The sequence below is a fragment of the Mytilus galloprovincialis genome, chromosome 13 (assembly GCF_965363235.1).
Source record: "Mytilus galloprovincialis chromosome 13, xbMytGall1.hap1.1, whole genome shotgun sequence".
NCBI lineage: Eukaryota > Metazoa > Mollusca > Bivalvia > Mytilida > Mytilidae > Mytilus > Mytilus galloprovincialis.
Window position 1 is genome coordinate 58,520,546 of NC_134850.1, and position 288,358 is coordinate 58,808,903.

Genomic DNA, 288,358 nt, shown 5'->3' on the forward strand with positions numbered 1-288,358 from the left:
TATGATCATTCATTGTACGTTAAACTGTGTTTGATTTTATTTTGGTCGGCCGCCGTGTATCTTGAGATATCTAAATAATCAAACAACACTTGACAAAGAAGTTTGTACTTCTAATTACGCTAACGATGACGTTCGGCTACTTTGGCACTAAGTATTACTCTTTTATAACTTGTTTCACCGCTCCTTACGGATGACACGGTTATACTCATATTGAACCTTTTATTTGGCTGTCTAATGTTGATATTCCGTTATCATATTATAATTGAATGATCAAAACGTCGGACACATGGGATGTTTGACCATTTAGGTATCGTAGTATTGCGTTATCTGAATATTATAGCTAACTTGTAATCTCATCATTTTTATCCTTTAACATATTCATACAAAAACCACTTCCTTGGCATTGGCATATATCAGTACAACAGAGGTTTGATTTTAGAATTGAGGATGGACATGAGGAATGTGTCAAAGAGACAACAACCCGATCAAAAAGCAGGCAACGGCCGAAGACCACCAAAGGGTCATCAATGCAGCAAGAAAGTCCCACTCCCGGAGAAGTTCTTCAGCTGACCCCTAAACAAAAATATATACTAGTTTAAAGTGAAAATGGACGTCATACTTAACTTCGAAATATACACAAGAAATTAAAATCAAAACTCATACAAGACTAACAAAGGCCAGAGGCTCCTGACTTGGGACAGGCGCAACAAAGCGGCGGGGTCAAACATGTTTTTTTATATCTTAAACCTCCCCTATACCTATACCTATGAATGAACATATCAAATCTTGTAGAAAGCCAGATGACAACGTACCAGTAAATATAATTGGCGTCGGACCGATGTTGCCTTTACGCCAACCAAAGTCATACGGAGAACTTTTATTGTTTTTGTTGTTAGGTCGACATTGTCTTCAATAAGGTTTGACCCCCAGAGGAAGAAATAATACCATGTAGAATATATGCCCGATCTACAATTTTTCTAATCTCCTGATTAGCCAAACTTCTTTAAAATAGTTATCAAAGGTGTGTCCATATACTAGTATACGGTCAATTGTAAGGTAAGGATAAACCGAAATGAAAAGGAGTAGAAAGATGTCTATTTATAGATACTATACATTCTACTAAAGTCATACATCTAAAAACTTTGTCAATAGGTATTATATCGTTATCTTTATTAACTGCCGCATCAGCATCCAAAAGACAATACAGAAATGTTTTTTATGGCATAATTTCAAAAACTATATACATTTGACGTGACTCTGTACTTATGTATCCCGTCATACTTTGAACCAAACTATTTTTCGTTCATTTTTTTACATAAATAAGGCCGTTAGTCTTCTCGTTTAAATTGTTTTACATTGTCTTATCGGGGCCTTTTATAGCTGACTATGCGGTATGGGCTTTGTTCATTGTTGAAGGCCGTACGGTAACCTATAGTTGTTAATGTCTGTGTCATTTTGGTCTTTTGTGGATAGTTGTCTCATTGGCAATCATACCACATCTTCCTTTTTATATATTATTTTATTTATTATTATTACTTTAACTGTTAAGTCAGTCTTTGTTATATCTATTTTACGTGACTGTATTTATGTATCCCGTCATACTTTGAACGACAAAATTATTTCATGTCTACCTGTGCGAATTTCAAACGCGCAATTTTACACCAGTACTCAAAACCCTCCATCCTTGATGGGTGCATTTCACATAGACAAATAAAATCGTATAATATAAGCAAAATGAGGATGTTAAATTTGATGAATGCCTTTTTGTGCTTCTTCGTTACATTTGTAGTTTTTGTGGTAATTGAGATGATAACACAATGTTGACTGCTGTACCCCTGTTTTGACGTTTTTGCCTATTGTGTCTGTTTGTTTTGTTCACGCATCGGTGATAATATAATGGAATTTGATGCGACTGTCATACAAGTGAGAGGTTTAGCTAGCTATAAACCAGGTTCAATCCACCATTTTCTATATTTGAAAATACCTGTACCAAGTCAGGAATATGTACGGAAGCGTATTAGCGCCACACACTTTTTTTATTTTTCTTCCTATGTTTGCGTTTTGCGTTATAACACAAACCTTTGCGTTTAACGCAAACCTTTGCGAAATTACGCAAATCTTTGGGTTTAACGCAAACCTTTGCGTTCTAACGCAAACATTTGTTTTATCTTATTTCTTATTTAAGATTCAAAGGAAACAGTAGTTATTAATGGAGGAGGCTGTATATATTAAAATTATTAACCTTTGTAGTCATTGCAAAGTAAAATGCTTGAATAATTATATCATATCATTGACTAATAATGAGCAGAATAATATAAGAAGATGTGGTATGAGTGCCAATAACAAAAATCTCCATCTAAGTCACTATTCGTAAAAGTAAACCATCATAGGCCAAAGTACGGTCTTCAACACGGAGTATTGGCTCACACTGAACAACAAACTATAAAGGCCCCCAAAACGATATCCATGTTACTACTAATATATATATTACAGAGAAAATTGAGTAAATTGATGTTATACCTAAGAAAAAAATCAACCCTGCTAATATAGCTATAACCGAATATAGATATACTTCCAAAGTAAGCTCTGGTTTGAGAACTGTGTAAAGTAGGTTAGATTCAAACAAGCTACCCTTTGACAATAAATGTATGGAATGAAGATGTTTTATTAATAAAATTATGTTCTCTCTATTCAAATTGCTACCCAAGCATCTTAAAAATACTTCATTATATTGAAATGAAAATTCAATGAATCTTGATCATATTTTGAGATTTTAAAAAAAATGTTTCATTATTAATAATTCATTTTAAAGCAGAAAGATCATTTTGTCTATTTGACCTGTAGGTTTCACAATTGTATGACATTATTTTTGATCTTTCAATTTAAATATGACTATATACTAAACTATATCTATTTTCTTGTTAAATTATATACTTTTCTGAAGCACAAATCAGTCTTAATTTATGTATAATTGCACTTCAAGTATTCCATTATTCCTATGCATTTTATTATAATGATTTGGCCTTGTATGTATGTTTCTTTTTTTTTTTTATCTACTAGTTAATCACATCCGAAATGAATGACAGACGGACATATATACAAAAATTAATGAATAATTGAAATCAAGATATTTGCGTTATAACGCAAAGGTTTGCGTTATATCGCAAAGGTTTGCGTTATATCTCGAAGGTTTGCGTTGTAACGCAAACATAGGAAGAAAAATAAAAAAAAAAAATGTGTGGCGCTAATATACGGAAACGTAAACGTATTAGCGCCACACATTTTTTTTATTTTCTTCCTATATTTGTGTTACAACGCAAACCTTTGCGATATAACGCAAACCTTTGCGTTATAACGCAAATATCTTGATTTCAATTATTCATTAAGTTTTGTATATATGGCCTACTTTTACGAATAGTGACTTAGATGGAGATTTTTCTTATTGGCACTCATACCACATCTTCTTATATTATTCTGCTCATTATTAGTCAATGATATGATATAATTATTCAAGCATTTTACTTTGCAAGGACTACACAGGTGATAAATTTTAATATATACAGCCTCCTCCATTAATAACTACTGTTTCCTTTGAATCTTAAATAAGAAATAAGATATTAAAACAAATGTTTGGGTTATAACGCAAAGGTTTGCGTTTTACGCAAACATAGGAAGAAAAATTTTAAAAAAAGTTTGTTGCGCTAATACGATTCCGTACTAATACGCTTCCATAAATATGACAGTTCTTGTCTATTCGTTTTTTATGCGTTTTGTTATTTGATTTTGCCATGTGGTTGTGGACTTTCCGAATTGATTTTCCTCTGAGTTCAGTATTTTTGTGATTTTACTTTCAATTGAAAAATGCAGTGAAATGTTTTTAGATAATTGATATTCATCTGATTGGATTACAACTTTACCTATCTGCTTCCGTAAAATACTAGCAGCTGCATAAAGTATTTGCAACCAGTTTCGCAGTCACTGCTCCGATCTTTAAATTTGACAGACTGTATATCACTGTAATTTCAAACGGTTAATTGTCAGTCATTATGGCATCAGACAACTTTATAGAGCTACTGTATACAATATTGGATGTACATTGACCTTGTTGAGGCTGTATACATGTAACTTTGAATTGACCAAATTTTAGTTTTAGTTTTTGTTGAAGCTGATATGTTGTGTAGTTTTCTCGGCGGCAATTATTGGGTAGAAATTAAATTCGGTTAGCTGATCGAGTAAAGTTGCTAACAAGAATATTTCCTTGTGTAGAGTCACGTCATCTTTAATCGTCGAAATGTTAGAAGAGCTGTTCGGAATTAAATGGCTCTTTACTTTCTGATTTCAAATTTTGTAGCAAATATTTAGTGATGCAAGCTCGATGATATCAAGCTTTAATAGTAAAATTATCAAGAGTTATATTGTAAATCAGATCATTGTACAGTAGGAGATGTGTAGCGACACTCAATACAGCTTAAATTTGCTCCTCATAGGATACCTCATGAAGTTGTGTAACTTGGTTACAGACTTTATATATACATTTGCAAAATATACTAACAGACAAATCATAATGGCTCGGTAGAATTGGTAATTGTAGTACAAAATCTTTGTGCAGACAAAACAGAAGATGATAAGTTGTGCTTACTTTTGAAATATTTATAGCAATTCTTATGATATTTTGTACTTTCAAATGTTTTCGTTTTTTTTCATATTCATCGACCAGTCTTCTGTAAATTTCAGCTTTTCGTTTTCCCACTGCGCCGATACAACTGTATCTTTATTTAAGTGTTGCACTACATAGTTTCTATGTAGTAAATACCTGACAGACTATGCATCTGTGCCAATCAATGGCTTTTTAGCATAGGAAGGGTTTCATTTTATCTGGACTGTGAGAATTCGACACAACTCGGGACATTTTCTACAATTTTCAGATACGATTCCTTATTTAGAAAGTGGTGAATTCGACAGAACTCAAAAACTATGTTTTAGTTTGATTTGATCCTAAGTTCGGACGATTATATATCTATTAAAGCTATACTGAAGTTAACGATAGAAATAAAACCGTTTAAATATGATTTATCGTACTCTAAAAGCATTATTAAGTACACGGAAATCGACTAACATATTCAAAAATAAACCGATAACGAAGTAGATAAGGGATTTCGGAAACTAAAGTATTTTTTACCCAACATCATAAAATTAAGAAATTCGTGATTTTAATAAATGTTGAGATAAATTCTTGGTCTTGAATGAAAAAACGATAACTGACGAGTAATTTGGTACGTTCTAAAACGGATAGAGTGCAAAAACATTTAATAAAAATTAAATTGTCGATCCGAAAAGGTCAGGATTATGGAAATTTTCGTATAAAATGTCAAATATTTCGAAGGAATGCAAAAGCATGAGGACTTATAGTTGTAAATATTGTTTTTCCATATTTTAAGAATCTAATTCATCCAATTATTCTGCATAAAAGAAGAGATACGACTAATTTCCTTTGCTTGAAAAACATGTAGTAATTTTATAATTTTCAAGTAATTTCTGAAAAAAACGTCAATTTTACAAAAACTGCACCGTACGATTTTGTGACGACCGGGCTAAATCAAAGTTAAATCAATATTCTTTCATTTAAAAGAGAAATTAGCCGTATGTTAGGTGGGTGCATTAAAATCCTTAACTAGACGCCCTTTTCAAATAGGACACTCGCCTATAACAAGTTATCTCTTAATGCGATGAAACACAAAGATCATATTTAGGAACCAGTACGTATACAATATAAAATATCTAGGAATGTTATATATCTCCCCAAAAGAAGCATGGTTTGTGGAACAGCTGATAAAGGGGAGAAAGTTTCTATTTAATAAGATACAATTAACGTTTAGCAAGCATTAATTAGTCAAAATTTATGATCAGAAGTAAATATTTAGTATTGCCTTATTATGTATAAAAGAAAGTCTTTTAAATACATCTTTATTTTTATCCTTTTTATATAAAATCTTTATTTTATCTTTTTTACATAAATCTTTATTTAATCCTTTTATCGTTTGATTTCCCCCGAATTTTTTTACTTTTTCGAACTATAAATTCAACTTTAACTTACTCCTCAGAATGTCAAAAGTGAAACAAATCGGTTTAGACCTCATCATTCTAGTCATAATGTGCATTTGTTTTGATAAATTGCTCGCTTACCGTGCACAATTTAATGGAAAAATCTCCTGATTTCTCCATTTAATTTAATTCACTTCTTTGAATATTCCGCAGATTTAATTTTCGATCACATTAAACTCAAATTAATGTTTGCCTCTGTACAATTTATACTGATTTGTAATCAGCTGTATTTAAGGATTTGTTATTCTTCAAATATAAAAGCCATCTTCTCCGTCGGATGAATGTTCTTTGAGTTGAAAGAATTTGATCATCCGAACAAATAACTTATCTTAAATTTGCAATACAAATTCTACATCGAACAAAACGAATGTTCTTTAAGTAAAAAAAATGTGATTATTTAAACAAATAACTTATCTTAAAATTTTCACTTGATATTCTGTGAGGAACAAAAGAAGTTTTGCTGTAGAAAATTCAATCCCATTATAAGAAATATACAAACACGATAGCAATGTTTTAAATTACATGTTTAAACTTTTGACTCAATTATGTTTCAAGGCATCACCAGTATTGCATGTACTGGATAGTCGTACTGAAATTAATTTAATGATCAGGAAAGAGGTAGAAGTACGGAAAACCAAATGTTATGTAATATACAAAAATATAAAGATGTGAAATGGTTGTCAATTAGATAACTCTACACCAGAAGCATTTCAAAAGCCTTTGCATATGGAGATTTTTAATACGATGCCACGGTTCATTTAGTTATAAAACCACTAATTCATGACCCCATTGCTTTCTACAATTTCAAGCATTAATGGCTACTTTGTTTTAAGTTCAAATAAAGTGGCAGTTATTTCAAGTCAGAACTGTACCTTATCTTACAGTGCTGAACAAATCAATCTAATTAAAAACCGATCTCTCATCGCTCCCGTTTTCTGATATGTCGCGTGGGAGATCTAACGAAACCGGCTTTGAGGTCACATGTGAGTGAACTAAAAGTTATGAATTTATAAAGATATGCAAATGAGTTGACGACCTATTAATAAGCCAATCAAAAAAGTTTATGAATTATTTTGACTGACGATTTCGTCGTAAATAAAATGAGTTACATCCCTTTGCCTTACGTTAAACTTTCAAGATCGTGGAAGACTCAACTTCATTGGTCGAAAAAGACACACCTACGAGGTCACTCACATTTGACCTCAAAGCGGGTTTCGTTAGATCTCCCACGCGACATATCAGAAACAGGAGCGATGAGAGATCGGTTTTTAATTAGATTGTGAACAAATCACATACATTTAATTGCATATTAGAGCGTACTGATTCCTGGAAGTGTGATAGTAGGTAGGAACTATTTTGTTTAAAATATGTACTACTTTCTTGTATGTTCTCTCTGACCGGGCCTGCATTAGTGGTTCTATACCTTTATTCAACAAGATGTGGTATGAATGCTTTGATGAGACACCTCTCTATCCAAATCAAAATTTGTAAGCAAGAAACCATTATAGGTCAAAGTACGTTCTTCAACACGGAGCATTGGCTCACACCAAACAGAAAGCTATAAAGGGCCCATAAATTATAGTGTAAAGCCATTCAAACAGGAGAGCCATCTTTAAAACAACAGCACACAAATTGTAAGGTAACCCAGGTGCTTCGGATAAGTAATTGAGCAGTTCTTTTGAGGCCTTTGAAACAAGACAAAAGTAGAACTGAAGGTAACCCAGTGCTATGGATCAGAAAACAGTTCATATAATATAATACTCTTCTGTTGAAATATATGATAAAGCGTATAATACATGGCAAAATCCGTATCACATGCCTTAAGGCCCTTGGGCTGATATTGATGTCTCGGGATGATACGACATATGATACGGATTTTGCCATGTATTATTCTCTATGTATATATCGTATGGACACCTACCTCTTTTTGAAGACTGAATGTTTCACTTTAGATGTATTTTCGTGGATGAGTCTCTGGATACCCAACGACAAAGATTTGGAGAGGAAATTTAGATGCACCCGTAGAATTCTATTTAAACGGGTTATCACATCATAAATTTTACGGTGATATTGTTTATAAAGCCTGTAAATTTAGATACGATTCTTGTAAACTCGTCATTTCAATAAACTTGTTCATGAATGTTTTCAATTTAACACCGAATTGAAATCTTATTGCATAGTTACCATTGATCCTAACATTGTTTTTGTAGTTTGGTTAATTAAAATATAACAAAAGATATATTGCTATATGCGTATAGTTATGAGTACGCATTATCCTTCATCCTATTGATACTATTACCATTATCTTATATTTTGGCATTGTACAAGGTCATGCGATTCTCGGACTGTTTGTAGCGTCCGTTCCCTTTTTCCGTGTGATGTAAATGAAACCATAGCGATCATTAGTCTTGGAAAATATTTTGTATTTATTAGTTGTGAAAAGAGGCGAAAGATACCAAAGGGACATTCAAACCCATAAACCGAAAATAAAATATCAACGCCATGGCTACAAAAGGGCAACAGACAAACAATAATACTCAAAACACAGCATAGTAAACTAAAAACTGAGCATCACGAATTCTGTACAAAAACTATGGTTGTTCTCATTCGCTCAAAAGTGAAAGCAGAACATGTTCTGCATATTGTACCCGTCGTGTTGCTTGTGTTAGCACACACTCAGTAATAGTTCAAATTCGGTAGGTCACATTCGGGGAAAAGGGGGCGGGATTGTACTAATTTTTTAACTTTTTTAATTTGCTTATGAACTATCTTTTAGTAACGATGAGTACTGTACGCCTATTTGAGTGCTTTGTGTCAATTTGTTTTTTGTTCTTTGGTTTTTTGCTCTTTACCGATTTATTGAGCTTAGACATGTGCAACAGATGTTCACAGTTGTTGTGCTATAACACACCTGTCTTCATTATTTAAACCCTAGTGACTCTATTACACCACAATGAACTAAAATTCACATAATACTAAATTCAGTTGAAATATGACTCCTAATTAAGAAAATAAACACATAAAAACAGCAATATGTGAGGGACTTTCTATATTTTTCATTTCTGGACTGGTAAAACTTTTTTGGCTGGTTTTATCTGATATGATTAATATTCTGACTTATGCTATGTGTAGTATCGTTTGTAATTATTCTGTGATTAACATATTGAAATGTTCTATTATATTATTTATTTATGTATTTTTCTGTCCTGAATGTTTATGCATTTATTTGTAATGTAATTGTTGTCATTTTAGCAGTATTTTTTACCTTGCCATTAAGTGTTAGGTTTGGCTATCAATAAAGCCAGGTTCTTAAAATGTCATGTACCAAGTCATCATATGGCAGTTGTTATTGAATAGTTGTTTCTATGTATGTTGCATAGGCGTTTGTTTTTGTTGCACTTCAGTGTTTCTGTTGTTCCGTTGTTTTCCTCTTAAAGTTGATTTATTTCCCTTGGTTTTAGTTTGTTTTCTCTCAATTGATTTATGACTTTTAAACAGTGGTTTACTACTTTATTTAAGATATATAATTTTTGGCATGCATATTTTGTTATTCAGTCGATTTAAAAAAAACAAACACTGGAGCTTTTGTTCATGTAGTATCTTAAACACCAAATTTGAATAAAACTTTAATTGAACAATTGAAGAACAATTAACGTCGGTTGTCCCAAATGAAGCAGAACTGCATACCATCTTTAGAGGACTTGAATTCAACTCCAGTTAGCGATGAAGGGTTTGTGTTCCTAAGTCATTGGTTTTCTGTTTAGTGACATAAGGACTGTTCATTATCTCTTTATCAATAACTGCGGTGTAATCTGTAATTCTTCTTTGGATTTTTGAATAATCCCTTGATGTAATCTTCACTTTTTTATATATGAAATGTACATTTTTCTGTTTGCAGGTTAAAATTTTATTCGAACAATCCAAATTCTACTCGACTGATTCCGCACGGTTTCATTATAGTCTTAAAAAGAGTTAAAATAAATTTCTTCAAAAGTATCAAAATTCAAATATTTCTTTCTATGTGTTTTACCTAATAAAAACGACATGCCTGTCGTTTTTGAGCCACAGATACAGACATTTAAAAATTTTAGTTTTGCAGTTTGATAAGTAGAGTCAGACAAATAACAACAAGTAACACGTTAGATGTTCCGATTGTCACTGCACTATTATTAGCATCAGAATTTGGAACCATAGCATAAAGTCTGAGAGGTCCTCCACTTCCTTCCACAGTTTTCATTCCTGCAGCTGAGATAATTGATCCGCTTGGTGGAATTCTATCCAAATTGGCAACGTTCTCCAAACCACATATATTTTCTCGTGAAGTTAAAATATGTACTGGAAAAGTTGTCGACTGTCCATAATCAAATGACGGAGCATCTGTTCCGATGAAAAGTATGTGTCTATTAGATATAATCCAAGAAATTGTATCCTCGTGCCAGCCTGGGTAATGAAAAGAGGTAAGATCTGACATATTCTTCGTACCATAAACACTGTATTTGTCAGGGTATTTTACATCCCATCCCGAATTCATTATTAACATTGCCCCATCGGGTATTTTTCCATATTTTTCTTCCCATTCTTTTATATCATTTAATGATATCCGATAGTCCGGATTATTTCGAGCTTTTTCCTTGACATTGACAATGACCCCTGGACCTACCATTTTATTGATTGGTATTTGATGCATATTCCATCCTACTTTGTTGAAATGACTTGGGGCATCCATATGGGTACCGACGTGTTCTGTCATCTTAAGTACGTTAGAATATACCCTGAAATAATAATAATATATAATAAGTATGTTAGAAAATACCCTAAAATAGTAATAAAACATATTAAGTTTGTTAGAAAATACCATGAAATTGTAAAATCTATTAATTATATTAGAAAAAACACAGGCATGATGGCACTCATTCGTTTTAGTGAGATTGTTTCATTAAACAAAACAAAAATTAGAGATAATTTTTATTCTCACAGTTTTTAGCCTGTATCCTGTCCCTTCATTCTACCTCTATTAGTTATTTTTAACATGTTGAGTAAACGCTATGAAAAAGACAAGTCGTTCTTGTGTTTTCCTCTTGAAGGAGGAACATACCGATACACAAAGAATCGTTTTGAGTTATCTTTCTTTTTACAATATGTGTTTTTCGTTTTCTCGGAAACTTGATCACGATTATAACGAAGAAATAACAATGTTTTTACATGTCTTTTTTTATTTTGCGTTTTCAATAGCTTACCAGTAAAGTATTGGCGACTATATGGTGAGGTGGTCCTTCATTTCTTTATAATCTATTTATACCATGTTTCTCTATAATTCTTTATCTTTGTTTCATCTGCACATTTTGACCTTTATTATTATTTTTTTTTTTCTAAACGCATCCAGACTCTCATACGTGGACCTCTAGAATTTGAAAGTATTATTTAAACTGAAGTAAAATAGAATTACAAAGTCCGTGTGCTTGTTTTTGAAGTGTAAGCCATTGAAAATTTGGCGTGAAATGATTCTTTTGACGTTTTTTATACATTTAACATTGACATATTTTTTTCTTTCAAAAATTATTTAAGAAAATAACAAGAATCTTATAACATATTTAAAAATGTGCTTTTTTAGCTATATATGTTTTAAAGTGATGATAAGAAAAGTAGTGTTTACCGAACAATTTGTTGAACAGCACAAAAACCTGAGAACTCCAAATCTAAGTAGGGTAAGCGAATATGTAAGGTCTTCTCCGTTATACGATAGCTTTCCGTTAAATGTTTATATATAGACCTATATGTTTACCTATATATAAAGCAAAATGCCAAAAACAAAATGTTTTAAAATACTTTTTCTTGATGTTATCATCGGGAAATTAAGAAAAGTATTTAAGTTTGAATTTGTTAGAATAGTTATTCATTAGATTGTTAAAAATTTAAGGAAACTAATATAAATTTTTATAAATTTGATGCGTACGAAGCGCTTTTCTGGATTTAGCTCCCTAACGACCCAACCCACAATATCAATGTAAAATTGAATACATAGTGACCTATATGATCAAAATTTATATGGTCAAAATACTTTTCTTAATCTCGATGATAACTTCAAGAAAAAGTATTTAAAAACATTTTGTTTTTGGCATTTTGCTTTGTATATAGGTAAATGTAATAAGCAATGATTTCGATGTTAAGGAATAGAAATGTAAGTCACTATATACTTTGGTACATTAAGTTTCATGTTTATTATGTTTAATTGTAAGCTTTTTCTAGGGTTAAATGAAATTGACGACGTGAAAATAAAAAAAAAGAATCGCCATACTTTTTTAAATTCTTAAGAATAAAGAACACCTATATAACGGTCTATATGATTAAATGTTTTGATATACTAAAATAAGTATTTGATTTAAACTGTACCTACCAATGACCGAATTCTTTACTTCCTTTGAGTTCAATAACTTTTTCATATCCTCCTAATGTTGGATAGTATATTGAATCTGGTCCCAGATTTCTAGTTAAGTCGACCAAATCATACGGAAATAACGGATTACAATGTATACCAGTCGCGAAACATATCACAAAAAATATTTTACGTTTGTCCATCTTTCAGAGGAAATACTTTCTCTGTATATCTAAAAATAAGATGTATGATCGAAAACAGCTGGGTTCATCAAACTCGTACAAAAGATACGTACTGTCTTCGAATTGTTGCAGAAAAATGCTGATCAAGCTTTCTTTTTATGGATGGTTATCTATTCTCGGTCTTCCTATCATGTTTCATTTCGTCGTTATAATACCTATGATATAAAGTGCGAAGTGAAAAGTTGGGGTCAAGGTTCTCATAGAAAAATTCCATCTGGCTCCAACTTGTAAATTTTGTTTAGATTTATATATACAAAGTTTTAATTACTTCATGTTAAGGAGGTTTATATCTCCTCTCACAGAAATGGACAACTTCACATAAGTTTGTTTGATATATTTGATTCCTGTGATAACTTTAAAAAAAAATATAAAGAAAAGGCATGAAAAAAAGATGAAAAGTAGAACATTATGTTTAGATATATGTTTTTTTTTTTTTTTGTTAACGAGTTATACTACATTGATCATGTTGATATATACCTGCAAGTCACTCTGCGGTTTTTTCCTCCAAATTCAGACAAAACTAATCAGTGCCTTTCCCAAAGTCATCAGCCTGTAATTCAGTGGTTGTCATTTGTTGCTGTGTTACATATTTGCTTTTCGCTAATTATTTTGTATATAAATCAGGCTGTAAGTTTCTCGTTTGGGTTGCTTTACATTTGTCATTCGGTGCTTTTATACCTGACTATGTGGTATTGTTTTACTCATTGTTGGAGGTCGTACAGTGACATTTAGTTGTTAACTTCTGTGTCGTTTGGTCTCTTGTGAAGAGTTATTTCATGTCACTTGCATCTTCTCATTTTTGTATTTATATGCAGGAATCAGAAAATTAACAGACCGCTGACCATTTTACCTTGGCGACGATCTGACATTAGGAAGCAACCATTTAACTTAAAAAAGGAGATAAAATTAAGAATGGAAATGGGGAATGTGCCAAAGAGAGTATGGTTTTTGTCGGAGTTTTCAATGATATTTTGAAACCCAGTGTTTTTTCAAGATATTCAAGAAGGAATTTTGGCATTATTTAAGGATATTGCACGTATAACATGCGCAGTGATAACATATATTTAGTGACAAAACAATGTACGTAGATAAAACTCAATTGTATTCAGTTTTTCAACGCTATCACATGCTATCAATCAATTTTTTTTTACACTGTAAGGTATGTGGAAAGTCTGGTTTCAGATTATTTTTTTTTTTGTAATCTGCTTGAACAGAATATTTATTTTCATCATGATGTTAGGGATTAGAGTATTATTATCTTTCATCAGATGGTCCATTAATTGTCTCAACATGTAACATTGTTTACCATTAAGTTGTATGATGTATAGGAGCGAGAAAGTATTTGTTCCGTTCGGAGATATGTAATATCGATTCTACAGCGACATCTTACAGTATCCGATATCTAGTACGTGCATTGATATTTCTCGGTTAGTCAAACTACTGGCGAAACGCACTCTTCTGCTACTTGGATAACAATCACCAAGGTCGTTATGTTTGTAAACTGTCAGGTTATAGAATGCTTTGTATAAATATACATGTATATATTATATGTACCAAAGAAATGTTGTAGTTAGTTTACATGGATGCATGAAATAGGTCACACATAAAGATAATAACGAAATGTACTTTTTCAAGTTGTTTACTTCGTGTGATAGAAATAATGTTTTAATTCCGATGGTACAAAAATTTGGCAAGTCAATGGTCTTGTTACTAAATATCCGTTTAAAGTGCAAGTTTTATACATTTCAGGATCCACTTGGGACTATTCGGACTATTATAGTATAAAAGGTCCCAGGATCCACCAAAATTTAAGAGAAAATTTAAGAATCACTGTATACTATACATTCATTCAATATGAAAAGGATGGCTAACTTTATGAAAAGTATTCAGCATTAACTGTCACTCATAAACATGTTGGCTTTATTTTAGAATATTGCACGACATACATGTACATGCGCAGAGATAACCTATATTGAATGACAAAACGAGATACATACATGTACGTAGATAATCGTGGCATTGAAGTGCCCTCTGTATTTTGCAGTTTAACTTCATATAAGAGTAAATAACATTGAATTTACTTTTATAAATTGTTATTTGGACGGAGAGTTGTCTCATTGGCACTCACACCACATCTTCCTATAACAAGTTAATCCTTTGTTATATGATGCATCCTGTTCAATAAAACTACTGATGAAGCAGGAACTTCATTTGTATATACATTTATAATATGATTAAAGAAAATAATATAAAATTGTTAGAGATAGAAAATACTAACTGAAAAATAGAAAAATATAAAATGAATAAACGTATGAAGGAGATTGTACAAGAAAACTAAAAACTCTTTAACTCAGTTTAACGGACAATATTAAATTATGTTTTAAAGTAATTTTAAAAAGATTTATGTAATTGAACCAAATTTCCTTAAAGAAAATAGCTTTGAAACCAGGAAATACTAAAGCAAATTGAAAAGGGGCAGAAAAACATGAAAAAAGAAGAACACTTTTGTCAATATTAGTTATTGTTCTTTAAAAAAAAAATAGATGATGCCAATCATTTTTCATTCACATGTACACAAAATGAAAACTTGAGACTTGAATTCTTAGGTAAGAATATCTATTCAAATACAGATGAGAAAGATAAATTGAATAAATTGATTCTATGTATCATATGAATTACGGTCTTTTTATTATAAGTTTTTGTGTATTAAGTAATGCGTTATTTTTGTGATGTATTAAGTAATGTGTTATTTTTGTGATGTATTAAGTAATGTGATGTTTTTGGTTTAATGTTTGAAATCAACCCACTGTGGGTATAATAGTGCAATTGTTTTTAAATAAACATATAAAAAATAAGAAGTATATAGTGTCTTCAGTGCAGTATTATTACTTCAAAGTTGCAGGCTTTTTGCAAAATCAGAGGTCACAGCTAGTAATGGTGATAGAATTGCAGATGCTGGCAACGTAATCACCAAGCTAAAGTCTCTTTTGGGTAATACTTCCATGTGAGCTGGACATATTTTTTTTTCTTATTTGTCTTCGGTGATATACGTTACAAAAGAAAACAAATGAATTGATACACCAAAGAACTAATTAACTCTATGTAGACTTCTGAATTGTTTAGTGTTACCTTGATACATTTTTTCGTTGACGTAATCCATATCTTTTCGTAAACAAAACAACAATATATGAGTGCACTGAGCGTTTATTTTCTTTCGTCGTTGTTCATCGACCATTAGGCTTAATTCATAGTCAATTTCAAAGCTAGAATAAACTATGTCACTACCTTCACACTGTATACCAAGAGAAATGGTCGCGGAAGGAAATGAAACAGTAGTCAAAAACCTTCTAGACCTTCTACTTGCTGTATTGCACCTTGGGGTACAATTTCAGAACAATAAAAATACTTAAACACAAGTAATTATCCTGAAACTTGTAAAATGCTTGTTTTGGCCCTTAATTCCTAAACGATTGGGATTATCACCCCCAAAACAAACAATCCTAACCTTTCTTTTTGTAGTACTCAACCTTTTAATGAATTTCATATAGTAGATCCATACACTAAAACTAAAGTTATTGTTCGGAAAACAATTGTCTTCAGACGACGACTTTATAGCAATATTTGAAGAAGGCAAAACTCAATCATCAGATCGATACAAATAAAAACCTCTTAAAGACACAGATAGGACGTAGCAGGGAATATATCTATCCCTCATCCTTAACAACAAAAATGACACTAAATACAGACTTGAGAAAACTCGCAGTTATCAACAGCTAGTTCAAAGTCAATACACTCTTAAATTGTGTTTAGAGCCCAAACACTTTCCTAAACACATTTATGAAACCGATTTTTGACATGTTTTAAATCTAAACATGTTTAATATTAAATGTGTTAACAGCCTAAACGTGTCAAGCTTTAAAGTGCTTATACTGTAAACATGTTTAACTGTAAAGTGTTTAGACCAGAAACATGTTTACCTGAAATTAAAAATGCTTTGACTGTTGATATGTTTAGCTGTGAGGTGTTTTAGCTGGAAACATGTTTATCTGTGAACTGTTTTGCCTGGAAACACGTTTTGCTGTCAAGTGTTTTGAATGTAAACATGTTTAGACAAAAAGGTTCATGAAAAACATGTTAATCATTTTAGTCATTTTAGTGTGGGAAGTCGTTACTTCATTCCGCCTAATTTAACTAATTTTCCAGAAGACTAAACTGTTAAACTCTTTTGATAGCTCTCAAGAAAACAGGTTTCCATACCTAGCTTTAAAAACAAAATTACAATATATAAAACAAAGGAATCTATGTTATTTATTTCTTGATAATCAAAGAACACAATCAAACATATTAAATTCATAACAAGATACATGTACAAAATATAGTCCTACTTCTAAATCCCTTCCAACAAAACAATTTAAAACTGTCATATTTTCATTTCACTGGACTGAACTTCTCCTTTCGTAGTACCCAACTGCTGGTCACTAGCCTGGAATATAGAAAAAAAAATTGATAAGCAACTAAGTAGAACGAATTTTAAAATATAAGTATTATAAAATACTACATAACCAAAAAGTGACAGCAGGATTCATGATCCAGATACCAATGTTTAGACCAAAGTGGTATAAAAGCATAAATTTACTGAGTGATGTATCAATTGATATAAGTAAAACTCTTTAATATAAAACTTCTTTTCATGCTTAATATTACTAATTTGTTCAAATATATATTGGCATTTTAAAAATCAAATACACTTTTTATTCTTACCTGGCAACAGATTTGTCATTGTTCTTATCTCCTCTTTAAGCATGTCAAGACAGATGATGATGTCTTCTGCACTGTTCTTATCAATCTAGAATCGAATAACACATGAAAATAAAATCAAAACCTCTTTTATCTATTGAATTAAACAAACATAATTCTTATATTTTGAAGTGCTGATTCTCCATCTCGGAAGAGCTTATAAAAACAACGAACTCGAAATGACGCTGTATTTGCAAACCCTTCCTGTTACATTATATAATCTGACGAGGAGTACCGTACGAAAATTAACCTTACCATCTATTTTTCTAAGCACATTAATTAAATTATATGAGTGAAAACTTGCATCAAAGAACATTAAACAACTCTTAATATCTTTACACAAGATAGTTTGAACAGTTAAAGCTCCTACAAGCACTCCAAGGTTTCGCGAGATGATACACCATCCCCTTTTTACCTCACCTGGGTTACATTGTTTGTCAGGTCAAGATCTATCTGCCCTGAAATTTTCAGATGAATCGGACAACCCGTTGTTGGGCTGCTGCCCCTGAATTGGTAATTTTAAGGAAATTTTGCTATTTTTGGTTATTATCTTCAATATTATTATAGATAGAGATAAACTGTAAACAGCAATAATGTTCAGCAAAGTAAGATTTACAAATAAGTCAACATGACTGAAATGGTCAATTGACCCCCTAAGGAGTTATTGTCCTTTATAGTCAATTTTTAACAATTTTCATAAAATTTGTAAATTTTTATTAACATTTCCACTGAAACTACTGGGCCAAGTTCATTATAGATAGAGATAATTGTAAGCAGCAAGACTGTTTAGTAAAGTAAGATGTACAAACACATCACCATCACCAAAACACAATTTTGTCATGAATCCATCTGCTTCCTTTGTTTAATATTCACATAGTAAGACCAAGGTGAGCGACACAGGCTCTTTGGAGCCTCTAGTTTCTCCTGCATTGGCTATACGTTAGTGTACTTGTAAATAATGCTGATAATTGTCAATAATCATTTACAATGGGCAGTAAAAATTAAAAGACAGGATAATCATAACTCCTTACCTTTCTGAAACAGCCAAGCTATGGTCATTTATCGTCAGCAGTAAACAACGTTGCCTTTGCTTCGTTTTCTTTGTTTTGTCCTCCCGGTCAAAAAATCTCAAGTGATATGAAAGAATGCCGTCTTCGGCCTAAATGTGTTGTAATTCTAAATGTGTTTAAGAAAGTGTCTAAATATTAAAAGTGCTTAGAATCTAAACACGTTTAGCTTCATATACTTGATGAAGTAGCTAAACGTGTTTAGCACAGCAACACGTTTATTGCGAAGTGCTAAGAACAAAACATGTTTATTGAGAAGTGCAGAGAGCCAAAACATGTTAATTTTTTTATGTTTAGAAGTTAAACACTTTCTTAAGCACATAAGTCTTATAACACGTTTAAATTATAAGCACAATTTTTACAGTGTATATCAATTAACGAAAATATCATACATCAACGACTAATCATTATTATATATCAATCAGTGCACATCAAACATCCAATAGATTAAGTGTAAAGACTTAATTAACAGCCAACAAATAACTGACCTTGTGCAATGCCAAACTATAGGTACCGACAGTTTGTAGTATGGTAAAAGAACATTATTTTATGTGTAATATTAAGCATGGTTTTAATTCACTGATAACAAAATCATTATTTATACGAAGAAAATCAAATGAAGAGATTTTAAAATTACAGTGTTGAATAGGTAACCGTAAAACTTGGAATGTGCTTTTCCGTTTGAAATATTCAGTTTTCGTCATGTACAGCCAATCTTGTAAACCACATCTTTATATATAAGGAAGAATTTAGTAAAACTAATGTTTTAGTAATTTGTGATTAATTAACGAAATCCCTGACCTAACAATTTGCTAGTAATTCGTAGATATGAAATCCAAAGCGTCATTAGTCATACGGGCATTAGCGAACGAGTTGGGATTTATGAACACTGCTAAAGGAACATCAGCGTCCACAGAAAGGAAATTAACAATAGGAAAAGACAAATAATCCATTTTGTCGTAAATTGTTGTGTAGAGTTTCTGGTGTTACACGGATTTGATTGGTTGAGTGTTGTTTGTTTAACGCCAATACCTATACCTAGAGGACGCATGCACACCAATATATTTGATTATTAGGACAAATCTCTGAAGAAGAAAAACACGATCCTGATAGATATCAATATGTAAATGTTCTGAACCATTAGTGTAACTGGACCATAGTCGTATAGTCATGACCATGTGCGTATACTCTTATGGTCAGATCATACGTGTGTGATCGGACCATAAGAGTATTAAACTCGTTTAATTAACGGATCATATGAGTATTAAGATCATAAAGGAATCTTTCGAATAATTATAACTTTCTTTCTGGACCCCCCACGCCTCACCAAGCTCATTATCAAAATTAAAAAAACGGCACACGTTATATACCATTTGAAATCCTCTTTATTTTGCAAATTGTCTGAATCTTGGTGTATCTGTTGTTTATGCATTTGAAGGTTTTAATTTAAATCGCTTTTCAGTGATTACACGTTAGGGAAACCACATGTTTTTGGAACAAGGTTGCCATCAATCTATTTAACTAAAGGCTGTAACAATAAACAAAGAGCACGGCAAAATAGTTAACAATAAAACTTTGTATTGGCAATCACTTGTTCTTCAACTTCGTACTTTATTTGGCCTTTTTAACTTTTTCGGATTTGAGCGTCACTGATGAGTCTTTTGTAGACGGAACGCGCGTCTGGCGTATATACAACAATTGTAAAAAGAAATCTGGAAATACACTCGCGTCTCTATAATTCATTTTGACTATTGCACATATACAATATTCAATATTCATAACAAGAAAAGACGGTTATTTCAGTAAGTCAGCAGTATGTGGTAAATGAAACACAACACACTAAATATTAAAAATGTCTGCTGCTTGTTGGCGCCGCTAGTGCTCTTTCCCTGTGGAATCAAAGCAATGACTCGTGCTGGACATCCACTTCCGTTTTCAGTTTTCATAGCTCCTATTGAAATTATAGTCCCGCTGGCAGGTATTCTGTCCAAGTAACCTACGTTTTCCAAACCACATATGTTTTCGGAACTGATCAGAACATGAACAGGAAATTTTCTACTCTGTCCGTAATCCAAAGAAGGGGTGTCTACACCAAGTACGTGAATTGTGCGATGTGCCACCATCCAGGCGACAGTGTCTTCGTGCCAAGATGGAAAGTGAAAAGTCTTTGTATCAATCGGATCTTCTGTGTTGAAAACACGTTGCTTATCAGGATACCTTTCATGCCAACCGGAGTTCATAATAACTATGGCGCCATTTGGTATACGCCCATTATTCTCCTCCCATTTTTCTATATCAGCTACTGTTACCCGATAGTCGAGATCATTTTTGACCTTGTCTTTTACATCAATTATGACTCCTGGTCCAACTAAATGGTCAATAGGTATTTGATGTGTTGTCCACGAATATTGGTTGAAATGAACAGGTGCGTCCAGATGGGTTCCAAGATGTTCTGTTGTTTTGAGTGTATAGGATGCTACCCTGGAAAATATTGAAGTGATTAATTTTAATTTTCTATCAAATTTGTTATGATTTTAGATTATAAATACACGAAAGATGGAAGACAACTATTTAATCGAAAGTTAATTGTAGATTGCAGACGTCAGTGCCCGGACACAGATCACAGACAATGTCCTTTACAATGGCTAATCAATTATAAATTGTTCGTTACAAAACTAGAGGCGCTAATGACACTATGTCGCTAACCTGCATCTTTAACAGTCATGCAATGGCCACTTTAAGTACAAATTAGCATTAGAGGTGAACTACTGAATTATGAGTAAGCTGACAAACTTCTTATTATTTTTCTTGTTAAAATGTTTCCTTTCAACTACTAGTATTATAGTTGATCCAATTTTAGCCATGTCGGTAGGCGGGATAATCGGCCACATCTTGTTAAACAAGATATCATATGCTTGTTTGTTTCAAAGTTAATCGTTGTTAATTAAATTTGCCCGAGGCGTTTCGCAGGAGTTGATCTATGTAAAGTCGTAGGGGGAGGGTCATAATAGTCATGTTTTTTTTTCAAGCTAGGCGGTCTTTAACTTTTAGAAAAGTGTATTCTTTCTTGTGATAATGATAAATAATTCAAATTGTCTTGGGTATCTTTGACAATTAACGTAATTGACAATTAGAACAGACATCTGGTGTGAGCTTTGCTCATTTTTGAAGGCCGTACGGTGACCTATAGTTGTTAATTCCTGTGCTATTTGGTCTCTTGTGGAGTGTAGTCTCATTGGCAACCATAACACGTTTTTTTTTTTTTTGTTTTTTTTTGTTTTTTTTACTTTTTAGACTTTCAGTGATGAATTTTAATGGATACGATATGTTTTATATTGTACTGTCTTGTGTCTATAAAAATAATAATTATTTTTTATCTATTTAAAAATATTGCGTTAAAATGAGCATTGATAATTTTTTAATTTTCGCTAAAATGGGTTTAAAATCTGGCGCTAAAATGGGTTATTACACTGTGGCGCTCAAACATCCGATTATTTTCGCTAAAAGGTCCTCCGCCGAGTGATATATGTAGCAAGCTTGAAAAAGAAAATTATGAATAAGAAATTTAAGTTGAAAAGAGACTGACATTTTTAAGAAACTCATAGTATTAGTAATTTATGTGTGGTATTCAATGAAAAATATTGGAACAATAAATCTCAGTCAGTAAATAAAATACATTTTTTTTTTCGCATTTGCATACTTCATTCCCCGACTATTTTGAACATTTAGAATAAAGGAAAATTTGTGATGAATATTAAATTAACTCACCATAAACCGTCTCCAAAGTTTCCTCTCTGACTGTAAATTAGCTCATATCCCGTATGTGTTGGCCAGTAAATAGAGTCGTTTCCATGAATATGTGTCAGGTCTACAACTTTGTAGTCAAAGCAATGACCACTATATAATACCACAGTAAACGTTGCAAGGATGAACAGCGCCATTACACTAGCTGTTTAAACCGAATTACCGCGAGAAGTTACCACAGGTGTCATGTAAAGTAGGTGAGAGCTGTCTTAAGATTATAAATGTTCAATCACTGTCTATATTAACAAGGGGAATTTTTAGCGTACCTGGTCCATAGAGCTACGAGAGCTATATTCATGTATAAATAAATGGAATGTGTTAAGCTTACCTGTACTATAAAGCTACGAGAGCTATATTCGGCACTTGCTTCATGCAGTAATAAAATTGAGAAAGGAAATGGGGAATGTGTCAAAGCGACAACAACCCGATCATAGAGCAGACAACAGACGAAGGACACCAATGGGTCTTCAACAATGTAGCGAGAAACTCCCGCACCCGTAGGCGTCCTTCAGCTGGCCCCTTAAAAAATATATATACTAGTACAGTGATAATGGATGTCATACTGAACTCCGAAATATATACAAGAAACTAAGATTAAAAATCCTACAAGACTAACAAAGACCAGAGGCTCCTGACTTAGGACAGGCGCAAAATTGCGGCGGGGTTAAACAAGTAATTCGTTTTACCATTGGCATCTTTGTCAGAATTCTACATTTAATTACGACCGGTTGCAAGCTTGACCGACAGAGGAAATATTTGTTTATATTGGCAAAATTATATAACAAAATCTCCACCTTCAAACCTGCAAGGAAAAATGTATTTAATCTTTAGGAGACCCTTTTTAACGCCCTTTTTAAAGTAAAGGATCATGTTCGTATTCGATTCATTTCATTGATCAGATTAAACGCGATACCATTTGTATTGCAAAAGTTCTCAATATTTAAAGACCGCATAAAATGTGTAAATGTTTTGAATAAATTATACTACATGGTTTTTCATACATGTTATAGATCTATGTTCATAATCTAGGTGAGCAGTTACAGTCTCACCAAGGCCTCTACTTTACAGTAATTTATTATTGTGTTTTTCAAGGATCTGGTAACTGAGCTATATTTTGCTGGTATAAACATTTGCAGCCCTGACACTGAAGTGCTGTCATTAATCATTCTGATGAAAGATTCTATAAACAATACGTGTGAATTAATGAGGAAAAAGATTCCTTCACACATTCAACATGCAACGATATCATTAGTAATAACATTGAAAGATAGCATTGAAGATTTCTTTTCCGAATGCTTATCAAAAAAGAATATTTATATAAATTTAATCATCTTCAGGAAATATTGAGGAATAATAAAATAAAACTATCAACTCAGTGATTTATCTTTTAACATTCGTGATGGGTTCCGCGGAACTCTGTGTGTTCCTTGATTGCTATTGCTGCTGTCAGAGTAAAAATGTGATGTAGACTGCCTAAAACTAAGCCCATTTATCAGTCAAATTTAGTGGAAAAGGGGGAGGGTGTCCTCAGATATTACTTATTGACCTAAAAAGTTGAAAACATTCCTTAAAATAATTGACATTTTCTTTAAGTAACCGATTTCTAACAATCTCTTCCAAGACAGAGGTTAATAAAGAGGTATACCAAAGTACCATTCAAACTCATAAATCAAAATTATACTGACAACGTCATTGGAAAAAAAATCTAAAAACATGTGTACACTTTTATGGATATCTTTAACAATACACAGGCTGTTTCTTTTTTTTAATAACAATAAACTAAATAAAAAAATCTTTAAGAAAAATTAAAAAAAAAGAAAACTTTTTGCACGTACGAGCGACGCGAAATAAATCTTGGACGATTCTATACTCAATTTTTATAAATATCGTAAAAACAAACATGATATTCAATTTTCTTTCCGATCATAGGAGGGTTGTTCGCCCATTTTGCCACCCACACCACACCACCACCGATTATCTACTAGATTACAGGCTCCTGACTTTGGACAGGCTCATACTTATGCGAAAGGGTTAAAACTTTTTATACTACAGAAAGAAACATGATAGACAATGTGCATGCTATTCATCTGTTAGGAGCAAATTGAAGACTGCTTATGCTATATACATATGTGGATTCGACAAGGACAGCCGTTATACAATGTAACAAAAGCAGTGGTGGATCCAAAGGGGTGGGTCCGGGGGTTGGAACCCTCCTTTTTTGGACGATCAATGCATTTGAATGGGAGCTTATAGTTGGAACCCATCCCCCCTTACTCTGTGTTGGGACCCCTCCCCCTTTTTAAATGGCTGGATCCGCCCCTGCAATAGCTCAATGAAAACAAGTAAGGCATCCGAGGAACTGACAGCACTGATTGGCGTAGGGTCAAGGTCACCTATACAGATGTAGAATTGCATTATTTGCATGTTGTTTTAATCAATGTATCTAAGTCATCCTGGTTTGCCCAAAATTTATTATTTATAAATCTCTGTTGTTTCTAAAACGACGAAATTAAAAATCTCATGGGTAGATATGTTCAAACAGAAATAATTCTTGTTTTAGTATTAACGATCAAAAACTAGAAGTAGATTTTTTTTAAAAGCCTATCAAATAAATATTTTATGGATTTAACAGTCTTTACATAGACAATAACTGTTTAGTGTCTTTAAATATCAGCTGTATTTGTACGAGGCTAGGAAACAAGGTGTATGCGAGCTTTTAGCGAGCTACTACACCTGTTTCGAGCCGAGTACAAATACAGCTGATATTTAAAGACACTAAACAGTTATTGTCTTTATCCTGCAATTAATTCTGTATATTGTTTGTGTTTTGAAAGACACAAAAACTAACATATTTAGCATTTATTTTCGATTTGTAATCCCTTGAGGCCCGCGTAGTAATATCAAAATCAAACATTACGCTGAAGACGGGTTCGCAAAAAAGAATCTCGAATGGTCAACAATAATACATCGCTCAAGGTGAATAATTATCTATTTTAACATAACAACTAATTTCAACAGTTAAAACGAATAACAAAACATTGTCAAATTTGAAACAAAAGTCTACGAGTTGTCCTACGCTTCAGACTTGTCATTCACTAAACATGCATGCTGAAATTGACATGGTTGATTTTGTAACACAATCATACACATTCAATACACATGCTGAGGTCACATAGGTTCAAACAATACTCAGTCCGGCAGTGGGCGGAGCTTTAAGCGATATCTGTATAGTATACAGATACAGCATAACGATATCTGTAGGGCTGTATCTGTATAGTAGGACAGCCAATTGCAGGATAAAATTACCTATTATCACTTAACGACTTATGTAATTTTGTACTTTTGTTGAAAGTATTCATGAATATTTAACGGATAGCTCGAATATTGGTATATGTGTAACATACTTAATATTGCGATCGGGAACCAGTCTACGTTCTGTCCGGTACGTTTTCCGTTTTGTCCGGTACGTTTTCGTTTCTCGTACGTTGCATATCCGGTGTGTGTCCGTTATGCATTCGTAACACGTCCGTTTTATTCGATCAGTACATCAACGGACTCCCAATGGATAACAATTTTGTCAACGGACAACTTTTATTGTCATCCGTTAGGCGTCCGTTCGACCTATCCGGTAAGGTGTGACCGAGGCTTAAGAAATCGCATTTTACAATAAAATTGATTATTCATGATGACACGAGGTCCCACAATAAAGTGCACAGGTGAATTAAATAAAAACTTGATAAAAATCGTGTTTTCATGGTCCTAGCTAAAAAATGTAATTATATTAAGTATTGAATGCTTCTTTTGGTAACTTCATAGGGTTGTAAAAGCGTTGACCGTGTGCACATTTTTAGAATGAAGCGCTGGCGCTTCATACAAAATGTACTTCGGTCAACGCTTTTACACCCCAATGAAGTTTAAAAAAAAAGACATTCAATTCTTAAATATATTTTTCATCTATAACATTGCAAATTGTTTATAAAAAAATGAGAATATGAATGTTATATTTGCCGCGGGACGTTAATTTTAAGATTCATCAATTAATCAAACAATTCATAACTCTAAGGAAGACTTCTTCTTTTCTCTAAACCATAATTGGGATGACGATATTTTAACACCAACATAAAATTGAGAATGGAAATTGGTAATGTGTCAAAAAGAAAACAACTCGACCGAAGAGCAGATAACCAAAAGACCGACAATGGGTCTTCAATGCAGCTAGAAAATCAAGCACCCGGGTATATATACTTCAGCTTGTCCCTTAATACTTATCGTGGGTTCTTTATATTGTATATCAGTGTTTCTAGTTTTTATATAGATGAGAACGTTGGTTTTCCTGTTTGTATAGTTTAGCACTCGTCATTTTGGGGCCATATATCTAAGACTATATATATATGTGTTTAAGGTTGCACTTTGATCTATTATGGTTTACTTTTAACACATTGTTACTTGGATGAATAGTTGTCTCATACCACATCTTCGTATTTCTACTTATGGGGAACTTAGTAAATTCAAATACTGTCTCCGAGAAGGAATGTGTTTATTTGCCAATGAATAGGCTCATGATATGATTGCGAACATAAGTTTAAACAAACGAATATAAATATCGGAATGGTAAAGCAATGTTATAAGTCCCAGAGAATGCAACGTAATTAAATTCATAGTTCACACTATTTTATGACTTTTATGTGTTATTTAAAAAGATAGTCCGATCTTCTATTTACATAAAGCTGGGTTTCTGTAAGCTTAACCTCAGGAAAGATGCGACGTTGAAGGTGTTGCACGCTCGACGCGCGTTTCGTGTACAAAAGTCTCAGGAGTGACAATAGAATAAAATAAGTTTAAAGTACAAATAAAGTTCGAAATTGAACATGATTTATTCCGAAAAGTTTGCCGTGTTCAGTTATTAAGGTTAACTATTCCTGGGGTTCGAACAATTCAGGGCCGTAACTACCTATGAGGCAGAGGAGGCAACTGCCTCCCCTGAATTTTCTACACCAAAAAATTTTTTTTGAAGTAATAAGCTGTTAAATTGACAATATGTACACGAAGAACTTGAATTTATATTATAAACAACACAAGTTTACAGTTTTACCATATTTTTAACAGTGTTATCATGCTATGTGATATGTGTCATTTTCCGGAGTGAAACGTCTCAGTATTATTATTTCGTTTCGTGTGGCCGTCCGTCATGTTATTCGTATGAGAACACATATGAAACTTTGTTTTCGACAATTTTGAATAAAACTTCACTGTTCACATTTATTTAGGAGCTCAATTAAGCAGAGGAAGTAAGTTCCCTTTCTATTGTGAATCTTTTATGATATCGGAAATTCGTTACCGGCTGAATCAGCTGTTGGAAAATTTTTTTTAACGTCTCCCGATCGTACGAGAACAAAAATGCCTTAGTAGTTTAACACTCCCATTCGTTGTAGCAGGGACTTTCTATACTTCAAGTATATACTAGTATAGAAATATTATCTGGTTGTAGTTATATACATGTCTGTTCAGCTTTCAACAATATTGAAAATGTCCTCGATAAAAAGAATAGCTTGCGTTCTATGATCTTGCTTTATATGTTGTTTTTTTTTAACTTACCAGTTTGATTTCTGACAAAATAATCTTTAAATACAGATAATAATTGTTTGCATAAAAATTGCTTCCAGGATACAGCAATACTGATGGAAATCGAAGGAAAACGGGTCATTTTAAGCCACTGATTTTATTGAGAGAAAACTAAAAAAATTCGCGGTCACGATGTATTTAATGTTAATAATTATAGGCCAAAGTACGGGCTTCAGGACGGAATCTTCGTTCACCCCGAACAGCAACCTCAGCTTGTTTTTGCATAAAAATTTCTTCAAGTTCAAGGCGGCCTCAAAACCCCCTGCCTCCCCTGAATTCAAACCCTAGTTACGGCCCTGCAATTCAAAGTTTTGTAAAATGTCAGTTTATTTAAATACGACTATTCAAATTGTATCAATGATATCAAAGTTATACAAATATAAAAGTGCTGACTATTGTATTATTAATGTTGATATTATGAATTTAATAGCTCATATGTCTGAATGTGTAACGACTTCAGTGAACTTTGCACTACCATACGCCGTCAATTGGTAGAACAATACGTTGATATTAACAAAAGAAGATTCTAAAAGCGCAAATGTCTGAATTTGTAACACCTTCAGTATGCTTTGCTCTACTATACGCCGTCAAATTATTGGTAGAATAATACGTTGATAATCAATATAAGAAGATTCAAAGCGCAATTGTCTGAACCGTCTTGTAACGCCTCCGGTGAACTTTGAACTACTGTACACCGTCAATTGGTGGAAAAATAAATGAAAAGTAAAAACTTTAAAACTTACATAGGGATTAAAACCATGGAAGTAATATACTTCCATGATAAAACCAACAAGAGTCAATTAATAATTATGGTTAGACATTGACGACAAACAATTAATGAAACACTATTGATACAATAATAACATTTGTATACTTAAGGTGAATGTTACCACTCTCATTGTATTCAGTTCTTACTTATATACCATCATAAAAGTACAGATACCATTACAGACAAGTTTGTTTTTGAGAGTAAAAGCTTAAAGTCGATGATTTTCATTTTAAATATTTGTACAACAATAGCGCCAAACGACTGCCTAAATTTACACGGAAACAGTACTTATTAATTTATTAAATATAGTTAGTATTCAGCACATAGTCAAGGCTTATACGATTCTTCGGTTTGAAAGTAGGTGTTAAATTATATTACAATTGGATTTTTATACATGTCTTTTTCTTTTATTTCACCATTGTCAGTATAGAGAGGAATGACATCGTTAAAACTTTGGTTCACATTTACCGTGTAAATAGTATGTATAGATTATACGGAAAATCCGCAACGACATTCGGGAATCAAAGCTAGTTGTTTTCTATACTCTGAAGCGGACGAAGCCACCACTTGTACAACCAGAGAGTAAAATGCCACGAAATTTTCTATACTTTGATTGACGAGACGAAACTACCACGTGTACAGAAAAGAAACTAAAATGCCGCGAAATTTCATGACTGTGTTCTTATATAATTTATTACTAAAGAACGTGTTTTGTGAAGTTGAGCAGTCTATGTTTTACAGACAGACATGTCACCAAACAATAGTTAATAGAGACCTGCATTCGTACACAGTCAGGAGTATTGTGAGTATACATCCGAAACTATTAGGTTTTAATAGATGTGGTATCATGAGGAGAATTGCGAGTATAGATCTGAAACTAATAGGTTTTAATAAATGTGGTATAATGGCAAATTGTTCGACAATTGAAGTTTCTTAACTGATGCCATTATATTCATTTCGAGATTAAATATTTCTTTATATATCTCAACTTGTACGATTCGCTCGTGTATGTAACAATGTTTTAGATTTTAACGAGAGAAATTTATGTATTACTGAAAAAATTATTACACCAGGGTTTTCGATATCACAAACTAGTCAAAACATTTACTAAATTTTATCATCGGTATAAAGACATCATTCGTAAATATAGCTCAACATGCAGACTTCTAATACGTTCAGGTATTTCACATCCAATTTTTTATGGAAATATTCTTTATAAAGCACAAAGGTGTCAGTATTCACCTCAGAAACTTACAAAACCTTTGAATAGACTTATTAAGAAGGGATATAATTACGATACTGTTGTCAAGTCATTAAAGATTGCATATTTTGGCGTTAATATTGAGTCACTGATAAGGTCTTTGCATCGGAACTAAACACATTTATTCTAAACTTGAACAGTTGTTGGCTTGACACGGGTTATGTTCTTCTCATATATGTTATGATGGTATGATACTAAACCCCTAACGGGAAGGATTGTGCCTGATGTTCATATGATGAAATCATAATCTTTCAGTCAGTTTAATTGAAGTCTGGAGCTGGCATGTCAGTTAACTGCTAGTAGTCTGTTATTTATGTATTATTGTCATTTTGTTTATTTTCTTTGGTTACATCTTCTGACATCAGACTCGGACTTCTCTTGAACTGAATTTTAATGTGCGTATTGTTATGCGTTTACTTTTCTACATTGGTTAGAGGTATAGGGGGAGGGTTGAGATCTCACAAACATGTTTAACCCCGCCGCATTTTTGCGCCTGTCCCAAGTCAGGAGCCTCTGGCCTTTGTTAGTCTTGTATTATTTTAATTTTAGTTTCTTGTGTACAATTTGGAAATTACTATGGCGTTCATTATCACTGGACTAGTATATATTTGTTAAGGGGGCAGCTGAAGGACGCCTCCGGGTGCGGGAATTTCTTGCTACATTGAAGACCTGTTGGTGACCCTCTGCTGTTGTTTTTTTTTTTTTTGGTCGGGTTGTTGTCTCTTTGACACATTCCCCATTTCCATTCTCAATTTTATCTCATTTATGACATCCGTCTTTTCTTCTGTTCATCCCAGATTAAATGATAATCTGTGTTTTCTTGGTATTACACAGGTGAAATACGAGGGCCGAAGGAATTTCGTAGAAAAAGTAAAAAATGGGAAAATATCGTTTTTTAAACGTTTAACGGCGTTCTTCCGTAATTAGCATCCAATATCATATCACAGCATACCTAAGATAAATGCATATAGATATTTGCATTAGAAATATCGTCAATTTCTCATGATCAGTTTTATTTCATATCAGGCTAATTTTCAAAACATCTTTCAATTTCCAAAATTCAAAAACACTTAGAACTATGTGTTTACTTTCATGTTTTGACAATATTATTGCATTTTCCTGAGCATATTATATCAGGAATATATATATAACTCTATCAATACATGGTTCTCAGTTTCAGCAATATTTACACACGCTTCACATGTTCGTTGATGGAAGGATAGGTCTCTCACTAACAATAATGATATAGTCTTAGATTATTTTTTTTTTCATAGATATACTTGCCAATCGAAGCACATACTAATGAATTTATGTACTGATATTCTCAAACTAATCAGCAAAGGAGTAGGTCCGGTAAGGACCGATTTTGGCCTCAAATTTCAGGTTCATCAGACGAAAGATTTTGACCACTTTTTAAACACTTAAGTGTCTATTTTATTTGAATTAATTAGTTTATGTGAAAGATTTTAACATATTTAGTCATTAAAAACGATCCGATTCAAGCTCAAATATGAAAAATCTACCTAATATGCCGAATAATGTCACTTTTCAGATGGTTTTTGGTAAAAATGAAAGTGGCCACATCCGTGTTCATCCTCAACCTTTATATATGTTATGTATTATCATAAAATACAACTTATATTTCAATATCAAGGATGAACACGAATGCGGCCACTTTCGTTTTACTCGAAAACCGTCTAAAATTTAACTAAAATGCTAGAATTATGAGGATTTCAGTAATTTAGTACGACTTAATTAATGGTGCTAGTACCGGATATATGTGCATTGTATTGTCAAAAACAGCCCATATTTATGTAGCAGAAGCATTCTATCGTCCAATAAATAACTAAAGGTTTACATTTTAACAATTTTGTAAAACTGCTATATTTTGGGGCCAAAAAGGGGTCTTACTCCTTTTCCCAAAATTTCATTGCATGCCGCCTAAAACCGTAAAGAAAGTCCCACAGAAAAAGTGTATACAATAATGTCCCGAGTATAATATAAAAAAGGGGTGATCCCTGTCCGGAAAATAATATTACTGATATGTAAAGGAAAGTTTTAACAATGGATTTGACCATGGAAGTAATATTGGATATTACTTCCATGATTTGACTGAACTTGACAGTGTTATCTGAAATTCACAACAGGTGATCAAATACTTGATGCAATTTGTGAACTTCACGCAGATATCTTTAGAAAACATGCTAATCGAAACATCAGGGGTCGGAGGCATCTGTTTTCATGAATAATTCTAAATTTTAATGATTCCAGTAATCTCATTCATTCGACAAATAAAAAATTCTGCAAATACATGTACAATATAAATGCTTGAAGATTTGGTATGAGTGCCAATGAGACAGCTCTTCGTAAACTTATTTAAATAACATTAACAGAACAATAATTAAAATAAGTTTCCTTTTTAATACAAATTTTACATAAATGTTCAAGTATAAAAAATAAATATGTTTCACGATAGAAACTTCTGAAAGGACGGAGACAAATTAAAAATAATATTTATTTTGTTCTATGCGATTTATTTTTTTCTAAAAAAATAAGTGGATAGAAGGAGAATGTGCATCAAACAAGCAATAGACTAGTATTATATCACAGGTACATGTAAGATAGTACAGCGATTCATATTGACAATCAAAATCAGTGAATAGGTATCAAATTGATGAAAGAAAATTTGACGTAAAAGATTTCATTCAAAATCCATCTACTACAAAAGATCTTCTGAAAGTGTTACTGCATCTGGAAAATTTAAGATAATGACACTTTTCCTGTTTCATCAAACCACATCTTCTTTTTTATATATCAGAAAATTGCAAAAAAAACCAGATTCATTTTAGATGGGATTTTAATTTTTTTGAATACGCTTCACGAAAAACATCCAAAAGTCTGAGTTAATGTAGTAGTGAAAGATTTTGTATTATCAAAAATAAAGAAAACTGACAGTTGGACAAAAATATTATTTTAAATAAAAGTTACACTTCTTTTACTGAATTTTTAAATTCATGATGTACATGTAAAACATTTTATTAAATTCATGTATAAATATTTTATGTACAAATAGATTTAACTTTGTTTTGTGACCTGTGAGCAATTTACTTGGTAGGACCATGGAAGTACTATATGAATATAATACTTCCATGGACTTACAATTTTTCTCGCAATCTTCAAACAATGACAACAACTCCAGTTTTGGATAAAAAAAGGCCCCGATTCATTAAATTTTCTTAAATACCAAATATATACCATTGGAAAGATTATAAAGTAAAGAATATACATTTATGCCAATGAATTTATTTCTAAGAATAATGAAAGATTTATTCATATATGAAAACTCCTTTGCACACGTTTTTGGTTTTGAATTGTATGAAGTAATAGGGAATGAACCACTTTTTTAAAAATGAAAATGGCCTTATCTTCTGCAATTCCGATTCAATTATAAAATATATCACTAGAAAGCTAAGAAAATGTTTTTTCTTATGTGATGCCAATGAAAAAGATATTTATTTTTGTTTACTGTCAGCTAACCAAAATACAATATTTCCTTTAATCTATAGTAACGATTGCGATCAAATTTAGCGCATGCGCAATGCGGGTGCTGATAATAGTTGCGTATGCTGAGCAGATTACCAAGTAATAATGAACGCTTGAAGATTGATAAAAATTGCTCTTATGGATAAGTTTTAGTCTCAAACAAAACCATTATCCCGTTTGAAAAGTTATATTAACCGTACCATTTTGTTCTGCACAAAATGCGCAATTCGACAATATATCAATTCGACAATATATCTCTTCAGTGATGCTCGGGTTCAAATATTAGAAAATCCAAAACTTATTCATTCATTTGAGAGCTGATCAATTCAATAAAGCCAAATCTGGACAAATTATGTCTTACGGTTAAACATTATTTTATTTTGGTAAGTGACGTCCTCGATGCCAAATTTTACAAAACATGTAAAATTTGGTACCACAATGCCTACAACAGCAACATGTACACTGCTTCTTTTGTATAGGTACTATTTCTGTACTTTAAATCATCTGTAGTACTGGAAATTTACTTTTAATATATAGTACTATTTCTTAACTTTATAATTATTGTAATATTTAGGTACTTGTATTTTCCAGTACTTGATTTGTATTTAAAATATTGGTACACAAGTAATACCAAAAATGATCATAGTATTCCATGTTTGAACATCATAACTTCATGAGATTTGAAAAATACAAACTTTCAAAATGCTGAAAATGTAACCGTGCAACCAAAAATCTGTAGTACTTAAATTTCAAGTACAAATCAGGTACTGTAAAATACAGGTACCTAAATATTACAATAATTCGTAAGTAACAAAAAAATTACTGAATATTAAAAGTAGATTTCCAGTACTACAGATTTTTGGTACAGAAATAGTACCTATGCAAAAGTAGCTGTGTATAGCACTGAATTAAGTATATCTTGAAATTTTTGTCAAGTGAATATTAAAAAATTCTTGAAAGTGTCTAAAGTATATCATGATATAACATCTTTGATATTCAGATTTCTGTATAACCTTGATGGTTTTCCGATTTTGACCCTTTCAGTGAAGCAAATCCATGAAAAATGAGTAATATTACAAAATAACTAATTGTTATGCTAGGCTTCTTATAGTTGTACGATATTAATTCATACAAACTATATGAACAACGTTTAACTACAGATATTGTCGAGATAATTATTGGGGGGAAATTTCAATAAAATCAGAAAAGAAATGAGCTGAAAAGTTCCTGATTAAAAAAACACCTACTCTATAAAATTATCCATTCAAATATTTATATGATTAAATATAACATTTAAATCACACACAATTCATATATTGACATTATAATTGTTTTTCAAATTATACATTAAACTTAAATTTCAACAATGATAAGTAAAATATCCCATTCTTCACAAGAAAATATAAAATCTAATTTCTTTTCTTTACTCATTGAATTCAAACTGGGGACAATACTAGCAATTTTCATTTAACATTTTGATCCTAGTTTTTTTTAATTTTCAGGGTGAGTGTGCTTATCTTTGCATAATGGTTGATGCGTGTGCTGTCATCACATATAATATCACCAACATTAACCAGGGACAAGGCCAATGCAATTTGAAGGAGAAAGCAACAGACGCGTTTCCCTACCAATTTGTAAGCACTACAGGTATGTGTGTGATGGAACGTGATGATATACTACAGCATGTACAGGGCGTACTCACACCTCAAGTAACAAGCACCTCACCGAACATTCTAGATACATCTGATGCAGAGACAACTTCAAACCCTGTTACAATAAATCCGTATTCTAATACCGTAAGTTGACTTTCTTTTTACTTTTTTCTTTCATGGTCAATCGCTGTAGTAAAAATGATCAGTGAACTTAGACGGGAATATCATTGGTAAATTTAAAAACAAAAAGATATGGTATGATTGACAACGAGACAACTCTCCACCAGAGCCAAAATGACATAGATGGTCCGCAATTTTAAATGTCACCGTAAGCGTGGCCTATAGCAATGAGCAAAATCTGTACAGCATATCAAGCTATACATGGCTCCAAAATGACAAATGTAAAACAATTCAGGAGCGAAAACAAGACATGATTTATGTACAAAATAACTAAAGCGAGAAAACTAAACACATGATGTATGTACCAAACAATAAACACATATTCTAATATGACGTGCTTCTTTCGCTTTGTAAACAACACCGTGATAAAATTCTCCATATATCTATACTTAGCGCAGACTCAGAGATATACATAATAATGGCTGTTACAAGATACTTCCCACGTAAATCCACATGTATTGGAACCTATTTGTAAACCATTTGCCGATTTTATTTTATTTTTTTAAATTGCAGTTAAAAAAGACAAAATAACTTATTCTAATTCGGATGCATGATAAAAAGAAGTAACGCACAAGAGCTCGGAGAAATCATCAAAATAAAAATAAAATAAAATTCTGCGAAAGTCTTTTAATGTTTTTGACGCATTTAAGTCATTTCAAAACATGACGTCATACAAAATGAAAACGCTACAGTTGAACGTTTTCTGAAAAGTGAACCATCGAAATTCGTATAATATTGTATTAAAATTTATTTGTAAGGGAGCTACCATTTGATTTTTATGGGGGGGCTAGGATGAAATTTGAAAAAAATAGGCAGGACAGGATTTTTGAGTAAAAAAAAAAGGCAGGATGAGACACTTTGCAAAAAAAAAGGCAGGATGACAATTTAGGTAAAAAAAGTCAGGATAAACTAATAAAAAAAAAGGCAGGACCGAACAGAGTGAAAAATAAAAAGGCAGGACAGGGATTACAACTAAAAAAAAATGCAGGACAAAATTTTTCATCCTAGCCCCCCCATAAAAATCAAATGGTAGCTCCCTAAGGTAGGTTTTGTTTTATTTTCTATTCTATTGCATTTTTCGCATATTTACTGATTTCAGCAAGTCAACATGGCGGATCCTTAGTTACAAAATGTCAACTTTGGATTTGACGGTAGCTTACGAGAAAAACATGCAAATTAAAAATGGCAAATGTTGGGTTTGTGAATTTAAAGAATTAAACAGATTTTTTTTCTAGCGGTTATTCACTAAACAATCCATGCAAGCTACAGATTTTATGAATATTTGAGCTTTATCGAACCGGGAGTAAAAAAAGAACAGCCACACACACAGCATACCTACCATCGCTTCAGTTTTTTAATGACCGTATTTGTCCTATTAGAATCGAAATAATTCATGGAAGCCATAGATTGTTGGAAATTTACACATGGCCTGGGCCGTGATATTCGTTAATTTTATCCCTAATTATTCTAATGTTCAAACTTGATACAGTTTTATAAAATCGAATTTTGGATGAAACACCTCTTCTGTTCTGTTGGGTTTTTTTTTGACTATCAATTAATAGACATCATTTTGTCACGTGACCGTGACTTCATCACCATTTTTGTTAATGATTACCCTAAAAATGGAATTTAGTATGACTCGAATTAGGAAGAATGTTTTTCATCACCAGTGAAATTTCTGTTCTCCGCAAATGATTGGATGAAATTTAACTATGACGTTAGATTTTCTTGATTTCTTCTGATTTTCTCTATTGTGACGTCCCGAAAAAAGGCGACCATGCCCCAGCCTTATGACGTCACATATAAAAAAACACAACTGTCTGCAAATCTTTGAAAAGGAATAATGAAAATCATTATCGGTCGTCCAACTGTCTATATCACACTGCTCATCTCTTACATGGCAAAATCCGTATCATATGTCGTAGCATCCCGAGATACCAATATCAGCGCTCACTCGACAAAAACCTTCATATTGTGACTTTACAATATCAATATGCAGACAGCCTGATAATTGGTACTTAGAGAAACAGATGCCACCCCTAATACTCGGTTATCATGATATTTCTTCACTCCCAAAATTTTAATTCTGTTTTTTTTTTTTTAAGTTCGGCAAGCCTTAATTGCGCTTTAAAATTTAACTGTCTCAAGTAGAGAAATATGGTAACACTTGTTGCAGTGATAAAATCTATATTTTTTAAATGTGGAAGTGTGCACCACATTTTTTGTGCTATTTCTTCATAGATATAGAAAATATTACAGTCACTCCTATAGCAAATGTTTCAACATACTTTAGTATTGTTCAATATTGATACATTACCACTCATTTCTATAATGAGAATATACTAATTGGTATAATATATTCAAAAAAGAATAATCATACAACTATAACCTGTGTTTTCTTGTTTCAGTCTATAATTGGTACAGTTGAAGTCATACAGAATCTATGTGGTTCATACACCTCCAACGACATTATTGTACTGACACGTGACGGCGTCTACGTCTATGACAAGTACGATGATTTGTGGACCAATACGACCGGGCCATGCATGCCAGTGCAAGCATTCGAGGACGTATTTAATGCCTACTCTAATCTACCGGATATAACAGAGATTGAAGCCATACATTCTACTAATACTGATAGAGTGGAATTATATGCCAGTAGGTTGAATTTTCAGTTATAACAAGAAGGCTTTGAAATTTTTGTTGATGCATATGATATTGAAGAAGAGTCTTATGTCGACAACCAGAACGCGCGTTGCGCAGTAAAAACAAGTTTGGTATTTGTATGACATTTAAATCTGACCATTGAGATAATGCACACTTTATATTCATGAAATTTTGATTATCATTGTTATAATACTTAAAAATTTCCTATACTATTTTAAAATAAGTAATTTCAAATATTCACAAAATCTTGTCTTGCTCATTCGAATGACAAGTCCGCTATTGATAATCATAAACCAAATCTAGGCTTCACGCCTTTTTTCAAAATTCTGTTCAATCCAATTTATTTATGCACCTAGAAGTAGACTTTTCCGAATGAAGCAATATTTGATTAAAAATACTAGTTTTTGAAACTCTCCCCTGCTGATTTGCATGGACAGCTTTATCTTTCCGTTATTGAAATTGGTACGGTTATAAATTTTATTTTTGGTGCAATTAGACAATTTGCAGGAAGAGTTCGACTGTTTTCCTAATATATATTGTATTCGCACACGAATGCAATCATTATATAATCTTATAAAGCTACTTAATTGGATTCACTACAAGTATGATAATTTGCTTCTTTTTAGGATTCACTGTAAAACTTTAATAAATGCAAGATATTATATAAACTTGGGCATATTAAACTAATAACACATGTTAACTCAGACTTCATTGTAAAATTTGCTCATCATTTGACTTAAAGCTTACCTCATCTTTGATATACCAAAATATGGGAGATCACGTCTCACAAAAAAATAGAATAAGTGCATATTCATTTGCCAATGAAAACAGAAAACTTGAGCAGCGGAAAGATTCTGCAAATCTTGTGGAGATAAAGTAGTAGATGAAGTGCATTTCCTTCTTTTTTTTATTGTCCCCTGTATAGAAACCTTCGTGAATGATGTAATAGTTACTTAAATTTGATTAAAAATGAAAAATGATGATATAAAATCGGTAATTTAATTGTAATAAAGATACAATGCATACACGTTGATTCTTTAAAAAGAAACCATGAGCGCGGAGTTTTTTTTTCATGAATGAATGTTAATCCATTGTAGTATCTGTAACTTAAACTGTGTTAATCTTCAAAGTAAGACATATTCGAACCTATTTCTAAGTACAGGCATATATAATAAGGTTATAAGTTAAGGATTTTCTAGCACGAAAATTTATTCGTGGCACATCATGATTTACTCGCATAGAGATTTTCGAATAAACATCTTGGAAAATATGTAGGAAACTAAAAAATCATACAATATTTGCAAAACAAAAACGGAAACATTGAATGTAGTAATTTTTGTTAGAAATATGTGAAATAGCCTTTTATAATAAGAAGCATTGACATTTATGTTCGCTAAATAGGGAAAAGGAATAACAGGAGACTTAATTTTTTACAAATAAAGCAAATATTTATTGTGTAACTTTTATTTGTTCAATAGTTGTCTGATTTGCTAGACAGGTCTTTAATAATGAAAAAATAATTTCCACTTTTCAGGTGTAATTATTTGATATATTATGCCATATACCAGACAGCTAGCTGGGATTGTCTTTTGTGGTTATCAAACTTTAAAATAATCGATTTTCTTTCCATTTCAGATAATTATGTTTGGTCATTTCTTTTTGCTGCTGGTTCACTTCAGTATTCAGACCTTGGATATCCAATGACGTATACAGAACACTTAAAACAGAAGACAAATAGACCAGCGCTAAATAATTATATAACTCGTCCTTTGTGGGCAATACAGCGTGGGGTTTACGGAACTCAGGAAAGGTATTTCTATGAAAACGGCAAGATACATTTGTATTCGATTTCTCAACCATACTATATCGAAATGACAGTAACCCAGAAATACTACAATTCCAACAATATCAATTTAAATCCTTGGATTAAACTGCCACCAAATGTAGCAGATATACTTCTGATACCGGCGCAATGGCACAATTACGTAGTGTTGACGTCAGACGGGCAATGTTATGAATACGTCATCAATTATGTAGCAAATTTAAATGATCCAGCAATCAGTATTAATCTTTTAGGCAATATTGTATTTTGAATTTGCATTTTGTGATTCAAATATGCGTTGTGCAGTGAAATATGTGAACTTAATCTTAAATTGAATGTTTCTTAACCCTTTCGGCGCCAAAACGAAATTTTTATCGTTTACCGCTAGCACGCCAAAACGACATTTTTGTCGATTTTTAGTAGAACCCACAAAGCATTAAAAACTTATATAAAAAAAAACTTCATTTGACTGCCGAAACCATATTAGGTTTAAAGAAAATAACTGACTTTGTTCTGTTATTCAACAATAAACATAAACGTATCAAATATATTGAATTTTAGGGTTGAAAACTATTTTTTCTGAGATAATGTGTAATTTTTTACACAATTTTTACTCCAATTATAAACTTTGCATGTCTATTTATTAAATTAACTGAACGAAATTAGTTCACATGGTTGACTGTAGAAAAAAATATAGTTGGTTTTTTTCAAATTGTAATGTTAAATTATCTGAATGACGTCATCAAAACTGGTGCTGTGTGTGACGTTTATGCGTAATACTATAAAAGTGGCAGTTACTTGAAATTACTGGAAACGTTTCGCAGTAAAACCATCGAGTTTTTACCAATTTTAACAATGTGAAGTGTTACAGATCAAAAATCATTCCATAATTGGTTTCACAGTTTGATGTATGTAAAAATATTCAATAAAACTGTTTGTTCAAATTTAGAAGGTTAGCTCGGTAGTATCCGACTATATATTTCTTTTTGAATGAACCATTTTACCAATCATATTTCTTGAGAAATTTACCCATTTGGGGTTGGCTTATAAATGATGGGTTGACTCCACTAGTTTTAAAAACAATAATTCACTTACTGAGTATTTTCAGATTTATTTCTTTCCTTGTGTTACTGTGTTAGTTTTTATTTTTATTGTGCTTCGTCCAATTTTGACAATTCAAGCTCTTTTTAAAAGTTTTTTGCTATTTGTTCAAATGTTAAACTGGTACCCGACAGTTCTAGATTAGAGGAGGGAATAAACGCCTACAAAAATTTAATGAGTTATTCAAAAGCTAGGAAGAAGCCTTTGGCAAAGTGGCTGTCGTATCACATACCCTTTGTTTTTCATGTTTGTTTTTCGATCCTGCAATGCTTGTGACCAATCGTGCACACAAAAAGAGAGGTAAAATATACCAAAGAGATAGTCAAACTCACATGTTGAAAACAAACTCACAAGTCGAAAACAAACTAACAAAGCTATGTCAAAACACTAAAACTGACCAAAAGACAAGTTAAAGGTACAAAGAATGCTAAATTTAGACTGAGCAACATCAATCCAACCAAAAACTGGGGGAGATCATATATACATAACAATTGTCACAGGAAGTACATGAAGACCCGTAGTTTCGATCCTTGTCCCGATGACTTTGGTGGCTATATGTGTCTCATTTGTAACCATACGTACAGATATCATGACTTTCATATCATAACGGACTCTATCTACGTAAAACTATCGAAAAGATAAAATCAACTTCACCACAAGGAACTCTTGGTGAAATATATCATTGTAAGCAGGCATCCCCTATCTGGAATATGGCAGTTGTTATCTTATAGTTCGTTTCCGTGTGTGTTGTATTGTCTTTTGTTGCACTTCCGTGTTCTCTTATTTTGTTGTCATCCTCTTATAGTTGACATTTCCCCCTCGGTATCAGTTTGTAACCCTGATTTGTTTTCTTTCAAACGGTGTATGACTTTCGAGCAGCGGTATTCTACTGCTGCCTTTATATATTATATAATATCTTCTAGGAGAACATGAATCAGATGCGGATATTATAAAGTAAAATAACACAAATACCGAACTCTGAGTACAATTCAAAACGAAAAGTGCCTAATCAAGTGGCAAAATAAAAAGCTCAAACACATCAAACGAATGAATAACATCTGTCATATTCATAACTTGTTACAGGTATTGTCTTGTGTTGAAAATTGTTAATTAAACCCGGTTTTTATTGCTAGTTCTATAGCTAGCGAAACCTATCACTTGTATGACAGTCGCATACAATGCCATTATATTGACAACCATGTGTTAAAAAACAAACAGACATATATACTAGGAATAAATGTCAAACAATAGGGGGTTCAGCAGTCAACATTGAGGTATAATCTTAATCATTGTGGAAACGAATATGTCAACAAAGAAACACAAAGAGGCATACAAATACTGCAAACTAAAAAAAAGAAAGACAAGAATACACAAATTCACCATAGCACAACACCAAAATGACGGGATGTATAAATACTGTCCCACATCAAATAAACATAACAAACAAAATGTCTAAGCCGTAAAAGTAATATTCACAAAACCAAAGAAAACAATACTTTATTAAAAGAGGGGCGAAAGATACCAGAGGAACAGTAAAAAAATAAGTTTTCCATTAGAATCTCCAGAATACTAATCAATTATTCCTCTGTGTATATTGTTTTACTTTTTGTTCACTAAAAATAAAATTAGTATCCCAAAGTAATAAATTTATAGCGATTACTACCATTTTTATATTGAAATAGGTATTTTTTTTTTAATTTCACACAAGAAAAGGTGGTATACGAGGTAGAACCATCAAGTTTTGGATAGGACTAAATTAACGGAAAGATCGAAATTTAAAATTATCTAGAATTTCTTTAACGTTTTGTTAGAATTCAAATATGGTTATAACCACTACGCGAGTAAACAGTTCAACAGTATTTCTGAAGTTGTTTTTTTTCACAATGAACAAAATGTTTGTCAATCTAATGGACAATTTTAAAAAATGTTCATTGATGCCATGAAAGACTTATGATTTGCAAAAATCTCATCTTTGTCAATTGATATGTTTTTGTATGTGCGACTACCTGAGCGTTCATTTATTCTTAATTCTTTTACAAGACACTCGTAATAGTACGATTTACACACAAAGACAATATTATGCAAAGGCTTGTCCGAAGGGACACAATATATACTTATCGTGAAGTGATGATAGACAATTCACAGCGTCTTTGTCACTGAAAACGGACTTTTGTCTTAGATGCATATCTTTTTTTACTAGTTGTTAGTGGCTTTGAACTAGCTATCAGTATTAACTACGAGTACTCTCAGATCTGTACTTAGTGTCTTTTTGTTGTTGGGATATACGAGTACCTGGCTACGTCGACTCTTTATCGTATTTCTAGTTATATCAATCTGATGAGTTGAGCCTTTTTCAACATAGTTCGTTGTTATGTTATTCTGTTACACCACTTGCAATAGTATTAAAACTTCTGACTTTCTACCTTTTACTCAAGTATTCAGCATTTCAAACTAAAAGACACTATATAAGAATGTATCACGCTCCGTTTCATTAAAAAAGAAAACGAATGGCCAAAGGAGATACAAGTATCTTATATTATTATGTAATATGAACCTAAAACACAATGATGTTTGAGGCTTTATCTGCAAGGAAGAAATATATTTGTTATACATGTAGCTCAGGTTTTATTTTAACATTTGGTCTGATGAAGCATATGTTTTAATATTAACTCAGCTTTTTATTAATAATTTCTATTAACGGCAGCGTAGCATTAACCACTTGGCATAGGGTGTCTGATAAATAAAGGCAATAGTAGTATACCGCTGTTCGAAAGTCATAAATCGATTGAGATAAAAACAAATCCGGGTTACAAACTTAAAAGGAGGGAAACACATTAAATATTGAGGTTAAGGTTTTCTTACTCGCGTTTAGTAATTTTCTTCTGGCATGATATCATTATCGACTGATCTTATCAGTTGTGTTTTCAATTGACGGATTTCGTGCCTTTGGATACTAGTACCACATTTTGCAGTTAAGTGTCATTGGCAATATTTAGGATTAGCAGTTATGACGCAGTCCCTGGATTATATATGAATGTGTAACAAGCACAGGTGCAATCAGGAGGTTAGGACTTCAGGTCGTCCATAATTAAAATCATGCAAATAAACTCATCATAGATACCAGGACTAAATTTAGTATATACGCCAGACGCGCGTTTCGTCTACAAAAGGCTCGTCAGTGACGCTCGAATCCAAAAAAGTTAAAAAGGCCAAATAAAGTACGAAGTTGAAGAGCATTGAGGACCAAAATTCCTAAAAGTTTTGCCAAATACAGCTAAGGTAATCTATGCCTCAGGTAGAAAAGCCTTAGTTTTTCAAAAAATTCAAAAAATTGTAAACAGTAAATTTATAAATATAACCATATCAATGACAATTCGTGGTTGTAGTTGAAAAAAATATTTGCAATTGGTTTCGTATAGATATAACACATATAATGCTATGTACATACTAATATTAAAAGTAAGGAGGCATTTTCAGATGAACTGGTTTTTTTATGAAGGATATTGCAGCATTAGATATTTTCCCCTTTCCATCTTTTTCAATTCAATAGTTGGTAATTATAAGGAACAAAAGAAATGTTCAATTTGGAGGTCATAATGACACAAATTGAATCAGAACTACGAAGCATTATCACCCATTAAAATGGGTTGTGTTGTCTTTGTTACATGCAGATGCTCACCTTTTTCTTGAAATTCAGTATAACCGTTTTTGTCTAAATTTATTTACGAAAATGCAATATTTACATTTAGCAATACAGTTATTCTAAAACATATCCATATTTTAGTTTATTCATATGAACCTAAAAAGTATATGACAACTAACTAGAAGGAAACGTACAGTTTTAAGTAAAGTTGTGTTGTATCTTTTACATCCATACTATTTGTCTATCTCTAGTTACAAATGGTGGTTGCCAATAATCTACCATGCCCCTAGAAAGATGATACGTTTCAATGGTTCGTTGCACATACAAAACATTATTGATTATACCTTTCTTGTCGGTCGGCTATAAAACCTCGGCTGGGAACATTTGATTGTATTAGAATGAGGCAACGTATTGGAATAATTGTTTTTACTGTCCTCCTGTTCAGTGTCGTAGAACCTGGTAGGTGGATATATATTCTGATAGTGTATAGTAAAAAGAAGATATGGTATGATTGTCAATGAGACACTTCTTCATTAGAGACCAATTGACACAGACATGTGCTCTTCTGTTTGTTGAGTTGGTTCACAGTTGTTTTGTCTTTTTCTTAGCTGGAACTTTAAAGGCATGTGAACGTACAATTTCTTGCCAAATAACCCCTTAAATCAAATTTATTTGAAACTAATTCTGATTTTCATAATTAAATGATGAACGTATGTACCCAGGTAAAACAATGTTGTTTTTCTATTATTCGAAAATATCTAAAACTTGCTCTTACATCTACTTAACTTGAACATCGGTGGATAATTGTCTCATAGGCAAACATACCACATCTCCTTATGTTAATATTCTGAGTTATATTGCCATTAAATGATAGTAAATTCATTAAAATATTGAAATTTTTCTGTTTGACTTGTCAAGATAATAAGAAAATAAACTCATCAGGATCTATTTTTGTAACCTCATTCAAAAACATTCTCGGGTTGGGAGGGGGAGAGGACTCCACTATCAATGGCATCAACATGATGGTTGTAAATTAACTCATCATAGATTCCAGGATTAAAATTTAGTACGATAGGCGGGCGTTTCGTCTACAAAGGACTTACTAGTGACGTACGAATAAAAACAGTGAGACAAAAAACTTACTAGTGACGTACGAATAAAAAAAGTGAGACAAAAACTAGTGACGTACGAATAAAAAAGTGAGAAGGGTCAAATAAAGTACGAAGGTGAAGAATATTGAGGACCCGAAATTCCTAAAAGCTTTTTCAAATAAGCCAAGGTAATCTATGAATTCATTCGGTAGAAAATCCTAGTATAGAGTAAGGCAGTCGACAAAACAAATGTTTAAGTAGTAAGTGTATGGTATATTTATTTGCTCACTGGCAAAAACAAGTATTTTGGTCGTTGCTTATGTTTTATATTTATTTTCTGAAATATAATTAACAATAAACATGCTTTGACTACAATCTGACACACATCACTTAAAAGATATGTCTCTGTAACATGACATAGTCTAATTATGCCAATAACGCTTAGTAAATGTTTAAGTAAAAAGTAATGACAGCCGGCAATGCTTACATTTTTTGGTAGTTTTACAGAACTTAAACAGGTCCCAATCTTTGTATTGTAATCAATCTTTATATATATGACTTTTATTAATCATACTACATTGAAAATTTCAAAAAACAATTACCAATAAGTCTGCCATTATGAATTTGTAACATGAAAAAAACCTGTTCAAAACAGTTCATCTTTCATCATTTGTTTTTGTTTTAATTGTGCTAATCATTACTTTAATTGATGTTTCTTATCTTGTTGTTGTTGTTTAAATGATGCACTGAATAAATGTGATGAGCTTCTAGTCAAGACAAGAAAGACAAATCGTTCTTCTATTAAAGAGGGTTGGGGTATAACTATTCCCAGTCAAGGACAATGCAAGGTTTGAATATAAAATAATTAAATAAAGGCAACAGTAGTATACCGCTGTTCAAAACTCGTAAATCTATGGACAAAAAACAAAATCGGGGTAACAAACCAAAACTGAGGGAAACGCATTAAATATAAGAGAAGAACAACGACACAACATTAAAATGTAACATACACAGAAACGGACTAAGCATTAGACAAAATCCGATGAGAATAACAAATATAACATCAAAACCAAATACATGAATTTGGGATAGAAAAGTACCGTGACACGCCTTATAGTAATGTGAATACACACTAAAATAAAAGAGAAAACAAACGACACAACTGAATCACAACGTAAAAATGTTACACACACAGAAACGAACTATGATATAACAATGGCCATTTTCCTGACTTGGTACAGGACATTTAAAAACAAAATGGTGGGTTGAACCTGGTTTTGTGGCATGCCAGACCTCTCACTTTAATGGCAATGTTAAATATAACATTAAAATGACAACGTAATATTACAGGACTACAATACAAATAAATAGGAGAACGTATTAGGCAAAGAAACACATGTTTATCATAATAAAGTGTATTATTACGTGTAGTTTATCTTTACATATCCGAGGATCAGCAATCAAACCGATGTTTGTCTTCTACACGACTGGTGCCACATATGGAGCAGGATCGGCTTACCCCTTCCGGAGCACCTGAAATCATCCCTTATTTTTGGTGGGGGTCGTGTTGTTGTACCCCTATTTGTAACATTGTTTCACGCATCGTTGTCAATATAATGTCAATATAATATCAAATGTGATGCAACTGTCGTACAAGTGAGAGGTTTTACTCTATACACGATATAAAACCAGGTTCAATCTACTATTTTCTGCATTTAAAATTCAGGTATATGCCAGTTGTTGTCCATTCGTTTCATGTGTTTTATCATTGATTTTGCCATTTGATAAGGGAGACATTAATGTGGTGACAATCATAACTGTTTCAGTGCACATGAAATTTATATAATTAGATATAATAGTAATTTTCCTTTATTGTAGGTGATGACTTTCAAAAAGATCAGCTTTCGAAAATACATTTGCAAAGCACAACCGATGGTTGAATCTTATATCTTCAATTAGACAGAGCTGTGTTACTCCCGACTGTGAGAGAACAGAAAAAAAGAACGTTCTCTGGAAGTAAACGTGGGAAACCCATCAAATGGACGAATCTGTTGTCTTCAATCAGACAAAGATGTTTCCCTCCAGCTTGTCACATTGGCAAAAAAAAAACATTCGCATGAAGAACACATCAAAACACGACAAAGTGATTAATTTTATAGTTTTTGATAACAAGACAAATACAAGAGAAAGAGATACTCGATAAAAAAACATTTTGTTATACATTTTATATTTCTTTTACAGTGATTATCAACATTTCGGGTCATCGTTGTACTACAGACGTCGATCTTAAACTGCAAGATTTAAATAATTTACTTGTTTATTCTTTGTAAATGTATGTAGTTTTATATTTGTACTTCCTGCTGTCAAAAGATTATGTAAATGAATTGTACAGTGTCCCACAATGTACGCCTAATGTATATAAATGTATCAAATATTATGATTGAGTAAGGCTTTCTTCATGTGGAGCAGGATCTGTTAACCCTTCCGAAGCACCTGGGATCACTCCTAGTTTTTCGTGGGGTTTTTGTTGCTTATTCTTTAGTTTTCTATGTTGTGCCATGTGTACTATTGTTTGTCTGTTTGTCTCTTTTTCATTTTTAGCCATGACGTTGTCAGTTTATTTTCAATTTATGAGTTTGGCTGTCCCTCTGATATCTTTCGTCCCTCTTTTATAGTCCAGTTGCAAATACTTTATATATTTTCAGAATGAAATTGTATTGACAAAGACAAATTTATTAAAAAAAAAATATCAACAAGACTCTATTACAATGCTATCTCTCATTTACTTTTTTAATTGAACAGATTTTGTTACCAATGAATCAACTTGAAGGTGAATAAATCCTTTTTTAAATTTTAGTTATTGGTCGTAAATACTAACAGGAAAATATGTAAATACAAATATGAGCTTGATCTGATAGATTTTGTTATAGTCTAATAATTTCAGCTCTTGAGTTTGAGAACTACTATTATATATATGCTTTGAAGTGTAAAAGTATTTCATTTTCCTATATTTTTTTATAAAAACATGTTTTTACTAACTTGGTTTTTAAATTTGAACTGAATGCTCTGATTACGTATATATACACTTTTTAGTTAAATCACCATGACAGTTGGTCGATGTCGAAGGACAAATTGAAATAAGGGTTCATCATAACAAACGGACAAATATGGCTGTATTTACATGCCAAAAATTACACCTTCTGCAGAAAAGAAAAAAATGCCCAGCAAAAACCAAAAAAAGATTTTATCTTTCTTTAACACAAAATGCATTGAACTTTTATATATCTAGTGGATGCTAGGCATTAAAACTTTCCAAACAGCACAGGTAAGTCTGTACACATAGTAGTTTTTGAGGTGAAAATACGACCATATTTGTCCATTTGTTATGATGAACCTTAATTTGTTGGAAAGTTTTCGTAGTTCTTTAATAATTATTGACGTGTAATGTTAGAAAAAAACGTGTTCAAAATTGGTGGGATCTCGGATGTTCCGGAGAGAAAAACAGATCAGACTCAACCTACTTGTAAAATTTGTCATGTCGCATAATGTTGATTATTATTTGGGAAATATCATGCAGTAAATTTATAGTCATGTGTCATTTTCTACAAGTTCGCTTTAATAACTACATTGATTTCAAAGTACACACAGACGGTTTTGTTGTTTATATTATAATCTAATATCGAATTAAACATTCATTTTAAACGCTTTTTTGTTTTGTTGAATATGACAGTTGTTATTCATTCGTTTGATTTGTTTGAGCTCTTAATTATTCCATTTGATTAGGCATATTCCGTTCTGAATTTTCCTCGGAGTTCAGTATTTTGTTACTTTTTTTAGCTCCTTTTTTCAGAGGCAAATCTTGAGTTACGTGTTCCTGCCAAATTGCCTATTATCGCAAACATTATTTAAAGTATTTCGGATTTTAATAATCAGATGTTGAACGTTTGTACCTAAATAAAGATGTGATTAATAGTCCATTGAGCAAGTAGGCTGTATTCCATTTTTTTGTGAATTATCGGGGTCAGAATTTTATATTTACGCCAGACGCGCGTTTCGTCTAAAAAAAAAGACTCATCAGTGACGCTCGAATCAAAAAATGTTTAAAAAGCCAAATAGAGTACAAAGTTGAAGAACATTGAGGACCAAAAATTCCTAAAAGTTTTGCCAAATACAGCTAAGGTAATCTATTCCTGAGGTAGAAAAGCCTCAGTTTTTCAAAAATTCAAATTTTGTTAACAGTTAAACTATAATTATGAACATATCAATGATAACTCAAGTCAACACAGAAGTGCTGACTACTGGACTGGTGATACCCTCGGAGAAATAAATCTCCAACAGCAGTGGCATCGACCCAGTGGTTGCAAATAAACTCATCATAGATCCCAGGATCAAAATTTTATATTAACGCCAGACGCGCGTTTCGTCCAAAAAAAAAGACTCATCAGTGAAGCTCGAATCAAAAATGTTTAAAAAGCCAAATATAGTACAAAGTTGAAGAGCGTTGAGGACCAAAAATTCCTAAAAGTTTTGCCAAATACAGCTAAGGTAATCTATTCCTTAGGTAGAAAAGCCTTAGTTTTTCCAAAATTCAAACTTTGTTAACAGTTAATTTATAATTATGAACATATCAATGATAACTCAAGTCAACACAGAAGTGCTGACTACTGGTCTGGTGATACCCTCGGGGAAATAAATATCCACCAGCAGCAAAGTGAGAAAAAAATCGAGTTGAGATGACCAGTGATAATCTGTTTAATTTCATGTTCATTTCATTAACAACGGCACGTCCGCCCTTGGTTTCTAGCGATCATTTTTCATACACTCGACTGTGTTGAGAAAGTGAAATCAGTCAGTAGGACAAAAGAAATGTTTTGTGAAAAAGCGATACTTTGATATATTTAATGTTGCTGTTGTTACTAGTATTGAGATGATTTACTGATATACATTCTTGTCAAGTTGATTTTTTTCTCAATTGTTTGAATTGCATATGTAGATTTACGTTAGAAAGAAATATCCTTGTTTCGAAAAGGACTGGAAGGGATTGGGGTGGTGGTGGAAAAGGCAAGTATAGTCAGGGTCAATGTATTGTATGATTATAAAAGTTCATATATATCTATAATTTTGATTTACTTAATTATGTGTGTTACAACTTTAGACAATCCTGAACCGATTAGCAATCAAACCAACAATGGCATAGAGGTAGTGACAACGATCTCTTTTGTAATTTCTTTACCGCTGTCAAATTTGAAATATAATATGATCTTAGATCGAATTAAATCAAACTAAGCCTAAATAATCATCAGTGTACCTAGTTTTAAGAATGTATCTGATGACCGCCATAGAACATTTGGGTAAAATGTATATGTTGGCTTATATCTCGAGCTGAAACTAAAGCGATCACAGCAAATCTGACAAGAATAAAACAATAAATCAGGTCAAGATCTATCTGCCCTGAATAAACATCTAGTTTTATGCGTTGCTGCTCTTGAATTAGTAATTTGAAGGAAATTTTGCAGTTTTTGGTTATTATCTTACATATTATATTAGGAAGATATAAACTGTAAACACAAAAAATGTTCAATTTTAATTTAATCTTCATTTGTAATTTAATGGTTTTTTTCATCGTTTAGGTTGAGCTAAAGTATAAACGGATCAAAATATAGGATAATATTGATAAAATTTAGTCAAACCGTTTACACACCTGATGAAAATAAATCGTAACCTACGTTTGTATTTGTTTGCTTATTTCGCCTTCTGTAACAGGTTAAACAATGTCCAAGAAAAGTATAAGCATCCAACAGTACATTATTTTATCCATAAAACGCGTGTCGGACGCAATTATACAATTAATATTGTGGTATCTTTGATGAATATATTTACATAATTAACTTATGACATATTTAACTTGTAAAACTAAAAATAAAAATTATTCTAATTCTGTTCTAACTTGACATACTTTGGAAGTCTGAAGTCGTCACAGAAATACAATTTAGACCAGTCAAATGGTGTTTTCTATACACGTATAAATACGTATGTGACTGAAATTAATGCTGTTATACACAATGCTTTATAGAAGTATTCAAATAAAACATGTAATGTAAATGTTTTTTTTGTGCGTAGACCTGAGCAGTATTTTTAATATTAAAGATTTTAATGTCCATTAAAGATGAATGCAATCAAATTTAAACATTTTTTAGTTTTCATATCTATAGTTTATGGATTTATCAATTGTAAAAGTTGCGACAAGAAAGGTAAGTTTGTAATATTCTATATTTCTTGTTTATATTATTTTCATTTTACCTTAAAAAAAAATAATCTTCCGGATTCATTGATTTTCGTGGTTACTATTTTTTTGGGGGATTGATGACTCATAGTACTATAGTGGATATTTGATTTTGTTGGTTTGCAAAAGTTGGTTTACAAGCCTTAGAAAAAGTAATACTTCGTTGATCAATAATACATTCGTACCTCGTTTGTAACCATGACATTAATGAAAACTTGTATCCCATTAATTGTAATAAATCCACATTAAAAGAAGGGTAACAAGAACTGAATTTTTCAATTTACCGACTAACACTTATAATTAAGAGTTCATAGTTCAAGGTACGGTTTTTTAATCTAAGAAATAAATATTCTAATGCAATTATTTTGTATCAATGGTTCTGATTGGATGACAGTTAGCGTAAAATTCTCTATCTCCTTGTCTGTAACTAAGGAAGCCGACATTTTGAATTGCTGAATGCATTGACATGTAATTTCTACAATAATAAGCCAAAAAACTCACTTGTTGTAGCTAAAAATCTTCTTTTTATCAAATTTTATTACATTTTGAAGCGGCACAAAAGCCAGCAAACGCCCGGTGTTTATGGTTGACGCCGGAAGCATACCTATGACGTCACCTAGTGTAGAGACAAACGAATATAACATATTTTCCCTGAATTTTCCTTAATGAAGATTTTACACTAAAATAATGATTGAAATTTAATTATGAACTTGTTTTGCATTAGAATAGAGACAACTGTATTGTTTTTGAAGCTTAGCGGACATTCATCAAAGTTTTACTGTCGCAAATACTCGTTTACCTCTCTCCGCTCCGCGTCGCCAGGTAAACTAAATTTGCGACAGTAAAACTACCGATGGACGTCCTTAATGCTTCAAATACAATACAGTTATCTCTTAAATCTACCTCCAAATAAAGTTGTTCGACAACAAACAAAATGCACACTCATATATAACATATCATTGTCATAATTATAAAGGTAACTATAAACCAGTATGCCAATATGTGCGAGATTTGATTTGAATTTTGGTGTTTTCACGCCACTTTTAAGCACCGCATTTATACTAATTCGTGGCGGCCAGTTTTTGTTGTTGAAGAAAGCCAGTGTGCCCGGAGAAAACAACCGACCTTCAATTGGAAAACTGACAGTCCTAGTCAATTATGAATGGAGTCGAGTGAACCCTCATTAGTTGGTTTAGAACTCACAACCTCGGTATTGACTGGCTAGTGATAACAGTAGTAACTACCTAGATCACTTGGTGACCGAGGCCCCTTTAATATGTTGGAGAAAACACTGAGAAAGAAAAAAATAACACGTAAATGGAAATAATCAATCAACCTTTTATCATAAGTGGTTAATAGAAGTGGGAAAATTAAAGACGTATCATATCCGTATCTGATACGTTGACGTATATAAACGTTTATCATATACTGACACTAAATAACTTATGATTTTTACTGTATGATAATAGCATTAAATCAACGTAAATTCCATATTTGTCGAATTGGTGCTTAGCGGGCTGATATGAATAGTTTATCACATGCTTCGATTGTTATCACATGCTTTTCTTTAAGGTTTTTGAAATTTGTGACATTTTTGTACACAAACATCGCAAAACGCACGACAATATCGATGATAAAACGTGCTTGGTATTTTTAAATATTCAAAACTTAATGTTTCTCGTGCCTCATAGTTTTAAAACATACATTTCATAATTCAAAATTAACAAATTAATAAATATCGTTGGTTTATGTTGTATCTAGAAACAAAAAAAGTGAATTAATAATTATCAATGTTTCTTAGAGTAATTTGACAAAATTGAACATTTTGGCTGCAAAAAGCGAATTGTTATTTCACTATTTCTTTTTCATTATTGATTGAACAGACAAAAAATCAAACTTCGGATTTTTTATATACATGTATCTCGTAGCTAGTGTCCCTTTAATAAGAAAGTGATTTATGACAGTTTTTGTCAACGAACTGTACACTGATTATTTAAAAACGCACAACGAACTCGACACATTTGGTGAGACGAACGATACAGTAAGAGAAAACTTAAGAAGTATGATATTGCGTTTATTTCTAATAAGTTAAGTTCTAGGGAACATGTAAAGGCACGTAGTAATTCAACGTATAATTGTTTATTGCTTAAGATATTAATACGCAAAAGTGTATGCACGAAAAGGTATTCAGCATTGTTTATCTCATAAAACGTATGAAATGGCACCATGTATGTGCGTTTTGTATCTAGCAGTTTTATCAAACGTTCTAAGCAATATCTAAAACGTACAACAACTGTATAATTGAATAAATAAACTAACTTCACATTGACATATTTATATACATGTATACTCAAATATGTTCTAAACAGGCATTCGAAATTGTTGTCATCCAAAATTTTGTCCTGATTATCGCTTCGAACGCGTCGACGTCCAGATTCATTTGTATCGGGGTTATGCGGGCTGTATATACTTGTATATGTTTTGAAACTTGATTTTTAAATAATTAGAACTACCCAGGCGTGAAGTTGAATTATAAAACAACTAAAGTTAATATAAAAAAGAAGATGTGGTATGATTGCCAATGAGACAACTATCCACAAAAGACAAAAATGACACAGACATTAACAACTATGTGTCACCGTACGGCCGTCAACAATGAGCAAAGCCCATACCGCATAGTCAGCTATAAAAGGCCCCGATAAGACAATGTAAAACAATTCAAACGAGAAAACTAACGGCCTTATTTATGTAAAAAAAATGAACAAAAAACAAATATGTAGCACATAAACAAACGACAACCACTGAATTACATGCTCCTGTAATGTTAACCATATTCATACACGTCCTTTAAATTTGCAAATAAAAGGGAATTGGATCGTCCACATCATATGAGTCGAATTGATTACTGATACCAATAATAATAAATTTCTAAATTAGCAGGCACTCTTTTTTCAAATATGTAGCGAAGTATACCTTCTAGGGAGCACTCGACTTTAGTGACTTAATATACGAGATTAGTTTTTGAATAGTTGTTAATAACTTTTTCTTAAATTCACGACGAAGAAGTGGTGATGGTTTAAATATCTAGTGTTTAGATATAAACGAGTATTCATAAATTGAAAACTATCATGTAATAAAAAGAGTGGATCAATGAATATCAATGACAGAAAGATATCTAACATAGAAAAACACATATCTCAGCATGAAAATAATATATTAAATAATAACACTAGATATTTTCTCAGATAGGTCAACGTATCAGAAACGGATACGATACGTCTTTAAATGTCCAACTTCTAATAAGAGGCATCAGTGCTTTACCCAAGCTGATAAGAAGCAACAGTGCTTAACCAGTACTTTTTTTTTATGATTTTTAAACAGCGGTATACTACTTTTGCCTTTATTTACCAGTCCTTTAACCTAAAGAATTCATAAACAATAATTATACTAATCAAAGTAAAAATAAGGTACTCAAATCACATACGCTTAAAGAAGAAGAGATTGGTTGTCTAAACATAATGAGCCATTAAGAGTCTCCTGATTGACCAACCGTTATGGGGATATACTCAGTAAGAACAGCAACATATCTTGCTAATATGATTGCAGTATCATTATGTCACATTTAAAAATGGTATACAGTCAAGAAAGTCAATACTGCATATTTAATATAATGTGTTTTAAACACACATCTAACTTTATGATAATGCTAATAACTATTCTTTTTTTTTCTATTGATAGCGTACCAATCTATTCAATTGATAAAGAAAGCCACACTGAATCCGACAGTACCTGAGAGATTTGCTCAGTCTTTTAGTGAATGTGCATTCTGTAAACAAACTTGCAATTGCGAATGTGTAAGACGAACATGTGTTGATACTCGATGTTGTGACTCCGGACGCAGAATTTCTAACTTTTTTGTTCCTTGTTGTCTCGAGTCTAAACCCGTATTCGGACGTTTTACCTTTCTTGCTTATCTGCAAGAAATAATTTTAACAATGCATGATAACAAATAAAAGCGACAACAGTTAATAAGGGAGATATGGATTTGTTTATTTTTGTACTTTGATGTATTAGGTATCTAAAAGAAAGGCCGACAATATCAAATGAAAATCAGAAATAAAAGGACTAAGCCATGTACAAAAAAGAAAAAGACCAACATCAAACAATTGTACACAGAACACACCATAGAAAATCAAAGACGGAGCAAAACGTACCTCACCAAAAACTGGGGGTGATCTCAGGATCTCCGGAAACGTAACTAATGGATTATAAACGAAACGGTTCTTACCTTAATGAAAGTATTCGATACCAGTTTTAACGAATAGTTATCAAAGGTACCATAACTATAATTTTATTTAGACGCGCGTTTCGTCTACATAAGACTCATCAGTGACGCTCAAATCAAAATAGTCATAAAAAAGAATGTGTAGCTTTGATGCGCAAATACTGAGTAAGACGAAATATACTATAGGGACAGTCAAACTCAATCCCAACATGGTTGACAACACCAAGGCAATAATATAAGACTAAAAGACAAACAACAGTTTAAATAATACACGATAAAACAAACTAAAGATTGAGCAACACGTCCCCTGAACAAAAACCATGAGTGATCTTAAAGGATAAGCAGGTCCTGCTTCACTTGTGGCATCTATCACGAATGGGAAAGGAGAGAAACTTTATGGCTTAATATTGTAGTAGTTTAAATATTGATGAATTCGTCACAACATTTATTTAAAATGGCCTTAAACGACCGTCATGAACATGTTAATTATTTGAACTAGTATTTGTGAAAATAATTGTAAATTTGTTGATCTCGTTTTGTATAGTTGTATTGATTACAATATCATATATATGTATGTAAAGTGCGGATCCTAAAATACCATTTTCACTGTATATGCCATGCATTTCTGATGTAGAATGGTAAATAAACAGACGAAAAAATTATGATTTTTGAAGAAAATGAAGAAAATTGTTCACATGTATTATATTTAGTAATAAATAGTACAAGTTATACAAAATAAGAGATGGGAACGGGTTTTTATCGCGCCGAGAGCCATCCATACGTGAAATATATACCGAAATCGGGGAATATTTAGGACGTTTTATTAACAAATCGTGCAGGTGATTAAAAACTAGCAGGAAATATGTAGTTGCATCAAAATATTCATTACAACACAATTATTAATGTTGTATAACGTAGAATAGCTTTTGTTATTCAGTTTGCCCATATTGTATTGAATTCCACTATGATGCTATCTTTATGCGAGTCATGTTTACTGTTGAATATTGATACTTTACTTTCATTTTCACTGTAGAGCGATTCATTAGTATTGTATATGCGGTGCATTTTCATTGTATGAATTTTATTAATTTTTATGCAGTAAATTCCAAATTCAGCCGACTTGCACAAACAATAATCAAAGTAAGAAAAGGATTTGATAGTGCTGACTTTGAGATGAAAATTTTGATTGAACACTCCAATAAATTCAATAGAATTAATATTTATTTCAAATAAAACACATCGTTGTCACAATATAACAATATGTGGATCATTTCAGAGTTGAAAGTGTTTTTAGATTAATGCAAAATATTTTCAAATGCATGCCAATTTGATAAAATTCATGTTTCTGCAGTAGTCATTATACGCATGTGCAAACAAATGTTATCATTGGATTTCGAGTATGGGTCTATTTACCAATCAGAAGAAGCATGTCATAGATTTTTTTATAATTCATCAGAATCTTTATTTAAAGTGTAGTTATATTTATCCAATGCATTGAAACTTCATCACTGAATACGTACATCTCGCATGTCTATCGAAATAGAATGGGATAAAAAGGGATAAAAACAACAATACTTTCTAATATTTTTTTATAAATCACTTCTTCACCAATTTCAATGAGGTTTTGAAGTAAGATTTTTGATTTTGGGTCCGGTTTTAAATTGGCCCACAGGGTCGAAAATAAAATTTGAGGTTCTTTGGTAGGCTGAATCCATACATGATTGTGTTTATTATTATTTTTTTAATTTGTGGTCCATTTAACAAGTTTGTAGGGTCCAAACTGTCAAGAAATAAATTCTTTTGGATTTTAACAACAGTTGAATATTAGGGGTACCTTTAAGACAAAATGGGTAGCTAGTTTTCCCAGGCATAAGAAGATCCACACTAATGGGTTAAACAAATGTGACCAGTGTGAATTAAAATTTTAAGACTTCTCAATAAGCATAACAACTGACAGCAAGCCTGATTTGTACGCATTGTTCCAAACACTTCAAAAGCAGAACTGGGCAGTGGCGGATCCAGAACTTTTTGTAAGGCGGGCCCGATGGCTGACCTAAAAGTGGGGGGGCTCGAGTCATGCTTCAGTGATTCCCTATATAATCAACCAAATTTTCCCAAGGCCCCCTGGATACGCCTATGCTGGCATAGCTTACCATATGAAGAAAGCAACAGGAACTTTTAATCACATCTGCTCGTTTTATAGTAAAACATTAAAAATGCTTCGCTGACCGCAGAGATCAAAACCTGAACAGTTGGGGCAAATTTGGACATAATATTAAAGCTTTATATCATCTGAATTTGGATTGTGAGCAAATTTATGACGTTATATAGGTTTCTGACACAAGGTAAATGTGGTCGAAGATCTTAAATCGTATGCGCAATACTGTGCAACTGAAGGTTTCTTCCCGCCCATAACATTTTGTTTTCCTTCTAGGATAAATAACCATCAAACCAAATCCCAGTCTTTCCTTTCTGGTAATGAACCTTGTAGTACAATTTTAGAGAGGTCCATACACTTGAACACAAGATATTGTCTGACAACTAGAAAAATGTTTGTTTTGCCATTTCTGTTGCCCCTAATTTCTGCATGTTTGGGGCAATTATCCCCGAACAAAATCCCAGTCTTCCATTTGTGATAATGCGAAAAAGATCCAAAAACATACATACAAGTAATTATCCGGAAACTACAAACATGATTGTTTTTTTTGTCCCTTTTTGTTCCTTCATTCCTAAACTGTTAGTACCATAACCCAAAAATGAAACCTAATATTCTACTTGTGGTATTGAACACTGTGGTACAATTTCAGAACAATCAAAATTTTTATACACAAGTAATTATCCTGAAACAAAAAACATGCTTCTTTTATGCCCCTGTTTAGTAAACGGTTGGAACCATCATCCACAATATTATCCCAACCTTCCTTTTGTGGTATTGAACCTTCTTTAAAATTTATATAGGTCCATTCACTTAAATTAAAGTTGTCCGGAAACCAAATGGGTCTTCGGACGACGCAGACGATAACAGCATCATAGCAATATACGAACCGGAAAAAAAAACATTGCGGGGAAACATTTCAGTTTACAGTTCACACATGTCAATACTACATGGGAAAACGTATAAATGGCCAGCCAGTTTCTATATTTATCAGGGTTTAAACGTATTCGGATGTGTCTACTTTTGTGTTTCAAATGTCTGGTTATGTAAATGTATTTCAGTTGTTTCCTGTAATTAGTTAATACTTCAGCTTTATCATGTACATCTTTTGAATATTCATTTTATTAAATTTACTGTTTGCAAAAGTATAAATTACTCTAAATTATAGGGATTTTCTGGTAACTTAACAGAAAACCCTTGCCGTTTTTGGCACAACCTTTTTGATCTTTTGGTCCTCGATGCTGTTCAACTTTGTACTCGTTTCGGCTTTCAAACTTTTGTATCTGTGCGTCACACATAGGTCTTGTGTGGACAAAATACACTTCTGGCGTATTAAAATTTTGAACTTGTTGCCTTTTGTTGGCTGTTGTTCGTGTGATTCTTTGTCAATTGTGTTCTCCAATTTATTTATATTGTAGTCCTGTGTTGTCATTTTGATGTTATATTTCACATGGCCATAAAAGTGCGAGGTTTGGCATGCCACAAAACCAGGTTCAACCCACCATTTTTTCCTTTAAAAATGCCCTGTACCAAGTCAGGAATATGGTCATTGTTATATTATAGTTCGTTTCTGTGTGTATTACATTATAACGTTGTGTCGTTTGTTTTCTCTTATTTTTGAGTGTAAATTCACATTGCGATAAGACGTGTCACGGTACTTGTCTATCCCAAATTCATGTATTTGGTTTTGATGTTTTATATATATATGTTATATTTGTTATTCTCGTGGGATTTTGTCTATATGTGTTACATTTTAGTGTTATGTCGTTGTTCTCCTCTTATATTTAATGCGTTTCCCTCGGTTTTAGTTTGTTATCCCGATTTTGTTTTTTGTCCATGGATTTATGAGTTTTGAACAGCGGTATACTACTGTTGCCTTTATCTATAGACATATACAAGTTATAAATAAATATAAATATTAAAGTAATAAAATAAGTTTTTCATTTGTTGCAAGTCTAATTATTACATTAATCTACAATAAAAATTCATCGCATTTTCGAAAATTCTACATCAGAAATGAATGCCATATAGTGATAATTCATCGCATCTATAGTGAAAATTGATCGCTTTTAATAACTGATATTCTATGTTATGTTGCTAATATAACACATATTTGAACTTTAATACTGTTATTTTACAATAAAAAGACACATCATAATGAAAATATGTTAAAATTTAGTTTTAAATCAATTATTTTGGTATTTTCAAACGCAAACAAATAAAGTTTTCCCATGATCCTTTATTCTACAATGAACATACTCGCATACAACAGTGAAAATGAACTGACTGGATTCGCACTTTATATACACTGTATACGTCATAAAAGTATGTCCCTGTTTGTGGTGTGATGTGGTATACTGTTGTTAAAAGGAATGTGTCTGTACTCAAAGTAGATTGTATGGTGTGAATACTGCCATATTTTTCCATTCCTTTAGGTGAACCTTAAATTCACTGATATTATATATGAGCGGGAAATTCCTAGAAAAACAAAAGAATACAAAATGAATGTGCGCCTGTTACTTCTTCATTTGTGCTTATATTTAAATTTTATATAGAACAATAAATAACTCGTTATGGTTGAACCTTGTTTTTGCAACTTGAACCCGTCTTCAAGCTCGATATGTTTTCATTATTTTTCTCATTCGCTAAATAAGAAATAAAAACACAAGAATATGAAAAAAATGAAAGACTACATTTAAGAATACTATATTACATTATAAGCTGTAACGACCTGATCCTCCTCGTTGTCTGTACTGAAACCAGATATATTTGAATACAGAAAATATATAAATCCAAAGTTTGAAAAACACAATCACTAGTTCAATCCGCTAGTGCACGAAAAAGCATGATACACAAACAATGTGTCTTCGTGTAGATTTCGTGTAGTTTACCTACCTTGGTTCTTCCTTTGTTTTGTTTTTTTTTTATTGTTTACGATAAGCAATTTTTTAACCAGGCAAACGTAAAGGACGCAAAAAACATGCACTTGGAATTCATAAACCAAACATGTTGTTTATCCTCACCTGTACCTTCAAATGTCACAGAGATCTTCCTGATTGCAAAGCAGAAGATCTAAGAAGCGCTCGTCCGATTTTGAAACCATTGTTGTACATGAAATTGTAACTAGGCAATCCTGTTAATCTGTAATATAATGAAAGTCTCTATGATTGAAGTGCTGTCCTCATACATATTTGGTGGTTCAGTATATATAGAACAAAGTGTTCACACAGTTTGCGATATCCGCTAGTCGAGGGAGTAGTCCAGAGTTTAGCTATATGTTTAGCGGTTTAAAGTCTTCCACTAATTTTTGCATATTGCCATGTTTTGAGACAATCTTATAAATCTGACAAAATCGTTGTCCCTTCGCATTCGCTCTACCTTTTGAACTTTTTCAATTAGGTTAATAGCACTATTGGCAATGTTTTCCACTGCAACTTGGTGGGGAATGTGCCTGTAAACATATAGTTTGTCAAAAATATCAAAAAGGAGTATTTTGATTAGTGTTAATTACATATGGGATGAATCCATATTGTTTTCTAAAGGTATCTCCGAAAAAATTATAAAGTCTGTAAATGCAAATAAATTTGTTTTGTTAAAAGATCCGCCTTAATTTCGCAAAATTTACAGCAGTTACATAGGAAGATCACAGTTTCCTTTTTTTTCAGTAGTATTGGCAGTCTCTCGAGGTTGGTCATCGATTCACACATATCTGACCGTGTTTTCTAGGAAGGCCTTGAGTATGTTAACAAAAAAAAGTTGGAAATTAAACTTTCAAATTTAAACCATTTCAAAGCTCACATTTGTAAAGTACCGCAGAAATAACGATTTTATTGTAAAGGCTACACTTAAACCCCGTTTACACTGGCAACGAAAACGAATCGATCTTAAAAAGACCAGTTCGCGTTTACATTGCTCAAGCAAGATCGATCTTTGGTCCAGTGTAAACGGGTAAAATCGATCTGTAATCGGACTACCTCTAGAACTTGTTTTAAAAAGATCGATCTCATTTGAAAATGTTTTTTTGGTGTAAACGCTTAGATCGATCAGGTGAATGTTTTATTTGGATATGAAAATAAAGGTCAGACCAGGTTTTTTTTTATGTTGTAGTGTAAACGCACTGGATCTCGATCGATCTTGCTTGTGTAATGTAAACTCGAACTAGTCTTTTTAAGATAGATTCAATTTCAAGTTCGATGCTAGTGTAAAAGGGGTCATAGTTAAGGAATTTAGCAAACGAATTCCAGAACCGGTTATAACAAAATACGCATTTTGGCCCTTCCTTCTGTATCTGTATCTGTATAAGGAATTCCCGCCTTCAAAAGATGAATGCTAAATATCTGTGTTCGGCGATAAATCAACCGTTTTTTTTATATTCCAAGGTACCATGTCTCGGTTTAAACGTTCACATCTTTATCTCCAATATAAAGTAGAAAATATACATTTGCTGACATGAGCAAGTTTTACAGTCAATGTGCATTGTGGATACATGTATATATGCTTATATTCTATTGAATAGGAAAGTGAGATAAAGGACAAAATGACAGTTGAGGAATCTATCAAGTTTTAGATTTTATTATTGCTTGAGGATACATCTTACCTTGAAATATTTGTAAAAGCCAAGTTTGACCTTAGTATTGATTTTAGGTTTTGTTTTGTAAGTTTATTTGTTACTGTAAATCCAGGCCAGTCAATGTTTAGTTTTGTTGATGGTAGGTTCTCTAAGGAAAATTTTTGAATGGTAATTTGTGGTCGTATTTCCCAATGCAATGGACACAATGGGAAATAAGTGACTGGAATCGTGACACACGCCACCTGATGTGATTTCAAGCATCACTGTGGTGTTTCTGTTTTTGCGTTTTACTAGTAATATTAAAACAACGATTAAAATCAGTAAAATAATAACTCCTATAATAAGTGTTCCATGCACCCAACTAAAGGTGTTTAATGAATTTTGTATTGAAAATGATGGGGTCTTTGTTTGCTTGGTCGTGAAAAGGAAAGAAGGTTGAGTTGTTTTGCAGTGAACATTGTGTACCTGTTGTAAAATAAATATGATGTTTTTAATGTTTCATGCAGCTCTTTTTGGTCAATCAAGATTTTGTAACTAATGTTCAATAACGTTGGGGAATCTAGCCCTGTGCTGCTTGATAAAGTGAGTCTCGATTCAGTTCTCTCCTTTGTCGGACGATTTCATCTTTCAAAGCCTGGTTTTGATGTCTTTGCTTTTCCACTTCTCTGAACATCGACTCCTCTTTATCCTTCATAATTTTTATGTCTCTTTTGTTCTTCTAGTTGTGTTTGGAGCGTTTTGATGACAGTTTGTAGGTCTTCACCAGCGACTCCATCTTTTTCTATTGGTCTACTAGGAGAACCCAACCCGCCAGCTGCTCTTGAGCGCAGATCGTGGTCATGATCAGTGGTTTTGTAATTTTCAGGTCTCGACATCGGGATTTTTGGGTCCTCCGCCAGTTATCATGCAGCTCTTTTGGGTCAATCAAGATTTTGTAATTAATGTTCAATAATGTTGGGAAAACTAACTCTGTGCTGCTTGATAAATTGCGTCTCCACCAAAACTGTCGATAACGACAATTGACCACAGCGGTTTTGGGTGGGAATGGTTCACTGTAAAAATAGACACGAGACTAGAATGATATATAGTTTTATTGCACACCAGAAGTCATAAACCTCATTTGAATATATAAACAAACACAAATATATAAATAAACAAACACAAATATAATTAGTTCCGTTTACCTACTGACCTAATATTTTCTGTTATGATTTGGCATAGTGTTCTATTATAAATGATTCCCATGTCCCAATATATAAGATTTGGATTGAAAAGCATCTCTAAACGAGGTGCTAAAGGGACAAAAGACAAAATGTGTTAACAAATTTTGTTCCTGTCTATAGCGAAAATTCCTTTCATTGCTTATATTTCTAATCTATATTCTACAATTTGTAGTTATCACCAGCTTCAATGATAATGTCTTGACAAATAAAATTTGCCTTTTCTAAAATAAAATAATAAATTCATACTTTATTTTGCCTCTGAACGAAGATGATAAGCCATAAACTGACATTTTTGTTCTATTTTCTACCTTCAACTTTTTAATGGGTTGTTTTTTGCTTTTTGCTTTTTGTTTTTGTTTGTTTTTGTTTTTGTTTTTGTTTTGTTTTTGTTTTTGTTTTTGTTTTTGTTTTTTTCTTTCTGTTTTTTTTTTTTCTTTCTGTTTTTTTTTTTTTTTTTTTTTTTTTTTTTCTCACAGGATCAAGCTTTAGTTACCGATACACTTAACGATACACTTAACGATGAAATCCTTGTATACCATGAGACTCAACAACTATACAAATTATGTCAGGTGTCAATATAATTATAAATGAAATATCAGTGTATCTGTACATACAAAAGCCACAACTATCAATGGGGTGTAACAGGCACAGAATAGAATAAATAAATATATTGTGATATATTAATCCCTTATCAGTGTTATCATCTCCTGAGATGTCATGACAATATTTCCATAGTCCACATGTAACCTCATCATTTGACCAGTTCTTCCATGTTGTATGTACTAAATCAACAATACTTTCATCCCTCACCTGTGATCAAACTGACACCAGTCCTGGGAAGTTCTTATCTATATAGGAACATGTGTTAATCATTTAGAATAGTGTTCTATTATAAATGATTCCCATGTCCCAATATATAAGATTTGGATTGAAAAGCATCTCAAAACCTCGTTACTTAAATAACATATCAAAATACTGCAAGTGCCACCTTAACTAACAACAGCCCTATGATCCTTATCAATACTCAATTAAATAATTTACCTTCCTCCCTACAATTAAAACAAATTAATTATTTCTTTTAATTCTAAAATGTTGAAAATAATGTTTGGAATGTTCAATATTGTTTGGAAAATTTCACTGAATAAAACATAGGACCCCAAAATAAAATTGTTCCGTCAAATTTTAAATTTGAATTTAAATTTAAAATATATATTAACCTTAAACTACATCAACAAATTTCAACTAAAAACTTTTAATGATTATTGGCAAATTTTATCAACACCAATGAAAACTTTTTGTAATATATATACTGGATAACTATATATATATAAGAAGCACATGATACTGACGAATGACACAACATCCAAATACCAGATAAAGCTACTTATTCTGACAGTATCCAAGTATTCTTACCATGATATAAATCAAACTTGGCATATTTACCAAACAATTAATCAAGCAACTCTTATTGATTATAGAAAATTGACTAATTTTACAAATTCTAAAAAACTTTATTGTTGTAATTCATATTTTTATTACCACAACAAATAATTACATATCACTAAACTATATCACTAACATGCATGCTATATTTCACACTATTAGCTCATAAATCCATTCAGGTTCTGAATAAACATGTTTCTTCCTGTCTCATTTAAATGTACACTATCTACAAGTCCTCTCTTTGAAATGTTCGAGTTATCAATAAAGAAAAAATTAAACCTTCTACACAATTCTTTACTGTGTGTATGAAATCATTAATTCTAAAGTTTACTACATCATTGCATGTGTTTATACATCCAGAGAAAACAAATGCTATATCATGCTTTGTTTGTAAATCACGTATAGAACTGAAAACATACTGTATATCCTGTTTTGCGTTTTTTAATTGGATGTCTCCAGGTTTAAAATGTTTATTTAAATCATTAGTTCCAGAATGAAAAATAACAACGAATACATCTAATATAGCAATCAAACGTATCAAACAATGGAAAGAATCCATCAATTTTGCACCGCCATTTGACACTACATGTACATTATCATAAACATCTGTCAAAAATCGAATTATAGAATCCCCAATGAATAACACTGGAATGAATTTTTGGGGATTTGTGGAAATGATTTTCGAATACTTATCTGCACATGTATTATTGTCTCCAATGAAAGAAAATTTTGCAGCACATAAATTGCACTGAAGACCTCTTTTATCTGGTAAAAACCCTTTCTTTGAAGGATACAATAAAACTCCCTTGTCTCCTTTATAACCAATAGTAACAATCTCTTTAGAATAAGATAAAATAACCGTAAACCATGGCTTCACCGGTTTAAAGTCAGGAAAAATTAAAGTGCATGTAATTTTTTCTTGTATAATAAATTTGACAACTGCTGAGATTAAACAGAATGGTGGAAATGCGTAATAAATTTCACTTGACTTGTAAATCTGTGCAAAGGCATCTACACCGGACGATAATGGTGTTTTATAAGGAGTAAAATGGGATATTTCAAAACCTTCATTATCTAACATAGCATTACTATCTAATGAAAACATATCAACTGAATGTGGTCCAAATTTTTGTTGTATGTAAATCCAAGTTCTTTTTGAAATAGATGCATCTGACTTAGAATACACTCTAGACAAATAATCAGAAGGGTTTTCATAAGTATGAATATAAGACAAAGAAAAATTACAATTTTGCTGAAACGTTAACTGAAAAATTTCTTTCATTATTTCATTGATTAAGTTGTTTTTTGAGTATTGATTATTCCAAGCATAGACTACAGCTTGATTATCTACTTCTGCAGTTACTCTCTTGTTTATTATCAGTGTTTTTATACAAATGAGGGCGTTTTTTAATGCTAGAGCTTCCTTAACCATGATAGGTAGGTCTTTAGTTTCACCATTCCAATAATCAGAAAAATCATGTCTTACTCCTTCATTATTAAAAATAGCTCCCCATTTATAATCGGACGCATCAGAAGAAAGTGACAAAGATAATACATTATGACGTTCGTTAACCCAAGGGAAGGGTTTTGTCCAGTTGTCTATGAAACTCCAATATTGTAACTCTTTTCGTAGATCTTCATCTATTATAATAAACATTGGACCTTTAATAGCCTTTGAAATTGCCCTGTTACACGTTGATGTATATAATTTTGCTCCAGGAATTGCCAAAGACAAAGAAATGCATATTCCTACAAATTTCTGGAGAATAGTAATTGGACAAGTTGATTTTTTAAGGATAGATTCTCGAAGAGCACAAAACTTTTCCTTACGTTTTTTTGTTATAAAAAATGAAGCTTTAACTGAGTCTATAATCATTCCTAAAAATACAATTGACTGGGTAGGAATCAAGACTGACTTGTCAATATTTAGAAAGTAACCTAAATTTACAAACAATTTTACAGAATATTTTATGGCAATATTTGACCTCATTAATTCATTATCTAACCTAGGGTCAATGTAACCATTAAAAGATTCAATTAACCTATCATCAATATATAATAAACAAGAAATTGATTTCTTTCTTAAAAAGGAAATTGCCTGTAAATTTAAATTATGATAAACATATGCGGAATTCTTCCATCCGAAAGGCAGTGTATTACAACAAAAATAATGACCTCCCCATTGAAAACCTAATAACATTCTACTTGATTCTGTCACAAAAACATTATCATATCCAGATTTATCATCTAATTTCGTGAGATAAGCATTTTGTTTAATTGTTCTAGGGACGTCCACTAAGGTATCTAAATTAAATGGGGTATCTTTCATAAAACAGTTTAAATACATAAGATTTATGCACAATCTAGGTTTCAATGGTTCTATAGTTATTGGTGATACAATGTGAGGTGGCTTTAATTCACCCAATTTTCCTAGGTACGATATAGCACCAGAACGTAGCCTTGATAAAAGTTCTGTATTAATAAAATCAACATGGTGTTCACAGTTTGAGGCATTTTTAAAAATACGTGTAGGTGGATAATCATTGTTGTATTTTACATTCCAGAAAATTCCTTTAAATGGTTGCATGAAATTGTTAATGTCAACAAAATTCTCTATCCAATTCTTCATCTCCTGGTTTTTGTCCAGAATTTCCCCCCACAACTCCGTATTTTTGTGAACATTCCCAGCAACAAAACGTGATGGGTCCAAAAAGTAAAAATCTTCATCAAGATTTTCATCTAAAACATCCTTATTGCAGTCAAATGTTCTCATATCCTGTGTCACTAAAATATTTTTAACATCTACATACTGTACATCATTATATAACCTTGGATTCACTAGAGCAGGTAAAAAATCAATGCTATATTCCCATGCATAAGGTCTAACACGAAGATCAGTTGAAGAAAGTCCCTGTAAAAATAATACGGGATTGATCAGTTATTTTGGACAGTCTATTTTAAAATGATTAATATCTCCACACTTGAAACATCCAGTGTAATTTGATGGGGGTTTCCTCTGTCCAATTCCTGGCATCCTACGAGGATTCTGGGCAAATCTTTGGGCCATAAATGGGGTACTCGGCCTAGGGTTTAATACAGACTGCATACATTGCATCATTGTTGCAAATTGTTGAAACTGATTCTCATTTCCCAAGTTTTTTGTTTCAACCTCCTCTTTTTGTTGTTTTGTACTTAAAAGTTCATTTCCATGTATCTTTAAAAATTTCTGTTCTTTTTCAAATAATTTAGTCTCAGCAGGTGATGACAAAAGCGAAGTGACTAAAAATCCCACTCTTTCATGATTTTTATGGCACAGAAATCTCTGTAAAACCATTGAATAAAGTTGTCTATCTTGATGACCAACCCTTCTAGCTACCTCATCCAGGTGCATAAGTTTTAATTGTAAAGTATCAACATTAATTTCTCTTGACCTAGCTGCATATTCTTTGACCTCCCTCAGAGCTTGTTCTATTACATCTACATTTATCCCTTTTTTTAGAAGTTCAATTTCTGCTTTTAACTGGGTTGTCTACAATGTGATCAAATAAACTAATTAATCAGTTACCTTTTTAAAATGTTCAAAAGTATTGTAGCGTTGGTATTTCCCAGTTAAATGAGAAATTTCAGAATCACTCAGTTTTGACAAAGACCTTGCAGACACTGATTTTTCATTGATTTCATTAGTTACTGTATAATGTTTTAGCATTTTATCCGATTTCCAGCCTACATGTGATTTTATGCACTCAGAATTTAAACCTAGCCATGTTAATGTCAAGGCACACCCACTTCTTGTACTATGTGGCGTTTCACCTTCCCATATATTCAAATCTGTTAGATGAGAATTTAAACGAGCATTAGCAGCAGCAGAAGTGAAAGGTACATCAGAAAGTGCCATACAAGATGGTGCCAATGGTCGAAATAAATAGCCACCTACAATTTCCAATTTACTCACTTTATAGAACTCTATATAGTCACGTAATACAGTCACAGGACAAAATTCTGTATTAACAGAATTATAAATGATAACTACCCTGGGGTCACTTATATCTATTGTTTTACCCTTCATCATGGAAATTATAACACCTTCTTCTCCAGGTAACCAACGAACTTGATCAGTCAACACAGAACCGAGATCTCCTGCTCTATCACCAGTAAAAGACAGTATGTTAAAAAAGGTCTTATCACGAACAAGTATATACTTTTGAAATATTCCTAATTTTTTGTTTGACATCTTATATGATATATATCTTGAAACAAGTATTAACTTATTTGAAAAAAGTGGCACTGCGTGTTTTGGTAATGCCGCTGCCATTGATTGTTCTAACTTTATAGCTGATAGGTACTTTTTTATAATCGAAGATGCTGCTGGATTACCTAATCCTAACATGTCATTCCAATCTGTGCCACGACCGTGATCACGAAAAATTGCCCTTAGTTGACCAATCAAACTATCAACCGATCCAGCTGAAAGTCGAAGGGGACATCCACATTGAAATTTTCCTTTGACTCCCCTATTTTTACATTGTGCTTTATGAATTTGGGTTTTTCCGCTATCATCTTTGTATACCAAGAATTTCCTAATGTCAGATGGTAGGGCGTCATTTAATGATTTTTGAGGATTTAAATCACTTAGAAATGATACAATACTTTTTTGTAATACGAGTTTCTGTTTAGAATATTTTGTACTCTGAAGTAAAGAGTCTAATTCAAGTATCCTGTCATTTAACTCTTCTTCTCTAAAAGACATCTCTCCTGACGCACAATTATCACATGTATGCTGTAAAATCGGAAACAATTTTTTTAATTGAACTACTATTAATATGAAAGAAATATGTGCACACATTATTTAATTAAAGACTTATACGTGTTCACATCGATGTCTTTTATGTGTTGCTGTTAACTTTAATAAAGTAACAGATAAAAAATTAAAATAATATAAAATATCTAGTCGTCGTTAAAATCTTAACTTAGACCGTCTTAATAAGTTACTTAAGCTATTTCACTGAAATACACATGCCTTCATCTGTATACCGATGTAAAATTCATAGAAACTGTTGTTTCCTTAAAATAACTCCACAGTTCTTATTCTTTTTATGCCCACTGTGTTTTCCTTCACATATCATTTCTTTTTTAATTCTCTATACTATACAAGTATACCTGCTCCCAGATTATTTTTTTTTTAAATTTTGACCATTTCATTGAAATGAGATCTAAACTACCACAGTTCCCGTTCTAATATGCATGCCCACTGTGGATTTGATCTAAAACCTGCATTACAACTCATTTACTTTTTGAAGGTATTCTGCATTTTCGAATCAACAGATTCACAGACACACCTGCTCAGGAGTACCCCTGATGCCAAATTAAAGCCATATTCAACACTTCTATTCATTCACCAGAGCTCAAACTCTCTATTACAGTAACTTCTACTTTTACATATACAATGTAACTCCATATGGCAACTTGTAATGCATTTACCCAGGGAGCATGAAATTAAATTAATTCACCAATAATTGCATAATTTTAACTTACTGTAGGTTCTCCAGATATCTTTTTACTTGGTGAGCTATCATCATTCCCTGATTTTCTCTTTTTCTCTTGTCTCCTACTATCACTTGAGTTGGCATTTGCCAATTCTATGCCAATATGGCAAAGTCTAATTAAGTCACTAGATTCTAGTTCCCTTTTCAACATCTTTTCCACTTTGGCAATGGAAACAGACAAACTTTTTTCTAACCGGTTTTTTAATTTCAAAACACTTAACGTCCTTAAATCCTCCTCCTCTTTAAAACTATGTAATTCATCATAATGAATATCATTATTATACGTCATTATAAGTTCTAAATACATTTCAGCACTAAACTCTGATATTTCTTTGTCCAGCAACATGATTAGAAATATATATAGATAGCAAGTAATTAATCTAAAGATAAACGATGCTAACTGACCAAAGCCTGTGATCAAACTGACACCAGTCCTGGGAAGTTCTTATCTATATAGGAACATGTGTTAATCATTTAGAATAGTTAATCTGATTATAAAGTCTGATGACTGACCATGAACTATAGGGATTAACTTGTAATTCGTATTAAAGCATATTTCTAATATTTTCAGTTAACATAAAAAATAGTTGTCAAAAATAAGATAGTAAATAGTTATCATTTGTGATCAATTATTTGTTTCAAATAAGTTGTTACCTTTGATAGAATTGTGAGAAATTAAAATGCAATAAATTAAGAAGATAACACGTACAAAAAAAGCCATGTAAAAATAGACACGAGACTATAGAATGATATATAGACAATAACTGTTCAGTGTCTTTAAATATCAGCTGTATTTGTACGAGGCTAGGAAACAAGGTGTATGCGAGCTTTTAGCGAGCCACTACACCTGTTTCGAGCCGAGTACAAATACAACTGAAATTTAAAAACACTAAACAGTTATTGTCTTTATCCTGCAATTAGTTCTGTATATTGCTTGTGTTTTGAAAAACACAAAAACTAACATATTTAGCATTTATTTTCGATTTGTAATCCCTTGAGGCCCGCGTAGTAATATCAAAATCACACATTACGCTGAAGACGGTTTCACAAAAAAGAATCTCGAATAGTCAACAATAATACATCGCTCAAGGTGAATAATTATCCATTTTAACATAACAACTAATTTCAACAGTAAAAACAAATAACAAAACATTGTCAAATTTAAAACAGAAGTGTACGAGTTGGCCTACGCTTCAGACTTGACATTCACTTAACATGCATGCTGAAATTGACACGGTTGATTTTGTAACACAATCATGTATATACACATTTAAGTTTTGAAATCGACAATTGTCATCGTCATTGGAATGCAACTGGAATACACATTCTGAGGTCACACAGGTTCAAACAATACTCAGTCCGGCAGTGGGCGGAGCTTTGAAGCGATACAGATACAGCATAGCGATATCTGTAGGGCTGTATCTGTATAGTAGGACACCCAATTACAGGATAATATCAGATTATTACATGGCATTTTTCATGAAAATGACATGTTATGATCTTTTCATCATATGCTTCAACAATGGAGAAAAATAACATATTCATATATTGATCCTTTTACGTGGTTCCCAAATAGAAGTTCAAAGATTGAAAAGTTCACAGACGTCGGACCCAAATTTAGTATATTCGATATCAAATCTTTCTACTATATGCCTAAACAGAGGAGAAAACATTTTTAATATGGACGACTCGACAAATCCCCCCAAAAAACACAATATACATAATGAATACTGTTTGGCCTTGAAAAGTCAACCTTTTCAAAGTAAAAAGTAAAATCACAAAAATACTGAACTCAGAGGAAAATCAATTCGTAAAGTCCATAATCACATGGCAAAATCAAATAACAAAACGCATCAAAAACGAATGGACAAGAACTGTCATATTCCTGACTTGGTACAGGCATTTTCAAATGAAGAAAATGGTGGATTGAACCTGGTTTTTTAGCTAGCTTAACCTCTCACTTGTATGACAGTCGTATCACATTCCATTATACTGTCACCGATGCTTGAACAAAACAAACAGACACAATAGTCAAAAATGTCAAAAATAGGGGTACAGCAGTCAACATTGTGTTATCATATTAATCACTATGAAAACAACAAATGTAACGAAGAAGCACACATCAAATTAACATCCTCATTTTGATTATATTATACGAATTTATATGTCTATGTAAAATGCACCCACCAAGGAAGGAGGGTTTTGAGTACTAGTGTAAAATTGCGCGTTTGAAATTCGCACAGGTAGACATGAAATAATTTTGTCGTTCAAAGTATGACGGGATGCATAAATACAGTCACGCAAAATAGATATAACAAAAACTGACTAAACAGTATAAAGTATAATAAATAAAATAATAGTGTGGTTCAAAGTATGACGGGATACATGAGTACAGAGTCACGTCAAATGTATATCACAAAAAAGTGGGTAAACAGTAAAAGTACTATTAATAAAGAAAATAATTTTGTCATTCAAAGTATGACAAGATACATAGGTATAGAGTCACATCATAAAATAATTTTGTCGTTCAAAGTCTATTGATGGTGACAAAACAAGTTTTAATAACTTTTTAAAAATTTTAATATACAATTGATCATGAAGTACATATAACATTCCACTGAGAAAATCTGCCTTTTTAGATTTTACTAAATTCTTACATCTTAAACTATTATTATTTTAATACATCGATCTTATTAAATGAAACCTCCTTTTAATGTACATTTTATGCATATTAAAAAGCAAATTCAAATGAAACATAATTTTAAATATAAATAAAACTAAGTCACATACTTAAGTGAATATACTTGTATGGTTTGTTATAAAAAGGTCCATGTAAATATGCCTTGCATGACATTTCTATTGTTTATTGTTTATTTATATGTGCTGTACATATGTTGGAAATTTTGTTTTATCATTTAAAAAATTTTAAGTTAAGGGAAAACTCCATATATATTTGGAGGTGCTCCTAATTAAAGGAGGCTTATACCAAGAAGAAGAAGAAGTATGATGGGATACATAAGCACAGAGTTAAGTCAAAAGGATATTAAAAAAAAACGACTTAACAGAAAAAAAAGTAATATTAATAAAGACAAATAAAAGAATAATATAACACGTTATTAAGTTGATAAACAACGTCAGCACGCAAAAAGGACGAGACGTTCTCTTAACTTTCTAAAGTATGTTTGAAACTTATAATAAAGAATGCATTTGTTTAATAATTTGTTTGTTTTTTTTTTATTTTTATTTTTTTTTTTTTGTTATTATTTTACACAATATACTTTTCAGTTTCTAAATAATTGTTTTGTACACTATTTCGTAATGATTTTCACTGAAGGAAAACGTAGCATTGAGGTGTATTTTCCGGAATTTGCCGAGAATCACCGGAATGCCATGTGATAACGTTACGGAAATGCATGTGATAACAATCGAAGCATGTGATAAACTTTTCATATCAGCCCGCTAAGCACCAATTCGAAAAATATTGAATTAACGTTAATTTAATGCTATTATCATACAGTAAAAATCATATGTTATTTAGTCTCAGTATATGATAAATAGTTTTATTATATACTTAGTAGTAAATACAGATAAATTGTATGTGTAATACAATCAATGGAAAGCGTACTGTATCAGCCACCCGTGATGATATCGATATCAGCACGGTTACAAAAGCTTTATCACACCTTTAATCTGTATGACGTCACGTCATCGATTGCAGTCACTGTTGCAAAGGCTTTTTCAAAACACTTATCTGTATGACGTCATGTCAAACCTAGCTGCAACGTTTTCTTATATACCACCCTACGTCCGTCTCTATGTTTACAAGTTTTTTGATACATCCCGTTCTTAAGGGGGCTCACGGGTTTAAATTTTCGCGCCCACTGCGCAACAAGTTGCGCATAGTTACGGTATCCATGACGGAAACCGGCCAGTTGTCACAACAATTCATACATTATTATTTAGCGTATTAAAAATAGTTTTGAACCAATAAAACATTTGTTTATTTATACAATATCTTACCTTACGTTTATTTATATTTATTTTTATCTCATGAGTTATTTTGTTATTAAATTTTGCACTTCCGGTTTTATAAATATGTAAACAAGGAAGTCAAAAACGAAAGTTATTAATGTAGTTTGTACTATTCAGGCGGTTATTGTAGACTAAGAAATAATAAACGGAAACGACGGAATCTGGTGAATATTTCGGTGTTTTTATATGTCTTGTATATGCTGTTTCACCTACGAAATGAACCAGCCAAAGTCCTGTGCACCTGAAAGAACTCGAGACAAATGGTAAGTAAAATAAATCGGAACAACCGTAAACTATATTATAACCAGAATATCGTCTGCTGTAGGAGTATGTCTGTAATAAGAAATGAGCGAGGGAAGTTTTCAAAGAATAAACAAATACAGAAAACTAAAAGGGTAGAAAACTTGGTTTACAACCGACCAAATTGTGTAACACAAACTGTTGAAGATGAAGTTGATATACATGTTGTCCCTGATATTTCTATCGACCATCCTTACGTCAAAGAAACCACAACCACTAACTGTTCTGATCCTTTTTTCCAAAATGAAATCGTTATAGATTCGGCAGAAAATGATTACAATGTAGATTTTGACTTAGACTTCACATACATTCCATCAGATCTTGTTGATTTAAGTTATTGCCGTTTTGTGGTAGAACTTGATGTCCTTGCCAAACAATTACAACAATGCACTAAGTGTTGTACTCCTTTGCACCTGCACAACTCACTTGGAGTCAGACCCCTTGGCTTGTCAGGAATATTGTTTGTTCAGTGTACTGAATGTGGAAATGTTGACAGAATCAAATTGGGCAAAACTCACTATCGCACTGAAGTGAAAAGAGGAAATGGTATTTTTGATATAAATACTAAAGTGGCTACAGGTACTTCAATATGTTACTCTTTTATTATCTTTTCCAATTATAAATGACTACCAATTATTGCATTGAGCCAGTCATATGGAGACTTTCCCTGAAATAATCATGTGTACATGTATGTATTATAATTAGAGATTGTACTTTTGGTATAGGTATGTTGTAGCTACATGTAGTCATTTCTTACAAAAACTTTTTGTCCACTATGGGCGGTATAAGGTCCGTTTGTCCTGATAACATGTTCGTCTGCAGTGAGTTTGTTCGCCCATACATATAAAAGTAGATGATGTGGAATATATGATTGCCAATGAGACATATCTCCACAATAGACCAAAATTACTCTAAAATTAACAACTATAGGTCACCATATACAGCCTTCAACAATAAGCAAAGCCCATATCTCATAGTCAGCAGAGTCCACTGGCCCTTGTTTTGTTCTCTTTACTATAAAATAATATATATCAAGAATACATGTACATGTATTAAAGTTTAATAAATTTAATCAGATATTTATATATGATATTATCATATATATTCTAGATATGTATGGAAACACATGAGAATGTTTAAAAGTTGATAGCTTGTTTTGAAGCATGCATGGTTCAATGAGATAATGATTCTTACTGACTGATTTAATTCTTGTCCTTGATAGATTAATAATTTTTTTGAAAAAGTAGCCTGGTAATACTAACAATGATGTACAAATTTTAGATCATGAAAAGAATTTACAATATAAAAAAGAGGACGTGGTATGATTGCCAATAGGACAACTCTGCACAAAAGACGGTTAGAGACCAAATGACACAGAAATTAACAACTATAGGTCACGGTATGGCCTTCAACAATAAATTAAGCCAATACCTCATAGTCAGATATATAAAAGCCCTTGAAATGAAAATGTCAACAAGAAAACTAACAGCCTAATTTCTGTGCGAAAAATTAAAGAAAAACAAATATGTAACCCATAAACAAACAACAATTACTGAATTACAGGCTCCTGACTTGGGACAGGCATATACAAACAGAAACATTTTTATTTATTATCTATACAGTACTCACAAATTGACTGACTATTTTTTTTTTTCGGTTAACAAATACATGTATCAATAAATACATATTCTACTATGCACCTCAAAAAGAAAGTAATAAATTAGTTGAGATTCAGTAAAATTTTCAACACTCTTTAACCTAATCTGTTCAGATAATAAACAGTATGCACTTGACACCAATGCGAAAATTAATAAAATCAGGGCTAATAGAAATTTGGTAAATGGTTTTCATTCTCCACTTTAAGATTAAAGGTATAAAATATGGAAAGTTCTTTTGTACTGGTCAGGGTAAGAAAGTTTTTTTCCATATTCTAAACTATTTTTTCACAATGACTGTTTACCTTATAAATTTTCCAAGGAATTAAATCACGCCTGTGCGTTTAAACATGCAAGAATGCCAGATTGAACTAGCAGAAATTGACAGATTCTGCTAATACATGTAATAGTTTCACCAAAATTAGTCATTAATGTGTAGTATCAAACAAAATTGCATTTCCGGCATGTAAATAAAAACCATCTATTTTTTCATGAGAATGGATGAAGAAGAAGGTAATTATTTCTGAAAATGTTGCTTTTAGTATGATTACTACATGTATTACTAAAATTTATTTCAGTATATGTATTAATAAATACCATATTGAACAAATAAGTATTTGAAGTCAAATCCATTTTATTAAATTTAGATGCTTATTTTAACATAAAATTTTCAGGGATGATTCATGCTGGAATTGGGGAGACCCAATTAAACAATCTGCTAGCAGCAATGAATTTACATTGTATAAACTCCAAGACCCTGAAGGACAGAGAAATTGAGATTGGTGAGGTGATGGAATGTAGTGCAGAGGCCTCAGAAAGGAAGTTTTTGTTAGAGGAAGCTGTTGAAGCTATTTCACTTAATGAAGGTTAGATCACACGACTATATAAAAATACATATAAATGCAGCTTTCACAATAGTTTTGTTCTGGTGAGAATTCCTCCATCATTAAATATTTTTTCATGTAGATCACTGGCTATAATTACTATAAAGATTAAATTTAGAAATGTTATTTTTATATTGAAAATAAAAGGATATGTTTTTTAAATGCATTTGTTTTTCGGCAAAAGTTAAAATAACATGAATTTACCTGGAAAGCATTTCTTTAACATATATTATTTATTCAACTGAATGGAGGAAAAACATTTAAAAAGAAATGTTATGAGTAACTTTGAGTTTTTTATATTGTACATGAGTGTTTTGGGATTGTTTCAACATATAAACAGCTGGTTACAGTATATGAAATAACATACATGTGTCAGCTTGTACACTTCATAAAACCTCAAACTTTTTTTTCTCAAACAAAGCAACTTTTATTCAATAAATATCACATTTAATATGTAAATCTCGTCTGAAACCTTAGCTCCCTATCTGTTGCACCGGCATTATCAATGACAAAATTCAAGTTGGACTTAACAGTTTTTGCAAGTCTTAAAAAATTCTTTGTTTTGCCACATATACATGTATAAAGGATGTTCAAAATTGGACATCTGACTGGAAGTTAGAAAAGATATTCGGTGCAGACTGTATCTGTCTCAGAACATGTTGTGCTGAAGTTACAAGTATGTATCACTAGTTATCTTGATAGAAAACTATCTAATCAACTCTTCAAATGCAATACTAATTATCAGCCATACATGTGAAAATGTTAATTAATGTTGCTACATTTAAACTGGACATTATTTCTAAAAAGTGCATTTTCAAATTTCAAATTTATCAATATTAAACTGGTTCATTTTCTTTCAGATAGTCAACAACAAGAGGGTATACATGCATCAACAGACACATGCTGGCAAAAAAAGGGTTCTGGAAGAGCATATAATAGTTTATCAGGTTTGTTTTGATCAAAAAAATTACTATAGTATCATTATGCCTGTAAATATAAAGGTTTGATTCTATGAAATACGAAAGATATGTTTTTAACAGGGTATGGAATTTCCTTGTCTGTTTCATGTTGACTAAACAAAGGAGTAGGTCCGGTAAGGACCGATTTTGGCCTCAAATTTCAGTTTCATCTGACGAAAGATTTTGACCACTTTTTAAACACTTAAGTGTCTATTTCATTTGAATCAATTATTTTTTGTGAAAGATTTTAACTCATTAAGTCATAAAAAATGATCCGATTCAAGCTTAAATATGAAAAACCTACCAAATATGCGAAAAAATGTCACTTTTCAGATAGTTTTTGTCAAAAATGAAAGTGGCCGCATCCGTGTTCATCCTCAATCTTTATATATGTTATGTATTATCATCAAATACAACTTCCATTTAAATATTTTGGATGAACACGAATGCGGCCACTTTCGTTTTACACGGAAACCGTCTAAAATTTAACTAAAATGCTTGAATTTTGATGATTTCAGTAATTTAGCATGACTTAATGGTGCTAGTTCTCAATATATGTGCATTGCATTGCCAAAAACAGCCAATATTTATGTAGCAGAACCATTCTACTATCCAATAAATAACTAAAAGTTTACATTTTCAGAATTTTGTAAAACTGCTATATTTTGGGGCCAAAAAGGGCTCTTACCGGACCTACTCCTTTTGCCTAGATGCACATGAAAATAAAAAATTTGGTGTTTTTACTGTCTTCTGATTGGTTAAAATTATTAGTTTTATTTTCAATGTTGTCAATCTTAATGGCGACCCGCCCACTCTGACGTTGTGTATTCATATGCAACCATGTGTGTACGTTGTTATTGTTAATATAAATAATATAAAAAGTGCTTTGAGCCATATTTTTGATAGAAATTTATTTATAATGAATGGCAATAATTTATTTTGCATTTATTGACGCATAAAATAAATTTTTGACTCTTCACATTTTGCATAATCCGCTTTCCATTAAATAAATATTATACCTGCCCTACTACATAAAGCTAATTCTCTTTTTGGCAAGATTCCCTTGTCTTGGCCACTCACAACAAGTACAAAAGGGTATGGAATAAGGGGAGGGGGGTTATCAAATGTTTCCGTTGTCTGTTCTGTAAGTCCTCAAGTTTGCATTAACTTTATTTTATAAAACTGATACATGATGCTTATTACCATGAAACAAAGATCAAGTTCAGTCATTTTTTATACGACAGCAATTTTTTTTATTTTGTGGTCGTATATTGGTATCATGTTGTCGTCCGAATACTTTTGGTTTTCGCACTATAACTTTAGTTTAATATAAGAAAATAGAAACCTATGAAATTTTGACACAAGGTTTATGAACACAAAAGGAAGGTTGGCATTGATTTTAGGAGTTGGTATCCCAACAGTTGAGGAATTGGGGGCCAAAAAGGGGCCCAAATAAGCATTTTTCTTGGTTTTCGCACCATAACTTTAGTATAAGTAAATAGAAATCTATGAAATTTGGGCTGTTGTCTCTTTGACACATTCCCCATTTCCATTCTCAATTTTATATTTTTGATTTTCACAAAAAATTGAATCCTTTGGGTTCTTTGATATGCTGAATCTAAAAATGTACTTAGATTTTTGATTATTGACCCAGTTTTCAAGTTGGTCCAAATCCGGGTCCAAAATCAATCTTTGTTTAATTACATCAAAAATTGAATAAATGGGGTTCTTTGATATGCCGAATGTAACTGTGTATGTAGATTCTTAATTTTTGGTCCTGTTTTCAAATTAATCTACATTAAGGTCCAAAGGGTCCAAAATTAAACTTAGTTTGATTTCGACAAAAATTGAATCCTTTGGGTTCTTTGATATGCTGAATTTAAAAATGTACATAGATTTTTGATTATTGACCAAGTTTTCAAGTCGGGGTCCAAATCAGGGTCCAAAATTAAACTTTGTTTGATTTCATCAAAAATTGAATAATTGCGGTTCTTTGATATGCCAAATCTAACTGTGTATGTAGATTTTTAATTTTTGGTCCTGTTTTCAAATTGGTCTACATTAAGGTCCAAAGGGTCCAAAATTAAACTAAGTTTGATTTTTACAAAAATTAAATTCTTGGGCTTCTTTGATATGCTGAATCTAAACATGGATCCTTTTTTGATAAAATCTGGCTCTTACTATACAGATTTTAAATAAGACAGATATTTTTTTATGTTCAAATAATGTTATGATGATGTCTGTGTGGTTGTTCAAAGAAGTTTGAGTTTCTCTTTACTGATTTTAACAATTTGATATGTTCCCACTTCTTTGTTACAGCTTAGTGACTTATATGACTATTTACATATATGTATTTATTTTGATTTCAGGAGTAGCATCACTTATTGGACAGAAGACTGGGAAAGTTCTGCATCATACCATGAGATCTGGGGATTGCAGAGTATGCAGCATAGCAAACAGAAAAGGAGAAGTACCCAGAAAACATAAGTGCTCTAAAAACTGGACTGGATCAGCAAAAGCAATGGAGCCTGACATGGTTGTCCAGATGATCCGTGATTTGAAGGAACAAAATGTCCCAATATCAGAACTTGCTGGGGATGATGATTCGACTGGATACAACAGAGCCATTAAGGAAATGCCGGATCTTCATATGGAGAAAACTAGTGATCGCAATCATGTAACCAAAAATATCGTCAACAAATTATACAGCATGAAGCCAAAGCATAAGGAATTATCTGTAATGGTGATAAATGCTATTACCAGAAACTTTGCCTACATGGTTGACCAAAATAAGGGAAACCAAACTGGAATAGAAAATGGGTTAAGGGCGTCGATTGATCACATTTTTGGTGAACATGCACACTGTGTGCAAAGTTGGTGTGGCTACTTAAAAGACAAAACCACCTACAAACATTCAAGCCTTCCACATGGCAAAGATTTAAAATCTTTGGACTTGAAGTCTGATCTTGAAAAACTGTTCTTGGATAAATTGGTGCCAAACTCAAAGAAACTGGCAAATCTAGCAAGTTCTCAAGCTAATGAGAGTTTGAATATGACCATAGCTACTAAAGCACCAAAATACAAACATTACTCTGCCTCATCCAGCTTAAGCTACAGAGTTAGTTCAGCAGTTCTACAGAAAAATGAAGGCTATAGCTATGTGTCTGAGGTTAGTGTAAAATATGGTTAATATTATGTGCATAAGCAAATTTAGTGTAAATGTAAAATAGCAATATAGAAAATTACAAATATACATTTACACCTAACTATAAGACCTTCAACAATGAAAAGTGTCTACAATTTTGGAATAACAAGATGTTGATCACTAAGATTCTAAAAAAACTGTGAACCAAAGATCTTCAATAACAATTAAATTACAAAAATAAAATTAGACTTGAAAACACAACAACTGGGCAAGGTTCATGAATAAGTGCAAATTTATAATTCAAATTTACCTCCCTGCTTTCAAGTATAGCATTGATTGTATAAGCTACAAACGTTTACTCCTCTATCTATCTTATATTTGCCAATATTCTGTTGTACATGTTGTATCATATCAGACTGGCTTAGCCACTAAATGTTTCCCCTTTCCATCAAATGTTAAATGTTAAACTTATTACAGGTACATGAATCATCTGGATTATCACCTGGTACTGAAACATTGAAGAGATCATTGAAATTAAACAGAAAGAGAGACAGAAAGTCAACTGTTTCGAAGACAAGAGAGGGAAAAAAACAACGTCTGCTTCTGAAGAAGAAAAGAAGTTCCAAGAATTCTGGAATGGAAGTCAGAGAAGGAAAAACTTACGAAAGTGAAATAGGTGATTATTTTACATACTGAGTTATTTTTGGTATCATCTACCATGAACAAGTACATGTAATTTTACACTTACATTGACATTGTCATCATCTCATGACATATCATTGTTTGGATGTTAATTTGCTTAATTGGACTTGCTTTTACTAATAGATAGTTTAATATGTGTTTTGAGTTTTTTCACTTAAATTATTATATTAAGATGATCTGATAACTGATAAGTACATAACCTAGATACATTTATTTGAAATTAAAAAAAAAATATCTAGCTTTTTTTGTGGTCAAAATTCAGTAAAACCTGCCTGTTGCAAATACATGTATCCACCATCAAATGGTTAAAAAAAAATCACATTACAATATTGTGTAATTTTATAATACAACTGTCTTTTGACTGTATTGGATAAAATGTTTAGATTTCAGAAACAGCAGAAAAAAAAAGTTAGGAAACTGCTGGTAATATACACTTTTAAGTGTCTCTGATGTCATCATTCTAACAACTGATTCAATGTCAATGTCATCTTATCATGTGATCAATTTTATACTTCATGCATACAATTTTTGTTCTAGGACTGGAACATCCAGATCAAGAAGAAATTCCTGAAGTTATGGAAATAGACAAATTTGACAAAGAAGCAATTACAGTTGCACCTTTGTTGGTGTTTGACTTAGAAACCACAGGCCTTAGTAAGTTTTAACTTTCATTGTTTACGTCTGTTTACAGGACGTATTGTGGTATACCATTGTCCATCTGTCCAGTCTGTCTGTAATCATCATGTTGGACATGAACTAAAAAGGGCTTGCACCAATTTGCATAAAACTTTGGTTAATTGCTTATATCTTATGAAGTAAGCTCCTTTTAGAATTCTAAAAAATTCAGATTTTACATTTTTGAGTAATGGGGTTTTATTTATTAAAAAAGGAAATTTCCAGTTCTCGGATAATTACCTAAAAAACTTAATTTACATAGATAGAGGGCCCTCTTAACTTAATTTGGGAAAAATTGATTTACCTCTATGGATATATGTAAAATCGATTTTGAATTAAGAAAACTTGCAGCAATGTTGACCCCAACCCCACTCCACCTTCCACCCCACCATCAAACTATTTGAATTGAGTTTTTTATCCTACATCGATCTTCTGATGTCATCCCTAATTAAATTCATATAACCAATTTCATGTTCTTTGACTTCATTTATTCAGAAACCTATGATATGTCAAATATTTAATTACAATCCAAATTTAGACCTGAATCAAGCTTTAAGAGAGTCCATTTTTGTCCAAATTGTTCAGATTTGGACCTCTGCAGGCATATCCAGCTGTACCCATGAATGTTATGACTATAACATGAATAGAAAAAAGCTAAAATTTAAGTTGTTGGATGGTAGTCTTGTGTTGTATTGTATTGCTATGCAAGTAATTGTATGTCCATCTCAAATTAAAAATATTGAATGACCTGTAACTAACTCATGAATGTTGTTTTTATACTGTGTTTAAAATTACATATTAAAGTAGAGACATTCAAATATGCATAGTAAATTATGATTCCAACTTCTCTTGCATGCAATGTCACAAGCAAAATAATATTATTATGCAACAAAAATGATTTCAGGGACAGAGAGTTTTTTTTTATAGCTTTAAGGTTAAACCCGAAGGTGGCATGAGACTTTATACAATCATTGATGATGAAACAAAAGTTTATTGAACCCCTGAATCAATCCTGTAATAGTACCTATTGCATTATAATTTCTTTTTTTCAGGTAGATCATCTGATATTATACAACTTGCAGCTTGTTCAAAAGACAGCACTTTTGATACCTACATCTTACCAAGCCAACCAATATCAAAAGAAGCCACCAACATCACAAAGATCACAGTGCGTGGAAACAATATGCTGTACAATTCAAAACCAGTCAACTTTAAATATCCACATCAAGCTCTTACTGATTTCATTACATTTCTGTCAGAATTTTCATGTAAACCAATTCTTGTTGGACACAATATCAAGAGATTTGACTGTCATATTTTGTACAATGCCTTAAGATTTTATAACATGTACTCAGAATTTTGTAGCCATATAATTGGATTTGTAGATAGTTTGGATGTATTTAAACATGTTGTTCCTGGACTAAGTTCTTATAGTCAGACAAATCTTGTTGACACACTTCTTGATGAAACCTATGCTGCTCATAATGCCTTAGAGGACACTAGACTATTATTTAGATTAATCACTTGTACATCACAAGGAAATGTTATATCTGATAACATCACAGATTTTATTTTTTCTTCCAACTATCCACATAACTGCCACATGCATCAAGATAATTTAACAACTTTTAGTGAGGCTATTAACTGTAAAGCTTTATCTAAAGCCACAGCTTTGAAAGCTGCACGTTCTAATTTAAGGTTGTGTCATTTAAAATTATCTATTGAAAGAAATGGATTAGATGGTTTACGCGCACTGTTGTCCGAACTTACGAATCAAGGAAAAGTGCGTGTAACCAGTTGTAAAAAGATTATTCAAAAGATGTATGACTTTTTGACTCCTGAAAGTTAAGGTGGCTTGGGCAATTTTAAACTTACTATGATAAAAATTGCTTTTTTAAATATTTTTAAATTCTAAGTGATATATTTATATATATATATAATAGGTGCATTGTTCATTTATGCTCACAATCACTCCTTATAAGAAGTATACACTTTTTTGTTTTAAACTTATTAGAAAAATAGATTTATTGATGAATAAAACTAAAAACAGACCTGACCTAAAAAAATTTCCAAAATATTTGGTCTAATAGTTTATCAGTATTTATGATTATAAACCAGATATAAGGGAATGCATAACAGCTTTGATAAAAACAATAATGTTGAATTTTTTGGCCAAAACTTTTTTTGTCCTAAGCCACCTTACATATATATTAACATAAATATTGTGTGTGTTGTTCTTTCTGATTAGATGATATCTTGAATTCCATGTATCATTATAACAAATATCATCACTTTTGTTATGAATAAACAAAAATGAAAATAAAAGAAGGGAAATAAAATATATGTGTGCTTCCTATTTCTTTGTAAAAAAAGGGTTGTATCTATTTTTGAACAATAATTCTAAATCCTTTTCAGTCTTGATTCCATAAATATAAGTTTCAACAGAAAAGTTTTAATATCAGTTTGTTTGAAAAATAGAACAAATTTTACAAAATGCTGAGAACTTTCAGGCTTGAAAGGGTTCATCATAGATTGGTTAAGAAATCTGAAACACACACATATTTTTATATGGCCTCACTTTAAAATTGGAATGTGGTTTGTTATTTATTATTTGTGCATGATATAACTGGACATCAATTGTGTTATTTCAGCAGAACTGAATAATTTTGTTTGTCTATTTATCTTGAAAGTTGTGAATAACAAAGTGTCACAAAATGCGTTTAGAAACATAGCAGAGCACATACCAAAGGAAAAAAGGCAAGCAAAAAAAATAAAAGTGCAAGGTACAGTAAGAATATCACTAAAACAGGGGTTGTACTTAGATGCTCTGGAAGGATGAGCAGTTCCTGCTTTTTACAAGACACTTCTTGTGCTGGTCAATGAGGGTCGTGTACAGTAAGGAGAAAACATCTATGACAGGATTATAAAAAAAGAGATGTGGTATGATTACCAATGAGACAACTCTTCACTAAAGACTAAATGAAACAAAAATTTACATTAAAATTGAGAATGAAAATGGGGAATGTGTCAAAGACACAACAACCTGACCGTAGAAAAAACTACAGCAGAAGGTCACCAACAGGTCTTCAATGTAGCGAGAAATTCCCGCACCCGAAGGCGTCCTTCAGCTGGCCCACAAACAAATACATACTGAACAATAAGTCAGCATATGTCCTTCAACAATGAGCAAAGACCATTCTGCATGGTCAGCTCAAAAATGGCCATGAAATGATGAATGAGAAAACTAACAGCCTTATTTAAGTACAAAATTGAACAAATACAAATGAGTAACACATCAACGAACGACAACCACTTAAAAACAGGCTCCTGACTTAATTCATTAGTTGTTTTGGATCAGGCTGACCAGTTAAGAACTTCCAGATGGTCAGCTTCAGTTGAACCATAGCAATAGTGTACATTGCATGAAGGTTAAGTATTACAAGATCTATATACTTGCTATCATTTTTTTTATCAAAATTAGAATACAAATAGTGGAGGTCCCTGTGGTCTTTTGTAGATGAGCTATGGTCTAGAAAACTGAATAATCAGTGCAAGTCATCTTTCTGAGAGAGTGTGTATGGTATTTTTTTTTAGCCTACGACTTCAATATTTTAGAAGATGGAAGACCTGAATGCTCTATACGTCGTATATAGATGTCTAATATTATGAAGTTTCCGGCTGTCACATGTCCAAAGTCCTTGACCTCATTTTCATGGTTGAGTGACTTAACCTTTTTCTATTAATTTTTTTGTAATGTTTATTTGCTCTTATTAATATGATTATTAGAATATCAATATTTGGTATGTGTGTACCTTGCAAGGTATACATGCCGGTCAGACAGATTTTACTTGACCTTGAACTCATTTCATGAATCAGTCAAGTCCATACTCAGTTTATATATCAAGCAATATGTCTAGTATATAGAAAGACTAAAGTGTATATGTGATACTAGGCAGGTGTCATCTGACCTTGACCTGATTTCCCTCGTTCAGTGGTAATAGTCGTGTTTTTCGTGTTTACGGCTGTATTTTTTAAACTAAGCAATAGCTATAGATCAACTATATTTGTTGTATGTAAGGAATATTGTGCTACTCCAGTAGGAAAATAGTGTTATTATTGAAATAGTATGCATTATGGAGGAAAGGGATCACATACTGACCCAATATTTAGCAAGAATTAGCTGCAAAATCCTGTGCTAGGAGCTGTCTTGAAACTTTTATTGAGGCGAAAATTACTTCTCTGTGTTGAAGATATCACTGTCATTCCCCCATCCCCGTAATTCCTATGGTCAATGCCTTATGACCGACTATCCTAGGACATTATAGCCAGTCATGATTGTTAAAAACCCCATAAGTAAATAAGAACTGAATTTACTTTTCAGCTGTCCAAGTTTCATTACAATCAAACGAAATGCTAATATTATCCACTGAAACCAATGATATTTAGCAAGAGAACTTCAGACATACTAAGAACTATTCGCCCCTAGCAGTGGCGGATCCAGAAATGTACATAAGTGGGGGCCCACTGACTGACCTAAAAGGGGGCCCGCTCCAGTCACGCTTCAATGATTCCCTATATAAGCAACCAAATATTTTCCCAAAAAGGGGGGGCCCGGGCCCCCTGGCCCCCCCCCCTAAATCCGCCTCTGCCTAGGAATTACGACCTCCATATATATATGCAGGTCCTAAAAAAAACACATCTCTATTGAAGAATAAGTTTCTGTTCATTTTTCAAATCGTATGATCTTTAATTTGAACTGAACATTAAAAGATTGGCCAAAAATTAGTGATTTTCCCTTTTTACTTATGGTTGCCATGGCAACAAATATGCAAATCATCTGCGATTGTTTGAAAATGTTATATATATAATATATGGTCTTACATGTATAGAAGGTATAACAAGTTTCTATAAACAGGTCTGTTGTATCATATATATATATATAGTTCCAAACTTTGAAAAAAATGTAAAAGAGAGAGTTATCTCCCTTTTTTGAAAAATGCCAACTATTTTTAATGATGCACATTTTTTGTCTTAACTAGACGGTGACTTGTTGATTTTATTTTTTATTATGTAAAAAAAATATTTAAGCAACGGAAAAAATACTAATGTTATATATTTAGATATATATTATATGTATATTATGTGTTATTCAGTTTATATGTTTTACGGAACTGTACAAGTGATGTCCGGAAACGCCTTTTTGTTTTACGCTCTCTCTTATTAAAATGTCGTTAACGTAAGATGTGTTTTTGTTCATGAGCTAGTCGCAACCCCAACACTAGTATTAATAAGACGAGGCGATATCGTTACATGGTGGAGTGACCCTAACAAGATTATTGGGAGACTTTTAACAATTTTATGAGAATATTTGCTGTTTTTAAAAGACATTTTAATTATTTTTGAAAATGTGACTCCCGTTGATAATACATGTAGACCCCATACACGTGGACGACACATGTGGTTGATTCGTCAATATGGATAAATTATGAGAGCATTTTGACCAGTGACTATAGCATTATACAAATATATATTCATTTATAACACAGTTTTTTTTCAACATATACAAAGACACATCAATTATAAATGAGTCTTGCCCGTGTGAGTAAACAAGTGCGTAATTTAGAGCAGAGACTTCACCAAGCGCCTCTTTTGCGCACAATACCTGTAATATTGTCTGATAGTAAGGCCAAATATTTAGCTAACACTATTGACTGGTCATCGCATCCTGATAATAAAATATTTTGGTGGTGGAAAAGTGGTGCGGACACCGAAACTCAGTTTACTTGGTTAAAAGAAAACTTAGAATCTAAAATTCAGGAACTTTCTTCACAACATATTACAATTTACATTTGGCTAGGTACTTGTGACCTGACAGAAAAAACTGGAAAATTTATTAAATTGCGATCGGTTAATAATGAGAGAGTAAATTACATATGTGAAACATACAGACAAATTTATAAGTTCCTTTCCGATTATCCGACCATTAAAGTTGTTTTTCTCGAGCTTCCATATTATTCAATTTATTTGTGGAATTTGTTCCAACAACATCTTGAACCAGAGCAGTTTCGTGTGCAGGATAGACTGTTAGAATGTCAAATTGCCGAGGTCAATAAATTTATCAGGGAAACAAATATTTTGCTTCGTGTTCATTCACCAGATTTTGGTTTGGACTTACTTAAAGTAAGAAAACACCACGGACGTCCGCCTGTATATTCAAATAACTATGGTCTATACATAGATGGTATTCACCCACATCCATATTTGGCCCGTTTGTGGTTGATTCGAATTTTACTTAGGATAGTTGAAGATTGCCAAAATAAAGATTTATTATAGTATGCATTGCCTGTATTTATTTTCGTTTACGTAGAATGTGAGATTTATCTCATTTCTGCTCGTCTACTTACAGTTGAGCGTACAGTATGTGAGATTTTTCTCATTACTGATTTTTTCGTGTGATATATATAAAACATTGTATTTTTATTGGGTAAATGTCGGAATCTGACAACGAGTCTGTATTTACAGACGATTTTTTATTATATAACCAAATAACAGACGACATAGAACCCGATATTGGCTATTTATTGCAACCACCGGCTTCTCCACTACAGTTAAATACTTCGTTTAGTCTGCCAAATGTAGAGACACCAATTACCCCTGCCTGGACACAATTTGATAAATTTCAAACCTCAGATTTTACCAATTCTAGTACGCCAAATACCGTAGTTTCTTCAACACTTGACGACGAAGTTCAACCTCCCATATCAAATTTCAAACATAATTCTTTTCACAAAATGGAAAAGTTAGCAAATTGCCGTAAATTTGGGGGATACCCACATGAAAATGCATTTCAGTTTTTGAGTGAGTTTGAGTCTTATGCCGTGTTACATCATATATTACCGGAAGAGGATGCTAGAAAAATTGCCGCTTTTCATTTACACCTTTGTGGCCCAGCTCTTACTTGGTTCAATACTCTTCCAGCCGACAATAAGCAATTATGGCAAACTTTTGAACAGGTTTACAAGAAGCAATATATTGATATTGATTTTCGAAGTCCAACTATACTTCTTGAAGGTGAAATATTTGAAACATTAAAACTTTCAAAAGGGCAATCAATTGACGATTTTTATGCTCAACTACTTGAAAAAGCAACAATTTTGCACAAGAGTGATCACGAAATATTGATTAAATTTATAAAGGGTTTGCCTGATCAACTCGCCTTTTTTGTTCGGGCAGGTCACCATAGTGATAGCGCAAATTGCCTAGCAGCTGCCAAAATGGGCGAAGCTTACGGTTATCGAAAGGACGAAGCACCACTTGTAGCTGCTGTTACTAAATCTGCCAATAACACACCCGCTGCGGTGAAAGATTTAAACAATTTCAAAACCGATGTAGTTAGTGAATTACAAGGACAAATAAACAGTCTAACCCAAGCCGTGTCAAAACTTGCCACAAACTTTTCACAGCAACTAGATAATTCTCGTGATGTAAAAGAAAACGATCGGTTTTCTCGTCCACGAAATCGAGATCGTCAAGTATATCAATATGACCGTGGACTGTGCCGTAAATGTCAAGCGCCAGGACACTTTGCACGTGCCTGCAATTGGAATGAACAGGGTAATATAGATTCCTCATTTATTTGTCATATTTGTGGCCAAACGGGCCATAAGAGTCCACAGTGTGTAAACTATTCGGGAAACCGGAGGAACCCGGGGTTCACAGGGCAGGACCCCCGGGGCGGCGACTAGATAAAATTTCTGTACACGAGTCTGCCCATGTTATTAATAACATTTCTGATAAAACTGTAAATTATTCAGAATCAACTGAATGTACAAGTGACGACGATTCAACATTTGTTTGTAAATTTTTGTATATGCCTGTGCGAATTGCAAATCTGGAAATTTCAGCATTGATTGATACAGGTAGTTCAATAAATGTCATGTCTTCGCAACTTTTTAACTCAATACCAGATTCAATGAAGTCCGAGTTTAGTGCTACGAGTGACAAAATTACTTTAGCGAATAATCAAACAGTGCAAATTTATGGAACTGCTAAGGTTAAGATTACTGTGCCTCAAGGAAAGCACTGGATTCATGTATATATTTTAGCGCAAACATCGCATCCTTTAATTTTAGGAACGCATTATTTGTATTCCAAGAATATCGTTCTTGACTTTAGTGATTGTTGCATAAAATCTAAACAGTTCAAAGTTCTAACTCAAAGTCCCGCTTCTTTACCTCCGAATTCAGAAGTCCTTATTTGGGGACACGTAAATGGAAAAGTGCAATATGGAATGCAAGGTATATGTACTTCTAAAATATCTAAAGACCGCGGAGTCCTAATATCAAAAGCTGTTGTGACAGTAAATCGAGAGAAACAAGTCCCGATTAAAATATTGAATTTTACTAATGAAATTGTACATTTGAATAAAGGACAGATTTTAGCGGAGCTTGAACCATTTTCTAAGGATCATGTATGTATGCCTTTGAGTGAAAATAATGACACTCATTTTGTTCAAAATATTCAATTGTCGACTGAACCGGTGATTAAAGATACTGCGATCGACTCTAAATTTATTTCTTATTTTAATATTCCCGAATACTTAACTGAAGTACAGAAATCGACATTGATTGAATTTTTACATTCTAATAAAGAATTATTTGTAACCGAGGAAAACCCTGACTTAGGCTTTACCAATGTTGTTCAACACCAAATATGTTTGAAGCCCGACTTTAAACCGAAACACCAACGTTCATATCGTTTAACTCCTGAAAAGAAGGATATTCTAAGACATCATTTAGATGAACTTTTGAGACAAGGTGTAATTGCACCGGTAGACGAAACAGAAGATGTCCCTATTACAAGTCCGGTTGTACTTGTGTCGAAAAGAACGTACACAAAAGGCAAAACAAATGCTTCATCGAAAGAGACTAGTTTGTCAAAATTTCGTTTCTGTTGTGACTTTAGGTATTTAAATTCCATGACTCAGCACTTTTCGTATTCAATCCCAGATTTACAAGATCTCACTGAATCGTTTTCTACAAAAACACCGAATTTTCTGACATCAATAGACTTATCGTCTGGATTTTTTCAGCTACCGATTTCAAAAGACAGTCAACGTTACACAGCCTTTAATACATGTTTTGGTACTTTTAAATTTTTAAGATTACCGATGGGACTGAGCTCATCTCCAGCATCTTTTCAACTGTTGATGGATAAAGTACTTAAAGGATTAACTTTTAAATCATGTTTGTGCTATCTTGATGATATCCTTATTGCATCCGAAACATTCGATCAGCATATTGAAGATTTACGGAACGTTTTTCAAAGACTTTCGAATGCTGGTTTAAAGCTGGGACCCAAAAAGTGTACTTTTGCTCAGAACTCTTGCATATACTTAGGTCATAAAATTTCAAATAAAGGAATTGAGCCACCACCGGACCGTGTTCAGGCCATCGTTGATTATCCTATACCAAAAAATGTGAAAGAGTTACGCCGCCTTGTTGGTTTATTTAATTGGTTTCGGAAATACATCAAAAATTTCAGTGCTGAAATGGAACCTCTGACGAGACTTTTAAAGAAATATGAACGTTTTAGCTGGACCGATGAACAACAACGTGCATTTCAGAATGTTCAATCACTCCTGCTAGATTCTCCTATTCTGGCCTTTCCAAACTTCAATTTACCATTTAGACTTGCTGTAGACTCTTGTTGTAAGGGGATTGGTTACGTGCTATATCAGAAAATGAGCGAAACTGATGAAATTCGTGTTATACGATTCGGATCTAAGGCACTTAGTAAATGGCAGAAATCATATGGCCCAACAAAGCTAGAATTACTTGGCATGGTTACCGCCGTTTTAGAATGTTCATCATACCTACGTACACAGCCGTTTGTTATAGAATGCGACCACCAAGCGTTGAAACCGCTATTTAGCAACCAACTGAAAGGCGCCATTTATGAGCGATGGATTGCTATTTTGCAGCAATATAATTTTGAAATTCAATACAAACCTGCGAGGGAAATGCAGGTTCCGGATGCTTTGTCACGATGCACGCAAGAGACTAATAACGCCTTTGAAAGTCCAGACGAGCAAGATCCGTACTTCCCATATGAACCGGAAAATACAGGTCAAATAATTGTTCCAGGAGGTATTCAATTGACCACTTTATTACATGACTCGGATACTAGCGACAGTAAAAATTTACAATTGAACAATATGTGTCTGCCTGCGCCAGTTCCGATGTACACCGTCGATAATAGTGTTCCACGCAAAAATGTATTGTTACAGGCACAAAATGAATATGATGCCGACACTGAAGACATTGATCAACAGTTTGCACGTGTAGCAAAGAAACGTAAACCGCGAAAAACGATACAACTTTACCCACAAAAGAAATATAACGTAGTGAAAAAATCAGAACCTTTGAATAAACTGACCGATTGTGACTCAAAGCATACTCAAATATCGATTTCTGATCAGTTGAACCAGTTTGAAAAAGTTTATCAACAAATCACTCAGTCGACTAATTTACCAAAATCGGATCAAATATTTGATCATAGTACTGATAGTGCTACTTCTCAATGTGATGCAACATTTTTCAATCAAAGCACTGAAAATTCTCAAAATGAAGAGCCAGACAAAATATTTAATCAAAGCACTGCAAGTGATAATGTAAAGGATTCGGACAAAATATTTGAGCAAACTACTGACGTTAATGAAACGCAGGTTGCTTATACCAGTGAAAATGAAATTACGAACAATTATACCAACAAACGAGACTCTGATACTGGTATTGATAGTGATCCAAATGTAAATATTTTGAAATCGATTGACATTTTTCGGGAAAAGGGATTTAGTACAGAGTCGATACATGAATTGCAGCGCAATGACACAAACTGCAGACCTTTAATTCAGTATCTTGAAAGAAACGAACTACCAAAGCTGCAGAAAGAAGCGCGTAGAATTCTTTTATTAATACCAAATTTTCACTTGATCAATGGAATATTATTTCATACACGAAATAGGAAATCAGTGCGTGCAAAAACAATGAATAATTTTCAGCTAGTTGTCCCGGAAATTTCATTGAAAACAATAATTGCATTACATCATGATTCGACATTAGGTGGACATTGTGGTATACAAAATACTCTTGATTTAATCCAAGAACAGTACTATTTTCCGAATTTGAGTGAAAAAGTAACTGATTATATTCGTTCATGCCATGAATGTCAAAGCAGGAAAAATACCACTCTAAAAACAAAAGCGTCCATTACGTCATTTCCTACGCCGTGTGCACCATTTGAAGTTTGGGAAATGGACCTTCAATATGGACCCGTCCCTGTCTCTCGAGGTGGCAATTCTTACATTTTTACTGCAATTGACTTATTTAGTAAATACATGTTTGCAGAGCCGATACCTAACACTGATCCGTTAACAGTCGGAAATGCTCTTTTTAGATTAGTCACGCAATTTGGAGTTTGTCGAACTATCGTTAGTGATCAAGGATCGGAATTTATTGGTAAATGTTTCCGAGAAGTTTGTCGTTTATTGGATATTATTCAGGAATATACCCCTAGCTTCGCTCATCATTGTTTAGGAGCATGTGAGAGACCTCACAGAACTTTATCGGAAAGACTAACACCGTTTATTGTAAAAGGAAAACCATGGGAGGACGTATTACCGGGAATAGTATTTTCGATGAACAATACGCCAAACCAAAGTGTTGGATTTTCGCCTTTTGAAATAGTGTTTGGGAAAAGACCCCAATTTCCGTTGTCTCTACATATTAAGGACACCGACTTTTCGTCTGTACCTAAAGATTGTCATTCGTATCTGAAACAGCAATGTGAAAAATTAAACATTATACGTACTGAAGTCGAGAAAAATGCTATCAATTCAAAAGTTAAAATGATGGACCGAGTAAATAAGGACAAAATATCAAATATTTCATTTAATGAAAACGACTATGTTTATTTGTTGAAAGAGCCAACCGGGTCAGGACAAAAATTTAAGAATAAATTTGCCGGTCCATATGTGATTTCTGCAGTAAATAGCCCTCATATGTACACCCTGAAGGACCCACACACGAACAAAATTCTTTCAAAGCCAGTGCATATCAATAGACTGAAATCTGCGTATGTGAGAAAACCAAATCCGTCAAAATATTTTATGGACCCTGTTCATACGAAACTAGACGATGTTGAAGTGCAAGATTATACATCTATGGATGAGGATAATACGCCTGTTAAGGACAACCAGAACACCAGTTATGACAATGTATCTGAAAATACTCCCGATTCTGATAATACAAGAAAATCAGACAATATTTTGATTGTTGAAAATAGTACAGCCATGTCTCGCCCAAAGCGCACTAAGAAATTACCCGCTAGGTTCAAAGATAATAATTTCATTCATTTTAGTGAGGTTGACGTATCTAGCGAATCAACGTCTGCAAGTCAGTTAAAAGTGAAAAGATTTCTAGCGCACAAAATTATGAATGGAAAAAGAGCGTATCTTGCTCATATAGTTGGTGAACCAGCCCAACACGCTATGTGGCTTCAAGAACATCAGCTTGGACCGAAAGCAAAGGCCAAATTAAAATCTCGACCTCCGCCAAAAATTTAAACATTTTTATTGTCATATCATCATCTTTATTTAATTAGCGTCCACCATTTATATACTCGTTAGATTTATCTCATGAGTACATGCGCGATACAACTGTATATATATATCTTCACAAGTAGACTATTTGTCTGTGAGAGTTTTCTCATGACTACATGCGCAATACAACTGTATATATTCACAAGTTGCTATTTGTCTGTGAGATTGATCTCATGACAATTTAATGAAGTAGCTATGTACAACGTAACATTTATCGAAATTTGGAACATCGACTCATGATATTAATAATTTGTCAAGGATCTGTGTTTGCCGTCTGTATTTTATTCTTTCGCAAACTTACTTGTGAGATTTATCTCATAGTAAGATATCCGTTATACTGAATATCCGTAAACATGGTAAATGAAGACCAAGAGGCAAAAGAAAAGAGAATTGTGAACATTTATTGTGTGTTCCCTATTATATTTTGTATTATTATGCATTGATGTTTTATTATATCATTCCGGCATCACTTACATATATGATTATTGCAATATTTTGTATTGATTATTGATAACATGAATAATTTTGTTTGATAAACATGTTTTTTTTTTGTAATGAAGCTTTTATTAGAATTTAAAGGCAGTTAGCCTAAATTACTTTTGAAAGGCAAATTCATTGACTTTAGAACATGTAGTTAAAAGAAGGGTTTTTTTTGTGGTTTTTTTTTTCATTTCGAATATAGGATTTTGCGTATCGTATAAAACTTTTGTTTGTAATTTCGAAAGTTGCAAGGATTAGTTAAAGACTTAATCGTATTGTCAAAACTTTATAAAGAAAACTACACTTTATTTTAAGAAATGAACATTGTTTTTCTGTAGTGCAGATTGTTAGTGAAATAAGTTTAATACCCCCAAAACATGGAAATTGGAATAGTAAGGCATAGATAACCAAATGAGATTGTATGAATACCTGTCAGTGACTTTTATATGTTAATCACGAATAACCTGAGTAGTATTGCTGTGAATAGTATGGTTCACGAGAAATTCAGAGTGCATGAGAGTTTTATGATCTGGTCTCATATTGTATTTTTGTGTGAGACTCTTTGAAAGTGTGCATATTTTATCACGTTTAGCATTTATCTACAAAATAAGAGTAAGGTCTCTGGTGATTTCATAGTAATTTATATCATATGATATTAACTGTCACGTTTATGACAAACAAGATATTTTCTATACATGTAGTACTCTGCAATTTGTTACAAGATGCTTATTCCACAAAGTTATCCATACCAGTTACTTGTTTGTTTTTATATAAGTTGAGTGAATTTTGAATATTATGAAAGTTAGAAAGATATATTGGTATTATTGATCATGTATTTTATTTGATTATGGTATGAATTCCACATATGCAAAAATTCATTGGGAATTTTCTTTCTGCCGGGGGATGTTATATATTTAGATATATATTATATGTATATTATGTGTTATTCAGTTTATATGTTTTACGGAACTGTACAAGTGATGTCCGGAAACGCCTTTTTGTTTTACGCTCTCTCTTATTAAAATGTCGTTAACGTAAGATGTGTTTTTGTTCATGAGCTAGTCGCAACCCCAACACTAGTATTAATAAGACGAGGCGATATCGTTACACTAACATTAAAAAATCTTATATTAGGTTTCATTAGAAATTCCTCAAAAAAGGTAGCTTTGCGTTCATTTCCCTATCATTTCTATAGTAATCGTGAATGAAAACCATAAAAATTTGAACCCTAAAAAAAAAATAACTAGACGGTGAACCGATTTTTTTATTTTTGTTTTTCACCAAACATATGATAAAGTTCATTTACTAAAAAAATTAGCCAATTCCTATATTAGATTTTTATACCCCCCAGCCACCTTAAAGATGTTTTAGGCATTTTTTTTCTCTTTTAAGACTTAGTTTACGTGTATATACACTTTTCACCTATTTATTGTTTCAGATAAAGGATTCCAATCTTGTTTCTTATCCTGCTTAATTGTGCACATCCTTTAGCTCTAAGCCTGTTATATATCTGTTTTTATACTTTAATTTGTTATTGCATTTATGATTTATGAAACTCAGTTTGATATATGTTTTCTAACACGTTTCTCTCGCCAAAACATCAAAATTATAAAATGTAGAAAAATAATGTCTTACATATGACTGTATATAAAGTTTGAATACTTTTAAATAAGTGTGGTGGCGGTGTATATAAGAGTATAAAGAAGTTTTTAATCCAAATGTGAACATTCAACATATGCAATAAGGGATTCTACACTTCAAGAGGATTTTCCAAAAGGTGGAATATACAGAATAGGTAACAGGTAACATAGAACGATAGTTTACGGAGAATAACTGTATATATTTATTGCATGGCAATATTGGAATTAAGAGTTATTTATTAGCTCCCTTTTTAACTTGAGCATATTTACATTGTTATATAATTACTATTGTTTACATAAAAACTTTCACCTGTGTTTATGTACACAATAACTTTACTCCTTTTCTAAACCGGTTATTAATAGTTAAAGGTAAGATTGTGTTGGTTAAATTGCAAATCTTATTTCAAGAAAGTACCATTTGTTAAGTCATTTTGTTATTAATTATATACTGAATTCACATTTAATACATTGTCCAGAATTCATACTTTCCTCGAAGGTAACTATCAGTAGTCATTACAGCCATGCTGTTTACTATTACTGTTCTGGACCAATTCGTCTCTTAAATGTTTTGGCTTCATTTTGGGTCTTGGGTATGAAATGGTTTAAATGAAACAGTTTAAAATCCCTACTTAAAGTAAGACATTTCCCCCACTTTATTTAACTTCTGTATTGTTGTACAACTAACTGCCATAATATTAGAATGAATATCTATTGTGTATTTTGGTATGAAATAAATATGATTATTGAGGTATTATTTCTTTAAGACTTCTTTTCCTAGAATGCTGGCTTATACTTGCCCAAATCATTATCCGGTCAAGTATTAGCTTTGTCCTCCCAGAGAATTGTCCGTTATGTCGGTTGTTGTAGACACTTGTCCCCTAGTGTGACAAGGTGTCCAGGGCAGAACTGGTCTTCATTGTTTATGTAAAGGACCTGGGTTTATTTGGTATTTCGTGGCTGCGCTAGCATTATGTAAAAAGGTATCCGGAAAACGTTACTTTTACTTGAATGTTAGATCAGTCCGTTCACATTTTGGTGCCGTGACCATACAAATTGCCCTTAACATTTCTGTTATTTTGTAAAATGGCATATTCAATAGATTATGCAAGCGGTATAAGCCAGCATGATAAAGCAAAAATTGAGCATTCTGATAGATTTTCAGATAAAGATGAAGTTAAGTATAGACATGAAAAAGATTTCAATTTCAGTACTCCATTAAAATCATTTGTTACTTTATCTGAAACCTATGATGATTCTGTAAGGGATAAATCTATATTGAAACATCCAGATTATAAAGTAGATAGAAAATTTACTCCAAAAAGATACCAAGAACCACATTTTAGTAGGAGACCAAGTTATGAATTGTATGATGATAGGGATAGATTAAACAAGAACCAAGGATCAGATTATCCCCCAAACAAGAGATATGTTGATAAGGATACATTTTCAGAGGACTATCAATCCTTAAATAGGTATTCAACTGACAAATACCCCAGTTATGATTTAAATAGGCATGAAGGGGTTAAGCACACATCTTCTCTTGATAACTGGCCAAAACCTGTTACCTTACATGAAAAACGTATAGTTAGAAGAGAAAAAGAGCCTCAATCATTTGATGGCAAAACTATTGACTGGCAAGACTATTTGGTTCATTTTGAACAAGTTGCAGAATGGAATGAATGGAATGATTTAGAAAGAGCTAAACAAATTGTTATGAGTCTAAGAGGTCCTGCTCAGAAAATTTTGAGTACTTTAAGTAAACAAGACCTTGGAAATTATAATAAAATTAAAGAAAGTTTAAATAATAGATTTAATCCTAGAGAAAGAGAAGCCGCATATGTTTGCGAATTTGAAGCAAGAAGACATTCTAAAGACGAAACTGTTTCTGAGTATGGTCAAGCTTTAAGAAGGTTAGGTTACTTGGCTTTTCCAAATGAAAAACAAGATTCTGAAATGATGGAAAAAGTTCTTATAAATAAATTCATTAGAGGATTAAATAACTGGGATTTACAAAAGCATGTCCAGTTTCAACGTGCAAACACGTTGGATTCTGCAATTTCATACGCAATTGAATATGAAGCATTTATCAATCCTCAAAATAATATGAGAAAGCCAATGCTAACTAGCAATGAAGTCCCCATTCAAGCAATTAAGGATAATAAAAAGGAAAGTACAGAGTTATTAACTCTTGATCAAGTTGCTAAACTAATTGATGAAAAATTAAGTCAACTTAAACATGTTAATACAGAAACCGAAAATAGGAACGGATATTATCAAAATAGGCCTCCTAGGTTTAATAATAGGGGCAGAGGAAGGTATTATAGGAATCAAAACAGCACGACTGACAGAGTCTGCTATAAATGTAATGAGATAGGACACATTCAGAACTATTGTCCATTGAACAATCAGGGAAACGATTAAAAGCTGATTTAGAGGCCAATACCTCAGCTGTTAAAAATTTAGAAAGGCCACAAACCAAAATTGAAAGTTTGATATCAGATCCAATTAAGAGAGTTCAAATAAATTTAGTGGATCAAAATTGTCTTTTTGCTTTTTGTAAAATTGATGAAATTGATGTTAAATTTCTTGTTGATACTGGATCACCAGTTTCTCTGATTTCTTTTGATACTTTTGAGAAATTAAAACTGAGTTCCCAGTTGATTAGCCTAGATAGTATTTTAACAACTGCCAATGGCAATGCTTTAAGTGTTAAAGGCAAATGTATTTTGAATATAGCAATAGGTCCTTTATTAGTTAAACAAGAAGTTATTGTAGCTGATATAAAAGGGTCATCTGGGATCTTAGGAATGAATTTCTTTGAACAAAATGAAATTGATATTCAAATTAAAAGCCAATGCTTAAGTATCAATGGTCAGAGTATTCCTCTTTTTAAAGAAAATAGTTCCCAGTGTTCAAGAATTCAGATAGCTAGGCAAGTTTCAATTCCTGCAAATAGTGAAATGATTATTGAAGCTTCTAAAAGAGATTCATTTGTAGATGGTATTGGCATTATTGAACCATTAGAATGGGTGAAAAGTAAAGGTCTTTTAGTGGCAAAAAGCCTAGTTGATACAGAAAATACAATTTACCTAGCTATCATGAACTTGAATTCAAAATCAGTTAAACTTAAACAAGGTGAACAGATTGCACACTTGATGACAATTGAACAAGTTTTTGATGAGGATAATGTTGAGTCACAAACAGATTCAAAATATAATGACATATCAGAACAAGTTAATACTGTAAAAGATGTTGACATGCCCGAGCATTTAAAATCTATGTTAGATAAAGTATCATCAGACTTAAAAGATGAAGAGAAGCAAAAACTGTCTTCACTTATACACGAGTATAAAGATATATTCGTTGGTCCTGATGGTTCTCTTGGGCGAACTGATAGAGTAAAACACTACATAGATACTGGTGCTGCAAAACCTGTAAAGATATCTCCACGAAGAGTAGCTTTGAAACAAAGGGATGTTCTTGAAGAAGAATTGAAAAAAATGATTGACAAAAATTTAATTGAACCCAGTTGTAGTCCATGGGCAGCACCAGTGTGCCTTGTAAAGAAAAGGGATGGGTCTATTCGATTCTGTGTGGACTTTAGAAAATTAAATGAAAGAACAGTAAAAGACGCCTACCCTTTACCGCGTATTGATGACACTCTTGATACCTTGAGCGGCGGAAAGTGGTTTTCATGCGTTGATTTAGCCAGTGGTTATTTTCAGGTAGAGGTTGCCGAAGAAGACAAATACAAAACTGCCTTTTCGACACATAAAGGCTTATATCAGTTTCTTGTAATGCCGATGGGTTTATGCAACTCTCCCGCAACATTTAGCCGGCTCATGAATCAGGTTTTGGGTGGTTTACAATGGCATCGTTGTCTTTGCTATCTGGATGACGTCATAATTTATGGAAAAGACTTTGAAACAGCTTTTGATAATTTGAAAACCGTATTTCAGTGTTTTAGAGAAGCAAATCTTAAACTGAAACCGAGTAAATGCTCGTTTTTTCAAACAGAAGTCAAATTTTTGGGACACATTGTCTCTGCAGAAGGCATTAAATGCGATTCAGAAAAAATTCAATCGGTTCAGAATTGGCATACACCATCAAATGTCAAAGAGTTACGAAGTTTTTTAGGCTTCGCGGGTTATTACCGCCGTTTCATACCAGATTTTGCAACTATCGCTCATCCTCTGACACAGTTAACTCAAAAGAATAAATCATTTATTTGGGATGATAAATGTAAAATCGCGTTTGAGACGTTAAAAGAATGCCTAACAACTGCACCGACATTATCATTTCCAAGTGAAGATGGCGCTTACATACTAGATACAGATGCTAGTCAAACAGGAGTCGGAGCTGTTCTTTCGCAAATCCAGAATGGTGAGGAACATGTCATTGCATATTCCAGTCGAACTTTAAACAGAGCGCAAAAACAGTATTGTACCACAAAACGTGAACTGCTAGCGGTCATTATTTTCTTGTGCCAATTCAGACATTATTTATATGGCCAGAAATTTACTTTACGTACAGATCATGCGTCGCTCAAGTGGCTAAAAAATTTCAAAAACCCGGAAGGTATGATCGCGAGATGGATTTCTATCATAGACACATACGACATGGAAATTCAACACCGCAAGGGTTCATTGCATACAAACGCAGATGGTTTATCGCGCACACCAAAACGGAAATGTAAACGAATCAATTGTCCAGAATGTACCGAAATGAAAACAGATATAGAATATTTTGAAAATGTCAAAACTACGGATTGTATTGATGACCTGAATACCGTCAAGGATGGCCATGCCTCCTGCTTAAGTATTCAATCAGTTATCAATGATACGGAAACTGACGGCGACACTGATAGCGTCAGAGGTTGTCTTGCGACCCATTTAGCTATCAGACCGGTCAATGTCAATACAGAAGAACTTAGTTTTGACATAACATCAAACTGGCTCAGTTATTGGTCGAATTCGCAATTAAGAGAAATGCAAGAGAATGACCAAAATATAAGTTTTATATTGAACAATTTGTTACAATCTGACGAAAAACCCAAAAAGTCTGAAATTCAAAACAAATCAAAAGAAACAAAAATTCTTTATGGGTTATGGGAATCCTTGACCATTCAGAATAACCTGTTATGTAAATTTTTTGAAAAAGAAAATCAGGGGCTGGTTTATCAATTTGTAGCACCGGAACAGATACGAAATTTCATTTTTCAACAGTTACATTGTACAAAATATTCAGCTCATTTTGGAAGAGACAAAACTTTAGATCTCATAAAGAAAAGATTTTATTGGCCAAATATGTCACATTCTGTAAAGTTATGGATTAATAGTTGTGATGTTTGTGCTAAAGGGAAACCTGGACCAGGGAAAGGGAAATCACCTTTGAAATCCAGTGTTTCTACGTATCCTTTAGACAGAATAGCAATTGACATCATAGGTCCTTTGCCCATTACTACGGGTGGAAATGAATACATTATGGTAGTGGAAGATTATTTCACTAAATGGACAGAATCTTATGCAATACCAAATCACCAAGCTCTTACAGTAGCTGATAAACTTGTTACAGAATTCATTTGCAGATTTGGCTGTCCATTCCAAATTCATACAGATCAAGGCCGAGAATTTGAATCTGGCCTATTTGCCGCCATATGTGACAAATTAGGAATTGACAAAACTCGAACATGTCCATACAGACCCCAGTCTGACGGAATGGTTGAACGTTTCAATCAAACTTTACAATCAATTCTACGTTTATTTGTTAATGAACATAGAAATGATTGGGACGATCACATTCCATTCATTAATATGGCATACAGAGCCACTCAACATGCAAGCACAAAATGTTCTCCAAATCTCTTGATGTTTGGACATGAATTAAGATGTCCAATTGATGTTATGTTTGGCTTACCTCAAGGATATAAAAGTATACCTTGTCCAATTGCATATGTTGAGTGGGTTCAAGAGGCTCTTAGAAATGCATTTCAGTTAGCACATACACAATCTGGTTTAAGTGCAAATAGACAAAAAGAAAATTATGATAAAAACTTGAAAATAAGAAGTTTTGAGGAAAACTCATTTGTTTGGAGATGGTATCCTCCAGAAGCAAATAAGAAACTTGGATTAGGCTGGACCGGTCCATACAAAGTTATTAAGAAAATCACTGATTTGACATACAGAATACAAAAAGACACAAGTACTAAACAATTAGTCGTACATGTAGATCATTTGAAACCATACCAAGCTGCACATACTCCAACTATACAAGAGCATATCGTTACACCACACGAAAATGTACAAACGTTAACTCCACCAGTGACAACTCGCTTTGGTCGTGTTATTAAACCAAGACAAATATTTACTCTATAATTTTGTTTTATTGTTTCGCTCATTTACTTTTAGTACTTGTCTACATTACTGTTTGTGATGTTGTGAAAGGGCCCACACGGCATCATAAATGGTATTGTTAGAAGGTATGCATATATACATAATTTTTGTGTTTGTATATAATATATACAGGAATAATGAATATTTTTTCTTTACTGTAGATTTTTGCAGATTGATATATATATTACTGTGAAAAGATTTATTGATAATAGACAAATTTATATGTTTATTAATTATGTATTTTCAGAATGGAGTTACAATTACATGTATGTGATAATGAGTATAAAAGTTTTCAAAATGATCACTTGAGAGATTTATGGCCAGCTGTGGGAGCATATTGTAACATAGAAGAATGTGGAAAAAACCAATTCTTCCGCTCATTTAACGAGTACAAGTCACACTTTGGAGGTGTACATAAAGAAAAGTTGACCTTATATACCTGCCAGATATGTGATTTGTCAAGAAGGAAATTACAGGTACTGAAGAAACATCTCGTTAAGGACCATAAATGCTCTGAAGATAGATATAGATGTATAGAAGTTGCCAATAAAAATTTCATTGACCCGAAGGATGTTTTGCCTTATCGAGTGGGAGACGTAAAGGAAAGGGAAGAAGCAAAACAATTGAGGGAGAAAGTTGAGGAAAGGAAGCGAAAAGCCAAGGAAGAGGCTCAAGAAACCCGTAAACAATATGTTGAGAAGGGGAAAAAAACAAAATTAGAGGACAAATACTATAATTCGAGGGACGAACATTTGAAGTTTAATTTTGCGAAGAATACTCTGACAAGGACAATAATAAAAGCGAAAAAACATTGACATTAGGTGAACAATTTTTGTTTACATTCCGTATATATCTTTATGGAATATTTTGATACATATTTTTTTAATATTTTGATACATATTTATTGAACTTTTGTATACATATTTCTTGAACATTTTGATATATTTTTTTATATACATGTTACATTACGTTTACATATTTCTTCATTATTTTTGTTAGATAAAATGATGACATTTGATCTTTAAGTGGGGAGGAATGTGGCAATATTGGAATTAAGAGTTATTTATTAGCTCCCTTTTTAACTTGAGCATATTTACATTGTTATATAATTACTATTGTTTACATAAAAACTTTCACCTGTGTTTATGTACACAATAACTTTACTCCTTTTCTAAACCGGTTATTAATAGTTAAAGGTAAGATTGTGTTGGTTAAATTGCAAATCTTATTTCAAGAAAGTACCATTTGTTAAGTCATTTTGTTATTAATTATATACTGAATTCACATTTAATACATTGTCCAGAATTCATACTTTCCTCGAAGGTAACTATCAGTAGTCATTACAGCCATGCTGTTTACTATTACTGTTCTGGACCAATTCGTCTCTTAAATGTTTTGGCTTCATTTTGGGTCTTGGGTATGAAATGGTTTAAATGAAACAGTTTAAAATCCCTACTTAAAGTAAGACATTTCCCCCACTTTATTTAACTTCTGTATTGTTGTACAACTAACTGCCATAATATTAGAATGAATATCTATTGTGTATTTTGGTATGAAATAAATATGATTATTGAGGTATTATTTCTTTAAGACTTCTTTTCCTAGAATGCTGGCTTATACTTGCCCAAATCATTATCCGGTCAAGTATTAGCTTTGTCCTCCCAGAGAATTGTCCGTTATGTCGGTTGTTGTAGACACTTGTCCCCTAGTGTGACAAGGTGTCCAGGGCAGAACTGGTCTTCATTGTTTATGTAAAGGACCTGGGTTTATTTGGTATTTCGTGGCTGCGCTAGCATTAAGTAAAAAGGTATCCGGAAAACGTTACTTTTACTTGAATGTTAGATCAGTCCGTTCACAATTATATTAAACCATTTATGTCTTTTGAATAAACATCTTTATATTTACACGTGGTTTTATAGTTTGTCCAATATCCCAGAACTTGGGTAGACAAATGGGCGTCAAGTTGGTTACCTATTCCCTATTCCCTATTCGTTACCTATTCCCTATTCCCTATTCGTTGCCTATTCGTTACCTATTCCCTATTCCCTATTCGTTACCTATTCGTTACCTATTCGTTACCTATTCCCTATTCCCTATTCGTTGCCTATTCGTTACCTATTCCCTATTCCCTATTCGTTACCTATTCGTTACCTATTCCCTATTCCCTATTCGTTACCTATTCGTTACTTATTTGATTTTTAATATCCTTCCCCCTTTTTAATTATGGCATGGAATAGTTTAATATGGCTGCCGTTACCATGGAAACGGCACAATTGTGAAAAAAATGAGCTTTTGGTTTTTGGTGAACTGTTTGGATATGCTTCAAATCAGAATCATCATATTTTAAAACAATGTAGGTGCCCACTATATACAGGTGTTGGATGATTTTGGCGATCATTGGAACTACTATGTTGCCATGGAAACTACACCAAAATTTTCAAAATTCTCAAAATGCTTAAAACTTCATGAAACTTCACAGTAATGATGAGCAACATTGGAGTTCGAATTTCCAAAATAGGTCTTGTTACCATGGAAACAATGCAAAAAGGTCAAAAATTTCAAAAATAAGAATTTTCCGCAAACTGGATGAAACTTTACAGGAATGGTAACTGGCATAGGCAGAGTTGGATTTTGAAGTTAGAATTTTCAAAATGGCCGCCGTAACCATGGAAACAGCAAAAATATCAAAAATTCAAAATGTTCAAACTTAATGAAACTTTGCAAAAATGTTACTAGACATCTGTAGATGCTTTCTTTGACTTTGGAATTGTCAAAATGGCTGTCGCTCACCTGGTAATAGGGGGAAGGGGTGCCTTCCGTTATTGCTAGCAATTACTAATCTAGTTGTTAATAGTCTTACATATGGTAATAGTTCTGAATTGGTTGAGGTAAAATGATCTTTTTATGACCTATTTATATGTGTTTGTGCTCAACCGATCCTTTTACTTCATGTTCGATACGCATTTGTTCCTTACTTGTTTTTTATACGTTCTACCTTTTAACTGCTTTATGTCCGTATGTTTGAAGATGGATCTTGGTTCGACGGGATGAAATCACCGTGTTAGCGCTTGCGTAAAAACGAAGATGTGGTATGATTACCAATGAGACAACACTCCACATTAGACCAAAATGACACAGAAATTATCAACTATAGTTCACTGTACGGCCTTCAACAATGAGCATAGCCCAAACCGTGTAGTCACCTATAAAAGGCCCAGACATGACAACCTCATACAATTCAAACAACAAAACTGACGGCCGTATTTCATATACAAAAAAATAAACGGAAATATGTAACACAAAAACAAACGATAACTACTTAATTTCAGGCTCTTGTCTAGGGACAGGCACATACTTACATAATGTGGTAGAGTTAAACATGTAAGCAGGGTGTACATCGTTTCGGAGCATGCTATTACCTTGTTTAATTCGTTCCATCACTCGCTTATAATTCGCTTATAATACGTGTATCTTACGTTGCACCTTTTAAAACATGATTTTCAATTGTTTTGTTGTCTCTGGTGGAAGATTTGGGCTCTTAGAGGTGATATAACTCTATAAGTGCATTTGTATCCGTTCCAGCGGTCGGTTAATACCCTGTTAAATATTCGTTACTAATTCGCTTTTAAAAAGTTTGTTGTACGTTGCACCTTTTAGAAAAGGATTTCCAATTGTGTTCATATCTCTGGTGGTAATAATGTGTTCTTATAGATGAAATACCCCTATAAGCGCATATGTACTCGTTCCAGCGATCGGTTAATACCCTGTTACCTATTCGTTACCTATTCGTTACCTATTCACTTATAGTACGTTTGTTGTACGTTGCACCTTTTAGAAAAGGATTTTCAATTAAATGCATATCTCTGATAGTAACAATGTGTTCTTAGAGATGAAATGACCCCATTAGAGCGCATGTACCCGTTCCAGCGCTCGGTAAATAACCTGTTACCTATTCGTTACTTATTCGCTTTTAATGCGCGGGGTATACGGTGCACCTTGAAATAAATCGTTTTTTAATTGTGTTCATGTCTCTGGTGGTAAGAATGTGTTCTTAGAGATGAAATTACCCTATTAGCGCGCATGTACCCGTTCCAGCGCTCGGTTAATACCCTGTTACCTATTCGTTACCTATTCGTTACCTATTCGCTTATAATACATTTTTTTATACGTTTCACCTGTTAGAAAAGGATTTTCAATTATGTCCAGGTCTCAGACGGTAACAATGTGTTCTTAGATATGAAATGACCCCATTAGAGCGCATGTACCCGTTCCAGCGCTCGGTAAATAACCTGTTACCTATTCGTTACCTATTCGCTTTTAATGCGCGGGGTATACGGTGCACCTTGAAATAAATCGTTTTTTAATTGTGTTCAGGTCTCTGGTGGTAAGAATGTGTTCTTAGAGATGAAATGACCCTATTAGCGCGCATGTACCCGTTCCAGCGCTCGGTTAATACCCTGTTATCCATTCGTTACCTATTCGTTACCTATTCGCTTATAATACATTTTTTTATACGTTTCACCTGTTAGAAAAGGATTTTCAATTATGTCCATGTCTCAGGTGGTAACAATGTGTTCTTAGAGATGAAATTACCCTATTAGCGCTCATGTACCCGTTCCAGTGCTCGGTAAATAATCTTGTTACCTATTCGTTACCTATTCGCTTTTAATGCGCGGGGTATACGGTGCACCTTGAAATAAATCGGTTTTTAATTGTGTTCATGTCTGGTGGTAACAATGTGTTCTTAGAGATGAAATTACCCTATTAGCGCGCATGTACCCGTTCCAGCGCTCGGTTAATACCCTGTTACCTATTCGTTACCTATTCGTTACCTATTCGCTTATAATACATTTTTTTATACGTTGCACCTGTTAGAAAAGGATTTTCAATTATGTCCAGGTCTCAGACGGTAACAATGTGTTCTTAGAGATGAAATGACCCAATTAGAGCGCATGTACCCGTTCCTGCGCTCGGTAAATAACCTGTTACCTATTCGTTACCTATTCGCTTTTAATGCGCGGGGTATACGCTGCAACTTGAAATAAATCGTGTTTTAATTGTGTTCATGTCTGGTGGTAACAATGTGTTCTTAGAGATGAAATGACCCCATTAGAGCGCATGTACCCGTTCCAGCGCTCGGTAAATAACCTGTTACCTATTCGTTACCTATTCGCTTTTAATGCGCGGGGTATACGGTGCACCTTGAAATAAATCGTTTTTTAATTGTGTTCAGGTCTCTGGTGGTAAGAATGTGTTCTTAGAGATGAAATGACCCTATTAGCGCGCATGTACCCGTTCCAGCGCTCGGTTAATACCCTGTTATCCATTCGTTACCTATTCGTTACCTATTCGCTTATAATACATTTTTTTTATACGTTTCACCTGTTAGAAAAGGATTTTCAATTATGTCCAGGTCTCAGACGGTAACAATGTGTTCTTAGAGATGAAATGACCCCATTAGAGCGCATGTACCCGTTCCAGCGCTCGGTAAATAACCTGTTACCTATTCGTTACCTATTCGCTTTTAATGCGCGGGGTATACGGTGCACCTTGAAATAAATCGTTTTTTAATTGTGTTCAGGTCTCTGGTGGTAAGAATGTGTTCTTAGAGATGAAATGACCCTATTAGCGCGCATGTACCCGTTCCAGCGCTCGGTTAATACCTTGTTATCCATTCGTTACCTATTCGTTACCTATTCGCTTATAATACATTTTTTTTATACGTTTCACCTGTTAGAAAAGGATTTTCAATTATGTCCATGTCTCAGGTGGTAACAATGTGTTCTTAGAGATGAAATTACCCTATTAGCGCTCATGTACCCGTTCCAGTGCTCGGTAAATAATCTTGTTACCTATTCGTTACCTATTCGCTTTTAATGCGCGGGGTATACGCTGCAACCTGAAATAAATCGTGTTTTAATTGTGTTCATGTCTCAGGTGGTAACAATGTGTTCTTAGAGATGAAACGACCCCATTAGAGCGCATGTACCCGTTCCAGCGCTCGGTAAATAACCTGTTACCTATTCGTTACCTATTCGCTTTTAATGCGCGGGGTATACGGTGCACCTTGAAATAAATCGTTTTTTAATTGTGTTCAGGTCTCTGGTGGTTAGAATGTGTTCTTAGAGGTGAAATGACCCTATTAGCGCGCATGTACCCGTTCCAGCACTCGGTTAATACCCTGTTACCTATTCGTTACCTATTCGCTTATAATACATTTTTTTATACGTTTCACCTGTTAGAAAAGGATTTTCAATTATGTCCATGTCTCAGGTGGTAACAATGTGTTCTTAGAGATGAAATTACCCTATTAGCGCTCATGTACCCGTTCCACCAGAGACATGAACACAATTAAAAAACGATTTATTTCAAGGTGCAACGTATACCTCGTGCATTCAAAGCAAATAAGGAACGAATAGGAAGCAGGGTATTAACTGAGCGCTGGAACGAGTACATATGCGCTAATAGGGGTATTTCATCTAAAAGAACACATTATTACCACCAGAGATATGAACTGAATTAAAAATCCTTTTCTAAAAGGTGCAACATACAACAAAAGTATTATAAGTGAATAGGTAACGAATAGGTAACGAATAGGTAACAGGGTATTTATCGAGCGCTGGGACGGGTACATGCACGCTAATAGGGTCATTTCATCTCTAAGAACACATTGTTACCACAAGAGACATGGAGACAATTAAAAATCCTTTTCTAAAAGGTGCAACATACAACAAAAGTATTATAAGTGAATAGGTAACGAATAGGTAACGAATAGGTAACAGGTTATTTACCGAGCGCTGGCACGGGTACATGCGCGCTAATAGGGTAATTTCATCTCTAAGAACACATTGTTACCACAAGAGACATGGAGACAATTAAAAATCCTTTTCTAAAAGGTGCAACATACAACAAACGTATTGTAAGTGAATAGGTAACGAATAGGTAACGAATAGGTAATAGGGTATTAAACGAGCGCTGGAACGGGTTCATGCGCTCTAATAGGGTCATTTCATCTCTAAGAACACATTGTTACCACCAGAGACATGAACACAATTAAAAATCCTTTTCTAAAAGGTGCAACGTACAACAAACGTATTATAAGTGAATAGGTAACGAATAGGTAACAGGGTATTTATCGAGCGCTGGAACGGGTACATGCGCTGATAGGGTCATTTCATCTCTAAGAACACATTGTTACCACCAGAGACACGGACACCATTGAAAAATCCTTTTCTGAAAGGTGCAACGTACAACAAACGTATTATAAGTGAATAGGTAACGAATAGGTAACAGGGTATTAACCGAGCGCTGGAACGTACATGCGCGCTAATAGGGTAATTTCATCTCTAAGAACACATTGTTACCACAAAAGACATGGAGACAATTAAAAATCCTTTTCTAAAAGGTGCAACATACAACAAACGTATTATAAGTGAATAGGTAACGAATAGGTAACAGGGTATTAAGCGAGCGCTGGAACGGGTTCATGCGCTCTAATAGGGTCATTTCATCTGTAAGAACACATTGTGACCACCAGAGACATGAACACAATTAAAAAAACGATTTATTTCAAGGTGCAACGTATACCTCGTGCATTAAAAGCAAATAAGGAACGAATAAGTAGCAGGGTATTAACTGAGCGCTGGAACGAGTACATACGCGCTAATAGTGGTATTTCATCTAAAAGAACACATTATTACCACCAGAGATATGAACTGAATTAAAAATCCTTTTCTAAAAGGTGCAACGTACAACAAACGTATTATAAGTGAATAGGTAAAGAATAGGTAACAGGGTATTTATCGAGCGCTGGAACGGGTACATACGCGCTAATAGGATCATTTCATCTCTAAGAACACATTGTTACCACCAGATACACGGACACCATTGAAAATCCTTTTTCTGAAAGGTGCAACGTACAACAAACGTATTATAAGTGAATAGGTAACGAATAGGTAACAGGGTATAAAGCGAGTGCTGGAACGGGTACATGCGTGCTAATAGAGTCATTTCATCTCTAAGAACACATTGTTACCACCAGAGACATGGGCACAATTGAAAAACGATTTATTTCAAGGTGCAGCGTATAACCCGCGCATTAAAAGCGAATAGGGAACGAATCAGTAACAGGGTATTATCCGAGCGCTGGAACGAGTGCATACGCGCTAATAGGGGTATTTCATCTAAAAGAACACATTATTACCACCAGAGAAATGAACTGAATTAAAAATCCTTTTCTAACAGGTGCAACGTATAAAAAAATGTACTATAAGCGAATAGGTAACGAATAGGTAACAGGGTATTAACCGAGCGCTGGAACAGGTACATGAGCGCTAATAGGGTAATTTCATCTCTAAGAACACATTGTTACCACCTGAGACATGGACATAATTGAAAATCCTTTTCTAACAGGTGAAACGTATAAAAAAATGTATTATAAGCGAATAGGTAACGAATAGGTAACGAATAGGTAACAGGGTATTAACCGAGCGCTGGAACGGGTACATGCGCGCTAATAGGGTCATTTCATCTCTAAGAACACATTCTTACCACCAGAGACCTGAACACAATTAAAAAACGATTTATTTCAAGGTGCACCGTATACCCCGCGCATTAAAAGCGAATAAGTAACGAATAGGTAACAGGTTATTTACCGATCGCTGGAACGGGTACATGCGCTCTAATGGGGTCATTTCATCTCTAAGAACACATTGTTACCACCAGACATGAACACAATTAAAACACGATTTATTTCAAGTTGCAGCGTATACCCCGCGCATTAAAAGCGAATAGGTAACGAATAGGTAACAGGTTATTTACCGAGCGCTGGAACGGGTACATGCGCTCTAATGGGGTCATTTCATCTCTAAGAACACATTGTTACCGTCTGAGACCTGGACATAATTGAAAATCCTTTTCTAACAGGTGAAACGTATAAAAAATGTATTATAAGCGAATAGGTAACGAATAGGTAACAGGGTATTAACAGAGCGCTGGAACGGGTACATGCGCGCTAATAGGGTCATTTTATCTCTAAGAACACATTCTTACCACCAGAGACCTGAACATAATTAAAAAACGATTTATTTCAAGGTGCAACGTATACCCCGCGCATTAAAAGCGAATAAGTAATGCATATGTAACAGGTTATTTACCGAGCGCTGGAACGGGTACATGCGCTCTAATGGGGTCATTTCATCTCTAAGAACACATTGTTACCGTCTGAGACCTGGACATAATTGAAAATCCTTTTCTAACAGGTGCAACGTATAAAAAAATGTATTATAAGCGAATAGGTAACGAATAGGTAACGAATAGGTAACAGGGTATTAACCGAGCGCTGGAACGGGTACATGCGCGCTAATAGGGTCATTTCATCTCTAAGAACACATTCTTACTACCAGAGACCTGAACATAATTAAAAAACGATTTATTTCAAGGTGCACCGTATACCCCGCGCATTAAAAGCGAATAAGTAACGAATAGGTAACAGGTTATTTACCGAGCGCTGGAACGGGTACATGCGCTCTAATGGGGTCATTTCATCTCTAAGAACACATTGTTACCATCAGAGATATGAGTTTAATTGAAAATTCTTTTCTAAAAGGTGCAACGTACAACAAACGTACTATAAGTGAATAAGTAACGAATAGGTAACGAATAGGTAACAGGGTATTAACCGATCGCTGGAACGAGTACATATGCGCTTATAGGGGTATTTCATCTATAAGAACACATTACTACCACCAGAGATATGAACACAATTGGAAATCCTTTTCTAAAAGGTGCAACGTACAACAAACTTTTTAAAAGCGAAATAGTAACGAATATTTAACAGGGTATTATCCGACCGCTGGAACGGATACAAATGCACTTATAGAGTTATATCACCTCTAAGAGCCCAAATCTTCCACCAGAGACAACAAAACAATTGAAAATCATGTTTTAAAAGGTGCAACGTAAGATACACGTATTATAAGCGAATTATAAGCGAGTGATGGAACGAATTAAACAAGGTAATAGCATGCTCCGAAACGATGTACACCCTGCTTACATGTTTAACTCTACTACATTATGTAAGTATGTGCCTGTCCCTAGACAAGAGCCTGAAATTAAGTAGTTATCGTTTGTTTTTGTGTTACATATTTCCGTTTATTTTTTTGTATATGAAATACGGCCGTCAGTTTTGTTGTTTGAATTGTATGAGGTTGTCATGTCTGGGCCTTTTATAGGTGACTACACGGTTTGGGCTATGCTCATTGTTGAAGGCCGTACAGTGAACTATAGTTGATAATTTCTGTGTCATTTTGGTCTAATGTGGAGTGTTGTCTCATTGGTAATCATACCACATCTTCGTTTTTACGCAAGCGCTAACACGGTGATTTCATCCCGTCGAACCAAGATCCATCTTCAAACATACGGACATAAAGCAGTTAAAAGGTAGAACGTATAAAAAACAAGTAAGGAACAAATGCGTATCGAACATGAAGTAAAAGGATCGGTTGAGCACAAACACATATAAATAGGTCATAAAAAGATCATTTTACCTCAACCAATTCAGAACTATTACCATATGTAAGACTATTAACAACTAGATTTGTAATTGCTAGCAATAACGGAAGGCACCCCTTCCCCCTATTACCAGGTGAGCGACAGCCATTTTGACAATTCCAAAGTCAAAGAGAGCATCTACAGATGTCTAGTAACATTTTTGCAAAGTTTCATTAAGTTTGAACATTTTGAATTTTTGATATTTTTGCTGTTTCCATGGTTACGGCGGCCATTTTGAAAATTCTAACTTCAAAATCCAACTCTGCCTATGCCAGTTACCATTCCTGTAAAGTTTCATCCAGTTTGCGGAAAATTCTTATTTTTGAAATTTTTGACCTTTTTGCATTGTTTCCATGGTAACAAACCTATTTTGGAAATTCCAACTCCAATGTTGCTCATCATTACTGTGAAGTTTCATGAAGTTTTGAGCATTTTTAGAATTTTGAAAATTTTGGTGTAGTTTCCATGGCAACATAGTAGTTCCAATGATCGCCAAAATCATCCAACACCTGTATATAGTGGGCACCTACATTGTTTTAAAATATGATGATTCTGAGTTGAAGCATATCCAAACAGTTCACCAAAAACCAAAAGCTCATTTTTTTCACAATTGTGCCGTTTCCATGGTAACGGCAGCCATATTAAACTATTCCATGCCATAGAATTATAAGAGAAATCAAGGGAATAGCATTAATACCAACAAAGACACTCATTCAAATATATGACAGCTTAGTATGTTCAATTTTTAATTATGCTAGTAGTATTTGGCAATCCAGCACTTCAAGTCATTTAGACAAATTAAATGAAATACAAAGAAAAGGTTTAGCATTGTGTTTAGATCTACCATCTCAATCATCCCTTGAAGCATTAGAAGTACTTAGTGGAACATTACCAATAGATTTAAGAAGAGAGGAAATGGCCATCAGAGAGTTAGGAAAAATTAATTCTTTTAGTAATAATGTCCCAATTAAAAGAAAATTTGAAATTTGGAAAGAGGAGAAAAATCCAGAAAAATATATATCACCACTAGGAAAAATGTACCAACAAACTGAAGATATGAAAGATACAGAATTGGTTGATATAGACAAGATAGAACCGCAGTATGAATACCAAGGTCTAGTATCAGTCATTAGAGCCCCTGACTACTGGCGTAACATAGGCAGCTCAAAATCCAGAACAACAGCCCAAATAGAGGAAGGAAAACAAATCATCTCGGAACAACTCCAATCTCAAACACCAAACACAGCAGTTGCTTTTACAGATGGGTCATGTTTAGGAAATCCAGGCCCCTGCGGTGCAGGAGCTATAATTTACATTAATGATAAAGAAGAAAAATTAAAAAGACCTGTCTCTAACAAAGGATCAATCTTGCTAGCTGAACTTATAGCAATAAAAATGGTTCTGGATTACATAGAATCTTTTTCAAAAGAGCAAATTAATACTTTAACTTTATTTTCGGACAGTCAGACAGCATTAGGTATCTTAACTCTCAATTGGAAAAGTGACAGCTATCATCAAACCATTAACGAAATCAAAGGGAAAATAAAAAATTTAAACGAACATGGATTTTTAATAAACTTAAACTGGACACCAGGACATGCCAACATAAAAGGAAATGACGAGGCAGACTCCTTGGCAAAAGAAGCTGCTAAAGAAGCAGAAACACTAGCCGTTGATGATATAGTGTTTACAAAACAAGATGTAAAAAAAGCAGCCAGAAATTCTGTTACAAAAAAATGGCAACGCAGATGGGAAAATAGTGATACTGGACGTCACTATTTCAGATTTCATCCTGAAGTTAAAGATAAAGTTAAAAAAGACTTCCCGTCAAAAAAAATGTACAACATAATCAACAGTTTACGAACAGGTTATTCTAAATTAAATGCATACCAATTTATAATAAATCAGCACATCGACACGGAAACCTGTCATCACTGCAAACAAAAAGAAAATGTACAACACTACCTTTTTGAATGTGACCTGTATTCAGATGCCAGAGACAAATTATTTCATCAAATATACTTCATAACAGGACAAATTCCAACAGATCTAGACAATTTATTAACAATCAATTTGCCAAATGCAGAAAATATCAATCAACTATTAGCGGAGTACATAGAGGAAACAAACCGTTTTAGTGGATAATTTGATACAAATTTCTTTAAATTTTTTATATTTTTAATTTTTCATGCCATTTCAATAACCTAATAAACCATTTTTTAAATTTATTTCACTTCATACAATAATTCTATAATATTTTTAAAGCGCCACCTACAATATATAAGTACAAAGGAGAAACTACAATTGTGATAATTATTTTACAAGAGAGGATAATTTACAAGAGAGATTACTCTGTCATCACGACAAAGATTGAAGATTGAAGACCATGCCATAATTAAAAAGGGGGAAGGATATTAAAAATCAAATAAGTAACGAATAGGTAACGAATAGGGAATAGGGAATAGGTAACGAATAGGTAACGAATAGGGAATAGGGAATAGGTAACGAATAGGCAACGAATAGGGAATAGGGAATAGGTAACGAATAGGTAACGAATAGGTAACGAATAGGGAATAGGGAATAGGTAACGAATAGGTAACGAATAGGGAATAGGGAATAGGTAACGAATAGGCAACGAATAGGGAAAAGGGAATAGGTAACGAATAGGGAATAGGGAATAGGTAACCAACTTGACGCCCATGGTAGACAACGGGAAAACAAACCCATTTGAAACTTCACTCCCGTTGATAAAGGCAATGGACATATATCCAAACCATAAAATAATGGTCTGCAGTTCCATTTTAAGAATAAACTAATACTAATATGTTCAAAACTGATTTTTTTAACCTTACGATAATGGTGTTCCATGATTAGGAGCACGGAAAAACATTATGACTATAGTCACCTAAATTGTAGTTTCTGTCCCCTTACCTACATACGCCTAATAGAAGAGATAAGATCTATCAAAAGTATTTTGAAATAACTAAAGACAATATTCATATATTTAGGCAAACTTATATATTCATTTTTATGGAGATAAAATGTAAGTGCATTATTTGTAACATATCAAACTTTATACCGACGAACACAAGCTAAGGTTATCGACCCGCATCAGTAGACAGTACCTGCGAACTATAGTGTACCACCTTATAGCGGTAGACTTCATACAGGTGTGTACACTTCTTTTTTTACAATTGCCTGCATTTATTTTCTTAAGTTTCCATGTTGTTGTAAAGATCTAGTCCAAATAATTATGACCTTACTGCGTCAAAGAAAAAAATTATAATAGCCTTTCAAGACGTGATAATTATTTGGACTAGTTAAGATCATGATCACCGTGTATAAAAGCCTAAACAGGATTCTACTGCAACCGGAGAGCACGAATTTCATTACAAAATTGCTTGTCTCCACCGGGACTCGAACCCAGGACCTCTGTGTTACAAGGCAGCGCCTTAACCGACTGAGGGCTGACTAAGTATCTACCAAATGTTCTAAGGGAAGCAATCCTGTCACACTTCCCCCACCTCAAGAGTCATCATACCATTATGACTCATACACAAACATACCCTAGCTAAAATTCCTCTCTAACTACCGTGGGTTTTTTAGTTGGGCGCCAATGTAACCTGAGAGCACGAATTTCATTACAAAATTGCTTGTCTCCACCGGGACTCGAACCCGGGACCTCTGTGTTACAAGGCAGTGCGTTAACCGACTGAGCTAAAGAAGTACTTCCTTAGCTCAACCGCTTACGGCTGACTAAGTATCTACCAAATGTTCTAAGGGAAGCAATCCCGTCACACTAAACATACCACTACAGATACAGATACATGTACAAAAATGTATCTTTTATTTACGCGGATAGGTGTAAACCACAGGCATTTGTCAAATCCATTTCTCAGATACTGTAAAAATCTGAATTTCAATTTTATTAAATTGCAGTCCACTATAACACTGAAGCATTTTACTGCACTTTTAAATAACAGTCTACCAGTCATTATAAAAATCACCATAAAGTATATTAATGATTGTTTTTATTGAGAACATCTGTATAACATGTATAACTTGTATTTCTTTTAATATGCAACCTTATTTTTGTTTGTGTTCTTTTTTTAATTGTTCATGAACATTTATAATGTGTTAACTGTCGATATTTATAGTCTTTTTTTTTCTTTACTGTGAATACCACCACCCGACACTGTCACTCTAATCTGAGACTACTATAAGTTATAGTAGTCTCATGTTTTTTATTGTCTTAATTTGTATGCCATAACCATTTAATGTAAATGTGTTTGTGCTAATAAATATTGTCTATTGTCTATTGTAATAAAAGCATTGCAATTGTTAATTTGACAACTGAGTGGGAAAATTTGCATGACTACATTTTCAAGTGAAATATACATGATATACATTGTATGACCTGTTGATTTATTTATCTAAAAAACACATATATATATATATTGATCTGTTCATCCTATATTGACTGTTAAAATTCAAGAGTCTATCTAAAAATGAGGGTACTTTTTATATGGCCTTCCAAATATCGTTTCGATCCCTAACATCACTGAAGAGACATTAATTGTCAAAATCCAGATCTGGTGTACAAAAAAATATTAACACCTTATGTTTGTGGCATAACATCATGGCCACAAGTTACTGGTTTTCTATTAAGTATTAAATTTATAATAAGATCCATTTTGTTACATCTTGTGATCAATTTTATTTGGCAATTGCCAATGGCAGTCAGCAGTGTTAAAGAACATCAGTTTTTCGACTTGTTAGTCAAATGCGTTTTGTTTAAATATACTTCTACACTTTTTTGGTCTTTTGGAAAATGTTGTTTGTGCTGTATTTAGACCCTTCTACAACAAAATTTGTTTTACATGCACACGTATAAAAATTGCGGTTTTTTATCCAATGCAATCATAGGTTTGAATGTATTTTTCAATTTAGACTCGTTTATATTTTTTCGTTTGGACTTGTATCATATTTTCGCTCTGGTTTATATGATCCATTCATCCTATATTGACTCTTAAAATTCAAGAGTCTATCTTAAAATAAGGGGAATTTTTATTTGGCCTTCCAAATACCGTTTCGATCCCTAACATCACTGAAGAGACATTTATTGTCGAAATCCGGATCTTGTGTACAAAAAAATATTAACACCTTATGTTTGTGGCATAACATCGTGGCCACAAGTTACTTGTTTTCTGTTTAGTATTAAATCTATATTAAGATTCATTTTGTTACATCTTGTAATCAATTTTATTTGGCAATCGCCAATGGCAGTCAGCAGGGTTAAAGAACATCATTTGTTCGACCTGTTAGTCAAATGTGTTTTGTTTAAATATACTTCTTCACTTTTTTGGTCTTTTGGGAAATGTTGTTTGTGCTGTATTTAGACCCTTCTTCAACAAAATTTGTTTTACATGCACACGTATAAAAATTGCGGTTTTTATCCAACGCAATCATAGGTTTGAACGTAGTTTTCAATTAAGACTCGTTTTTATATATACATTGTATATTTAATATATATATCAGTCTAAAAATTTGCACAACGGTACTGATATAAGATGTTATAATACGAAAATGTTGTTATTAAATCGTGTTGACAATATATATACCATGTTCATGATTTATAAGAGTTAATAGATATACTTTATTTCTTTTAAATATGGTTATATCCTATATATGCAAGGTGTGTTGTTTGTTTAATTCCCTTTTGCAACTTTGACATGTTTGACATTATGCATTCGGATTCCATCAAGACAGCTTTCTATCTAATTCTATTGTTCAGCCAACGGAAGGGGCATTAGGTATATGCACATTCACATTTCAGATTCTTTTACAATACATTTCTTATAAGTTTCAATTCAAACATTGAAAAGAAGTATAGCATTTTATAGATCATGATAGATCTTTTAAGTGATTTTCAAAATAATTAAAAAAAATTGTTCTAAGGCATACAAAATCATATAATTTCCATCCTTTATGATTCTTTTTGTATTTATTCTTTTATTATATTTTTTTATCACTTCACATTATTTTGAGAACATGGAGAAGGGATACTAAAAACAGGATTAAACCGGAGAAGTAACCCAATATTTTCTTTGAAATGTTTACATTATAATTAACAAAAAGTTTGAAGCAAAACTTGTTAATGATAGTTAATTAGTACTATGTTTGACACCCAAGCTGTCAAGTGAAGCCATTTAATTTCACATGGTCTGTGATTTACAGGTAAAAACAACCCTCATCAGTGACACAAAAACGTCATTAATGTTGACTTGTTATTCAGGGTTAAAATATCCCAAAGTGGGAGATTCTAGACTGACTCTCGCACAGGAGGGTACCAGCAAGCGGGAGATTTACTGAATTCAGCATTTGAGCGGGAGACTCCCGCTCAAAACGGAAGGGTTGGCAGGTATGGGTTATGTTTTTTTTTGGTCAAGCAGATAACAAACAAATAAATTCTGAATTCAAATTCCCCCCATACCTTTATAATATTATAATAATAATAAAAGTCATGATAGTGTTATATTTTGAAAGAAAAACAAATCTGATTGATTGTCAGATTGTGTCGAAAAAACTAAATAAATTTGTTTGCATTTTGTGCAAAATAAAAATCAGACTAAAAAAAAACATAACAAAATGAGTGTTATATGGGAACAAAAGATTTTACCATGTATCGGGGGAAAAACATCTGATAATTTTGTTTTACCCTGAACTCAGCACATCCTTAAATCCATAGGTTTGCTTAATTTGGTTTATGAAAATACTGACCTTAACCTCTTTTTCATGGTTCAAAATATAATCATTGGTCAATGTAAAGTGTTTATGGAAAGGGACTGGCAATGGCATACATTTCATATCAGATACTATAAGCAATAGGTCAAATATATATCATGTATATATGTACATGTATATATACAAGTCTAAATTAAAAACTATGTATGTTAAAACCTATGATTGCATTGGATAAAAACTGCAATATTTTTATATGTGTGCATGTAAAACAAATTTCGTTGTAGAAGGGTCTAAAGCACAAACAATATTTACCAAAAAAGTAAAAAAGTATATTTAAACAAAACACATTTGACTAACAGGTTGAACAACTGATGTTCTTTAACCCTGCTGACTGCAATTGGCGATTGCCAAATAAAATTGATCACGAGATGTAACAAAATGGATCTTAATATAAATTTGATACTAAACAGAAAACAAAAAAACTTGTGGCCCAGATGTTATGCCACAAACATAAGGTGTCAATATTTTTTTGTACTCCAGATATATGTCACTTCAGTGATGTTAGGTATTGAAATGGTATTTGGAAGGCCATATATAATTTACCCTTAATTTAAGATAAACTCTTGAATTTTATGAGTCAATATAGGATGAACGGATCATATAAACCGGAGGAAAAATATGATACAAGCCCAAACAAAAAATATAAACAAGTCTAAATTGTAAACTACGTTCAAACCTATGATTGCGTTGGATAAAAACCGCAATTTTTATAAGTGTGCATGTAAAACAAATTTCGTTGTAGAAGGGTCTAAATAAAGGGTCTAAATACAGAATATATATATATATATATATATGTATATATATATATATAAATATATATATATATACTCAATGAGAGAGATGAAAAAAGATTTAAAAGCAAATCAAAACCATAATTATTTTAAAATCATACAAATTAATTTATAGAAATTCATACAATTAATCGAACATCTATAAATGTGTTAAACTTTTAATCCATTAACTTCAAGTAGTTATGTAGCTACAAACATATTTTTTGCAACATCAATCAATATATTACACTTTTCCTCAAATCTTGTATAGATTAAGCTACAAAAATATTTTTAGCTCACCTGTCCCGAAGGGACAAGTGAGCTTATGCCATCACTTGGCGTCCGTCGTCGTCCGTCGTCTGTCGTTGTCGTCTGTCGTCGTAAACTATTTCAAGAATCTTCTCCTCTGAAACTACTGGGCCAAATACTTTCAACCTTTAACTGAATGTTCCTTAGGGTATCTAATTTATAAATTGTATCCGAAGTTTTGATCTATCTACAAACATGGTCGCCATTGCTAAAAATAGAACATAGGGGTCAAATGCAGTTTTTGGCTTATAACTCAAAAACCAAAGCATTTAGAGCAAATCTGACAGGGGGAAAATTGTTTATCAGGTCAAGATCTATTTGCCCTGAAATTTTCAGATGAATCAGACAACCCGTTGTTGGGTTGCTGCCCCTGAATTGGTAATTTTAAGGAAATTTTGCTGTTTTTGGTTATTATCTTGAATATTATTATAGATAGAGATAAACTGTAGACAGGAATAATGTTCAGCAAAGTAAGATTTACAAATAAGTCAACATGATGGAAATGGTCAGTTGACCCCTTTAGGAGTAATTGCCCTCTATAGTCAATTTTTAACCATTTTTCGTAAATCTTAGTAATCTTTTACAAAAATCTTCTCCTCTGAAACTACTGGGCCAAATACTTCCAAACTTTAATTGAATGTTCCTTAGGGTATCTAGTTTGTAAATTGTATCCGAAGTTATGATCTATCAACAAACATGGTCGCCATTGCTAAAAATAGAACATAGGGGTCAAATGCAGTTTTTGGCTTATAACTCAGAAACCAAAGCATTTAGAGCAAATCTGACATGGGGTAATATTGTTTATCAGGTCAAGATCTATCTGCCCCGAAATTTTCAGATGAATCAGACAACCTGTTGTTGGGTTGCTGCCCCTGAATTGGTAATTTTAAGGAAATTTTGCTGTTTTTGGTTATTATCTTGAATATTATTATAGATAGAGATAAACTGTAAACAGGAATAATGTTCAGCAAAGTAAGATTTACAAATAAGTCAACATGACGGAAATTGTCAGTTGACCCCTTTAGGAGTTATTGCCCTTTATAGTCAATTTTTAACCATTTTTCGTAAATCTTAGTAATCTTTTACAAAAATCTTCTCCTCTGAAACTACTGGGCCAAATACTTCCAAACTTTAACTGAATGTTCCTTAGGGTATCTTATTTGTAAATTGTATCCGAAGTTATGATCTATCAACAAACATGGTCGCCATTGCTAAAAATAGAACATAGGGGTCAAATGCAGTTTTTGGCTTATAACTCAAAAACCAAAGCATTTAGAGCAAATCTGACGTGGGTAATATTGTTTATCAGGTCAAGATCTATCTGCCCTGAAATTTTCAGATGAATCAGACAACCTGTTGTTGGGTTGCTGCCCCTGAATTGATAATTTTAAGGAAATTTTGCTGTTTTTGTTTATTATCTTGAATATAATTATAGATAGAAATAAACTGTAAACAGCAATAATGTTCAGCAAAGTAAGATCTTCAATTAAGTCAATTTGACCAAAATTGTCAATTGACCCCTTAAGGAGTTATTGCCCTTTAAAGACTTTTTTCACAATTTGTTCATCATGTTGACTTACTTTAAAAAATCTTCTCCTTTGAAACTGCTGTATCAATTTCAGCCAAACTTAGGCTAAATGAGTTTCAGAGTATCTAGTATAAATTTTATATTTTATTTCCTTGTATATCAAGAAACATAGCTCCTATGGCTAAAATAGAACATAGGAGAAAATGATTATTTTTTTTGGCTTTTGAAGAAAATAGGACGATCCAAAAAACATTTAAATAAATTGAAAAGCCAAAATAATCATTGATGAGAGATTTAACCAAAAGAATTAAGGTGAGCGATTCAGGCTCTTGAGAGCCTCTTGTTTTGTTATGCATTCGATTTCACCTTGAGAGATGCACACGCCTGAAAAAGCTAATTTGTTTAGCGAAATATTACGTATTTGTATTTAAAATCTAATAGAACTTTTAATGTATAAATTAGCGTGTTTAAGTTATATCCTTAGACATTTATATATATAAATGTCTAAGGATATAACTTAAACATGCTTATTTATATATATAGAGAAAGAGAGTATGAAATGATTGTAAGAACATGTACAGTAAGGTGTGCATTCACATCTACATGAACATGTAGGAGGTTCATCTGATCTTGAACTGATTTGATGGTTCACTGGTAATTAAATATTAAATTTTGATTATTTAATTTGTTTCTCATTCTCAGATTCTTTAAGCTTTGCATAACCTAAAGTTAGTGTATTAAATGATTGAAAATTAAAGTGTACAGTTTGTTCATATGGCAGGTCCAGGTGACACTGATGATAAAATCTTTGTCGTAAATATAAAGACTTTAAACATCAATTCAGTGGTGATCAGTAAAACAGGCCAGAAATTTCGTACATGAGATTCTAGACTTTGTTACATTTATTTGGGTAAAATTAATGATAGAAAACATTAGTGCAATTGAATTTTACATATATTTTAGATATTATGACTATATGGGGAAATTCACATATGCGAGTGTGTACTTCTTAGAGTACACATATAATTCATTCATTCTGATTAGAATACAGATTGTGTGTCAAATTGCCAACTTTGATTTAAAAAATCTAACAATATTTTGCATTACTTTCTGTTCTGGTAATTATTATCAGCCAATGAAATTTCAGCCGTCAAAATTATGAAGGTGTATTTATTTATCTGACAAAACCAGAGGAATAGAAAAGATAAAAATAGAAGATATGGTATGATTGCAATTACCTAATTCAAAAAAGACCATCACATTTGAGGTCGTCCTTTTGACACTAAATAACATTTTGCAGTAGTCCAAATGGACCTTTTCTATCATAGGAGATTTGTGTACTCCCCAAATTTCACACCCATACATTAATATGCTACTAACATAAGTATCAAAAAGACTAAGCATTGTAAATACATTTAAATATAATGATGATGTAGTTCTTCTCATACTGAACATAGCTTTTCTACCTTGTTCTGCACAATGTTTCTGTGTATTAAAAAATTTACAATTATACGGTATTAATACACCTAAATAACAAAATTGTTCCACAATATCCATTGTTTGACCGTTATCGACCCATGTCTCATTAGGCCGTACAATTCCACCCTTCCTGAAAACAACAATTTTTGTTTTTTTTTGTATTAACAGACAAGCCCCATTTTTCTGTGTAAATTGACAAAGTATTCAACATTTTCTGTAAACCATCTACTGTTTCAGACATCAAAATCATGTCATCAGCATACATTAACAAAAATAATGTTATATCTTGAAACTCTAAGGCACAATTGCCATTAGCAATAAATTCATTTTCAAAATCATTCACATAGAAAGAAAATAAAATTGGAGAAAGAACTTCCCCTTGCATTAAACCAAGGTTGTTACAAAAGTAATCAGAGTTTAGCCCATTGAATCTAATACAGGTTCATAAACATAAGCGATCAATTGAGTCAAAAGCTTTCAAGTAGTCTACAAAGCAACAATATAATCTTTTATTTTTACAGAGTGTATTTTGGGTAACAGAGTATAAACAAAAAACAGCATCAACTGTACTATAACCGTTTAGAAAATCAAACTGTGCATCAGATAATGTATCATTGACAATTGCCCAATTTAACAATCTTTTATTGAGTATTGTGGTGAAAAGTTTACCTAGGTTGCTGACAAGGCTTATGCCATCGATAGTTTGCTGCATCATTAGCCACACCAGATTTGAAAATTGGTACCAGGATGGCATCTGACCATGATGACGGGAAATATCCACTAATCAATACGGCGTTAAAAATAGTACATAAATGGGGTATAATAAAATCCTTGTATCCTCTGATTTTTTTTCCTAAATAATGAATAAAATTTTCTTGGATTGTCTTTCTTTAGTTTACACAACATATAGCCTTCCTGTCGTTTGTAACTACATTTGAGCTTGCATTCATACTTTTTGTAAGCTTTTTTGTCACTGTTCAAATCTATATGACTATTAAATGTTTTTTTACAATTAAAAGTATGTAATTTTTTACAATAATTGGCATATAGCTCTTTACACTTCTGGTCAAACCATGGTTTATCGGTATTTACTCTCTGATTTTGGGAATTTCGCTTTAATTTCGCTTTTACTTTTGGCATTTGTTTGAAAAAAGGAGCTGTCATTTGTTAAGCACCGAGTGAAGTTATTTATACACAAGTCCATACCATCCTGAGACACTATGTCCATATTAGCTATCGTTGAACTTAAATCATCAGCATTAACTAGTAGGGCATTATAGCATAAGTCTCTAAATTCTCTATTCCATTTGAAAAATTGCGATTCTTCACCATCCATTAAATTTGAATTTATATCATTGCACTGCATAGTAAAGTCAGTTTTAAGTTGAACATGTATGGGAGCATGGTCACTGTATGTTGTAAAATTACTTGTAATAAATTTTAAAACTTTTTCAATGTTAATTGGCTTAGCTAACAAGTAGTCGATCACACTCATACCTCTTGGACCACTATATGTAAAATCATTTGAAAGTCCATCAGGGTGGCGCCCATTTATAATTCTAAGTCCACTGCTCTTACACAAATTAAATAGTTTTGTTCCATAGTCGTTGGTTCCTGCATCTGGGTTATTACGGCAAGGCAAAGCCTCATCAGCAACATATGTAAACAGATCACCAACCCTTTCTAAAATACTATCATGTAATTTATCATTTTGTACATAATCATTCATATTAGCTGTTCTAGCATTTAAATCACCAATAACAAAAATATTTGGACATTCAGCTGAGTAATGTATCATTTGAGACTCCAGCTCATAAAATAAATCACAATTATGCATCCTATAAAAGGATGAGTTCTGTGGTGGTATATACAGATTTGCAATTAAATAGTCACTTTCACATCCAGTCAGTTCTTTAGCTATCCTTATCCAAATCAATGTCTCATATGAAATGTCAATTATTTTAACATAGGGTGATAATATTTTTCTTATCATTACATACATACCACACCCTTGTTTATACTTTTTTCAAGATAAAGGGATAGATTTACACACAAAATCATCAATTTCAATATTACATGTATTATTATTAATATTGTACTGTATACATCATGTACATCACTACATGGTATATTTTTAGTTGATGGACAGAGAATCTGTGTTTTAATTAGTCATTGTTAATATTGATCTGTATATTTGGTATATTTTTAGTTGATGGATTCTGTATCTGTGTTTTAATTAGTCATTGTAAATATTGTTCTGTGTGACGTTACACACGGTAATGCGTTCGGATTAAAATTACGTTATTATATGATTTAAGAACGCAACCATTTGCCTATAAAAAATAAATTCACCAACATCCATATATCTACAGAAAGGCCAGGACAATTTTTCTTATTTTAAGTTAATTCTATAAATTTTTGCACCATACATTTATTTTGTTGAACACCCAAATCTTACTTTTACGTTAAAAATTGCATGTCCGGCGTAACATTTCAAATTTAATAAAATGCATTCTTCTATGTTCCGTTGTAATTTTGCACATAAAATCTGCGAAATTTAGTATATCAGCTTCCTACTAGATTTATATTATAACATCATACATGTTTTTTGGAATTGGCTGAAATTTGAAGCAAGCCTTCAACGGAATATTCAACAGAGGAACCTGTCTTAATGTGTTATGAGGACAGTTTATCAACATTTCTGTTTTATTATTATCCCTATAAAGTAATAAAATCATATTAAAACTATACTCAATAGAAAGTTCTGAAAAAGATTAACATTTCCAAAGTTTCAAATGTAAAAAAAAACTTTTTTTTGAAGCAGAATTTTAAAAAATCGAATGTCTAGCCACTTAATGTCTAAACGTAATTTTTGTCCATTCCTTAGGTGAAACATGTTGTATAAATACAAAATGTGCATTTATAATACAAAACTAACATATTTATAAGATACACACTATAAGTTCATACAAATGGCTAAATGAGTCGGGTGTTTTCGCAAACATGATGACCTTACAATTTTTTTCGGAAAGCATTCCCTGTGTCTAGCCATTATGTCCAAGGGCGTCATTTTGACGTTTCTGTACAGTGGCCTCTTTTATACAAATACACACTATTTACGATCTGTTTAGGCAGTTAAAATGATGCCGGGAAATGTTCATTCCAAAACGGTCTGCTGAATCAAAATAACACTCAGATTAGAAAAACACACAAACATAAGGAATAAACCCTTTATAGACATTGGGGAAAAGGGGGGATGGTCCGAGGGATAATTTCTTATGGACAAAAGTTTTCACGCAAATCTAAAACACCTTTATAGATTAGAAACCGATTAGAATCAGAGGTACAATGGTCTTATAATTTTTAAAGAATTAAATAAATACGTATTTGTAAAATAAAACCATAATTGCTAAAAAGATAGAGAAGAAGTCTGAAAACTCGCACAGACACATACAAATATTGGACAAAAGTGAGTTCAATCTAAAAAAAAAACCATTTCAACTACAATCCTTATAAAAAGAAATATTGCTGAATTATTATATGACCGATTTTTATGAAATAAGTACCATAAGTGTTTATGTTCAATTTGTCAAAAAAATGTTCAGCTATATTTTTGTTTTCATGTGTCCCTCTGAGAGCAAGAATTTTTTAAAGGTTGCTATGTATCCTATCCAAAATAAAATTGGAAAAATTTGCATTTGTTTTCATGTCATTACAGATCAGAAAATAAAAGCGATCCTTACTTAATTGCCTTATACATGATAAATTTTGAAACATTTCTTCAGCTTATTGTATTTATTTTGATAAAAGTCGATTGAGTAGGTTCTCCGCTCTTGATAACAAAATGTCAAAGTTAGTATATGTGGCGTCACATTTGTCAATTATACATGTGCGTAATGTCTATATCTTTAGTTGATGGACAGAGAATCTGTGTTTTAATTAGTCATTGTTAATATTGATCTGTATATTTGGTATATTTTTAGTTGATGGATTCTGTATCTGTGTTTTAATTAGTCATTGTAAATATTGTACTGTATATTTTTAGTTGATGGACACACACTATGACTTTTGGACTTCATGATGCCCTTTGTTTTGTGATCTTCATACTTACTGTTGGAAAACTGCAAGGTTTGTATTTTGTTAATAATATAATTAAATGAATTAGTTCTAATTTAAAATTGAAAGAAATATATTTCCTGTATTATAAATCATTACCAAAGCTGATTATGTTACATGTGACATAAAGTTTGCCTTTGTAATGACCAAGTCATCTTTTTGGCTTGAGACTTGTGTTGAAATATCTGACTTCTTGCTTAGATGTACTTAGTAATAACAAAATGTACATCTTGCTGCATATTATAATAATCCTTAAGGATGTACTTAGGTGAGCATCAGTGGCGGATCCAGAAATTTTCATAAGTGGGCCCACTGACTGACCTAAGAGGGGGTCCCCTCCAGTCATGCTTCAATAATTCCCTATATAAGCAACCAAATTTTTTCCCCAAAAAAGGGGGGGGGGAGGGCGGGCACCCTGGACCCCCCTAAATCCGCATCTGAGCATGGTGAGGTTTTGGTATTTGAGTCAAATGTTCGAACTCCTTGGTTTTTTTCCATACAACACAAGGTAAAATATTTTGCCTCATAACACCTATTTATTTTTTCATACAAGATTTTAAAATAACTCATAAAAGATCATTTTTCAAAATTATAGCAGATTGTTGATTTTCTTTCTTTTGATTTGAGACCCAAATAATACCAATGCAAATGTAAGGTAAAATTCTGAATCAGCCTTTTCCTGCCATATTTTAAATAACAAATATCTCGAAAAGGAGCCCCATGACCTATAAATATTTTTAGCTTATTTTGTTTCTCAACCAATGCTTTCCTGCTTATAGTTTCAATTTTTGATTCTTGATTTATTTAATTTCACATAAGTACATCTTTAAGTTTACAAATATAAGAATTATAAGAATATATTTTCATAGGTCAATCACAGGTACCTGTTATAGAGGGGGTAGTAATATCCCAAGATGGCAGACAGGAAGTTCATGGCTATGAGGGTAGGAGTGTAACTGTGACATGTACATCTGAGCTGGACAAATTAACATTGATGTATAATAATACCTACAACAATGAAACAACGCTGAATAATGGAAGTTACTCGGTAAACTTCACAATCATGGCCGTACGAGGGGATGATGGACAGAACATAACTTGTCAGTCAGTTAACTCAACAGATGGAGAAGAGTATGAGTCCTGGGCTGTCATATATTTGAGTTGTAGGTAGAACACACTTCATTTTAAACATGTTCAAGGGTTCAGGCCTCAGGGGATTAGAACCCTTCCCCCCTTTTTTTTTGATAATCAATGCCTTTGAATTTATATGAATGAGGTCATATGGTTGGAAATTATGACGGATATTTCAACTTTGTTTCAATCCTGTAGTTAATGATAATAATAATTTGAAGTATACCAGGAATTTCAAATTATAAAAGATTAAACTGCACTAAATTTATCTCCTAGCCTACGCTTTCCCTATTTATACAGTTAAATTAGCCAACTCATTTTATATTTTTAAGTAAACAATAAACATGCCCAATTTTAACTTTTTTTTAAACTTTGGTAAACATCCTAAATTTTAAAAATAAATTATAAAAGGTAGAAATTTAAAACAGTTTAATTGATATATAAAAAGGCTGCTTATATTTTGAAATTAAACATTATATCCAAGAGAGGTTTATTATAGATTTTGAAAGTGCATGGCTGAGTTATATCCCTGAAGACTAGATTTTATCACCTATAATACATTATCAACACTTAACCAATATGTAATATTGAAGTCTCACTTCAGGGTATAAGTCAATCGTTGTATTATCTATCAGTTGATCAACTTGAAATAGGCTGTATATGGTTGATGGGTTAAACTTCACGTCTTTTGATTTTTATCCGACCGCAAAAATTGAAAATTTGGTATCACATTGGCGTCGGCGTCGGCGTCCGAAGACATTTGGTTTTCGCACTATAACTTTAGTATAAGTAAATAGAAATCTATGAAATTTTAACACAAGGTTTATGACCATAAAAGGAAGGTTGGGATTGATTTTGGGAGTTTTGGTCCCAATAGTTTAGGAATTAGGGGCCAAAAAGGGCCCAAATAAGCATTTTCTTGGTTTTCGCACTATAACTTTAGTTTAAGTAAATAGAAATCAATGAAATTTTGACACAAGGTTTATGACCACAAAAGGAATGTTGGGATTGATTTTGGGAGTTGGTCCCAACAGTTTAGGAATTAGGGACCAAAAAGGGCTTAAATAAGCACCCTTGCAGAATTAAATCCTGACCATTTTTTTAACCAGGATATCACAAGATTATTCTGGGAAATCCTGAAAATATCCTGTGAAGCATTTAGCCCTATTTTTAGGGAAAAAGTTGATGGGAGAATTTCAGGAAATGTCAGGACTTTCAAATCAAGCAGCTTTAAACTAGGGGAATTCTCAGGATATCTCAAGACTTTCAAAAATAAATATAATATAGACCAGGATATGTCAGGACTTTTCCTTCAACATTCATCCTATTTTCATAAACTTTCACTTTCTTTCTGAATGAATAAACTGAAATAAAGTCCTTGATGATTCGGGGTATTGGGACTTAAGAAATAATATAATCTGTAGTCTATCATTGTTTGAACATTGTTTGTTAAAGTAAATAAGTTTTTTTGGCAAGGATTTGTGAAGGATGATAGAATAGGGGGAAGAAACAAAAAGTATTTTGTCAAACATTTTTAAAATACACAAATTATGGTGTTAATTAAAAATATTAATATAAAAAAGAAGATGTGGTATGATTGCCAATGAGACAACTATCCACAAAAGACCAAAATGACACAGACATTAACAACTATAGGTCACCGTACGGCCTTCAACAATGAGCAAAGCCCATACCGCATAGTCAGCTATAAAAGGCCCCGATAAGACAATGTAAAACAATTCAAACGAGAAAACTAACGGCCTTATTTATGTAAAAAAAAATGAACGAAAAACAAATATGTAACACATAAACAAACGACAACCACTGAATTACAGGCTCCTGACTTGGGACAGGTACATACATAAATAATGTGGCGGGGTTAAACATGTTAGCGGGATCCCAACCCTCCCCTAACCTTGGACAGTGGTATAATAGCACAACATAAGAAACATATTTTGACAGTTAACTTATTTACACAGTTACTGCTGATCTCCCTGTTCAGGAAGCATAAAGAGTTTCAGTTTGACAGTATTTCAAAGTCAGAGATTTTAACTAAAATTGAATCCTTGGGGTTCTTTGATATACTGAATCTACAATGTATATTCACTTTTACTACCAACTGATAAATTAAAACAATCTTTACCATTCAGTGATAACAAGCACTTTTGAATTGAGATCAGTTTTGGAATAAGGGAAAGGGGGATGTGAAAAAAAAATTGGGGCAGGGGGTTCAATTTTTCTCATTTCAGATTTCATAAATAAAAAGAAACATTTTTTTGAGAGGATTAATATTCAACAGCATAGTGAATTGCTCAAAGGCAAAAAAAATTTTAAGTTCATTAGACTACATTCATTCTGTATCAGAAACCTATGCTGTGTCAACTATTTAATCACAATCCAAATTTAGAGCTGAATCCAGCTTGAATGTTGTGTCCATACTTACCTCAACCGTTCAGGGTTCAACCATGCGGTCGTATAAAGCTGCGCCCTGCGAAGCATCTGGTTTATGTTTGTTTTTTAGACTATTATTCCCAGTTAGTAACATCAGCAAATGATCAGTTTGGCTGATACTTAAAAACCTTGATGGGTTTACAGGATAACACTTATTTCAAATAGTTTCACCATATTTAGTAGGTTTTTTTAACGATTGCACAATGAGGTTCACATGGTTGTTGGTTGCTTTAGAAATAACTGATTAATTCAATAATTGGTGGTTGCTTAAGAAATAACTGATTGGTTGGTGATTTCTTTAGAAATAACTGATATTAATTGGTGACTGCTTTAAGATAATTGATTGGTTGGTGGTTGCTATAGAAATAACTGATTGATTGGTGGCTGCTTTAAGATAATTGATTGGTTGGTGATTCCTTTAGAAATAAATAATTGATTGGTGGCTGCTTTAAGATAATTGATTGGTTGGTGGTTGCTATAGAAATAACTGATTGATTGGTCACTGCTTTAAGATAAATGATTGGTTGGTGGTTGCTATAGAAATAACTGATTGATTGGTGGTTGCTTTAAGATAATTGATTGGTTGGTGGTTGCTATAGAAATAACTAATTGTTTAGTAGCTGCTTTAAGATAAATGATTGGTTGGTGGTTGCTATAGAAATAACTGATTGATTGGTGGTTGCTTCATGTTGATTTTCAAAGACTTTAGTTAATACTAGTCACCTCACACTCAGTGTAATAAAATTAACGATACCAATTTTCTTGCTCCAAATGCGCATTTCGACAATACATGTCTCTTCAGTGATGCTCGTGGCCAAAATATTTGAAATCCAAAGCTTATATAAAAGATGAAGAGCTATAATCCAAAAGGTCCAAAAAGTATAGCCAAATCCGTGAAAGGAATCAGAGCTTTGCATGAGGGAGATACATTCCTTAATTTATAATAATTTCTATCATTTAACCTAGGTAACATGTATTGTCATCTATTATCCTACAAATACCTGATCAATAGCCATGTTAGCTTAGTTGTTTCAATTTTCTGTACTTAAAAGTAATATATTAGGACCTTAACTTCGTGGTTAACATGTGGAGTTTCCTTTAAAGAATGTCCTTTCTGAATCTTTCGTCAGATGAGTAAGCTTTTAGAACTAAAGATCATTTCTGGTGTGAAGTGGGTTATTTTCATTCTGTGCGTTGGATAATGTGTGATTTATCAAACTATGGATAATGCATAATAAAACATGTAACTAATATATTTATTTTAATGTGTTTGTAAGAAAATAAATTGTGTTACTCATATGGACATGCATACTGCTACATGTAAATGTCCATTTCTTGAATTTTTCAATGTTATTATTTTGTATCTGCTTATTATTGTTGAACCTTCGACTTTTGTCTAAAAAGCGATACAGCAATCCTATATTCCATCGGCTGCGACAGCAGCTGTGTCAGCTTTCACAAATATTCACTCTGTCCATGCTGTGGTTAAAGTTTTTAAAATTTTGATAACTTTCTTAAACTGGCCTGGATTTCTACCAACCTTGGACAGAAGCTTGTTTATGATCATAACATAGTATTCAGAAGTAAATTATGTAAAAAAAATATTTTTTTCCCCATATTTTACTTATAAATGGACTTAGTTTTTCTGCCAGGAAACATAACATTCACTCTGTGGTTAAAGTTTTTAAAATTTTAATAACTTTCTTAAACTGTCCTGGATTTGTACCAAACTTTGGCAGAAGCTTGTTTTTGATCAAAAGCAAGTATCTAGAAGGAAATTTTGTTAAAATTTTGGACCTGTTTATCCCTATTTTTATACGACCGCAAAAATTTTAATTGCTATCACGTTGGCGTCGTTGTCTGCGTCGTCGTCGTCGTCGTCCGAATACTTTTAGTTTTCGCACTCTAACTTTGGTAAAAGTGAATAGAAATCGATGAAATTTTGACACAAGGTTTATGACCACAAAAGGAAGGTTGGGGTTGATTTTGGGAGTTTTGGTTCCAACATTTTAGGAATTACGGGCCAAAAAAGGGCCCAAATAAACATTATTCTTGGTTTTCGCACAATAACTTTAGTATAAGTAAATAGAAATCAGTGAAATTTAAACACAAGGTTTATGACCACAAAAGGAAGGTTGGGATTGATTTTGGGAGTTGAGGTCCCAACAGTTTAGAAATTAGGGGCCAAAAAGGGGCCCAAATAAGCATTATTATTGGTTTTCGCACCATAACTTGAGTATAAGTAAATAGAAATCTATGAAATTTAAACACAAGGTTTATGACCATAAAAGGAAGGTTGGGATTGATTTTGAGAGTTTTGGTCCCAACAGTTTAGGAATAAGGGGCCCAAAGGGTCCAAATTGAACTTTGTTTGATTTCATCAAACATTGAATAATTGGGGTTCTTTGATATGCTAAATCTAACTGTGTATGTAGATTCTTAATTTTTGGTCCCGTTTTCAAATTGGTCTACATTAAGGTCCAAAGGGTCCAAAATTAAACTTAGTTTGATTTTAACAAAAATTGAATCCTTGGGGTCCTTTAATATGTTGAATCTAAAAATGTACTTAGATTTTTGATTATTGGCCCAGTTTTCAAGTTGGTCCAAATCGGGGTCCAAAATTAAACTTTGGTTGATTTCATCAAAAATTGAATAATTGGGGTTCTTTGATATGCCAAATCTAACGGTGTATGTAGATTCTTAATTTTTGGTCCCGTTTTCAAATTGGTCTACATTAAAGTCCAAAGGGTCCAAAATTAAACTAAATTTGATTTTAACAAAAATTGAATTCTTGGGCTTTTTTGGTATGCTGAATCTAAACATGTACTTAGATTTTTGTTTATGGGCCCAGTTTTCAAGTTGGTTCAAATCAGGATCCAAAATTATTATATTAAGTATTGTGCAATAGCAAGAAATTTTCAATTGCACAGTATTCAGCAAAAGCAAGAAATCTTCAATTGCACAGTATTGTGCAATAGCAAGAAATTTTCAATTGCTCAGTATTGTGCAATAGCAAGAAATCTTCAATTGCACAGTATTGTGCAATAGCAAATATTTTCAATTGCACAGTATTGCGCAATAGCCAGAAATATCTAATTGCACAATATTGTGCAATAGCAAGAAATTTTCAATTGATTGGAGTTATCTTCTTTGTCCAGAATAGTTGTTGAGTCAACTTAAATCATACAAAATACAATGTATATTCACTTTTACTACCAACTGATAAATTAAAACAATCTTTACCATTCAGTGATAACAAGCACCTTTTGTTACATTTTAATATTTTATGATGTATTTAAATGAGTAGTTATTGTTGCAAACTCCATTAGAAATTTGAATTGAGATCAGTTTTGGAAAAAGGGAAAGGGGGATGTGAAAAAAAAATGGGGGGGGGGGGGGGGTTAAATTTTTCTCATTTCAGATTTCATAAGTAAAAAGAAAATTTCTTCAAACATTTTTTTGAGAGAATTAATATTCAACAGCATAGTGAATTGCTCAAAGGCAAAAAAAAACTTTTAAGTTCATTAGACCACATTCATTCTGTGTCAGAAACCTATGCTGTGTCAACTATTTAATCACAATCCAAATTTAGAGCTGTATCCAGCTTGAATGTTGTGTCCATACTTGCCCCAACCGTTCAGGGTTCAACCTCTGTGGTCGTATAAAGCTGCGCCCTGCGGAGCATCTGGTTAACATTACATACAGTTAGCAGCTAAAGTTTTTAACACTAAAACATTTTTTAGATTCATAACCTATCCTGGATTTTTATCAAACCAGGACAGAAGTTACTCTCAATCTAAAGATAGTATCTAGTGGATTATTTTATTATTTTTTTCCTCATTTTTATTGAGCCTGTGATTAACAGCAAAAGTAGGCAAGACACTTGGTTCCACAGAATCCTTACAAATTTTTATATTTTTGTATCTGCTTATTATTATATTTTGGTATCTGCTTATTATTATATTTTGGTATCTGCTTATTGTTATATTTTGGTATCTGCTTATTATTATATTTTGGTATCTGCTTATTATTATATTTTGGTATCTGCTTATTATTGTAATTTTGTTTCTGATTATAATTATATTTTTGTATCTTTTCAGTAAAACCAACTGACGTTAGATTAGAAGGTGTATTTACAGTAGAAGAAAATGATACTGTAACTTTCACATGCACCTCCATAGGAAGTCGTCCTGCACCAGATGGGACCATGCTTTATATTAATAATGCAGTCGTAAATAAATCATCAACTGTTGTGTATGACAATACTACAGACACCTATACAGCATCTGTGACTGAGACTAGAATGATAGGTAGAGGGTATAATGGTGTGCCTGTATTTTGTTATATGGCAATGATAAATTTATCACATACCAGCTTTGACAACAAGAGATTAGATGTACATTGTAAGTGCAAATTCACATACAATTAAATTTAATTCAATTATTATTTTTGGCACAACTTTTTGGAATTTTGGGTCCTCAATGATCTTAAACTTTCTTGTTTGACTTTATAACTATTTTGATCTTAGTGTCACTGATGAGTCTTATGTAAGACAAAACATGCGTCTGGCATATTAAATTATAAGCCTGGTACCTTTGATAACTTATTATACTTAAGAAAAAAGAAATCAGTATAGTCTTAATGTGCTTATACAGTTAGGCTTTGGTGTATCCCAAAAGCAATTACTTAAACAGTTACCAAATTGCAGTTTGTATTATTCTGCTACAAAACTTATTGTTGTACTGTTTAATGAAGGCTTTTGAAAATATTATCCATAATGCATTAATTTCTGAAATGGTGAATTGCATGACCTGAAAATGGCAAAAAAAACCAAGAAGATAACAATCAAAAACAAGGTTGCAGAATTCTGATACTGACAGCCACGTGCACATGAAGAGTGGACAAACTAGTTTTAGGAAAGGCCAAACTTCATTTTCATTCACATATATATACAAAATAAGTATAATTCTTACATGTCAAAAATGTTTTTATCATTGGAAACATTAGAAAGAAAAAAACCTGACGATTCTGAGATGTTAGACAAGTTTATCTAATAAAGGGAGATAATCTTATATTGCAGATGGTCCTGACTTAGACCAAGTTTATCTAATAAGGGGAGATCATCTTTGTTACAGATGGTCCTGACATAAACCAAGTTTATCTAATAAAGGGAGATAATCTTATTACAGATGGTCCTGACGTAGACCAAGTTTATCTAATAAGGGGAGATCATCTTTTATTACAGATGGTCCTGACATAAACCAAGTTTATCTGATAAGAGGGAGATCATCTTTTATTACAGATGGTCCTGACATAGACCAAGTTTATCTGATAAGGGGAGATAATCTTATTACAGATGGTCCTGACGTAGACCAAGTTTATCTAATAAGGGGAGATCATCTTTTATTACAGATGGTCCTGACATAAACCAAGTTTATCTAATAAGAGGGAGATCATCTTTTATTACAGATGGTCCTGACATAAACCAAGTTTATCTGATAAGAGGGAGATCATCTTTTATTACAGATGGTCCTGACATAAACCAAGTCTATCTAATAAGAGGGAGATCATCTTTTATTACAGATGGTAAACCAAGTTTATCTGATAGGGGGAGATAATCTTTTATTGCAGATGGTCCTGACATAAACCAAGTTTATCTAATAAGAGGGAGATCATCTTTTATTACAGATGGTCCTGACATAAACCAAGTTTATCTAATAAGAGGGAGATCATCTTTTATTACAGATGGTCCTGACATAAACCAAGTTTATCTGATAAGAGGGAGATCATCTTTTATTACAGATGGTCCTGACATAAACCGAGTTTATCTAATAAGAGGGAGATCATCTTTTATTACAGATGGTAAACCAAGTTTATCTGATAGGGGGAGATAATCTTATATTGCAGATGGTCCTGACGTAGACCAAGTTTATCTAATAAGGGGAGATCATCTTTGTTACAGATGGTCCTGACATAAACCGAGTTTATCTAATAAAGGGAGATAATCTTATTACAGATGGTCCTGACGTAGACCAAGTTTATCTAATAAGGGGAGATCATCTTTTATTACAGATGGTCCTGACATAAACCAAGTTTATCTAATAAGAGGGAGATCATCTTTTATTACAGATGGTCCTGACATAAACCAAGTTTATCTAATAAAGGGAGATCATCTTTTATTACAGATGGTCCTGACATAAACCAAGTTTATCTAATAAGAGGGAGATCATCTTTTATTACAGATGGTCCTGACATAAACCGAGTTTATCTAATAAGAGGGAGATCATCTTTTATTACAGATGGTAAACCAAGTTTATCTGATAGGGGGAGATAATCTTTTATTGCAGATGGTCCTGACATAGACCAAGTTTATCTGATAGGGGGAGATAATCCTCTATTGCAGATGGTCCTGACAAAGACCAAGTTTATCTGATAAGGGAAGATAATCTTTTATTGCAGATAGTCCTGACATAAACCAAGTTGATCTGATAAGGGGAGGTATTCTTTTATTGCAGATGGTCCTGACGTGAACCAAGTACATCTGATAAGGTGAGATAATCTTTAAATGCAGATGGTCCTGACATTTATCTGATATTAGACTGATAAGGGAAGATAATCTTTTATTGTAGATGGTCCTGACGTGAACCAAGTACATCTGATAAGGGGAGATAATCTTTTATTGCAGATAGTCCTGACTTGAACAAAGTACATCTAATAAGGTGAGATAATCTTTTACTGCAGATAGTCCTGACATAAACCAAGTTTATCTGATAAGAAGAGATAATCTTTTATTGCAGATAGTCCTGACATAAACCAAGTTTATCTGTTAAGAAGAGATAATCTTTTATTGCAGATAGTCCTGACATAAACCAAGTTTATCTGATAGAGGGAGATAATCTTTTATTGCAGACAGTCCTGAAATAAACCAAGTGTATCTGATAAGGGGAGGTATACTTTTATTGCAGATGGTCCTGACATAAACCAAGTTTATCTGATAAGAAGAGATAATCTTTTATTGCAGATAGTCCTGAAATAAACCAAGTTTATCTGATAAGGGGAGATAATCTTTTATTGCAGACAGTCCTGACATAAACCAAGTTTATCTGATAAGGCTTAGGGGAGATAATCTTTTGTTGCAGACAGTCCTGACATAAACCAAGTTTATCTGATAAGGGGAGATAATCTTTTATTGCAGACAGTCCTGACATAAACCAAGTTTATCTAATAAGGGGAGATAATCTTTTATTGCAGATAGTCCTGACATAAACCAAGTTTATTTGATAAGGGGAGGTATACTTTTATTGCAGATGGTCCTGACATAAACCAAGTTTATCTGATAAGATAAGATAATCTTTGTTGCAAATGGTCCTGACATAAACCAAGTTTATCTAATAAGGGGAGGTATTCTTTCATTGCAGATGGTCCTGACGTGAACCAAGTTTATCTGACTGGAAGTACTTCAGGTGATGAAGGATATACAGAAACCTATAAATGCAGCACAGGAAATACTAACCCAAATGCAACAATTCTTTGGTTTAATGGATCAGTCGAATTTTTTCCACCAAACCCACCAGATGTTGTAGAATATAAATCAACTCAGGCTTTTTATACAAGGGTAATAATTTCATTGTTATCACTCATTTTTTATTTTTTTATTTTTAAAATTTCACCTTGTTTGACAGACATATTTATTACCTACCAATTATTATACGTACATTTGATATTTTTGATGTATGGAATGATTGTAATAGGAATATGTCTGTCTATTGGTTATAATCTAACCTTGACCTCATTTTCATGGTTCATTGGTCAATATTAAGTTTTTGTGTTTTATTTTTCATAAGACATCAGTCTGTCAGACATCAGTATGTATGTTTCTGAATTTTGTCTCACATAATATTGGTATTTAACTGCTTTACCATCTAGTGCAAAAGAGAAGAAACTGCAAAACAGCCTGATTTTGAGATCGTCGTTAACATTTAGATATGACCCAACAGCTCTTCACTTAGAAGATATTTTGCTTCACAATGTATTTTACAGATGTAAGCCTGTGTGAAATATCTTTTTTAAGGTGAAGATCTTATTATATATATATATTTTGACCAAATACTATGTATGAAATGGCTATTTTAGGTCAAATATGTAAATTTAAAAAAAATTATGATGTCTGATGCTAAATGAAATCACAACAGACCTTTCAGAATTGGTTCCAGGACTGCAGATTATATTATATAGAAATAAGAAGATGTGGTATGAATGCCAATGAGACAACTCAATCCAAGTCACAATTTGTAAACAGCCTTCAACACAGCATTGGCTTGCACATATTAGCAAGCTATAAAGGGCCCCTAATATGACTAGTGAAAAAACGTTTAAACAGGAAAACCAGCAGTCTAACCTTTATAAGAAACGAGACAGAGAACACATCAACCAACAACAACCACTGAAGATCACATTCAGTTATCAATAGAATACATTTTGGATGGCTTGAATAAGTTCACTATTTTTTTTTAGCTCACCTGGCCCAAAAGGCAAAGTGAGCTTTTCTCATCACTTGGTGTCTGTTGTCCCTTGTCCCTTGTTGTCATCAGTCGTTGTTGTTAAATTTTACAAAAATCTTCTCTGAAACTACTGCGCCAAATTTGACCAAACTTGGCCACAATTACCATTGGGGTATGTAGTTTAAAATATGTGTCCAGTGACCCAGCCAACCAACCAAGATGGCAGCCATGGTTAAAAATAGAACATAGGGGTAAAATGTAGAATTTGGCTTGTCTGAAACCAAAGCAATTAAAGCAAATCTGACATGGGGGGGGGGGGGGGGGTAAATTGTTTATCAGGTCAAGAGCTATCTGCTATGAGATTTTCAGATGAATCGGAAACTATGTTTTAAAATGGCAACACTAATCTCATTTTAATATCATTTTATTTTTGTAATGAGCAACATCCTTACTTGAAAAGAATTATTGTAAATTTGATACCTAATAGATATAGGAAGATGTGGTGTGAGTGCCAATGAGACAACTCTCCATACAAATAACAATTTAAAAAGTAAACCATTATAGGTTAAAGTACGGCCTTCAACACGGAGCCTTAGCTCACACCGAACAACAAGCTATAAAGGGCCCCAAAATTACTAGTGTAAAACCATTCAAACGGGAAAACCAACGGTCTAATCTATATAAACAAAACGAGAAACGAGAAACACGTATATATTACATAAACAAACGACAACTACTGTACATCAGATTCCTGACTTAGGACAGGTGCAAACATTTGCAGCGGGATTAAACGTTTTAATGGATCCAAACCTTCTCCCTTTTTCTGAAACAATAGCATAACATCACAACAAAGAAAAACATACGATAAAATATCAATTGGCAGACTTAACTCAAAACTAAGTTTATTTACAGAAAGATGTTAAAATGTGGGTAAAATATATGAGAATTTTGTTCATAAACTTAGCGTAATATGGTTGTTGCAGGTAAAATTTATCCTTTCAACATGTTTCATACCAATTGAAATTTTTGCACTTCAGCATCCATATTAAAATCAACCAACTGCCTATTTATTTATCAATAAAATTAACATAATTTTTAAAGAATTGAAGAGTTTGATCTTTTTTGTGATTGTACTGCCAAGATAATAACTAGTTTCACATCTCATCTTTTTTCAGAAATGGTTCAGTTCCTCTCAAGAATGGAAGATTAAATTCAGTAGATACCACAAGGGTACAGTTATAAAGTGTGTTGTTCTGGGTACAAACAATAGATCTGTCACAGTTACAAAGACAATATCAGATATATATTGTAAGTATATTTCCTATCAAATAATATTGAGAATAAAAATGGGGAATGTGTCAAAGAGACAACAAGCTAACCAAAAAGCAGATAACTGCCAAAGGCCACCATTGGGTCTTCAATAGGGTGAAAAAAAATCCAGCATCCGGAGGTGGGTTTGAGCTGGCTCTAAACAAATATGTTCACTATTTCAGTGAAAGTGAACATAACCCTAACTCTGAAACATTTAAATGAACAAAAAAAAAGAAGAGAAAAAAGACTAACAAAGACCAGAGACTCCAGACTTGGGGGAAAAAAATAAAATCACGAAAATGATGAACTCCAAGGAAAAATCAAAAAGAAAAGTTCTTAATTGAATGGCAAAATCAAAAGCTCAAACACATCAAACACATGAATAACAAATGACATATTCCTGACTTTGTACAGGCAATTTCTTATGTGACAGACGCAAACATGCAGCAGTGTTAAACATGATAGGTAAGATCTCAACCTTTCCCCCTTACCTCAAGCCAATGTAGAATAAAAATCACACAGCAAAATGCACAGTAAAACTCAGTTCAAAACAAGTCTGAGGGTAATGTATAGGACAGAATAGAATAGGTAGCAGAAGGAAGGAATCGCAATGGCAATGATACATGAATTAACAAAGAACTACTAGCAGTTACAGACATGCCAGATCCAGACCTCAATTTAACAGATTAAAAGATAATGTCTCTGTCATATGAAAATCAAGCACAAGATGTCCTGTTAGGAATTAAAAGTATTATAAAGGAATTTGATGCGACTGTCATACAAGTGAGAGGTTTAGCTAGCTATAAAACCAGGTTCAATCCACCATTTTCTACATTTGAAAATGCCTGTACCAAGTCAGGAATATGACAGTTCTTGTCCATTCGTTTTTGATGCGTTTTGTTATTTTATTTTGCCATGTAATTATGGACATTCCGAATTGATTTTCCTCTGAGTTCAGTATTTTTGTGATTTTTATTTTTTATACCGTCATAAAATATATGAGAAGAACATAACATTGATTTTTTTACCGTTATTTCTCAATTTTAAGATTTTCCCATTTTTGTATTTTTAGACAAACCAGAGTTAGAGATAACAGGGCACCAGTTGATAGATAATGTAACAGGACACTATATCATAAATGAAGGAGAAACACTAAATCTGACATGTAGATTGTTAGGAGCTAATCCAATGACCACAGTTACCTTTAGTAGTCCTGGAACATCAGGTAATTTCATAACATACTTTGATGTATGAACTTATATTCAATAAACCTGTGGCAAAAAGTAAAATAAAAAAAATACTGAGCTCTGAGGAAAAATTCTTAACAGAAAGTCCCTAAGCAAATGGCATAATCTATAGCTCAAACACATGAAACGAATGGATAACAACTGTCATATTCCCACTTGGTACAGGTATTTACTTGTGTAGAAAATGGTGGATTAAGCATGGTTATAGCTAGCTTAACCTTTGACTTGGGTGACAGTTACATAAAATTCCATTATATGATATAGTCTTGAGGGGCCACTTCCTAATATACAAGGTGATAGGATGTGCTGCTGGAATAAGTCACTTTTTCCAGCATGAAAATATGGGAATAGGTTGGGAAAACTATCAGAAATATATAAGGTTGATAAAGTTCCAATTACTTGTGTATTGAAAGCCCTGTCATTTTTTTTACAGCCAAAACATTACACACAGAATATAAGTCTTAAATTTCCACTTTTTCAATAGACCCCAAAAACCCAACCAAAATGGAAAAAGGTTAAAACTTTACTTAAGCAATATATGAAAGGGAAAACATTTTTTAAGATCTAAATTATATGAAAAGGGTGGGGTAACAGAACCCTAGCTAGTGACACCCCTATCAATAAAGTATTGAAGTATAGAGCTCCTGCCCCCACCCCCAGGATATAGTTTGATAACTTAGGAATAGAGTTTGTTTTTGTTTAAGTTATAATAATACAAAGAACAATGATTATATATTTCTTAATAATGTAGAAAGATATGGTTAGTGTTCAATATATTTTTTTTTTAAATAAGAATAACTCAGTCTTTCCAATATAATATGTTAATTTTTTTTGCATTTCAAGGAACGACTACAGCATCTTTGATCATACCAGACATTAAATATCATCATGACAGAGACTATTTTACATGTTCATCATCTAACTCTGCTGGGTATACTGGCATTACTATAAGGCTTGATGTTCAATGTAAGTACATCTACATTTTTATGCCTACATCCGGCATTATGTTTTTTCATCTATTCCCTTTCATCCATCCATTTGTTTCTTCATTTGTCTGTTCCTCGTCTGTGCCGCTTCAAGTTAAAGTTTATGGTCAAGGTAGTTTTTGATGAACTCGATGTCCAATCAACTTGAAACGTAGTACACATGTTCTCTATAATATGATCTCTCTAAATATATGTCAAATTAGAGTTTTTACCCAAATTTTACCGACCACTGAATATAGAAAATTATGGTGCAAGATGGGCATCCATGTACTATATACATCACTTTCTTGTTTAACCTATTTCCAAAAAAACATTTCAAAGAATAAACTTTTTATACTTCAGAATGCTTCTGTGATATATTAATATCCTTGTCAGCAGTTTTATTTGTGTTGAGAAAAGTGGATCGCTTAACATTAAGCGGATTAAACTGATAATGTCATAAATTTTTATAAACTACACTGTCAATGAACTTAGAGGAGAGGTGAAACATAGCAATGGAATACACAAAATCTCATAACTCCATAGCAAAAAAAGATGAATTTTGACATATCTACAAAAGCAATGAACAGGGGAAAACACTTTTTTCTGCTAAAAATAACGCATGATTTAATGAAACTTTTTTTTACAAAATATTATTGTGTATCTCCTGTTTTATTTTTCAATCAGTATAAATTTGTAGCAAGAATAACATGAATTTGCCTTAATCTCCTTAAGTAAAAGTTAAAGTGATATTTATTTTTTAAAATAATTTCAGATGGTCCTCATATATCTTATGGAAGGAGTTATTATTTGGAAGAGGGTGGAAATATAACTGTTGAATGTCGTGTGGAATCAAATCCACCTGCCACAGTCTGGTGGGAAAAAGAGGGAGATAACTCTACACGTTACAATGGTAACATGCTGGATCTGACATCGGCTAACAGAGACCAGGGTGGATCATACATCTGTTTTGCAGCTAGTGACAGAAAATATGAAAGTGGGATAACAGAAGTGTTGTCAAACAGGACTTTTGTAGTCGACGTTCAGTGTAAGTTATTGAAAGGCAAGGATTCAATAGACTATATGTTGAGTGGGGTGCTCATTTTGCCATAACTTTCCATGTTTTCTGCAGTTTATGTTCAGGTCTTCATGTTTTTGAAGTATACTGATATTTCTATATGAAGATAACATCAAAATCAAAATATTCTAATCTTGAAAATGTGTCTCTTTGAAAAACAATCATTTAATTAAAATTTTAAGGCTATATAATGTCCTGATGTTTTGTCAAAGGGGGACACATATTCGCCGTTTTTACACATCTTTAAGATGGTACCTATCACTACAGGGAGATAACTCTGTAAAATCAGCTGAACCTTTTAATTATGTTGTGTTGTTAGGGGATTAATAAGCTTCTCAATGATCAAAGTTAGTGTTTGTCAAACTGCTATATAACCAGTGTAATTTTTCTGATAAAACGCTTGGTTCATATTTTTTTATTTTTTTTTAGATTTTTGTCAAAGGGTTAAAGTAAATACTTTGTCAAAATTTTATGAAAATTAAACGAGCCAAATTAATTTTAGTGAAAGTGTTCGGTACCACCTTAAAACCAAATAACTGCAGCTTTAAACAATATTTATCAAATCAATTCATTACAGATGAATAGCAGACATTTCAAAGGTGTAAAGAATTGAAATTTAGGGCAATCAGTCAAAGAATTACTAAGAAATACTTCTTTCAAATCATTTTTCATTCAGGAAATTGGCTGAAAATCGTTGTCTGTTTTTCTTTTCTCTCCGGTAGTGCAAAATTTTGTCTAAGTTTAAAAAATAATCATATTTGTTACAATAATATAATTTACAGGCATATTTTCCCATTTCACACATCCTTTGAAGTTTTTACACCTCAAAATCCTAAAACGGCGAAATAATGTCCCCAGCGCATATGAGCACCTCACTATATTCATATTACTGTCTTTTGACTGCAGAGAATAACATTTTTTGACATTTTACCTTCTCTGTGGTATAAAATTCTGGTACATTGTAAATAATGGGATTTGTTAGGTATTATAAACTTTAACCCTTTATTATTTTAAAATCAATCTGATTTCTGCTTGATATGAATTCTTCATTGGTTCAAAACTCTGTTATAATGTTTTAATTACTCATGCATTTTGTTTTTTATGCAGTATGAAGTCACAAAGTGACAATGTCTGAGGATATTGCTTAGAAAGAACACAATCTGTTTTGCAGATTCTTGAAACAGAGATCAAGAAAATCATCATATTGTGTAAACATCTTATAAAGAGAAGCTTGTGCTATAAAATATTTTCCCCACTCTCAATGGAAAAAGTTTAAATATTAAACATTTTCTTCAAGTCTCAGCATCTTAGGAAAATGACCCCTCACCTTTGTGGCTTTGCATTGCTGTGTTATGTAATGGCATAGTTTTTTTTTAATAAGAAAAATGCAAAGTTTGTTTAACAACGTAAAGGTAAATTATAACATCTCTGCTTTTGAGTCAATTTTATTTATTGTTGATTTGCCTGAAATATTTACCATTCAAAATTGATTGGCCACCATAAGACTCTTGATGCTCAGAATTATAAGAATTTGCCTACATTAAATCTTTCATTACCTAGACTCTTCACATTGTCTGAGTTACATGACTGAAAAGTATTGTATTCATTAATTCCATGGCAAAAATAAAAAGCTGAATGTTTTGTTATATGTTTTTCTGATTTTCGTGTCACAATGAAAGAAAAAAAATTTACCACTCAGAATTTGCATATAAAAATAAATTAGTCATGCTGTTTAAATATTTGTACATGTGTTATATTGATGACTAGATTTTTTTTATATTTTAGATGGGCCAGGTTCATCAATACGACTGAGCCCCAATATAACATCAATAGAACTAGATACTGGTACCCAGGTTCCTGTAATTAAATGTATTGCTGACTGTAACCCAGAGTGTCAGTACACCTGGTACTTTACCAGCGGTATGATCAAGACAGGTTCAGAGCTCAACTTAGGCAATGCCAGTAGTTACTGGCATATTGGTGAAGTTAAATGTAAAGCTCAGAACAATGTCTTCAGAACGGAGTACACAACTTATATCAATTTTACCATGTATATCCGACGTAAGTATTTTGTATACTGTGAATTCATTTATTTTTATGTGTGCCAATTGTTTAGATATTTAGGAAAAAATATTATTTCATGGACATTTAAAAAATGAAGATGTGGTATGATTGCCAATTTAGACAACTCTCAGCAAGAGACCAAAGGACACAAGAGAAATTTACTGCTTTCATTATACAACTTATGAACATATACTTTTTTCTGAGGAAAATTCTTTAATTTGTCCACATTTAGAAGAAGTTTATTTATTTTTAATTGCTTGCTTCCAGGAAGCAATTCGCCGACATATTTTCGGTATGCATAGTGACCTGAGCGTAACCCTCCTCGTAAAAATCCGGTGATCGCAAAACACATGGATCTGTCATTAAAATAAACAATTATCTGATTGTACATGTTAAACACGTGCTCAATACCCATGCTTTTAGTTATTTATTTACTATAAGGTGACAATCGGTAAACTTCGGCATTAAAAAACGGCATTTAATGAGCAGCCATATTTGTTAAATCATAACAGACAGAGAGAGAAAAAATTGACGTTTATACGATATATTTGCGTAAAAAATGACAAAATAGTGCACAGAGTTCTAAGTTTATGATATATACATGCATTGGTTCAAGAATTGGATAATCATTATTTTTCACCACTCACTGGTTTCATATGACTTTAAGAAGCCACTTGTACATGACAAAATGTGAAATAATTCAAACGAAAAATTAACAGCCTGATTCATAACCACCCCCACCCCCCCCCAAAAAAAACAAAAAAAAACACCCAAATAAATAACTATGACAGACAACAACCAACTACAACCACTGCTATAATGTCTCCTGATTGGGGGCAGCAATATATAGAATGTGAACTCACTGTCTTCTTTGAAAACAAAATTTTTAAAACAAAATTGTCTAAATAAAATGAAAACTCTCATAGGGACTGCTGAATTGTGTTGTCATACAGTCATTTACTATATATGAATATTATAATCTAGATCCACCCAGTATTGACAAGGTAGATATAAACAGTATTAACTGGTATAGTGAGGGCAGTGAAATCCGAGTGACATGTGATGTCAAAAGTTATCCACAGGCTAATATTACATGGTACAGAAACAATATGGAAGTGATCACACCAGGTTTGTATCCCATATTTGATACTTCTGGCATTTATATATTGAGTGATAGCAAAGACTAGAGAATCACTATTAAGTTGAACTGACATTTAGATTGAATTATTGATTTATTGGCGTTTTAACACCACTTTTAGTACTATTGTGTTATGTCGTTGTGGCCAGCTTTTACTAATGAGACCCACCAGCCTTTGTTAGGAAGACTTACAATCCACTTTAGTCAATTGAAGTTCTGCACACAATCTCAGTGTCGGCAGGCTATAGTGAGACAGTAGTTTGACTACTTTAGCAACCATGGCTCCCTTTTATTTAGATTAGGAGGTTATAAAGATATGAAAAAATGCTAACTTATTTAGTAAAGCCTAAATCCTGTATTTACCAATAGAAATACAAGGATATGTTGGGTGTACTTCAATTAGACAGCAAACATACAACACAAACAAACTAATTAAAAGACATTTAGAGGTTAACCTCTCAATAGACAACTTTCAAGTTCGATGCATTACGTTAAAAACTTTGGTTTCAGTGAACATCATTCGTGCGTTTAGGTGCATCGTCACTTCTGTTCCCATGTTGAGCTAGAGGTTGGACAACTTTTATGCTACATTGCATGAATTATTCGGCAAATTAAATTCTCATAATAAACAATCAGCACTGCTGTCATTATACCCCCGCTTTGAAAAAAGGGGGGTATACTGTTTTACCTTGGTCTGTCCATCCATTCATCCGTCAGTCTGTCAGTCTATCCGTTCCATGAATATTTTCATCGCATTTTTCTCAGGAACTACTTGACAAAGTTTAGTTTCAGGGTTTATATTTGTCAGCTACACCGTGTGATGCATTTTTAGATTCATCACTCAACAAATTTCTGTTTACCGAACACTTGTATCATTTTACACATAATAGCCAAGTTGAAAATTTCCGTCACATTTTTTTCAGGAACTACTTGACAAGGATTTCTGAAATTTGGTTTCAGGGTTAATATTAGTCAGCTATGCTGTGTGATGCATTTTCAAATACATCACTGAACAACTTCCTGTTTACCGAAATATTTCGGCATCAGTGAGCAGTAGCTCGCAGTTTTAATTGTTAGGGAATTGTGATAAAGTACCTACAGAACAAAAAATGGTCTTTTGACCCTAGATATAGCTTCACTATAAGTTTATTTACAATTCATGCAATAGTTTCTTCCATGTCTATCGTATGCTCTTAATCTACCAATTTTTTGACAGGAAAAATATAAAATTTCTTTTTCTATCGTACGCTCTTAATATACCAAATTTTTGTCAGAAAAAATACAGAATTCGAAGTAACATGCCACAGTAGCTAATATACCTAGAAAATAGCAGATTTATGTGTGATTTTACCTGTAGATTCTTACTACACTAATGAAACAACCATATGTCAGTACGATTGTTCTACTAAGGGAGTTCTGACTATAGAACATGTAGAGTGTTTAGATCACAGAAGTCACTATACCTGTAAAGGTCTCTCTTTTTACTTGTAGATTCTTACTACACCAATGAAACAACCACATGTCAGTACGATTGTTCTACTAAGGGAGTTCTGACTATAGAACATGCAGAGTGTTTAGATCACAGAAGTCATTATACATGTAAAGCTGAAAATATCATGGGTAAAACTGTTATGGAGTCACTTAATCGTGTCAGTATTCAATGTAAGTTATTTTTTGTCGAGCCTGCAACTTTTGTTGCAGAAAGCTCGACATAGGGATAGTGATCCGGTGGCGGCGGCGGCGGTGTTAGCTCACTTCTTAAAAGCTATATATTTTAGAAGGTGGAAGACCTGGATGCTTCATATTTTGTATATAGATGCCTCATGTTACGAAGTTTCCGTCAGTCACATGACCATTGTCTTTGACCTCATTTTCATGGTTCAGTGACCACTTGAAAAAAAAGTTCAGATTTTTTGTAATGTTATATTCTCTCTTACTGTAAGTAATAGGATAACTATATTTAGTATGTGCGTACCTTGTAAGGTCCTCATGCCCGTCAGACAGTTTTCACTTGACCTCGACCTTATTTCATGGATCAGTGAACAAGGTTAAGTTTTGGTGGTCAAGTCCATATCTCAGATACTATAAGCAATAGGTCTAGTATATTCGGTGTATGGAAGGACTGTAAGGTGTACATGTCCAACTGGCAGGTGTCATCTGACCTTGACCTCATTTTCATGGTTCAGTGGTTATAGTTAAGTTTTTGTGTTTTGGTCTGTTATTCTCATACTTTATGCAATAGGTTTACCATATTAGTTGTATGGAATGATTGTAAGGTGTACATGTCTAGCGGGCAGATGTCATCTGACCTTAACCTCATTTTCATGGTTCAGTGGTTATAGTTAAGTTTTTGTGTTTTGGTCTGTTTTTCTCATACTTTATGCAATAGGTTTACTATATTTGTTGTATGGAATTATTGTAAGGTGTATATGTCTAGCGGGCAGATGTCATCTGACTTTGACCTCATTTTCATAGTTCAGTGGTCAAAGTTAAGTTTTTGAGTTTTGGTCTTTTTATCTAATACTATATGCCATAGGTCAACTATATTTGGTGTATGGAAATATTTTATGATCTATATGTCAGTTGTGCAGGTTTTATTTGACCTTGACCTGGTTTTCACGGTTCATTGCTCAGTATTAAGTTTTTGTGTTTTGGTCTATTTTCTTAAATTATAAGCAATAGGTCAACTATATTTGTTGTATGGAAGCATTGTTAACTGTACATGTCTGCCTGGCATATGGTTCAACTGACCTTGACCTCATTTTCATGGTTAATGTTAAGTTTATGTGACAGTCGTAATAAAGCTTTATATTTAGAAGTATAAATATAATATCAATGATTAGTAAAGAAGGTGAGACATTTCAGTGTGTGCACTCTTGTCTATTGTTAATATAAATAAATACTAAGTAAATGTAGTATTTGACATTTTTTAATTGTTTAAGGACCTTCAAATATAATGCTTGTTTTGTGTTTATCCCCCTATTAAATATCCTTATTTTATAAGCACTATTGCCGCTGCAGAGTGAAGTAATCATTAAAGTTACCCCTTGTCTGTTGTCTGTCCTTTCATCTATCCATACCCTTCTGCATGTCCCGAAATTGGTTTCCATTCTCAAACTTTGCTTAGCCACAATCAAATATTCTTAAACTTATTTAGGCAAGGTTTTTTTTAATTTGTTGGTTTACAGATCCGCCAACCCTATTTTTCCAATTTGCAGAATAAAAATAAAATTAGTATTTGATGCTTTTTTATTCCTGTCGACCATAAGAAATACCTTATCCCTGAAATATAGATAAAAATATTTTTTTTATGAAATGAAATGCATCAAACACTAACAGAATTGATTACACATTGTATTGTGAAAAATTCAAATTATAAAAAATAATCTGTATGTTTTCATATCTAAAAATAGATGATTAATTATAACTGACCTTGAAATGTTGTTTGCACAAATAATTTTGCTGAGTAAAACGTGTGTTTAAAACCAATTACAATAAGTTTGTTTCCCTTTTTAGCTCACTTGGCCCATAGGGCCAAGTGAGCTTTTCTCATCACTTGGCGTCCATCGTCCGTTGTCCGTTGTCGTCGTTAACATTTTACATTTTGAACTTCTTCTAGAGAACCACTGAATGGAATGAAACCAAACATGGCATGAATGTTCCTTATGAGGTTCTGACCAAGTGTTGTTACTTTGTAGCTAATCCATCATCCAAGATGGCCGCCAGTAGGGGACTTAGTTTAACATAGGACCGTATGGGATGTACATACAAATGACTTTTTTTGGTGAACCATTGAATGGAATGAAACAAAACATAGCATGAATGTTCCTAGGATGGCTGCCAGCAGGGAACTTAGTTTAACATAGGACACTATGTGAAATTCATACAAATGATTTTTTTCAGTGAACCACTGAATCGAATGAAACCAAACATGGCATAAATATTCCTTACGAGGTGCGGACCAAGTGTTGTTACTTTGTAGCCGATCCATCATCCAAGATGGCCACCAGTAGGGGACTTAGTTTAACATAGGACTCTTTGGGAAATGCATACAAATGATTTCTTTCAGAGAACCACTGAATCGAATGAAACCAAACATGGCATAAATATTCCTTACGAGGTGCCGACCAAGTGTTGTTACTTTGTAGCCGATCCATCATCCAAGATGGCCGCCAGTAGGGGACTTAGTTTAACATAGGACCCTATGGGAAGTACATACAAATGACTTTTTTTGGTGAACCATTGAATGGAATGAAACAAAACATAGCATGAATGTTCCTAATGAGTTGCTGACCAAGTGTTGTTACTTTGTCATCCATCAAACATCCAAGATGGTCGCCAGTGGGGGGACTTAGTTTAACATAGGACCCTATGGGAAATACATTCAAATTTCTTCTTTTAGGGAACTTCTGAATGGAATGAAATCAAACATAGCATTAATGTTTCTTATGAGATGCTGACCAAATGTTGTTACTTTGTAGCCGATCCATCATCCAAGATGGCTGCCAGAGGGGGGTTTAGTTTAACATAGGACCCTATGGGAAATGCATACAAATGTCTTCTTTTAGAGAACCACTGAATGGAGTGAAACCCTACAGAGCATGAATGTTCCTTATGAGGTGCTGACCAATTTTTGTAACTTTGTAGCCAAATTTTATCTCTTTTTTTTTATATGATTTCAAAAACCCAAGTACAGTCAGGTGAGCGATACAGGCTCTTGAGAGCCTCTAGTTTTTCTACACAATTCTGTAAGATGTATCATCCCATAGATGATATGGACCTGTCCAAATTGTGGAAGAAGTCAAGTTAAAGTAATATATATTTAAAAATAATTTGGAATGTTTTTGTTTCATAGATGATAATAATAAAAATAAAAATCATCCATTTGGATATCAAAAATGGGAATGCATGACAACTCATGAAATTGATATCTTTGTCTTACCATTGGACAAGTCTATTAGTAGACTATGTTTTTAACAAGAATGTTAAATATAAAAAAGAAGATGTGGTTGATTGCCAATGAGACAACTGTCCACAAGAGACCAAAATGACACAGACATTAACAACTATAGGTCACCATACAGCCTTCAACAATGAGCAAAGCCATACTGCATAGTCAGCTTTAAAAGGCCCCAATAAGACAATGTAAAACAATTCAAACAAGAAAACTAACGGCCTTATTTATATAAAACTAGAGGCTCTAAAGAGCCTGTGTCGCTCACCTTGGTCTATGTAAATATTAAACAATGGACACAGATGGATTCATGACAAAATTGTGTTTTGGTGATGGTGATGTGTTTGTAGATCTTACTTTACTAAACATTCTTGCTGCTTACAATTATCTCTAACAGTACTTTCTGTGGAAAATGTTATTGAAAATCTTCAAATTTTAAGAAAAATTGTTAAAAATTGACTATGAAGGGCAATAACTCCTTAGGGGGGTCAATTGACTATTTTGGTCATAGTGACTTATTTTTAGTTCTTACTTTGCTGTACATTATTGCTGTTTACAGTTTATCTCTATCTATAATAATATTAAAGATAACAAAAAAAACAGCAAAATTTCCTTAAAATTATCAATTCAGGGGCAGCAACCTAACAACCGATTATCCGATTCATCTGAAAATTCCAGGGCAGATAGATCGTGACCTGATCAACAATTTTACTTCCTGTCAAATTTGCTCTTAATGCTTTGGTTTTTGAGTTATAACCCAAAAACTGCATTTTACCCCTATGTTCTATTTTTAGCCATGGCGGCCATCTTGGTTGGTTGGCCGGGTCACCGGACACATTTTTCAAACTAGATACCCCAATGATGTTTATGGCCAAGTTTAGTTAAATTTGGCCCAGTAGTTTCAGAGAAGAAGATTTTTCTAAAAGATTACTAAGATTTACGAAAAATGGTTAAAAATTGACTATAAAGGGTAATAACTCCTAAAGGGGTCAACTGACCATTTCGGTCACGTTGACTTATTTGTAAATCTTACTTTGATGAACATTATTGCTGTTTACAGTTTATCTCTATCTATAATAATATTCAAGATAATAACCAAAAACAGCAAAATTTCCTTAAAATTATCAATTCAGGGCCAGCAACCCAACAACGGGTTGTCCAATTCATCTGAAAATTTCAGGGCAGATAGATCTTGACCTGATAAACAATTTTACCCCTGTCAGATTTGCTCTAAATGCTTTGGTTTTTGAGTTATAACCCAAAAACTGCATTTTACCCCTATGTTCTATTTTTAGCCATGGCGGCCATCTTGGTTGGTTGGCCGGGTCACCGGACACATTTTTTAAACTAGATACCCCAATGATGATTGTGGCCAAGTTTGGTTTAATTTGGCCCAGTAGTTTCAGAGGAGAAGATTTTTGTAAAAGATAACGAAGATTTACGAAAAATGGTTAAAAATGGACTAAAAAGGGCAATAACTTCTAAAGGGGTCAACTGACCATTTCGGTCAAGTTGACTTATTTGTAAATTTTACTTTGATGAACATTATTGCTGTTTACAGTTTATCTCTATCTATAATAATATTCAAGATAATAACCAAAAACAGCAAAATTTCCTTAAAATTATCAATTCAGGGGCAGCAACCCAACAACGGGTTGTCCGATTTATCTGAAAATTTCAGGGCAGATAGATCTTGACCTGATAAACAATTTTACCCGATGTCAGATTTGCTCTAAATGCTTTGGTTTTTGAGTTATAACCCAAAAACTGCATTTTACCCCTATGTTCTATTTTTAGCCATGGCGGCCATCTTGGTTGGTTTGCCGGGTCACGCCACACATTTTTTAAACTAGATACCCCAATGATGATTGTGGCCAAGTTTGGTTTAATTTGGCCCAGTAGTTTCAGAGGAGAAGATTTTTGTAAAAGATAACTAAGATTTACGAAAAATGGTTAAAATGGACTAAAAAGGGCAATAACTCCTAAAGGGGTCAACTGACCATTTCGGTCAAGTTGACTTATTTGTAAATTTTACTTCGATGAACATTATTGCTGTTTACAGTTTATCTCTAACTATAATAATATTCAAGATAATAACCAAAACCAGCAAAATTTCCTTAAAATTATCAATTCAGGGGCAGCAACCCAACAACGGGTTGTCCGATTCATCTGAAAATTTCAGGGCAGATAGATCTCGACCTGATAAACAATTTTACCCCATGTCAGATTTGCTCTAAATGCTTTGGTTTTTGAGTTATAAGCCAAAAACTGCATTTTACCCCTATGTTCTATTTTTAGCCATGGCGGCCATCTTGGTTGGTTGGCCGGGTCACGCCACACATTTTTTAAACTAAATACCCCAATGATGATTGTGGCCAAGTTTGGTTTAATTTGGCCCAGTAGTTTCAGAGGAGAAGATTTTTGTAAAAGATAACTAAGATTTACGAAAAATGGTTAAAAATGGACTAAAAAGGGCAATAACTCCTAAAGGGGTCAACTGACCATTTCGGTCACGTTGACTTATTTGTAAATCTTACTTTGATGAACATTATTGCTGTTTACAGTTTATCTCTATCTATAATAATATTCAAGATAATAACCAAAAACAGCAAAATTTCCTTAAAATTATCAATTCAGGGGCAGCAACCCAACAACGGGTTGTCCAATTCATCTGAAAATTTCAGGGCAGATAGATCTTGACCTGATAAACAATTTTACCCCATGTCAGATTTGCTCTAAATGCTTTGGTTTTTGAGTTATAACCCAAAAACTGCATTTTACCCCTATGTTCTATTTTTAGCCATGGCGGCCATCTTGGTTGGTTGGCCGGGTCACCGGACACATTTTTTAAACTAGATACCCCAATGATGATTGTGGCCAAGTTTGGTTTAATTTGGCCTAGTAGTTTCAGAGGAGAAGATTTTTGTAAAAGTTAACGACGACGGACGACGACGGACGCAGGACGACGGACGACGACGGACGCAGGACGACGGACGCCGGACGCAAAGTGATGGGAAAAGCTCACTTGGCCCTTCGGGCCAGGTGAGCTAAAAATGAACGAAAAACAAATGTGTAACACATATAAAGGTTATTTTTGTACGATTATGTTTGCAATTTTTATTTATGAGTTTTGTGCTTGAGGATAATTATTCACCAATTTTCTGGAAATTGATAAAAAGCTAGGCAGATCTCTTTTCCTTGTTCGTGAAATAACAATTAAATTTGTCTTTGACCTAGACATAAAACTGGTCCACCATTCCATCTATAGCTTCGCACCAAAGGTTTATAGTGTAGCTACAAGTGAACACAACATGGGTCCAGTTTAGGCATAACCCAACTTGGAAATTGTATGACGATGTGCACCGGCCAACCAAACACAGATTAAGTTTGTGTTTTGGGGTGTAATTTTCACCGTTTTAAAGTTATAACCCTTAATAAATGAATTTACTGTTTCTGCACTCTACAAACAATGTAAATTTACTGTGCCTCAACAAAATGATAACCCACACTTTCTCCCTGAACTTAATAATGAATGCAGTTACAAGCTTTTATTTTTGTTTAGCTACAAAAATTATATGTCAAAAGTACACCTTGATAATGTTTTCTATTCTACATTGTAGGTTATGCAAGGCCAGCTCATGATAATGTTTACAACTTTACATTACGAGAAGGAGAAGGAATTAATTTGACTGCAAATTATATATCAATCCCTACTCCAAATGTCAACTGGTATTTTAAACGCACACCAACCTCAAAGAACAGACGTGTATATCTAGATTCATCATACGGTGGACAAGATAACTTCTACTACATATCACAATATGAGATCAAGGATATCAGATCTTATGATTTTGGTCAATATTTGGCTGTTGCTAACAGTTACGTTGGAAATGTGACAGACTCCACCATAATATTCAACATTTTTCAGGATAAAACTGGTAACTACAAATAAATGATAAACTAAAATATACCAAAAGATCAGATAAACAATGACATCATCATTCAGAATAATATTTCATTATACACCTGTCATATACATGGACCGAGACCACAATTATTTCGTAGCGCATTTTTTTTAGAACATAAATGAAAATTAAAAAAATCCCACCTGCGCTTTCAAAATGAAATTTTTACAATGTGTTATACTATTTTTGGGACAAATTATATCAAAATTATAGAAAACTTAATCGGCTCTAACTCAAATATGGACAATTTAATGTTTAGGGCATCTTGAAATCTTTTGACAGCTTCTGAAATGCTAATTTTTAACCTTTTTCAGCTGACCAAATCACTACTTTCCTTTTAAATTCTGAACCCAAATTTTTTTACAGTGTAATTTTGTTCTGAAGTTTTTAGATTATTTATTTGACCTACAGATTATTTTTTTTTTAACTTAATAGATTGATAAGTAATTAATCACCTTGTTAAACAAAAACAAAAAAATGTGTCACTGTGTAAAATCTTTCTTGGACAGTTTATTTAGAATTTAAAATCACTGCACACAATCATTTTGTTAAATTAGTATACAAATTATTATAGAAATAAAAAAATAGCAGCTGTAAAAACAAACAGCAATTAATCAGATTAAAATGTCCAGGGGTAATGCCACTATTACATGTATTTAATTTAATTAGCAAAATATTGCTAATATTTAGACATTGTATACATTGTTTGTACTAAAAACTATTTTCAATATTGTGACAAGCACTATTTTTAATATTTTTACAGTAAAAAAAAAAATAAAAATATTTATAATTTATTTATTCAATTATGATTAATTTAAATGACTTCATTTCTGAGATGTCAAAATACCTTTTAATGTATTGGCAAGTAAATAGAAACAAATTCCCTCTCCTATCAATATGATGATCTTCTGATCATGGAACTTCCATGTTCTGATCAAGCAATATCTGTGACATTAGCTCCTGTCGAAAGACTGTTTAGAATTGCTGTCAAAGTGTTCAGACAAGAGAGATTCAGACTAAATGACAAAACATTAAAATAACTAATGATTATCACTTGCAACGCTTAAACTATGCTTACATGAATTTTTTACACATGCATTTTATATACATGTATAATATTGTTAAAAAATATCATGATGAAATGTAATGTGTAATTTAATTAATTACTTTAGTAAAGTAATTGTAATTTAATTAATTACATTTCAAATACTGTGTAATTAGTGTAATTGATCATTTTTGCAATGTAATTTAATTAATTACATTCCAATGTAATTGAACCCAGGTCTGCAGTGCACAATTTAAAATACATGTCTCTAAATATATGAATGATTTAGAAAGAATAAAATATGATTGCACGCATGGAAAAATAAATGTTCACCTTATATATGTAGACATTAGAATTTCATTAACTTGCAGCCTTTCTTAGTGGATGCTTAAATGCTAAAACAATATTTGCAAGTTTACTTATTGTGTTTTTAAAAAAAAATTAATTTACAGTTTATGACCTATCTTCCCATATAAAATCCAATTTTGGACATAATACCTGGGAGCATTCAATACATCATTATAGTATGTATCACTCATACTAAAGTATCAATTTATGATTAAACTAGGAGAGTGGGAAAAAAATGTTTCCATCTTCTGGGACTGTATTAGATATGCGTCATTAATTATGACTTGATTTGTTGAGGACAGTGAATCTTAGTTTACCAATAATGACACATATTTATCTTATACAGCATGCTTTAGGCCTATGATGCCTTTTCACATGTGGAGCAGGATCTGATTACCCTTTCAGAGCACCTGAGATCACCCTTAGTTTTTTGTAGGGTTCGTGTTGCTTGTTCTTTAGTTTTCTATGTTGTGTCATGTGTACTTTTGTTTTCTGTTTGTCTTTTCTAATTTATCCATGGCATTGTCAGTTTATTTTCAATTTATGAGTTTGACTTTCCCTCTGATATCTTTTGTCCCTCTTTCACATTTATCACTCCATCAAAAACTTGGTAAAAGAAAATATTGTGTTCATATATTCCAATACATGATGACAATGTATAAATTCTTGTAACATTTTTCTACGGAATCAGCACACTTTACAGTGAGATGCATTTTCATCTGAGTCGCTTGTCAACTTCATCATTACCTAAAACTAATTGTGGACCTTGGGTATTATAAGTGAGTTATAGCTCAAAGTATCATAGCAGGCATTTTAAAATCATGTCCTTTCTTACAGGTTGGCCTCTCAGACCATTTGGGTTAGAAGTAAGTTGTACAGAAAACTCAGCAGATTTTAGTTGGATATCAGCATATAATGGTGGCAGCAAGCAGACTTTTACTGCTTACCATTCATATTTTAAACCTGGTAATAATATCAGAGGACCACAAGAAATTACAGATACTGGAGAGGGGACCCGTATTAAAGTCAATATACAGCCATTAGAGACTGGATATCCATTTTTCTTCACTGTCTCAGCTCAGAATATCAATGGGACAACAGAGTCTGGTACCTATGTTAATTGTAGCACTTCTAAGACAGGTAAGGATTCTTATGTTAATTGTAGCTCTTCTTAGACAGGTAAGTTACTGATACCTATGTTAATTGTAGCACTTCTAAGATAGGTAAGTCCAGTAACTGTTATATTGCTCTGACATATGTATAGTTTAACACATTTTCTTCAGATAAAGTATTATGCAAATATCATCAGTGAGTCAAGGTTGAGATTTTTTATATCCAGGCTTGCTCCTACAGGAGAAAATATTCTGGTTTACCTCTATCTGTCCCTCTGTCTGTGTGTCCATCCATTCTATAAATTTTGATTTCAAGGTTCTTGATTGGCAGTATGAGGTTTATACACACAAAACAATACGTTGCAATTTGTCACAGAAAAATATTTTTACATTGAAATGAAGCATTAAAAGTTCACATAGATGTTGTCATGATAAAGCTACTGGCACATACGACTTCATTTTTGTGTGTATTTAAACTTTTGAACTTTCTATGATATTTGTTCAAAACTTGAAAATATTATGAAACCTTATGAAGATATTGTCATTAATTGTAACCTTGATATTAATTAGGTCAAATATTGAGATCTTTGTTACAAGGCAATCAATTGTATCTTTGTTTCAAGTGGCTGGTGGAAATTATGTCTACTCAGAAAAATGAGTCCTTGAAGTTCATGTAAAATGTTGATATTTATATAAACTTGTTAACCAGCTGGTCTAAAGGAGAGGCAAAAGATACCCAAGGGACATTCAAACTCATAAGTCTTAAATAAACTGACAACGCCATGGCTAATAATGAAAAAGACCATCAGACTATAGAACTCAAAACACAACATACAAAACTAAAGACTGCGCAACACGAGCCCCACCAAAAAGTGGGAGTTATCTCAAGTAAAGATAAGCTAATATTCACTTCTTATTTTTCAATCAAACTTAAATGATGTTTTGGAAAACTTCAAATGTAAGCTTTAGCAGAAAATATTATTAAGAAATGTCTAAATGGTTTGCATTCAATTTAAGAAACATCATCACCAAAACCAAGAGGGCAAAAGTCGTCAAACAATGCAGGAGTGATTGCGGGTGCAGTTATTGGTGCTATCCTATTCATAGCAGTGGTCGCTGTTGTTGGGTTTATTGTTGCCAAAAGGACCAAGAAAGTTAAAGGTATTCTAGTCTGGTTATATATATTGTTTATTGCAAACCATGTCATATCAGGCATCATTTATCCCTGACAACAAGGTACAGGTCTGAGTACTAGCTACTGACAGCTAGTTCAAAGCCAATAACAACTAAAATACATTATGTATTTAAGACTAGAACACCAATCAGTACACATCCAACATCCAATGAATTTAGTGTAAAGACATTTAAAATAGTCAGAAAACACATGACCTTGTGAAATACCTGAATATAGGTATTAATAAATTGTAGTACTGTGAAAGAACATATTAAGTATGGTTTTAATTCACTGATAACAAAACTAATAATTTATTATACATATAATACCAATAAAACAATATTCAAAAATTTAATTACAGTGTTGAATAGGTAACCTTGTACAATAAGTTTATATAAAGGATAGATACGTTTCTCTCTTAAGGTAGCACAATACAAAGATTTTTGCATCCCTAATCAGACAACTTTAAACTGATGTAATTCATTTCATCCTTCTTTATATTTTATAAATGAGGTACCAAAAGAAAGAAGAAAGATTAATCTTTCAAATTGTGAAAAATTCATTATGACATAATTATTACTTAATTAATTATTATGTTATTAGTTGCTATATTGTGATGTCCACACTTGAATGAATTTAGCGTCTTTGTTCTTGATAGCATCCCAAAATATTTTATAGATTCTTGTACAACACAGCTTGACCTCCAAAACTGTGTCTCAGATTTCCAAAAACATCAATAGAACAAATTTTATACCCAATTGAATTTAGTGGTCTCTTATGAATTGATGTTGCAAACTTCATTGAAGATTTATGAGAGAATGAAATGCAATAGGAAAAATCTGAGACACTTTTTTGGAGGTCAAACTGTGTTGTGCAAGAGTCTATAAAATATTTTGGGATGCTATGAATAACAAAAAAGCTAAATTCATTCAAGTGTGGACATCACAATATAGCTACTAATTACATAATAATTAATTATGTCATAATTATATCATTTAATGAAATTTTCACAATTTGAAAGATTAATCTTTCTTCTTTCTTTTGGTTCTTCATTTATAAAATTTAAAGAAAGATGAGTGGAATTACATCAGTTTAAAGGTGTCTGATTGGGGATTAAAAATCTTTGTATTGTGCTACCTTAAACAAAGAATGCAAACAATTTATCATTCAATGAACAGGTTCTGTCATGGTCTTGGTTTAGGGGGTAATTTTAGCCATGTCATTATTTACATTTTGAATGTAAAATACCATTCATAGGAATAAAAAAAATCCCAGATGCTTAGGGCTATTCCAGTAAAAAGTTATCCAGGGGGGGGGGGGGTGGAACGCCACTTATTTTTTGACCCCCCACCTATGGAAAAGATTTAAAAAATACACCCCCACCTAGAACATGTATTTTCTTCCAAGACCCCCTACCTAGAGAAAAAAAATAAAAGTTAGCTAGTTTTTTAAAGTATACAAAAATGTTGCATCCTGTCAAATAAATGTAAAATTTGTTGGTTTATCTATTTCAGTTCATCCAAAAAGGGGGGGGGCCCCCTGGCCCCCCCCTAAATCCGCCTCTGGTCTCAATGGCAATCATACCACATCTTCTTTTTTATACTAGCTATGTTGCTATTAAAATATAAAATGAAACATGTAACAATGTTATGGAGCAGCAGACGACAGATGCAACATGACGGCAATAGCTCACAGTGACCGAAAAAGGGGGGTGCGATTTTAATTATGGCCCATTTTATTTTTAAAACTGTCAATAACATTTTCAGGTACGACATATTCTTAAGGTGGGGAAACTGGTTGGCATCAACCATTTGATGTTTCAGAGTTTAGTTTGAGCCATAAAATATCTTTGGTAGGCACAATGTAATTCTTTTTTTTATTTTTTTTATTTTTTATATACATTTTTTTTTTCAATAGGCAAATGTTGAGGAAGATGATATACTCTCCTGTGTAACAAGGCCATATTTTTCCGCAAAAATTAGGCCATTTTTTTCCTTCAATACCCACCACGCAACATACGCAATAAAAATCTAATTGTCTGTGCCAAATCAAGGACGTATGTTAGTTATACGTCCTTGGCCAAATATAAATATTTTTTTATGGACCGCATAGTTTGGATGTCACCCACACATATTTTTTTGTGGGGAGACGGTATACAAGGGAGAGGGTACTTGAAGTTGTTATAAACTGTATGCAATAAAATATTATTTGGGACAAAAATTGCAAAGAATTGGCCAGTCCACCTTATTAAGGACATATTCTTTGCAAGGAAAGAGATTTAAGTACAGCAAATTCTGCCATTTCAATTTCAATGAATATACAATAACTTCTTCCAACCACAACAATATTTAAGTTAACCTTTATTTACAATGTTTAAACTGGTATTGTTGCCTTGTTCATGTTCATGTTGGTTTTTTTTACATTAAATTTGGGTCTTCGTCGATACCATACTTATTCCAGACGTTCCGTATCAGAGGACATTTCAGGCAATTCCTCTGCACTTCTTGTATCATTATATCATCATCACGGTGACAAGAATAACAGTATAGAGTACCATTAATTCATAGAACAAAACAACAAATCGCTGAAGAAGTCATGTTTACAAAATGTCAAAATGAGCCAAAGACCAAAAAATGACAAGGACAGTTAAGCGTCTTTTATGGAGACAAAAACTATATTCCTAAAAAGTCTTTGGGGTTCTTCAATCGAAATAATAGGAAGCTAAACTAAATGAGATTATTATAAGGGCTAAATCTCGTCTGTACTAGCCAAATTTAACAAATTTAAAGTTGTTTATAAAAAAGATATATATCATGAATGATGGTTAATTACGTTTTTCGGGTTATCAGTTAGACCGCATGGTTTTTGTCGAGCCTGCAACTTTTGTTGCAGAAAGCTCGACATAGGGATAGTGATCCGGCGGCGGCGGCGGCGGCTACGGCGGCGGCGGCTACGGCGGCGGCGTTAGCTAACTTCTTAAAAGCTTTATATTTTAGAAGGTGGAAGACCTGGATGCTTCATACTTTGTATATAGATGCCTCATGTTACGAAGTTTCCGTCAGTCACATGTCCAATGTCCTTGACCTCATTTTCATGGTTCAGTGACCACTTGAAAAAAAAGTTCAGATTTTTTGTAATGTTGAATTCTCTCTTATTATAAGTAATATGATAACTGTATTTGGTATGTGCGTACCTTGCAAGGTCCTCATGCCCGTCAGACAGTTTTCACTTGACCTCGACCTCATTTCATGGATCAGTGAACAAGGTTAAGTTTTGGTGGTCAAGTCCATATCTCAGATACTATAAGCATTAGGGCTAGTATATTCGGTGTATGGAAGGACTGTAAGGTGTACATGTCAAACTGGCAGGTGTCATCTGACCTTGACCTTATTTTCATGGTTCAGTGGTTATAGTTAAATTTTTGTGTTTTGGTCTGTTTTTCTCATACTTTATGCAATAGGTCTACTATATTTGTTGTATGGAATGATTGTAAGGTGTACATGTCTAGCAGGCAGATGTCATGACCTCATTTTCATGGTTCAGTGGTCAAAGTTAAGTTTTTGAGTTTTGGTCTTTTAATCTAATAGTAGATGCCAAAGGTCAACTATATTTGGTGTATGGAAATATTTTATGATCTATATGTCAGTTCCGCAGGTTTTATTTGACCATGACCTCAATTTCACGGTTCATTGCACAGTGTTAAGTTTTTGTGTTTTGGTCTATTTTTGTTAAACTATAAGTAATAGGTCAACTATATTTGTTGTATGGAAGCATTGTAAGCTGTACATGTCTGCCTTGCATGGTTCATCTGACCTTGACCTCATTTTCATGGTTCATTGGTCTGTGTTTAGCTATCTTGGTTAATGTTAAGTTTATGTGACAGTTGTAATAAAGCTTTATACTTAGGACGATCAACATAATATCAATGATTAGCAAAGAAGGCGAGACATTTCAGTGTGTGCACTCTTGTATTATTACAATAGGAAAACACCCGAGACGTGAAATCGCATGGTTCTATTATCATAGGTAAACATCCGAAACGTCCCAAAAATATATAGGTGCTCCTATTATTGGAGGAACATTACACAGTTGTGTACACACACATGGCGGCATGGAACACGATCGGAAATTCATTTGACGATATCTAAACATTTCGAAACGAAGTGAAAAGTATCGTGCGCCACGTGGGCGCTTACATTTGTCACTGTATGCGCCATTTCTTGTCAATATGCGCTATAGGCGCAGGGGGCACGTCCTTCCCGATCACTGGTTTGACAAGAACACAAACGGACGCTTAAAATTAGTGGTCTGCCAACTTTATTTGCAGTCGGATGACCTTTTCAGGAGAATCTTCCTTCATAACAGGGGGAACAATATGTTTAACCTATCATTCAGAAACCCCCCACCAACAGAAATGAATTTAAATCGGGACCACCACCCTCCCGAATACAATTATGTTGATAACCCCCCACCTATGGAGAAAAATATCGTCGGCGTTCCGCCCCTCCTAGGTAAATTTTACTGGAATAGCCCTTAGCTTTTGTTGAACTTTTAAGGTAGAAAAGAAGAGAAAATGATTTTCCATATCTTTAACTGTGAGATGAGTTTTCATGTTTTTGTGTAGTTTGTTTATTGTTAACAATGTTTGAAAGAATACAGCTGCATACTGCTATATGATCTGTCCGATGAAAGTCTTTTAAAAACTCTTTATCAAATTAAACTAAAAGACAATTTTACTCCACCTATTATTTAGGCATATGAAAGTAATGCTTGATTGAACATGTATAAAACAAGTGTAATTTTAATTTTTATTCATTTTTTCCATTTCAGGGAATGTAAAGTTTGCAGATCTTCATTTAAGTTTTTATAAAAGTAAAGATTGAAGAAAAAAACAATTGTAGAATTGTATGCTTTGGAATCATATCATAGGAACGAAATCAAGTTAGATTGTAATTCTCAAAAAATTAATCAAGCAGTTACACTACCACTTTTAGAATGGAATGTTCAGTTGAAACTACGCAGATCAGAATCTTCTTGTCTTTGATTACACCTTTGTAATTTTTCGGCAAAATAAATCAAATATGATGGTGCTCAATATATGATTTGTGCAATTTTATTTTTATCATCTACTGTTATGAATTATTATTATTGAATTGTACTTGTTGCAGACATTTATCACATTTTAGTCATGTTTTCCTTGTAATAATCATGTAGAGGCTTCCTATAGCTAACAATAACAATAAAATTCATAACCAGTAAATCAAAAGTGTGATATGTTAATAATAGTATCATTGATATGTAATGTATCTGTTTAGATTAGAGTCATGTAATCAGATGATTTGTTAAAAAAAAAATCAAATCTCTATGCTAATTATATGTATTTTGTGAGTCGCATAATAAGCAATGTTTTAAGAATGATATTTTTTGTATTTGCAACACATTTTCAATTTGCATAATTATACCTATAAGACAATTTTTCTGTTTTCACTTCTTTTTGAATAGGTTATTTATATTAAATTTTTAACATGTACTTTATTTATGCTTCATGTAGATGTTTTATCATTTCAGTGGTATTGTAATTACCAGGAGTACATTTCCTTGCATATAACTCTACATTGTAGAAGTCTTTTATTTAAATCTGATTATATAAATTCCTGAAGGTTTTTTTTAAAGGGAAATATTCAGTTTACTCAATTTATGAAATGTACTTTTTCTATCTTTTTCATTGTATAATAATGAAACCGACTATCATAAAAGTTTTAGGGTTAAATATATAGGAACCTGTCCTTTCTTTTGCCCCTCCATCTGATCTGACTTTTGAGTCTTTTGTCAAATTTAAAACAACTTTGTAAAGGATTAGATATGAGGTCAACTTTAAAACTCTTTTGTTTCTTTTCTCAATCTATTTAGTATGGAATAATGTCCCTCATCTTTGAAAATTTCATACATGTGCTTCCCAGAACGCCTTGTGTGAATCCATCAAACTCCATCAGATTTTCATGAAACTTTCTACATTATTAGATCCTAACATGGAAACTTGCAGATAAATTGAGCATCCTGGTCCATAAGAAAATCACAGAGTTATTTCCCCTTGCACATTCATTTTTGGTACAATTCAGTATGCACTGTGGGGATGCAGCTGGCCTCAAACATGCATCAATAGATGTTTATGATAATTTGCAGATCCTTACATGAATATGTGCATAATAAAAAGGCATCCTTATTCAATGACAAATTCCAGAGTTATTTCCCTTTCATTTACATTTTCAATAGTATTCAGTATGCACTTTATTGATGCAGCTGACCTCGGACTGCTTCGTCAGATGTTAAGGATAATGTGCATATCCTAACATGACTATATGCATAATAAAAAGGCATCCAAATTCATTGACAAACCCCAGAGTTATGTCCCCTTGCATTTACATTTTCAATAGTATTCAGTATGCACTTTGTGGATGCAGCTTACCTCCAACAGGCTTTGTCAGATGAAGATTCTTGCATGAAAATGTGCATAATAAAAAGACAACTTGATCCATTGACAAATCCCTGAGTAATGTTGAATTTCAATACTGTATTATATCATTATATTATACACTTTGTGGATACCACTCCTCCTTTATACTTCATTGAATGTCCATCAAACCTTTTGTATATTGTTAGATCCTAACATGAAAATGTGGATAATTCTTTGTCTTCTCTGAATTGAGGGAGTTATTCCCTTTTGCAAGTAGAAATTATGATTTTTGTCGAGCCTGCAACTTTTGTTGCAGAAAGCTCGACATAGGGATAGTGATCCGGCGGCTACGGCGGCTACGGCGGCTACGGCGGCGGCGTTAGCTAACTTTTTAAAAGCTTTATATTTTAGAGGGTGGAAGACCTGGATGCTTCATACTTTGTATATAGATGCCTCATGTTACGAAGTTTCCGTCAGTCACATGTCAAATGTCCTTGACCTCATTTTCATGGTTCAGTGACCACTTGAAAAAAAAGTTCAGATTTTTTGTAATGTTGAATTCTCTCTTATCATAAGTAATAGGATAATTATATTTGGTATATGCGTACCTTGCAAGGTCCTCATGCCCGTCAGACAGTTTTCACTTGACCTCGACCTCATTTCATGGATCAGTGAACAAGGTTAAGTTTTGGTGGTCAAGTCCATATCTCAGATACTATAAGCAATAGGTCTAGTATATTCGGTGTATGGAAGGACTGTAAGGTGTACATGTCCAACTGGCAGGTGTCATCTGACCTTGACCTCATTTTCATGGTTCAGTGGTTATAGTTAAGTTTTTGTGTTTTGGTCTGTTTTTCTCATACTTTATGCAATAGATCTACTATATTTGTTGTATGGAATGATTGTAAGATGTACATGTCTAGCGGGCAGATGTCATCTGACCTTGAGCTCATTTTCATGGTTGAGTGGTCAAAGTTAAGTTTTTGAGTTTTGGTCTTTTTATCTAATACTTTATGCCATAGGTCAACTATATTTGGTGTATGGAAATATTTTATGATCTATGTGTCAGCCCCGCAGGTTTTATTTGACCTCGACCTCATTTTCACGGTTCATTGCTCAGTGTTAAGTTTTTGTGTTTTGGTCTATTTTTCTTAAACTATAAGTAATAGGTCAACTATATTTGTTGTATGGAAGCATTGTTAGCTGTACATGTCTGCCTGGCATGGTTCATCTGACCTTGACCTCATTTTCATGGTTCATTGGTCTTTGTTTAGTTATCTTGGTTAATGCTAAGTTTATGTGACAGTTTTTAATAAAGTTTTATACTTAGGACTATCAACATAATATCAATAATTAGTAAAGAAGGCGAGACATTTCAGCGTGTGCACTCTTGTCTTCATTATTAATTAGATTAGATTAGAAATATACATTGAAATGCATATCATTTAACACAACACTATGAACAAGATATTTAATAGATCTATAGTGAAATATGTTGTATTTGTCCTTCTCTATAGAGGGTTCTTGTTGTATTTGTCCTTCTCTATAGAGGGTTCTTGTTGTTTCTTTTTTTTAAATATTTTTCCTGAAGATTGTATTAAATCAAAATAGTTGCATCTCTTTTTAGCTCACCTGGCCGAAAGGCCAAGTGAGCTTTTCTCATCACTTGGCGTCCGGCGTCCATCGTCGTCCGTCGTCGTAGTCGTCGTCCGTCGTCGTCCTGCGTTAACTTTTACAAAAATCTTCTCCTCTGAAACTACTGAGCCAAATTTAACCAAACTTGGCTACAATCATCATTGGGGTATCTAGTTTAAAAAATGTGTCCGGTGACCCGGTCAACCAACCAAGATGGCCGCCATGGCTAAAAATAGAACATGGGGGTAAAATGCAGTTTTTGGCTTATAACTCAAAAACCAAAGCATTTAGAGGAAATCTGACAGGGGTAAAATTGTTCATCAGGTCAAGATCTATCTGCCCTGAAATTTTCAGATGAATCGGACAACCGGTTGTTGGGTTGCTGCCCCTGAATTGGTAATTTTAAGAACATTTTACTGTTTTTGGTTATTATCTTGAATATTATTATAGATAGAGATAAACTGTAAACAGCAATAATGTTCAGCAAAGTAAGATTTACAAATAAGTCAAATGACCGAAATGGTCAGTTGACCCCTTTAGGAGTTATTACCCTTTATAGTCAATTTTTAACCATTTTTCGTAAATCTTAGTAATCTTTTACAAAAATCTTCTCCTCTGAAACTACTGGGTCAAATTAATCAAGACTTGGCCACAATCATCATTGGGGTATCTAGTTTAAAAAATGTGTCCGGTGACCCGACCAACTAACCAAGATGGCCGCCACGCCTAAAAATAGAACATGGGGGTAAAATGCAGTTTTTGGCTTATAACTTAAAAACCAAAGCATTTAGAGCAAATCTGACATTGGGTAAAATTGTTCATCAGGTCAAAATCTATCTGCCCAAAATTTTCAGATGAATCGGACAACCTGTTGTTGGGTTGCTGCCCCTGAATTGGTAATTTTAAGGAAATTTTACTGTTTTTGGTTATTATCTTGAATATTAATATAGATAGAGATAAACTGTAAACAGCAATAATGTTCAGCAAAGTAAGATTTACAAATAAGTCAACATGACCGAAATGGTCAGTTGACCCCTTTAGGAGTTATTGCCCTTTATAGTCAATTTTTAACCATTTTTCATAAATTTTTAGTAATCTTTTACAAAAATCTTCTCCTCTGAAACTACTTGGCCAAATTAATCCAGACTTGGCCACAATCATCATTGGGGTATCTAGTTTAAAAAATGTGTCCGGTGACCCGGCCAACTAACCAAGATGGCCGCCACGCCTAAAAATAGAACATAGGGGTAAAATGCATTTTTTGGCTTATAACTCAAAAACAAAAGCACAATGAAGCATTTAGAGCAAATCTGACATAGGTAAAAAAACTTATCTGTTCAAGATCTATCTGCCCTGAAATTTTCAAATGAATCAGACAACCTGTTGTTGGGTTGCTGCCCCTGAATTGGTAATTTTAAGGAAATTTTGCTGTTTTTGGTTATTATCTTGAATATTATTATAGATAGAGATAAACTGTAAACAGCAATAATGTACAGCAAAGTAAGACCTAAAAAGAAATCAACATGACCAAAATGGTCAATTGACCCCTAAGGAGTTATTACCCTTTATATAATCATTTTTTTTTAACAATTTTCACAAAATTTGTAAAATTTTACTAACATTTTCCACTGTAACTACTGGGTCAAGTTCATTATAGATAGAGATAATTGTAAGCAGCAAGAATGTTCAGTAAAGTAAGATCTACAAACACATCACCATCACCAAACCACAATTTTGTCTTGAATCCATCTGTGTCCTTTGTTTAGTATTCACATAGACCAAGGTGAGCGACACAGGCTCTTTAGAGCCTCTAGTTATGTTTTCCATGACTTTAATTTCATGTATTATATATTACTAAAATGACTAATTTCAAATTTCAATTCATAATACAAATCTCTGTGATAGATATTTAAATTTTGTGAACTGATTTGTACTTTTGTATATACATGTTTTTATGTATAATATTTTGTAAACCATTATATTTTTATAATTCTGATATATATTGTCTCAGGTAACCTTTTACAAAAGAAGGATTTCTTATATTATTGTTAGTCTGTTGGTCTTTCTTTTTTGGCCATGGCATTATCAGTTAAATTTGGACTTATGAGTTTAAATATTCCTTTGGTTACCTCTCTTTTAGCTGACTTAATGAGTTTAAATATTCCTTTGGTTACCTTTCTTTTAGCTGACTTAATTAACAACAGTGACATGCCATTGTCTTTGTTAAGCTTTTAAAAAAAACATGACAAAAGAGCATTACTGATATTATATGACAATTTTTAAATCCTGTAACTTAGCACAAAATTCATGATAAACTATCAACAAGAAACAAACATTTTTTTTTTCATTCTATCTGCCATTCCAACATTTACTATTAACTCTCTAGCATTGTTTCTTTTTTATGAAATTTATTTAGCATACAGAGCAAGAAAAATTATAAGGTGTTAGAGGACTTGTATACTTTCATCATTTTTGTTTAGAGTAAAGTTTTTGGTCAAGGTCGTTTTTGATGAAGTTGAAGTCCAATCAGCTTGAAACTTATTACACATGTTTCCTATGATACGATCTTTCTAAATTAAATGCAAAATTATTACTCTATAATTTCACAGCCCACTGAAAAATAGGAAATGATAGTGTAAATGTGGCATCTGTGTACTGTGGACACATAATTTGTTTTCGTTCCTCTGCCTATGAACTGTAAAAAATATAGGTTTAGTTTATTATTCTTTCTGTATTTACATTATTATGAACACCATTTAATGAACAATTTCAGAATAAAATGCATTCTCTGTAACATTTCCAAAAGTGTACAAGCACTCAGGCTTCCTCCACCAATAAAAATTGATCACCATGGAATGGCCAATAGTAACAGAAATGGTGTTTAACAACAATCAACAATAATCACTATTGTGTTTTGCATATTGTGTTTTGCCTTATAATAATTACCCTATTCTGAAGGTTTTATTGTAAATTCTGAGCAGACAGATTCATATTTAGTGATTTAGGAAATATTTGTATTGGTTATTATCGGGCATTTATTCAGATTTTTTATATCTTATTAGTTTTAATATGAACATATCATTTATATTTGTGATTTATATTGTGTCTTTGAATATTTAATGTCATTTTGTGAGGTTTTTTATGTATTTTTATAAGAAAGATGAGTATATATATATATATACCATATTATTAAAATCACACTACAGTTTTGATATGTCAACATTTATGTTAATGAAATAACATTAGATTTAAACCCCTTCAACTCATTTTTGATAAAAATATCATATGTTCATTACAATAGAAAGAAGTTTTTAACTCTAGAGTTTTGAAAATGCAAGTAGAAGTAATGTCCTGTCCCCACAAAAAAATAATTAAAAAGTGTTTGTTTAATTTGATCCTCTCCTACAGTCTGATGATTATTGTTTTAAACAGTTTTGATCTAAGTATTACAGAGCAAATAAACTTCATAAAACTGATTGAAAGTAGGTTATACAATTGGAGCAATACATTTCATTTTTTAACTAGAACATATAATTTGATTAAGGCAACAGGAGTTTAATAATGTTCATGCCTGGTAAATAGATCAGGAAAAATTGACATATCAAAAGCTTTATTAAGCTGTAATTTTGTTTAGGTGTTTTTTCTGCCATAAACAAATGAAAATAACCAAATTATAATTTTGCAATTTGAACATTTGCCTTAAACCAGTATCTTATTATTATTTTTAATAAACATTCCATTTAACTTGTTTTATTTTTTAAGCCAGTCACAAATGATGTTTTATCTTGTGCATCCGAAAGAAGACAAGATCTAAACCACAATACCATTTTAGTGTTCGAGAGATAATTAGAGGTAAATGTCAATGAGACACCAACCTTATGAACATCTTTTTAGCTCACCTGGCCTGAAGGGCCAAGTGAGCTTTTCTCATCACCGGGCGTCCGGCGTCGTTTACTTTTACAAAAATCTTCTCCTCTGAAACTACTGGGCCAAATTTAACCAAACTTGGCCACAATCATCATTGGGGTATCTAGTTTAAAAATTGTGTCCAGTGACCTGGCCAACCAACCAAGATGACTGCCATGGCTAAAAATAGAACATAGGGGTAAAATGCAGTTTTTGGCTTATCACTCAAAAACCAAAGCATTTAGAGCAAATCTGACGTCGGGTAAAATTGTTTATCAGGTCAAGATCTATCTGCCCTGAAATTTTGAGATGAATTTGACAACCCGTTGATAGGTTGCTGCCCCTGAATTGGTAATTTTAAGGAAATTTTGCTGTTTTTGGTTATTATCTTGAATATTATTATAGATAGAGATAAACTGTAAACAGCAAAAATGTTCAGCAAAGTAAGATCTACAAATAAGTTGATCCTTTTAGGAGTTATTGCCCTTTATAGTCAATTTTTAACCATTTTTCGTAAATCTTAGTTATCTTTAAAAAAATCTTCTTCTCTGAAACTACTGGGCCAAATTGAACCAAACTTGGCCACAATCATCATTGGGGTAGTTAGTTTAAAAATTGTGTCCGGTGACCCGGCCAACCAACCAAGATGGCCGCCCTGGCTAAAAATAGAACATAGGGGTGAAATGTAGATTTTGGCTTATAACTCTGAAACCACAGCCTTTAGAGCAAATCTGACAGTGGTAAAATTGTTGATCAGGTCAAGATCTATCTGCCCTGAAATTTTCAAATGAATCTGACAACCCATTGTTGGGTTGCTGCCCCTGAATTGGTAATTTTAAGGAAATTTTGCTGTTTTTGGTTATTATCTTGAATATTATAATAGATAGAGATAAACTGTAAACATCAATAATGTTAAGCAAAGTAAGATCTACAAATAAGTCAACATGACGGAAATGGTCAATTGACCCCTAAGGAGTTATTGTCCTTTATAGTCAATTTTTAACAATTTTCATAAAATTTGTAAATTTTAACTAACATTTTCCACTGAAACTACTGGGCCAAGTTCATTATAGATAGAGATAATTGTAAGCAGCAAGAATGTTCAGTAAAGTAAGATGTACAAACACATCACCATCACCAAAACACAATTTTGTCATGAATCCATCTGCTTCCTTTGTTTAATATTCACATAGACCAAGGTGAGCAACACAGGCTCTGTAGAGCCTCTAGTTAGAGATTGTTTTCCTATAATGCAAAACCAATACTACTTTGCACGCATCTGACTTGTTTTTCTGTGATTTACCTTCATCAGGTATGCTAAATTACTAATTGTAACAACTGTGAAAAACCAAAGGGCCTAGCAGAGACAAACAGACACATAATGGAGTTTTAACCAAAGTATATAATAAAGTATATGCACAAATGCATGATACTATCGTTATATCATGTACGGTAATTAAAGGTATTAAGGTGTTTTTAATGTCCCAACCATAGCAGAGGGGGGCATTACATTTTATTCATCTGTCTGTTGATTCATCTGTCTGTATGTCCCAAAATTGGTTTCCATTCCATTTAATTTTCCTCAACCTATGCTATTACACATGTACGCAACGCTTATAACCACAAAACACAGATCAAGATTGAATTTGATTGCGGTCACTTTTACAGTTCTAGAGTATGTCCCTTTCCCATATGTAAAAATTGCTGAATCTTTTCGTTTCTGTTTTAACTAGTTTGCCTCAATCAAATGTTATGAATCTTGTACACAATGCTTATTAGCACCAAACACTGATCACATCAGAATTTTGGTAGCATCACGATCCTTTAGTTGTGCCCTTTTCAATTGGAAAAATTGTTGATTTATTTTTTAGTTTGTCTAAACCTTATGTTAGGAGTTTTAAGCACATTGCATATTACAATTACACTCATATGAAGTTTCAATTTTGGTGCCGTCACTCTTACAGCTATTCCTTCAGCTATTCCTTCTGGTGGATGTTTAATATGTTATAAAGTAGTTGTTAAATATATATATATGATTGCTTATGTATCACTAACCGTTAATCTAATGTCAATGTATAAATATACGGATAATATGGATAGAAACTGTCTGTTAACCCTTTCAGTTGGTGTACACCGGCTCCCATTAGTGCATAGGCTGCTGCACTGATCCGTGAGTTGCTAACATTTATTTTGCCAAATTTTTTCAATATCTTGATGAACAGCAGATTGTGTCGTTGGAATGTCTTTTGAGTTCAGGGTGAAATTTCTGGATTGTTTGTCATTCATATGATTTGGTGTTAATTATACAATAGTATTCTTTATTTTGCATAATCAATCACGGCTTGTAAATCATCTGTTCGAGACCAGACATACATCATTTGCTACTGTTGTGTGCCACAATACATTCCTCCAATGTAACTTCCAAAATTTTGATACTCGATAAGCCAATCAAATTAAAACAGATTTGAGAATCACTATTTTTGCGTATTAAATGCCGGCCAGTGTGATACGAGTGTGATACGAGAATACAGTTTGCAAATATTTGTTCACTAGTTTTCAACTTTGAGATATCTTCAAATACCAGAAAGTCTAGATCCACGTATTTGTTTTACAATAAGTATTCACTATAAGAATGATGGTGCTGCTAGTTCTTCAAAACTAATCAGCCCATGTTTTCCTTATTGAATACGGGTTGTCGTAGGTTCCGTTCATAAATTTCAATTGCAAGGTTTTTCTTCCATATCGGTTCTTAGTTGATCGTTTACCAGCTCGAAGAAAAGTTTTTGGTCACCTTCCCTAGCTGTCATGATGTTTTCAAACTTTTCTTTTCTGGATATCATTTGAAGTTGTGTTTTTCATTTTTCATGTTCTAAAAGAATATGTCTCCCTGATCTTTTGGACGTCAAGTCTCCCTCCAATTCGAACCTCTTTAGTGAGCGGAATTTATGCTTTTTTGGTCAGTATTTGAAGTGTTTCATATAAATAAACTCATCATAGATACCATGATTAAATTTTGTATTTACCCTAGACGCGCGTTAATGTGGTGTCAGGTATTCCCAGTTTATTTTTTTTATATCTAATATTACATTTTTCTCCATGCTACTTTGTAGTGATACCCACTCTGACAAGAGGCATGACAGGATCGTGTTGTAAAGTGTTCATATAGTCTCTTTCCAAGTTCACTAACTGATCAAATTCATGATGGCTACTTTGTAGTAGTCAATTCTAGACGAACATTTCCCGCTATGGAGTGTCACATTTATTACTTTCGGGTATGTAGGGTCAAACTCATGCATAAAATCTTAAAGCAACTTGTCTCTTTTCTTCCTATTTACCTTCATTATTGAGGCATTTATGTCACTGGCCATTATTATACCGGTATCACATGTTGCCTTGAATTTATTTATTATGTTCTCGGATTTCTTCTAAAATTGATATGAACTTATCAGTTTCCCTTTTTTCAGTTTTCATTAGTCAAAAGTGGGATGCAAAAAAAAGGAGGACAATTTGTGTCTTTATGTCGTCAATGCTCATCAACGTCGTACTTTATTTGCCCTTTTTAATGTGTTTGGATTCGAGCGTCACTGGTGAGTCTTTTGTAGACGAAACGTGCGTCTTGCATAAAACAAAATTTAATCCTGGTATCTATGATGTTTATTTAATGTTTCTGTGATGATAATGCTTATTGGCCAGAATGACCTTCATTGTTCATAGTATACCACGGTGTTTGGCTTTCCTGGTGGGTTACAGTCTGTGTTAGCCCGACAATCAAAGGCTGATATATATGTGTTTTGTTAGTGTGTGCCCCTTTTTTATACACTTGGACTATTTTCAGAAATAAATACTGTGTTCTGGCTTACTTGCTCATCAGCATAATTTGTGTTTTGGCTGCCTTGCTTGTCAGAATATTCTGTGGTTTGGCTATTTACAATTGATACACTTTTGGATTTCTATACACGGTTTTCAATTCAGAGATGAATTTTATCTCCAGCACTTCTATGTGGTTGAAGATCCACAAAATCTTCTAGTTGTGTGCATCTATTGCATGTAAATAATTCTGCTGTTTTTGTTTCTAATAGTATTATTTCAGAGTCTGTTAAGTTTAAGTAAACATAGTACGTAATACCAGTTAAGACACCATGCGTACTCAACTGCTCTTTCGATACAGATTGACTTCATACAGGAACGTTTAGGAAGAAAACTAGAGGCTCTAAAGAGCCTGTGTCACTAACCTTGGTCTATGTGCATATTAAACAAAGGACACAAATGGATTCATGACAAAATTGTATTTTGGTGATGGTGATGTGTTTGAAGTTCTTACTTTACTGAACGATTTTGCTTCTTACAATTATATCTATCATGAACTTTGCCCATTAGTAACAGAGAACTATATTTGGTAAAAATTTACATAAATTTACCAAATTAATGAAAATTGTTAAAAATTGACTATAAAGGGCAATAACTCCTTAAGGGGTCAATTGACCATTTAGGTCATGTTGACTTATTTGTAGATCTTACTTTGCTGAACATTATTGCTGTTTACAGTTTATCGCTATCTATAATAGTATTCAAGATAACCAAAAACGGCAAAATTTCTTTAAAAATTACCAATTGGAGGGCAGCAACCCAACAACCAGTTGTCCAATTCATCTGAAAAATTCAGGGCAGATAGATATTGACTTGATTAACAATTTAACTTCTTGTCAGATTTGCTCTAGATGCTTTGGTTTCATAGTTATAAGCAAAAAACTGCATTTTACCCCTATGTTCTATTTTTAGCCGTGGCCATCTTGGTTGAATGGCCAGGTCATCGGACACATTTTTCAAACTAGATACCTCAAAGATGATTGTGGCCTAGTAGTTTCAGTGGAGATTTTGTAAAAGATTACTTAGATTTATGAAAAATGGTTAAAGATTGACTATAAAGGGCAATAACTCCTAAAGGGGTCAACTAACCATTTTGGTCATGTTGACTTATTTGTAGATCTTACTTTGCTGAACATTATTGCTGTTTACAATTTATCTCTATCTATAATAATATTCAAGATAATAACCAAAAACAGCAAAATTTCCTCAAAATTACCAATTCAGGGGCAGCAACCCAACAACCGATTGACCGATTCATCTGAAAATTTCAGGGCAGATAGTTCTTGACCTGATAAACATTTTTATCCCATGTCAGATTTCCTCAAAATGCTTTGGTTTTTGAGTTATAAGCCAAAAACTGCATTTTACCCCTATGTTCTATTTTTAGCGGTGGCGGCCATCTTGGTTGGTTGACCAGGTCACGCCACACATTTTTTAAACTAGATACCCCAAAGATGATTGTGGCCAAGTTTGGATTAATTTGGCCAAGTAGTTTCAGAGGAGAAGATTTTTGTAAAAGATTACTTTAATTTACGAAAAATGGTTAAAAATTGACTATAAAGGGCAATAACTCCTAAACGGGTCAACTGACCATTTTGGTCATGTTGACTTATTTGTAGATCTTACTTTGCTGAACATTATTGCTGTTTACAGTTTATCTCTATCTATAATAATATTCAAGATAATAACCAAAAACAGCAAAATTTCCTCAAAATTACCAATTCAGGGGCAGCAACCCAACAACCGATTGACCGATTCATCTGAAAATTTCAGGGCAGATAGATCTTGACCTGATAAACATTTTTATCCCTGTCAGATTTCCTCAAAATGCTTTGGTTTTTGAGTTATAAGCCAAAAACTGCATTTTACCCCTTTGTTCTATTTTTAGCCGTGGCGGCCATCTTGGTTGGTTGACCAGGTCACGCCACACATTTTTTAAACTAGATACCCAAAAGATGATTGTGGCCAAGTTTGGATTAATTTGGCCAAGTAGTTTCAGAGGAGAAGATTTTTGTAAAAGATTACTTTAATTAACGAAAAATGGTTAAAAATTGACTATAAAGGGCAATAACTCCTAAATGGGTCAACTGACCATTTTGGTCATGTTGACTTATTTGTAGATCTTACTTTGCTGAACATTATTGCTGTTTACAGTTTATCTCTAACTATAATAATATTCAAGATAATAACCAAAAACAGTAAAATTTCTTCAAAATTACCAATTCAGGGGCAGCAACCCAACAACCGATTGACCGATTCATCTGAAAATTTCAGGGCAGATAGATCTTGACCTGATAAACATTTTTACCCCATGTCAGATTTGCTCTAAATGCTTTGGTTTTTGAGTTATAAGCCAAAAACTGCATTTTACCCCTATGTTCTATTTTTAGCCGTGGCGGCCATCTTGGTTGGTTGACCGGGTCACGCCACACATTTTTTAAACTAGATACCCCAATGATGATTGTGGCCAAGTTTGGTTTGATTTGGCCCAGTAGTTTCAGAGGAGAAGATTTTTGTAAAAGTTAACGACGACGGACGCCGGACGCAAAGTGATGGGAAAAGCTCACTTGGCCCTTCGGGCCAGGTGAGCTAAAAAGGAAGCAATATCTTATAGCTTTACTTTCTGCTATATAGATGATGTTCTCTCACGAAATATTCAAAATTTAGTGACTATGTTGAACGCATCTATCCTATCAAAATAGAAATAAAGGATACAACAGATACAATTAAATTGTCTCATATCTTGATTTACATCTAGAAATTGACAATGAGGGTTGGTTGAAAACAAAACTTTACAAGAGATGATTATAGCTTCCCAATTGTACACTTTCCATTTCTATGTAGCAACATTCCAGCAGCGCCTGCATACGGAATTTAGATCTTTCAATTGATACGATATTCCCTGACTTGTATTTCCTATCATGGTTTCCTTGATAGAGGGTTGCTGCTAACAAGGAAGCTATTAAACCAAGTGTTCAAAATGGTGAAGTTGAAAACATCCCTTCATAAATTTTACGGACGCCATCACGAGTTGGTTGACTGTTAAAGAATATCTGTTTTAATGATGATTATGAATATGTTCCTTATGTCATAACTTCAATCCCGTTCCCTTTTCACAAGATTGACATACAAAATTAGGCTATTTACCTGGTTTGTAATAACATGACCAACACGACAGGTTTCACATGTGGGGCAGGGAGCACCTGAGATCACCCCAGTTTTTGGTGGGGTTCATGTTTTCTATGTTGTGTCTTTTGTACTTTCTTTTTTTCTTTTTTAGCCAGGCATGTCGTTGTCAGTTTATTTTCGATCTATGAGTTTATATGACCCTCTGGTATCTTTTGCCCCTCTTTTACAATGATTATTGCATACCGGGATATAGCATAGAAGTCCTCTTGTTTGTTACTAGTTTAGGGTATACATTTATCATTGATTTTTTATATTCTACAGTATAAATATATGTTCAATTTGCTTTTTTTTTTCCCACACTTTATGTTTTGCTCATTAATTTTTTCCTATTTTTATTTCAGTTGATAAATAGTTCACAAGCTAGCCTAAGTATGTCATTCAGAGCTTTAAATTCTTGATTTATGTTCATAACAGCTCTAAGAATTGCAGCTGTTAAATCAGTCTCAAATTATTAGGGTGTGTGTACATGCTGTACATGTATCCCTGATTGTTTGATTTCCTTTCAAACAAATACACACATGTGTTATAAGTATATGTTAATTTTTATTAATATATAATCAAAATATAATTTTAAAAAATTGGAAATGTGTTCATGGGACACAGATGGTGCCCCGCTTCCATATAACATTAGAAAGAGACATAATTCAACAATGGTAAAAGTGTACTTCATTTGAGGTTTGTCTTAATAAGAGTTATGTATAGTTTCATAACATCTAGTTTAGGCAAACTAAAGTTAGAGAACAGAAAGCAATTTTGTGACATATGGACGGAAAGACTGGAGGATGGTATAATGTTATATTTTATCTCATTTAAGTTGGATGTGTAACATTTATGGGCCTTACGATCCACCCAAGTACATCAGAGATCTAATTGGTTACTATTTCCTAAAAAAAAGAAAACGTATCCATCAAAGGTGAAAAAGAATATATGGACATACAGGCCTTATTTTTAATATAGAAACAACAATATTTTAAACATAACATTTGTTTTTTATTTGTTAACAAATTGTTTATAAAACAAAATTTAATAAATATTGTTTAACATAACAATTGTTCATAAGAGGTATATAAATGAAACAATAATAAATGCCTACCTTTATATAAAATATTCTATAATAAATATAAAATGCAGTGTATCTTGGATATCTTGATAATATTATATATAGTGAATGATGTCTTTTACAAATATATAAATCTTAGATTGTGATAGTAATGAGTTAAAATGAATTAAACTTCAAGAAAAAAGAATATACCTGTATAGAAAAAAGATGTGGTATGATTGCCAATGAGACAACTCTTTACAGGAGATCAAATGATACAGAAATTAACAGCTGTAGGTAACTGTATGGGCTTCAACAATGAGCAAAGCCAATTTCACATACTCAGCTATAATAGGCCCAGCAATTACAAATATACAGCAATTTAAATAAAAAACTCACGGCCTAATTAAAACAGTATGTTTGTAAATTTACACTTGTATATGTCTTTTATAGACATCTTCACTTGATCACAATTAAGTGAGTGACAAAATGATATTTACATAACACTACAGGGAGATAACTCTGTAAAAATCAGATGAACATTTTTATTGCATTCGACTGTTAAGGAAATATCAAGCTTTTTAACAATCAAAATAAGTGTTTGTCAAATTGCTATATATCTGATGATTTTTTTCCGATAAAATGTGTTGTTCAAGTATTTTGATTTTTTTTATATATTTGTCCAATTAAAGACAAAGTAAATATTAAGTCAAAATTTTATAAAAAATTAAACTAGCTAAATAGTCAAAGCGTTTGGCGCCACCTTAAAACAAATAGCTAAATGTGTACAATTACAATAACAACTTTGTTACATTCACAAAAAACTCAATCACAATTTCTATTATTATACACATGACTGTTGTATACATCTAGCTACAATCTATATAATTTTTGTCCATCACAACCCTAGTTAAATTTAAGCACTGTTATAATTACTAACATGTCTAGTATCAACAAAAAACATATAAAACTTTGATTCAATAACAATTAGCCAGACTTTGAAATGTAACATAACAAAATTTCCTTTATCTATTATCTCCGCTTTATAAGATTTAACTATATTTAAGAATTGAATGCCTCTTGATTTAAATTTATAAGGGTTTAAAAGTGTGATCGAAGTACATTTTGAATGGCAGACGCTCTTAATTCTAAAAATGTGTGCACGATTAACACTTTTACAACCCTATAAAATTACTAAAAGAGGCATTCAATACTATAATTACATTTTTTTGCTAAGATCATCAAAACAGGATTTCTACCAAGTTTTTCATTTATTGACCTGTGCACTTTAATGTGGAAACTCGTGTCATCTTGAATGTTTCTTTCATTTTGAAATGAAGGTTAATTTCAGAATGACACAAGATTGCTGTTAGCCAATCAAAATAATGTATCTTAATGAAACATATACAATAAATTCAGAAATTTTTTCGTCCATTTATTCTGGCGATTTTGTCATTTTAGATCAAAATGCGATTTAATTTTTGCAATATTAAGAAAAATCCTGTTTAATTCATATAAAAAGTTTCAAAATGTGATGTTTAAATTATTGCTATTATTATAACCCTGTCACATTTTTTGCAATAAATAAAAACATTGCAATAGTTTCTGAATTTACAGTATGCAATGCAATTAACTATTGATCTATATTGCAGTATGCATAGAACAGATAAATCATTCAGATGTTTACCTATCTAAATACAAAAATAACCAAAAGTATGACTTAGTAAATGCAAGTTTTAATTTTGGCAGTAAACATTTTCACATTAAATCAAAAACCCATTAAATTCTAAATTTATCCATTTTCTGCCCTCCTACTAAGCTCATGAAAACTGTTAAAAAAATATAAAAACAACTTATTATAGGAATAAATGCAGAATAAAAGATTGATTGAATAGTTACACATAATTCTGATTGATTAAAAATATGTTAATTAGAAATACAGGACAATTCCAATACATCTAACTACAATGATTTTAAGCTCTTGGCAGGACGATAAAATCTTGAGTAGCAAGTCTTTTGTCACATGGTGTCTTTTGTCACATGGTGTCTTTTTGACATATACTTCATCCATATTTGTTCTGGAAGGGATCTGCACCCAACAAAGGAAGCAGAGGGTCAACAATTTCCTTTATCACTGTATAAGCCTGAAATATATCAAGACATCAATGAACATAAGTTATTAAAAAGTAATATTATCCATTATACTGTTTGGTATTTGCATTAATATTGGTGATTTTATATGACATTTTTATATTGCTTTGTAAACAAAGCCATGCTCTAATGTCAATAGAACATGGGATGCACATGTATGACAACACAATTAAAATTGTAACGACAATTGTATTTTGAACATAGAGATTTTGATAAAGATATTGACAAATACAATGTCTACCAACGTTAAAATGACCATAGTGAATGGTATCAAACATTGTTTCTTAAATATTAGCCTAAAAGAGAAAATTATATCTTACATGATAGCAATATTCTTTTATTGTTTACCAAACAATTTAAAAAACAAGAGACATAGTGTTTAAACATCTCATAACATGGCCACTGGGCATTAGAGCAGTATTAGGGAATTGAACTAAACTTGTGGTTACATTCACCAGAGGGTATGATGTTGCAATGTGACTAATAAAATTGAGAATGGAAATGGGAAATGTGCCAAAGAGACAACAACCCGACCAGAGAGCAGACAAGAGCAGAAGGTCACCAACAGATCTTCAATGCAACGAGAAATTCTCGCACCCGGAGGCGTCCCTCAGCTGGCCCCAAAACAAAAATATACTGGTTCAGTGATAATGAACACCATACTAAACTCCAAATTGTACACAAGAAACTAAAAGTTAAAATAATACAAGACTAACAAAGGCCAGAGGCTCCTGACTTGGGACAGGCGCAAAAATGGGGCGGGGTTAAACATGTTTGTGAGATCTCAACCATCCCCCTATACCTCTAGCCAATGTAGAAAAGTAAACGCATAAAATATGCATATTAAAATTCAGTTCAATAGAAGTCCGAGTCTGATGTCAGAAGATGTAACCAAAGAAAATAAACAAAATGACAATAATACATAAATAACATCAGACTACTAGCAGTTAACTGACATGCCAGCTCCGGACTTCAATTAAACTGATTGAAAAATTATGTCTTCATCATATGAATATCAGGCACAATCCTCCCCGTGAGGGGTTTAGTATCATACCATCATTACATATATGAGAAGAACATAACCAGTGTCATGCCAACAACTGGTTTATTAATAATAAATGTGTTTAGTTCCGATGCAAAGACCCTATAAGTGAAACAATATTGACGCCAAAAAATGCAATCTTTAATGACCTGACAACAGTATCGTAACTATATCCCTTCTTAATAAGTCTATTTAAAGGTTTTGTTAGCTTCTGAGGTGAATACTGACATGTTTGTGCTTTATAAAGAATATTTCCATAAAATATTGGATGTGAAATACCTGAACGTATAAGAAGTCAATATTTGTATACAGTCAATGACCTATATACCATGTTTTATGCTGTAAATGAAGAAATGTTCCCTAATGGTTCTAATAGGGTTAATTCCATTATCAAGTAAAATGAACAAAAATTTACAATTATATGGCAATAACCATTGTGTATAAGTTTCAAACATTTGGTTAAGGCAAACTTAACTTAGAGAATGGAAACGACAAATTTTGCATTTTTTTCATCAGAATAGGGGCATGATAACTCTAGAACATAAAAAGTGACACCCCTACGGCAGGGGCATAAAAATAAACTGTATCAGTGAGTATTTTTTCTGTGTATAAATATGTACTTGTTATGTAGTAACGATATCGGTGATTATTTTTTTCTGCATATATACTTGTTCTGTAATAACAATATCAGTGCCTATTTCTTCTGTGTAATTACCTGTGCTGTATTTATGGCCAGGAATCTTAAATAAACCCCAGACATCCCTCCTCTCCGTAAAGTACTGACTGTACAGATCACATCAGTTTTTATGCTTTCTCCTAAAATAAACAATTCTTTAATACTGACAGACATTGACAAAGAATACAAGTTTCCATAAATTATCTCTAATTTTTTTTATTAAAAAAAGTTGTATGTGTTTTCGATTTTTGCATGCTAACAATTATCTCCCAACAGTCCTTACTTACTTTTAAAAATTGTTTCTTCTTACCTATATAATATTTAGAATTCAACTTTTGAGATAAAAGTATTTTGGCTATCACAGTTTTTACCTATGAAGACAAAATGGTGATCATGCCAAATAAAATCAAAAACAAACATTTTCTTTTTTTTTTATATTGATAAGAAAAAAATCCCCTTATGGTATAGTGTAGTAGTTAGCCTTAAAAATCTAAATATCAACATATTCTACCAAAATATCTCCTGTAGTGATATTTTTCTTTTGATAATTACATAATGTTGCTAAAAGTTTACTGTTTCAGGTCAAACAAGAATGTGCCCATAGTACACGAATGCCCCACTCGCACTATCATTTTCTATGTTCAGTGGACCGTGAAATTGGGGTCAAAACTTTAATTTGGAATTAAAATTAGAAAGATCATATCATAGGGAACATGTGTACTAAGTTTCAAGTTGATGTAACTTTAACTTCATCAAAAACTACCTTGACCAAAAACTTTAACCTGAACTTCGCACTATCATTTTCTATGTTCAGTGGACCATGAAATTGGGGTCAAAACTATAATTTGGCATTTAAATTAGAAAGATCATATCATGGGGAACAAGTGTACTAAGTTTCAAGTTGATTGGACTTCAACTTCTTCAAAAACTACCTTGACCAAAAACTTTAACCTGAAGCGGACGGACGAACGGACGCACAGACGGACGGACGGACGGACGGACGGACGGACGAACGGAGGCACAGACCAGAAAACATAATGCCCCTCTACTATCGTAGGTGGGGCATAAAAAGAAAGAACACAGGAAGTGTGCCCACTTCATCTGTTGTCTGCTCTTTGGTGGGGTTGTTGTCTCTTAAACACATTCCACATTTCCATTCTCAATTTTAATTTCTGTTTGTGGGTAACATTTGTTTAACTTACTATATTCCTGAATGTGAGTAATGTGTTAATATCTTTGGTGTTAGTAATGTTTTATTTTACTAACCATATTTTCCTGGTTGTGAGTAACGTTTACATAAACTGTTGCTTAACTCTTTTAATCTCTTCCCCAGGATAATACAGGTTCCCATAACCTAATAATGAAATAATAAATTGTCAATTGTCATGTTGACACATTAAATGCTGACTATACAATATTGATTTTGCTAATTATAAAGGCCTTACATTTGATGTCTGGTGGAAAATTGTCTCATTGGCTTTAATACCTTATCTTCTTATTTTGATACTATGACAATGTTTCTAGCAAACTAAAATTAAGATAACCTTTCCAAACAAAGGTGTAATGCTTATATACGTACATAATGTAAATCTGTTTTGTACTTGGCAATCTTCCATAGAATGACTTCTTCTTTTATCAATTACATAAAGTAGGTTTATGTAATTGAAATAGCCTCCTAACAGTAAAAGGACCAGTCACAGTTTCATATGAAATAATATTTTATGGACTACTTCATATATAATTGTGGTATATCATGTAAATTAGATGCATGGTCAATCAGGCCATCAAAATGAACATTTTAAATTTCAAAAAAACAACATTTATTGTCAAAGTTTTGGTACCTGGTAATTTTTCATGGATGATTTCATCTTTAATCCTGGTACATCATGAAGATGGATGCTGTCTTTATAAACGGTATCAGAACCTACATCTATCTGTACACAGTTCTTATAACTACAATTCATAAACATGATAAATAGGATGAATACAATTACTTGTTAACAGATGCTTACCGCATGTGTTCTGATAACTACAAGTCATGAATAGGAAGAAAATAAGAGATAAACAAAAATTTAAATTTTTCACAAATCTGAAACTGTTTCTTCAAAATGAAAATATCACTTTCTACATTTTGTGCACCTGAAACACTCTTCTGGACTTACCATTATTAGGAACAATCAAACCTTAACATTTAAAGGCAAGGGATGTGTAAATAAGTAGAAATTTTTACACAAAGGGAATCTTACAAAAAAATTAGCAAAACTCATCATCATTTTAATTGATTGGATTTCACATCATAAACCCAGTAAATACTACATGTACCTTTTAAAGAGCCACTGTTCTTGTAAAGCTGATCTACCACATGTCATCCAATCTAACAGTATAATGTTCCCACTCTCTGACATCTGCACATTCTGTAATAAAAAAATTAAATCATTAAACAATTTGTATTAATATTCAAAATTAGATGAAATAAGGGGAAATAATTCACAATAAAGTTTTATACTGAAATTTTATGTACAATGTATCATTATTTTAATTTTAAGTTTTCACATACAATGAAGAAATAAAAGAAGAATGTGTTGTTTGTTTATATTGGGCCCTGCTCAAAAATTACAAATGGCTCCTGCCAAGAAAGTCATTTGTAAACTTGAAATTTGCATTAATATTATTATGATAATTCAAGTGAGATAATTTAGAAACAAAATATCAATAAGAAAAGTTTACACTAATCTGTGTTTATTGACATGGACTTACAATTCTGTACTTAAAGTTATAGGTTAAGGCTTAATTAAATGATATTAGAGAACACACCAATAAAATAGTGACCAAACAACATGAAAAACATTGATTTTAAAAAAAAATAAAAAAAATGTTTAAGTCAATGTTGAAAATGTCTTAAGTTTAAAAGTGTTAAATAAATATCTACATCAATGACCGTTTGGACTTTACTGGACAGTTGACTCATAGGCAACCATACCACATATCATTATTTGTATATCAAATATTTGTTGACTTACTTGTGTTTGTAGAAAGTTTGCATCTTTATAACATACACAATAATCAGGTAGAACACACAATAATGAGTTATCACCAACAACATAATTCATCTTCTGTGTTGTGAGCAGATCATCTTCACAATGGTATACCTGAAACATTCAATATCTCATTTATAATACAGTAGGTGCAAATAATACAACCATGTTATAACACAATATAACTTCAAGTAGTACAAGTACTTTTGTATATTAAAAAAAAGTTGTGTTTATGTCAATAAGACAGCAAACCAAACAAACCCAAAACAAGACATTTAGGGGTCAATATACTGACTTTTTACTAGCCTTGGGCTGTTTTCTGCTCTTTGGTATGGTTGGTTGTTGTCTCTTTGACACATTCCCCATTTCCATTCTCAATTTTGATTCTCAACATGTATCTATACTATATGTATATACTGTGAATTCATTATTATTCGTTGGATATCAATATTCGTGGGTTTCGTGGGTACGGGTGAACCACAAATTTAAATGTTCAACAAATTACAAATTTATAATAGGTTTTGTTTTCAGAAATCGGCAAAACCACGAAATCAAATATCCACGAAAATGCAAGTTTTCCTTCAATCCACGAAAATAGATATTCAAGAAAATAAATGAATCTACAGTATATCAAAAAGACTTAAACCTTAGCAGATGCTTGACTGCTTAGTAGATCTTGTAATACTTCATTTGAATTTCCTGCCACAGGTGACAGTTCCACAATATATGGTCTTTTTATTACCTTTATTTATTCTCATCCTATTAATTTTTACCTTTTGGAATCTCATGTTTGGTTTTGTTTGTTTTGCCTTTTTTAAAGTACACAGACACAGGTGTAGCATTTTTGCCCTAATAGCACATGTTTTGGTGTATGATGTATATTTGTCTTTATGTTTTAGATTCTTGGCTTTAGTAAGAAGACCATATGTGTTTGGCTGTTTTATTACCTTTGTTATTTTTCGGTTAGCAGAAGGGTTATTGGCTAATGAGTAGACTACATGAGTTTGGCTGTTTTAAACCTTTGTTATTTTTCGGTTAGCAGAAGGGTTCTTGGCTAATGAGTAGACTACATGAGTTTTGCTGTTTTAAACCTTTGTTATTTTTCGGTTAGCAGAAGGGTTCTTGGCTAATGAGTAGACTACATGAGTTTTGCTGTTTTAAACCTTTGTTATTTTTCGGTTAGCAGAAGGGTTCTTGGCTAATGAGTAGACTACATGAGTTTTGCTGTTTTAAACCTTTGTTATTTTTCGGTTAGCAGAAGGGTTCTTGGCTAATGAGTAGACTACATGAGTTTTGCTGTTTTATACCTTTGCAGATCTAGATGCTTAGCTAGTAAATAGACCATGTTAGTTGGACTGTTCTAGTACCTTTTTAAATTCTTGGCTAGTAAGTAGACCACAAACTACTCAGCCACTAGTAAGAAGACCATGTGTTTGGTCTGTTTTATTACCTTGGTAGGTTCTTGGCTTTTAAGAAAACCACATGTGTAATGCTGTTTTTTTACATTTGTAGAGTATGGGTTAGTAAGTAGACCACACATACTTGGCTGTTATATTATCTTTTCAGGTTCTTGTCTAGCAAAGGGAACACAGGCTACTCTGGCACTAGCAAGTAAACCACATTTGTTGCTACCTAATAAAAAACACGATGTTGTTATGATTGCCAATGAGACAACTCTCCAAATGATACCATTTTTTAATGACACATTCAGAAATTAACATCTATAGATTACTGTACAGTCTTCAATAATGAGCAATACTGCATAGTCAGCTATGAAAGACCTGCATTTAGTAGATACTTGGCTAGTGAGTAAACCACATGTGTTTAGTCTGGTTTATTAATTTACCTTTGTAGATTCTTGGCTAGTGAGTAAACCACATGTGTTTGGTTTGGTTTCTATGGTTATTCCCACATTGTCACCTCCTACCAATCCCCCTCCAAATACTATGGGAAAGATCCACTTGCATTTTGGGTTCCCTGTATGCTCTGGTACCAGGACTTTTAACTGCAAAAAAACAACAACACTTAAAATAAACTGGTTGTGGTCCGTATGTAGTTTTGATAAATTATTTTAATATTAAATTGACAATTTTATAACAAACAAAATATGAAAAACATTTAAAGTCAATAAAAACCATGACTAAAAGTGCAGGGTCAAATTATCTCCATGGAAATAACAATTGCCAATGATAATAGAACTGCATTTCAAATACCACCGACTTATCATACAGATTTCCTGTAAACTGACCTAAATACACATTGTGTCAATTGTGCAAAACCTTTATAATACATTGTATAAGCATAAGTTTCTATGTCAATTTAGACCCATGATTGACTGAGGGGGAAGAGCCAAATCATCTCAATGGAAATAAGATGTGCCAATGCTAAAACAAGTGCATAGCAAATATCACTGACCTACCACTTATCACAAATAGTTCCTCACAAACTGACCTCATCAGAAACTAGTAGATTAAAGATTGAGGATGCTGGTGTCAGGTGATGGTTTTTATCTGTTGTTTTTTATGAGACAACATTGACAAAAATATCTAGAGGCGTTACAGTTTAAACATTTACATTATATAATTATAAAAATTCTAACAATCTATGGCAAAGTTCTATGGAGATGATTCATTATGGTAACCATGGTAACAACAGGTTAATTAAAGAATAGTAATGTTTCAAGGTCACACTAAGTAACTTATAGAATAGTAATGTTTCAAGGTCACAACATGTAACTTATAGAATAGTAATGTTTCAAGGTCACAACAGGTAACTGATAGTATAGGAATGTTTCAAGGTCACAATAGGTAATTTATAGAATAGTAATGTTTTAAGGTCAACAACCTCTACAGCATGTAACTTACAGGATAAGAATGTTTCAAGGTCACAACCTCTGCAGCACCATATTCACTTTCCTTGCAATGATCATGGCACTCTAACACTACAGTGGCATGGCCATGACGAGTTGTTGACATGGCAACCATCTGCTAACATTCAAATACTGAAAGAAAAATACATTTATTATACTGATTGCAATGATATTATAATTTCTTAGTCAATTTTTTTTTCACTCATGATCATCAGCTGGCAAATTGTATATTTTCACTGAACTAGTTCACAACTTTATTTAGTGGCTAACTGAGGACCACCTCCCAGTGCAGGATTTTCTCGCTGCATTGAAGATCGATTGGTGGCCTTTGGCTGTTGTCTGCACTTTGGTTGGGTTGTTGTCTCTTTGACATATTCCCCATTTCAATTCTCAATTTTATTATCAGTAGAGGTACAGGCTATTATGACTTTTTTGGGGGTCTATGAAGTTGCAACATAACACAGTGAGATTTGGGTAAATAATTATAATTACTTCCTTGCATGTTCTACTTTATTGTCAATTACCTCCCTCCCCTTTTCCCCCTTATTTCCAAAAAAGATGAATCAATTAAAGTCTATAACATTATTTTCCATGTATTTTATAAAGATATAAGATAATGTTTCTCTGTTAAATATCTGAATTATATAACAAACTCTTTTGTCTGATTCAGATATGTAGGAATAACCATGATAACTAAGATAGAATATAGCCCAATAAAGTACTGATATGGGATGTGGTATGATATCGAGAATAATGAGAAATTAAATGCAAATTTTCCTTTTATCGCATAAATTGATAACGAACCTCTGTACAAATGTAATTGAATAGAGAAAATGAAATGAAACAATCACAGAAAGTTTCATCCATTTATATGTAGATTTTTTTTTCATGCATTGTTGAATGTTCCAATGATTCCCATATAATTCTGTAACTACACTTGTTGTCTTCCACTTTCTAGAAAGACATGATTCTTGCAACTATTTTCAGATATTACTTAAAAATAAGTTGTGAAGGCAGATACCAATTTAACCTGTGAGGGCTGGTAATACGACATTCCCAGTACAGAGGAGGTGGATAGGGATAAGGGAACATGGGGAGAAGGTGACAGGAACTTAGGAGTCATGGGACAGAGAAGAAGGAGCAAGGGGAGGGAACCACAGGAATAGGAGAGGGTTAAAAAGTTGTTATTCTTGATTTTGTTGGGGTTTTTTTTACAGGTTTTTGTCTTTGATTAAGGGGAGTAGGAGTTTTGGGAAAGGAAGTGGCAATCAGGGATCCCCTGTTTTCCCCCTCATTCAGTGATTGCAATTGCATAGGAAGCTGATATCTGTCAAGGATTGACAGGATCCTACTTTTCTGACAAGTGTCGTCTCTTTATATATGAGACAATATCTGAAAAAGTCTAATTTCCATGTCCCGCACTTCACCAGAAATTATTTTTTTATTCAACCATCTTTTTTGAAAATTTTAAGTTTCAGTATAAACTAAATTATATAATGCACCAACTCCTGCCAATTAAACACTCATTCTTATATTTCTTCCAATAAAATATTGTACCGGTAATTTAAATGTTAAACCCCCATAAAATCATGTTGTCCCCTGTGTTTTTTTGAAAACTAAATCATTCAAATAATATCCAAATTAATTAAACAGGCGTCCGATTCTCAGATATATGATATATTATATAATAAACTTGCCCCTAATTTGTCTTTTTACATTATAACTATAGCATGTTATAAAATTTTGCAAATTTTAAGAGAAAAAAAATTTGTCCCCAGGGGTGATTTCCCTCCTGTTACCACTGGTTTGTTTTTTTACCTGTGGAAACATTTACAAGACCAAGAGTTGTTTTCCCATTATGTATTGTGAAGAGCATCATTTCCTGAATGCATTAGTACAAAGAAATAGTTGGGAAGGCGGCCAGGTTTGAAAATTCAAGCCCATCCAAGGTAAGAATTTATAGAAAAATACTTATCGGTGTTCTATCCTGTTATAGCCTTTTCTTACACTTTCTGAGAATATTTTTAAGTGTGCACCACAACATTAAGTGTGTTTTTATATCATCTTTTTAAAAGTTATATGTCACAGGAAATACACTTACATTATATGTGATAAAAAGGACAAAAACTATCGCGTAATTCCTTTCTGTTATTTCTGTCATGTTACCTGATACAAAGTAACAGCATAACGATCATCAGTAACAGGAAGGATGTTCAATACAATTTCACTAAAGAATCGAAAAGTTAATCTACTATATGCCAACCATTTCATTTAATATAAGTTATCACCACCATATCAAATACATTTCAAAATAATATACAGTATATTGAATAAAAAAATAGGTTTTTTGCTTTTGATAACAGCAGAGAACATTGTGCAATTCTAGTATATTAGATAGTAACAGAAAAGAATTTATTTTAGAATTTTTCATTACCTAGGCAGATTTTTCATCTGGCAAATACAGTTTCAAAGGATAAATGACATTGTTTGCTGTTATCGTCAATTGTGACCAATCTAAAATGATGCATTTTTCTTAAACTTTAAAATAAAGCAGAAAAATCTTTTCTGTTACCAACTCTGTCCTGTTACCATTGTCCTGTTACTCAAGATTCTTTCATGTTACCGACATATCTGACTATATTTAAGTATATTTCTAAACCTTTTGTATTGCAAATGCTAAAATCAATAATTGGCATTTGATAAACTATTGCAGGATATACTAGTAAACCATAAATAGTGTCTTAAACTTATTCCTTATTCCCATTAGAAACTTTTTAAAATTGATTCACTTTGGTAACAGGAAAGAACTGAAGTTTTTTTTGTACCATTTTTAAAATTGCCATTGTTTCCTTATTAAACAATTGTTTGAATTACAGACAACAGTTCCTAGATCCCCAATGTGTGTTCTTCGATTTGTGCTATTAAAATACCGGATCTAAAGAATTTTTTTTGTTTTTTCTTATTGCCAAAAATTAGACTTTTTCAGATATTGTCTCATATGTTTATTCCAATGTGAATATATTTTTTATTAAAGTCAGGTGTCAAAGCAAAAAAATAAAATAGCCTTTCAAGACTCATAATTATTCAGATTAATATTTTTATACATCTTCTTTTTTTAAAACATATCATATATAGAGAGAAGATATGTGAACAATAATATCATTGATAAAAAATATAGAGGGATTTTAGGATGCAGAGTATTTTCTAATCACTTTTTCAACAACAACAAAATAAAGTATCTGTTTTATTTTTTCCAAATATAAATGTTTTTCAAAATATAAATTACCAAAAATGATTTAACATTTTTAATCATATATATTATATATGTTCTGGACCATATGAGTATTTTGACCATACGCGTATGGTCATGACCATATGGGTATATACTCATATGGTCCGACCATACGCGTATGGTCAGGGTAATTAACACTCTGTAACAGTTTATTTTTAATTGTTCTAAACTCTTCATATGGTATGGCCGTTCATTAAAAAGACACTATCATATAGGTAATTTTATTATTATATTATGATAAAAAGATTAGCTAAATAAAAATTAGAAGTTTCACAAAGTTAATTTTGCTTATTTGTCAAAACTATAATAAGCATATTTTATACCAATGGTCATTACCGATTTGTTATTCAGATTGAATGGCAATATGTCAACTTTAAAAAATAAATTCCAAAAAATTTCTTAATGTACTGTTGCACAAGACGCTACTGGAAAGTAACATAATTTATTTAAGTTGTCTTGTGAATATGGTGTTTTGCAATCATGTTACAATATTTGTAGTGTTGTCAAATCGTACACGTTTGCCTAACCGGTTACTCGGATAATCGTTCGACCGATTAACCGGTTAACCGGTAGTTTGAGTTGGTGCTTGCAAGCCTTATCAATAGTACCCTACACATAGATATAAGATGTGGTATGAGTGTCAATTTGGCAACCTTTCATCCAAGTCATAAATTTACGCTTTTAGAATTGAAGTTTGTCCTCTGGCATTATCAGGCTTGTCTGTGAGGATTCCTGGCGAAGTTTGACTTTTAATAATCAACTACACCGTATCAACTATAGCGTTTGTACCAACTTCAGATTGAAAATTAAATTAAAAAAACTTCTTGATCTCGTAGAATTGAATATGTCTGAAACTGATTATTCTTTCCTTTTCACTTGTTGTCTACGAAAATGATGTGGAGTGTTTCATTTTGAGTGATTAATTATAAAAAAAGAAGATGTGGTATGATTGCCAATGAGACAATTCTCCACAAGAGATCAAAATGACACAGAAATTAACAACTATAGGTCACCGTACGGCCTGTTTCTTTACTTTGTTTGCATGTTACTCGTACTATCACGTATACATTGAGTACATTCACATTAGTTTGCATGTCAAAATTTTTGAGTTTGCATTTCGTTTAAAGTAAGACTAAGCCTTGTACGACGGAGGTTGCACATTTAGATGTAGGTTTACACAATATTAGATCAGAAACGAAATAATGAAGAAAATCGTAAAATTTAATCGCATCACTGATTTAGAGTTACTGCTAAAAAACATGTATACTAATTATGTTTATTTAAGATTCTGCCCCGAGCTGAGAGACAAGTTCTAATTAATTTTATGTTTATAGGATTAACAATAGCAATCAATTTACTGGACAACTGATCTGTCAAATAAATTACCACGACGACATTTTTTAAATAAAACCTAACTTTTTAATGATTTCAATTCAAATTTATATAAAATCTATCAAAATTGAAAAAAAAGTCCGGTTAACCGGTTAGCGTTTTTGGTATTCGGTATTCGGTCGTTCGACCGGTTAACCGGTTCACCGGTTAACCGTTGACAACACTAAATATTTGAGATCTCAAGCTTTTTAAAAACACCGTGGAAATAGCGGAATGGCCCAAGACCTCAGCATCACTTTTCGCAGCTATCTATGATACCATGTGAAAGAAAATGTCACCCCAAGCCTACATGCAAAAATGTAATAAGCGATCGCAATGAAAAATAACTATGGCATCAATATTTAAGTTTTACGTAGTATTTGAAATATAGAAATAATACATTGTTCATGTTACCATCATTATTTTTTAGATAAAGTTTTTGTATTATAGAAGCTTTTATAATGTAATTTAAAAAAGAATATACCTATATGGTCCAAATACTCATATGGTCCGACCTGTTGATAACCAAACGAGTATTATACTCATATGGTCCGACCATATGCGTACGGTCGGACCATATGAGTATATGCATATGGTCATGACCATACGCGTATGGTCCAAATACTCATATGGTCCGGAACATATATACAACTTGTCAGTCATTTGTCAGTGGATGCTGAACCTTAAAAACTTTTCAAACTACACAGGTTTGTCTGTACTCAGAGTAATTTTTCATTCATAAACTAAGTCATGGTTGACCATATGTGACCTTTGTATGTTTGGTCTGATTCTTCATAAATTTCAAAGATCTTTAAGAATACCTGTCATGCTAGTTCACAGGCACTAGACGTTTTGTCAATAGTAATAAAATACGGACAATGGAAAGAAACTGGTCTCCATGTATGGAACTCTTTTTTTTTATGTACATAGACACTTTCTTTCTGCCCATTGACACATATGTTATTACTATTGACAATGATTGATAGGTCGTTTAGTGCCTGATTACATAATCAATGATTACCCAATACCTTCAATCAACGAAGTATTCCGCTAGCATTTTTAAATCTTTTTACTATGGTATGATTGTTCAATACATGAATAAGATGGTTAAACGTGTATTAAGTGTATAATTTGTGATAAATTACCTGAACAGAGAGTTTAGTTATTTACACATTTCATCGGTAAACAAGGAAAATATAGGTCAAAATTTAGAGTTATTTCCCATTGATCTGGATTTGTATAGATCTATAGTACAAATCCTTGGTTTCAAATAGGACCCACTGAGTATGACCTCAACAAGGATTTGTAATATGATTATATAATATCTGTTATATGATTTAAATTTTCAAACCACTGTTCTTTTTCTTACTCTTTGAGTTTCACAAGGTTATGTTCAGGTCTGTCAAACTCCGAGGAAAATTCAAAACGGAAAGTCCAAAATCAAATGGCAAAATCAAATGATAAAACACATCAAACGAATGGACAACAACTGTCATATTCCTGACCATGCTGATTTCAAATGTACAATTATATAAATTATTTATGATCTTTAGCCAAGGATTTGTATAGTAAAAGCATGCAGGAATATATGATTGAGAGATCATGCAGAGATATACTGCTACTACCAGAGTAAAGGAGGCGCTACAATTTGATTTTTATGGGGTGAGGGCTAGGGTGAAGTTTGAAAAAGGTAGGACATGTGTGATGAGTAAAAAAGGCAGGATGAGTGGGAAAAGTTTGGTTTGGAAATCACTGAAGCCGTACTAGTGATCACTAGTCCCTTCTTAGGCAGTCAGCGCCTCCTCCCCCTCAGATATAAACATTTCATGATCCGCCACTGCAAAATTATTGTACCCCTCAAGTTGGAACCACCGTAGGCCCAACATTAGATTAAAACAAAAAACAAAAACAAAAAAAACCTAAACAAATATAAAAGAACAATACTAAGAGAAATATCCAAAAAGAAAACAAAAACACCGAACGCCAAGGAACATTCAAATCGGAAAGTCACCAAATGGAAAAGTCACAAATTTTTTTTTTAACAATAAAATTATATATGATATCTTTGGAGTATTATATCCCAAATGGGATAAGATAACCAATTTGGGAGATAACTTACAACTTTTACACAACATCTATAATACTAAAATTACGAGGTCCAATTTGTCAGCCGTCATCACGTAAAAACGATGAATCAAAGAATTCAACTTTATACATAGCTAATATAGGACAGTGGTGTAGATTAAAAATTACACCACTCCAGACCCTTTTGTTTTCCACATAATTAATATTGCCAATAATTAACAAGTTCCGGGTCGAATCCGATACCAGATACCAATAGTATATTCACCTGTTATACCTATTACCTTATCTGTATGTTCCGCATCTGACAGGCACACCACCAAACGGTGTATTTAGGATTTTGCTATATACACGGGTCATAAATACAGGGTTGACACTACTAAATTCATTCATTGTCAAAATATTCCCTATTGTAGTATTTTAATCAGTAAGACTTTCTAAGATAACAATACGAATGACCTGTTGTTTTCCAAAAAATTAATATTACCTACCAATCATTCAAAATTTCCAGTTCGACGGTTTCAAACAGAAAGATTTGAAAACAGAGAAAACTGTGTATCTTATAATCGGCATGACTTTATCAGATGACAATACCAATACTAAAATAAGGCTTAATTCAGTCACGGACCCGCGATATCACGGGTGTGTTCTAGTATTATATATACTTGTACTGTGATTCAACAATCCTAAACTATTATAATTTTTTTTTTTTTAACAATAAAATTATATATCGGATATCTTTGGAGTATTAATTTATATCCCAAATGGGATAAGATAACCAATTTGGGAGATAACTTACAACTTTTACACAACATATTATATATACTTGTACTGTGATTCAACATACCTTTGGTGCAGTTGTTTCTTTTATCCTAAATAAATGTGTTATGTATAAATTACAATATGTTCATACTGTACCTAGCAGTTAAATATGGAAAGCCAACGGGGTCAAAATTGTTAATTCGTAACTTGTAACTGTGCAATTTCTAAATTGTTAATTCGTAAATTGTTAATTTGTAACTTGTTACTGTGAAATTCATAATGCTTAATTCGTAAATTGTCAATTTGTAACTTGCACCTTTGTAGTTACAACATTCTTAATCGGTAAATTGTCAGTTTGCTACTTGTGTGTAACTGTGCAATTTCATAATGCTTCATTCGTAAATTGTCGATTTGTAACTTGTATCTTTGTATCAAAATTCAACATTCTTCATTTGTAAATTGTCAATTTGTAACTTGTAGATTTCAAAATTCTTTATTGGTAAATTGTCTTTTTGTATATTGATGTTTTGTAACTTGTAACATGTGACTTGTCGATTCGTGAATTGTCGATGTGTGAAATGTCGAAGTGTTAATTGTCATCGTTGTATTATGCTAACGATCATTATGACGACAGATGGCGCTCGGCTTCTTCTTATGTGTATAAGCCTCCTGTAAGTAGGAGCACCGCCATATGGAAACCATACCAAAGGAGTATAAATCAATTATGTACAGCGCATACATATAAAAGATAACAAATAGATAAATACATTGTTTGTTTTATATGGCATGTATAATAGGGACTCGGTTTTATATTGAGGTAACCTCTCGTATAAACATGTTTGTTTACTGTACTGGTCACCAAACCTGCAATGAGGTGTGTCACTTCCTTTATTAAGGTATATAGATGTGTCGCTGGAACGGGGCTTCCTTTTCAACTTCGCAAATACTGATGAGTCTTATGTAGACGAAACGCGCGTCTGGCGTATAAAATTATAATCCTGGTACTTTTGATAACTAAATATATTACTGTCACTTGGCAAGAAATTTCTACTTAATATTTAACCGGGTCAAAACAAGACTAAAAACATGAAATATAAGAAGGTGTTGGAAAAATACTAATATTGTCCTGGGCCCGCAAGTTAGGACTCAATGTATAATGGCAGAAATGGTTTGACAACCATCATTCATTAATATTATAATCTCAATAATAAAATTTCAGAAAAGAATGTAATTATCTAATGATATGTTTTAGTACAAGAAACAAATGGACGAACAGTCTTTATTTATTTGGCTCCTGAGTAATGAACATAAATCAGGAATCTGATGTACAGTAGTTGTCGTTTGTTTATGTAATTTAAACGTGTTTCTCGTTTCTTGTTTTTTTTTTATATAGATTAGACTGTTGGTTTTCCCGTTTGAATGGTTTTTCACAAGTAATTTTGGGGCCCTTTATAGCTTGTTGTTCGGTGTGAGCCAAGGCTCCGTGTTGAAGGCCGTATCGACCTATAATGGGTTACTTTTATAAATTGTTATTTGGATGGAAAGTTGTCTCATTCGCGCTCATACCACATCTTCCTATATCTATAAAAAATGTTTAATGATATCACATAAGTTTTTTGTAAAACAAACTGAACGAAAAAATATTTTAAATGAGCCACTTAGTTAATGTATACTATATATCTAAACTGTGTTGAATATGCACTATTTTGTAATAAAATCTAAAGGAACCAGAAAAACTAATCGAGGCCCTAAAATTTGAGATATTGTCAACCGGAATGCGAGATAACCGCATATATTTTAATGGTCAGGTCAATAATGGAATATCATATCGTCAATAGTATGGGACCAGTTCACAATTACAATCATCAATAAGCTTGAAAGAATACAGCGACAACCTGTGAGATTTATAACAGGAGAGTACAAATCCAGAGAAGTTGGTTGCGTCTCAAACACGCTCACTAAACTAAAACTACAGGACATACAGACACGACGCTCAAGTCAGAAGCTAATATTTCTGTACGAGGTGGTCGCAGTGCTATAGAACCAGACAATTAAAAAAAAAAGCTCGTCCAAAAAGAACACTTAATTGTTGTCAAGGGCCCGATTTGATAATTATCAGTCAAGAAATGTTGTGAACAAACATGCAGATAAAAAACTACACGAAGTGTTTTGAGATCTCAACGAGTAAAATACAACAATATTCTAACTCATTTTTCGTATAAACAGTATTCGAATAGAACTACATTGAAGAAGCGTAGTGCGTACACCGAGCGTTGACAGCCGTTATGAAACTACTCTCGTGCATCGTCAATACATCGACGGTGCTCTCTCTACCGTTGTATTAAAGACGGTACTTGTATCCAAAACGTTCTTCTACAGATACAGATCTAAAAGGATTATGGTACAAGATCAAATATACTAGGAGGTGTCCCCTCTATATATTTTTTAATGACCATGATCGTTAAACTATGAAACTGTTTATTTTTTACTACACATAAATTTGAGAATTGAGATGGGGAATGTGTCAAAGAGACAACAACCTGACCATAGAGCAAACCACAACCGAAGGCCACCAATGGGTTATCAATGCAACGAGAAACTCCCGCACCCGGAGGAGTCCTTCAGCTGGCCCCTAAACAAATATGTATACAAGTTCAGTGATACCGGACGTCATACTGACCTCCGAATTATACACAAGAAACAAAAATTAAAAATCATACAAGACTAACAAAGGCCAGTGTTTTTTTGAAATCTCAAACCCCCCTTCTTAATACTCCCACTTTTAAATAAATTGACGCCCTCTCCCTCTGACTTGTCAGAGAAAAAAGCTTGTCATATCGCCATTTGCATGAAAGAGGCAATTATTTTTTATATGCTTACACTAATTATACCCAACACAACGAAGTTGCGGAGGGTGTAATGTTTTGACCCGTCCGTCTGTCTGTCTGCCTGTCCGTCCGTACGTCAGTCCATCGGTCCTGTTTCTTGTCATCGCAACTCCTCTCAAACCACACAACAGAATTTCATGATAGTAAGGACATACTAAGTAGATTTGCATATCGACAAGAAATTACAATTCATTTTTTTTCTAGAAGTTACGCCCCTTTGAACTTATGTGCTTCGATATACCTCTGCAACAGTTTATCGTCGCAACTCCTCTGAAACCACACCACAGAATGTCATACAACCTTGTAGATAATAAGGACATTCTATGTAGATGTACATATCGACAGGAAATTATGATTCATTTTTTTTTCTTATACAACTTTTTTTCTTAGTTATTTTATTTCTCCAGTGACAATGTGGGGACGTGGGGCATGTTAGCGCGCTCACTAAGGTTCTTTAATTTTATTTCTCCATGAAAGGAGTATGTATTTGGTCATTTTTAGAGTAAAATGATAGCCTGGGATCCTGGCTGACTATTCGACAGAAGAGCCAGGCGGAATACAACCTGGTTTGTCAATAGGATATTAGGATGTTACGAATTCATTGCAAATGATTTTTCATTTTATATTTGACATGCAAATTAAAAACAAATTAGGTATATTGATTAACATCGTGAATCATTTCAGTTAATTAACGATTGACAACATGTTAGATTCAGAAAGGTTGCCGGGCAATAAGGAGGTGTGGCACCAGGTGGGGTTGATATCGGGAGTACGGGGCATTAAGCAGCTTTTGAGATCGAGGGACTCGTGAATATTTTGGACTTTTTGGTTGTAAATTTTTATTGTAGGAAATCTGGTAGCGGCAATTTTTAGCTTCTTGTCCAGAAGAATTCAGTAGGCATATATATTAATACATAAAATTGAGAATGGAAATGAAATGGGGAATGTGTCAAAGAGACAACAACCCGACCATAAAACCGACAACAGCAGAATAGAATATATATGTCAGCCCTTTCCTGTCAGAATAAAATGGTCCGATAATAGCATTTTATGATTAATAGAAATCGTTTATTACTAGTACCTGGGATTTTCAGTAATGATGTAGCCTTTTAAAGCCGACCATATGGTATACGGTTTTGTCATTGATGAAGGCAGTAGGTTGCCTAAAGTTGCTTACATGGACTTTAATTGTACTTCGCGTTGGTGGATAGTTGTCTCATTGGCAATCATACGGTTTATTACCACATCTCCTTATTGTATATACCTGAATAATCCAGTCGTAATATTCCACTGACCATTGACCATTTCATTAACCTCGTAATTAGGAGAGATCAATTATTTTGAGGGACTGAACTAGTCGGGATGTTTTTTTTTATATAGTTTCCGAACGAAGGTCCACGTCAGTAATAAAAATAAAACTGGGATCCTGTAAACATGCAATTTTTGTTTTGCTTTTTTTAGACGCATTTGCTGTAATTAATGGATTAAAATTACTTAGGTATATATTCCACATGGAGGTACTCCGACTTACAGGAGGATTATACACCGAAGAAGAACCCGCGCGCCATCTGTCGTCATAATGATCGTTAGCATAATACAATAATACAACGGATGACGATTTAACACTTCGACATTTCACACATCGACAATTCACGAATCGACAAGTCACATGTTACAAGTTACAAAACATCAATCATGATACAAAAAGACAATTTACCAATTAATAAAGAATTTTGAAATCTACAAGTTACAAATTGACAATTAACAAATGAAGAATGTTGAATTTTGATACAAACGGATACAAGAGAGGGGGGGGGGGGGGGCAAGGGGTTTAACTGTTATGCTGTTATGGGGCAATTTAATTCTTTGTTATCTGTTATTTTGAAAATATATTTGCTGTTAGCTGTTAATGCTTAATTCGTAAATTGTCAATTTGTAACTTGTAACTGTGCATTTCATAATGCTTCATTCGTAAATTGTCGATTTGTAACTTGTACCTTTGTACTAAAATTCCACATTCTTCATTTGTTAATTGTCAATTTGTAACTTGTAGATTTCAAATTTTTTTATTGGTAAATTGTCTTTTTGTATATTGATGTTTTGTAACTTGTAACATATGTGACTTGTCGATTCGTGAATTGTCGATGTGTGAAATGTCGAAGTGTTAAATGTCATTGTTGTATTATGCTAACGATCATTATGACGACAGATGGCGCTCGGGTTCTTCTTCGGTGTATAATCCTCCTGTAAGTCGGAGTACCTCCATGTGGAATATATACATAAGTAATTTTAATCCATTAATTACAGCAAATGCGTCTAAAAAAGCAAAACAAAAATTGCATGTTTACAGGATCCCAGTTTTATTTTGTTTACTGACGTGGACTTTCGTTCGAGAACGGAAACTATATAAAAAAAAACATCCCGAGTAGTTGAGGCTTTCCTAATTACGGGGTTTATGAAATAGTCGTTGGTCAGTGGAATATTACGACTGGATTATTCAGGTATATACAATAAGGAGATGTGGTAATAAACCGTATGATTGCCAATGAGACAACTATCCACCAACGCGAAGTACAAATAAAGTCGATGTAAGCAACTATAGGCAACCTACGGCCTTCATCAATGACAAAACCTAATACCATATAGTCGGCTTTAAAATACTACATTATTACTGAAAACCTCAGGTACTAGTTATAAACGATTTCTATTAATCATAAAATGCTATTATCGGACCATTTTATTCTGACAGGAAAGGGCTGACATATATATTCTATTCTACGTCTTCTACTGTTGTCGGTTATATGGTCGGGTTGTTGTCTCTTTGACACATTCCTCATTTCCATTCTCAATTTCATGTATTAATATATATGCCTACTGAATTTTTCTGGTCAAGAAGCTTAAAAATTGCCGCTACCAGATTTCCTACAATAAAAATGTACCACCAAAAAGACCAAAATATTCACGGGTCCCTCGATCTCAAAAGCTGCTTAATGCCCCGTACTCCCGATATGAACCCCACCTGGTGCAACACCTCCTTATAGTCCGGCAACCGTACTAAATCTCACATGTTGTCAATCGTTAATTAACTGAAATGATTCACGATGTTAATGAATATACCTATTTTTTTTTTTTTAAATTTGCATGTCAAATATAAAATAAAAAATCATTTGCAATGAATTCGTAACAATATAATCCTAATATCCTATTGCAGGTTGTATTCCGCCTGGCTCTTCTGTCGAGCAGTCAGCCAGGATCCCAGGCTATCATTTTACTCTAAAAATTACCAAATCATACTCCTTTGGCCAAACCCCAAATAATGTGCAAATATTTTCGTGGTGAAATAAAATTAAAGAACCTTAGTGAGCGCGCACACATCATTGCCCCACGTCCCCACATTGTCACTGGAGAAATAAAATAACTGTAAGAAAAAAAAGTTGTATAAGAAAATAAAATGAATCATAATTTCCTGTCGATATGTACATCTACATAGTATGTCCTTATTATCTACAAGGTTTCATGAAATTCTGTGGTGTGGTTTCAGAGGAGTTGCGACGATAAACTGTTGCAGAGGTAAATCGAAGCACATAAGTTCAAAGGGGCGTAACTTCTAGAAAAAAAAATGAATTGCAATTTCTTGTCGATATGCAAATCTACTTAGTATGTCCTTATTATCATGAAATTCTGTTGTGTGGTTTGAGAGGAGTTGCGATGACAAGAAACATGACCTATGGGCTGACGTACGGACGGACGGGTCAAAACATTACACCCTCCGCAACTTCGTTGCGTGGGGTATGATTAGTGTAAGCATATAAGAGATAATTGCCTCTTTCATGCAAATGGCGATATGGCAAGATCTTTTCTCTGACAAGTCAGAGGGAGAGGGCGTCAATTTGTTTAAAAGTGGGAGTATTAGGAAGGGGGGTTTGAGATTTCGAAAAAAACACTGGCCTTTGTTAGTCTTGTGTGATTTTTAATTTTTGTTTCTTGTGTATAATACGGAGTTCAGTATGACGTCCGGTATATCACTGAACTAGTATACATATTTGTTTAGGGGCCAGCTGAAGAACTCCTACGGGTGCGGGAGTTTCTCGTTGCATTGAAGACCCATTGGTGGCCTTCGGTTGTTGTCTGCTCTATGGTCGGGTTGTTGTCTCTTTGATACATTCCCCATCTTCATTCTCAAATGTATGTAGGTGACGCGTGTAGTAAAAAATAAAACTCTCCTGTTATAAATCTCACAGGTTGTCGCTGTATTCTTTCAAGCTTATTGATGTTTGTAGATGTGTTCTGGTCCCATACTATTGACCATATGATATCCCATTATTGACCTGACCATTAAAATATATGCGGTTTTCTAGCATTCCGGTTGACAATATCTCAAATTTTAAGGCCTCGATTAGTTTTCTGGTTCCTTTAGATTTTATTACAAAAAAGTGCATATTCAACACAGTTTTGATATAAAGTCTACATTGGTTAGAGGTATAGGGGGAGGGTTGAGATCTCACAAACATGTTTAACCCCGCCGCATTTTTGCGCCTGTCCCAAGTCAGGAGCCTCTGGCCTTTGTTAGTCTTGTATTATTTTAATTTTAGTTTCTTGTGTACAATTTGGAAATTAGTATGGCGTTCATTATCACTGGACTAGTATATATTTGTTTAGGGGCCAGCTGAAGGACGCCTCCGGGTGCGGGAATTTCTCGCTACATTGAAGACCTGTTTGTGACCCTCTGCTGTTGTTTTTTATTTGGTCGGGTTGTTGTCTCTTTGACACATTCCCCATTTCCATTCTCAATTTTTTCAACTAAGTGACTCATTTAAAAACGAGAAACACGTATAAATTACATTTAACAAACTACTGTACGTACATCAGATTCCTGATTTATTTTCATTACTCAGGAGCCAACTAAATAAAGAATGTTCGTCCATTTGTTTCTTGTACTAAAACATATCATTAGATAATTACATTCTTTTCTGAAATTTTAATATTGAGATTATAATATTAATGAATGATGGTTGTCAAAAAATTTGCGGGCCCAGGACAATATTAGTATTTTTCCAGCACCGTCTTATATTTCATGTTTTTAGTCTCGTTTTGACCCGGTTAAATATTAAGTAGAAATTTCTTGCCAAGTGACATTAATATATTTGCGAAGTTGATAAGGAAGCCCGTTCCAGCGACACATCTATATACCTTATTAAGGAAGTGACACACCTCATTGCAGGTTTGGTGACCAGTACAGTAAACTAACATGTTTATACGAGGTTACCTCAATATAAAACCGAGTCCCTTTTATACATGCCATATAAAACAAACAAAATGAATGTATTTGTCTATTTGTTATCTTTTATATGTATACGCTGTACATAATTGATTTAAACTCCTTTGGTATATATTCCATATGGCGGTGCTCCGACTTACAGGAGGCTTATACACAGAAGAAGAACCCGAGCGCCATCTGTCGTCATAATGATCGTTAGCATAATACAACGATGACATTTAACACTTCGACATTTCACACATCGACAATTCACGAATCGACAAGTCACATGTTACAAGTTACAAAACATCAATATACAAAAAGACAATTTACCAATAAAGAATTTTGAAATCTACAAGTTACAAATTGACAATTAACAAATGAAGAATGTGGAATTTTAATACAAAGGTACAAGTTACAAATCGACAATTTACGAATGAAATTGCACAGTTACAAGTAACATACTGACAGTTTACCGATTAAGAATGTTGAAACTACAAAGGTGCAAGTTACAAATTGACAATTTACGAATTAAGCATTATGAATTTCCCAGTAACAAGTTACAAATTAACAATCATTACGAATTAACAATTTAGAAATTACACAGTTACAAGTAACGAATTGACAAGTTACGAATTAAGAATTTTGACCCCGTTGGCTTTCTATAGTTATTGGGCTTTTAGTTTTTTTTGTTATCTGTTATTGTGATAATGTATTTGCTGTTAACTGTTATTGAAAATTGGAATGTTAACATTTTTTTTGACAGTCAATATTCGGTATAAATTGAAGATCATTGGCCATAGGGGTCTACCACTACTAATATGTTTGTCCCGTATTCAGAGAAGGATTCCATTAACATATACCCATCACAGAAGTGAGGTCCAGGACAATTCAAGTATATCTTATGATTATCCTTTGTAATAAATTCCATTTTTTTTATGAATGTGTATTTAGAATTATCTTAATTTTTTGTATGAGAATAATGTTCGGAATCCTTGTTTTCCGTACGAGCATATTAAATTAAAACAATTCTTAATATGACAAAAAGGAAAACATATGGCCAGGAATATCTGACAAGGATCTCAATTAAGGACTAGGTCCTAACAACCACTTAACCTTTTATATAATATGGTACATAGAATCAGCTCTGTAATTCTTTTCAAAGCAGAACCAAATGCATTGTACAATGAAAGTTCTAGCCATGTACTTGGGTCCGAAGCTGCACATAACTCATTACAAACAAAGATTTATTTCGTTTCAAGCCATTGTTTCCTTACTAAACTATGTATTCTACTTACTAGAGGTCATACAAGTTACAAATCGACAATTTACGAATGAAGCATTATGAAATTGCACAGTTACAAGTAACAAACTGACAATTTACCGATTAAGAATGTTGAAACTACAAAGGTGCAAGTTACAAATTGACAATTTACGAATTAAGCATTATGAATTTCACAGTAACAAGTTACAAATTAACAATTTACGAATTAACAATTTAGAAGTTACACAGTTACAAGTTACGAATTGACAAGTTACGAATTAAGAATTTTGACCCCGTTGGCTTTCCATAGTTAAAGACATGGGTTTATGTATGTTTCAACGGCAACTTCTGGGTCTAACTGCATCGGGTATTCGTTGCACTGTAATTTAAATTCATAATAAATTCAAGATGATTTATCATTTATATGATGGAAGATATTAATTTGCTCTAAAGTTTTCTGCATGTCAAGATTATGCTGTTTTTTTTTTTTTTTTTTTTTAATGTTACAAGTTGTAAATGTTTCATTAACCTTCTGTGAACGTGCACTGCAAGTTTGATGTTTGTACATTGCGTCTCCTTTTTTTGTACATTTGCATTTATTATATCACGGGTAGTAACGTTGTCGTATCAAGGAGCAAATAATTAGTATGTAGTGATTATGACATAGTTTTGTTAAGTTGGACATGATTGTGTTACGTGATTTTAATGATAAACAATGACACAATATAAATATTATGATTCTTTGCTAAACATAAATTCAAGCTGGTAAGTATTTTTGTTTATAGCAAATAAAGAAGTTCATTAAAAAGTGTGCCACATAGTTGACGATTTGACGCAGAATAATACTTGCAGTATATGTCTTACTTACTTTTTTCTCACGCATAAACAATGTGATTTGTTATACTGTTTGTTACATCACATATTTCATTATAATATTAAACTGCCGTCAATTATTCTGAAAAGTACCTGCTACCTTTTCACACAATTTAAAATTACTGAAAATTCGATGTCATGGTTTGGTTCAGTACTGTCATGGTTTAGTTGATATTAGTTGATATTCGTCATGGTTCAGCTTAACTTTCTAAATAATAATGTGGATATTGAGTGACACACCACGGCGAGAGGGAGAAGAGAAACCCTTTGGATCCACCAGCTCCATACTTTAGAACCCCTCCCAATTCAATACCCTCATCAAGGACCTAATGACGTAATATGATATCATGAAATATTTCTTCAGCGTACTGCATAATTCGATTTCAGAATACCCCAAAATATCCACAATTCAGGGGTTCCTTATGTACATTAGATACCTCATATAAACAAGAGTGCACACGCTGAAATGTCTCGCCTTCTATACTAATCATTGATATTATGTTGATAGTCCTAAGTATAAAACTTTATAACAACTGTCTCATAAACTTAACATTAACCAAGATAACTAAACAAAGACCAATGAACCATGAAAATGAGGTCAAGGTCAGATGAACCATGCCAGGCAGACATGTACAGCTACATGTAACAATGCTTCTATACAACATATATAGTTGACCTATTACTTATAGTTTAAAAAAAATAGACCAAAACACAAAAACTTAACACTGTGCAATGAACCGTGAAAATGAGGTCACGGTCAAAAGAAACCTGCGTTACTGACATAAAAATCATAAAATATTTCCATACACCAAATATAGTTGACCTATGGCATATAGTATTAGATAAAAAGACCAAAACTCAAAAACTTAACTTTGACCACTGAACCATGAAAATGAGGTCAAGGTCACATGACATCTGCCCGCTAGACACGTACACCTTACAATCATTCCATACAACAAATATAGTAGACCTATTGCATATAGTATGAAAAAAACAGACCAAAACACAAAAATTTAACTATAACCACTGAACCATGAAAATGAGGTCAAGGTCACATGACATCTGCCCGCTAGACATGTACACCTTACAATCATTCCATACAACAAATATAGTAGACCTATTGCATATAGTATGAAAAAAAACAGACCAAAACACAAAAATTTAACTATAACCACTGAACCATGAAAATGAGGTCAAGGTCAGATGACACCTGCTAGTTGGACATGTACACCTTACAGTCCTTCCATACACCGAATATACTAGCCCTATTGCTTATGGTACCTGAGATATGGACTTGACCACCAAAACTTAACCTTGTTCACTGATCCATGAAATGAGGTCGAGGTCAAGTGAAAACTGTCCGACAGACATGAGGACCTTGCAAGGTACGCACATATCAAATATAGTTATCCTATTACTTATAATAAGAGAGAATTCAACATTACAAAAAATCTGAACTTTTTTTTCAAGTGGTAACTGAACCATGAAAATGAGGTCAAGGACATTGGACATGTGACTGACGGAAACTTCGTAACATGAGGCATCTATATACAAAGTATGAAGCATCCAGGTCTTCCACCTTCTAAAATATAAAGCTTTTAAGAAGTTAGCTAACACCGCCGCCGCCGCAGGATCACTATCCCTATGTCGAGCTTTCTGCAACAAAAGTTGCAGGCTCGACAAAAACTATCATAATCATAATCATAAACATGTTTCGTTTCCAATACCCGAGGGAGTATAACTTACCTGAAAAGTTAGTCAAACCATAACCCACCTGGAAAACAACGGTTTAATGCTTTACATGTAAATAGTCTTTAGTAATGTGTTTCTATTAAGAAAAATAGAGTGACGATGTGCAATGTGTTGTAAAGATGATTTTTATTGCTAAGGAATGATTCTCAACACATGTAAATATAGAAAAACATGCATCACTAATTACCAAGATATAAATAAACAACAAATTAATGGACTACATAAAATTCTCCGTGTTTTCCCAAATCAACCATAATGTTCCCAGAGAAAAATCATTGCCACTTTTGTAGTGAACATTACAACATGAAAGTCGTTATGGTAGGAATGGCGTTGTTGTTTTTCTTGTCAGTGATAGAAGCCCAGAAACGGTACATTTCATTTGGAGAAGTTCTCGTCTTACTGTCTTTTGTAGATAAAGATTGGGGTAGGTTTCGTTTGCTCATTTTCTTGCAGTATTTTTGTAGTTGCTTGTTAATTTTTATAAGTGCAGTATTTGATCGGTCTACATTTTAATAGATACTAGAACACACCCGTGATATCGCGGGTCCGTGACTGAATTAAAGTTTATAACTATGCGCAAGCCTTATTTTAGTATTAGTACTGTCATCTGATAAAGTCATGCCGATTATAAGATACACAATTTTCTCTGCTTTCAAATCTTTCTGTTTGAACCCGTCGAACTGAAACTTATCAATTATTGGTAATATTAATCATTTGGAAAACAAAAGGTCCTGGAATGGAGTATTTTTTAATCAACAGCATTGTCCTATATTAGTTATAAATAAAGTTGAATTCTTTGATTCGCTGTTTTACGTCATGCCCGCTAACAAATTGAAACTTATTTTTAGTATTCGTATTGTTATCTTAGAAAGTATTACGGATTAAAATGATACAATAGGTAACAATTTGACAATTTAGTAGCGTCAACCCTGTGATTATGACCCGTGTATATAGCATATTAATCCTGAATACACCGTTTGGTGGTGCGCCTGTCAGATGCGGAACGTACAGATAAGGTAATAGGTAACAGGTGATTATACTATTGGTATCGGTATCGGACTCGACCCGGAACTTCCTAATTATTGGCAATATTAATTACGTGGAAAACAAAAGGGCCTGGAGTGGTGTAATTTTTAATCTACACCTTTGTACTATATTAGTTGTATATAAAGTTGAAATCTTTGATTCGTCGTTTTTACGTGATGACGGCTGACAAATTGGACCTCGTAATTTTAGTATTATAGATAGGAAGATGTGGTGTGAGTGTCAATGAGACAACTAAGCATGTTATATTATTAGATGATCCATGTATGTCATTAGATTTCAGATTGGACGGTTAAATCATGGAAGTATTATTTCATTTCAATACCAACGTTTAATAGTGCTACTTCAACGGGAACCATTTAAATTCCTTAAATCGTATTTGCCTGCTAGAGTACGAGCTAAATAACTTTTATTTCCAATAGAAGACCCATTATGGGCAAACTCTGTTTGCGCCTGTCCCAAATCAGGAGCCTTTTACATCAACCCTAAGTTGTCCATGGAAGCAACTAAGGGGATCCCGATTTGTACAGTCTCATTTGTCGGGGGAAAAGCAAATGAGAAAAAAAACTCCCATTATAAATTATTAACATCTATCTTTATAAATATCATCCATCCTTGTACAAACACTACAAACCATTAAAAGTCTGAAATGGCCTATATCTGTACTCGACTGTACTGATTTTTACTCGACCAGTCTGAATTCGTCTGACATTTACTTGATAATACTCGACTGTAGTCTGAACCATACTTAACAGTCTGAATGTGTACTTGACCAGTACTTAACCATTTTATACTAGTCTGAACCGTACTCGACCTAGTCTGAACCGTACTCGACCTAGTCTGAACCGTACTTGACCTAGTCTGAACCATACTCGACCTAGTCTGAACCATACTCGACCTAGTCTGAACCATACTCGACCAAGTCTTAACCAACCTAGACCTATTCTTTGTATCTATCAACTGAATTTTATCAATTTAGGATTTTTTTTTAAATAAAAATGAAATTTGAACAACAAATTGAAATTAAAAATGTATTCAATACAGTATTGAAATTAAAATTTCACAATAATCAATCATAATATAACGTCAACACAATATTAATCAACCCTTACGTAAAAATATATATCAACTTTTAAAATATAAATAAAACAAGCTGATCACACAATCTAAAAAAATGAATTGTGACTAACAAATGACTAATATTTTCAATATTTATTCAAAATTTTATGAATACTTCGGAAGTATTTTATGGTAACTGGACTATTTTCACCATTAACTTAAAACCTAGTAAAGATTTAGTTGAGTTGAATTAATAATGCATTGAATGTTTTTTTTTATGAATATATATATAAAATAGTATATAAAACAACTTAATAAATTTACAAAAATGAGAGCTTAATTGTTTTGTTTTATTTAACCAAGAATTTAATGTAATCATGATAATAGAATTTCCATAGCAATCCTTGATAACCTTTTTAAAAAAAGAAATGTATTCCAAAGTTACAGTAAAAATTTATTTCAATTAATTTAAGTAATTTTTTTTGTCAAATTAACATGGCATACAGAAAGCACTTTAATATGTTCTAATTACCTCAATACATGTGTGTTTTACAGGTAAAAAGAAATCCCTATTTTCTTAAATTCATGTATTACTTATCTAGTACATACATGTATATTTGAAAGGCCTTGTTATTTAACTTAAACAGGATGTTGCAATTTTGAATCAATGTTATTTAGAATTTAATACCTCTGACCAGGTGTGATCTTATTTATGAGTTTGCCACAAGCAGAGGTTATTTTTTATATTTCACCACTAATCAGAAAAACAATTTTATTTATTTATTTAATATTATCCCTTTTTGATATAAGTTTTATATAATATATTTTTTTTTCATCCTAAATATAATCATAGATATATTTCTAATATAAGGTTAAATTTTTTTATAAATTTTGTTGGCTGTTGTTATATATGTCATTAAATAGAAATTTATTTTAACAGTTAAAAAAGTAGAGTTTTTTGGTCTAGTATGGTTCAGACTGGTCGAGTACTGTTCAGACCTTTGGTTAAAGTATGGTTCAGACTGGAAAAATAGGTCGAGTACAAGTCGCGAATGGGTTGAGACTTTTCAGACTGGCCGAGTAATAGTTCAGACTATTTTCAACGGCAAAGATAAGGGTCAAGTACGATTCAGTACAGTCAAGTATGGTTCAGACTGGGGTCGAGTAATGTCAAGTAAAAGTCAGACCAATTCAGACTGGTCGAGTAAAAATCAGTACAGTCGAGTACAGATATAGGCCATTTCAGACTTTAATGGTTTGTAGTGAAATGTTCATGTACATGCAAGATTTTAATTTTTATAAATTAGTTTCTTGTGTATATATCGGAGTTTAGTAGGACGTCCATTATCACTGAACTAGTACATATTATTGTTTAGGGCCAGCTGAATCACATCTCCGAGTGCAGGATTTCTCGCTGCATTAAATACCTATATATATTGGTGGCCTTCAGCTGTTGCCTGCTCCTTGGTCAGGTTCTTGTCTCTTTGACACATTCCCCATTTCCATTCTCAATTTTATCAGTATGATTAGTATCTTGTATTAGACCGTTGGTTTTCCACATGTCATTTTGGGACCCTTTATAGCTTGCTGTTCGGTGTGAGCCAAGGCTCCGTGTTGAAGACCGCAATGGTTAACTTTAACAATCTGTGACTTGGACGAGAGAGTTGTCTCATACCACACCTTCTTATATCCGTATATAGCATTTATAGAAAATCACACAGGAAAATACTAAAATATAAATCTTTTAGAATCGCTAAAAGATTATATATAGTAATAAACACGAATATATATATAAAAATATCGCTGGGTACTCAAATGTTCCGCAATTGTCAATGGTTCCAGTAGTGAATTCCGTCATGTACGTTATTTCTGTTTACCTATTTTTTCAATTATTTTTTTCAGCAATCAAATCCACCGGAACTAATGACTTACCATGTACAATGTGTATAGACGAAAACAATTCTATGTGTATGCAAATATATTGTATGGGTAAGAGATAGCACTGAACCGTGAACTGGACAGACCCCAATGTTGTGATTTTCGTGTGTGTATTATGGACAGAAATGGACTTCTTATGCGTCACAAGAATTAAGTTGAAATCTTACACTTAAAGAATTTGAGTGGAAATCATTGTGTACAAGACTACTGGGTTTTCTCTCAAATGTTACCGGATTTATGTTATATTATCAACAATTTTATATAAATATATTTTAATGCATTCATCTATTTGGATACTTTTATAATAGTTTGTATATCAAAAATGCGTGTGAATGTCAAGTATTTTTTATTAAATATTTTCAAAAGTGTTGTATTTAATCAATTTTCCAAGTCACGGAAACTGCATCACTCCCCAATTCTAAACAAGGATGTGGAAATCCAGTGGCAAATATTTCATGTAAGTGGATGTGCAGGAAACTAGTTTTTAAATGACAGAATTGGAAATGGATGGGTTAAAGCAGTCGTTATACCAATGGCAACTAAGACAACATACTTTGGGAAATTTAAAGGGAGATAAATATGAAAACTGTTTTGTTTTTTTTCTTAAATAGGGCAGTACAATATCGTGTTGCATGAGTTTTGCATAAACTGATGTAAAATCTTTTAAACTTTTGTTCATTTAGTTTCAGAAAGGTGAAAACACAAGTCAGGTTTCCATTTTAGAGACAAACAATACAAATGCTTTGGTCTAACTCTCATTTTTGTCGAGACTTCGACTTTTGTCGAAAAAGCGAGACATAGTGATCCTACATTCCGTCGGCGTTGTTGTCAGCAACAACGGCAGCTTTCATAAATACTCACACTGTGGTTAAAGTTTTTGAAATTTTAATAACTTTCTTAAACTAGTTAGGATTTGTACCAAACTTGGAAAGAAGCTTGTTTATTATCATAAGATACTGTCTCCAGAAGTAAATTTTGTAAACAGTAAATTCTTGTTTTTCATTTTTTACTTATAAATGGACTTAGTTTTTCTGCCAGGAAACATTGAATTCACTCTGTGGTTAAAGTTTTTAAAATTTCAATAACTTTCTTAAACTATCCTTGATTTGTACCAAACTTGAACAGAAGCTTGTTTCTGATCATAAAATAGTATAATCCAGAAGTAAATTTTGTAAAAAAATCATTCCATTTTTTCTGTATTTTACTGATAAAGGGACTTATTGTTTTTCTGCAAGGAAACATTACATACAGTCTGTAGTCAAAGATTTTAAAACATATTCATGTATTAGATTCATAAGCTATCCTGGATTTTCACCAAACTTGGATAGAAGCTACTCACAATCTAAAGATAGTATCGAGTGGAATATTTTTATCAATTTTTCCTCATTTTTGTTGATTAAAAGCAAAAGTAGGCGAGACACTGGGTTCCATGGAATCCTTACAAATTTTTCATTGTTCAGGTCTATTTTCAAAAATACGTAATAATAAATGCACACAATTATTTCTGAATTTAAAGAAGTTGACACTGTCTATATCTCAACTTTGTGATGCCCATTAAGTTATATGGTGTTGATGGCAATTCCTGGAGCTGCCTGTAAAATTGATTCTTAAAACTTGTCAATAATTATCAAAGGTACCAGGATTATATTAAGACTGAGGTTATATGAGAGCTAATCATACACACACTTTGTAAAGACCCTGCCCTATCACTGACATATATATGTTGACTGCTAGATATCTTTTTTGGTTTTTGTTTGCAGTCTCATTGCCACATCTTCTTCATGCTTGATTAATAATGGTGTTTAATCATACTTACGGCACTCTAAGCTATATGCATATGGTGGCCACAAATTTTTATTGACAGAAGTCAGAGGGTCTGTAGAGAACCTCAACCTTAGGCATGAAAACTTGTAATCCTCCTCAATCAAGATATGAGTCAAGCACACTTGCATGAGAAAAATTCTAAATCACAACCTCAATGTTATCAGATACATGTAAGTGATGATTACAGATGAGATACTTAGAGCAAAAGGCAACAGAGGCCCTGCAACTCCTTTAATTCAAAATATAATTAACCGCAAGTCTAATATTGCATGTTAGGAATAAATCTACAAATATTATGTATATATTCCTATTGTTTTATATAAACCAATGCCAAAAAGACTCCGATAACATAAAAGCAATTGTTTCAAATAATAAAATTATCCAACCTTATGTTCAAGGGTCTGTCCTTTGCATTCAAACTCTAATTTATCTGATATTCTGTTTAGACTATATGCCCTATAAAACAATCCAATATTTGATAATTACACAAATCAATTGCTCTCAAAGCCCTACCTGATTCTAACGCACCATATTCTTTCTTTTCCATTAAGGTGGTACCTAACACTACAGGGAGATAACTCTGTAAAATCAGCTAAACATTTTAAACATATTGTCTTGTTTAGGAAATGTTAAGCTTCTCAATGATCAAAATTAGTGTTTGTTAAACTGCTTCTATGTCCAATGAAATTTTTCTGAGAGAATGATTGGTTCAAGTTTAAAAAAAAAAAAAATTTTGTCAAAGGGTCAAAGTAAATATTTTCTCAAAATACTATGTAAATTAAACGAGCCAAATTAATTTCAGTCAAAGTATTAGGTACCACCGTAGACTAAAGTATGACTTCTTATTAGAAAGCAGAATAAACATGATGTTCAATGAGGCTTCAAATACTTTGTGTGTAAGAATATATAACTAACAAATAACATGTTTTATTGAGACATAACCAGCATGTCATATTAATAATAAAGAACCAGCTAAATATGTAAAATTAGGTACAATATATTGCATATTATTAGAATGTCTCTAAAAATGGAATTATAAAATATAAATTGTACAAACAGTGAAGTATATTCTTATCAAACTTGTTGAAGAACCGAATATAATGTAATGTAAATGTAAGTGGGGGTGTTGAGATACACCTTTTTTACCCCAGGTATATAAAATGTTTCTTTTTGTAAATTCTACAATGATTCTTAAATCTATTGCCTAAATAACAACTCCCATTCAATTTAAATAAAGTGTATACTGGCAGCACTTCCAATCATGGAAAAGCCTTGAACAAATTAAGGAAGGTAATGGTAAAGAAAAATGTAAAATATAGAAAATGTATCTTTCAGGACAGAATGCTACAAATATTACACAAGTCAGTATAAATTTGACAAATCCTAAAATTGAAAAATGTTTCTTATAGCATGAAGAGACGAGACATTATTGTTGATGACAAAAAAATTACAATTTTCATTCAGTAGAAATTATACAAACAGTAAAATATATGTTATAATGTGTCTTTACGGACGGAATATTCTAAATATCACAGAAGTTTAAGGACTTCTAAGTCTTTATACATTTTTTTGGTACAATTCCTAAAATTGTAAAATGGATAAATGCAGTAAGCATAAATCAAGTAATCCAAGATGTTTTCCAAATAATGTCCTTCATCAGATTGAATCAATTAGTTTTTACAATATAACACAGCTTGAATCATTCATACTTTCATCCATGTCTCCATACTCAGGGTCAAATTCAAGGTCACTCTGTAACCGAGGGATACCATCTAAACGTTTTAGCTGAGGTAATATCTGGAACACTCTATATAAACAAAATAATTCAGTCAATAATAAGAAAAAATAACAACATATGTTTTATCATTCAAATGAATGGTATATATGTTCATACAATATCAATCTTAATATGCAAGTGTTCATTATACAGTTATTGTCTTCTGATGATTTATTAACCCAAGAGCTTTGATAATCAAAAGGTGGCTAAGGTAAATATAATCAAAAGGTGGCTAAGGTAAATATAATCAAAAGGTGGCTGAGGTAAATATAATCAAAAGGTGGCTGAGGTAAATATAATCAAAAGGTGGCCGAGGTAAATATAATCAAAAGGTGGCTGAGGTAAATATAATCAAAAGGTGGCTGAGGTAAATATAATCAAAAGGTGGCTAAGGTAAATATAATCAAAAGGTGGCTGAGGTAAATATAATCAAAAGGTGGCCGAGGTAAATATAATCAAAAGGTGGCCGAGGTAAATATAATCAAAAGGTGGCTAAGGTAAATATAATCAAAAGGTGGCCTGAGGTAAATATAATCAAAAGGTGGCAGAGGTAAATATAATCAAAAGGTGGCTAAGGTAAATATAATCAAAAGGTGGCTGAGGTAAATACACATGTATAATCATATATAGATGTAAGTTTGATTGATTGCTGTTAGTTTAAACATATTTATTTATAGTGGATTGGGAAACAAGTTTTGCAACTTATATTAATCCCTTTCCACTTTGCAGGTGCGAGTGCTGCCTTGTAGCGGCATTAGCCTACTCTTTTTCGAATTCTACAAGGGTGTCTGCAAGAGATATGGCTCTCTCTTAACACGGGTCAGCCATTTATCGCCCCCTTTTATCATCAAGACCATACTCACAGATGGTGTCAAGGGAGAGACGAAAATTGAGTTCCTGAAATTTTCATCCCAAACGGGAATCGAACCAGGAACCTTTGTGTTAGTAGTCCGATGCACTAACCACTACACCACGGCTCTGATTGCTGTTTGCTTTATCAAGGCAATCTAGCAATAAGAAGACGTGGTACAAGTGCCAATGAGACAACTTTCAATGTTCATATCTCTTGGCAAATGGAAACTAAACAATAGTTTTATAATTTGACTTTTGATACATCTCCAATTTACAAATATTTTCTCAATAAATTTAACTTGCTCTTGTTTTAATACTAATATGTTTTCTGCTTTGACAGTTAGTATCTTTTACCAGTTGGAGAAACTTTTTTAAATAGTTTATCCTGAGATTAAAATTTGCATTTGAATTTTTGTATTAAAAAACAACTGGTCACATCTTTATCTGTTATTGTTAACCAAATTTATTCATACCCATGTTTACTAAAACTTATAGCCAAAAATATCATACCAAAAAAAACTTACAGTAAATTCTATTTATATCAATATTTATGTACTGTTAAATTCAGAAATTACTGTGTACATCTATAATTGCAATTTTGTCATTTAAGATTAAAATGTGATTTCAAATTTTGCAATATTCAGAAAAATCCTGTTTGATTTATATAAAAAAATTCAAAACGGAAGTTTTAATTTAATGCGATTATAACCTTGTCACACTTTTCGCAATAATAAATACATTGCAATAAATTCTGAATTTACAGTATTCATTATTACCTCTGTCTGTAGTTGATTAAAAAGGTAATTGGATTTCCACGTAGATATAGATCTTCCAGAGACTTGAGATTTCCGAGTCCCTTGAAGTTGTCCACATCATTATCTTCCATTGTAAGTAACTTAACTCGCGGTATTGATGGTAAATACTGCAATGACAAAGAAAGAAGATGGCTCATTTCCTCAATAATAATTCAAGCAGATGTATCTACTATACATTGATGTAGGAAGCAAAATGGATGGATGGGTCAGTGTTCAACATATCATGGCATATATTAAATGCATATTATGATAAGAATAATTATGTTGATGTAATATAAACAAGCATTCTGTGAGTATTACATAGTCCACTTCCATTTTTTTTCTAATGGAGGAAAAATATTTTCTAAATAAAACCCTAGAATGTCATATTTATGCAACACTTCTGTTTTAATGACATAAATGCCAAGTAATAGTAATAATAGTATCTGGTCATTTATCAGTAGTGCTGTTAAGGCCAGAAATACAACATTATAAATTATTCCATCACCTTCTACACCTGTTGTTGCAGACAAGACAAACACTCTTAATTAGTTTTGTGAACTCACAGAAATGTACATCAACATACCTTAAAAGATGCAATATAGTTATTGTTGATATTCAAAACTTCACATCTGAAAAAAGAAATAAATATTCAATATCATTATGAAAACACTGACCAAGAACAATAAATTCCATTTAATTTTAAATATTTTGTACAATGAGACTTTAATTCTGTAGGTATCACTTAGTTATGTTTTGAGAATCAGAGTTTGAAATGATATGATATTAAAGTTTGAATTAAGTTTGAATACTGTCAGAGTGATTTTCAAATATATATCAAACGCTTGCTTTTATTGATTTTCAAGAAAAAAATCTCAATACTTAAGAAAAATGTCACAAGATACAACTTTTCAACCTCCACATTTAAACAACTATCTTGAAACAATCTTATATAAACCTAATATTATGCTATTTTTATGTATTGAACATCCATCATCTTGGTTTATTCAAAGTATAAAAAATACAAAAGAAATGAAAGACCAATTTATTCCTCAAAGTGCTGTTGTAAGTATAGGAACTTTAACTTTAATTGCAGTTTTTGCTCCGTGTTGAATGTCCTTAATATGACACTGAGATATGGAACAGCTAAAAGGGCTATTTTTCATCGTTATTTGCTGGTGTGAATAGTGTTTTTGTGCTATAATCCTTTCTTATCCTATGAAATAGAAAAGTATAATTACTTTGGGAAGCTGTAGGAGTGGAGGTACTGCATTCCATTGTCCACCAGGTAGAGCTGCTCAACATTACGAAGGCGTCCAAGGATATTCTGGAAATGTTTTCGTTGATAGGCATCACTCAAGTCCTGGTAGCAAAAACTGGCAGACTAAAATATTAATTAAAATTAGAACTGTAAGTGACCTTACAAAGGGATTCCCTAAGATGTGTAGTACTGTAAGTATATTTATTATCTCCCCTTAAATATAATAAAACCTGTATGACAAAGTTTACATTCCTTGGTGCACATAATCTGTAAATTTTCATATGCTGCATTTAGTTTCCTTATTTCTGTCAAGCTGTTTAGGAGGAGTTCCTTTTTAAAAGAGAGATTATAACAACATGTTGCAATATTGATCGAGTTAAGTGAATTATCTACCCTTAAACATACAGGAAAAGGTTTATACACCAGGCGGAAACCCAGTTGAATTAGAACCAAAAAATCGAAGCTCTTTGTTAGAGAATGCGATAAATGCTTACTGTAATGTTTACTATAGTAACAAATTTTTTAAAAGTTAATAAAAACAAATAAAACGACAGTTTTCTTCTCAGTTACGAAGTGTTTTATTTTAAAAGCACCATTTGCATAAATTTTCAATTTATCTATTTCATAGTAATGCAGAACAATTAGATATCAAGTCGACGACATGGGTATCTATCAAGTTGGATGCAGAAAATGCATAACCTCCGATTTAATTTTTTTTTTTACCACGGACGGAGAACATATCAATCTATTAGTTCAATAATTTTCCTGTCTGCCCTTCCATTATGTGACTTAAGAAAAAATTCCAAAAAATGGGAAACAATTATATCGAAAAGAGAAATTGAGTGCACCTTTTTATGTTAGGGCGTGTTTGAGGTGTATATTATGTCTCTAAAATGTACAAAGCAAGAATATTTGATATATCATCTCGCTTCAGATTCTATTATTTTTATATATCAAAGCTACAGGTTGACTTTATAACATAAAAAAAAAATCACAGTACAAAAAGATGAAATATATGGCAATGTATGGGTCAAGTGAAATACCTATCTAATGAATCACAAAAACAGAGTAGGTGTGTTCGAATAGCTATTTTTTTACTAAAAGGACTTGACGACAGTCTTTTAAGTTGGATGATGATAATGCATATCTTCGAAAAAAAAATTTTGTGTGTGATAAATAGGGTTTATCCACTGAAAATGTTTTGTCTGTCCTTCCACGAAATATTAAATTAGAATATTTTAAATGTTTAATTATTTTCGAAAATTCCACCTGACAACCGATTAGACAATAGTTTTAAGTTGAATCAATGCAGACAAGATTATTAACTGATGCTCATTAATTTAGCTAGTAGATACATTTGTCTTTTAAAATACTACTGACATATAAGGATCGTAATGGTGCAATGTGGATAAACTTATCGGTTTTCAAGAGCAAAATTGGCAGCGCGTCATCCCTACAATGGCTTCCATTTCTACGATGGTGAAAATGAACTGGCGTAATGGGGAGGTAATTTTGACAAAGTAGAATCCTGACTGATACCTTATGGCACATCCTTAGTTAGAATTTAGCAACTGCTTAAAGTTTCATCAATCTTTCTAGCTGTTTAGAAGAGTCCAGCTTTAAGAGATATTTTTACCTATTGCAAGATTGAGGTCAGTTAACTCTATTAAGGAAGTATACCATGAAGTTGTAGTCACATCAACTTGAAATTTAGTACATATGTTCATTATGATGTGAAATTTAAAATATGTGTTAGACTCAGATCGACGTCCGGCCTCTAATCGACGTCCATTCCTCAAATCGACGTCCGTTCCTCAAATCGACGTCCAAATCTGACGTCACATTCTCAAATCGACGTCCAATATTTGTATTCTCTATAAATCGGACGTAATGTATTGCCATAAACGACGTCCGATTGATTGTAGTCGTCTTTAATTCATGTTCAATATCAATAAATAATAAATTACGGGACTTAATTTACACTTATACATATACATGTTTTGTATGGTTCTTATGACAACTAAATTTTCCGAAACATTTATACATACTTTCCATATACATTTCTTCAACAAGAAAACATGTATATTAATGTTAATCCTGATAAAAAGATTATCCAATTGATCCACATAATAGTGTGTCATTCCTATTCATAATAATAAATTACATGCATGTAAATGTATGGCAATTAGTAAACAACCCAACAACAAAGAAAACCAAACGAAATCTAGGAGCTTTATTGAGTCTTCAACAATAGACAAAATGAGAGTATTATAATTCGGACTCTGTAAAGTTTTTTTCCAACAAATTTCTAAGTTTTAGTACACATGGAGTGAAACGTAAACACAAGAAATTCGCATTGTGTTTTATGTTGTGCAGTTACACCACTGTTTTGGGTTAAATGCAGTGCTCACACACATGTTTAACCCCGACATATTCTGTATGGGCCATCAGTGCATTGGTTTTCGATGGTTTATGTCTGTGATATTTGTCTTTCGGAATTTTTTTTTATAAAGAAGACCGTTAATTCTTTTTTTATTTGAATTGTTTACATTATTTATGTCGTGGCCTTTTATAGCCTTTGCGGTATGGGTTTTTATCATTGTTGAAAGCCGTATGGTTTACTGCTCACATCCATTTTATTTGAACTCTGGTGTATAGTTGTCCCTCTGGAAATCATATCCATCTCTAAAATTTAAAAACTGATATCACAACCTGTTTAAAAACTTAGTCTAGTCTTTGTAATAATTTAAAAAAAAACCCACTTTTTTTTTAAATAGATCTTATTTGTCTCACATAAATAAGGGACGATATCAAAAGTTCAATGAAGTATAAAAAAAACTTAATTCATATAGTTTTTTCACTGACCCCCCTACCCCCTATTAACTCCTGGTTTGGGAATAATAAATTGACCAATAATGATATATATAAAATCGATGTCAATTATACAAAACTTGCAGCAATTTTCGAATTTTGCACCCCGCCCAAAAATTATTTGAGTTAAGTTTTTTTTTATCCTTCATTGATTTTTTTATATCGTCCCTATAAAGGTTTAAATGTTTCAGCTGCTATCGGTTCACTTCAGTTTTATATTCTGTGTCCAAAACGGACTTTGACTAGAGAAGCTCAAAATCAGACATCGATTAGAGAATGTCAAAAAATGGACGTCAGACCACTTTCGAGTTCATCCGTCACCGGCAAAAACTCGTCAATTATGCGCGCCTTTATGACGTCATTTACCAGATAGAGGGGATCACCTGTATCCCTGCACTATTTACGTTCATCAAGCGTCTTAGTGATTGTCATTGTACAGGATAAACTAGAAATAATGGTTGTTTTGTAGGTACTTAATGACAATTCCCATATGACAGTATGGCTGATTGTCAATTTTGAGAATTTAATTTGCTGAATAATTCGTACAATATAGAATTATAGTTTTCCAACCACGCGCTCAACATTAAAACGGAAGTGACGAAGCCCCTAAACGCACAAATGACGTTCACTAAAACCAGAGTTTTTGACGGAAATGCATCGAACTCGAAAGTTGTCTATTAGATAGGCATAAAATTGGCAGTCGATTTCATACCTGCCAACTGTCATTATTTGCGGGGGATTTCCCCCATGGAGGCTCCCAAATTGAAATTTTGAAAGAGCAATTTTGTCCACAATTTAAACAAAACAATTAATTTTACAGTGACTATTGGCTTATAAAAGTATGAAGAAGCCAAAAAACAACATTAAAATGTATTTGCAGGCCCCCTTGAAGGTTTTTTAGAACTATGACAGCCATCTTTTACGCAAAACCCCCATGGGCATTTTGAAAAGTTGGCAGGTATGCGATTTGGAATGTTATTTTATTGTGACGTCACATGTGGACGTCGATTTGAGGAACGGACGTCGATTAGAGACCGGACGTCGATCTGAGTCTTACATATGTATACCAAATAAGGGTTTTGAGCCAGAGTTCACTGTCACTGAATGATGGAAACATGATGCTATGGATGCATTATAACTCATGGGATACCCATTTTCATAGCTATCAATGTACCCCGTAATAGATGAACAACAAATTAAAATGCTGTCCTGTAGGCACATACATGACAATAGTCAAGTTTCATTTTAAATTATTTTAAAATCTGTGTGTTAGTTCTAAACTCTCACTATTTAATTTTGACAACTGTTCATATATTACACATTTCTACACAAAAGCATGAACCAATCATATACCATGTATATATACCTTTGCCTGTTCCCAGTTTTCCATGGTAGTTTGATGTGTGATTCTTCTCCTTCCATGTAAGTTATGATGTATGTACTGATTATCTTCATCCTTCAGACTATAAAATGCTGCCTCTTTTTCATCAGGTCCTGTAATGTATTATACATGCTACAACTATTAGTATTTATTGCTGGCATTATCTTTAAAAATAGCAAGTTTAACCTTGAACTGAAATGACATTTTGGTTGATGGATTAATATCAGTTTAATTACTGTGGATTCATTTATTTTCGTGGGCACCAATTTTCGTGGATGAAGGAAAATTTGCATATTCGTGGACATTTAATTTCGTGGTTTTGCTGAAATCTTTATACAAGCCTTTAGAAAATTTGTCATTCGTTGAACATTTAATTTCGTGGTTCACCTTTTCCAACGAAATCCACGAAAATTGGTATCCAACGAATAATAATGAATCCACAGTATCTGAATATCATTTGGTTGCTGGCCACCGTCAACATATATTTTAGCGCAGGAAATAAAACCTTTTCTAAAAAAAAATGTTGATTATCTGCCCATTAAATTTTTTGCAAAGTCAACCATCTCATTGAATAAATACAGTGTCACCGTGTATCATCAGTACACCTGATATAGATACTAACCAAGAGGGCATTATCAATTTTGACCGTCACAGGTAACGAAAATCTTTGTTTTGCTTTATCAATATTCAATGTATATTTCTCAACATTTGAAATTCCTGCTCCCAAATAATTTTCGCATCGATTTTTTCCTATTCATACAACAACTTTGATATTCTAATAAGAAAAATTAACTTGTACATGCGCAAATAGTTGTGAATGTCAACACCAAATTTCAATTTCGATACAGTTCTTGAGACATTTGCATGTTTTATCTGAAAGAAACCTAATACAGGGCAAAAGTAATAGTTACCAATCATAAACCTACCTGTGATTACTCATTCCTTGAAACTTTTTGGGTAATAGACGAGTATGAAAATAAAGCTTTTGTGTACGGTGTACAACAACTTAACTATGCACCGTACATAAGGATTTATTTGGTCAGCTAAACACTGTACACAACGCTTCTTTAGGGATAAAATATCAAAAAATAACATATGTATGAAAGATTTCAATGCCAATTATTGAAACAGCTATACTTATTTTACCAAACATTGACCTTCTATCATAAAGAGAGTTGCAATGTATATAGAATTATATCGGATGAGCTGAGGGCCAACTTCTTTGACAAGTATTTGCATATGCTTTTACAATGTTTTAGTAATCCCTCTTGTTTTGGGAAAATAATGAGACAACTGTAATCATCAACCTACGACCAAATCATTTCTTAAAACAGCAATTATGTTTAGATTGAAGTACACATTGACATTATGTAAACAAAAAAAATATTTTCGTTACCGTGTAAGATCAAAATTGCTCACGCCCGCTTGGTTAGTACCTATATCCGCTGTACGATGATACACGGTGAGTGTTGTTATTTGTGATTTTCATGTAAGAGGACTTTTAAATTTCTCCTTGATAAATCAATATTTTATTGACAAAAAAGAAAATCTTAGGGATGAAAAGAACAACAGAAACATTTTTTTTCAAATGTAAACAGCTATTTGGGCAATACAATTTAGGTTAACCAGTACATGTATATATCAATGATTTCATACTTTTGTATGCAGATTTATATATATTCGGTAAATTTGTAAATTATTGTGAGGTTTTTACTGATTCATATAAAACCATTGTGTGTGAGAACTGCAAATATAATGTTATTTTTGATTCATATATCATGTATATCATGTATGCAGATTTTTATGAAATCACAATAATTAATAAATAAATTAATCTGGCGTTATTTTATTGACTTCTTCAAAAAGTAATTATAAATGCACATAATAATTTCTGGATTTACTCAGTTTAGATATAATTAGAAATTCCTTTTTATTGCCATACCATCTCTGATTCTTGGTGCTTTCAGATCTGTTCCTTTAATTGATACTACTTTCAAGTCATGCCATACTGAATACTGAAATCTATGGGATGGCAGCTGTAATAAGAATACGTTATTATTATGTTTTTCAGATAAATATGACCTTACAATAGACAACTTTCAAGTTTTTAGCATTTACGTAAAAAAACTTTGGTTTTAGTGAATATCATTCATGTGTTTAGGAGCGTCTTCACTTCCGTTCCAATGTTGAGCGAGTGGTTGGAAAACTATCAAGCTATATTGCCAAAATTATATTCGGCAAATTGAATTCTAATAAATGTCTTTCAGCACTGCTGTCATCAGGGAATTGTGATTTAGTACCTACAGAACAAATATTATTTCTGGTTTAACCTGCACAATGACGATCACTAAGACGCTTGATGAAAGTTTATAGTGCAAGGATACAGGCGATCCCCTCTATCTGGTAAATGACGTCATAAAGGCGCACATAATTGACAAATTTTTTTTCCGTGACGGATGAACTCAAAAGTGTTCTATTCTGTTACAGTCTGTCAAATTTAAATCTGAGCTGCTTTCAGATCTAGTTTTAAAAATACAAAATATGTGAATCATAAGGTGTTGATTTACTGTCTAAAGTTATAATTTATAGTCTAGTCAAACTAAGTTTGAACCTCAAACTAATTGCAAGTTCTAATCTAAAGCATATAAGCCCAAAATATACACAGAAAAATTCCAATAAAATCTAACTTGAGGAAAACTCAAAATCAGCATTTTTAGTTTCTTATGGAAATTAACATTGGAAAGGGAGATAGCTCTTTAGATGTTTTTTTTTGTCAGTTTTTGATTGATTTTCATAAAATTTATGTAAAGTATGATACTTTGATTGGGTTAAAAGTTTGTATTTGACTATATTATATAATCTTGTGCTCATGAAATGTAGAAATCCTAAGTGTTATGGGTATTTTTATTTTTTTTGCACATTTTTCATTTAAGAAATTATGGCCATTATGAAAAAACGATGTGAATATTTGGTATTGTTTATATCTGTAAATTATATTTGTTCAGCATCTACCTTGTTTGAAGAAACTTTATACTGCAATAAGAAGAATATCTGCTTAATTAGTTTATTCAATTTGAGATGCTTTACCTTGACATGCTGAAAAATTCAATAAACTAATAAATTATGAAATCGATAAAAGATGTGAAAACACCTTTTGAGTTGTTTGTTATACTCTAAAGACGGCTAAAATATCAAGAATCAATACATTCTGTTGAGTAGAAGCAGTAAAGTTATAATTTTGTATCAACTTTTATTGATATTTCTGTCTTATTTGCAGAGTTATCTTCCATATCAATGCAAATCTCCATAGGAATTTAAAAAATCGTGATTTTTTAGTATTCCTCAAGTTAGATTTTATGGGACTTTTTTCTGTGTATACATGGTATATTTGGGGTATAATGCTAAAGATTAAAACCTAAAAATCTTCTGTTGCAATTACTTCAAGTTAGGGTTAAATTTATGCTAGATTGACTGGAATCTTGCTGATAAATGTGTGACTATGTGTGTAGTTACCTGAGGGACACTTCCTTGACTGTCTTTGGATTGCTTAAGATGTTTGTAAGCTGGTACTGTAGCTAATGGTATACTGGTACTAGCTAGCTGGCCAGTGTCTGTTGTCCCTGTTTCATGACTAACATCTGTGTGAAGTGAACTGCAAGAATAAATTGTAGATGATTCAAAAGAACCATTTATGTGTCTGGCAAGCAATTTCTGCTGTCAGTGTATACATCTGTATTTATGATTTTTTGTCTTTCCTAATTTCCCTAGTAAAATAAAGGACATGGACACATTTTTTCCTGTATATAATGACACAGACAGGAATTCATAAGAAAATTAGTCTGTGGACATAAATTACTGTCAGACAGACATAAAAAAAAACAAAAAAACTAATTAATAAATTCTGTATTAAACCATGGACTAGTTTTACTAGTCTAGTGATAAAGCCATGTCTGCTTATATCGCCCGTCTGGCAACTCTGCCCCTTTACTTCCTTGTGCATATCTCCTTAAAATATTTTGTCTGCTATGTTATTTTAACATTGAAAAAAAACCACTTGCTTACGTCAAGTCTAAATCAAAGGGAGACAATGTAATTTTATAAACTTGATAAATAATTTAAACAAAATCTTACATTGATCCTGTATCTTTAATAATTATGTATGGACAAATTAGACAAAAGCTTTCTGTCTTTTGGAGGTTATTTTTTTTAATTAAAAGAATGAAATTAAAATATATATTGACTCTGTTATACAATTGTGGGTTATATTTTAACTACTATATACCATATCGACTATACGGCACAGAATTTCAACCCAGTGACAAGGATGATGATGTCTTAACTGCATTTTAGAATACGGTACTGAATGATGGTAATTTATTATGACAATACTTTTAACCATGCTATTGATATTCTTATCTATTTCTATAATCATTTTTTTTTACTTTTCTTTTTTTTATGTTCTTTATTTAAGTTTTGTTTTTTTTACTTTTTTTTGGTTTATTTTTCTTCTTACATATGTGATATATGTATACTTTTCACCAATTTCTTTATCATATTGATTTAAAAAAAAATGTTCTTAATTCTTTGTGGTCAATAATAAAAAACAAGACTTTTCCTTTCATTCTTGTTCATTAAAATTTAAAAAACCAGCCCTCCATACATGTTTACTCTATCTACATCATGTGAACTGATTCAAATCAAATTTGATGAAAGTTTAATTTAATTTTAAGTAGAATTATACACAATCATTTACTGGACTGCATCACACATGACGTATGTGTCTGTCTATTTTACCAGGATTAATTTGTCTCTTGTGGTCAGATCATGTGTTTTTGTATGTTATATATGAATTCATACTTTTTCAATGGAAATTGTACCATAACCGATAACAATGCGTTAATTGATTCTACAGCCATTTTAGCTCAAAATATTGGCAAAAAGCCAAGATGCCCCTTAACCTAGACCTCTGTTCATTTCGGAACTCATAATAAATGTAAATTTACAGTTTTTGAAAGACAGAAAGAATAACAATTTGGACACAAGTTACTTCGAACCTAAGATAATTGTTTTAAAAGTTTATAAAATAGAAAAGCATACATGTATGGTTGTCAATGTAAACAAATTATAATTTTTAACAAGAGTCAAGTAATTTTTTCAGGAAGTTGTGATTTCTAAGTGTAAATGGATTAGAACAATGTTTAAAGTGTTGATGAATGAATTTTCAATCCTAATATCGTTGCAGATAATCAACAAATAAAACTGATAAAAGTCCCCAAACCTTTCGGACATTTTGGATTGAAACCGGAAGTTTACGTCAGTCGAAAACGAAAGTAACTGAATTTTAGAAGAGAACAGATAAAAAGCTATATTGGTACAATTAAACCGATTTATTTTATAACCTGTATGATAAGGAACCCCAAATATTCTATCACAGCGACTAGTGATGTTTCCTTTTTGTTTTCTTTCCATAGTCTTTATGGAAAAAGTCAAAAATATAAAAACGAAAATAGAATTCCGGAAAAAAATTAATAGACGAAATTGGCTCTATTTTTAGAATTTAGAAGTTTGGAATTTCCCAAATAAAACAATTCCACAAGAAGAAGTATGTGTTTACTGTGACATAGATGTATGTTTTATCAGTAGCTAAGTATTTATATTGAGTTAAATTGACTGTTATGTAATATGCTGTTATCATTTGACAATCAGTTATGTTATATATCATTTTCCTATGACTAAGCTGTACTAAGATCTACTAAGTTACTCAAAGGAGCAAACAGTGTATAAAAATTTGGAATTTGCTTATAAAATATAGATAAATAAATAATAAATAAAAAGCTTTATTTAGAGTCGACATAGTATACTAACAAGGACATAACATGTCTTATTAGCTTTTAGCCGACATATGATATTTTAACCGGCAGCTTTTAACTGACATATAATGACATATGTGTTATAATTGAATGATTATGGGTCATAATCACACCCTACCTTTCGTCATTATGCAAGGATTGACCATGCCATGACTAAAATCAATCATTGACCAAAATAAAAAATCTACACTGTAGCTACATTGTAAGTTTACATTATTTGTAAATAAACAATGACAGATTCAAACAGAAAGATTTTGAAAGCAAAGGTTATAGTGTATGGCACCTTATATTCAGCATGACTTTTTCATATGACAATAAGAATACTGAAATCCAGGCTGAATTAAGGCATAGGTACTTTATTTCAGTCACAGACCCCTGTTTTCTAGTACAATGTATTTATTACAATGTATAGATATTTATTTGATAAATTGCAACATTAAGTAATTAATCGCATGTTATCTAGACATCACCCAACTGATTATTGGCAACAAATCATGTGCTTTACATTTACAACCTTGCTTCTCAAAAGTGTCCCTGTTTACATATAATTAAGATTAAAGCTGGATGTGTACTTGTCAAGAAAAATACATGACTTTTGCAAGGTGTGTACTGTAGCACAGGAATCTAATACACCATGTACATGTGTATCTGTTCTAAAAAATCTTTGACCCATTCTAATACGTAAGTTCATTAAATTGACATCTTCCAAAATGTCTACAACTTGTATTTTTTTTTTTTATAAAAAATCATTATTTTCTAAAGAAAAATTGAAAACCAGGTGGCTCAAGGAAGCATGTTGTAAAAACCGTTTGCAATCACAATCAACTTACTTTAGTGCAACATCCTTTTATAAACATTTTAAAAGTCACAATAACAATTCATTGTCTTATATAAAAAATATAACATCATATAATGATGATGTATTTTGAAAAGTATTCATCACAGATATTAATCAAAGTGCTTATAAGCACTGAAGGTATAAGCATTGTTTCAATTTATCAGTGGGAAGTAAAATAAGATATTATTTGTACAAAGTATTGGTTGTACATGTATAACATAAATTCTTAAAGATCACTTTAGTAATGACATCATTGATATTTTTAGAACAGATAGAAATAGTCTGGACTGCTCTTAAAAACACTTTATTTTGATTTCTATTTCATTCAGGCCTAGGCATCCATATTAAAACAGTGAAAATTGTTTCTTGATTATTTGCCTTTTCAGAAGAATTTGTTTTATGATGTGGGCAGTCAAAGAAGAAATTAAAACCATTCCTGAGTAAAAAACTCAAAATGGCTACTTACATGACTTATAACTGTAATAAAACTTTTTTTTTTTACATCCCTCATAATTGATTAAATACAGCAACACTGACTTATTGTTGAATGGTATAATGTACCTTAGGGATTTGATAACCAACCAGCAGTCCCAAAACCTTATAATTGCTAGCAATATAAACATATTTATCTTGTTTGTACTACAAAATTCAAAAAGCAGGTCTCATTAGGGACGACATCAAAAGTTCAATGAAGGATAAAAAACTTAATTCACATAGTTTTTTCACTGATCCCCCCACCCCCCTCTTAACTTAATTTGGGAAAAATTGATTGAACCATATAGATATATGTAAAAATCAATGTGGATAACCAAATCTTGCAGCCGTTCAACCCCCCACCCCCAAACTTTTTGAATTAAGTTTTTTATCTTACATTGATCTTTTGATGTCGTCCCTTAGTACATTGTATTCATGTACATTAAATTCATCATGGTATATGTACACACCTCTGGGTGCGTGAATTTCTCGCTGCATTGAAGACCTGTTGATGACCTTCTGCTGTTGTCTTCTCTATGGTCAGGTTGTTGTCTCTTTGACACATTTCCCATTTCCATTCTCAATTTTACATGTTACAAAAGTACTACAGAAAGCAAAATACATTAAACATTTCCAAACATCAAAACCAAAATTTAAACATGTTTTCAAACTGCCCTTTTTACAAATGTTTTAGTTTTGATCAGTTGAAGAATACAAGTGCAGTAAAATCAAACAGAAACACAAATAAAGTTGTACAGTACAGTACATGCACTTTGTACACCAAATAACTTATTTTTGAGAGTTTGGGCAAGTGAATCAAATTGTTTATTACATGAACTATGAAAGATTGCATGTAAAATTGACATCTTGCATTTAGGAATTGAAACTATGTAATTGTTTATCTGCAGATGATTTATTAGTTTATAAACCATGACATCATGTCAAACAGCAGGAAAAAGAAGAATGATACAGAGGCTGTTGTAGCCGAGGCTATGAGAGAGGTAAGGCCAACATTAAAAATATCTTTGTTTCCCCTCTCCCGACTGAGGTTGTTAGGGTATGGGTAGGTAGGTAGGCAAATTATTTTATTTTATTCCTTGATATGGTTTTCTATATTGAATTTGTAAAAAATTAAACAGGTAAGGCTCAAGTCAAGAAAAGTGGGGTATTCCCTGTATTCTAATTCATTGCACACCCCAGTTTTCTGGTGTTAAAAAAAAACAGTATACAGGGACCTCCTTTTTTTCCTATTCATTTAATGTAATGAAATCTACAAAAGCGCACATTCTACTTGTGATAACAATGCTTATAATGATAGCAAGTGTTTTTTTAGTTAAAAAACAAGCTTATTTCAAGTCTAATTTGATGCATAACTCACAACAAAACAATTCCTTTGTTCACCAATTCATACTTTGATCATCAATTATGAGATGACAAAAAGATACATGTATATTAATCACTTGGAAATTAAAATGTGGATGTACAGACTTTCTTAATCTCGTAGAGTACATTAGTAGAAAACTTTGCTTTGCGTTGCATATTAGACGTAATACACTATTATTAACATTACCGACGAATAAAAAGAAAGGGTTACTTGCAACCACTCAGTCAAAGGCGTGATTATTTAAAGTCTAAATTATTTTGTTTTAGATTTTAAAAAGTGTGAGAAACATTTGTGGGTGTTATATACACCAATTTATTCTACTCTGAAACCAGAGGTGTGCCTTTCAAAGGCAGGATATTCATACAAGACAAGACATAGCAAAAAAAAATAGTGGACAAGAATGGCCAATAAAAAATTTCGGGTTGCGGTGATTTTACAGGGACGGTCGGGTGAGGGGAAACAAACAATATTTTATTTTTGGCCTAAGACTTCAAAATCTATGCTAGTACAGCAGACGTACAGTGTTACAAGTCTTGTCATATTGTATACATCATGTATATGGAAACATTACATAAGTAATTTATGGTCCTTGATTAATGATCTTTACTTATTCCTGAATACACAATGCATGTATTAAGACATCTATAGTGAACTATATTTATTAATTTTTAAGAGCAGAGTACTCTTTAAGAGTTTGAATGCCAATCAGGGACCCACTTACACTGTCATGAAATAGAAGTTCCTGCATAATCATGATAATAATACAATATTATGTAAGTTCCAAATAGAAGAAAAATATTATTTTCACTGGAACAAATATTACAGTATTGTTTTCCTAATTTATTAACAGAAGCAAATCCAGATGGGTTTTTTTTTTTTTTGGGGGGGGGGGGGGGTATTCAGTTCCGATCAATGCAATTTCAATGAGGTCATATGGTTGAAACCCTTCCTTTACCCTGGGTTGGGACCCCCTTTTGAAAATGACTGGATCTGCCCCTGATGAAAGTGTATAGACTATATTTGTTCCAACATAAATAGATATTATGGCAATGTTTATAACAAAGTTTCTATGGGAAGGTCTGTTAGGCAGAACAAATATACATTGACAACATATTAAAGGACATACATACAAGTTTCTCCCGAAGCATAATGGGGCATTATTTTTGAGCAATTTTATATTTGCAGGTTAATATGGCAATGAGAGAAGTTGCCCAAGCTACAGCACCATTGAGAAAAATGTCTAATAACAAAAGTTTACCTGATATTGAATCAGATTCATTACCATATCATGAACCAGGTTTGTAATGTTATTTAACAACTGTCTGATAAAAAATTGAATTTACACTGAGAATTTACATTGTTAAGGTACAGTCGGGGGTAATACTTATATAAGTCATTTTTATTTACCCGAAGATGTAAAAAACATTAACTTGTGTTGGTAAAATATATGTATGTAACTTGAAACTTGAAACTTGAAACTTTTTATTTCACTAAAGGCCTCACGTGAGGCATAATAGTACAATAAATTTAACAAACAATAAATTTAACAAACAACAGTAATGCATGAACTAACATATATATAATGAAGTAGGTGTATGCAGATGAAAGAGTAATATCCATATATTATCATTTAAATACAGACATAACAATTTTGCAAAATTTTGCCAACCCAACAAGTACATACTTATCTTGACTATTCATTAAATTTGACAGGCTTACAGTATTTTTGTTTTTATATATATGATCAGGTATAAACTTGAGTCTTTCTTGAGTAAAAAAGTTACAATTAGATATATAATGAAATTCATCACCATACAAAGATCACATGTAAGATTATTGTTTTAATTTCAAAGTTTGAATTATCTCCCCTTTATAATCTTAAAATCTACTTATACATGTAATACAAATAATTATTTTTACATCATAGTTTTATGGATAGTAAAGCCAACTATTATAGTGGCAGATAACTTAACACAAACTATTAGAGCAATGTAGTCAAGAGAAATTAAAAAGTATAAGAATATAATCTTTTAATGTCCAAGGGAAATAACTCTACATATAAAATAATTTACCTGTACCAGTAAATAAAAACACATGTATTAGTATTACCCCTAACTGTTGTTAGTATTTCCTGAACATATCTAATTTGTCAGCTCCTTCCCTCACATCAAATGTTCACTTAGTTAAACCATGGACAAAACATAGATAAGTAATTTTCTTACACTTCAAAAATAAGGAGATTTGCCAGTGGTATGATTGCAAATGTGACAAATGTACACCAATTGTGGACAAAGAATTAATAATTGAAGGTAATTAAACTGTTTAAACAATGAGCAAACCCATTACATATATACCAATGTTCATTTATTACAGGTAGTAACTCATACTTATTAAAGTTTTTCTCATAATATTTATTTATTTGATAAAAGCTTCTATGGAGCATCATGCGTTTTTTTTCTGATAATAATTTATTTTGATATCTGTGTAGACTTATACATATATCTAGGTCTTAGGTTCTAGGATATACAAAAAGACTTTATTCTACTTTTTGAATACACAGTCCCAGGTTATGAACAGCCAGGGTCAGGCCATTATAATTCCTTGTTTTCACATTTTGTCATGTTGGTGCCGTGTATAGCTTACTATATATACAGCATGGGTTTTGCTAATTGTTGAAGGCTGCAAGATTACAAGTAATTTTTCTCAAGTTTTTGTTATTTGTTTTATCTTAATTTATATTAAAAAAAAAATTTCACTAGACTATCTTGTCAAAAATTGATCAATGATATGAGAATATTTAAAAATACTAGGCCAAATGCAAGATAAATTTTCCATAAAATTGAGAATGGAAATGGGGAATGTGTCAAAGAGACAACAACCCGACCATAGAAAAAACAACAGCAGAAGGTCACTAACAGGTCTTCAATGTAGCGAGACATTCCCGCACCTGGAGGCGTCCTTCAGCTGGCCCCTAAACAAATATATACTAGTTCAGTGATAATGAACGCCATACTAATTTCCGAATTGTACACAAGAAACTAAAATAAAAAAAATACAAGACTAACAAAGGCCAAAGGTTCCTGACTTGGGACAGGCGCAAAAATGCGGCATGGTTAAACATGTTTATGAGATCTCAACCCTCCCCCTATACCTCTAGCCAATGTAGAAAAGTAAATGCATAACAATACGCACATTTAAAATTCAATTCAAGAGAAGTTCGAGTCTGATGTCAGAAGATGTAACTAAAGAAAATAAACCAAATGACAATATTACATAAATAACAACAGACTACTAGCAGTTTACTGACTTGCCAGCTCCAGACTTCAATTAAACTGATTGAAAGATTATGATTTCATCATATGAATATCAGGCATAATCCTTCCCGTTAGGGGTTTAGTATCATACCATCATAACATATATGAGAAGAACATAACCAGTGTCATGCCAACAACTGGTTTTTTAATAAATGTGTTTAGTTCCGATGCAAAGACCCTATAAGTGAATCAATATTAACGCCAAAATAAGCAATCTTTAGTGACCTGACAACAGTATCGTAACTATATCCCTTCTTGATAAGTCTATTTAAAGGTTTTGTTAGTTTCTGAGGTGAATACTGACATTTTTGTGCTTTATAAAGAATATTTCCATAAAAAATTGGATGTGAAATACCTGAACGTATAAGAAGTCTGCATGTTGAGCTATATTTAAGAATGATGTCCTTATACCGATGATAAAATTTAGTAAATGTTTTGACTAGTTTGTGATATCGAAAACCCTGGTGTAATAATTTTTCAGTGATACATAAATTTCTCTCGTTAAAATCTAAAACATTGTTACATACACCAGCGAATAGTACAAGTTGAGATATATAAACACCGTAAGATGGTGACAATGGAACGTCACCATCTAAAAATGGATAATTAACGATAGGAAATGAATACATTGTTCCACTTTCAAAGTTTTATTTGCGATTCAATTGTAGTTTCATCTGAACCAAAGATAGAAACCAAAGGAGGAGCTATACAAATCAAGAAGCCAGGATTATTTGGAAATTCTAGTACTACTATTAACATACAAAGTGCTCAGAACATTCAGATTGGTAATAATAATACAATGATAATAAACAGTAGTAGCAGTAGGAGAATGAGAACTCGGGATATATCTCCACCACCTAAGCCAGCCAAAGTAGACAAAGAAATAGTCAGACAAGTTCTAGGTAAGTTTATAGGTAATAATTTTATTCAGTCAAACTAGGGAGATATACACTCATGTGTAAACTGTAAACTGTTTTTTCATAGATATGATTCAAGATGAAATTAAAGTAAGTTTTTTGGTAAGCCTAAAATTATAAGAAGCTAACATAGAAATCCTACATCCTCACAAAGCTTAAATTTTATGATAAAGTAAGTTTGAAGACTCACTTGTTATAGAAATGATTGCAATTTATACACTGTGTTCTTAAATGAGGATTTTTTTTACCCTCTTTTTTGTTGATAAAAAACTGAAAAAGAAATAGAGAGAAACTAAACAAGCTAGCTGATCAGCATTTCAAAATCAACAAAACAGATGTTTTTGTAATGAATTTGTTTCTCATCTACAATGTTTTATAGAGAGTGTCTATTGTTGAATATACCAGTGGGAAAGCCAGTGACATTGAAGAGCTCCTTCCGGTGGTACATACTCTTTAGAACCTCTTATTTGTTTTATACTGCAACTAGTTGTGTTTATTTCCTAAATAATTACAATAGATGTATGTTTCATTATAATACGTTATTCTGATTGGTTAACTGCACATCACATGTTATTCCTTAAGCAGTTGCATCACACAATAAAACTTTTCATTCATGATGACACGAGGTCCCATAATAAAGTACACAGGTAAATTAAATATAAACTTGATGTAAATCGTGATTTCATGATCCTAGCTAAAAAATGTAATTATAAGTATTGAATGCTTCTTTTTGTAACTTCATAGGGTTGTAAAAGCATTGACCGTGCACACATTTTTAGAATGAAGCGCTTCCGCGCTTCATACAAAATGTACTTCGGTCAACGCTTTTACACCCCAATAAAGTTACAAAAAGAAGCATTCAATTCTTAAATATAGTCAGATAGTAGCAAGCTATATTTTGTGCAATGTCAATTTCATCATGGAACCCTTTTTCCACAGTCATGGGTTCATTAAGGGATGAAGATAAGTTTGAAATTTGTGTTTCAATTTAAATAGCTATCAATTTATTAATTTAAGGAGCAGTATAAAAGCATAGAAATATATACTTTTTTGTACTGCGCACAAAACTGGGAAAGGGCTCAGTAAAACCTCGCCCTTCCCCAGTTTCTCAGCCTCATACAAAAAAGTTTCATTTTTCTGATATTGACCTGTATATGTACTTAACAAGTTTACATTGAATTTATTATATTTTGTAGCATCCCAACGTTTATTAGAAGATGCAGAATTAAATATGGTTTCATCTAAATTTATGGGAAAGCAGTGGAGAAGAACTTGTAAGTTAATGAAATAGGCATGTAATAAAAAAATGTATGAGGACATGTTTTCTCTTCAACATATTTAAATTGACACTATTTTTTCTCAAAATAAAGAATGGGAAAGAACTCATGCTTACCCCACCCCAGCCCTTCTTTTTTAACAATACCAAATAAAACTTTACAGCAGCATGAATAATGTTTGAAGGGAGTTAGATGGACTGAAAGTAACCTTGGGTTCTTCTCATAGCTGTATAGCCAGTCAAGGTCGTTAAAATCTTCAATTTGTTGATGGCTTTGTGAAAATGACAGAACAGTCCTTAGCAATGCTAATTGAACTTTAGTGACACCACCTATTTGTTTTTATTATACTGAAAGTTTTAACAGTTGACCTAAACTTATAAATCAGTATAAAATTACCCTTTCTGAAACTTACACAACCTAATTAAAATTAAATCTTTTTATGCTTGGTCGCTGCATCGACCAAGGATTAAAAAAATGAGCAAGTAAGGAGATTTAATTCTAATTAGATTAGAAACTTACATTATATATAAGGATGCAACTGCTGACCAGTACTTATTGATCAGTAATGGCAACTCTTTTTGTGAAAACATTACTCCATTATTCTCTACCTTTAAACATTCCTCTTTGTGAACCATAATTCAGAAATCTATAAATTGATTCAAAGATTGGTCATGAAAAACATGAGGATTGTAAGTAAGTGTGTCAAAACTAGAAAAAGATGATAAAATGATAACATCAGAATTGTTATACCTGTTACTCAATAAACATGATTTATATGTTTTAAATGTGTATTTACTCGTATCCATCAATTAAAGTATGCATTCAGATCAAGAATCTATGTTCAATGTTTAAAGATAACTAAATTCAGAAATTAGTGCATGCATTTTTATTGCGATTTTGTCATTTTAAACTAACATGCATTTAAATTTTTGCGATATTGAGAAAAATCCTGTTTAATTCATATAAAAAATTTCAAAATAAAAGTTTTAATTATTTCGATTATAACCCTGTCACATTTTTCACAATAATTTCTGAATTTACAGTATTACTCTTTGATACAGATACATGTAGGCAGCTCTGTAACAAATTCAATGACTTTGTTTAATATTCATCAATAAACTGATTGCTTCTTCTTTTTCATTTTTCCCTCAGTACGATTGGTTGGCTTAGAAGATATAGAAATAGAGAGTAAATACCAGGATTATTATTCTAATGGTATCAAAGAAATATCTTACCAGTGTCTCAAATATTGGAAACAGAAAAATCCAGACACTGCAACAGTCGGTCACTTAGCAACAGCTCTTAGTGAAGTATTTCCTCGGGATGAAGTTTGTGACAAATTTAAACCTTGATCATGTTTACGATTAAACATAACTGTGATTTTGTCAATATTTGTAATATCTGATTTATTCCTTACTACATGTATTTCTAAAATGTAAAGGCAATTGAAAAAATGGCTGCTTATACGAGGAGGGGCAATAGGGAGTTAACAACACCTCGATTTTGGCAAAAACAGTTAACAAAAATGCAAAAATGATGATAACAGTAAACAAAGTGGATAAAAAAACAGTTAACAGCTTAATTTTATCTCAGATAACAGTTAACAACACCTTGAAAAGGGCAAAAACAGGTTAACATTAAAAGGTATTGCCCCCCCCCCCCCCCTTATACCCCTAAAAGTCTTAAAATTTGGTGCTGTTTCTGCTTATACTTTTTAATTCAGCTAGGCAGTACTTTGGATTTATTATTATTTGTGGGATATCAATTTTCATGGCTTTTGTTGGTAAAGGCAAACCACATTTTAATGTTCAATAAATAACACATTTTCTATACAGACTATAGATTGCAAAACCATGAAATTTTATATCCACAAAAGTACAAATTTTTCTTAATCCATATAAACATGAAAAATTGGTACTAACAAATTAAATGAAAGTGAGTCACTCAAACATCAGTATTTGAGATCAGTATATCTCTTACTAATTTTTTTCTGTATGAAAATTTTACAAAACATATTTTATGTTTATTTTGTCTTATATATGTTAAATTTTCTGTTTTATTTTTAAGTTTGTTGCTTGTCTTATTTTAGTGCTCTTCACAATATGACTATGTCAATTTTTCATAATCTTGAATTTTATTGCACCTATGCAAAATAGATAATAGGTGTACATTCCTTTCCCTTGGTTGCTATCTTGCAAATAAAAACAGAATTGTATTTAAAAAAAGATTCTTTAATAAAGGTTGAAGGTTTATCATTTGAACAATAAATATGATCAGTGTCATTGTGCCTAGAATTTTTTTTCTATATTGGTGACAAGCCCTAATATACTGTAAATTCTGAAATTATTGCAATGTTATATTTATACTGTGGATTCATTATTATTTGTTGGATACAAATTTTCGTGGTTTTCGTGCATAATGGTGAACCACGAATTAAAATGTTCAACTAATTACACATTTTCTATAGGATATTTATGCAGCGATTACTAAAACCACAAAATCAAATACCCATGAAAATGCAAGTTTCTCTCAATCCACGAAAATTGATACCCACGAAAATAAATGAATCCACAGTATATTGAAAAATGCGACCGGCTGATACTTGCAATATACAAACTAGCATTTTATAAAAAAAATTATATGAATCAAATAGGATTTTTCTGAAATAAAAATTGCATTTTAGTCTAAAATGACAAATTCACAAAAAAATAAATACACATCATAATTTCTGAATTTACAGCATTGTCTATGCTTTAGGGTTATTATGAATTTAAAAGAATAATTATATTGTTACCTTTTGTATGCAATCATGATTATTATTGTTTTTACAATAATTTCTCATATTAAAAAACATGAACAAGTTTTTGCATTTTGTTTATATTTCAAATTTTGTCCCGCCTTGACGAAATCAAAAGCCAGACATAGGTATTCTGTTTCTGGCTTTGGCAGCTTCAACAATGTATTAGTTTGTGATTAGGTCTAGTTTATGGTGAACCACAAGTGGTAGATCAATCATATTTGGTATGTAGTTGTATAAGCATGGGCACATCTCATTTCCATTGAGAATATTTGGCCCTGTCCCCTCAGTCAGTCTATTGACTTTGAAACTTTTGCTTATTTTACATATTTTAGTTTGTGTTCAAGTCAGTTCAAGGGGAACCATTAGTGGTAGGCCAATGTTAAATGGTATGCAGGTGTATAAGCATTGGCATATCTCTTTTCCATGGAGAATATTTTGCTCCACCACCTCAGTCATGGTCTATCGACTTTGAAACTTTTGCTTTATTTACATGTATTAGTTTGTGACTACATCAGTTTAAGATGAACTGGTAATGTTTAGTCCAGGCACGGATCCAGAGGGGGGGGTTCCGGGGGTTGGAACCCCCCTTTTTTTTGGACGATCAATGCATTTGAATGGGGACATGTAATTGGAACCCCCCCTTTGTCCTGGGTTAGGAACCACCCCTTTTTAAAATGGCTGGATCCGCCTCTGGTTTAGTCAATGACACTTGGTAAGCAAATGTATTGGCATTTGCAAGTATCATTTCAATGGATTTTTATGCCCCAGCTGTAGGGGAGGGGGCATTTCGTTTTACCCTTGTCCCTCTGTACGTACGTCCCAAAGTTGGTTTCCGTTCTCCAACTTATACACAATGCTTATTACTACAATATACAGATCAAATTTGAATTTTGGTGCTGTCACTTGTAATGTTCTAGAGTTATGCCTTTTCAAATGGAAAAATGCTAAAAATATTCAAAAATATCAATTAAGTATTATTTTTTTTAAATTGGAGTTATCTTCCTATGTTCATGATTATAGTTGAATTTTTCAAATGGAAAAATGCTAAAAATATTCAAAAATATCAATTAAGTATTATTTTTTTTAAATTGGAGTTATCTTCCTATGTTCATGATTATAGTTGAATCAACTACAATTAATGCTTTCTAAAATCTTCTTTGAAAATTGGAGTTATTTTTCTTTGTCCAGAATGGTAGTTGAATTAACTAAAACCAATGCTTTATACAATGCCATATTCAATTTTACTACCAACTGATAAATTAAAGCAATCTGCCATTCAGTGCTTACAAGCACTTTGATTATCATTCTAGAGTTATGCCCCTTTACAAATAAAAAAAAGCTGCAGTTTTTCGTTTCTGTTGTCTTAACTTAAGTTTGTCTGAACTAAATTCAATGAAATGTACATATAGTTATATGCTAGCGGGGGCATCATCTGTGTCCCTATGGACACATTCCCCATTTATTTTCCTTTTCTTTAGTATATTGTTTGAAGAATTAAGTGGTAGGTGTGTTTGTTATTTTATGTAGTTTACACAATGACAAGTTCTAGATCAAGTTAGAATTTTGTTCCATTACAATGAATATTTAACCTGTAGGGGACTATGAATTGCCATGCAATATTACTTGTACAACTGCATACCTAATATAACTTACTCATCTTAAGTGTTCAATAGTTACTGATCTAATCGTCAACTTGATATAGACCATGGATAAGAGAGGGACGAAAGATACCAAAGGGACAGTCAAACTCATAAATCTAAAACAAACTGACAACGCCATGGCTAAAAATGAAAAAGACAAACAGAAAAACAATAGTACACATGATACAACATAGAAAACTAAAAAATAAACAACACGAACCCCACCAAAAACTAGGGGTGATCTCAGGTGCTCCAGAAGGGTAAGCAAATCCTGCTCCACATGTGGCACCCGTCGTGTTGCTTATGTGATTACAAATCCGGTAGGTCACATTCATGAAAGGGAAGGGGATTGTAGTTACGACGTAAGGAACATATCCGATATCATTTGTGAAACGGTTATTCACAATAAGGGGGTGGGAGACAATAATCACCATAGAAATAAGATTTGCCAATGCCACTCTAAATGCATCATTTAATTATTAACAAAACATCAATAGTTTCCCTTGAATGGACCTCATCTCAAACTTTGACAAGATGTTTAGCCACCAATGCAATCAGAAACAACACTTTGCCCAATCATTTAATGCAAGATTGACAAAGCAGACTAAAAAAGATCATTTGAGTCTCCTAGTCAATATTGATATTTAATTTGATGATAAATGATGTAAAGTTAATTTCAACGCAACAGCAAATTTCCTGACAAATCAACGGAAGTTTTTGTTTCTTTAACAGAGTTTGGAAGAATGCCAATGCCAATCTATAGTTTTAACTGCCATATTTTTCTTGACATGGTGATGATTCAGTGTTTACTCTGCAGTGGTAAGTATTGCAAGTCTATCACACAAGTGCAAGGAATATGAACTCTGTCTCTGCTTTGTTATTGATCAATATGCTTTGCTGGATTTGTTTAAAATGTAGAAGTTTTTAGGAAGACTTTTCATCTTACCTGGACGAATTATCCTGACTTGGAACTAACCAGTCTTTGCTCATACATTCTAAATGCATCATACTTAGCAGTGACAACAGAAGAGGGAAATGACAATCTTACTCTTTGGTTTGATTTGTCCAGATATTTTACCATCACATCAATCTATGCCACTTAAGGTGAGGAAACTAACATGAGACCACAAAGTGAGTCTCTGTTAATGCAATTTGATTTCTAATGCTTTTTTTCTATTTCCATTTATATGGTTCGGTTTCACTTAAATGTGGTCTGAATCAATTACACACTTAATATTTGACCAATGCAAAATGCAATGAGTAAATCTAAGATTAGGCATTTGAAGTTGCACAAGAAACATCATTTTATATATTTTTCGAAATTTTTATCTTCAAACTGGAATTGGGATGAACAAATGCTCTTACAGATATATATTTGATACTGAGCTCATTTAATCATTTATTTCATCACAATTATATCTGTACAATATTTACATATGTGACAATTTACTCAAATTTGTTGCATAACTCATGATAAAACATTACATGAACATGATTACTCTTAATCAATGACAAATGAATACAGGTGTTCATATCTGACCAGGTGACTATCCTTTATGATTTTAAATCATGTCAAAATTCTGAATTCTTCCAACAACTTTGCACTATTTTACAAAGTCATTTCATTTTTATAGTTCATACGTGAGAATTGCTTCATACTGACTTCATTTTTTCTATAGTTCACAAAAAAATGTCCTTTTCAATATTTAACATTCATGCTGCGATAAAAATATATGTAATATTTGGATTTTCTTTCCCTGGTTCATTCAGTCATTATCTGCTGTGGAAGACTGTCTGAAAATAAACAAGAACACAATTATAAAACAAGAATGCATGTATTGATGTGCTTAGCATATCATCACATGTAATTTGAAGTATCGTAAAACAGAAAGTAGGTGTCTGACATGATCCACATCACTGCCAATTTGCTGACTAGAAACATATACATAGGATTGTATTCTCTTCTGTAATACTTTAAAAAGTGATGAAAACTGTTCATTTAACAGGATGAAAATGTCTTGGCAGCCCCCAAAAAAGTGCTCATAGGTTACAACTCATCATGGTAAAGTTGGTGATCAAATATGAAATCAAAATTGTTCAATAGTTGTTCATTTCCAAAACAGAAAATCATCACAATCATTCCATACATGTACACTAAATATAATGAAAGAAGGAAGTTGCTGAATATGAAACTACGGTACTTGTCTATCCCAAATTCATGTATTTGGTTTTCATGTTACATTTGTTATTCTCGTGGTGTTTTGTCTGATGATTGGTCTGTTTCTGTGTGTGTTGCGTTTCGATGTTGTGTCGTTGTTCTCCTCTTATATTTAATGCGTTTCGCTCGGTTTTGGTTTGTTACCCCGATTTTGTTTTTTGTCCATGGATTTATGAGTTTTGAACAGCGGTATACTACTGTTGCCTTTATTAGTTGCATGAAGCCAATTTCAGGAAGCTATTCTTTGTAATTCTCAATATTCAATAAACATAACTAGTAAATTCCTGAGAAAATGCAACAGAAACTTAAAAAGATGAACATACATTGTACAGATGGAAGTAAAACAGAATACTGAAGAATGTTTGAAATCTGATTGTAATTACCCTTCACTACTTTGGCTACTGCCACATCCACTACTACTACTACTGCTTCCAGCCTCACTGTCCTCTTGGCTATTCTCCTTCCCTTTTCCCTTTGGGGACTGGACCAGAAAGCCACCAATACCTTTTTGCCAGTCAGGGGTAGGTTGATCACAGACAGAATTGCCACCTGCATACTTATTTTTACCTGTTATAATAAAATACAAATACAGGCAACAATAACTCCAAAACATTGATTATTCCCTAACATAATTGTTTGTAATACAAAATTAAATATGTTATTGCGAATCCTATCATAGTTTTCCACAGATTCACCTGCAAGTTACCTGTCCATTTAAACTTTTGTAAGTCCTATTGTCCCATCTAACAAATACAACAGGTATTGTTCTCTGTATAGTTTATTCACCAGGACCTTTAAATTTCTTGCAAGAGAAATCTATCACTCATTGATTAATTTACCTGAACAAAAAATTGAACTGTCAATGATGGATATACATGTACAAATAAGTAATTATGAAACTGCATGTGATGTTGTATTTATTCAATCAATAACACATTTCAATTTGTTTGATATAAACACTGATTTAAAAATTAAAAGTTGATTTCTGATCAAATTTCAACATTTTACCTATTAAAATTTGCTTTTTTTTAGTCTGTTCATACATTGTAAGTGAAAACTTGAAATGATAATGTTTAAATAAAGGTCTTCATAAATGTATTCTTTATAACTGAACAACCACAAAAAACATGCAAATTCTTTAAAACATAAATGCATGCAGTAGCTAAAAAAAAATCAGAAATAAACTTTTTATAATTAAATAAGTGCTTATATTGAACAGATTGAAAGTATATTATTGATATTGAATAAATACTGTATCACATGCAGTTTATGTGAGTTTATGCATGTATTTCAGTGAACAAAGAAGATATTTTTTTGGTCAGGCAAATTAATCAATGAGTGATAGATTTCTCTTGGAAGAAATTTAAAGGTCCCATCAAATAAACTATACAGAGAACAATACCTGTTGTATTTGTTTAATGGGACAATAGAACTTACAAAAGTTTAAATGGACAGGTAACTTGCAAGTGAATCTATGGAAAACTATGATAGGGTTCGCAATAATTTTAGAATTGTAAAAATAGTTTGGCATGGCTATAATGAATTTGCATGCATGAGGCCTTGAAAATATTGGTTTCTATGATATTATTTTTCTAATTTTAATGCCAAATTTGATTGAAGTCGATGTTGACAGTTTTGAAACCATGCTATGACGAACGTTGCCCTGTGTCTTTATATGTGAAGAGCAGGGTTCATTTAAAAACGTTCGTCCAATACAAAATTATTGACGTGTGTAAAAAATATTTTGTTAATGGACGTTGTATCATATGTAGGGATGGCCTTTGGTGATCCCTAATTTCAGGATGATTATGTTTACGCTGCCTTCGACCAGCTTTGACATTTTATTTATATCTTGACATAAACCAAAGTCCTGTATAAAATTGGAGAATAAATGGCAGTAAAATTGCCAACTTTTCCTTACAGACCATTTATAAATGCGATGTAATATATACGCGACAATTGAGTTTCAAGTCTTGAACATTTTTATTGGAAACACCGGGACACACAAAATTTTAAACACTCAGTTTCTAGGGTTGTAAGTAAAATAAGACAAATGCTTAGTTTTAGCTCTTCCAACAGGTTGCATGACGATGATGGTGGGAAATGCACTCCCAGGCAGTGGCTTTATATTCTAGTCAAATATTCTTTTTATTTCACAGATATCATCTCTGATAATTAAAGTTCAAATTTTGATAAAATTGGTAGAATGTCGGAATAAAACTGGCTATAGATTGCACATTGTACAGCTGTTTTACAAACCCTGCTAGATAGATATATGATATTAATAAACCTTTAGGTCGAGTTAAGTGTACAAGGTACAGAATATTAGTGCAAGTTAAAACTTTAAAAGTTCCAGGAATATAAACATTGAAAATATGCTGCACAGCCCTATATTTTGATATTTAAAAAAAAAATTGTAGTGCATATAAATTAACTTCACATTATTCTACATGATAATTTTTTTCATAACATCCTGGGACTATTATACTAATAAGTCACAGAAACTTTAATAAAAGTAAAGATCAGTAAAACCATACAGTTTAAACAAAAGCAATACAGTAAAAATGATATCATGCAGATTTTGTTTCTATAAAATAATATATAATACCTACCTGCCTAACCATGACAAAAAATGTACTGAGTAGTTGTTTTTTGGGAAAGAATTTTTTTTTTTACCTACCTACCCTGTTAAAAAAAAACGGGTCGTAAAAGGGCAAATTAAACAATATTTTAATTTAGGCCTTACCTTTTTGAGCAACAGACAGTTCCAATAGGGACTCATCAGAGCTAGATCATCTATTTGATGTACCGCTCTATTTTCATAACAAAAGATTTCCAGAAATGAATATTTCAAACACCTATAATGTATAGATAAGGGTAAAGAATTGACTAGTAGGGTTGAGAACTGTTGTTTTGACAAATAATTGGGATTCTAAATACTGTGAAAGTACTTTTATTCGTGGAGTACCAATTTTCGTGGTTTTTGTGGATGACTTTATCCACCAATTTAAGTGTCTAATGAAATAAATCAACCATTGTCCAAATCAGGACATCGAAAGATCCCCATTGGTAGGTTTGACTACTGATATGATCTAGAGAATATATTATGACAAGGTTCAGAACCAGCAGTCATAAACTTCATATTGAAATTGGTAGATACACTATACCAAAAACTCCTATAGATAGCAGGATTTGTAAGCACTGTAATATAAATTTGGTTGAAGATGAGTTACATTTTTTATTAAATTGTCAAAAATTTTCTCATATAAGGAAGGAGTTAATCTGTAACTGTTCAAATAAAAACATTGATAATTCCACAAATATTGATTCTCAATTTATGTGGTTTTTAAGTAATGAAGACACTGATGTATGCAAATGTATAGCTAAGTACATAAACATATGTTTTTTACTTAGAATAAAAGTGTGAAATTTTTGTTTGCTGCTTGTATTAAATGTAAAATGATTTCTTACATTTTTACACTAGAGTTACTCCCCTTGGAACACATATAATCTGATACTTGTGTAGACTAGTATTAATTTTAGTTAAGATTGTTTTAATGTTATTCTTTGTTGTATCTATCTTATTAATGATTATGTTCATAACTAAGCTTTCTTTAATAAAATATTTTGTATATTGAATAACGCCAAATCTCAGAATACTTTAATAGCAGTCACAGAACTACAACCATATGCAGGGATATACCCATTTGTTCTTTAATAACCTAAACGGTTTAACTTTTGATCTTTTAAAATTCTCATGAAAAATATTTTTGGTCAATGAAAGTCAGATTTCCGGTATTGATATGCTAGTATGATAAAGTGTTCATTTTGTATCCTCATAGTTCTAGTACATATTAATAATTTCATGCTGGGCTTGATTTTGATACGGATTATTTGACAATTCAAGATACGTTTATAGCATTTGTTTATGTTACTGTTTTCTTTAGGTGACATTTTTATGGCCTCATTTACACCTTTGCATGATGGTCTTTAATCTGTTGATCACTTTATCATGGGTTAATTAGTGTTATTACTAGGATTTACATGGGGTCAATGTTTATTTTGCAATTTCCTTCAATCAAGACTATTTGTAACCTTCATTTCTAAATGCTTTAATCATGTTAATTTTTAATTTAATTTTTTTTTTTTTAAAACAGATAAATATTGCTCAAACCACAAAAATTGATACCCATGAATTTAAGTACTTTCACAGTATTACAATCCTAAATTGCATTGCCTTTTCAATTATTTGTATTGATATGCAGCTTAATTTCTGTCCAAGAGCTCTGTGATGAGGTACATGTAATTAACCACTTCTTTATTCTTTTTGTACTTACTACTGCTTGGTGAAGAACATGATGAGGTGTTTCCAGAACTACTGCCACCCAAAGCTTTCCTTGGAGCTCGTGCAGCAACAACTGTAAAGATAAAATTTCTAAATACATACAAGTATTCGAATTCAAAATCAATAATTAAGTGATTTTTTTTTTAAGTGTAGCTCAATGCTACTGCAAACAGTCACAGAATGTACATGTAATGAACTGTTTTGTCTACTAGACACTACATCTGAAAATGTTTCCCGGTGTAAACTACCATGACTATTCAGGGTTCTCTTTCAGATGCGTATATGTGTCCTGGACGCATGGAAATCAAGCTGGAATCATCAATTTTAAAACCTGTATCCCCAGAGTCCCAAACACATCGTTTTGCCTAGAAGAATTATGATTGAACATTTTTTTGAAAGAGGGACCAAAGATACCAGAGGGACAGTAAAACTTATAAATCAAAAAGAAACTGACAACGCCATGGCTTAAAACGAAAAAGACATTTGAGCTGTTGTTTTGACAAGAAACTAAACCGGAAGTTGATGTAAAAAATATACAATGTATGTGATCCACCTCACCTTCAAGACTCAAGGGTCATCATACCATAATATTACTCTTACAAAACATACCCTAGCTAATATTTCTTTTTAACCACAATGGGTTATTAGTTGGGTGCCAATGTAACAGAGAGCTTGATTTTCTTTACAAAATTGCCTGTCTCTATAAGTAATAGAACCCAGGACCTCTGTGTTACAAGGCAGCATATTAACCAACTGAGCTAAACAAGGATGATTCCAGGTGTTTTCAAATGGGTCACTTGAACATCAAATTGGGAATTTTTATTCTAATTGGGAATTTTTTAAGCAAAAATGAGGGTTTGACACTAACATTAGAGGATATGTAGTCCAAAGGACTACCAAGAAAAAGTTTTGGGTAGTCCTGGTAGGCCATCTCTATTACAGGTGAGGGCCGGTGAGGGCCGCATTGCGGCCCTAACTAGCTTTAAAATAAGATGCAATTTCCTGTCATCTGAGCACCTCAAAAGCACACAAATGTTCATTTGAGTTTTGAAAATATTTGTTTTTATTTCTGATAAATTAAAGTTAACATTAAGTGACAATGAATCAGTTTTATTACTCCTGAACTTTTCCCTCCAGAAAATTTTGAAAAATGAGATGCAAAATCCTGCATTCTGTGCAAATTTCTAAGGCCTTGTTAGGAGGAACAAGTGAAACTGCGAGCTACTGCTCACTGATGATACACCCGCCGCAAGTGGATAATATTAATAGTGTAAAAATATGCAAGTGTTCGGTAAACAGGAAGTTGTCGAGTGATGAATCTGAAAACACATCACACGGTATAGCTGACTTATAAGAATCCTGAAACCAAATTTCAGAAATCCTTGTATTGTAGTTCCTGAGAAAAATGTGACGAAAATTTTCAACTTGGCTATCATGTGTAAAATCAAACAAGTGTTCGGTAAACAGGAAGTTGTCAAGTAATGAATCTGAAAACGCATCACACGGTATAGCTGACTTATATAAATCCTGAAACCAAATTTCAGAAATCCTTGTATTATAGTTCCTGAGAAAAATGTGACGAAAATTTTCAACTTGGCTATCATGTGTAAAATCATACAAGTGTTCAGTAAACAGGAAGTTGTCGATTGATGAATCTGAAAACGCATCACACGGTATAGCTGACTTATATAAATCCTGAAACCAAATTTCAGAAATCCTTGTATTGTAGTTCCTGAGAAAAATGTGACGAAAATTTTCAACTTGGCTATCATGTGTAAAATCATACAAGTGTTCAGTAAACAGGAAGTTGTCGATTGATGAATCTGAAAACGCATCACACGGTATAGCTGACTTATATAAATCCTGAAACCAAATTTCAGAAATCCTTGTATTGTAGTTCCTGAGAAAAATGTGACGAAAATTTTCAACTTGGCTATCATGTGTAAAATCAGACAAGTGTTCGGTAAACAGGAAGTTGTCAAGTGATGAATCTGAAAATGCATCACACGGTATGGCTGACATATATAAATGTTGATACCAAATTACAGAAAGGGTGGATGTGTAGTTCCTGAGAAAAATGTGACGAAAGTTTCATGGGACAGACTGACGGACGGACTGACAGACAGAGGTAAAACAGTATACCCCCCCCCTTTTTTAAAGCGGGGGTATAATAATTATTTGACCTTTTACTCCAGAATTATTTAGAAAAAAAGGATAAAAATCAGCCAATGTTTTTAGTTTTCATTAATTCTTCAATCAGTTTATAAGATTTTTGTTGAAGTGATAAAATGTCTTTGTTTGAGTACTAGAATTCAACTTCATCATCACTGTTGAAAGCACTTCAGTGCATATGTTGCTGAAACAGAATGCCTTTAATATTATTTTGAATGGCATGCTTTTGCTTCTTTTTTTTAACAGGAAAGCTTCCAAAAAGATAATGTTATCTTTTTTTTAAAACTACCTCTACCTGTTTCTTTTTTTGGGGGGAATGATTTTTGTAATCAAGTTTTTTTTTTAAATGATCTTCGTTTTTATTTTTGACCTTTGATGTCTTTTCTGCAGTTCACATATATTATGGTCATCAGACATTTTCATTTGAAAATCCCATGTGTTACAAACGCTGTGATGATTCTGATCAGAAACCTGGATCTCAAATGTGCTTTGAAATGAAAATATCAAAATGAAATTTACGTTCTTTGCTATCAATGCCATCGCTGTTTTGAAAATGTTAACATTATTGGAAGGAATTTTATGCCATTTTTTAGCATTGAAATAGCCAGACCATATACAAATTTCCAGATGGTCCACAGGACTACTGATTAACCATGTGTTGGTAGTCCTCCTAGATTTTAGGGGGGCACCGGACTACCGTTAGTGTCGAACCCCTGAAAATCTAAGATGAAAAAACATTATTTTCTTGTAAAAATGGAAAATGTATATTATTAAGTTTAACCTGTACACTGATGTTCATGTAAGTTGTAACATTTTGAATAATTCTGGATGGCTACTGTTATTACATGAAAATCATTGAACATGATGCACTTAGTCTATCATCTTAGCTATAATTACCTAGGCCTATTACAAAAACATATATTTCAGCTAACATAAACCACTGAAAAAAATCATTCATCGGGTATGTTTTCAACAGCAGGTCATCTCTATAAATTTACCTTGATTCAAATTGAACTGGTCAATTGTTGAATTCAGAAAAGCAATTACAAAAGTTCACATTCTTAATAAATAAGATATTTAAAGCATTGAACCAGTGTTCTTTAAAATTATTTGGATCATCTTCAAAACTTTTGAAATAGTTCCATAATGATGACATCATATTTCATGAATGGTCGATCATCAACATTATTTTCAAAAAATGCTCAAACTTTTGTCTTTTGAGGAAATAATTTCTTTTACACAACAAGTTTTCATCATATTATATAACCAGCTCTGCTGGGCGATCTGCTTTTACGAGATCAGCGCCCATTAAACTTTATCCATCAATGTTATATCAAAATTTGAATTTGCTCTCTGCCGAGGTCTGCTTTGAAACCCATTTTTATCAACCTGCTGGGCGATTTGCTTTTACAAGATCGAATACTCCCATAACATATTAATCAATTGAATTCAGCTGCTAAAATTGTTTGCCACATGTTGTCATAGTTAAATCGTTGTTAATAAAATGCGATCGTAAAAGCATTCTAATCCGGATTTTAAAACGTTTTGACAACACTCTATGAAAAATTATAGTTGCCTTAATCGGTGACAGAAACTTTTCCGAAAATAACGATTTTAATTTTATTTTCCTGAATTGGGAATTCATTTTCATGTACATTTTTTTGGACTATATAGTGGAATCATCCCTGCTAAAGAAGTACTTCCTTAGCTCAACAGCTTATTGCTGTCTAATTATATTAGTATTTAGTACATTTACTAAGGGAAGCAATCCTGTCACAAAATAAAATTTTACCATGTTTACAAAATACAAAATTACTCATCAGAGGGCTTTTATCCACCTCACCTTCCAGTGGAAAAAATATTTAAGGGATCACTGAAGCATGACTGGAGTATGACATTCGCTTATGCAGTCAGTGCCCACTCCATCCCTATCCCCTTTTATGAAAATTTCTGAATCCGCTACTGCAAACCACAAACAAACACAAGACAAGTGCCGAAGTGGTTATAGTTTAAGCTTTTCAGTGAAATATAGTCAAACTTCGGGAATGAAAAACTTAGCTGCTTTCAATTTACCCTTTCTTGACGCGCCACTGCTATCTGCTTTTGTTCGGACCATGTTTTCAATAATAAAATTATTCCCGCTTGTTCTTTGTTGTTGTTGTAGTTCCCGCACTTTCCTACCGGAAGTGACTGCTAAGAAGTAAATCGGACCAAACACAACTCGGCCCGAAAAAAGACTCGGACCAATATATTTTAATACAGGTATACAGAGTGAACCTATACGATTCTTCATGACGCTGGTACTTTTGTATCATTATATTATACACTGCTTCATTCGTTGTCATTAAAACTGGTTGTCATATTCTGACTTCAAATCATTTTTAGGTGCTTTTTACATTTTTTTTTCAGTCTATACGGCACTAATTAAGGTGCCTAAGGAGGCTAATAGATTCTCGAGTAGATTACTTTCAGAAACCCTACTTACATGTATCGGAGGCCACTTAATAGTCTATACAATGAGTGGTAGGGATGAGCCGCTGGAATAGATCACTAACTGTTACTCATTCTCCATGATATCATAAAGAGTGAGAAATTCAGATTAAATATATCAATAAGTTGATATTATATCACTTGCTTGATTATATCATATGTATCTGAAATTAATCAGATGTCAGTATTTATTTTTGATGTGGTTAAACCACAGTCGTGGTCAACTGGAACCAATTAATCTCTATTTAGTTATTCCAATGTGCCCACGGTATTTCCACTGATGTTAGTTATAGATGCTTTAAAAATCCGAATTAAATTCCATAGTGTCAGCGTCCTTTAAGAGAAATGGCAATGAAACGTTTTATCAGTTTTCATTTAAAATATTTATATAAACTCAACTCTCTAGGGCCTGGTCTAACTGTGACGTCTATAGTACTAACTAAGCAGGACACATTTATAACTTTTGTCAAATATACTAGTAACTTGTTATTGTTCATAGCGAAGAACACTCATTTATCTATTTATCCAGAGACATATATACACATATATATGTATATATGTCTCTGATTTATCTGATATCGTAACAGTTTTTAGGAAAGAAAAAACCACTAAGTACAATCATGCTTGACTCATATATGATGTATATATAGTGAAACGTGACGCCTTTCTCTGTTTAAAAAATGCTTAACGATTAGCTGTTTCTCTGCTGAGCATCGCCAAGTACACCAAGTTTTGACCATTCGGGTTTATTTTGGCAGAAGATAACTGTATACGCATATCGAGGACGAGAACATGTCAGTGCGATATGAATAAGAACCCAGTGGGTGTGTGGATAGATGCATGGATATAGCTGTTTAACAACCAGTTGCATATCGAGGACGAGAGCATGTCAGTGCGATATGAATAAGAACCCAGATTTGCAGAAGACCGATACCATGAGTCGGATATTTAACGCGCTAGTTAAGAAGATCATCACCCGCAGGAAGACTTATAGCCCTATACCTGGACACCTAAATTTACAATCTTTGATTTGACCCAGTCGGGATTCCAACTTAATTCGAACTCGAGATGAACACGCTCCCACAATATCACCGAGGCGGACTACGTGTTTGTGCACATGTAGTTTCCTAGTGTAATTGTAATACCACCAAACAAGTTGTATGCAATTATCAGGGGCGGATCTTGGAATTTTTGAAGAGGGTGTAATTGCGGAAACGGAATACATACCGCCGAGCGGAGCGATGCAAATAACCTGTGGATGATTTTGTGCTAACAAAATATATATTTACATTCAATTAAAAGGGGACACGACCTCTACGCCCACCACGAAAGCAGAGAGGATATACCTCAACGAGACAGTAAAACCTCAACAAGTCTTTCGTGCTTTAAAAATACAAATAGAAGTATGTGTGTGTTGTAGACTTTTTATGTGTATTCCCCAGTACATTCGCCATCAATCTGACCTGGGAACAGTATATCTATCGTTAATATATATGTTCCTGATCTGACATGATTCATTTTATCAGAAGTCCATTATTAGACGTCTAGTCTGATTTTAACTCCCTGCAGTATCTATGGGAAAAATTATAAAAACATTGCTTTTGATTCTAGTTCGTGGATGTTGTTTTTTTCCTCGAACAGTATTTCGCATATATACACATTAAAACGGCAAATACTTAAAAGTGGAGGAAATATAGGATAAACTTACCTCACAGACATTTGCCTCTCGGAAAACATAGGTATTTTTCGAAGACAAGTTTATGTGCCTTTACTCTTTGCATTTTAAGCTTGTATATATATAATTGATTTCCGACATTCTCGTGAACAAACAAACTTACGAGATTTCAATTGTACGTTTCTATATGGGTAATTAAAAAAAAATGGCGAATTTTCGGTACACCCATGCTATATTTTTTTTTTAATTTTAAATGAAAAATGTAGTTGTAAGTGTTTAAAAGAAAGTTTGTGAGGATTTATGAGTCAGAACATTAATAATAAACACGATTTCAATCTATTTATATATTAAAGTCTGATTTTTGCGTATTCAGTTTATGTGCGTATATATTGTCAGAGTAACGCATTTCAAATTATTTTTTTCCCTATTTTCTAATCGCCTTGATTTCTGCAAAATGGACTTTTAAAAACGTTAATAATTGTAAGTACTCTTCTAATAAAAGCTGTTAAATTGTTCTCCCTATGAATATTGAACTAGTTAGTTTTGATTTCAAAAGCCCAAAGTAACCTTCACATTTAAAACAGCACGTGTCTTGTATAACATTGTAGAGAAAAGAAATTTCAAGACATTTAGTGGGGGGAAAAAGTGGGTATTTTTTTGTCATGTCTATGCTGTTACCAATATATTGATTATTTACACCCGGTCCAATAGTATACTTGGGAAAAGTGCAATAACATGTTGGGAACCAAAATCACAACCGAAAAACATATCGCAACGTGCACATCTATAAATAAATCAAATTCTGAATTATATTTTTTTTTAAGAAACCTGGCATCTGTTGGTGTCGTTAGAAATTGGTGACGAAATGCTCGACTTAATGATCAAAGATACACCGACATTTTATAAAGTGTATAATTTCGTACCGTTCCATTTGCTTTTACATTAAGAAGATATTATCACTCGAGAAAAGTGTTATTTTACGCGATTAACACCTTATCTGTCCGTTATGTTAACACTTTTATATTTACCTTAAGATGTAATTATCATGTAGTTATCAAATAACCGCGGGGCATCGCGGGCTTTAGATTCTTAATACGATTTTCATTGGTCGGTGAAATAAAAAGGAACCGTTAATCTACACAATAAATATTTGACGAGTTTTTACACTTGACCCGTGGGAAAGAGGTATTCGTAGTAAAATTCAATTGAATAGAAAAATGTATATGGTTTCTGTAATTGGCTGTATAAGTGATGTAATAATTTCATGTTGTTACAAATCTTTACTTGGAACTAATACTATTGGTCCCAGACTTTATACAATACCTATAAACAAACTGTTACGAGTTTTGAATATACACACATATTTGTAACATCAATTCTATAAACTGTTCTATACTTTGACTAAATAAAAGACTCTTATTCTGCATATGCGCGGTTATCCGAGCAATACAATTTTCTAAAGATCACGTATTTTCAAAATTAGCCAAAATTCACATATTTTCAGAATTTGCTAAAATTCAAATATTGATATTATATCTAAAACTAAGAATAGACATAAATTTCGCTTCCTTGTGTTTACGCTACTATTCTAATACATGTTGTATGTAAAATCCTTAAATTCTATATCGGATCGGAAAACTTGTTATTACTACTGGAAATTTAAGATTTAATTCGTATGATTTTAATAAATATCTTAAAAGATTTATGATAAAATAAATAATTTAAACTGCTGCACCACAAGAAAAAAAGTAAAAAAAGGTAAAATCGGTAAAAAGGTAATTAAATCATATTTCTATTATAAAATTTCTTTTTTTGGAATAAAATAGTTTATACTAAAAGGATAATGGTCTTGCGTCCGTCTTGTCTATGAGCAATTAAACCAAACAGATTGGTCTATATTAAGTGAATCTGAAGTTAAGTTTTTATAATAATTTCTTTAGTTTCCCCCCGAATAATTTGGTTTTCAACTTTATTTGTTTCTTAAATATTTACAGATTTAATGAGAAATATTACGTTCCTAAATATATTTACAGAACTTTCATATACTTAACAAGAGATAAAGTTTTACTGGTAAGCTGAAGATTGACGGTTCTTTTCTTTTTTTACCGCCATTAAAACGTGTACATCCTAATCCGTATTTGATTGGTCGGCACTTGAAAGGACCGTTAACTATTTCCCGACAAAGTTGTTAGTTTTATCACTTAATAAGCAATCAGATGTAAAACTGATAATCTGATAAAAAGATTAAAGATCACTTAAGTAAATATTTTCAATCTCCAATTGATTTCTGATAAAGGGGCGTGTTTTTTGACGCGTGCCGTCACACGCGTTTTTACTAATATATATAAAAGCACAGAGAAAAGTTTATAAACAAATTTTACAAAGATCGAGTAATATGGTGAACAACATTGTTGAAGTAGATTCCACATCTGGAAAAAGAAAGGTAGGGTTTATATTTATAGTTTTATTTAAAAAAAACAATGCATTTTAATATAATTGTCAATTTGAACACATTTTTGTACGAATATTTATGGAATTTAAATCAATTGAATACTTAGTTTCGACTATACAGTTTGTTTTAGTTTGAAACAACACTCGTATGTATGTATATATAGCATGCATACGTCATAGCTAATTGAATCTAACGTTTAATGTCGTAAATATTTAATAAAAAAAAAGCTAATTTCCCGACCTCAATTCCAGTGGTTGTTTATGAAGAAAACTATTGTTTTGATTTGACTGCAATGAAGGGTTAGGCATAACTGTTAGTTTTTTCTCTCTTAAAATTGAAGGAGTCATTATATATATATTATACAATTGTCATTATTAGTATTCAAATTGGTTTTCTCCAGTTTCTTTATATTTTTTTTTACAACATAAAACAGATTGTTTTCCATCTTCTAATATTCCGTAAAGCTTGTAGAGGCTATATATGATCTCTATCACAGGATCTTGATTATTTCTGCTGTTCCGCTAGTCCTCCGTAGAACGATTTATTTACATGCAAATAATGTTATTAAAACGAGAAACATTTGCCGTGGGTTCACATTAGATGGGGTTTTAGGATGGAGCAATTGATTTCAGTATCATTAAAAATGTAACTATTGTGAATTAAAAAATAACCACATTAAAAATAAATTTTTAATTGTAATATAGATAAATAGTGTCTGAGACTACTTCAACAGCAGCACTTGACTGTCTCAGTTATTGGGGATAAAAAAATGACAACTTTAAAAATAAATTTCAATTATATTTTAGATTAATAAGCCGCTGATAGAGAAGAAGAGAAGAGCAAGAATCAACAATTGTTTGTCCCAGTTAAAAACGTTGGTGCTCGAGGCAACAGGAAGAAACAACGAGGTAAGAATGGCTTCACTTACGTAACTTAAAAAAAAACTATTTTATTACACACTTGAAATGCAAATATCGGTTTCTTGCAATGACCAGCGGACAATTACATACTATAAAAGGGAAATTTGTTCTTGTAACAACAGACAAATGGAACCTATAACATCTCACAATAGTAACGCTTTCATTGCAAGTTTGATTTCTTACAGCTCCAATGTTAATTTTATTTAAAATAATTTATTGTCAAACCTATCTCAGATGCTTACTAAAGTAATATAATTTGAGTTATTTCCCCTTTAATTTAAAAGTGATTGCTTTGTATCCCTAACATGGGGATGGTGTACATTGGCTTTAGACTGATATCCAATAATTCATGCAGTTATATCAGAACACCATATATTTAATTACCAGTTCTCATGTCGCTACGCCAGTTTTACTTATCCATGTAAATAATATAGCTGTAATAATGTGCTAGTTGGTTTTTTTTTTTTTTTTATTGAATCAGAATAAAAGTTAACATGAGACAGCAGATCAGCGACACAACTAACAAAAAAACCTATAGGTCAACATAAGGTTATTGACAAGAGACAGAATATAGATCACGCACTGTATAACTGTATAAAGTATTTTATTATTAATTTGTGCATGTATTTTCAGGGTGCATTTAACTCCAAGTTGGAAAAAGCAGACATTTTGGAAATGACGGTTCAGTATTTGGAGAACATTCATAAGAGTTCACCATCCAACCGATCGAACGTTACTTCTACCTTAACAACACCTTATCAAATGGGATACACTTTGTGTACGGGACAAGCAGCACGCTTCCTAGAAATAAACTCGCGTGTCCAGGCAGATAAACAAATTGATATGAATGTGAATAATAAACAAGATGTATGTCGGACAATGGAGACCAGATACCCGGATGTACCATCCACCCATAATCAAAACATTTTTTGTCAAGCAAAGGAGCCATCTAGTCATAATGAATGTAATATAAACAACAGACTTGTAAGTCATTTGAGTAACAATATCCAGTATCAAGTGAACAAAACAAGAGATTCATTCACATCTTCAGTGGGATACAAATGTTCTTCGAAAAACTTATTGTTAAGTGTTAAAACAGAGGAACAATCAGCAGAAAGACGACTGACGAATAACAGTGAAACACAAAACTTAGTAGACCCCGTTAGAGGTCATGACAGTCCAACAACAAACAGGCACAATTCACCGAATTCTTTGAGTATCCAAATGAATGATAATGTTTGGCGACCATGGTAGCACGTGCTGACATTGAAAAACAAAACTACTATATAAAGTGCAATATTTCATCATCTGTGATAATCAAATTAAATTAAATTCTCATTTATTTACCTTTTTTAGTTTTGGTCTATATACATGTATTCTTATACAAATGATGTTTTTTTTTCTCAGATTTGTCTGGTCAAAATTCGTTTTTTAAGCATAAGTGTTTGCGGTTTTGTTTTATGGGGCCGCTTAAAAATTCAGAACATCTACAGTACATCATGAAAAAAAACAGTTTTTCATAGGTTTTATTTTTAAATTGTTTCCTTGGTTTTTGTAACCGTGACATTTCGAATTTATGAAAACAATTTTTATCATTTCCCAAAAGATGATCAATTATAATTTTAAAATACTTTTTGTTAATTTTATTTGGTGGCAAATGAATAAATTTCCGTAGTACATTTTGTATGAAGCACGGAGCTTAATTTTAAACATACATCTTCTTACATCTATATACAATGTGGACATGTTCAACACTTTTAAAACCCTATGCAATTACAAACAGAGGCATTAAGTTTTGTAACTACCTTTTTAGAATTACGAGTCAAATCAATCATTTCGTATGTTTTTCTGTGCATTATTTTTATTATCTTTTTAGACCAATTGATTGATTACAATTATACGTTCAGGGACAGATATTTCAAGCACATTCTGTACGAAAACAAATAAAACATATATTATCTTTTGGATCGATCCTCCGGAAAATCCATGTTTATTCCCAGGCTTCTTTAAATCTCCAGGATAAGGTGATAAGTAAGTCAACAATTTAAACAAATGATTAACGATTTCTTTTCTATTCACAATTCACAAGAAAATCAGATTACAAAGTCGTTTGATGTTAGCCGCTGACCAGTGGCGATTTGATAATTACATTTGAATAAGGTTTTACCTTCACACGTACATGTACAATCTTAGGTGTTAATAAGATAAAATAACGCGACTATATATAGTGATAATATCTTCTTGTATAGAAACATACAATAATTTATGAGAAACACTTCTTTGATCACAAACTAACTAACAACACACATGCTTATAAACGTACATTTTGAATCATACTGTTTAAAGAACTAAAAAAGTTTATAACACAAAAGAACTAAACTGTTCAATACAACCTTTACTAGGTCTCAGCCTGTATATGATCGGAAGGGTATTTCATAACAATGGCTATTCCATAACAATGGCTATTCCATAACAATGGCTATTCCATAATGTTTTTCAAACCGACAGTTAAACCCAGGCTAAAGAGAATTGCGTAAATGTTTATGAGATATGTTACAGTATTTAATACACATCCACGTCCAGTTGGAAAGGGGACGCCAGTAAAATCCGATGCCTCGTTTGTAGAGAGTGTCGGGCTCACAGGCACTTGTTTCTATCCATTGGAAGACCCACTATCAACGTACATTACGTAAATGTACGTTGATAGTGGGTCTTCCAATTCTTCCAATGGATAGAAACAAGTGCCTGTGGTCGGGCTGTTTGCACATAAGAAAAAGAACAATTTAAATATAAATAACCAGATTGATATCAAATAAAGCAGAAAACAATAAAACTGACATGTGTATACATATATTTTACAGTTTCTTTCTTATAAAATGATCAATGATAATTAAGTCTGATGTTTCTGTTTCGCCAACATATTGCAGCTCACAAGTTCAATAAGTAAGAATATAAATACTATTTTCCGTTTTACAATTAAATGCATGTTGTATCGCTGCTTTGTTACTGTGCTGGTGAAAGAGTTTTAAGTGCTGGCGACTTTACAGCACTTACAATTACTTCTTCTGCGTTGTATGTAAATACCCGATTTTAGAGTTCTCGTGTTTTTTTTTGAAATTTTATATGTAACACAAGTATGTCTTGAGATTTTCGGGACTGTGATGATCAAGGAGGTGATGGAAAACAATCTTTTGAGGAAGATTCATTTTGAATAAGACGCCAATCTTGGGGACAATATAGATGAATTATTTGTCAGATAAAAATCCGTTGAAAAAGGCTTAATTCATTAGATGATACAGATAGCCATGAAACACAGAGTGGACGTGGCCGGGTACTTGTACATCCCAACAACAAAAAGACACTAAATACATATCTGAGAGTCCTCGCATGCAGTTACTGATAGCTATAGTTGAAAGCCAATAGCAACTTATAAAAAATATCATGCATCTAAGATTACATTATCTATCAATACACAAAAAGTATATGCAAATGAATCTGTCATGTGTTTTATTTATTAACAATTGCATACTTATTTGGCTTTATTGTTGACACTATCCTTGAGAATTTGATATATCAATTGCAAGTATCATCATCGGTATCAACATTGTAATAACTATATACTAACTACTAATAACACATAAGTAATATTTCAGACCATTGATTAAATAATGATCATCTTATTAAAAACGACTAACCCAAATATTAAAACAAAACCAAAACATAGATTGTGCCGCATTGAGAGATCGAACATTAATAGGTACCTTTTTTAAGTATCGATCAGAAGGGACTATGCCATTGGACAGTTATGTTCGTATATAAAATTTTATGAACATTCCAAAGAAAAAATGAAATATTAGTCTGGGAAACATGGTTTATTTACTAGTTAGAATTGGCTTTGTAGCATTCCGTAACTGTGAGTACTCTTAGAACGAAATGTTTTTTTTTATCTTATTTTCGAATTCAAGTGGTCAAAAAGGTGGCATTATCATTCATTCACCTCTTTTGAAAATCAAAATTTTACCACAGGTTTTCTCAGCAAGAATATAACCCAAATCAAACAAATTAACCATGGATAAAAATCTCACAGAAATCAAAATATGCAAAAAGCCGACAACATACCAAGTTGTAAATCAAGTCTAGTTCATGCTCTACTAATATAATACATAAGTGATGCTCATTTTTGAAGGCCGCACAGTTACCTATAGTTGTTAATTTCTTGTCATTTGGTCTCTTGTGAAGAGTTGTCTAATTTGCAATAATACCAGATCTTCTTATTTTTATAATTGCAATATTAACGATACCAATTTCACTGCACCAGATGCGCATTTCCACAAATAATGTTTTTTGAGTAATGCTGGAGGCAAAAATATTTGAAAACCCAAAAGTTTTAAAAATTGAACAGCTGATAAAACCATAAAGTACAAAAAGTAAAGCCAAAGCCGACAAGGAATATGATCATTAATCTATAATAATTTCAAACTTATATGATGTCACAATTCCATAATCAAGTTGTTGCATCAACCATATAATTTTATAGTGAATCTGATTGGTGTATATATTTTCAAAAATACTAATTCCAACGGTACTTGTTCTAACGCGCGACGACTTTTTACCTAGGTTTGGGATTTTCAAATGTTTTCCCCCGAGCATGAATGAAAAGACATTGATTGTCAAAATGCGCAGTAAATTTAGTATTTTAAACATCCCATTGGCAGCTCCCTTTTTTCAGGGGTGCAAACTCTGACCAATCGTATGGCATTTACATATCTTCATTGATAACTTACGCGCGCACATGGTTCGCTTTATAGATGATGATGTCCTTTCATGAAATAATTGATAGTTTAGTACCTATATATGTTGAGCACATCTCAGTACCACATAACATGGAGGTTCTTGCTTAGTAATTATTAAGTTATCTCCCTTAGAAGTTTTACAGAATCCTAATATGGAATATCTGTGACACATATGGGCTGGCACCGAATATGTTCCAATTGGTGTTACCATGGAAGTAATAATTTAATAATATAAAAAAGTCAATATTTGTGCTCTCTCGCTGAGCGTAGACAAAACAAAATAGTTTTTTGTGTACACTGGGAAAAAATATAACTATGATTTATAGGCGAGTGACATTCAGACCTAAAATATATTATTAATGCACCTATCTAACACACAGCTATATTATATATCATTCGAAAGGAAAACATGTGTAGATTCCATTTTTCCCGGTCGTAAAAGTGAAATATAGTGCTTTTTTTTACATTGGGGTCAAAGGTCATTCATTAAAAATTGAAAGAATAACACTTTTGTAGTATAATCAGCTGGTAATATAGTAAATTAAAAGTTTACTTTACACGATACTATGATAACGTCTCTCTGATTCTTAGTTGCATATAGTTCATGATTTGGCGACAATTGACGTCAATTTGACGTTTTCACTCTGCTATAGGTAAAACGGTACTTTTTACAAAAACGACGTATTATAACAAATATTTGACCTTAAATGTGTTAATATTTACTATAATTGATGGTGTGGCATGCAAAATAAAAAAAATATGATAAATATTTTTAAGTTGGACGAGTAAAAGGGAGAGAAAACAACGCAATAAAGAGAGTAAAAAGTAGACGTCTTTTGTCACATTAACAGCGACAACAGTCTCCTGTTTGTTCACAGCCTACAAACCGTGTCAAGATCGGAAATCACTATCTTACATGTTTAATAGAACCACAAGCAAAGTTAAAGAGGATATACGAATCACATTTTAAGTCTGTCCGTCCGTCATTCCCAACTTGTTTGCGGCCCGAATTAAATCAGGTAACTTATACATGTATACAGATATACAGTTCATCCAAATACCAATGATTTCAAACATAAAATGCATTGCTTTGAACTATAGAACTGATGTTAAACACACTTAGTTCAGAGATGTATTATGAGATGGCACGTGGTTCTTCATAAATTAAATCTGTTCATTTTGACATTGACATTGACATTTGAGCCGTCAAGTTTTCAAACGTTGTTTGATTCGTGCTTGTCTGGTTTGTGTCAGGTCCATATATTTTGAACCGTTGAGCCTGGGTTTTTCAAACTAAGTATGCATATACATCATATAATAGGGGATGGCAATAAACTAAAATCAGGTCACTGTGATATGGATCCAATCATAATGGAATCCTGCAAGCGACATATATAGCTGCAAAGCTAAGGTTTACCTGCCTCCAGATACAGAAGTCGGTTTCACAAAAAAAATTAAGATAAGATTAATCGTAAGTAAACTGAACTATTCATGACTTACGACCAGCTTTAGTCGTAAGATTTGTTGTGAAACTCACCCCAGATGCAAACATTAGAATGTGGTGATTTACAACATAAAGTTAGGTCCCATGGTGACCTATATTTTGACATTTGGGATTATATACTTTACAAACACTTTAATTTTTTAACGTATTTTTTTATTACGACTGTATTTATTTTCACTCACATTTGTGCAGTCAAAAGGTTTGCAGTTACAAATGATGCAAGCATCATTAATTTCTTACCAGTATTCAAAACTTAGATATATATAGATATTATCAACTAATATGAATTTGCGAGATTTAGTTCGGCTTAACCTTTATATAGATTTTTTTTGTGATTCTGAAGGAGTTTCTGTGAATAATCTATTTCTTTAAAAGAAACGAAATAATCTTATTTATTACAAATAATTCAATTTTCAATTTTTTGATTTTTAACAATATAAGACAGTCGAAATTCATATTTATAAATTGAGCCTGTGAAGTTTTGGCTTCACTGGAACAATTCCTGATACAACCCTGTTACTGACATAATTCAGTGTAACAGAGGCTTACAATGATTTAAGTACATGCACAAGTTCCCTAATGCATATATTTTTCCTTCACAAGAACAAATTTATCAAATCCTGAAGAAAGTATGACGTATTAAGACCACTTTTGTCATCCGTACTCATACTTGGGCAAACCTACTGCCGTATTAGTTTGTCATGACGCCATGTCTTTGTTTGCTAGCTTTCAGAACGTGTAGTTTGAATTTTTTATTTATTCATGAAATGCACATTTATATCCCTGGGGGTTGAAGGCATATACAAACAATACAATACAATATATACACAATGGAAAAATGAACATATTAAACATCATATTTGAATGATGATGATGCACTTGGTGGTAGGCGTGATACGATAGCAATCTTTTTGGTTGGAAGTCTGATATGTAGCTTGATCAAATCGTCTTGATTAGACTTATACATACGTACTTTTGGTTTCGGACACAATAGAGTTTCCTTGCAGCACCGATTTACGTGTCAATATGATTTTTTTTTTAATTTGTGATAGGCCCGCCATCTATTGATGATTTCGAAAGCGTTAAAAGAAAGTTTTCTTTAGAACAAAGATAGATGATGAGCTGTTAGAACATGTTTGAGCATGAACTGCTGGTAAAGGTACATACTAGTATATTTAATAAAAAAAACTATACATGCACAATAAACATGGTGCATCACTTACCATAATTCCCACTGGTGAGCAGCACACAGCTGTTCCATGTCTAGAATACAACAAAGTGTCAGGTCATCGTTGGACCTCTGACATTACTCCTCTTAAACTATTAATCCGTATTTAGATTAAGAAGTCTGAAGATATCATATTATAAGCCCGGTACCTTTGATAAGTATGATTAAAAGGACGCTATGATCTCTGTATACCAGAGACTAAATGCTTTGAGGTAAACGCTTATCGTATGGCCTAAAACAAGAAGCAATAGCCAACACTGTATAATAAGCTATAAAGGTTCTAAAACAATTTTAATTAGATACCCAAAAGCTGGATTCATGCTCAAAACTACAAACAAAAGCAAAAATCATAAAAAGCAACTTATAACGACAACAATAATGAATAACAAATCAATTTGAAAGATATCAGACATATGATCGATTGTTTACGTTAGACACGCGTTTCGTCTACATAAGACTCATCGGTGACGCTAGAACCAAGTAAAACTTCGAAGAATATTTAAAAACACGTTATCCTATTTAAAATACGGATTAGGTACTATACGCCTAAGGTAGAACATTAATACCGTTTCATAAATGATATCGGATATGTTCCTTACGTCGTAACTACAATTCCCTTCCTTTCATGAATGTGACCTACCGAATTAGACTATTTACCGGATTTGTTATCACACTAGCAACACGACGGGTGCCACATGTGGAGCAGGATCTGCTTACCCTTCCGGAGCACCTGAGATTACCCCTATTTTTTGGTAGGGTTCGTGTTGTTTATTCTTTAGTTTTCTATGTTGTGTCATGTGTACTATTGTTTGTCTGTTTGTCTTTTTTCATTTTTAGCCATGGCGTTGTCAGTTTATTTTTAGCTTTATGAGTTTGACTGTCCCTTTGGTATCTTTCGTCCCTCTTTTAATTGTATTTCAAATATCTACGAAGAATTCAAAATTTGTCACCTGAATAAATAGATATCCCCATATATTAAAGTATTTATAGCATGTCAATATACAGTCTCTTAACGTGACCCTAGCACATATATATACTATGCTTCCTCTTAAATACTGACAAAATTTGTACCATCAATAAGTCTACCGTATGCGATGTTAAAACGGTAGGAAATTTAAAAGGTGGACATATATCACGTTCAAGTTCATGGGGAAAATATCAGATTTGACACAATTTTGCGTACTTTTAGATGCAAAACTAAAATGTGCATTGATTCAATTAAGAAAGAAGTAGTTTTCAATCTCTGCCTTTTGTAAGTGCAAAATGACTAAGAATATTTGTTTTCTAACAAGAAAAAACGTTGACATCTCAGTTTCTATGGTCCTTTGAATTTTTTTTTATAATTTGCGTAATATTTGTACCAAAAAATTGCCTTCATGGTTATTCATACTCTTTCGAAGCGTTTAGGTCCGTTAACTTTAGTGAAATAAACAGAGAAAGCGATTTCGGAAATTATATTGAAAAGGGGGAGTGTGTAAAAGTGTATAAAATCCAGGATAATACAGTGATAACGATATGGATTAAACAAGTAATAAACTTTTGAATAATACGAACATCATTAATTTTGGTTTCAAGTCTCAAATATCTAAGAAATGAAAAAAAATATGAAAATTGGCACCATTTTTATAAAAAAATCCAAAAATGTTACACAAATCTTTTTTTTCGCAAAAATTACTTCTTTTATTTTTGAAAAGTTTTTTTTATACATTGACACGTTAAACGTACATAATTTTTGCATTGTGACAACAGAAAAAAAAGCTACATGTTAATTTTTCACGCTTCAACACTGTTGGTCATTTTTCAATTTGGAATTACAATGTATTTCTCGATTTTAATTGAATTTTTACCAAAATTGCACCGTACGATTTATTTACGACCGACCAAAAAAGGAAGTTCAGATATTATACTATAACATATACAAAATTCAGCTGTGTGTTAGGTGGGTGCATTAAAGTCACTAACTAAGCGTCTTTTCTGAAAATGTCACTCGCCTATTAATGAACATTCAAAAATGGTATTTTTTTAAGCAGATACAAAAAAATCATAAGCAGAAAAACTCCATCACCAAAAATTATTGATGTTTATTTCTTTTGATACAGCTACATGTACAGGGTTTGCCTATTTATTTATCTTGGATTCAACGCTACACAAATATGTCACTGAAATGAACACACCAAATCAAATATTCTTTGGTTGTTCTATATCATGTCTATCTTGTGCTCATATTGTAAAATAAATATATCTTTTGTTGTGTCAATAGACTCATTATAGATACCAGGTTTAAAGTTGTGTATGCCATAAGCGCGTTTTGTGTACAAAAGACCCATCAGTGACGAGTAAAATGTAGCAGTAATCTGATTTCAATAAAGATCCTGTTTCACCGCTTGCCCAACACTGATAACACAACGCTCGCCGGTACTACGTTTATTTCAAAGACGATAGGGAACCTCTGGTTTTGTCGTATCATTACACTGCTTCAAAATTTGTAGCCGGGAATTTCATTGTGTGATATAATATTAGCAGAGAGAGTGTCGGCTGACTCTAGTGAGCGAAGCTAAGATTTAAGATCTGTATTTAAATCTGATTGATATAACATTGCATGGTCATGTTTGGGCTAAACGATAGTTTTGCCCTGAACTGCCCAGTGAAGGGAATCTAAATATAAAAAATCTTTTTATTATTATTTAAACAGAAAACAAATAACTAAATATACTAATGGACCACTGTATTTTCAACCACCTTACTTAACCATAGAAAAAACTCCTTTTGTTTTAGTTGTTTGAATATCCGCTTAATTGTTATCACATAATACGCCACTTTAAAGTTTTTTCATTATCCGGGAGTTTTGGTGTTGTAGATAAACTTAAACGTCTTACTCTACCATGCTGTAGGCAGCAGGAAGTATCAACACAAGTCCGTCTTACACAAGGGCATTTGCATCTTGCTCTGCATAGAATGCATTCCCATTGTCTTTCTATCGGATTTTCTAGTACATCTGTTGTTGTACTTATCGTTGATGTACTCGTCGTTGATGAACTCGTCGGTAATGTACTCGTTGTTAATGTCGTCATCGAGTTACTATAGGTTGATACACTGTAAATAAAAAATAAGGGGAGTAAATAGCATTATATGATGTCAAGCTTTTTTTCTTACAAAACAATATTTTCAAATAGGCATCATCCTTCATAATGAAATAGAGGGTCGAAAGGGTGGTTTGCTATGATCACTTTCTTGACACTGATTACCGAGAAAAATAGGGATCATTCGTAATATTTCTTTCTAAAGACGTCATTGGTATTCCATAAGTGGTTGTCGGAAACGTTTTAATCACTTTGACGCTTGAATCGCATTACGTTGCACATCGACACTCGCCACTACTACCAAACTTTGCTTTAAAATTGTTTTTCTCGGCTGCAATTATTCTGAAGGAGGGCCACCTATTCCTCAAAAAGACCATGGAATTCTTTTGAAATGGAGAGAAGACATCAAGAGAGTTGATCCACCAATAAAACATATAGGGAAACCGGGAGGAAAATTCGAACAAGTTTGCCATATAAAACCAGTTGATAACCATGTCGTGTTAGGATATTACAAGATTATGTTATTATATATTTATATTTTTGTTTTATTTAATAGTAAATTACTCAACTTTTTGTTTTATTTATTCTCTAGTAAACAGCTCAATTGACAGTTTTGATATTTAAAAGAGGTGGATGACACACGGATTTATTTTTGTCTTCAAATATTCCCTCACACTTCGTTAGTTTTTCCCTAGTCTTCACTTTTTTCAACACTTTACTTTTGTTTGCAATGTAAATAAGAATATTTCTAGACCATAATAGTTATGTTTTGCACTTAATTTTAGCAAGTGAAATATATTACCTTGACAAAACAAATGATGAAAAAGATTATAGAAATATCTTAAAAATGTATGCCTTTAAAGTATTTTCAAAACTTTTTTATGATTCTTTTAAAACACCATTAAAATGTTACTGTTTCGGACAACCGTGAGTGTTTGTAAAATGTCTTACAAAGGATCAGGGACTTTCTATACTAACTTTATTAGTATTGAAAGTCCCTGAAAGGATTTAAATGTGTCAGGTTAGTAATATCAAAAAAATGACTGATAGTAGTTTTTTAATGAAATTTATAAACGTTTTAATGTTGTTTTTTTGTTGTTGTTATAAATTGTCAAAGTGTGTAATCTTTATAGCATTGACACTGACTTTAAATTTATATATAATATTTTGTTTCTTGTTTTTTATGTAGATAAGATTAAGACCATTAGTTTTCCCTGTTTGAATGGTTTTACACTAGCAATGTATTGCGATCCTTTATAGTTTGATATTTGTTGTGAGCCACTGTTCCGTGTTGAAGACAGTACTTTGGCCTATTATGGTTTACTTTTATAAATTGTGACTTAGAAAGAGAGTTGTCTCGTTGGCACTTATACCACATTTTCTTATATCTATTTTAAACGAAATTTGCTTCAACAGAGGTATGAAAAAACCAAACTGAAATTGACACAACATAAGTCAAGGGACGCCATCACTAATTGGTTGACCGATACTGACTAGATTAATGCTTTCGTGGTTTTAGATTTTGTAAGTACATTATAAGCATTTACTAAGTAAAATTTAGCGTTTGTGTCCTATTGCCGATTGTGACGTTTTGACTAAGTATATTTTCAGGTAGATGGTGCAAGCATAGCAGAGACTCTTATCCTGTTAATGTAACAAGTTTTGGTGTTTTTGAAGTAATTTTGTTTGACCTTGATTTGTTACTTAAAAAATAATGGATTCATGAAATATTAACATTTGTAATTCACTCTTATTTACTTTTATTCTAAATCAAATGGTGTTATCTAATTATTATTATAATAATCTAATTATTTTCACGATTCTATTTCCGCGTTACTTTTTTTGTTTTTTTTGTTTTTATCTCAATTTGCTTTTTTTTTATTTGACGGTTTTTAAAAAGTCAAAAGAAGGAAGGATCTGAATGTCTGGACCCAATCTTATTTAACATTGTAATGTTATTCATGAGTGTGAATATTAATAGTAGCATGTCAACTTCGTTTGGGAAAAGTTTATTTTTTGGTCTATTTTGGCATATCTTGGACCAAGTCCTGTTGATTATACATGCTAATTGTGAAATTGAAAATGGCAGTTACTTGTTCTCCTACCTTCTCTGAAGGTAAAATGTTAAAATATAATATACATGTACTAAAAATTCAAATTTGTATGAAGATAAAATATGAAACCTGATATACTAAAAATATAGAATACAACAAACTTACATTTTTGTTCATTAATGTAACAATTGACAAATCCACAAATTATAGATATGAAAACTCATATAACTTGGTTTTGAGTTTCAGCCATCTCTAACTGTCATTAAAATCAAGGATATTACATAAGCGCTAGTACAAAGAATATTAACATTACATTTCTTTTTTTAATAACTTGGTCAAAACATTATTTACACCATCATTAATTTTACAAGTTAATTTCTTATACTTCTACGTGTATAGAAAACAACATTAAACTGGTTTATTATACTAAATAGAACGCATAGAGCACAGAAGACAGACTTTATATAAAAATAAGGAAACGTTGTATGATTGCCAATGAGACAGTAACTATCCACCAAAGTTTTAATAAAGTTGATGGTATCAATTGAAAGCGACCGTACGGCCTTCAAAAATGAGAAAAACACATACTTTATAGTCGGTTATGAAAGGCTTCGACATGAAAAATATGACACAATTCAATTGAGTAATCTAATGGCCAAATTTATAACAGAACAAATTGATAACAACTTAAAACCTCTAAATCATGTCAATTAAAAATGAAAATGAAAATGATTTGTTACTTTAATTTTATAAACTAATCATGTCATCGTTAATCATTTCAAGTTAAAACGAAAATACCAATAATTTAGAATTTTAAATGTTACAACTTTTTTGGAATTCTGTCAAGCTAGGTCTTTTGTTTTTTATACTCTCGAACGTTAAGTTATTTTAGGGTATCCTTAAATTATCGGATCATTATTATTCCTACATCCAGTGTTGCACACATGGAAATCGCCATCTCGGTATCTTCAAACCATTGTAACAATAAGATGTTTTTTGATAGTGTTCATGGGAATAAAATCATTTAATGTTTTGATCTTAGGAATCGCACTTATCTCTTTCACTCATCTTTCTGAAGAGCAATGATTCTATTGCGTATCCAAATTAGCGAAATAAATATGTAAAACGAATCATTGAACATTTGTTGAATTAGCATTTGTAGAAAAACTCTGCCCTGACACAAAATTTCCTTCATAATGTAAATTCCAAGGGGAAGACATATTTCGTAATATTGTTTGCACGGGAACAAATATTGCAGTATAGGTTCCTAACTGACACTTAAGTGTTTAAAAAGTGTCCAAAATCTTTCGTTAGATGAGGCTGATATTTGAGGCCAAAATCGGCCCTTAACGGACCTACTCTTTTGATAAAAATTATCCTATATTGCGGTCCCTTTATACAGTAGCTCAACCTAAACAATAGAAAACAATAAAGTACAATTGAAGATTGAATTTAAATCAAATCTGTTTTTAGATATTTTCGATTTCAGTGCAGTTAACGGGTTGAACGAAAAACACATATGATCCACAGCAACTGACTTACTTTCTTATTCTTGATATTTTTACCTATTATGTCTTTTGGTTTTGTTTACACATCGTTTTCAATATAGTGGAATTTGATACGAATGTCAAACAAGTAAGAGGTTTTGCTGGCTTTAAACCCAGGTTTAAGTCAGAACTTCGGTGTGGGCATGAATATCAATTACATTGTAATTTTATTGATTTCCTATTTACAAAAGTATGATTTTTTTTTATCCAATGCATAGATTACATTAGCCGAATTTGGCACAACTTTTTGGAAGTTTAGGTCCTCAATGCATTTCAACTTTGTACTTGTATGGCTTTATATCTATTTTGTTCTGAGCGTCACTAATGAGTCTCGTGTAGACAACATCCAAAGAATCAAGTGTAAAGACATCATGGACAGTCTGACAAAACATTTTCTAATGAGATAATTTATTAGTCTTTTGCTGCCGATTCGCTTTTCTGTACCTAAGTATGTATATGACCAACAGTTGTCACTTTACACAAGGAGATCAATAAAATCAAATGATAAATAAATGATTGTTAAACGTCAGAGCCATCAGAAATAACTAGAGATGTTAATTCGATGAAGACTTACTATTCGAATACTTGGGTGTGGTGGAATTTGATGCGACTGACATACAAGTGAAAGGTTTAGCTAGCTATAAAACAAGATTCAATCAACCATTTTCTACAGATGAAAATGCCTGTATCAAGTCAGGAATATGACAGTTGTTATCTATTCGTTTAATGTGTTTGAGCGTTTGATTTTGCCATTTGATTATGGACTTTTTATGGAATGTACCTCGGAGTTCAGTATTTTTGTGATTTAAATTTTACTTTTCATTATTTAAAAACATTTTTAATAAAACAAAATCGGTGTCGATTTCATTCATGGACGTTCGAATTGATTCATTTATTGTTCAAAGTATTTTAATAAAAAATCTTATTAAAATCTAGACACATTTAACCTTTTTAACTTTTATCGTTCTTATTTGTTGTGATATACTGTTTAAATTATTGGAGAAAAGCAGGAAAGTTAGAATGTCCTACTCTCACATTTCTTCCATCGTTTTCGGGTGTTCCTCACAACAGATAGTATTTACACAAGTTCGTCTTATACACTGACAATTGTACGTTTCTCGAAAGCATTCACGTTAACCAGCAATCGGATCATATCACAAAGGCGTTAGCCTGGCTGTCATCATTAATTGAATAGGTTGATACAGGGTTAATCAAATGACAAGACTATTTTATATCATTATTAAAAAGTAAGTTGTATGTTTATAAAACAAGGTCTTTAATTTGATTTTCTTACTTTATTGACTATGTAACATTGCAGAATATTACATAATGGAACTGCTCTTATACATGTATTCTTGGTTATTTAATATTTGTTAATCAAGACATTCCCTGGTATGCGACAAATTAAGTTTGCAGAACAACAGTTGGTTGAGACTCAAGTAATTTTAAAATTTTAAGTGATATGAAAAGTTCTTAAATACATATTAGCACTGCTCTTTTTGTGTGTGGATGCGTTACGCTCGGGAATATTCACACAACATATGGACTTTATCGACAGGGTTATGCTCCTGAAAATAAGTCATGTAAGTTGCACCAAAAGAGGTATAAGAGAACGGCTGTTGTCGACACTACATGTAGGGTCACCATCACGAATTGGTATCGATCCAACAAGTGTTTTTATCATGTCACTTACGATATATTTTCGCATTCTTAGATTTTTAGACCGTTTGATCGGCATATTTACAACTTGTGTTCTATGGACGATTGTGACATGCTGACTGCGAAAATTCCTATTGCGAAAATTACATACAAAAGAAAGAGACATTTATCCTGTTGACACAACCGGTCTCGTCCTCTTAAAGCTGGTGAAATCCCCTCAATTCTTTTATATAAAAGATAAAGGTAAAATCACAAAAATACTGAAATCCGAGGAAAAATCAAAACGGAAATCCCTATTCAAATGTCAAAATCAAATGATAAAACAGAAGAATGGACAACAAAAAAAATTTCTTAACCTGTTTTTTTGACGAATTGTATTAACGGGTTCATTTTTCAATTAGAATTTCTCATTCGCAGTTTTATATTCATTTTAAGAAGTCAAAGAAAATGAAAATCTGACGTCCTGTAGTCTTTCCAATTCGGCATTGTATTGTTACTTTTGAGTGTGGATATTATAAGTTACATGAAAAGTTTACATATCTCGTGCCCAGAAATTTTGATAATTATAGATTATCGTAGGTTATCTCAACGAAATTGATTTTCTCACTTGAGTCGGTACGGCGAAAGTGAGACAAGCAATAGCGTTGAGATGACCAATGATAATATGTTTATCGCTATTTAACCTATGAAGACGGTTGTTAATTTCCTTGACAACGGCACGTGATCCCTTAGTTTCTAGCAATAATTTTCCTATCACTCGACTCTGTTGTCAAATCACTCCACTCCGCTGAGAGAGAAAGTTATCAAGCAGCAGGATCAAAGGTTAAATTCGTAAAATAGCGATAATACATGTTATTTAGTTGATAAATTAAAAATGACAGTTTCTTGGTCAAAAAGCTTTATTCGTTATGTTTAAACATGTTAACGGTAAAAGATAAAAATAAATATATATATAAAAAGTACAGAATACTAAAAACTTACATTTTTTTTATCACAATAAATCGAACAATAAGAGATATGAAAATTATTAAAAGTTAAAATTTTGTCTCAGCCATCTGTATAGAAAAAAGTAAAATCACAAAAATACTGAACTCGGAGGAAAATCAATTCGGAAAGTCCATAATCACATGGCAAAATCAAATAACAAAACGCATCAAAAACGAATGGACAAGAACTGTCATATTCTTGACTTGGTACAGGCATTTTCAAATGTAGAAAATGGTGGATTGAACCTGGTTTTATAGCTAGCTAAACCTCTAAACCTCTCACTTGTATGACAGTCGTATCACATTCCATTATATTGTCACCGTTGCGTGAACAAAACAAACAGACACAATAGTTAAAAATGTCAAAAATAGGGGTACAGCAGTCAACATTGTGTTATCATCTTAATCACTATAAAAACAACAAATGTAACGAAGAGGCACAAAAAGGCATACATCAAATTAACATCCTCATTTTGATTATATTATACGATTTTATTTGTTTATGTAAAATGCACCCATCAAGGAAGGAGGGTTTTGAGTACTGGTGTAAAATTGCGCGTTTGAAATTCGCACAGGTAGATATTGAAACCCAGGATATTAAATGTGCTGCAAAAAAGCTAAGTACAAAAAGGTTAAAAGCACATGTGTTGTTTTACAATACTTCAATCAAAACATTGTGTCAAACCAAATTAATTTGAGTCACTTTATTCTTACGTGTATAGAAAACAACATGTAACTGGTTTATTGTATAACATAGACATTTTGACAACTTCAAACATAATTATTATGTCGAGTTAAAGCGAGAATGACAATTATCTAGACTGTTAATTTTAAAAGTTTGAGCATTCTATTAAGACCTTGATTGATGCTTCCACTACAGTTTTGAATTTTTAGTAATATAAAACGGTAATTCATGGCTATTTTGCAATCGTACTTTGTATCGAGAATTAAGGATTATTTTTGTTCACATCACTCTCTGACTAAATCATTGAGAATAAACTCATCATAAACACCAGGATTAAATTTTGTATTTACACCAGACGCGCGTTTCGTCTACCAAAGACTCATCAGTGGCGTTCGAATCCAAAAAGGTTGAAAAGGCCAAAGTGAGTACGAAGTTGATGAATATTGAGGACCAAAAGTCCTAAACATTTTGCCAAATACAGCTACGGTAATCTAGAAAAGACTTAGTATTTCAAAAAATCAAATGTTTTGTAAACAGTTAATTTATAAATATGACCATATTAATGATAATTCATGTCAGCACAGAAGTGCTTGGACACATATTATGTTTTTTTAAATATTTTTTATTGCACACATTACGACTTGATACTAGTATGCACCGAAATAAGTTGTGATTATTGTATAAATTTTCAAAATTATCAAAGGATTCTTTACGTGGAAGGAACATTGCACTCCTTTTTCATGTTTCATCGATTTAGTCGTTTCCATTCTGACCGGAAGTGGATAATGTTTAATGGAATAAAAAGATGACCGGAAAAATAAAAGGATAAAATCAGGGCAACTTTGACTCAATAATAGTGTATTTAAAGAATATCAAAGGAGTGATGTCATAAACATGCTGATGTACATCAAAGGTTGTGATGTGATTGACTAGTAGCGATTGTTTATTATTCTGGAGGTGTTTATAATTGTCCAATATATATTTTATCATATTGTTCATTTGAATAAGTTGCACTCATAATTAAGGTATATAATTATCCATATATATGTTATCGTAGTGTGCATTTGAATATGATGCACTCATAATTAATTTCAATCTAGCAAATTAATTTGAAAGAAAAAAATGTCGTTGAAAGAACAAAATTAATTTAATTATTCTACAGATTTGAAATTTACTAGTTGTGATTGCTATATATTCTGAAGTGGTTTCTAATTGTTGCATCTTGCATGTTTAAGTAAGTTGTCTAAAGTCAGACTGTTTTAAACACAATATAATACGTTCCCAAATAAAAAACTAAAAATAAAAAGAGTTAAAATATAAATAAAACACACGTAACTGAAATATAACAGGAAATTAATACATTCTATATATATTTTAAGAACAAATACTCAAATAATATAATGTTTATTGAAGTTGTTTTAAACTTATTACTTTGTGTAATTAACCCAGATCTACATACAAAGAGAGGTGTGAAAAAATGGTATGCCTCTTCATATGTGCTTTTAGCAATTAAAATTCGTGTCTATGTTACTTTGATATCATTTTTTTTTAAATTACGCTCAAACTGTTGTCATTATGGTATATGGAGTATTGAAAGGATTATAAACATATATACAATGTAAAATAAAGAATAACTCTCAAATTATATTCCAAAAACTATGTTTATTGATATTTCTTCTGCAAATTTAAAACAATAGTTAAATATTTCTAACTACATCTTTACTGAGTTATAAAAACTACGTAAGCGTTTCTTAAACTGTCTAGGATTACTAGGATCACAAATTCAACATAGGAAAAGGAATAAAACTAACATTAACATGTCTCGTTTTTATACATTAACATTTGTAGAAAACATCATTTAGCTGGTAAGTTGTATTACTAAGCGTACCAATGTTAGAATTTGACAACTTTAAATCACAAAATTATATTTTGTTTTAACCAAAATGACATAGTTTTAGATCCATAAACATAGGATTTTTGCCTGTTTTAGTTTTTATTCTTTAAAACATTTATAGTATTTATCATATATAGAATATATGAGATGCATTAGATTGACAGTGAGATAACTACTCTATAGAAACTGTTAAGTTTGCTTTAGCTAATTAATCTTATTTAAATTGTGTCAATCATTAATAAAGCAGTTCCCCTAATGTCAAATATCAAATAAATGAGGCATTCTTTAAGAATAATTTGGGTCCAAAAAAAGAATCTACAAAAAAGGTTTGTGAAATTGAACCATAGTAAAAAAAAAAACCAGCTTGAATGTAACATAAGGTTGTCTGAATATGATACCATGAACGCCCAAAGTCAAATATCTCAAAGCCAAATGATACATAAGAACCGATTATCAAGAGAATTTACAACAGGCAAAATCGTCTTATGTTAACTTACATCTATTGAGTTAAAAGGTTTAATAAGTATTGTTTTCCCGCACAACTATCAATATTGATGAGTAAAAGAAAAAATTCCAGTAAAACAACATCCTTAAATCATGTTGATAAAGTGGAGGTTTTAAAACAGAATATTTAATTCGAATATGTAAGAAAAGGATATTTTTGAACCCAGGTTACAGTACATGAAGTTCGTCTAGTGTTTAATATCTTAACTAATCCGTACTTTGACCTATAATGGTTTTTCTTTTACAAATTGTGACTTGGATGGAGACTTGTCTCATTGGCACTCATACTACATCTTCTTATATCTATGCACATACTTTCGGAATTAGTCTTAATGCACATCGGGTGTGAAAACATTTGTATCATTAATCGACCAATACAACCAGATGTGGTACTCTTCAATACAAGACTCCCCAAAATGCATTAACTATAGACTGTTCAAAAAAACATTAGAGTTTGAGAACTACTTGAATATTCTTGAAGATAAACATTTGTTTACATTTTGTAAATTCAGAGCAGGTAACCATGCGTTACCTATAGAAAAGGGAAGATGGCAAAACATTGCCCGAAATGAAAGAACATGTTCGTTGTGTAGTTCCGGTGAAATAGGCGACGAATTTCATTATTTGTTTTGCTGTTCGCATTTGAAGAACGAAAGACAATTATTTCTACAAATTAAGTTTTCAAATAATCCAAATATAATTTCATTTTGCTCATTATTTAATAGTAAAAAACAATCTGTCTTAAGGAAACTGTGTTTATTTATTAAGTGTATTAATAAAAAAAGTTTGTCCCTCCATGTAAATGTAATCGCATAAGCATCTTACCGATCATTTTTCCTTCTTATATTATTAATTCTACATGTTACTAAACATGTATGTCATCATAATTACTGTTTACCTTAAATATTGTGTCTGTATTTATATTGTATGTTTCTCTGTAAACTTAGAGAATAAAGTATTTATCTATCTATTAATGTTATGATGTAAACACAATTGCAATCCATACTTACTTATACCAAAGATTGACGACTACATTGCCAATATTGGCAGAAGTTTGGCTTGTTAAAAAAAGTGAATACATAGTTTCTGTCATGAAAAGATAAAATAAGTTTTAACTTTGACACTTTTACTGGTTCCAATCAAAATAATGTACATCATCGATAGAAAACTGGTATTTTAAACTTTTTTGAAGTATATAACTTTGTTTAAGATTGTCTAATGTAAAATAACTGTAAATCGTGTTAAAAGTGAGTTTTGTCATGCAAATGAAGAATTTTCTAACCAGTTTATTTACTTTGGGCTTTTGTTACCAACTAAAAGAACGGCCTAATTTTTTCCACAACTACAAACACATAGTATGAAGCATTTTGGTAGGACTGGTTATTATTTTTTTCTTGTTTTCAGGTGTACCTGACAAAAAGTCGATGAAATTATATCTACGGTGTCTTTTTAAAATGTATAAATCGTTGATTTTTCTGGTTGAATTGTTTTACACTAGTATTTTTGGGCCCTTTATAGCTTGATATTCGGTGTAAGCCACGGGTCCATGTTGAATGCCGTACTTTGACATATAATTGTTACACATTGCGACTTGGATGGAGAGTTGTTACATTAGCACTCATATCACATCTTATTCTTTCTATTGGTTTCTGATAAAAATAGTGCAGTTTTACTGCACAATACAGCGAAGGAAGAACTACCTTTTTTTTTCTTTTTCTTTAAATTGTTTTTCTACAAAAAAAGTAAATGGTATATATACGTTCCATTTTTGTTGTAGTAAAAAGTATTACTATTTGTGGATAACTATATTGATTCCAACAACAAATTCAGCGAGTATAAGATCATCAAAAGGCTAGAATGTTTTATCGACAACATATCTGTTAAGTTTGGAGGATTGATATTTCACCATTTTTTTCTGAAAATATCCGATACCAAGTCAGGTAAATACAAGATGTTATCTAATGGTCCGTTTCTATGTATGTTGGTGTTTGTTTTTGTAGCAGTCCGGTATTCAGTTGTTTTCCTCTTATAATTGTTATGTTTCCCAATGTTTTAGTTTGTGACCAAGATTTGTTTTCTCTATCGATTTATGACTTTTGAACAACTGTATATTACTATTGTTTTGTCATTATGGCTGTATTTTAACGTTTTCGTATTGTGTTACTGCTAGACTTTTTGTTTGACATATATGGAGCAAAATTTATAAAGACATTGCGCATAAATAAAAAGAAAAGACCACTTGCCAAAGTTACACTTTCATATACGGTGTCTACAATAATGGTGATGTCCTGTCATTTATAATCTCTTGTTCAGTAAATGCTAGCATCTTGTATATCCCATTTTTATTAGAAATTAAAAGGTCTGCTTCATCATGTTCATATGTTGGTCTTTTCCACAATATCGACAAAAACACAAAAATCTGTGACAAACGGGAAGATTTCAACTTATCAATTGTCAATTGCCAATACGTAGCCGTAATAAACAATTTATCGCCTCGTATGTCTTATACATATCTCAATTTGCACATTACGGTAATGCATGTTTACACTTTAATGTCCCCATTAGAAGGATCTCAATATATTCCTGAAGACTAAAATAGACACTACATATCGGTATTGCTTACGTTCATTATTGATAAACTTGCTTCATTTATTGTCAAAGTAGAAAGACATCAACTAAGTACTGAATTGAGATGTTTTGAATTTAAAGAATGAAAAAACACCAATATACTCTTTTTTAAAACTTTTATTGTTCTTATTTGTTGTGATAAATTGTTAAAATCCCATCTCGCAAAAATACTAGAAAGTTAGAATGTTGGACCCTCAAATTCATTCCTTCATTTGTAGGTTGTGTTGCTTCGGAGATTGATTGCATTGGTATTTGTCTTGGGACAGGTACTCGTTCTGGTGAAGCTTCTCGTTCCGGTGAAGGTACTCGTCCTTGTAAGGCACAACAGGACGTATCAACACAAGTTCGTCTTACACAGGCACAATCGCACCTTTGTCTACATAGAGAACATGCTCCTACTCTTCTTGAACTCCCAGGTGTTGTTGTTGCCACTTGAATAGATTGGTACGCTGTTGACAAAATAACAAATATAGAAGTTACATAAAATAAAAATTATCATGTTTGTTTATATTATCAAAAAAGAAGATATGATATGACTGCCAATGAGACAACTCTTCACAAGATACAACATGTCCACTTTTTGTATTCTTGTCTTTAAGTTTTGCTTAGGTTTTCTGTCAATAAAGTGTCCATATGTCATATTTTGTTTTGTTGACATGGTTGTCTGTTTTTAAGATGATTAAGATTATATTATGGAATTGGCTGTTGTACTTTAATTCACCATTTTGTACATTTGAAAATGCCTGTACCAAGTCTGGAATATGACAGTTGTTGTTCATTCGTTTGATGTGTTTTATCATTTGATTTTGCCATTTGATTAGGGGCTGTCCATTTTGAAATTTTCTCGGAGTTCAGTATTTTTGTGATTTTACTTTTTCATGACATTTTAACCTATTATGTCTGTTTGATTCGCTTACACATTGTTGTCAATATAATGGAATTTTATGCGACGAGGATACAACTGACAGTTTAAGCTAGCCATAAAACGAATTTGATCCACCATTTTCTTCATTAGGAAATGACTATACCAAGTTAGAATATGACAGTTGTTTTTCATTCGTTTGACATGTTTGATGTGTTTATGCTTTCGATTTTCCTTTTTGATAAGGAGCTTTCTGTTTTGTTGTTGTTTTTAGTTTACTTTTATTGTTTTTTTCATTTTCAATTTACAGTTATACCGCAAAGTAATAAAGAACAACATAGACAAATTGGAAATCAATGCAAACGTGAAAACCCATGCCCGCTGTATGGACGAAATAACAAACGAAAATACATGAGAAAAACAGCTACCATAGGAAACAACCTCATGTAAGGCTCCTGGATTAGTACATTGACATGCTGAATGTGGAGAGGTCAAACATGTTTGTGAGCGCTCAATCCCCCCTTTGCCTCGGACAGTTGGGTAATATCACACAACATTAAATCTTAATAAAGGCAACAGTTGAATACCACTGTTCAAAAGTCATAAATCGATTGGGAGAAACAAAGTTTTGTTACAAACTAAAACCGAGGGTAAAACATCAACAATAGGAAACAATGTAACTCAATATTAAAAAGAATCTCGAAAATTCTTAACTCAAGCAAATGATTAACATGAAATAAATATAGAAAGTACTGATCTAAGAATATTCATAGTTTCTGAAAGCTCTATGCCAACAAGTTATCAGTGTGTCTTCGACTTTTGAATATCTCTTTGTGAATAAAACAAATAATATATATAAATAAATAGTATCGACAGGCTGGACGATTTTACTTTTAGATATATGTAGAGTTATACATATTAAGGTGTGATACCTTGAGGTTGCATGGTTATTGAAGTTTGTACAGAGGTAAACAAAAGAGATAAAAATTTGATTGGTTAACTTCCAGTGATAGTTGGTTTTTTTTTATATTCAATAAAACGTCTTGAAAATTATGTCTATAGTTTTTGACAGGTTAACACTTTCTTTATTTGAAACAAAGATAAATTCTTCACATTTTTTTGAAAAGTGCACATTTAACAAAGACTAATAGGGGAAATCAATGGTGGTATTACACCAAATAAATATATTTTAGTTACTGTTAACAAAGGATAAATTATTTCACATGGATCGTAAATTACTATGTCATTAAACATATAATAAAATATACTTACATATTCTGTCATAACTGTAACAATTGACCATTCCACATATTGAAGATATAAAAATTACTAAAACTTGAAATTTATTTACAGCCATCTTAAGGTGATATTGAAACGTGCAAATCAAAGATGTTATGTTTTTATTGTCAAAAAGTTATGTACATCAACATATACATGTCTTCTTTTTATACGTTAACATTTGTAGAAAACATTATTTAGCTGGTAAATTATATTACTAAGCGTGGTAATGTTAGAATTTGACAACTTTAAATCGCATATTAATACTAATATTTTTATAGTTATAAATTTTGCCTCAACGAAAAAACATTACTTTGGATTTGTAAATTCTGGGCCTGTACTAGTTTTATGCCTTTAAAGTGTTTATGCCTTTTTGTCACGCAACTGTAGAATTTTCTAAATCATTTCTTAGTCATTAGTCATTGTGAACAATTGAAAACGAGACAATGACATTGTCACAAAACTACCAAGAAATATAATATGAATTATGAAGTTTGTATGACTGGTTGTAATTTCGTTCTAGTTGTGAAGTCTATCTACAAACCTATCGATGAAACAGTAAGTGCCACTAAGTGCTAGCAGTCATTTGTTAGTCGGCCTTCTTTTAAAATTTGTTTTATTGTATGGTTATTTATTTTACAATGGCTAGGAATAGGGGAGGGTAGAGGTAACTGTCGTGTTTTGCGCCTATCCAATGTCAGGAACCTTGGGCCTTTTCAAGTCGAACATGTTTTCTAAAATTTATTTTCAGTATAGTACATATGTGTATATGTTTCAGAGTTTCGTGTGACGTCCATTTCTCTGAACTAATACATGTGTTTGTTTAGGTGTGTCTCGCTGTGATGAAGGACAATTGGTCGTCTTGTGTTGTGTTCTGTTCTTTGCCTTTTTTGTCAATTGGCTTTTGGTAAATATAAAGCGGATTATATGAGCAATTAAACGAAGGAAGAACCACTACACCTTTTAATTAAACAGAGCTTTTCTACCAAGAAATCGTAGATACAAATTCCTTGTTTGAGTTAATAAAAAAATCGTACTTTGTGTGAAGAACCACATTGGTTCTTGCAGCCATTGCACTGAAAGTAGATCATAAAAAGGCTAGATTTTTTTTATAGACATGTCAAAAGTTGATTTTGGTGTTTCCATATTACAATCTGTCTGTATCCAAACGGTTACTTATTGTGTATCCCTACTGGACGACTTTTTTGGTACTCATATGAAGAAAATGTCTTCATACAGACACTTCGCATAGACAAAAAGGAAAACCACACAACAAAGTTACACTCTCAGAAATACTGATGATTTTCTGTCATTCATTATCCCTAGATAAGTACATGCTTGAATCTTGTTCATCTGAGTTATTATCAGAAGCTCAATGATCTGCTTCAAACCAGAAATAAGAAGATGTGGTATGAGTGCCAATGAGACAATTCTCCAGAGAATGACATATAACGGGCCTTCAAAATGACTAATGTAAAACCATTTAAACAGGAAAAACAATGGTTTAATCTATAAAAAAAAAAAAGCGAGAATGGCTATGTCTTATCCACAGTTTTGACACACAGACAAATTCAAACTAAATTATGTGACGAAATGGGAAGATTCAAACTTAACAATTTTGGCAATTGCTCTTTTTCAGCAGTAACATACAATCTATGCCCTCAATATTAAACAGCGTACATGTTAACGCTTCAATGTATTCGTTGGTAGCAGTTAGTTCTGATACAAAAACCAATGTAACAGAATTATAACGAAACAAACGTCTAAAATCGACAATACAAACATTTTTCGAAAACACCATTTGTGCACGATACACTAAATCAGTGTTTCGTTTGAACGATTTTTTTTGGGTCTGAGAACG

The 288,358-nt window shown here is 32.5% G+C and overlaps 10 protein-coding genes and 2 long non-coding RNA genes across 19 annotated transcripts; 5 read left to right on the plus strand and 7 right to left on the minus strand.

Moving 5' to 3' along the window:
- Window positions 1–9,597: 9,597 nt before the first annotated feature.
- LOC143056297 (uncharacterized) lies at window positions 9,598–12,845 on the minus strand. The gene is made up of 2 exons (XR_012972288.1): window positions 12,497–12,845; window positions 9,598–10,874 (listed from the first exon to the last, which is right to left on the minus strand). It is a non-coding gene; the product is annotated as an uncharacterized LOC143056297 (long non-coding RNA).
- Window positions 12,846–17,000: 4,155 nt separating this feature from the next.
- LOC143056258 (uncharacterized) lies at window positions 17,001–17,710 on the minus strand. Its single transcript, XR_012972270.1, has 2 exons — window positions 17,479–17,710; window positions 17,001–17,200 (listed from the first exon to the last, which is right to left on the minus strand). It is a non-coding gene; the product is annotated as an uncharacterized LOC143056258 (long non-coding RNA).
- Window positions 17,711–20,292: 2,582 nt separating this feature from the next.
- On the minus strand, window positions 20,293–22,584 carry LOC143056259 (isatin hydrolase-like). The gene is made up of 2 exons (XM_076229348.1): window positions 22,350–22,584; window positions 20,293–21,062 (listed from the first exon to the last, which is right to left on the minus strand). Exons 1-2 carry the CDS (start codon window positions 22,520–22,522, stop codon window positions 20,381–20,383), a joined length of 855 nt encoding a protein of 284 aa, XP_076085463.1. The 5' UTR covers window positions 22,523–22,584; the 3' UTR covers window positions 20,293–20,380.
- A 6,561-nt stretch (window positions 22,585–29,145) lies between these two features.
- On the plus strand, window positions 29,146–41,143 carry LOC143057250 (uncharacterized). The gene is made up of 4 exons (XM_076230519.1): window positions 29,146–29,578; window positions 35,083–35,376; window positions 37,821–38,070; window positions 39,715–41,143. The coding sequence occupies exons 1-4, from the start codon at window positions 29,432–29,434 to the stop codon at window positions 40,170–40,172; spliced, it is 1,149 nt and encodes a 382-aa protein (XP_076086634.1). The 5' UTR covers window positions 29,146–29,431; the 3' UTR covers window positions 40,173–41,143.
- A 25,805-nt stretch (window positions 41,144–66,948) lies between these two features.
- LOC143056763 (uncharacterized) lies at window positions 66,949–71,621 on the minus strand. Its single transcript, XM_076229912.1, has 2 exons — window positions 71,228–71,621; window positions 66,949–69,224 (listed from the first exon to the last, which is right to left on the minus strand). The coding sequence occupies exons 1-2, from the start codon at window positions 71,582–71,584 to the stop codon at window positions 68,634–68,636; spliced, it is 948 nt and encodes a 315-aa protein (XP_076086027.1). The 5' UTR covers window positions 71,585–71,621; the 3' UTR covers window positions 66,949–68,633.
- Window positions 71,622–75,081: 3,460 nt separating this feature from the next.
- LOC143057796 (uncharacterized) lies at window positions 75,082–86,181 on the plus strand. 4 transcript variants are annotated; one of them, XM_076231206.1, is made up of 7 exons: window positions 75,082–75,533; window positions 77,900–78,091; window positions 78,970–79,056; window positions 81,438–82,237; window positions 82,691–82,889; window positions 83,453–83,569; window positions 84,643–86,181. In XM_076231206.1, the coding sequence occupies exons 2-7, from the start codon at window positions 77,902–77,904 to the stop codon at window positions 85,437–85,439; spliced, it is 2,190 nt and encodes a 729-aa protein (XP_076087321.1). In that variant the 5' UTR covers window positions 75,082–75,533; window positions 77,900–77,901; the 3' UTR covers window positions 85,440–86,181. The 4 variants fall into 4 exon arrangements, with proteins under 4 accessions (XP_076087321.1, XP_076087322.1, XP_076087318.1 ...); XM_076231203.1 differs by lacking the exon at window positions 75,082–75,533 and adding an exon at window positions 75,546–76,149; XM_076231205.1 differs by lacking the exon at window positions 75,082–75,533 and adding an exon at window positions 76,193–76,258.
- A 32,065-nt stretch (window positions 86,182–118,246) lies between these two features.
- On the plus strand, window positions 118,247–169,286 carry LOC143057249 (protein turtle homolog B-like). 2 transcript variants are annotated; one of them, XM_076230516.1, is made up of 16 exons: window positions 118,247–118,357; window positions 130,250–130,332; window positions 131,190–131,483; window positions 138,003–138,305; window positions 141,321–141,517; window positions 143,579–143,711; window positions 144,787–144,939; window positions 145,805–145,927; window positions 146,702–146,974; window positions 148,790–149,065; window positions 150,053–150,196; window positions 151,698–151,868; window positions 158,781–159,098; window positions 161,356–161,658; window positions 162,648–162,791; window positions 167,635–169,286. In XM_076230516.1, exons 2-16 carry the CDS (start codon window positions 130,266–130,268, stop codon window positions 167,685–167,687), a joined length of 2,952 nt encoding a protein of 983 aa, XP_076086631.1. In that variant the 5' UTR covers window positions 118,247–118,357; window positions 130,250–130,265; the 3' UTR covers window positions 167,688–169,286. The 2 variants fall into 2 exon arrangements, with proteins under 2 accessions (XP_076086631.1, XP_076086632.1); XM_076230517.1 differs by lacking the exons at window positions 118,247–118,357; window positions 130,250–130,332 and having other exon boundaries at window positions 131,354–131,487.
- Window positions 169,287–184,614: 15,328 nt separating this feature from the next.
- On the minus strand, window positions 184,615–198,723 carry LOC143057896 (uncharacterized). Of its 3 annotated transcripts, none has more exons than XM_076231356.1 (9): window positions 198,700–198,723; window positions 192,663–192,799; window positions 191,645–191,803; window positions 189,784–189,912; window positions 189,086–189,177; window positions 188,605–188,716; window positions 188,030–188,117; window positions 186,803–186,903; window positions 184,615–185,038 (listed from the first exon to the last, which is right to left on the minus strand). In XM_076231356.1, the coding sequence occupies exons 2-9, from the start codon at window positions 192,780–192,782 to the stop codon at window positions 184,958–184,960; spliced, it is 882 nt and encodes a 293-aa protein (XP_076087471.1). In that variant the 5' UTR covers window positions 192,783–192,799; window positions 198,700–198,723; the 3' UTR covers window positions 184,615–184,957. The 3 variants fall into 3 exon arrangements, with proteins under 3 accessions (XP_076087471.1, XP_076087470.1, XP_076087472.1); XM_076231355.1 differs by lacking the exon at window positions 198,700–198,723 and adding an exon at window positions 198,476–198,567; XM_076231357.1 differs by lacking the exon at window positions 198,700–198,723 and adding an exon at window positions 198,359–198,381.
- A 20,734-nt stretch (window positions 198,724–219,457) lies between these two features.
- LOC143057221 (uncharacterized) lies at window positions 219,458–232,323 on the minus strand. The gene is made up of 8 exons (XM_076230478.1): window positions 232,288–232,323; window positions 230,523–230,661; window positions 228,952–229,045; window positions 226,995–227,122; window positions 222,738–222,880; window positions 222,083–222,128; window positions 221,479–221,624; window positions 219,458–219,880 (listed from the first exon to the last, which is right to left on the minus strand). The coding sequence occupies exons 1-8, from the start codon at window positions 232,296–232,298 to the stop codon at window positions 219,751–219,753; spliced, it is 837 nt and encodes a 278-aa protein (XP_076086593.1). The 5' UTR covers window positions 232,299–232,323; the 3' UTR covers window positions 219,458–219,750.
- A 38-nt stretch (window positions 232,324–232,361) lies between these two features.
- On the plus strand, window positions 232,362–242,463 carry LOC143057222 (receptor-interacting serine/threonine-protein kinase 1-like). 2 transcript variants are annotated; one of them, XM_076230480.1, is made up of 6 exons: window positions 232,362–232,380; window positions 235,100–235,192; window positions 236,761–236,872; window positions 239,558–239,791; window positions 241,003–241,080; window positions 242,236–242,463. In XM_076230480.1, the coding sequence occupies exons 2-6, from the start codon at window positions 235,130–235,132 to the stop codon at window positions 242,433–242,435; spliced, it is 687 nt and encodes a 228-aa protein (XP_076086595.1). In that variant the 5' UTR covers window positions 232,362–232,380; window positions 235,100–235,129; the 3' UTR covers window positions 242,436–242,463. The 2 variants fall into 2 exon arrangements, with proteins under 2 accessions (XP_076086595.1, XP_076086594.1); XM_076230479.1 differs by lacking the exon at window positions 232,362–232,380 and adding an exon at window positions 232,514–232,635.
- A 4,446-nt stretch (window positions 242,464–246,909) lies between these two features.
- Window positions 246,910–256,475, minus strand: LOC143056252 (PCNA-associated factor-like). The gene is made up of 4 exons (XM_076229336.1): window positions 256,332–256,475; window positions 252,079–252,159; window positions 248,125–248,308; window positions 246,910–247,317 (listed from the first exon to the last, which is right to left on the minus strand). The coding sequence occupies exons 1-4, from the start codon at window positions 256,372–256,374 to the stop codon at window positions 247,290–247,292; spliced, it is 336 nt and encodes a 111-aa protein (XP_076085451.1). The 5' UTR covers window positions 256,375–256,475; the 3' UTR covers window positions 246,910–247,289.
- Window positions 256,476–260,708: 4,233 nt separating this feature from the next.
- On the plus strand, window positions 260,709–263,142 carry LOC143056639 (uncharacterized). Its single transcript, XM_076229798.1, has 3 exons — window positions 260,709–260,866; window positions 261,682–261,783; window positions 262,429–263,142. The coding sequence occupies exons 1-3, from the start codon at window positions 260,819–260,821 to the stop codon at window positions 263,047–263,049; spliced, it is 771 nt and encodes a 256-aa protein (XP_076085913.1). The 5' UTR covers window positions 260,709–260,818; the 3' UTR covers window positions 263,050–263,142.
- Window positions 263,143–288,358: the final 25,216 nt, after the last annotated feature.

Coding starts and splice junctions, on each gene's coding strand:
- LOC143056259 (XM_076229348.1), bottom strand. CDS start 22,522: ATGGCGCTGTTCATCCTTGCAACGTTTACTGTGGTATTATATAGTGGT. Junction 21,063..22,349: donor AACTTTGGAGACGGTTTATG/GTGAGTTAATTT, acceptor AATATTTTCCAG/GGTAGCATCCTATACACTCA.
- LOC143057250 (XM_076230519.1), top strand. CDS start 29,432: ATGCCGCGAAATTTCATGACTGTGTTCTTATATAATTTATTACTAAAG. Junction 29,579..35,082: donor CGTACACAGTCAGGAGTATT/GTGAGTATACAT, acceptor TTTAATTTTCAG/GGTGAGTGTGCTTATCTTTG. Junction 35,377..37,820: donor TAAATCCGTATTCTAATACC/GTAAGTTGACTT, acceptor TTCTTGTTTCAG/TCTATAATTGGTACAGTTGA.
- LOC143056763 (XM_076229912.1), bottom strand. CDS start 71,584: ATGTTGCTGGACAAAGAAATATCAGAGTTTAGTGCTGAAATGTATTTA. Junction 69,225..71,227: donor AGATATCTGGAGAACCTACA/GTAAGTTAAAAT, acceptor ATCACATTGTAG/ACAACCCAGTTAAAAGCAGA.
- LOC143057796 (XM_076231203.1), top strand. CDS start 75,600: ATGTCTGTAATAAGAAATGAGCGAGGGAAGTTTTCAAAGAATAAACAA. Junction 82,890..83,452: donor AACTTACGAAAGTGAAATAG/GTGATTATTTTA, acceptor TTTTTGTTCTAG/GACTGGAACATCCAGATCAA. Junction 83,570..84,642: donor CTTAGAAACCACAGGCCTTA/GTAAGTTTTAAC, acceptor TCTTTTTTTCAG/GTAGATCATCTGATATTATA.
- LOC143057249 (XM_076230516.1), top strand. CDS start 130,266: ATGACTTTTGGACTTCATGATGCCCTTTGTTTTGTGATCTTCATACTT. Junction 144,940..145,804: donor TAGTAGTCCTGGAACATCAG/GTAATTTCATAA, acceptor TTGCATTTCAAG/GAACGACTACAGCATCTTTG. Junction 151,869..158,780: donor TAATCGTGTCAGTATTCAAT/GTAAGTTATTTT, acceptor TCTACATTGTAG/GTTATGCAAGGCCAGCTCAT.
- LOC143057896 (XM_076231356.1), bottom strand. CDS start 192,782: ATGGTTGCCATGTCAACAACTCGTCATGGCCATGCCACTGTAGTGTTA. Junction 189,178..189,783: donor CAAACTTTCTACAAACACAA/GTAAGTCAACAA, acceptor TTTTTATTACAG/AATGTGCAGATGTCAGAGAG. Junction 185,039..186,802: donor TGGCCATAAATACAGCACAG/GTAATTACACAG, acceptor GATATATTTCAG/GCTTATACAGTGATAAAGGA.
- LOC143057221 (XM_076230478.1), bottom strand. Junction 229,046..230,522: donor GTCAAGGAAGTGTCCCTCAG/GTAACTACACAC, acceptor TTCTTATTACAG/CTGCCATCCCATAGATTTCA. Junction 222,129..222,737: donor CACTCCTACAGCTTCCCAAA/GTAATTATACTT, acceptor TTCTTTTTTCAG/ATGTGAAGTTTTGAATATCA.
- LOC143057222 (XM_076230480.1), top strand. CDS start 235,130: ATGTCAAACAGCAGGAAAAAGAAGAATGATACAGAGGCTGTTGTAGCC. Junction 236,873..239,557: donor ATTACCATATCATGAACCAG/GTTTGTAATGTT, acceptor ATTCAATTGTAG/TTTCATCTGAACCAAAGATA. Junction 241,081..242,235: donor AAAGCAGTGGAGAAGAACTT/GTAAGTTAATGA, acceptor TTTTTCCCTCAG/TACGATTGGTTGGCTTAGAA.
- LOC143056252 (XM_076229336.1), bottom strand. CDS start 256,374: ATGGTCCGAACAAAAGCAGATAGCAGTGGCGCGTCAAGAAAGG. Junction 248,309..252,078: donor ATGTTCTTCACCAAGCAGTA/GTAAGTACAAAA, acceptor TTATTATAACAG/GTAAAAATAAGTATGCAGGT. Junction 247,318..248,124: donor AGTAGCCAAAGTAGTGAAGG/GTAATTACAATC, acceptor GTTTATTTTCAG/ACAGTCTTCCACAGCAGATA.
- LOC143056639 (XM_076229798.1), top strand. CDS start 260,819: ATGGTGAACAACATTGTTGAAGTAGATTCCACATCTGGAAAAAGAAAG. Junction 260,867..261,681: donor CCACATCTGGAAAAAGAAAG/GTAGGGTTTATA, acceptor ATTATATTTTAG/ATTAATAAGCCGCTGATAGA. Junction 261,784..262,428: donor CAACAGGAAGAAACAACGAG/GTAAGAATGGCT, acceptor ATGTATTTTCAG/GGTGCATTTAACTCCAAGTT.